This window comes from Trematomus bernacchii, unplaced genomic scaffold (genome assembly GCF_902827165.1).
Source record: "Trematomus bernacchii unplaced genomic scaffold, fTreBer1.1, whole genome shotgun sequence".
NCBI lineage: Eukaryota > Metazoa > Chordata > Actinopteri > Perciformes > Nototheniidae > Trematomus > Trematomus bernacchii.
The window spans coordinates 466,791-755,148 of record NW_022987644.1 but is presented as its reverse complement, the minus strand read 5'-3'; the positions used below and the strand labels follow the sequence as shown (position 1 = coordinate 755,148).

Here is a 288,358-nt window from a genome sequence, read left to right as displayed (position 1 = left end):
CTCCACAGATTATTTAGGTATAGTATCATCACTGAGCGATCCGAACTTGCGTCAGGGGAAGCAAACACAGACATCACAACACGTACCTGTACGGAGCTTTTACGGCAGATCGTCTCACCGTAGCTGTCAATTAGGTCAAAAGACGTGTTCAATGGCATTAAAACGAAAAAAGAAAAATGCTACAACTGTTGATCCATAGGGAAGGACAATTTGAGGCTTAAAAATATGAGAAGACTGATCAATACCTCCATAACTTCAGTGTGGTTAGCTATGAATCTTCCAAAACTTCCAAACACCTTGTCCTGGACATAGTTTCTACAGCATAAACTGTGCAACAGTACAGTAGGCCCACACAAACTGCAGAACACCGGGGCTTTGGTAACACTCAAAATTACTTAAAATGATTTAATTCCCATTTAACCTGTTAAGGGGCTTTTTTCCCCCCGTTTTTCTTCTCACGAAACTGTGTCTCAGAGCTTCTTAAAATGTAATAAACTATTCATGTGTCCTATTCAGAGGAAACGCAGCTAACTGATGATATGAACCATGTTTACCGAAACAAAACACAAGTCTCACAAGAAGCGCCTAAATGAGCCCTGAGCGAAAAAATGCTAACGCACTCTAGGTATAAATCAATCGATATACTTATCGGATATGCACACACACAGATTCTAGAAATATAAGTATCATCACTGAGCGATCAGAACTCGCGACAGGGGAAGCAAATACAGACATCACACGAAGTAGCTTTAGGTAGCAAAACACGGAGATATGCTCACCTTTTGCAGAATAACAATTCTGATCAAAAACGAGAAAAACACAGCTGAAGGTTAATCCTTAGGTTAATCCAATGTGTCTGTCACTTTGAAAAAATGATTGATGATCCATAATTCCATTTTTATGTCAAAAACGGAGTTTTCATTAGCTGCTAATGGTAGCTTCCAGAGTGTATGACAGCTTCCTGTTTTGTCTCCTTGGATACGAGTCCAAACAACTCACAGACTGCACCGGGCGCTGACGTAGGCGCCCTGTGACCATCAGCTTTGACGACGCTGATTGGCTGAAATTATGTTTCGGCGGCATAGTTTAAAGATAGCAACAGTTGGCTTCTGCTGCACTTGCTGCACTCTTGTCTGGGCGCTGTGCATAACGCCCAGACGAGAGAGGGTAATGATACACGGGCAAGGCCAGGCAGGAAACATGTGACTTATCAGTAACTTTAGACATCGTAACACAATTTTAAACGAGATTTTATTGTAGATTATACATTTTACTGATACCAATTATATAATATTTACCTTGTTTATTAAAAATAAAAATAAAAAAAATATATATTTTTTTTAAATATATATATATATATATATATATATTTTAATGTGGGAAGAGGGGGGGCGGCGCCCCTAGCGCCCCTATGGGCCGGCCGCCACTGCTGCTAATGGTAGCCAACAGAGTGTATGCAGCTTCCGGTTTTGGTTGCGCGTCACTCTCACTCCTTATTTGTTAACGTTTTGGTATATAACTTTCCCTCGATTCCATTGGCTCTAGCGGTTATAAAGAGATTTCATTCATCAAAATCGACCAAGGGGGGCAAGAGATAGGTCAAATCCACCCAAATGACCCCAGAAGTGGGGTTTTTTGGCTAAATCTCTCTAAAAAGGTCAAATTTCACTTGTTTTGCATCAATCTTGATACAGGGTACTTATTATATGTTGTACTTTGGATTCCTAAAGCTTTTAGTCTACTAACCCATCATCCAAGGGTAGTTTTCACTATAAGTAAAAAAATAATTTTTGGACGGACACTATAATTTACAGTTTTTTACTATGTAAAATCTGAATTTTATTTAAAATAAAAAACATCTATATTGATTCTGACTTTTCTACATCCAACTCACAGGTTTATCATTACTTTGAGAATAAAGATTATTAATTTAACCCTTTTAGAAGGGAAGATATGGTCATTTGTTCTGGGAATGTCATTTTCGAGCCTGAGACTTGAAAAACAGGCTCAGGGCTTAAGAGGTTAATTTCTTCTTTGTACTGTTCTGTCAGCTAAAACTTTGAGTGTGAATATGCCTACTTCCTGAATCTGCTTTATGGTTTTCACTTTCCTTGTTTCATTTGTTTCTTTATTTTTATTCAGTAGGTTAACCGATATGCTCATTACAAAATGTGTCTGTGACCTTTACTATATGTATTGATCAATGCGGTCTTTTAAATAACATAGGGGTATGAGAAAATAAAGCACTTTTTGTACATTAAAGTATGTAAACATTTCACAGTAGAAGCAAAATACAAACATGAACCTCAACATAAGAACCCCATTTATTAACATTTCAAATTGTATTTCTCTAAACTCCCAATCTGACTGTATCTGTGGCGACCCACACCCCTAGCTGTCCCACACTCACCCCTGCATGGTTCCCAACTCCACCGCTCCAGTGAGGGTGAACCCTTAATGCAAAACATTTGGGGTGTCTTCCGATTTCCAGGTCTCTGAGGAAGGTGCTGCTAAGTGGAACCGTGCAGGCTTGCTGAGTATCCATCTTGAGAGAGTTGTGAGGGACAAACCTGCACACCTTGTCTATATTACTACAACGGAGTCCTTTTATGTTGCTCTCCTATCGATGAATCTATCTCGCCTACACTGATTTATTGGTTGGCCTGGAAGTGCCCCTTAAAGCCTCCAACCCCCCTGAAGTCCTCCCTTTCTTGTACAAGACTGAAGGAGGATAAAATAAGAGATTGGTGTGCAGTTTCTTTTTTTTCATGCTCTGACCTGTGCACCCACCTCCACTGTCCCCATCTCACCAAAGCGGCTTGGCATCGACACAGTGCTTATTGTAGGCTCTGAACAGGTGCAGAGTGGGAACCGTGAGCCAGAGAAGGTACATAAATTACATGGCCGGCCAAATCACACAGCACTGTTGCTGTGTTAATCTGCCAGGAGCTTTGAAGGCCAGGACAAGTGAATACACCCTGGGAAGAAAAAAGTCTTCCTCTGGCCTGAACTACGACCATCAAAGGTTGTAACTCTGACTGCGCTGCTAAGACGCTCCATGATGTTCACACAAAGATTTGATCAGAACCATAAGCTTAGTCCAAGAACAGACCTTTGGCGGTTTCTACAGAAAAAAAAAGCTAGTTTGCTTTTTAGATTATGGAAACGGAGCAATTTTATATTCAAATGTAACCAAACATGGAGAATGAACACACAAGCACACTAAAATGAATGAATTTAAAACTTAGAAGAAAACGTGATGTTGCTGTTTAAGCTAAATACCTTGAGGTCTAATTACATGTCAACTTGAATTTTTCCACTAACTTTTTGATGCAGAGTTCCCCTAAACTCCCATCCGAATTTAACATTTACATCTATTGCTTGTTCATTTTTTTCCATTTCACTAACAAACGCTGTCAGGTAGTGGAGTCCCTTTTTTCGAAGGCCAAAATCAATAAATATTTTAACAACTTAATTCCTCTTAGGTGTTTAAAAAATGCACCATACTCCAAATAAATTCCTTGTATGTGTAGACCTACTTGCCAATAAACCTGATACTGATTCAGATGTTGTATCCTTGAGCAAGGCTTTAAAACATTGATTTATACAATTGAAATTAAGGATTGAATTAAATCTGTGTTCACATGTAGGCTCTGAATTCAACCCATCTTATCATTAGGAGCAGTGGACTTAAACTGTTGACCCTCCGCTTCCCTACCAAATCCGACTGAGCTACTGCCTGCACTAATAATTAAAGAGCTGTTGTGTATTTGTCCAACAGTACAGTATAATGGAGTGGTTGCACTGGGCTCAAATGAAAGTCTGGAAGCGGTGCATGCTCAGCAGATTATCACTGCATTTTTAAATGATACAACAGCTGTTATGTTGTCACAGTATATGCAACATAACTAAACAGTGAAACACTCAGCCTGCAGACATGTTTACTCTACAGAAAACGTACAGTAGATGAAGCCTCAGGCTGAACATTGTGTAAAGCAGCTCTGCTACAAAAGACTGTACCAAGGTAATTCCTAAACAATGATTAAATTAAATGTCAAAAGTTGGGTTAAGATGAAGCCAACATCATAAGGTTCCACAATGTGATCTTATAAAATAAACTGTATGCACTAAAATGTCCAAGTCATCTAATAATGCTTATGTGCAATTAAATTGGGAAAGTGAGTTTAAGATAACCATGATATTTAGCTGTATATTATGATTATATATGTCCAGTATGCAATTTCTGTCTTGTAAAACACCACACAACAGAACCTGTGCATATTGGAAATACAAAACGACGTGATAAAACTTTGTTGATTGTCAACTCTAACATTTGTCTTGCATTTCAGCACCATTTGCGAAAAATGTAGGACAAGAAAAAAGGGAACAGACTTTTAAGAGAGCATTACAATCACTGAAGGCATGTCAATACTGATCTGGGATTAAACTCTGTATTCAATTTTAGGAATGACTGGTGCACAAATTAGTGCTTCAGTCTAACCTTGTTAAATCGTCAAACCCTGTATCTCCAATTGAATGTTAACAATTCATATTTGTTGTTCAGGACATGGTTGGGGACAGACACAGTTATGCGTCAATATGTTACGATACAAGACTGATTCAAAGGGTTGACCTACAATCCATAAACAGATTTTGTTTCAGTAAAGCAGCTGAAACAAACGTGGAAATGCATTTAGGTATTTTTGGCCTCCCGGCAAGGATGCCACGGTCGGCCACTAGAGGGTATGCGTCCCAACAACAGACAGGAATTGTCAGTAACATTTGGGGGTTGTGTGTTCTTGGCTGTGTTGCGTGGCAGGACAGCCGGGGGGAGGCGACGTGTGTGACAGACATGTTCTTTGTGGAGCTACAGGAGTCCGGCCTATAGTCGGGGCTGCCGGTGGCGTCCCTCAAGGCACCGTCCACGAGACCTGTCACTTCGAGACAATGCACTCGGCTCCGGACGCAAGACTGATCTTCTTGCAGTGCGAGTCCTTTGGGGGCGTGGTGCCATCGCCGGGGGCACGGAGCATCTGACAGTCAAACACACGGCCATGTTGAGAGGTTGTGGAGGCCAGAAAGCTGAACTCATGCATACTGGAGCATTTACGAGCATGCACACACAGATATATGCATGTCACAAATACAAAAACACACATTTTATCAGTCAAACCAGAGAGAGAATGTGTGCCAAAGAGAGAAGAAAAAGGGGGATACTAAATACAGAGGGGAGGCTGGGGGCATTCCCTTTGGCTTTGACAGGAGAAATAAATCATCACAATTATGAGTCGACCCAAGTAAATGGGGACAGGTCAGCCTTATCATTCCCAAGTTCAAGGTGTTTCCTGCTCATCCGAGGCAGCCGGGCCTTGTTGCCAGCAGACCTACAGCCAGTGAGATCTGAATGTGCCCGGGATGCTTGTGAAACATTTGGCTCAATCTGAGAGCTCACGTCCCAGCAGGCACGTTGAGTAGGTGTTGATACGGCAGTAATGTTGAAGTTTAGCTACAGTATGAACATTCAGAGGTTATTTCGTCATAGTAGTTCATAGCTGCTGCCAGCATAGTTGGGTTGAATAAATATATTCTATCCTAAATTGATTCCCAGAGCTGTTTTCAACACATATTCTTACTGTATATTTTTCAGTATTTCCTCCTACAACTTGCTGGATGTTAAAATATTGCTGCGATTCACAGTTCAGCTTTTGAAAATGTTGTTCACGTTGGATTGTGTAGTGCATGTTCTTGTGTGTTTAAGATAAACAACTGAAAGAGAGGGATAGGGTGAGTAGAAAAAGATACGGTGAGTGTCCACTATCATGTGTGTGTGTTTGTTTAAGTGTGTGTGTGTGACTGTGGGAGGTGAGCCGATCCCTTGTCAGTCCCTGTAACTACTCCAGCGATCAACACAGACTGAAATTTAAGCAGAAGACATAGTGCTCGAAAAACCCCTCAGCTCTTTCTTTTGACTGCCAGACTGTGTGTGTGACCTCAGAAACAGCACTAACGCACAGCCATCTCTTTAATCCTTTGTTTCTGCACCTCTTTCTCTCTTTCTTTCAACACCACCATCTGACTATTTTGCTTTTATCCCTTTTCATTCTTGTTTTTCCACTCTTTTTTCTCTCTCTTGTGGTAGGGGAGCGCAGGACAGGGGGAAATTGGTGTAATGAATTTAGGGCACTCATGCTTGCTGAGGCGAGCCTCCCTTGGCTGCTCGTAGCCATTAATCTTCCGCACTCTGTCAGAGCAAAATGTGCCCACAATAGGCAAAGGGGGAGCTCAAATTGACTACCAATTACGCGCCTGTGAATAAAGGATATGGAGAGAGGAGGGAGGGCACAATATGGTTCAGCAGTAACGTTTATTTTAACCCTGCGAGCGTCGCAGGAGCGTTAAGGCCTGGAGATAGAGTGTGTGTGTGTGTGTGTGTGTGTGTGTGTGTGTGTGTGTGTGTGTGTGTGTGTGTGTGTGTGTGTGTGTGTGTGTGTGTGTGTGTGTGTGTGTGTGTGTGTGTGTGTGTGTGTGTGTGTGTGTGTGTGTGTGTGTGTGTGTGTGTGTGAGAACATTCTTTCTGAGGATGTGTTGGTTCACGTCACCATGGGGTGATATTTTGTTCTCATTTAGGTAAAAATGCCACATTTGACCGTACTTTGACAGTTTGGACATAGAACAATTGTGTTTTATCGAAAATACTATAAGAGGACTATATTTCAAATCAAAATGATGTTACCCTCATTAAATGTACTTGACTGATTAGGAATATTGGTGAAACCAGTTATCATTTTGAAAAAAAGAATAGCACTTTTACAGAAAACGGTATTGAACCAGTTTCTTTTTTAGTCGATCAACAAAAATGTATAAACAACCATTTTGATAATCATTAAATCCTTTACACTATTTGTCATGCAGAAATTACCTTTTTTTTTTAATCAAATACCTTTGGGTTTTGTTCAATAGGTCCAACAAAATAAGGTTTTTTATATAAGTCTGCTTTTTTGTTTAAACTTGTAAATAATATTTTCATTACAGCACCAATATTTTTAACAGAATAAAGTAACCTGATATGCATCAATGATGAAAACAAACATTCATTTTACATATATATTGTAGCTCCATGTCAACCAGATGTTGAAATGTAGCTTGCACAATGATACATATAATACATTTTGTCATCGAATATTGATTATTTGTAATGATATCTGCAAAGATCCATATTAAGTAAGTCTTGATTGATAAAGACCCTCTTACTGACTTTGGCGACACCCAGTGCTGCTTCTACAAAAGACACAGTGTTTTATAAAACAAGGAGCTAACTGGTACAGCAGTGTTACTTTAATCAAACACCTGAAGGCGTTTTTCACTACTGCAGTACAACACAATACAAATGTATATTAACAATCCTTAGAAAACGTTGACTTATTCACATTGTTTTATGAACATGCACTCAGCAACGTTGACACATATTACTTAGCCTTTTGCTCACTATTAACTGTGTTTATATATACAAAAATCCATTTGTACAGAGGCTATGAAAATGTTGTTATGGTGCTGAAGTCTTGCTTAACACCTTTGGAACAGAGTGTGTATGCTTAAAAGGCACCTAAAATAACACTGAATCAAACTGAGCCAAGTCTCTGTAATGTAGGTATATTATTCAGGGGAATTCGATTGTTAGTATGATTGCAGCCCTGATGGTTGTGATTATTTGAGGGCCGTGTTTATTGTATTACCCACATGAACATGACAAGAACTAATAAGTTCCTTAATTGTATCTGATTTCATTCAAGGCTAATTTTGCTATCGGAGACACGGGCCAGTTTGCTTGGAAACCAACTCCCTCTTAATAAGACCATTACACGAAGGGTGTGCTCAACATGTGGCTGGAAGAAAAAAAAACGTTGGAAGATAAATCAAATGCTTTAATGAAGTTTGACTTTCAGGATTAGAGAATTTAGGCTCGAGCTGCTCCGAAGTTATTCACAGTTTATAATTCCAAGAAAAACTTTCACAGCTATATAAATAATACATTTCAAAGCCGCTCGCTGGTGCAGCCACAGTCTGCTGTGTTTTGTGAATTTCAACACGGCGAGGAAAAATGGTAGGAATGAAGCTCAGAGCATGTTAGGAATATGCTGCTTTCTGTGCATTTATTGGGCTGGAAGGTTGATTATATTATTATATTATAATATGTAGATCCAGAGGGAACTACTGGGTAATGCTTTGTCTTGTGGTAAAGATAGCTGGATCTCGCAGTTAAGTTCTTAAGAAGTATTTAATTTGTTTTCTTTTGTCTTACTCTTGTTAGAGAAGTTGTGTTGACAGGAAGTTAAAGCTGACTTTTAAAATAACAAATCTTGCTTCTGTTAGATAAAAAAAAATGCTGTTAATAGACAGTACAGCACTTAGAGATGTCTGATGACAAGCCGACATGTATACAATATATGTCAGATATTTCATAAAATACTGTGTATACTACATGGTATCATACAGTATAAGCAAATCAAGTGTTTTTATTTAAAATGAACTGTGAGTGTGAAATAAATGTAGTGGCGAAGAAAGTACAGTATTTGCCTCTGAAATGTGAAGTGAAGTATATATACTAAAGTAAACTAAATTATGTAAAACATCACCAGTAAATTTACTTAGTAACATTTTACCACTGTATGTACATATGACAAACATAGTCAGAAGATTGCACACACATTGCACAATTTGGGATCAATAAAGTACTTCTTATCTTATCTTATCTTGAATGCAATTGGACAATTTGTTGTTTGGATTTTTTTAACATTCCTGAATAGTGATGATCCTAAAAATAGCTTTTCTCTTAGGAATCTCCCATTTTTACTTTCACTTGTCAACCAGTTTCGAAGAAATTTCATGTTTTGTTCTTTGGACTTCCTGTTAGAGTAATTCAAGTTTCTGCAAATGGTTCTGTTTCTTTTGTGCACTGACCATCACTATTACTTCCATCACATTTATGAAGCATACCAAAACAATGAAATGCATCAGGAAATGTGAACAAAGTAAGAACATTTGAATAATTTGATGTACCAGCAATATGGTTTAATCACTGTGAAATGTCATATAACATATAACAACAATTTCACTTACCAAGACTCTCATTAGAAAACTCCATTACCCACAAACTGGTGTGTGTCTGCAGGCACATGGCGGCCTGTGTCTCGGCCTGTGGGGGGGGGGGGGGGGGGGGCAGATGGACGATGTTGTTCTGGGTGGGATGAAAGAGGCGTGAAGGAGGCGCAGGCAGCCAACTGCTCAGGGTCAGGGAAGGGTTGTGCTCTCCACTTGAAAGAAAGAGAAGCAGACTTAAGACATCAACAACAGAGTTTTAACAACTCCCCCCATCACACACACACACACACACTCTCACCCACACAGGTTCACACATGCATAGTCCCCTACACAAACATTATTAACAAAACAAACACACTGATTGACAAGAGAAAGAGGGTGACACTGGGAAAAAGTCCTTGTTGTGAGTTTTCCTTTCTGATTGGTTCATCTGTTTAGCACAGAAGAAATCACTTGTCAGATATGAGCAGCTCTGTGTCCTTATTCTCCTTGGATTATATGCCAACGGTCTGAAATGCATCATTTTTAACGTTCACTTGAACAGGCAATTGGTATAAATATACAGTATGAAGTTATCTTTACTCTGAATTGTGACTTAAGATAGTGTACAGTTTGTATAACTTAACTTGGTTGAAACAAAGCTTGTCTTGATGTTGAGTTAACTCGTGTTTTGATAGCAATTGAACCGAATTCTTAAAATGTAAGCACCTTATTTATTTTAACATTGCATCGTGCCATAAGATATCCTGTAATAATCAGTACCAGTGAAGGAGAGGATGGAAGATGATTGGGCGTGTGTTGATTTGTGTGTCTGCAAACTAAACAAGGACATTGATCAATAATTATCTCCTTCTGAAACCCATCCATCAATCCATTATCTTTACCTGCTTATCCTCCGCGGGGTCACAGGTCATACAGGAACCACAAAGACCAGTAAGTGCTGTTATTCTTGTATTTGCATAATGATTTGTGTTTGATATGTACACTGGCTTACTTGTGTTGTGTCAAATACGGACTGCTGTGTGCATTGAAAGATAAATGCTGATTTTAAGTTAATGATCAATGTTAGAAAATGAATGCTAATCCCAGCATTAGTAGTTCAGATGCCAGAGCTGTGGCTAATGAAGTTTCCATGAGTGTCTTTCAGTGTTTGACCATCTTGTTTTGAAGTGACTGTGTTGCTTGAAGTGTCGATGATAGATGATTGCAAATCAAACTGATGCCTTTAAACCATCTGAAAATGCACTCTTCAACGTCCACCTGCAACACATTCTCTCACTAACACACCTGGCAGATGCCACCACGACCTTCTACTATCAACTATTTTACTACTAAACAGCTCAAATCTGTAACTCACAACCTTCCACATTGATATTTGATCCGCCTGCAGAAACCTCCTGCAGTCTTGATGGGGAACACAATACGACGGCTGCTGGGAGAGAAAGTCTCACCGCGATGTCGCTACGCCCTCTCACACTGACACAGGGAGACATCAATCTTTCACTAATTCCTTCAAGTGTGAAAGGGTCCTTGTGGTGTCAGCCAAAGGGGGAAGATGGTCCTGTCCAGAGGTATTGAATTGAGGGGAGGATGGGAGGAGAAGGGCCTCCCCACCACAGAGACCCTTCCTTCTGGGTCCCCCCTCCTCAACCCTGCGGCCGACACCCCCGGATGGCCGACCAGATGGCGGCAGCATTAGCCCGACAAAGGCTATCTAATTAGGGGTACAATAGAGAGAAAGGAGGGGAGGCGGTGTCCTGATGGACGGCAAGAAGGAGAACATCCTGCAGGCCGCCTGAGACCAAAGCGTACCTACAACCCCCCACCCCTACACACATACACCCTTAACACACACTCTCTTACGCCCCCCTGGCAGTAATATAGGGGGCTTTGACTTTATTACCCCTCATTAACACAAATTAGACCACTTGAGCCTCCCTGAATGGCGATGACAAATTGAATTAAGTGTTTGGAAACAAGTCAATCTCCACCCCTGGCCAGGCTGCGGCCATATTGCATTAACATTCATTGAAGGGTGTATGTGTGTGTGTGTGAGTGGGGCTATAAAAAAAAACAGAGCTATTATTTAGAGGTAGGTGGAGTTTTGAGAGGCTGTGAATGGTTAAATTCCTTTAGAAATGATATGGATCCTCCTGGATGTGGTGAGTTAAGTATGGCGAGTAAAAAGAAGAATAAAACAGATGGTTGGAGTGAAGATGCGAGGACTTGACACATTTTATTTTGGGATCATCCACGTTTCCAACAAAATGCCAATACTGAATCTGATGGTGAATGTATTTAGAAATGTCGACTGCATCTGGTTTCATTTCAATTTTAACATTTCTATTATTTCCAAATGCACCTGCATGGAAAGAAAACCTATTAAATAGCACTGTCCAGAATCATTTGGGTTGAATATTTAGACATAGTTATGTGACAAAAATATACATAATACACTTTTGTCAATCATTTCAACAAATCATATCTCAAAGAAAATCAGGTACAGGTAAATGTGTTACTGTTTTATTAAATATGTTTTTGTTATGTTCCAATACACAATAAAAAGGCTATTGCTCATCAGTTAAACATTTAAAAAAATAAAATGTAAAATCATGTATCCTATTACTGTTACATTGAATTACCTTAAAGCAATTTTTTTAATATAATAGTCAAATAGAAAAACATGTCCAAAATAAATCAGATTACAGGATGTTGATTTCAGGAAAGGTAATATTGGGGTTTGTTATAGCTTGCAGGAAGTTAACTATTAGGATAATTGCAATGCATGAATTCCAGGTTAGTTTTGCTGTTGGCATCAAACAAAAAAATCACTTCAGACTGGTTTCATAATTTAAAAATATCATCATGTTGTTCTCTTTAACCTGGCTTGATACCACTGAATATGTCAATAAAGACAGGTTCAGTCTGACATTGTTTAATCATAATTATATTCCTTTACGCCCCCTAATGTAGCATTGATCAGGCTGTTATGGCTGAGTGTGGGTGTGTCATTATGTGTGTGTGACACAATCTGCAGTTGTGCTACTATGCCCTGTTCCCTCCACCACCACTGATTCTCTTCTGAACACACATCCTGTCATGGATAAAGATGGTTTTCCTGCCTTCTGTAACTTGTAGAAGACTGACCCCTTGTGGCAGCCAGTGAGATTACAGTTGGCTGTGATTCTTCCCAATACTACAGATAAGATAAATAAAGCATAATTAAACTGAGGGATCAGAATGTCTTGGTATAGCAGGGGTAAAGTAATACATGTTCTCTGGTTATTTTAACAGAGTCATTATTGTACCTTATCATGCATGGTTAACACAATAACATGAGATCTAGCATCCAGGTTAATTTAGTAATGAAAAATAAAAAGAACGTTTTTCATTTACAGCAAACAGGTGTAACAGCAATTGCCATAACAATTAGGAATAACAATAGCAACTTTTACAAGCCAAGGAGTCTAAAATCCATTGAAGTCCTTTCCGATTTTAAATTAAAACATTTTTTTTTAGATATTGAACTTCTATGCAAATGTCTTGTTCTTCCTCTTCGTCTTCAAGTTGAGTTTAACAGCACAACAATGAAAGCAGCGTTAAGAGTCAGACAGAATGAATTTGCCAAAGATAATCAGAAAGCAATGATTTAAGACACCATCAGGCAGCACACTGAGTGACGCAAATCAAGCGCACCTAAAATGGTAGCCTACGTCACCAATCAGGTGCGTTCAGGTGCTGCTAACAGGCTAAATGCTAATATGTGTATTGTGGAAGTTTACAGTAAATGGAACCTCTGTGTATGGTGGGTGAGAACTTGCTGGTGTCTGTGACTGCAGAGTATCTTCAAATGCAACATGTTGAACACTTTGAGGAGTTGGACAGCGTGGACTGGATATACTTTGTTTTGAGAATGAAGGAGCAGAGATGAGCCTAGAGAGGATTGTTGTTGTGGACTTCACTGTGCACAGGACTCACAGAAAGGCGTACAGACAGCCAGGTGAGTACAACAACACACCCGCTGTATGGTTGAGGAGGATGTCAGTGTTAGGCAACATAGGCAGCATTGTTTGTGTGGATGTGTTTGTGTGTACACTATAAGTTGATTAAAAACTGTGCAGCTCCTTTATCCTTATCATGTGTTTGTTGGTGCTGCAGCCTCTGTTGAGTTAATAGTTTATTGTTTATAGGTTGCATGTCCTGAGCTGTTGATTCTATAAGAAATTGTCAGGCTGTATTATTTTCTGGAGCTTAATAACACTTGTTGCACCCGCCGTGGTGTCCATACTGATCTTCATATTTATTTTAAATGTTTATTTTTTAGAGTTGTTTCCTCTTTTTTGGTTAATTTAAAGGGCCCATGACATGGCCATTTCTACTGATCATAATTCCATTGTTGAGGTCTACTAAAATAGATTTATATTGTGCAATTTTCCAAAATCACATTGGTTTCTCATACAGCATCTCTGTATAGTATGTGTATTCACTCTCTGTCCTAAACGGCTTGTTGGAGCTCCTGCCCAACAGTTGACCCATGTAAACAGTCGTGGTAGATACCTTGTTTGTTTTAAACATCATAAATACACAAACAACAATGAATACTTACAGGTTGTGTACCCGAATCTCCCGCTGGTCCAAACAAAGTAGGAACAGCATCGTTCTTCAGTGTCCTACGCTGTACATATCCGGCATGAATCGCTGAAAGGTTTGTGAAGCTTTGTTTCGTGAAATGCTGGCAGAGGGTGTGGCCTCTGGGTATTCACACGTCACAGTACCCAGGAAGTAAACAATGGAAAATGAGAAATCTCCAACGCGGCGTTTTGGGGCAGCATAGACTGTGTTAGAGTTTTACTCCCTAGAGGGTGTACATTGAGGGTTTTTGACTCTGCAGACCGTTTACATGCATAAAAACCTTCATAACGCACAAGGGGACGGGTAATAACCGGAAAAGCAAGAGTGAGGTTAAGTGTGGTTACACTGTGGAAAACGGTTGTGTCAGTTACAGTCTCAAAGGTGCTATCAAATACATGTATTGTTTATTAGTAGGCCTTTATCTAGTCTCTACGGTGTGATGTGTATTTTGACATGGTAGTGTACTAAATTGTGTATCCTAAATGTATTCTCAAGTTCTTTATATTGTAACATTATCATCATTGAGACTATTTTCGCTCCACTTCCTTTCCCTTTTCAAAATGTAAAATGTACAAAGAGGATTTTTATTACCAAATCTATTCTACTTGTATTTCAGTAAAAAAAACCTTTCCTCAAGTATAATATTCTAGTAGTCTTTCCAAACTACTTTCCAAATGGTTAATCAAAGGTAATTACAGTGAGAGAAAAAAAGTATGGTAATGAGTTGTCAGTGAAACACATGTGTGATTCTGATTAATGACTTTTCGTTTAATGCTTTGAAGCTGTTGCTTTTACAGAATATTACCAGAGTTCAGCAGGAGGTGAAGTGCATATAAATACCTATAAGTGACAGACTACATGTTTCCTCATCAGTGGAATATTTAACTATCATTGCAATGTTTACACCTTAATGGCAACAGTAACAAATATATTGTCAATTATCTTATGAGATACGCAGAGAGCTTGGGTATGGCATTTCTTTTGTAATACAGAACACAGTCATTATTCATTCTGTGATGGTATTGGCCTGCTGCTTTTAGATGTCAGGATTTGGCCAGGAAACAAAATAAATTCTGGTTTCCTTCCTCATGTATATTTCAAACAGCTGTTTTATTTCAGACAATCACTGATGGTGGTTTTAGTTAACCACCACTCGGAGTGCAATCAGACGTTATTCAGCTGCTTTCAAAGTGAGCAACCAACTCCGTGTGCTCCTTTCTCTCACATATTCTCACCTGGGGGGTCCGGGCCTCAGGTGCTTACCCATGCACTTTGTCAGTGTTTTTGTTGAAGGAGATGGAAAATGTCCTTCTTTACTTCCCATCTGCCAACATTTTTTCCAGCCAGTCCTGGGAATTACCCATGAAGCTTTCTTTCTAAATATAGATTACCATCATGACCAAAAAAAGACACAACATCTCTCTCAAACCCCTTCAAATCAGGACATCTCATCTCACTAACTTGGAAAAGAAGATTGAATCTGAATTATGATAATGGTGAGTGCATGGTCTCTCATTAAAGAGAGTACTTTTAAAGGGGCTCTTTTGTGCTTTATTCCTTTCCTGTAGTGTGTTATATAGGTTGTTGTGCATGTAAATGGTCTGCAAAGGCTACAATCCTAAAGTTTCAACCACAAGTGAGAACAGCATCATAGCAATTGAAAATGTCATTCCTAAAATATATTTGCTCTCCTTATATGGCTGAGGGGGTAAAAGGAATCTTAACCTCAGACATTTGGAGCAGAAAGAAGAAATGAAAACTGTATAAATCTAATATTAAACCAAATATTGAGAAGTATTGCATATATTCCAATATCAGGGTTCTTACGGTCATTAAAAACCTGGAAAAGTCATGGAAATTCAAAATGCTAATTCCAGGCCCTGGAAAAGTTATGGAAAACAATATTTTTCCCAAAGTTTTGGAAAAGTCATGAAAATGTAACTAAAGTTGCATCAAATATAATTTATATTTTATCTAATCGCCGAAATAGTAATACTATAAGGTGAGAGATTGTAGTTGCTTTAGCCTGTAGAAGCTAGCCTACTACTTGATTTATTTTAGATAGGCACAACATGTTTCATATGCAGACCTTATTTTCCTGTTCCATGTTAAAATAAACCATTTTCAGTGGTACCGCTGAGAAAGAGTAATTTTTTTGGTCATGGAAAATTAGGTAAAGGTCATGGAAAAGTCATTGAAAATCATTGGTGAAAAAGTGTATGAACCCTGCAATATATATTCTATACCAAGAAGGTCTTATATTGTAGGAAATTCAAATTCATAGGTCAAAAATGTATCTTGCCTTCCTAACTTACCTTACTTTACCTGTGCTGGACTATGGTGATCTGATTTATATGAATGCACCTGCCAATTGCCTGGTCAAGTTAGATGCTGCGTATCACAGTGCACTGAGATTTGTGACAAACTGTAAAGCATTAACTCATCACTGTACCCTGTATGCAAGGGCTAGTCTGCCTTCACTAACTGTATGGAGGCTCAGTCACTGGTACATTTTTATATATAAAGCAATGTTAGGGAAACTTCCATCCTACATCTGCTCCCTGATCTCACAGCGAATTGTAAGTGGCTACTGCCTGAGATCGCATGCTGTGGTTTTATTAAATGTGCCAACTGCTAGGACTGTCTTAGGGAAAATAGCATTTAGATGCGCAGCTCCACTGTCCTGGAATAGTCTGCAATTAAAATGGAAACTGAGCAATCTGATGCCACTAAATGTGTTTAAAGCTCGGTTGGATGCTAGTGAATCGGAAGCTGTTGGTACCTGTGCATGTGGATAGTATGTAATTTGTAATCCCTGTAATGCTACTGTATGATGTCCTTTTGTTGTTCTGTTTATGTTTTTAATGTTTCATGTGGAACCTACTTGAGCAGGTCTCCCTTGAAAAAGAGGTCAATGATCTCAATGGGATACAACCTGAATAAATAAAGGTTTGAAATGAAATGAAATGAACTACTGCAAATGTTGTTCGACAGTAACATACAGTAGATTTGCACCATCTGTAGTTGTATATGAAAACACCAGAGGGTGCTAGAGGCTAAACATGAACTGTACTTTGACTTTAAAGATGTGCAGATAATGCAGCTCCACATTACACTTTAGAGACAACGATACACACATAATCATGGGATTCGTGAATCACTTCCCAATGAAATTAACTGCTTTAATTGAATGCTTTAACATTTTTACACACAAAATCTTAAAAATCTTTAATACTGTCAATGTGTGTATTGGGTTGTTTTCTTGCATTAGACAACATATAACACTTAGCCTACTCATACACAAAACATATGTCTATATGAAAGTGGAAGTCTTTTTTAAAGGTGACAGAAGCTCGGTGTTAGCTGGTTTATTCAGGTTTTGTTCAGTCGCAGTCTAGATTTTCTACTCTCAGTTTTTTAATCTTTTAATCAAACATCACACTTTAGTTTTAATGGACGTCATGAGAGAATCAAATGAAAATATACCGTAGCAGATGGGAAATGTTAGCCGCAGCTGAGCCAGATGGGAAATGTTGCCTGTTAATTATGAAGAAAAACCACAATTTAGACTAAAGTAGGCTATATAAGGGCAGATGGCAGAATGTGAGTGGCTATTATTTCTGACCATAACTCCCCTGTGACTACAGCCAAAAGTGAAAAGAAGAAAGTTAGTTTTAGTTTCCTTTAGATGCTCGGAGAATGCATATCAACAGTGCCATGGTTTGACATGTGTTTCCCACAGGGGGACTAATCAAAACAGGAGAGATCCTATTGCACGGCAGTATAATTGGATATTAATAAAACCCTATGGCAAGCTGATTCTGTTTTAGACACATAGTGTATAATTAAAGTCTTGGGAAATTGGAGGTGAAATCTAATCCTCATCCTGATTAAACGTTTAACTCACACATTTGAGCACAGTACAAACTGCCAAGTGATTTAACTTCATCCAAACTAAGTATTTTATCTCTGCATGGTAACGATTTAAAGACCACCAATCTATATACCTATAATCACTATGACATATAGTATACTTGTCAATAGGTCAAGATGGGTACAGCAATATCCATATATTAATATATATATACAATTCAATTATTCACACAAAATCAGTCGCTGTAGTAAATGACCTAATAAATATGTTTAAAATGATTGTAGGGTTTTGATTTGATGATTTTACCGCAATTGATTTGAGCTGCATGTTCCCTGCTGATCGATTTCAGCTTCACTATTCATCTACATTACATTACATGTTACTTGTTAGACGCTTTTATCCAAAGCCACTTACATACTCTATACTGTGGACAATCCCCTTGCCCAGGGACACAAAGACATGCTGACTGCAGTGGGGTTTGAACCTGTCCCCCTGATCCGAACACCTACGCACAACCCACTGCGCCACACGCCTCCACAATCTACTTTGGAAATAAAAAGGTGAGAATACCAAACTATCAGAATCAGGATTTAAATGGGTTTTTAAACCCTTAAAGGTGGGGTAGGTAAGTTTGAGAAACCGGCTCGAGATACACTTTTTGTTATATTCCATGGAATGCTCTTAACATCCCGATAGCAATGAATATCTTAAGTGCTTTGACAAAAAATCCATAAATAAATGTCATCTGTGGAAGCCGTGGTACTGTAAAAAGCACAACCAATTATTTTAGCCGGCCCGGCTAAAATAACTGGATGGCCTACCTGCCTGTCAGCCTTCCATCTGTGCACAAACTTATCTCGTGCCCTCATTGGTCATGTGCGCGTTCGTGTGTGTTGGAGGAGGGGCTCTATAAGGAAGTGGCAGATTTTCTCTGGTTGTGTATTTTCAAATTCTAGCGATCTCGAGCTGGTTTCTCAAACTTACCTACCCCACCTTTAACATTCAGCATAATACGTTTTCCTAATAATTGTTGTTTGGAAAATATGCCCAAATCTAAAAATGAAAGAAAAGTGTCATACCAAAAGAAAATGCATTCAACGTTTTATTCTAAAGCCACATGTGAATGACTTTGAATGTGAATGTTTCATAAAATGATTCGGATGTTAGTAGAAAAGATTAGAGAGAATATAAAGTAAGTGTCACCAGAGTTTGTATACTGTGGGTCAAAGGGCTTGTTCACTCATTTGTGTAAAAGGAGTTCAAGCAAGGAACTAAGGACACAGGTTAGAGATGATGGTTGATGAGTTTACTGAATCGTGGTTGAGAGTGAGACAAATACTTGTTGACGAGTTGATGAAGTGGATGACCAGTGGAGGGATGTTGAGATAGTGAACATTTTTGATCAGCTAGTGGACCTGAATTGTGATCAAGTCGAAGCTGAAGTCAGCAGAATGCATTAAAACAGAGTTGTAAATGGACTGTATTTATATAGCACTTTATCCAGTCTCTACGACCCCTCAAAGCGCTTTACATACTGTCATTCACCCATTCAGAGCAGTGTACCTCACTCTAGGAACTAACATTCATACACATTCACACACCGTTGGCCATGCCATCGGGAGCAACTCAGGGTTCAGTATCTTGCCCAAGGATACATCGACATGTTGACTGCACGGGCTGGGATCTAACCAACAACCTTCTGGTTGAAAGACGACCGCACTCCCTCGCAGCCACAGTTGTCTGTAAATGAGTTAGAGGTCAAGGTTTCAGGACTCTAACGGTACGTCCACACGGCAGTGTGCGTTGAAGCTTGCCGGTGGGCGTGTCTGGCTCGCGACCAACAACCAATCACAAGCAATCACATTAATCTCCCACCAATCACATTAATCTTGATTGGCTAGGGCTTGTCCTGGCATATGATTTGATTGGCTGACGCTTCCGTCGAAGCTTGAAAAGTTGAACTTTTCTCAACTTTTGAAGCGAGCAAAGCGAAGCGACTGAACCACAATGCAGTTCGGCAAAGCGTGACGTCACCCCATTCAAAGTGAATGGGATGCTGCGTTGAAGCTTCAACGCACACCGCCGTGTGGACGCTGCGTAACATTAGTATTTTATTATTCTCCACTGCTACTTAGCCTCTTGTGAACACTCATCAGCAGCCCTTGTACAAAAGAACATTTACTTTCACTTTGAAATACCTGCCACAAGATATTGCTTCTAGACATTCCCCTGAATTAAGTTGTTCTGCCACTTTACAATATTTTTTTTGTGTTTTTAATCCAAAAACTTTCACCTGATTTGGAAACAATTCCAGTGAAGCTGAAAGGTCTCCTATTATGCAAAATCCACTTTTTCAGGGCTTTTATACATAAACATGTGTCTCCTCAGATCAGAGTGGCTAACGACTTTTTGGCTAGTGTAACCATTAGCCAATCACCAACCAAGGTAACCCCCCCCCCCCCCCCCCCCCCACCTTATCACCTGAATCTCCTCCTAGAGCACCACTGTGTTCTTTTTAACCAAATATCTCTCAGAGGGGCGTGGGGAGGGGCTCCTTATTTTCATCTAAAGTAACAGACAGAGAATCAGCACTTTTGAAACAGAGCTGAAACAGAGGGGATTATGGGATGCTGCAATGATCTGTTTGGTGTTTGGAGCCAAACACTTCAGAGACATGTTTGTATATATCTGAGACCTATAATATATTGATGAAAAACAGTATAATAGGGGACCTTTAAGTGGTTTTCTCCTCCCAGATGCAGTACCTCTCTCAGTCTGCGGGTAGTGCTATTGCACCATCTTCCTTCACTCTGGTCCAAATCGCTGAGGGTCTTGTTTGCCTATAGACTGGCCCTGTATCCACCTGGAAGTGGTACAAAAGCACAGTTGTGCAGGAAGCTTCTGCAATTTCCTCCCTCTTGCGTCACAAACGCATTACTGTGCCTCGCACCCAAACCACAACCACATGGGACCCGGTGCAGCGCTGGAATTTTCCCACTGACAAAAACACATTAACTGTACACAACTCACTGGGCCGGGCTGTTCCTCTGCTCGTTTCCATGAATGAGCCTCTTCTTAGCAGCACCTGTCGTGTTTATGTAGGAAAAAATTAGTAGTTAGTAGTAGTAAAAGTACAGTATCTAAATCTGCCCCTCGACTAATGTCAAATTTGGATCTCCAATGAGGATTTTGTATTTCTCGAATTATCTGACTTCCTGATGTTTGAGTTATCCTGGCTTTCATCTGCGTGTCTCAGCACTCTACAACTTTGTGATTAACCAAACTGTCAGTGGTGGTGATTAATCTATGTTGACATTTAGAGACACATACAAATAATGCATTACAGAGATGTTTGAAGGGGCCCTATTATACTTTTGGGGGTTTTCCCTTTCCCGTAGTGTGTTATATAGGTTTTTGTAAATGGTCTGCATTGTATGCAATAGGCTAAGGGGCAGGACATCTCTAAGCGGTTGACCAACCACAACAGAGCCGGCCAGTTAACCAATCAGAGCAGACTGCGCTCTAGTTTCAGACAGAGGGTGAAACAAGATGTTGTGACAAAAAATACAAAGATTGAATGGAAAATCGGAGAGGAAAGATCTGTTAAATATACAAGTAATAAATGCATCACCCATTGTAACTGTCTCTTGTTCCTGGAAAGCAGAACCAAACTCTGTCAGTACCTCCCAGCAGTGTAATCTCTGGTTTCCTGTACTGTAATAGTTTGGTTGTGCTTACATTTTAAAGTTCTTCCTCCATGTATAAGAGAAACAGAATTCACAAAGAAAAAAGCAGCTGTATAAAGTTTACTTTAAAGTTTAAAAGCCTAACTATTGATGCTCCCTCCTACAGAGAAATACATCTTCCAAACTCCCCTGGTAACATTTCCATCAGATTCACCCAACTATCTCGATTGTGTGGAAAAGACCACCCTCTGGCACTTTTAATCCACTGCATTATTAAATAAGACAAGATAGAAAACGGATCAATTTACCACTTGGACGGTGATCAATGTACCAACACGATCACAAGAAAACAACCCTGGGCCATTTGAAATGAACACTTTGCCTACTGGAATGAAGTTGCTTCGATATGAATGAAAACAAATTATTATCCATAAAATAGTAAGTACTTGGAAACAGATTAACTGGTGTTTAGTGTTTTTCTGTGATTTATAACCCTATCTTATTTACCGTCAGTCACACGTGTTTTCAGTTACTCCGCTCAGTTTGAAGTTACTCTGGGAGGTCAAAGGATCAAGAGGGTCCTAAAGTGTGTCTTCTCACAATTCCATACATTTAGTTTACTCTATGTGCCTTTTGCATGGTACACTTCAATGCTAGTAATAATGTAATTTATTACATGGTTTAGTTGAATACTCGATTCTGATTGGTCAATTCAGAACACGTGACACGTTGTTAATCCAGAACAGACAGACCCCTGTCAAGGCTTTATTGACCGTTGTTAAGGACGCTTACATCTGCAGAAAGAAGTTCGGTCGATTTAACTGTATACAGTTTGGCCGAATAACACCCTTCATGCAGATCTAGGGTTCGGCTCCTGATCGCGTCTGGCTCCTGATCAGCCTGTCGGGTGTTCTTTTCCCCATAATGACCACGTCGCTGCACATTATCCCTTACGTGAACAGTACCGTAGTGATAATACCTTTTTGCAGTTGTTATACCAAAATAAATATGATGCTCTTGAACTAATGATGCAGTGTGTCCCAGTTTGCATGCTGACAAAACACTTTCCTTACTTGCATACGATAGCAAAATGTGTAATAATTGTTTAGCTTTCGTATATGCAATTTATGCAAAATGTCTGCATACATGTCAGTTCCTCCACTATCTTCTTGTGCAAAACTTTTTTTGACATAAGTAAACATCAGCAGTGAAATTAAAAATCAAGAATTGTTAATTTTACAACTTTTTAAGCATAAATAAACAAGAAAAGTGCTTATAATTAGTTTGTTGTGGGAACTGGAGCGTCACCTTTACTGTTAGCATACCAGAGATGTTTGTACTTTTATACAATTTTACAAGGCATGTGTGAAACCCGAGTTGTTTTCAAAGATTATTTAAATGTTTTCTGCTTTGGGCAGCGAACGCCTCGGCACGCTCAAAACACAACCAGATTCAGTGTGTAGATACACGGACTAAAAACACTAAATCTGTTTCCAATTGTAGTTTATCAGGGCACAGTGTTTCTCCCTCAACAAGCAAAACACAATAAACAATTGAGTTTGGAAGCAAGTCTAGTGTAGTCTGTGTAATGCTGGAAAACACTTTAAATGCATTACACATCACCTGTAATCGACCAGGGAGATAAAACCAGATAATTTAACTGTTACAATTCAATTTTATTAAATTATCTTTACAGTTCAAATATAGTTTGTAACCATTTTGACAAACATAACACATAGTTTAACAGTAAAAGTATAAATAAATGTCTTATATGTGGACATCATTAGCTTTCACACCGGAGTACTTTTCCCAGGAATAGTTCCGATAGTTCCTGGGATTTTGCGTTCACACCAAAAAGATCTGGAACTAGAACTTCTTTTTGCGAACCTTTTCACCCCTTTTTAGTCCCTGCTAGAGAGCAGGTACTTTCCTGGGGAGTAAAAGGTTCCAATTTCTGATTGGCTGGGCGAATTGAAAACCACGCCCCGTAAAACTCTGAAAAGTTTTTGTGAAGCCGCCATTTTATTTGCTCGCATTAGCATTATTAGCATTAGCATTAGCCCAGCGCACCAACGGAGAGAGACTAACTTATGGCAACACAAAAAAACACATGGGAGCGGTGGAGTGATGAGGAGGTGTCGGCGTTCTGGCGATTTACTCGGAAGGCTTCAGTAGAAGCTGCTGGGAGTCCCAGCAGCTTCTACTGAAGCCAGGCCCCAACTCCGGGGACTTCCGGCCGGGGACTTCAGGTGGCAGTATACGCCGTGAAGTTGTTTGAGGCCTGCCAGTAAACCCAAAGCAGAAGAAGAAGAAGAAGAAGAAGAAGAAGTGACGTCAGCGGCTCCCTCAGGGACTTATTCCGGTGTGAACGCGATTTACTAGAGAGTTCCAGGAAATAAAAGTTCCGGGAACTATTCCTGGGAAAAGTACTGTTACAGCTGTTTCTGAACATTATATTTATTTCCAAACAGTGGATGATAGAGCTAAAGCACTAAACTCACACCTTGTCCTCAATTATTTCAGTTTGTATAACAAAGGTAATCCTTCTCTTACACTCAGGCTCTTTTCAAACACGGCAACAAAACATCCATATCAGTTTTTAACTCGCATCTTTATTAGAAATCTCTAAATATAAAAACATGCAGCTGTTTTCCGAATGCTGTGCAGATAACTGTCTTCAGATCAGCACTGTGCCATCATTTGAAGGTTGAAGATGATATCCCCTCTTACCTCGCTCTATCCAATGACTGTCATGCTTGGCTGCCGTCCAATTTTATCTCCAGGAGTTGCTAGGCGACAGGAACATCCTCACAGTACCAGTGTATTCTGGGAAATGATGGGAGCAATGCATGAATTGTGCAGATCTGTAACTTATTATCAGCTTTCAAACAGTGTTATTATATGGGTAAATACAAAGGCAGCTGTGAAAATGGACAGCACACCTGATCATGTTCCCAACTAAAATTGTGAATACCTGGATTTTATATGTTCATTTGCAAATCCCTGTAGTGGTCACAGTAATATTTGTGTTAAATAGAACATCCCATGACATGGTTTGAGACTGAGAATATTACTACAAATACTGATATACTTAATATCGTTTATACTAGATAACATTTTCATTTTGCTTGTAAAATATGATTCATATTAAAGTGAAAAACTTTGAAAACTCAAATAATATAATAAACAACGTATGTGTTCTTCCATCCTTTCTTTCTTTTTATGTATAGGCTCGTATAACGTTAACGGTAACTCAAACGGTTAAAAAGTGTGTCTCGACGGCGTCTTTCAGACAGGTTATCAACCTCCTGTCCCCCCCCCACCCGGACCAACCTCAAGTCCTGGAGCGACAGAGCCTTCTCCGTTGCTGCTCTGGAACTCACTACCCCAATCCATCAGAGATTCTTCTTCTTCCTCCCTCACCGCATTCAAAACATCACTCAAAACCCAGCTGTTAAACACTGCATTCAACCACTGATCACCCCCCCCCCCCCCCCCCCCCCCCCCCCCCCCCTATTTTCTGTTTTGTTTATCTCTTTTTGTGTTTTTCTTTGTTTTTTTTGTTGTTTTTTATTCTCCGTCAAAGCGTCTATGAGTGTCTAGAAAAGCGTTATACAAGTATCATGTATTATTATTATTATTATTATTATCTTTAGAGTCTGGAGCTGTGGGAATTGTAGTCCTTTATACGGTGTTGACTACAGACGTCACGATTAGGTGGCCCTTTTTACAAAACAAAAACTGGCTTTTACAAGTTGCATTGCTGACTTTGTTCATCATCCATGAGCAGTTGACACCAATAGCAAATTGTGAAAATGTGCAGATTGAAGGAGTTATTGTTCCTCAGAGATGGTCCGGCCGTGGCTCAGTCAGTAGGGGCTTGGACTGGGAGCTGTAGGGTCGCCGGTTCAAGTCCCCGACCAGACCTAAAGTATGGAGTGCTACTTGGAGAGGTCCCAGTTCACAAGGCATCGGACACCCCCCTTCCCCCCTCACTCCCATTGCTCCCTGGGCGCTGTACAATAGCTGCCCACTGCTCCTAGTACTAGACTCCTGGTACTAGGATGGGTTAAATTATATGCTTGTCTAAGCAGTATAAAACCCCTTCCCCCTTTTTCACACCTTTTTAGGATATAGGGATTTGGAGCTATTACTGTAATTGCAACTTTCCAAAACCTACAATGCATTTTGAGCTGTGATTGGCCAGGATTAAGAAATAATGTGTGATTTTGGACCTCTCTTCGGTGCAAAATCATGAATCATAAATCCCACAAAAGTATAAAACAGCATAATATATTCTTCAAGGCCGTACTCAAAAACAATACTTCTTAAAATGATGTTTGGTTTCCAATAAGACAGTCTTGTTTTCAGTGGGGTAGTTTATTGACATGTTTGTTTGTGTATCTCTGTTACATTCAGAAGCCCTGATTATCTCTGCTGATAGAGGGATTAGTGATGGAGCTGAACTAGCACTGGAGCGAGCTGAAAGGCAATGGTTGCACACAGAAACACATTTTCACTTAAAATTCGTATGTTTATATAAATATAATAATTCTATTTTATTTTATCTTTTTATTGCACATTTCTAATTAAACTTCTTATATTTCAATAAATATTATAATTTTATTCTGAAATGGAGCAAATGTCACAAAACCCAATTTCCCCTCCGGCATAGAAAACGTATTCTGATTATGATTCTCTGATAGAGTGAAGGAAATAAGCATCTTTTATATCAGTATAATAGAAGTTAAATAATAATTTCATCTGGATTTATAATGACATTTTGCAGAAAACTGCTATAAGATTATTTTCTGGGAAACAATGTTCGGAGGATATTAAATTCTTCCTGATTCTAAGTATGAAAATGTACGGCACAGATAAAAGCAGAACACATGTCTCCTGCTGTTTTGTTTTATTTTATTGACTTATACAATAACACGCCAATAAAAAAGGATACGCTGAGACTATACCCAGAGCGATGACTGAAGCCAAACAGACGAGTATTTGCTTCAAATGCAGAACACCTTTTTAAGAAAACACACGCTGAATAAATGTTACTTGACATTGCCTTCTCTGGATACACCTCTGTGACTTGGAGGATTATTTCTACTGACAGTACATCTGCACCAGTGAAACAGCCCCTGAGAAATAAGCTGATCATGCTGTGAAGGAAACTTAATAACCTGTCCGCCTCACTTAAACAGCAACGGGTTTTGGTTTCAAATAAATCCTTTGTGAAATTTCAATTACAGCATCAAAGCTGTAATGTGCCCTCGGAGGGACACAGTTGTTATCGCGGCGCTGAGATATGGTCAGCGCTGTTGACAGAGAGTTCAATAACACCACACTCGTCATTATGATCCCTTCCACATCGCTGGCTTCTAATAACACTGCATTTATGAAGTGTCACAGAGCAGGTATGAATGTTTTTGTAATTCATTTTGTCACCACAGGGGGCAGTAAGGTGCTGAAAGGATGTCTATTATGCCCAAAACCCTTTTTTTTTTTTTTTATCCTTCCAATTTTAAAATCAAAACCAGCACCAATAAGCCATTTAATGCGGAGGCCAGAGATGATATCCTCTTTTACCTCGCTCTATCGAATGACTTTCATGCCCAGCTGCTGTCCAATTTTATCTCCAGGAGTTGCTAGGCGACAGGAGCATCCTCATTACATGTGTATTCTGGGAAAGGACGGGACCCATACATGAATTCTGCAGATCTGTGGCTTATTATCAGCCTTCAACACGACATGAGGGTCAATGAAAGAGAAGGATGCTATGCTCATGTGCTGTTAGGTCATTTAGAAGAGATATTTCAGGGTTAGCTTTGTCCTGCAGACGCATACGGTTTAAATGAGTCCGCTTTATTACAACAAATACAGAGACTACAATAGTTTGCGTCTAAACTAGTTTTTCTGTATTCATGGATAATCTAAAAATGTCTTCAGCCAACAGCATCTATGATTACTATAACTATGAAGAAGGTTTTATATCATAGTTGCAGGTAGTTTATGTAAGCGATAGATGAATTCTCCTTATATATAATACTTGTAATTTGCCTTAAACATGACTTTAGGGGCTCGATAAAAAAAAAGGAATGCTTTTGAAATGGCGCAGATACATGTTGTCCTTTTTTAAGGATCGCTATATTTAGTGTACTATAGGAAAGCATACAGCAAAAACCTATATTACTGTGACCTTTTACATGAGAAATGTGAAATTAAAAGGTCAAGAGAAGAAGCTTCAGACTAATAAAACTCCTCTTGTTATGTACTGCAGTTATTCCCTTAGAGGGCCCTTTACCACGGAGAAATATTTTATGGTAAAGCTGCATTACAGCCAATATATATAGTTTAATTTAGTATCCAAATATCTGTCTTTAAGAGGAAAGCATCAGACACATTGGATTAAATATTGCTATGGTGTTGATATTATAATAATGTATTTATATATGTATTCAGTTACATCAACCAAGTTAAATTGAGTGTCTCCATTGAGCCATTTGACAAGCTAATGGTAAATGGTTGAAACATCCATTTAATTGTACTCCTAATGATTGACAAATCATTATACAAATGAACAAGAGAAAGAACACAAACCTAAATCTAGACAAAGCCAAGATGACTCAGATCAGCTGCTGTGTTTTCTCTGCAGTGAAAGTGAAATATTACCGGGCGGTGCTATGAAGTCACGCCATCTATCAGACTGGTTTCATGAAGGAGTGCCTAATGGGTCTATACTGGTACATCTGTACAAAATGTTGGGCACCACTAATCTAGTGCACAATGACTACATCGCTTGAAACAGGAAACATCCAGTGTAACGACGGGCAGTGTGAATTAATGAATCCTCTAAATCACATTAACAGCAAAGACTAACCAATGCTGCGGAGCATTAGCTGAATCCTAATCACCTGTCAGAGGGGATCCTGCTGCTCATTCTTGGAGATAACTCTGAGTCAACACCTTATGCATAATTCTTCCCATTAATTAAAACATTTTCATTGCTAATATTTATATAAGACTGAGTATAAATATTCAAATACATGGACATTCAGTACATGGCAAAGCTTAAAACAAACCTGCTTCGTCCCCTAAAGCTCTGCAGGACGATCTGTTGTGCACACAAATTGTATACAGCATAGAACCGCACCATCTTAAACATATTATATGATCATGAAAGATACATATCTCATAAAATGGTGAGCTAAGTAGATTATGGACCCAGTCTGCTGAGTGGCTAATGGAGGCCGCGGCGTACAGGGACTAAGACCTGTTAGCTGACTGTGTTTGAAATGCTAACCCTCCAGGCTTTTTCACCACTGTTCTCACTGAGATAAATCCCTGTTGCACTTAGTAGTCATCCATTTTTAATGGCGCAGACTCAGCTGGAGAGATGCATGAAGCCAGAGGAGCGGTGGGGGGGGCAAAGGTGTGGATGACACCAGCTGAATGCCTGGGGCTAATGTACAGTGCTCTTGATGTGTTTTTGCCCTGTATGCTCAGCGTCAGCAGCAATTAGGTGCGTCTGAGGTTGTGTTGGTGGTGAACAGGCCGCAGACAGGCAGCCATTCACAAACACACCATGGTTCTACTCTATTTATTGTTTCCTCGTTGATTTGACATTTGTAGGAAACCAAGAAAGCAGTCACAGCTGCACGACTGTGTACCGCTCCTTCCAGGAAAACAAGAAGCTTCCTGCCTGTTTTTGGAGCCCCTTAATATGTCTGCAGCAGCAGCAGCCATTCCACAGATGGCAGGCAGAGAAGGGCCAGCTATTCAATCCACTTCAGTGCAAACATGATCCGTTTGAATGGTGAGGCATAAGCCAAGACATTCTTGTGTGGGCAGACCTCCCTAAACAACCGCTAACAACCGTGGCTCTGTGTTTGTCCTTCAGAGACAAATCTTTGAGATACCAGAGCAGCGGATCAGTTCGTCCAAAAGCAAAGGTTAGAGGGGAGTTTTTCTCTGGGAAATGTGTTGTTGCATGCATGAGGGCTCAACACTTTCTCTGTTTTAGTATGTCAGTGAGGCAGTCAGTCAAAGGCCTATTAGGGAAAGGCAGGGCTATTCCTGTCAATGTGTTTTTAGTGGAATTTCCTGCTTAAATTCAAACAGTCAATCTAGAAAAGAATGCTTACAGTCAATCTACACTCTTACATATCTTAGGAAAAGTGTATACACCCTCTCAGTCAGATGTTGAGCAAACATGACCACATAGCTCCAAATATTTGATAGGTTTTTATTTCTCTAGTGGATTCATATGTTGTTATTCTGCACAGCAGCATACAGGAAATTGTGGTAAAATATAAATAACAAAGTTCAACAGTGTTTCTTTTTTTTCTATTATTCATTTAATCCAAAAAACCTCTGTTAAAAGTGGCACATTTTGTCAGCCTTTTTCAATACCTTGCACACTCTCAAGAATGTCACATTGAACAACTAAACTTTAAAAAGTATGGGTATAATCATTATGTACAGACAATCACCTTTTGGTGAGCAATGCTTATAGCTTCTTGGAAATTCACTTCCATAATGTTAAATGCAACGAAATGAAAATACAATTATGTTATACAAAGATCAAAAATACTATCAAAACCCTTATTATAAATGGCAGCACTATATCAATAAACTGCTGTTGACATTTGACATGTAAGTACAAAATCCTGTTGAGGTAGCGCCCTCTGAAGTCACTTGTAATGTTAAAATACTGAATAAACATCACTTTATATACAATACAGCAAATCTCTCTTATTTCTTCAATGCAATTTGGATTCCTTTGGTTAACAAAACTGTCATAAATGTGCAGTCCTGCAAGTGACACTTTCAATCATACATTCACAACATTTTTGCATCTTTTTTGGATTCTTCAGGAAAAGAAATAATGGGATCACATGTTATTGAACATTCATTTGCTCTTGTTCCCCCTATGCTCAGAGTGTAGGGTACATGGGACTCTCTCTGTGGTGGGTACTTTGTCAGGGCAAACCAAAACAAAAAGAAAGAAGAACACCAGAGAGAAAGAGAGAGCTGACGGAGAAAGGAAATCCAGTGTGTCGCCCTTATTTGGGAATGTAAACATAAAGAAATGTAGTAAATCTCATTTCTGACTGCTTGTGAAGTCAGATAACATTCTCATAACATAGGATTGGAAAAGAGGTTTGGCTTGGCAACAATTGATTATAATGTTCCCTAGAGAACATGAGCCTTAAACAGAGGCCACATTGTCTCTTTTTTTTTTTTTCTTCCTGCCTCGCAGATTGAATGTCAACTTTTGGGAGCAAGTTGGAAAATATGTTGTGGAGTTTTTGAGGCAGGCAGATGGGATCAAAGAGTTCCTCCTCCACTCAGACGCACAAATGCACTCATGAATGACACATTCTTGAGCTTCTTTAATGGCAAACATAACTTTGGTTTTCTAAGACGAGAAAGAAAATTGCAGCAAGCTTAGCTCACTGTACAAAAATACTTGGTAAGAAATATGACATTCATCCCCTTTGCCAATGTCACTGCGTTTCCCTACATGACCAAAATACTCTTTAAATGTATTCACACTTTGTGATTATTGATACATGTATTTATATGCACACACGCTCAAATGACTATGAACTAGCAAGAAAAATAAATCCAATGTATAAAGCATAAAATTATTCTATGTGGATAAAAGATAACTATAAAAATATAAGAGTTCTTAGAGGAAATCAATATGTTTATGAAACTGGGATAAAGGCTATAGAGCCGAAATCAAAACAGTCATCTGGAAATTGTTCAGTGCAATTCAATTTAACTTTGTAGCCATATCTGCTCAGAATATTTTCATCCTCTTACCCCCCACAGCCCTCCCTCCCTTTAATGGTCGCTGGGATGGCTGGTCTTTAGACAGCGGACAGTATTTGATCGTGTGGGCATTGTCCCCGTTGGCACTGCACAGGGGGCAGGTGTAAGCCCTCAGAATCGGGCACACCACCCTCCCATCCGGGGTCTTCAGGACGTGGGAGCCGTACACCTCCTCTGGCGCTCCGTTATTTCGGCAGAAGACGCAGATTTTGGGCTCCTGCTTGCTCCTGGAGGCGGGTTTACGCATCTTCCTCTCCATGCCGAACAGGTCGAACCCGGCGAAGCTCCCGCCGAAACCCACCTCTCTCTCCGGCAGCTGCACCCCGAGCTGGCTGTGGAAGGGGCTCAGTATGGAGAAACGCTCCTTCAGGTCCAGGATGGAGGTCGGAGGGGGGCTTCCAGAAGGGCAGCAGCAGTCCAGGTGCCCGTTTTCTCCAACTCCTCCCGAGATTACGCACGGACACGCCGGGGAGTCATCCAAACCCAGCGTGGCTTTCAGGGACTCTGTTATGGAGTTGGGATTTTGAGGCATGCTGAGCTTATTATTCTTCGTCACCAACGTGGTGAGCCCGAGATAGTCGTTCCAAAAATTAAAAGTGTAGTCGTAGGGGTTGCGCGCGTTCAAATAGTTGTGATTGAGAAAATCCATGGTCACTTCTGGTCGTTTGCTCGCGGTCATATGAAGATAAACAACCAGAGTAATCCGTTAAAGTCTTTGTAGCCAGAGTTGGTCTCCAGGAATGGTTCATGCACAGCGATGCGGTCTCCAGTGTTCCTGTTATGTTTGAACGTCCTGCGAACAGGCGTTCTGGTTATAAGGACCAGGAGGGCGGGGCGCTCTGCCTTCAAAACCAAGTTTGTGATCAGGATGAAAGCAAGCTCCCTTTCTTCAGAAGCCACATTTAGAAAGACTTGTTTTCGTGCAGGCAGGGGCTCTGTCTGCATCAATCATCATTCCAGAGATTCGGACATTTTCTTGTGGAAAAAAGTTGTTAATAGTTAATGATTTGGGCGCACAGAGAAATAATTACGCGCACAAAGACTAATTACATTATTTCAGCGCGAGTACCGATCAATTAGATGAGGGTGGCTCGGCTCTTTGTTCCCCCCTCGGTGCTAAAACATTACAATTCTGCGTGTTTCGTGGATCAATATCGTTAATCATCGTGCCTGAAAACCATCAGCACCAACCCGGGCGTTCACACACCTTAACCCCTTGTGTGCCAGCAGCAGAGGCCCTTTGTTCCATGAAGCTGCCCTCCTCTCTGTCCAGGGAGGAACAATCTGTTCTCATGCATCCTATTATGTTAAAATGTAACCTATATGAGGCAAGGCTTTTAACCAGATCCTCATGTTTACAGTTTCCACAGCTGGAACAAATACTCTGATTATTTCTTAAATAAATAACCAAATTGGATTTGATTGGTAGTAAATAAAAAGGCAGGTTTCTTGAATAAAATCACAGAGAAAGAAAAAAAGACATTGTATTGTATATGTTTATAACCTTTTTGTAATCAAATGTCTGTTTACATCCAGAATTGTAAACTTAATAGAAGGAAATAACCCTTTATGACGTCTCGTGGCGTATTAAACTCCAGTTTAACTGTGACATGCTGTGAGTCCTGGCATTAAAAACCTCGTAAAATCCAGACAAAACAACACATCAGTCCTCTCAGTCCTGATGTAAACACAACATGCAGAGCTGCTCTTCGACAGGGGGCAGCAGAGTGCAGTTACAGGTCAGTCCATAAACACCAAAGACCCCTCCCTACCTTCTTTCCTCCTGAATGAGAGTGGCAAACAACACCTACAGTAGTGAAGGCTGGAAGATGAAGTCAGCCATGATGTCCTCATAACAGTCAGATGTCATTAAAGTATATTGTGATTTCACTGAAGCAACACTGGTCATTCACAGAGAGGAGTTCACAGCAACTGCACAGAACAATCACGTAGGACTCATAATCCAAAGAATATACAATACATGTCTGGGTTCTAGTATATCTAATAATGCATGTGTACAAATGTGGGACTACATAAAAAACACCAGCATACATTTGTCCATAAAGTGTTGTTAAAGGGTCAGTTCACCTTGCCAAACAATCTGTTGCTTACTGTTAGTGTTATGCAGCCATTATTCTTTTGTTTGGCACCAGTAGCACCTTAGACAACTGTGATAAGCATAATGCAAAAATAATCATAATCCAGTGATTTGATATCAATTAATTAAATGATATAATAAAGAAACAGCACTTACTATAACATGATGTCATCACACATGACATGGAATTACCACATTCTTAGTCTGTTCTAATATTTCTTCACTATTGTAAGAAAAGTTATACAATAAAGTGATCTTTAAGAGACAGGTTCCTACCCAAGAAAGGTCAACCATTTAAGTTGTTTCAATGTCTTAAAGCCACATCTTGATGTTTGCCTTTCCACCCTGTAAAAAGACACATCTGTTGGGGTTGCGAGAGATATAAAGAAAAACGTTGTACTGAAGGTTAGACAAAGTGGAACATGTTGCCTTTAGATGTAGCCTCAATTGAAGCGAGTGAGTTGTGATGTAATCAATCTGAAACATCACATTCACAGTATCTCCGATATGTTTGATATGGTGTGGTTTTATAAAGAGCAGTAGACCTCATCATGTCTGTTTCTATACATCTGTAAAACTGCCGCTTTGTTTACATCAAAAAGAGAATCTCTTAGTCTTTACATTTGCAAGATATCCCCTCAAGTATCCTGTCAATCAACGTGCAGCACATAGACTCTCCTTCAGTGATAGAAGTGATCCAGATTGTGGTTCTCGGGGGGGAATATGAGGCAGTAAACAGTGCGTTCTCTCTCCTCTGATCCTGTGATGAAGTGGGCAGCTCAGGAATGTGGAAGCGGCCCTCTTGAAACAATGATAACACGACTGACTGGTGTTCTAATTAAAACTTCCAGGGGGAGGCTGCAAGAACTCACTGACTTGAAAAGCTTCACATCTATTTTTAAGGGATCTAATAAGAATGTGCTACCTTTTAGGAGACAGAGTGATAAAGGCAGAACAGAAGCACGGTCCGATGAGTTTCAGAGGCCATTCTGTAGGTTCAGCAAGTTAGTTTGAAATAGTATTGGCTGCTCATTGGATTTCCACTCCAGAGCTGGTGCAAAATATGAATTTCATGATGAGGCATTAATAATGTACATGTAATCGCCAATTCTTTTTTTGCAAGCCAGGGCAGATTGTGCGAGCAGATTCCTGTGTTGCTGCAGAGCAACTGAAATATTCATGGCCATATTATTTCTTAATTTTGTTGTGACTAAGAGGGATTAATACTCCTCCATTAACTAAAGCTAATTCTGCGGCCGCCTCGAGGTTGTGTGAGTATATTGGACAAGGAAGTGAGATTAGCAGGGGAATGATGCATAACATCAGCGGGGGAGCTCTGGCCTGTAAATCGATTTGGGAATCACACGGACTAAGTGATTGTTGTGTAAGTGTTTGTTTTTTTACAGCGAGAAAAACACGGATCATCAGGAAAAGTGGTGGCTGGCTGAGGAAGTCACTTTGTTTTTAATCACCACATCAAATTTCCAGCGTGGGCTCATTAGCAATGTGAGACTACCATTTACAATGTTTGTGTGCAAGATGTATTATGCAATGCAAATCAGCTCAGGCATGCCGTTTGCTGAAGTTAGGGGTATGATAATGTGTGATTTATACCATCCCGTCGAGCTAATCTGCTTCATACATTATGATTACAATCAGAAATACATCTGCGCTATGATCCTGGCCTTGTTTTGTGGCAAACAGAACAAAATGTGATTCATTTGGGGTGAAACTCACTCCATATTTGACAAGATAAATGAAAGATTGATGGTGTAAAATGCATGAAGAAATCCGATGCCTTTTTTCTTCCAACCCTATTGCATCTGCTCATACTGATAGTAATAATTTAAATGCATCATTTGGGCATGTTTTGAATCACTACCATAAGATATTGTGTCTGTTACCTCTTAGGAAGAATTGGAGAACACATTTCTCTGTGAAATACCAGCATGTGTTTCTGTGGCTGCCTTCAATCTGTTGCTTATTTCATGAGGCAAATTTCAGTAGTGGCCTTGGAGAGGTGAACACATTGGGAAGGTTTACACAAAGCACACACACAGGTTTCTGCATACACTGCTGCCATGGATAAATCATTACAATGCCTTTCTCAAAGATATTACTGAAGTGGATATTCCCTCCAACTCTATTTAAGCTCATAATCCAGACCCCTGCCCCACCAAAGGATCATAATACTCTTTTTGTATTACACCCACCCCCTTCTATATGTTTACAGAGCGACATATTGATCACGAAACAATACATAATGGGTTTGCAGAGATTGCCGAAATATCAATGTTGCCGTATCGATTGCTCTAATGAAGATGAATGCTGAATCACTCAGTGTGAAAATGGCTCACGTGCATTTTGCAACATGCATTATCCATACCTACTTTCTTTCCCCGATCACGGCAGAACGACGGCTCGTTCATTTTGAGTCCCAAAGATTACCATGTGTTTTCATTCGCATCCATTAGAACTCTGTTTGTGATTATGCAAATGAGAAAACATGCAGGAAATGTAATCAGAGCGCAAATTTGATTCCACGTGAAAAAAATTGCTCGAGGGTGGGTGCTTGATCGCGTATTATTGAGCAACCAAATGATGTTCAATATTTGTTTTCACAGTGGGCCTCTGCTTGGACACGCCACAGCTTTATAGGCTTAAGGTTTGCAAGGTTTGGAGGCTTCAAGTTAACAGCGCTGCATAAGGTTTGATTATCCTTTGTTCTCCCTGGAGATGCTGAATGGGAAGTGCAGTTAATGGGAAACATTTCCATATCAGCAGCCGAGCACAGCAGCTTGTGTTTACGCATTTTTATTATTGTTGTGTCCCCTGAACCACATATCTAAGTGCTCAGTTTTCTTTTGTTCCCCAGATGAACAGCAAGAAAATGGGCTCTTTGTAATTGCACAGGAACTCGGAGGATGCCATTGTACCATTACGTGTGCCACTGTAGATAACTGGTGATTACACTGAATGTAACTCCAGTAGCATGAAAGAATTGAAACTAATAAAGCATGTCAGTCAATATGAGGTGTCTGTTTATCAAGCTCAGAGATGTAGAACAAACAAATGTCATTTGGCTTTCATTTGTCTCAAGGTAACAGGAGGGCTGTTTTATGTCATTAAGTCTCGGGAAACAATAGCTGTCAGTGTTGGGCTCTAAAGCCTTGACAGTTTTGTATTTACACCCCCTACAACCTGACCTTGTATCCGTCGACATGCAGATCGAGGCAAAAGCAAATGAGGCTACATGATTTGCATCAACCACGAATACAATTTCTGAATCGGTACTAGAAATGTGCCCCTGAATACATTTGTAAATGTTTCCCCAGGAGAGAAATTAATTTCCCAACTTTTTAATACCAAAAATGGAGTGCCTTTCATTGTGCATATACGGTAATGTTAAATATCTAGGTTTGTGGGGCATGTGATCTCAGGTGTGGCCATCCTTAAGGAATTGTTCAACCCAAAATGTAGGCAGTCATGAGCCCACCCCCTTACCTGTGAGACCCCATTTGTCAGTTCTTTGTTCAAAAATGTAACACCATATTTTTCTATTTTTGGGTAGAGGCTCACTTTTTACTTTAAGGCTATCCTCAGCTTTTTAAATGAGTTGCCTTCAGCTTGGGGCTTCACCTTAAAAAGTTTCCAAGTTCAGAGTCAATGGTTAAGTGAAAGACTAAGTGGCATTATGAATAAGTGACCCATGCTTCAGATGTCTGCCTTTGATTTTGAAGAGATTTGCATCTAAAGCCAAGAAACCGTTTTAGACAAACTTGCTGTGTTATTAGATTCCTTGGCCATGGTTTAAAATGCATTAAAATATAAAACCGCAACATCAAGTGAGATTTTCAACGTAACGCTACCAGAGGGAAATAAAGCCTCCTGTTCTTCCACATATTCAGAAAAAGCACAAATTCACTGAAGTTAGCGCACAATATTTTATTTCACCGGCTTGAACAAATCTCAATTCCAGTTAACAAACTAATTGACCCACAGACAAAGAAAATAAAGAGGGTTACTGTAATGAGGATTAAGTTGCATTAGTGTAGCTTGAGGGTACAATCATGTCTCCATACATGCAGTCTTCTTCCAAAGCCAGGTTGTACTTGCTTCCACTCCCTCCTTTTGTAGGCACTGGTCACAATCTTGAGCCAGCCTTCCTCACCCTAAAGAGAGAAATCTCAGGTTATTTGGATATTAAATGAAGTGCATCACATGCATTTCAATTTACTCTAATTTTTAAATGCCAAGTTCAAAAGTAACTGAAGCCCTTTAAAATGGTATGTCTCACCCATGGTTCGCCCCAGGAGTTGCGGACAATCCAGTACTCAGTGCCGTTTTCTACCGTCCAGCCTGCCACTGACACAATGTGGTTGATGAATGTCGTCTCAATATACTCGGTGTACCCCGGTGTGCAAGTCCAGTTTCTCCGTGGCCATGATTCCACAGCTGAGGGAAGACAGATTCAAGTTATCAGACTTTAGGAAAGTAGTTCATTTACAGCCATCACTAGGGTTTTTGAAGTGAAGGCTGTCCTAAAACTTTGAACGCTTCAAATGCAGCATGCATACAATTCTCTGCAAAACCAGTTTCTAAAAGATCTTTAGCTCAACCTGATGGGTCCTCCAGCGTAGATTTCTGCCATCATGTCCTTGCGCCCACTGACTGCTCCAAAGTCACCTACTTTCCACAGAGTGTAGTTCTGCACAATGTTGCACGCCCCGAAAGTTGTGCAAGTCCCACATTCATTGAAGGGCTTGCATTCTGAAAACATTCATACCAAGTGCACTCATTTGTTGGAGTTCTTACTCTGGTCAATCGCCTGGTAGTTGTTGCAGGTCTCGTCGGGGATCCCGTGTTTGTGAGCGTACTCCCACACCCCTCCATGGTCTCCTCCGTGACAGGTGCCAGCGTCAGCGCAGTTCACCACGTGTTGGATGGACAGATAAGCCGACGGCCAAGCGTCTCGCCTCTTAATGTTGATGCGATCTACACAAGGCGGAGAAAATAGTGTTTATCATAGAACAGTGTTCACTTAAAGACTAGAGCAGACCTGGGCATCGTACGGCCCCCGGGCCACATACGGCCCTTTGGTTGACTCTGACCGGCCCGTGTAAGGCTAATTGGAAATTACAAAATAAACATATTTTCTAACTTTACCTCATGCATGGACTAAAGCTGCATTGCTTTTATTTTGAAGTTGTTTTTTATTCACGTGCATAATGACGCAATACGTATATCAAGACGTGCACATTATAGAGTGGCGAAGTCCCTCCCACTTACTTCCGGGGTATGGGACCTTATTCCGGAAAAGTTATGCATTGAAGTCAATGGGGAGAGAAAACTTATCTTTCGATCCCGTTTGAATTGTGCCATGAATTACACATATGATGTTTGTCAATCTTAAAAAATCATTTCCATGTCAAAAAAGTCACAGTTTGTCGTAAAACTGTTGAAATATAAGACTATGAAAAATACGTAACTAGAAAGACTACAAATCCCAGAGTCGCGTAAGTGATGTCACAATTGTTTACCTCCACCATTCAGATACCTAAAATCAGCGCAATATAGATATAATCTATCTATATGGCGCTGGCTAAGATAAGATAACTTTAACAAGATGCCTGTGTGCTTAGTACCAGGTTGTTATTATACCAGCAATGGGTCTTGCTCGTTCTTTTGCTTCCCGTCTGATGAAACGACCAGGAGTGGCTTGATCAAGTTAGCTACCTAGCTAGTAGCTAGCACGTTAGTTAGCATTACAGCCTTGTCATTTTTATTAGCCTTAACATGAAGTAACATTAAGTAACCCAAAATGTTAAACAGTAAGAGTAGTAGTCATATGTCGTGAACCCTTTGAATAGTACTGTCACCGGTGTGATCATTCTATAATACACCATTTAATTCCGGGGGAGAAATGCTAACGCTAACGTTAGCATCGGCGATCTTTTCTACTTCATGCTATCTGCACAAATGGTTGACATTAAACATTAAAACGACCAGGCAGTTCAGAGAGAATCAAAGGAAGGCAGGCTTTGCATGACATTCTTCAGGACGTGTTTCATTGTGGTGATAGTCAATCGTTTGTTGACAAGACAGTAGTGACGGCCATCTTGGTGACGTGTGTGGTTGACCAGAGATGTAGTTCATTGAGCCTTTCACACAAACAAATGTGTTACTTCACAGTTTTACGACACATTTTAATTTTTTTGACTTGCAAAATTATCTTTTAAATTGACAAACATCATATGTGTAATTCGTGGCACAATTCAAACGGGATTGAAAGATAATCTTTCTCTCTCCATTGACTTCAATGCATAACTTTTCCGAAATAAGGTCCCATGGGGCTCAACCGGAAGGGGAGGGACTTCCCCACTCTATAGGATCCTTGTCACAAGACGACTTTAGCCCTCAAAAAAATGTCCGCTAAAAAAAGAAAGGTAGATGCTGAATGCAGGGTTTTCAACAAAAATTGGACTGCTAAGTATTTATTTACTGAAGTCGGAGGTAAAACCGTGTGTTTAGTTTGCGGGGAGCAGATCGCCGTGTTTAAGGAGTACAATGTGAGTCGACATTACGAGACGAAACACGCGGGGAAATATAAAAACTTGACTGACGCTGAAAAGGCGCGGACATCGGAAGCTTTGCTAGCTAAGCTGCAAAAGCAGCAAGGCTTTTTTACCAAGCTTCACACATCCAGTGATGCAGCAACCATGACCAGCTTTGTGATATCCCACAAAATTGCTAAAAACAGTAAGCCGTTCTCGGAGGGGGAGTTTGTCAAAAGAATGCTTGGTGGACTCTGCAGCACTAATATGCCCTGAAAAAAAAGCCGCATTTGAGCAAGTCCCGCTGTCCAGGCGAACCGTGACTAGAAGGATCGAGGACATTGCGGGGAATCTGGAGCTTCAGCTGCAACGTGAAGTGGCAAGTTACGACTTTTTCTCCTTGGCTTTGGACGAGAGCTGTGATGTCCGCGACACAGCCCAGTTACTCGTATTCGTCCGCGGGATAACACCGGACTTCAAGATTACGGAGGAGCTGGCAGCAATGCGGTCGATGAAAGGGACGACGACAGGGAGCGATCTGTTCACGGAGGTAAACGAGTGCATGGACACGCATACATATGTGAACAAACATTTTCAATTATGAAGTTTACGAAATCCAGGTATAGATCCTCTCTCACTGATGATCATCTGTCAGCTGTGCTTCGCATCTCCACCTCAGACATTCAACCTGACTTTGATGCACTCGTTAAAGCCCCGCAGAGACTAGATTTCTCTCACTGAACAAGAAAAGAGAACTTAAAAACACCAAATGAGGTGGTTAGACTACAAATGTTGGCATGTAAAGGCACCAACTAGCAGTGAACTGGGACACTTTCTTTGGAAGCCTTTTTCTCAAAATCACAGTTCAGTGATGTTTAGTGACAGTTCAATATGATGTATCTTGCTTAATATTTGGAGTACAAAGACAATATTGTGATGTCTTTAGAATGCTAAGAACCTCTTTCCAACAGTAAATGAAACTCAAAATGTGTTTGAGTGAATGTGACTGAAAATGTTCACTAATATGAGTCACAAATGGTGAAAAACGTTCATTTTGTTTACCATTGTTTTGGGAAATTTGATTTAATAAATGACATTTTTTTGTAAGGCAACCTCACTTTTTCATTGCTTAACTATAACATATACTCTTACCAGCTTGTCAAAACAATGCTATTTACTGCTTTTTATAAAGAAATACAATTAATATTATGCAGAATTGAGTTCAGCCTTTTGGCCCGGCCCTCCACAATATTTTCAGTTTCTCATGTGGCCCCATGGAAAAAATAATTGCCCACCCCTGGACTAGAGCATGGTCAGGTCTAGGCTTGTGGAGAGTGTGGTAGCTTTAGCCATATTTACATGCATGTTTAAACAGGGTTCATGTTTATTTGCAATGAATGCTTGATAGCTCTGTCTGCAATAGAAGAACCAGGAAAACACACCATACATGCATTTTAAGGGTTGTTGGTCTAATCCAACTGTTGTGCAATCATTTCTTTAACCTTAAACTTTGTCGAAGTCTTTTTTGGAAATTGTAAGTCATCTACAGTATAGTATAGTGCTTAATTTGTAAAAACAATGTTTAACCAAAAAACTCAAATGTTTGGATGCTCCAAGATAGATCAAAACAGTTTTAAGGAGACCATATACTTAAAAATGGTATCACTTAAGTGTTAAAAGTACAATTCGTAGCAATAACAGTTGTGTTGATCGAGCCGCAGTACTGAGGGATGTGCTGGTTACGGGTAGTGGAGACGAAGTTCACGCCATTTACGTTCCTCCAGTCCCAGGACTTGGGCAGCTGAGCGAGGTTCAGGAGTTCACTTGCACGAGCAGCAGTTCTATTTAAGAGCTGCAGGTTTAGTGGTCAGATATTGTGGTGAGGCAGAGGCAAAAAGCACAGCCAGAGGAATAGACAAGTTTGGATGTTTCAACCTTTTTTTAAATGAAGCCCGGCCAAACTCACGAATGGTATTAAATCAAGTCAGAGAAAATGACAAGGCAGGCAAACCACACAGTTGGAACGCCGAGAACTGTATTCCTTTTTTTATTACAGTAAGTACACGATTATTTGTGCAGAGTTAAACTTTCCCAAGCATACCTTCCCAGAACCTTCACTGGCAAAAGTTTAACTCAAACCATCTGTCACCTAAGATGAACTACAGTTTACAACATGTGAAGTGTCACCAGGGCCGGCCCTAGGCACTGGCGAACTAGCCGGTCGCCTAGGGCGCCAGATCTGGAGGGGCGCTGCGCTGGGAGAAAAAAATAAAAATAATAATAATTTAATTAATGAATTTTAAATTTGTATTCTGCCTAATTTTCTACCCTTGATGTAATACATTTACATTAATAATGTAATAAAGTAAACACCATTTGCACCCCGGGCCAGTCAACATTTTGCATTTGCCCTGTACGATGGGCGCTGTAAGTGATGAAAGTGGGGGATGTACTTATCAGGCGCCCGCAGCTCACAGCCAAAGTGAGAGAGAGCCTCCGAGCGAGCGAGAGAGAGAGAGAGAGGGCGAGCATCGGTACCGCGGATTGTTGTTGGATTGAGGCTGATAACTACAGCTCAGTGAGGTAAAGGACTCAGTGTTCAGATAGTTCACTTTAGTCTAAGTTATCTCAGTGGGTCTCAAACGGCTTGGTCACCATTTATGTAAACACATATTTCCAAGGCACACCTTTATAATTATTGGGATAAATAACAGGTTTGAAATCATTCCAATGTATACTATAGGACAGTAAACCAAACATATCGTTTAAAACTGGAGATATAAATAAATGTTAACTAGGTAAAATAAGATATGAATGAACAACAAAAATTAAATACGTTACATTCATTTGTTATTGGTCATTTGATTATTAAAATGTAAACCGATCTTTTTCATATGGGTGTTTAGAGTTGTACCCCCTAGATCTAGTCTCTAGTAATTCTGCTCAAAGTGCTCCAGATTGAAGCATTTTACTTTCAAATGTTAAAATCTTTCCGTGGTCTAACCAACATGTCAATACGTTTCAGTTTGTGTGGTGTATTGGGCTTTTGTAGAGATTTTTCATTTATTCTTTATATATTCTATTGTGTATTGCTTGGAGGGGCGGGGGGGCACCACATCATAATCTCGCCTAGGGCACCAAAATGTCTAGGGCCGGCCCTGAGTGTCATTGAGGGCAAACACAGCATAAGAGGTAATTTTGGACAAGTAATTGGTCAAATATTACTTGGAAACAGCAAAACGTTTTCATAAAACTATCCAAATTCCTTTAAATGACAATTTATTTTCAGTACTTACATTCAGAGTTCCTTTAGACCCCAACAGAAAGACATAACATGAGAAACAACAGGAAGCTAAAAAGGCTACTTACTTCACCCCCAAAGTCAGGTTTCCTCGGCACCGGCTGGTAACAACTTGGTGTCTCTCTAAAAAATGTTTTTGCTGAAACAGCGAGAGACATGAGCAGGACGGCAAACACAACAAACTGAACCATGTTGAAGTTCAGAGCATCAAACAACATGCTACACATCACTTGGGTTTGTCTTTTATACCCCAGAGAGAGGAGAGCGCCCTGCTGCGAGTCATTCATTTAAGCTGATCAGAGTTTATTGATCTCACCTGGAGTCTGTCTGCAGGTTGGAGTGAACACATTCAGCCAGGATCAGATTAGCTGCAGAGTAATGGACTGCTATACTTTAGATTTAACACTTCATTTAGCATTATTACAGCCCAAACCTGCACTGCAATATGTGTACTTTCTAATAAAATACCCAAAATGATTTGAAGCTTTATGTTAAGGGCTGTAAAATATATGATTTTGAAATAACATGTTATTGAGGATCAGGATATTTAATGTCTTGAATAATGTACTCTCTTGATTTAACGTTTAATGATTTAACATGATGTAATATTAAAAGGCAAGATAGTGAGCAGAGAAATATCATCTTAAAGCAACAACAAGTTGGTTGCAATACAGACAATTAAAGCATTATTTAAGAAAGGCTTAAACTGCATCTAACAGAGAAAAACAAAATACATTATATTTGATATTTTAATGTATTTGTATATAGGCAATGCTTTCAATTAGAATTGCACTAATTGTTTTATTGTGCTGTTTTGATTGCATATTCAATGTAACGCATTTATCCATCTATATACTGTCTGTTGTTTAAATGGCTGCTGCAAAGGGAGTTTCCCTTTAAGTGTCCTTATTATGCTCATTTTTAGGATTGATATTTGTATTTTTTGCCTCTACTGGGACATGCTTTAATGTTCAAAATGGTCTTTGTTTTTCTATTTTCTTTTCTTTATTATATTGATGCATTGATCCTTGACAGAAGCTCATCGTTATGTTGGCAGATTTCTCTTTGTCTTCTTGTTTACGCTCGTGCAGCTTGTGTGATAACAAAGAGTGTATCAGGTTTCAGTGTGAGGCTGCAAACAGAGCAGGATCTAACTGACTGCCTGCCATCTCTCCCATCTGCAGGAATAGAAAGCCATATTTAATGCCTTGATTAAAATCTAATCCCTCCATGTGAGTCGGAGATGAAAGTAATTTTCGTGTAATGGAGACTATTAATATTTAGATATAGAAGGGGAAACCAGATTTGCAATCAGCTGGAGGATGGTAAACGATATTAAAGGCTGCCACTGAGCTGGAAACCAAAGCCAGTAATTCAAGTTTTAATAAGACTTTTTCTAATTAATATTTATGTTTCTTCCCGCTAACAAATATATGTTATTCATATTTCTCTTCCTCTATCTTTAAAGTTATAGTTAAATGAATGTCCTCTCATCATAATACAGTACAACTGAACCTGTTAACCCTTGTGTTGTGTTCGGGTCTCCCGTGACCCGCTTCAAGTTAAAATTATATAACAACTACGCTCTAGTTTTTTGTATCTGAACAAGGCTTCATGATATCCTCCACAACAGATATATAAACACTACAAAACTGATTTTGACAATTTTAGCCAAGTCTGAAGGTCTCTAAAAAGAAAAGTGTATAATTTGGTGTCTGGGGAGACGCAGCAGAATTGTTGTGGGTCACTCGGGGTGACATTTGGACCAATCAAGATTCATCTTTGACTTTAGATGCCCCTCCCCCACCCCCTTCATCCACTGTAACAATACTTTAAAACTTTTTTGGGGGAGATTGTATTCTAATATTAGTCTAATATAGTCAGATAACGTAATGATCCACTGTCTTCACTATAGGGAATATAATGAATTGAATCACATGTTTTACTTAAATATGTGGTGTAATGTGTTTTGGGGCCATACAATAACATTACAACAGGATTGTACGGTTATGAATGCATAATGAGTTAGTTATGATGTAGTTAAAACAATATTGGATGATAGTCATTATTTTTGAGTGTTTTGGACTGAGATAAATCATGGGTCAAAATGTACCCGCGAGCACCATGAACGGTAACAGCTTTCGAACACAACACAAGGGTTAAGCATTGTTTGGGCTTCTTAGTTCAAATGCAGGGATGTTTTCATTCCCCAGTAAACATCGATATTTCAGGCAGTAGTTTGCTTCCAACGCCAATGGCCTTCACAAAGCACTGAACTAAACTCAATCAAAAATTCATGAATGAACTCTGGTTGTGAGACAGGCTTTATCGTCCATCAGAGTTGGACCTCGCTAATACTCTTTTGGCTGAAGGTGAGCAAATCCCTGAAGATAGCTCCCAAAATCGGATGGAAATCACAAGAGCTGATGCTGTTAAGGGGCGGAATAATACCTTGGATTTGGAATGAAGGGTTTAGACCAGGGGTGTCAAACTCAAGGCCCGGGGGCCAAATCCGGCCCGCGACTTCATTTTATGTGGCCCCGCAAGAGCTTGCAAAGAATATAATACGTTTATTATACAGTTACATGCCGATTTACAGAAGCACGTTGCCCATAAACTACATGTCACAAAACGAGATGCATTGTGGGACATGTGCCCTGGACTTCTGCTTTCAGACGTAGTTAATTATGAAGTTATTACCCTATCCGATAATAATCCAATTCAGAGGCAATACTGTCATATAATACATTATTTTATATAATATATTTATATATGTATTATATTTATATAGTCTTAAAAGTTACAACCGGCCCTTTGAGTGCAACCATAATGCTAATGTGGCCCGCCATGAAATTGAGTTTGACACCCCTGGTTTAGAAGTTGTTTACATGACATTGAGAGCATTTGCTGTTCAATATTGTAATTATTTGGCCTTTTACATGATTGTACTTTTGGTGGAACTGGTAATAATAAGCTGTTGTTTCTTAGCTAACTCTGCTTGATACTGGTGGTTGATTTAGTTAAAGTGAAAGCTTCAAACTGCAAGTAAGCAGACGTCTTATTTTGGAGTATTGAAGGTTTTTTTGTGAACATTTAATTTGATGCATCACACAGAAATGTTTCATGAGACTAAAAATCTTTATGAGATATCCTTCATGTTTAAAATATTAGTTGAGGGTTTGTAATGCTCCTTTTTAATTAAACTTAACACAGTGAATATGTTTGGTTTAAAACAACTTTTTTTTAAATTGCATCCACAAGGTCACACACTAAAATAAATGTAAATATTGCTTAATTATCTAAAATATGCTTCAAAGTACATTAGAATTAGATGGAATAACATTAATGGGTCGCACATGGTGTTTTTATTTGCTCTTGCTTGTGATTGGTTTATTTGGCTTGAATCAGGAATAGCTCCCCATGTAAAAAACCATCCCATTTAATTGATGACGCATTCAGTGACATGATGGCTTGTTACGAGGGCTATCAGTGCGATATTTCCATGATTGGCGTCATTAGCTGCCTTAATGAGCGTGGCCCCTTCCTCATTAACGTCCACAACATCATTTGTGCACTCGCATGCCAGAATATTGATTTGTGTATGTGAGAGCGTATCGTGTGAGAGTGTGTTATGAACACATTGTGTGTGTGTGTGTGTGTGTGTGTGTGTGTGTGTGTGTGTGTGTGTGTGTGTGTGTGTGTGTGTGTGTGTGTGTGTGTGTGTGTGTGTGTGTGTGTGTGTGTGTGTGTGTGTGTGTGTGTGTGTGTGTGTGTGTGTGTGTGTGTGTGTGTGTGTGTGTGTGTGTGTGTGTGTGTGTGTGTGTGTGTGTGTGTGTGTGTGTGTGTGTGTGTGTGTGTGTGTGTGTGTGTGTGTGTGTGTGTGTGTGTGTGTGTGTGTGTGTGTGTGTGTGTGTGTGTGTGTGTGTGTGTGTGTGTGTGTGTGTGTGTGTGTGTGTGTGTGTGTGTGTGTGTGTGTGTGTGTGTGTGTGTGTGTGTGTGTGTGTGTGTGTGTGGTACCATAATAACTGTGTTCACTGATCCAAGTGAAACTCACAGGTCAGTTTCTCTGGCATTTCCTCAGGAAGATATCTCGCCCTCACACATCCTCCTCTCACCTGTCAGCTGTCATGAGGGAGTGAACGTCAGATAACTGGACCATTCACTCACATGTCACATATACTGTATAAATAAAAAAGAGAAACATGTGAAGCCTATCTGTATTTTTCCGGTCAGATTTAAGAAACTAAACCGGAGTTTTGATTCATATCCCATGTTAAATGATGCACCTGCATATTTTGCATTTTCTTTCAATTTGCAAACGTATTAAAATACATTTAATCTGTTGAAAATGAACTGCAGCAATTTGTAGCTGCAGGGCCAAAGAAAGCCACAGTTCTCATTATGTTGTTCATGTAGAAAAACAACATTAACTCGTATAACTTCATTTGCCTCGGTGCATTGGAACCTACTTCAAGGTGACATTGTCTAAATATGACCTACAATTGAATTGGAAAACAACCTTCAACTCTTATGAAATCCGAAGGGGAGATAACTTATTTATGTCGCACAATGACTCATACTTTTTCACTCACTTTAACCCTGTGTTTGAATTCTTAAAATGATCTTCTTTGTTTTAACTGTAAAGCTCTTGTTAGGCTTATCAGCTCTACACTAGGTTTTAAGACCCTGCAATGACTCAGTTTGCAGTGTAGACCTCTTGTCGTCTGAAAAACGGCAAATTTTCCAGTTGAGGGGTTTTCAAAGGCTCCGTACCGAGCTCCTGCCTCTCCACTGGAACCACCTGTCCTCCCGGACCAATGTCCTCCGCCTCAGAGATCACTGTCGGGGATTTCGTCACCCGGCGAGCCATTTCACATTCGATTGGCTCAACTGATGCTAACAAAGCTGCAGCGATGACAGACTTGTTAAGTTCATTTCAGTCACCGCAGTCATAAATGCTTTTTAATAGAGAGGGCATTAGAATATGGTCGGAGGACTTAAACCTGAGGAATGGGGGCTCGGAGGGATCCCGGTGATCTTTAGCAGTCATGTCATAAAGCCGATAATGTTAACGGCCCCTGTGGTTCCTGAGGAGAGAGGGGGAGACGGAGGAGGAAGAGTGAAGGAACTCATGTTAAATCAAAGGCATCCATGTTATCAGACAGCAATAATTAATACAGAGTGCATACTCAAATCTGGAGCACGGATATCGGCTTTATAAAGAATTATGAACCGAATAATACCAGTCTTCAGATTGTGGATTCATACAACTATTCCTTCACTTAAATGTAGGGTAGGTAAGAATGGAGAAACCAGCTTGAGTGCGCTAGAATTTGAAAGTACACAACCGGAAAAAATCTGCCCCTTCCTTCAGACTTCCTTACAGAGCCCCTCCTCCAACACACACCAACGCGCATATGACCAATGAGGGCACGAGATAAGTTTGTGCACAGATGGAAGGCTGACAGGCAGGTAGGCCATCCAGTTATTTTAGCCGGGCCGGCTCAGATGATTGGTCGTGCTTTTTACAGCGCCACGGCTTCCACAGATGACATTTTTTAATGTATTTATTGTCAAAGCGTTTAATGTATTCATTGCTATCGGGGCGTTAAGAGCATTCCATGGAATATAACAAAAAGTGTATCTGAAGTGAATTACCTACCCCACCTTTAACAGACTATATGTAATTGTATTATCTGCTCAGCAACAGCAGTTCATCTTTGTCATAAAAGCTTTTTTTTCGTATGCCTAAACAAAGTTATAATTGTTATAGGTCATGTGTCGAGTTGTTTGTAGTTTCTTAGTTTTTCATATTGAATATACATTTGGTGCTGATTGAGAGTTGTATCCCTATCTCATGTCCATCTAAAAAGCGCTGGAAGTGATAACTTCAACACTCAGGACATTAGAATATAAAACAGTAGATAGGCAGACTAATTGGTGATTCACGATGTATATTATGATGTTATACAACAGTATAAGAGACAGAATACTAAGGGGAAGTTCGCCAAGCGTACGTGTCTGAAGAGATGTTTTACCGTGTTTCTGATTATGTGACACTGTCCAGTCGAACCATCAATAATCACACGTCATCTTTTAACGTTCTTCAGCAGGAAAAACATTGCTAGCAGAAAGACAGACATTATTGCATCAGTTCAAAGATGACGCCGCTTTATGTTTTTCCCCATATCTCAATGTGTTGATGCAATATGACTATTTTATTAAAGCTAAATCTGTCAGTGGGCTACACTCACTTTCCAGCCATATTACATGTTACAAAACGGCTTTTCTCTTACTCTAACATACATTTGTATCCACCATATACTGTAGGATATTTAGATTATTACAGAACATTTGAGTTTTTTTATGTTCTGAGCATTATTTCAGGAATTGCTTGCTTGTAGCCGTGTCTGTTTGAGTGGATTATTTTCATATGTATACCCTATAAAGCATAGTACCAAACATGAGTGGGTTTTTCTCTCGCTGTGTGTGTTTTGATCCCCTCCTGAATCTAATTAGAGATTGAAAAAGCTTGACATTTTCTTATATTAAAATAACACATTCACACCATGCTTGCCGCGGTGGAGGTATGCTGTCTGAGCGCTTCAGCAATTTCCTGTGTGTCTTAGAACGAAATCTTTGAGTGTAAGCACTGATGTGAAATCATATTCCCTCTGCAACCATAATTCTTGACATCCTCATATCTGTGAAGTCGTGCTGTAGTGTTGGAGCGAACGTATCCATCAAACAGTCGGAGCAGCTCTTCCTGTGGCTCTTCTGTTAATGATCTTTGAGATTCTGACAGAGATCCTCTTTCTGCGCCTCGTTGTTGTTCTGTTTATTAGTCGCTCAGCAGCAGCACCTCGGGGCCCGCTGTGTTTATTGATTGGTTTGTTTACGTTTAAACACTGTCTCCCCATGCACGCTGCTCAGGGGACTCACGGTATGCACTGTTCAGTCGTACAGAACCCTGCAGAAGGGAAATACAATGTGCACTCATGCACCAGGCGTAGATGTCAAAATCAATGTAGTTTCATTCCCCCCAATCATTCACATCAACCCCTGCCCCCATTTGTTCCACTCCAGCACCTTAAAAAAGTGCCAGCATTTTAGTTACTGCACGAGATCTACAATGACTCACTAAAGGCACCACTTCAGATTCAGAATCAGAAATCCTTTCTTCCCCCACGGCGGGAAAACGTACAATGTTACAGAGAAGAGAAGGCAAAAGTAAGATTAGTAGAGTAGTTGAGAAACGTATTACATAAAGACGAGGCAAGCTCAAATGATTAAAGGGTCCATGTGGGCTTTTCCCTTTCCTGTAGTGTGTTTAAAACATAATGACATCACTATGTAACACTCTCGTTTCTATTGGCTAGCGCTCCAACACATTGTACGTGATACGCTAAGGTGCGGGACGTCTTTAAGCGGTTGACCAATCACAACAGAGCCGCCAGCTAAACAATCAGAGCAGACTGGGCTCTGGTTTCAGACAGAGGGTGAAAAGAGGTGCTGCAGCACAGGCAGTATGAGAAAAGTAAAGAGCTTTTTGAACATTAAAGTATACATGTCACAGTAGAGACACTAAATACAAATATGAACCTGAACATGAGGATAATAGGGCCCCTTTAAATGGAAGTACACATGCATGGAACAAAATGTCTGCAGCATGTGTTAAGTCAACATATACAGTAATATGGTAGCAGTAAGGGACAACATTAATAGTGTGTAAACGTGTATATTGCACATGGCACAGTCATCTTTCAACCGTGGTGTGTCTAATGGTTTGTGAGAGGATTTTTTCAAGAAAAAGATTCACCAGAAGGTGTTTAAAACAAACAATCTAAAGTCTTTCATGGACTTCACACAGGATGAGTCACCATCATGTTGTGTTAGTCGGTGAAACGTAGCAGCAGACACTGCAGCTGCATTATCTTTCCTGGAGTATCGTCTGTCAGTCGCTACTTAAGCGCATGCACCAGGCCTCCCTTTGGAACATGTATTGTTTATTTGGCTGTGCAGTCCTGCAGAACTGAGCCCTGTTGGGAACAAAAGGTCACCTGACACATGTGAAGCCTGTGTTTTGTGTATCCCAGCTCTAGCATGTCCACCTCTCTGTGGTGTTATCCCCCAGCACTCTCTTTCAGGCCCCTGGAGACTGAAAACACATCCCCGGAGCACAAACTGTGGATGTTATGAGTTTGCTTAGCTCTCCTGCCTATAGGCTTACCTTTCTTTGAATTTCCTCTCTTCTCATTTGGCTGGTATTTCGCTCGTGTTGCCACTGGTTCCCCCTCCTCCTGTGATGTAATTTTTGTTAAACAAGTCTTTCAAAGTCAAGAAAAAGAATCTGAAAACGTCTGTCTATGCCTGAATGGTCAATTCCCACTAATCCCTTGACTGAGCTGTCCCCTCCTATGGAGTCAATGTAAAGTCGTGCACGCACAGATTCTCCACCAGAAGGTCACATTTGTTTGGCTGGCTGGATCACCACCACAGAGGACTAATCCTGCAGAATTAGTCCATTCAGCGCCCACCTCTTGACCAGAAGGCATTGGCCATTAAAATGGTTACCAAAGGAATGCCTGAGTACTAAACAAAAGGTTTTTTGTTCCTCCACAAGGTAAAGGTAACCCGCGGAGAGTAACAGTTCCTTCGACTCCGTTTGAAGCCCCATGTTGGAGACTTCATTCTGCACATTGATTGTTGCTTATTAAACATTTAGGGGTCCTAATTGGAGCTTGTGCAGGCCAAATCCGCTCCACTGTGATAATGAGTTTTCCCTAAAATGGTGCAGGCTTTGATTTTATTGAGTAAATCTGAATTATTGGTGGATAGCGGGAGATCTGGCTCAGTGTGATCCAGAACAAACTGCATAAGGCTTCGACCACACATTTAAACGCATTAGGAGAACGTCTGCACTCAGCACAAAGAAATACTAAGTCCTCTGGCAGCAAGACATTTCTTCTCTTTCTTTTCCATGATACATGCTATCAAGATGCCACATTAGATTACTCCTCTTTTTCAAATTGAGACCCATTTCAAGCAAAAGCTATCTCGCCCCATTGAGTGGTCTTGACAGAAGCAATTTCCTAGTTCTAATCGAAAGATTTCTTCATTGGTACAATCTGCTAAATACCCGCCCGGCACACGGCGGCACCAGATGTGTCCCAGCGTCCCCAGAAACACTGGAGCTTATTTCTGTTTGGAGACTCGCAAAGAAGCATGGAGAATATGTGCCGAATTTTAATTTCAAGTTAATGAATGCGGCGATGCATTTATAGCGGAAATTATTCCGTTCCTTCATGCTGGATGCACTTAATGCAAAAGTGCTATCACAAATAAAAGATATTTATCTACTTATATATAATGATTTGTGGCAAGTAAGGAATGCTTGATGATTCTAAAGTTAATGCTTTTCTTATAAAACAGTGCCTCACACCAATGCTTTGCAAATTAGGGTTTAAGATGTTGTTGTTTGCCACAGCTTTTTATCAACATCACACTCAACTCTTGTATTTATTCTCTCGCGTGTTTGTTCTATTCTATTTAAGACAGATTAACCCTTATGTTGTGTTCGGGTCTCCCGTGACCCGTTTCAAGTTAAAATTATATGACAACTACGCTCTAGTTTTTTTGATCGGAACAAGGCTTCATGATATCCTCCACAACAGCTATATAAACACTACAAAATAGATTTTGACAATGTTAGACAAGTCTGAAGGTCTCTAAAAAAAAAAAGTGTATAATTTGGTGTTCGGGTCTGGGGAGACCCAGCAGAATTGTTGTGGGTGACTCGGGGTCAAATTTGGCCCAATCAAGATTCATCTTTGACTTTAGACACCCCTCCCCCACCCCCTTCATCCACTGTAACAATAATTTTGTTTGGGGAGATTGTATTCTAATATTAGTCTAATATAGTCAGATAACGTAATGATCCACTGTCTTCACTATAGGAAATTAATTGAATCACATGTTTTACTTAAAGGGGACCTATCATGCAAAATGCACTTTTGTACGTGTTTTATACATGAATATGTGTCCCCGGTGTTCCAGGGAACTCACCAAGTGTCAGAAAACACAACCCTCTCTATTTTCCTCCATACCCAAATCTCTAAAAAAAGGGGCTGCAACGGATCTGATAAAAACTGATCCAGATTTGAACACTGTCCTGACGTCAGGACAGTGGCGCTACGGCTATTGGGCCAACTCCACCAATCAGGAGGAGACAGCCACGGCCATTGCCGTTCGAAAGCGCATAGTACATATGCCAGGCCAGTAGATGGTGCTGTTCTCACAGAATCTGCCCTTGCAAAAACAGAGCTAAAAAATGTCAAATTGAGCAAAATGAGGCATGGCTAAAATGCATGATCTGTTTGGTATTTTGAAAAACAAAAAGTATAAATATGCCTTATATAGGTATGGTCCTATACTATATTATTCAAATATAGCATGATAGGTCCACTTTAAATATGTGGTGTAATGTGTTTTGGGCCATAACATTAAATTACAACATGATTGTACGGTTATGAATGCATAATGAGTTATGATGTAGTTAAAACAATATTGGATGATAGTCATTATTTTTGAGTGTTTTGGACTGAGATAAATCATGGGTCAAAATGTACCCGCGAACACCATGAACGGTAACAGCTTTCGAACACAACACAAGGGTTAAGCTTCATTCTTTTCTTTAAAATCTATATAAAAGTGCTTTTTTTCTTTTAGTCTTTTGTAAAGCTCTTTGTAATGCCTTGCCGTAAATATACAAACAAACTTTGTATGCTATGAATCTACTTTGAAGAAAAAGTGATGACGTATGCAGAACTTCACCATAGTCAGTGTTTCACCTGATGATGGTCAGCATTCCTCTGGTTTAAAGAAACAGACAATAACCGAAGAGCAGCAGCAGCAAAATGTACTTAAGCGACATCAATAAATCAGTTAAAGTCTAGATTTTAAGATTGATTGTTGCACAATAGCTACAGTGTTGTTATGCCTTTTGAAGTCTTGAGTTTCAGGCTCCTCCAAAAATGCAATTTACTTAAAATAACAAGAAAAGGACATACAATATTGAAACTATATGGTTCAAATAAGCAAAAGGCTGAAAAATGCTGAAAATGTGAATGGATTCAAATGGATATGAAGACTATAAACATATGTAAGCTTTATTTCGAATATTTTCACTGCTTTACCTCTCCTACAGACATACTTTTATAACAGGGAACCAAAGCTTTATCGATAAACTCTCTTGCCAAAGCCACCAGACTCCATTGACGAAATAGAGTAATTTCACTTCGCAGAGTTTCTATTCTAACGCTGCCATGATCATTTATTTTGTTTGTGTTACTTTGTTGAATCCTACCTATCCAATGTCTCACTAAAACACAAACTAAGTAACCGATCGAGGCAGGGGTGGATCTGCAACTCTGGTGTTTTGTTAGCTTACATGTAAATTACATTGTTAGATTAACTTTCTTGTACTAAATTGAGACAAGGAGCATCTATCAAGCTGATTTGAAAAGACAGCAAACGTATTTACAATTCTGATTCTTGACAAATATCTGCAGATGCTACATTTGTACGTAAACTGTCTGATATTCGAGCTGCGGTAATCCTGAAATATAACGCATAATCCTTTTCTTGTCATAGTATACAGTGTTTTCTATGCAGTGTTTTCTATACACTGTTTTCTTTACAGTGTTTTGGCTTAGTGAAGCATTCAACTATCTCCTCCCTGCTTTACACGTGGCGCTGCAGTCTGTTTGGCCCATCTGTTGTTTTTGCTTGAAATGAAAGGCAGGTGGTCAGCAGCTAATGTGCCCCAGCTTTGGACCACCATTCATCTCAGCCCACTCATTCTCCTCCTGGTGATCAAAAGCAACTTGGCTGCTAAATATACAAGCTCATACATATGCATGACTCCGCAAAACAGTCTCCGCTGACACCCATTAGTCGCATAGTGGCACCGAGGAGGCCTATTTGGAGAATTTGCATGCGGACATTAGCAGATTAATCACGAGTGACAGTCGGGAGGAAACGGCGGTCAGAACCACACGGGAACCGAGATGGACTCCGACCTACATGTACCTGCTAGATTGCTGGCCTGGTTACTTTATGAGATTCAAATTATGAATATGACCCAGTTTCATCCTGGCTTTGTGACATGAACAAAGTGTGAACAATAATGTTTTGTCCCTGTGATTGAAGGACGTCCCTGCAGGCGATGATTTACGGATATGACAAGAGAGGAATGTTTCATACATACAGAAATCCTCACTGCAGTCAATACCAAATGTAACAAAGAATCCCTTGTAATTGATTGTGTACTTCTGTTGAGACGCCATCAGGCTCAAAGGCACCATCGACCTACTGCAGGTGTGATGTCTGCAGGTTCAATCTGAGTGCAGTTCACTATTGAGCCAATACACAGTGAGTCTGTGATCAGATGATCCATTCATTGGAGCTTTAGTGGCTTCATATTTGAGCACTTCTGGGGGAAGAAATGATCTCACTTGTCGGGTTGAATATATGAAGTTGGAGCCACTTAACCAGTTTTCTGTGCACCAGCAAGTTTTACCTGCAAATATGGAACTATTGTTATTGTAATACGTTAATCACTTACCTAGTAACAGCCTGTTTTCACTCCACTCTGTATGTAAGGCACCAAGCTTTCAACTCAATTCAACACCAATTTGCATCATTTTGTGTCGCTTTGTAAAGAGTGAAAAATCTGCTAAACTGAGTGAGGGGATGCTGATGGTTGTGAAGTGTTTTTGTAACTAACTAATGACATATTGTAACATGAGTGCTATATTGCTGAGTTTCATGACGTTACATCTGTGGTAGTTATTTGAACCCAAACCATAATTTTGTTCTAATCCTAACAAAGTTGTTTTGTTGCCTGAACTTCACCTCTGTAACAATAAGCAATGAAAAAGGCTTCCCCTTTCTTTATAGTGATAGGGATGAGATCACGTTGCAGCTTAACATCGATATCTCTCAATGCCATGGCTTTATGTTTATTTCTTACTACAAGATCTGTGAGCTTCATGACATTACCTTCATTTATGTTATCTCTTCTGAGTCCTTGAAGTGTTTTTATGACTGATTTCATTCTCAGATAATCGCTGCAAGGAATATTACCTTCACCTGGTTCTCCTCTCATCACACAAAACATCTAGATGCCAAAGCAGAAAAGGAACAACGTAAACATTGTTGAGCTTGTGCAGAAGTTACAGAAATACACTGCTCTTATAGATTGTGTGTGCCATTGTGTAAGCAGCACATGCTACATCATTCATATCTGTGGCTGTCATGGAGAATAATTTATCATTGCCTATTTACAGTACAGATGGACTGTGGCTTCGGCGTCCAATTTACCTGTTGCTGCGAGAGTTCCCCAGCGAGCGAGGCTAAAATTAGAAACAGCGTATCACCCGGCACCGCGGGTATCAATCACACATCTGTCTCTCATATAGAGGGAGAAGGAGAGGGAAAAACAGAGATATAGAGGCAGAGGGTGAGGGATACAGAGCCCTGAGGTCAGATATACCGGTACTGATACTGCTCTGTATAAGGGGGAACCTGCACCGCTGGATGGAGTGTTGGCCATTATTTAGAAAAATGTAGGAGCCTAATCATGCACTTTGATTATAATGTTTATACTTGCCTGACTTCAAAGGGTAGATTGGATCAATGGTTGTCCCTAACCAGCATTCATAAAGCTTAAATATTCAGTATATTTCCACATGGGCATATTAAAGGGGCCCTATCATGCTCATTTTTAGGTTCATATTAGTATTTTGTGTCTCTACTGTGACATGTCTCCATTCTTTAATGTTCAAAAAGCTCTTTATTTTTCTCATACTGCCTGTGCTGCAGCACCTCTTTTCACCCTCTGTCTGAAACCAGAGCCCAGTCTGCTCTGATTGGTTAGCTGGCCGGCTCTGTTGTGATTGGTCAACTACTTAGAGATGTCCCGCCCCTTAGCTTATCATGTACAATGTGTTGGAGCGCTAGCCAATAGAAGCAGAAGTGTTACACAGTGATGTCACTGTGTTATGGAAGTAAACAAAGGAGTCTAATGGAGGCGTTTCAGGCAGGGGTGTGGGAGAGAAACTCCGTCTGGGGGGAACACAGGGATTTTAGCCTTTGCAGACCATTTACATGCACAAAAACCTACTGTATATAACACACTACATGAAAGGGAAAAACCCCAAAAAGCACAGTATGGACCCTTTAAGAATATTGCTCATCATGCTGGATTTTAGATGTGCTACTGCTAACCCTTTCCTATACAGTTTTCCAAGTGAGGTTGTTAAGAGTGTCTTACAGTAAAACACACTGTCTTACAGTATCATGTCCAGTCAGTATCATGTACACAAAGTGAAATATTCTAACCGGAGACACCTTAGTTTTTGTGGGTTCCTAATGCTATCAAATTAAAATTATTCTATATATCCAGTCTGTCTTTCGCATCTTTTTCTACTCTAGAGATCTCTGCTTAGTGAGGTCTAACATGCTGTTTGATGAGTTTCAGAGGATTTTCATGACAGGGCTTAATTTATAAAGACAGCACTGATTTCCTGTGAAAGAGCATTCAGATTAAGCGTGAAATTAATTTCCGTCTTGCTTCATTAATGCAAATTTGATCACAGGAGTGCTTTTGCAGTCAGTCTTTATTCGTCTCAAAGAAGCCAATATACAGTATGAGCCATAGTTTGCTTTCACACTGACCTGCAAACATTGGCCTTTGTGATTGAAGTGTGTCAGGTCCAGAGGTCGCGTTAACCGAATATTTTCCGTCTATGACGGAATCTTTCCAAGAATGACGGAAAAATCTGAAAGCAGTCGGTCATTTTGACAGATTAGAACACAACTCGGAACAGCGCCAAAATGTCCACCAGCGGCCCACGTTATATTACATCCTTAGTGGCCAGGTTGACTGAGGGCGATCTACTGTACTATGGGGGTTATTCCCTATCTTTATTCAAGAGCATGGTCTTTACATTTGAGAGCATACTTTATTGATTTCACGTTCAGATTATGTATTTCTTTCCCTCAAACCCTGTCCTCACACTCAAACAGTGCCTGCTTGCACTTAGATTAGCTCTGCTTCTGCTTAAACTGTACGCTTGCACTCAGATATATTGCTGTGTTTACAGATTTCCTGTGTTCCAGCTTAAAACCTTCTCCTCGCACTCAGGCTGTTTCTGTGCGCTCGTGAAATGTCTGCTCTCAGATTTCTGCTGTGCGCGCTTGGATCTTTTGTGCAACAACCCTGTCAAAATCCCTCAATCAATAGGAGGCCTGGTGTCCTTGCGGGTGCGTTCGCTTTACTCATTAGAGCGTCCCGTAAGGGCGGTTACTCTTTGGTTTATAAACTACCGCCCTCCACGGCTTTATAACATAACATGTACTTCACTTGTTTAATTTACAACTTTTTTGGGGGGGGGAAAGCACAGTTAGTATATATATACCAGCACCTTACATAATAGCTACGTTCAGTGGCGGACTGGGACTAAAAATCGAAATAAAATAGTCCCTCCGTTGCCTTCTGCACAACACATAGTGCGAGGCAGTGTTGTAGTCAAGTCACCAATTCACGAGTCCAAGTCACTCTCGAGTCACCACTCTTCGAGTCAGAGTCCAAGTCCGAGTCACCAAGGGAGAGTCGTAGTCGAGTCCGAGTCCAAGTCCGAGTCACCCAAGGAGTGTCCGAGTCGAGTCCGAGTCATCATTACCTGTGTTCGAGTCCGAGTCCAAGTCTGAGTCACCCAAGGAGTGTCCGAGTCGAGTCCGAGTCTGAGTCATCATTACCTGTGTTCGAGTTCGAGTCCAAGTCCGAGTCACCCAAGGGGTGTCCGAGTCGAGTCCGAGTCATCATTACCTGTGTTCGAGTCCGAGTCCAAGTCCGAGTCACCCAAGGAGTGTCCGAGTCGAGTCCGAGTCATCATTACCTGTGTTCGAGTCCGAGTCCAAGTCCGAGTCACCTAAGAAGAGTCCAAGTCAAGTCAGAGTCACAAGTCTTCATGTATTAATCTTCGTGGATATATGTGTTGAAATCTAGCTGCTCCTCTACATTGCTTTTATCCTGTCATGTTATACTAATCTGTCTATTGAACTGCTGTGAAGCCAGTTTGGCTACAATTCTTGTAATAGGTGCTATACAAATATAAAGCTTATTACTAATATTATTATTATTATATATAAATAAACTATGTTTAAAATTAGTTACCTTTTAGAGAAGTGATTATATTTGTATGCCAATATTTTCCTATGGTAAAGTTTTCGTTTTGCACTTTTATTTTGATAGTAATAAGATCGGGACTCTTATTTTGAAGGAACTTTTACCGGTTAAATCGGTTTACTGATAAAGATTTAGCCCCAGAAAGCACATGGCTACTTAGCATGCAAAATGACGTCATTCTGCATGTTAAGTAGCCATGTGCTTTCGTGTTATCGGCTGAATCTTTATTTATTGATTAGATCACGTTACTCTGATGATAGTGTTCAAGACAGCCTATATGTCTGAACTCGATCCTTAGAGTAATGTGTTACGGAGCCTTCTCTTCAATATTGTTTCCACATAGAGCATTTTGCGCTGCTCTTTTCCAATGTGGAAGCAGAATGTGTGAAAGCATACAGCATGATGCGGGGTGTGTCTCTAGACATCTTTAGACTGGAACAGCGGGGCCCAGTACGTGAACTCACCTCGCAGCCGGTGCACACGCCAGGATAGAGGACATCAGACTCCATAGAAAACTTGCTCGAGTCCGAGTCCGAGTCCAAGTCGGAGCGTCAATGTACAAGTCGAGTCCGAGTCATCGTGGGGGGGAAACAATCACGAGTCCGAATCCAAGTCAGCGTACGCGATAATTCACGAGTCCGAGTCCGAGTCCAAGTCATCGTGCGCGAGAATTCACGAGTCCAAGTCCGAGTCGCGTCAATCAGTGCGCGAGTCCGAGTCGAGTCACGAGTCCCGAAAATCGGCCCCAGGACTCGAGTACTCCATCTCTGGTGCGAGGTGGTTGCTATGCAACAACAATAACCGCTAGCGTACTGTAACTATTATTTAGTAATTCACACACCTGTCCAGTTGGTGGCGAGTGTGTGCATATTAAGTAGCTATTGTTTAGTCTTGTATTTGACCTCGTTGATTACCTCCAGGATTTTGTTGCTGCAGTAGTTTAGCAGTTGCTGTTGTCACTACCCGATCGGTCCACCTGCCTGATCTGTACTGCGCATGTGCGAGATGGTCCGCCACTACATACGGCAACTCTACTAGGACACTTGACACAGTGGCTTTTGGCAAAGCAGAAAAAGAACCGAGAGAGATTATTGTTATTACAACAACGTGACTTCACTATTATTTAACAACTCTTTTTATTGGGTTCTTTTATTTGGGGTTAAAAACATTGTCAGAATAAGTGAGACATGGATTTAACTTCTGTTAGACAGCTATCATACTGAATAAATATTTACTGTGAATTTATGCAAAAATGTATGGCATATAGCTGTCTAACAGAAGTTAAATCCATGTCTCACTTATTCTGACAATGTATTTAAACCCACATAAAAGAACCCAATAAAAAGAGTTATAGTGAAGTCACGTTGTTGTAATAACAATAACTCATCTCTCTCGGTTCTTTTTCTGCTTTGCCAAAAGCCACTGTGTCAAGTGTCCTAGTAGAGATGCCGTATGTAGTGGCGGACCATCTCGCACATGCGCAGTACAGATCGGGCAGGTGGACCGATCGGGTAGTGACAGTTATGACAGCACAGCGTTGCTAGTTAATTTTCAAAATAAATAAACAAACAATACCAGTGGGCCAAGCATGAGCCTGTTCATATTGTAGCATTCACCGCTATTCAAGATCACAGATCACTCGAGCCTTCACGTTACCAAATAAGGAGTGAGAGAGACGCGTAGCCAAAACCGAAAGCTGCGATAGACTCTGGTGGCTACCATTAGCAGCTAATATTAATTCTCCAATTTTTACATAAAAATGGAATTATGGATTATCAATATTTTTTCAAAGTGACAGACACATTGGAATAACCTATGGATTAACTTTCAGCCGCGTTTTTCTCGTTTTAATGCCATTGAACACAACTTTTGATCAGAATAACAGCTAAAGGTGAGCATATCTCCGTGTTTTGCTACGTAAAGCTACTCGTGTGTTGTCTGTATTTGCTTCCCCTGTCGCGAGTTCTGATCGCTCAGTGATGATCGCTCAGTGATGATCGCTCAGTGATGATCCTTATATTTCTATAATCTGTGGACTCTCAGGATGTTATTTAAGCTTGTTTGTGCAGATCCGATAAGTATATCGATCGATTCATACCTAGAGTTTTGTGCTAAGTGCGTTACCATGTTTTCGCTCAGGGCTCATTTAGACCCTTCTTGTGAGACTTGTGTTTTGTTTCGGTAAAAATGGTTCGTTTCATCAGTTAGCTGAGTTTCTTCCCATTAGGAGGGTATGACACATTCATAGTTTTTGTAATACTAAGAAGCCCAGAGACACAGTGTCGTGGGGCTTACAGGTCATTAAAACATGAAAAATAAAACGACGGGTAATAATGGATTATGACGGAAATTTTACGATCCCGTCCGTCAAAATGACGGACAACGAAAAAGTCTAACGCAACCACTGGTCAGGTCAGACTGAACTCAAAACTAACTAGGAACTTAAACTATGTCTGTGACTCATGTGGTCTTTATTTACTCTTAACTTTGGTTTCAGTTTTCGTTACTTTGCATTCTGTCCGAAGACATCCTAAGATTTGGTGTCATGACAGGGGTCACATTTTAACCTGTTAAGCCCGAGAGACCCCGGTACCGGGGTACTGCCGCAACATCTTGCAGGAAACAGTGTCTGAGGGCATGTTCATTTAATAAAACTATGAATGTTTTATATCGAAAAATGCTAACACCTTACTGCACCGAAAATCACTCACAAAACCTTATTATTTATCTTTTCACCACATCCAACACATCGATTCACATCGTGAGGTGACACAGAATCGATTGACACCGACATTACCACTGAATTATACGTATTTGCGACGTTATAAGCAAAAACGGTCATCAAAACAGGTGACGCTAGGTAGCTAAAAATGCTAACATTTTTACCTTGGCTCTGTAGTCTCTCCAAAGTGGTCTTCAATGGCATTAAAACGATAAAAACGCTGCTGAAGTTAATCCATAGGTTAATCTAATGTGTCTGTGTCCCTTTGAAATGATTTCTGATAATCCATAAGCATTAAAACGGCTTTTCCGTTTCCAGATGTCAAAGCTAGAGATAGGTCCACTCTGATGCAAAATTACATGCGCAAAGCCCCCACCTTTTCTCTTCACAACGTGTGTGTGGGGGGGACTCCCCCTTCGGTTCTATTGGCTCTAACGGTCAGAAAGAGGTGTCAACCATCAAAATCGAGCAAGGGGGGCCAGAGATATGGAAAATCCACCCAAATGACCCCAGAAGTGGTTTCTTTTTGCTAAATCTCTCTAAAAAGGTCAAATGTCACTTGTTTTGCATCAATCTTGATACAGGGTACTTATTATATGTTGTACTTTGGATTCCTAAAGCTTTTAGTCTACCTTACCATCATCCAAGGGTGGTTTTCACTATAAGTAAAAAAGAATCTTTGGACGGACACTATAATTTACAGTTTTTTACTATGTTCAATCTGAATTTTCTTTAAAATAAAAAACATCTATATTGATTCTGACTTTTCTACATCCAACTCACAGGTTTATCATTACTTTGAGAAAAAATATTATTAATTTAACCCTTTTAGAAGGGAAGATACAGTCATTTGTTCTGGGAATGTCATTTTCGAGCCTGAGACCTGAAAAACAGGCTCAGGGCTTAACAGGTTAAGAAGAAGATCAACTTAATCTATTAATACAGTATGGACAATTATTGACATCTGCATTGGTGGCAACGACTGTTATTGGACAAATACATATTTCATTTCCACAACAATGACTGTATAATGAGAAAGTCCAAACACCCCTATAGTCCCCTTACATTCAACTGACCAGTGTCAATAATGGCAACACAATGTAGCTGTAATTCACTATTATGTAGAGTAGTAAAAGTGCATTCATGCACAGAGAAGAATAGAAAGCACACTGACTTCTCGGCTAAAAAGTCAAGGATGTGTCAGCTAAACAAAAGGCTTTTATTCCCTCTGTGGTATTTCAACCACCCAGACATAAACACTGAGAAATGCCTTCTAGACAAGTAAGAACATGTGAAAAAGATTCTAAAACATAGGTGAATTTCCCCCTGGAAAAAAGGGAATTTAATTACAGCTCTGCCTGCAGTGATTAGAAAAAGGCCCTGACAATGTATGAAATGCAGGTGTGTTTCTTTGACACAAGTAATCCTGGGTTTTATTGCTTCTGCGCTCCCCCTCAAAGGCCCATGGCCACTTGAAATTCTTTACTGCAAAAACTCTGCAGCTTCTGAAGGCTCTTTAGCGGGGAGAAGGAGGAGCCGGGCCTCCATTTAGCCTGATTTCCTGTCTTTAAAAAGGATGAATGACCAGCTTTAGGCCATTGAGAGTGCCCTCACCTATAGCACTCTGTTTGATCTCAGCATCACGGCCGCAAACAGGTTGAAAGAGAGAGGGCCCTTAATGTCAAGGCCATTCTTAATGAGTCTCAGTGGACAGGACCAACCACAGCCCCGAACAAAGTGTAATCCCCTGCTTTAGCACAATGACTTCCTGTATGTCCCCATGTCTGCTTTTATTTCTCATGTGCAGAATTACGGTCCTTTGGTTGAGGAAATGTCGGAGTATTTGAAGTTCTCTGTACTTCATCTTATCGCCTTATTAATGGATTTTATATAATTTGCAGCTTCTGGAGATTAATTTGCCATAATCGGTTTATTGACAATAGCTAATCTTAATATCCTTATTGTTTTGTTGTTATTGTTATGGCTGATGGGAATGCATCCTCTAATGCTACCGGAGATTCAATGGGAATTAAAGCGGTATCAAAGCTTTATCGGTTTAAAGTCAGCCGCCGCAGTTTGATTGACAAAATGCAAAGCGATAAGTAGAGGATGAATTGAAATGACTTTGGACCGACTCCATTTCTGTGCCGCATGGAAAATCACAAAAAAATGTGTGCAATTTCCCTAATCATGTCTCCAACGTTGTCATTTGCATATGTTAATAAAGCAATTCCAGAGTGGGAGAAAGAGAAAGACGGGGAATTAATTTGAAATCCAGAGGCTTGTGAGCAGCAAACTGCACATATCAGGACACATGTATATATTTATTAAGATATTATTACAATTTGCAGTATTTTATAACGTCTTACATTCAATTTTTACGTTTTTTTATCTTATCTTACATGTATATAGTTTACTTATTTCTGCATTGTAGTCAACATTTCAGTTTTTTCAGTGTACTTGCACCATTTTCTCTATTTCTTCTGCACTATTTCCTGTGTGATTTACTGTTGAAGTAATCTAGGATTTACGGTTTTCATTTCCAAAACTACTCTGTAGCTATTGTACACATAACAATCAAGCCTTTGTATCTTGAATCTCAGTGTTAAGATGCATTGTTGTTGTTGTTGTTGTTGTTGGTGTTAATGAGAGACACATCGAGCCACGTCCGCCTCGTCTTTGCGGTTTAGCGTCGGGCTCGGCTTTGTGTGAGTCTCTCCTGAAATCTTCCACCGTGCTAGGTAGTCCCTTTGTGTCGCCGTTATTCCCTCGGCTCTTTTCCACCTCTTTGTTTGCTTTGGTGCAGTTTCCGTGGCGACTGAGCCCAGGGCCCCCAATCAGAGGCCCATACCACTGACAGGCAGGGGGGGGGGGGAGGGTGTGTGTGTTGGTACTTGGTGGATTCAGCCCCCACTGACACACACTTAATAAACATGTATGTATGAATCCTCACCCACGTATTCACCATCACATCCACACACACCCACAGGCCATCAATTATCAATGGTAATAGCTGGCTCTCCACTATAAATCCAGCGGTAGTGGATTCGTCAATGACAAAATGCCCTTGTGATAACACAGCGAGATGTTTTTGTAACGTGACAGCTCTGAAATTCTTCTTCTCTGGGCTCCGCCTTCCCTCCCTCCGTCACCACAACACCACCTAACATTCAGGTGGAGTCTTTGTCTGCCTGTGCTCTCTTTATTGTTTATTCTCACACACACACACACAGAAATCATCATAGGAATTCAGGAGGGCTTACACTTTGAAATGTTAACTACCACTTGCCATGGCTACAGGCCCTCGGAAACACTCAGAGTTTTTACTCAGAGACGTATACTTGCTGCAAATGCTCCATCTGACCTGTTGTTATTCAAGTGCTCCAGGGGGGAAACCCCACTAATACCGTTTAATCACTAATGTTGTCTGGCGAAAATGCCCGTTTTTTCCCCCTAAATTTGGACTTCAAAAGGATCTTGAAAGTTGATCGTGTTGTGCAACATCACCCCATTATCCCTCCCACTCTACTCCTCTTCTCCATTACCTGGAATCTGGGAAGGGTGCTCATATTGCTCCCTGCTGATTGACTTGCAGCCATGTTGTCCCGTCTCCTAACCTTTTGTCGAGCTTTAATCATCTGTTGCTGGCTCTCTGCACCCCCCCACCCTCCAACATGCCGGCTGCTGAAGCCAAGAAACTGCTGTAGGTGCAGCCTGCTCGAGACCCTGCAATTTATTTCAATGAAGCTCTTTGAAAGCCTGTGTGTTTGATTGTGTGTGTGCGTGTGTGTGTGTGTGTGTGTGCGTGCGAGTGTGCGTGTGTGTGTGTGGTTCCATATGCATTGGTGGGCGGCTGTGTGTTGGGGTGTCTTTGTCCACAGCTTGCTAGCATGCTCTTTATGTTGTGCAGCAGGTGACTGGAATACTGATTGCCTCAGAGTCTCCCTGCAGAACCAACATGTCCCTTTCTCTCTGCAGTTCAGATTAAATGTGGATTTAGTTTCAGAAAAATGCACAATGAGATCAAAAGAAAATAACTACACCAACGTTTGCTTCAGTTTTAATTAAGCTTAACTCCAGGGACTTGGCATTTCTTTAGTTTTTTCCTCTCACTCAAAAGTAAAAAACCAAACCTTTGGGAACTTGTTGAAGTAAACTTGAAGTCTACTTTTTACAGAATAACATGATCTGAGCTGACATCAGTGGAGTGTGCCTTTAAGAGAATATTTTGGCCATGTCTTTCTCAGCATGAAGCTCAAATCGATCTCAGTGAGGCTCCAGCCACTTTCATCACGCTCTGATTGGCGACTCAAATCAAATAAAAGGCCTGGATGTGAAAATAATATATGAGCACAAGGGAAGAATTATGAGTGATGAATCAGGGCAGAACCCAGAGACCCGTGACATCAGAACCAAATGGTTTGCCTCAGTTTTACGGACATTGCAGCGCTTATCAATGATGACAAAAATGGGCCAAATTGTCTTCTATTATGATAACCTTTCTATCTCACTTTTTCCTCAGCTGATTACTTAAAGTGACCAATTTGAATCTGGTAAAGCTGCTCTGGGGAACAGGAATAAAAGGTAAAACTAAAATATGACCTTTCAAATGGAGAACCAAGATTGGATTCATTTTATTGTATAACTAACACGGCACTGTTTTACATATTATTTGACATTCAGCTGCTGATGAAAGATAATGATAGCGGTTTGATTTGGACATTCTGCACGTATGTTGCCTAATCTAACAGGAATATTTGGGGAAAAAGCTCATTTTTTTTCTTTCTTCCTTTCGTGCTAGATAACGATATCGGTATCACATCCGTTACGCAGCCAGCAGCTGGTTATCTTAGTTGTTGCACTTTGATTGCACACAAACCTGAATGTAGTTATAGTCTTAGATCACAAGATGTGGCTCTTGTTGTCTGATCCGAGTGCTTGAACTGAACCGTGCTGTGCTCCCCTCACCTGGAATAGCCTTCAAAAAGAGTTCAAACTTTTAAACCCCGCTGGATTTTAAGAATCGTATGATTAGATTATAATGAAAAACAAACTGCAGCGGTTGGTGCTTGTCAATGTGCGTAAGTGGTATTATTTTTACATCATTTCTGCTATGTGTTCTTGGCCAGGTCGCCCATTGTTAATTATGTGATTAAAGTAAGAAAACAGTAACATGATAATTGGGCTAAACAACAAGATATAACATAAGTGAGTTAGTGGGCATATCATTTAGACATTTTGGACAAAGGCATCTACTTCCTTCTGCTAACAGTCTTTGCTAATTCCCTCGTTGCTGTAGCATCATATTTAAAGGGGACCTACATGTATCATGCAAAATGCACTTTTTGATGTCTTTTATACATAAATATGTGTCCCCGGTGTGTCAGGGAACTCACGCAGCGTCAGAAAATAAAACCCTCTCTCTTTTCCTCCGTTCCCAAATCTCTAAAAACAGGGCTACAACGGAGCTGATCCAGATTTGCGTCCGGTATGACGTAATATCGGGAATGTAGGCTGGCTTTACACCCACGGCCCAATCAGAAACGTTGCTATCAGAAACAATGCCCGACTGTTTTGGACGTAATATGGTCGGTGTTTACATTAGCATCGCTAACACTCAGAGCTAACCTGTACTGGAGAGCATGTGTGTGAAGAAGCAGGAAATAAAAAGGAACTCACCTTGTGGTATAACCGGCAAGAGAGAAAGCCTTTGAGCTCCATACTGTTTCAGAAATAATCCTTGATAATCCATGATATGGCGTTTCATCACGGCAGTATTTAGTTTAGACAGTAGCTGCCGGGTCCCGCATGAGCTCAGCCCCCTCCTTTTTTTGTATCAATTTCTTTTTTTTTTTTAAAGCTTTATACCCAAAATCAGCACTTTTGAAACAGGAAGTGAAATAGAGGGATATGAGGCATGGCTAGAATGGGTGATCTGTTTGGTATTTGGAGCAAAACATTTCATAGACATGTTTTTATATATTTGTATATATCTGAGGCCTATGCTATTGCCTACAAATAGCATGATAGGTGACCTTTAACATACAGACATCAGCAGGTATCAGTCATCTCTTCTCACTTTCCTATTGAAAGCAAAAAAGCATTTTGACCATGTTGAAAATGGAAACTAAAGAAAGAAAACTGATGAAAAGCGAGGACAATTTGTACAGTATTTGAATTGTTATGTTGATTAGAAGTCCGGGTACCATTACTAAGAGAACGATGTAATAACTTCATTTTAGGAGACAGGGAGGGTTTTCTTTTTAATATACAGATGCAAAACATCCGTGATTTGATTAAAGTGAAACTTAAATCACTGCATCAGTCAATTTAGCCACAGCTTTCATATAAAACACCCTCTTTTTTACCCGTCTCCCTCCTTCAGTGAGCAAAACAAACCAGCTGTTTCAGTTGTTGTTACCGGCCTTTTCTTTTTTTAAGGATGGAATATAAACCTATGTTAATTCCAAATGTAACTACTGATTATTCACAATATTTATTCCGTTCCTGTTTGCAATTCCCTCCCGTCCTATATTCAGAGGGGTTATCTAAATGCTAATGTCTCAATGCATCAAACTGGAGGCACAGTGGGCTCCACAGACAGAGTAACCTCCTTTGTTATTACGGAGGTGCTGGGGATAAAAGGAGTGAGAGTTTTATTGAAGGGTTTAGAACATAAAATAGATGTCTCCCACAATCCCCCTGTTCCATTTCCTACAGCGTACACTGGAATTGGCACAAAAGGACACGTCATTTAGATTTCTGATAGGGTAAGTCTGGTCCTTGCACTCCTGCACACCGTGTTGAAATGTCCAATTTGTGTCATGAGCCTTCCAGTATCCCCATGCTGCTGTGGATTAGGCTTCAGAGATAGCATTGTATCCGCTGTCACAAGGACGGCACCAATGCGTGATATAGAGAGTGAGAGTGTGTGAGGGAGAGAGTGTTTTTCTGCAGTGGGGGTTGGGTTGATAGCGTATGATTGAGTTAAAAGGCATTATGGTTTATGGGCGTTTACTGTATTGCAGAAAAATGCCCATTCCCTTTCCTTAAATCTATGGATGACAAAACCTTAAAACACTTTCCCTTCCATACCTCTTTTCGTTCCCTTTGTTTCCTTTACTTCTAGGTTCAATGTGAGGATGGTTTCTCCCATAACTCACCTATTCAAATTAAACCGTAACCTTTTTATTTTTCTGTATTACTTTCCTCTCTAATTCTTTTATCTCCTACTAATTTCTCAAACCATGGATCACCTTTGCAGACCTTTCCCCTCTTTTCCTTCCCTTTGTCTCCTTTCCTTCTTAGTTAACCTGTTAAACCCCAAGCCTGTTTTTCAGGTCTCAGGCTCGAAAATGACATTCCCAGAACAAATGACCATATCTTCCCTTCTAAAAGGGTTAAATTAATAATCTTTTTCTCAAAGTAATGACAAACCTGTGAGTTGGATGTAGAAAAGTCAGAATCAATATAGATGTTTTTTATTTTAAAGAAAATTCAGATTGAACATAGTAAAATAATTTAAATTATAGTGTCTGTCCAAAAATAATTTTTTACTTATAGTGAAAACTACCCTTGGATGATGGGTTAGTAGACTAAAAGCTTTAGGAATCCAAAGTACATTTGGATTTAGCCGGGCCGGCTAAAATTATTGGTCGTGCTTTTTACAGTACTACGGCTTCCACAGATGACATTTTGTTATGGATTTTTTGTCAAAGCACTTCAGATATTCATTGCTATCGGGATGTTAAGAACATTCCATGGAATATAACAAAAAGTGTATCTCGAGCCGGTTTCTCAAACTTACCTACCCCACCTTTAAGTATGACCAGGGCCGGCCCTTGGCATAGGCAGTATAGGCGAATGCTAAGGACGCATCAACCCATGGGGGGCGCCAAAAATTGGGGGAAAGGAACAAAAAGAAATGTAAAAGAAAGAAAAATGTTTTTATTTAAAATTCATAACAAAACTATTTCCCGATTTTGGCTCAACAAAGTGCATCTTATTATAAGATACTAACAGAACTACGCCTATATTGCGTACAGCGCCCATAAACTATGACGCACCCCCCCCCCCCCCCCCCCCCCCCAAATCAGGTAAGTTGAACTGCCCCAGCCCCAGTAAAAACCAGAGGTTTATGTGGAATAGTTCTTTTTTTGAAATAATAGGTTTTAATTTTGTATTTGTGTTAATTTAAAATAAATCAAACTCCCAAATAACATATACAGCTTCTGTGTGTTTTTAACATTGGAATTTACTGTGATGCAAGCGGCCGCGGTGGGGGCAAGCTAATATCTTGCCTAGGGCAGCAAATTGGTCAGGGCCGGCCCCGAGTATGACACAATCTGCACTAACCTTTCCTTTCCTTCTTGGCTCACATGTATCTCATCTTTGAACAAATACTCTAAACAGTAACCTTTTCCTTTCCCTTAATACCTTTCTTACGTCTTTCTTTCATTTTGTTTGACTGATTCAAAAACACGTTTCCTTACCGTACCTTCTCCTCTTTTCCTTCCCTTTGTTTCCTTTCCTTCTCAGCTCAATCTGAAGAGGTTCATCTGTAAGTCACCTGGATAGACACTAAACAGTAACCTATGATTTCCTCTCTGCATTTCCTTCTCCTCCTCCTGAGAATTGCCACACATCACTGTGTATGATCAAGACATGCCATGATGGTTGAACTATTTAATTACTGTACAAAAGAAGTATCACTTGAGAGTATACTTCCTTTTCTCAACTGCATTCTTCCTTTCCTGACATGGACTAGTCTTTTTTCTCCTTCCTGCACTCTACCTCTCTTTTCCTCCATCCTCTACTTCTCAGTCAGAAGATGGCTAAACCTGGTGAAGCCTTTGAAAAATACAAACTAAACGTTCTCCTCCTACCAATGTTCCTTCCTTTCCTTTCCTTTCCTCACAATTCCTTTCTGTTCCTTTCCCTTTATCTCTTCTCCTTCTCTTCACCTGAGGCAGGTAAACCGGTTGTAAGAATATTTAAATTGCTTCCCCTTTAATGGTTCATCCAGAAAACAAGAAAACCTGTACATTCCCTGTATGTAGATAAACACTACCCATTCCTTTAATCCTCTTGAATGTCCTTATTTCCTTTTCTTCCTTTTCCTGTCCTGTTCTTTATCCACATGCTGAGAATGTGCAAAAGACTCCAGATCATCTTGATGCAGGTACACTTATCCTTTTTCTTTTCCTTGACATAGTCTGAAGCTGACCCCACCGGTACAGTAAATGACCTGGGTACACATTTGGTAACCTAACCTTTCCTTTTTATGTTTTAAACTGATGATCACCTGGGTCCTTATACATCCCTTCCCTTTCCCTTGTGACTCAATCTGACAATGTCCAGGACTGGAAATCACCTGGCTACAGATAAATACCCTTGAGGAATTTGTGGTGCTTCTGAAGTCAGCAAGGCAAGCGAGTGAAAGCGAGTGAAAGCCCTCCTCTGTGCCCTCCCGCCCACCCCGGGTTGTATAACACTTCTCTAATGGAATCTGACCTTCACTGCATTCCAGTTTTTTTGTCGAGGGTTAGCAACAGCCGCGATGGACCCTCTGACTTGTTACAGATACAGTACAGCTTTCCACCTCACTTATTTACAGAAGGGTAAACCGGACAATCCATGGTCATTAAGGGGCAAGGCTACTTGAGGTACAATCAAAGAAAACATATTTTTTTAAAACCACATCTAAACTTTCTTGAGCATTTCCTCTGATGAGGGAGGAAGGTCAGGGTTGATTGCTGAACATGAAGTCATAGTGATCATGAGCTTTTTAAATGGCTACATACGTATTGTTTTGTGTGTCCGTTACTGGTGCCATGAAATGTTTATTTATATATTCAAATCATGTTTCTTATGGAAAAAAATACAAAAAAAAGGCATTTTGTCCTTGAAGTAAATGACACATGATGATGTTTTTTATACCCTGAGGCACAAGTGCAGTCTCTTACTGCTCGACCCTGCTGGTTGGTATTTATTTTAATGTAAAGTGTGGCAGTCAGCCTCTGGCGGCCTTACTGCAGCTCTTATGGCAATAACAGCTGAGAATAACACACAGCTCCCCATCTCTCCAGAATTCATTAGATATGGTTTATTTCCTTGCCGTTGTAACTGCAGGGAGAGGGCATTTAAAGATAGCTCGGAGCTCTTTTTTTATATTAATGTTGAGATTTAATTTATATTAATGTAGGTTCTTCATTCGAAACTCCGACCCTGGAGTCTGCTAGAGTGCATAAAAGCAGGAAAAGCAGTAAATGTGTCTTTGTGCAGGCTTCAATTGAAGTGAATTGGAGGTGAAGCGAATATTTGTAGTATACAAATGTCACAACATCATCCTCAAAACGACAATTAAGGGAATTGTGTTTTTGAAGGATGGTATTAATCCCACAGACATGGATGATAAGGAGCTGTTTGGGAGACTTATACTTTGTCTTTGATTGAACATGTTGTGGAGAATGTACACTAGTATTTCCTACGTCTGGTTCCAGCTCTGAATGTTTAGCAGAATGTTTAGATATCTTGAATCATGAGAAAGGAAATGTAAAAAAACTCAGGCCCCCTTTGGTGTACTGAAGGACCTTTGAATCATGTATATCCTGAGGGGTAAACAATGTTGTAGTGTGTTTAATGTTATACAGTATATCAGTGTTTGAGGTTCTTTTTGATGCTTTTAAAAGTATGTACCTTGATGTTTTATTTACAGCAGAGAGGGGTAGGTAAAACAGTAGAGTATAGGACATCAGAGGTCCACTAGTCAAATGATTATCTTTTGTTTTTAGTTAATTAGTTGTTCTTCCTATAAATGTCCAGCAACACTATAGTAACCAGTGCCCCTGCCAAAGCCCCTGAAGTTTAGAAACTTTTAAGGGCTACGAAACTATTAGGATTTAGAAAGATATCTTGCTTCTGGTTTATATAACTTCGGAAGGGGCGTTATACTTTAACTTTGGAAGTCACGTAACTTCTCTGGTTTCACAAGGGACACAGCCTTCTTAAAAAGTTCAATGTTTTTGACCCTTTTTATATATTTGATCCTATAACACCTGTCCTGACTCTGAATGAAGTGGCTTTATACGTATTATAGTGCTTTATTTTTATTCTGAGAACACCCTGTACCTACAGGCCCCAGGTTTGACTTTAGGAGATGCCATAAAAAGTCTCCTTCTGTAGTGGAGATACCTACTGAGCTTTTTTCATTACACGGCATATTACAGTGTCTCATTATACCCCATTACTATGCTGTTTCTCTTGGATGCAAAGGTATTGTTTTACAACTTTCTCCATAACTCCACAGTGTGATCATTATAGCGACCATGAGGCAGCGCAATATGATCACAACACACTGATACAATACTCCATTGATTCATGCCTCTCACACTGCTGAAGCTGCAGGTTTTGCTGCGGAAAGAATCCCTGCAGTGTGGGCATATTTCATCCCCCAGAATGTTTAAGTCATGAGACAGATCCTCAGTTCAGACAAGTTGTGCAGGCGTCTCTTTCTCTTTGTGTCTCTCTGTCTTGTATCCTTATTTCTTCCTCTCATGACATTATGCCTCCCTCCTCCAAATATCATCTGGAGGACTTGAAACATTCCATAAACAAGTCTATTTCAACCTTAAAAGGAATATAAGTGCCGTTATACAAGGCAGCATTTATAAACACATTATCTTTGCCCAATGATTATGGTTCAGAATCAGGAACATTTCTCAGCTGCTCAAGCAGAAATAATCTCATTGGCTGATTCACCTCAGTGGCTGGACCGACCGAGAGAACTTTTGTGCGGATAAGTGGTTTTAGATTGCAGCTCTGTGGAAAAGGAAAATTGTAATTGAAGGAGAAGGCAATATTATGGCACGTCGAAAAAAAAAGGTTTGCAGTTCCAGTTTTACATAGTGTTCTTTCAAGCTGCCAGTTAGTGAAAGGGTCTCTTTTGACAGGTGTTTTTTTTAAGTAATAATGGAGCCAAAACCTCAAAAGAGATTTCAAAAGGAACGGTCAAACTCAATGCATCAGACATCAACATATATCCTGACTTTTATGGGTCAATAACTAGATTCCTTACTTACCATAACACATTTTGATCAAGATGTTCACTCACAATTTCATTTAAGTTGCAGTCTAGCCCAAAAGGCAAACTGTGTGATGGCAATATATTCATTTCCTCAAACTTTAGAAAGTTCCCTCTAGAGCCACAGCGGACATTATTGAACTTTTGCTTAGTTGCCACTTCTACAATTAATATCTGGAAAAGAGTTGGTTAACAATACATCAAAACGTAAAGCCTTTTGATATCAAATAAGACAAACTATAACCTGGTTAAAAATAGCCTTTAGTGTGCTAAGTAGTTAGCTTCCAGGGCAATATCGATAAGATGGTCCATGCTATTTGTTTTTCTTATCTCTTGACCAGAGTCTTGTCCTTGGCATTTAAGTTTGGATGTTAGCTATAAAACAGGCATTTGTTGAGAATAACTGATCTGCATACAGACTTAAAGCTGTTTAATGTGTATGATAGTCTTGGTTTACTGTATGTCCTGCAAACGTGCAACCATACTTGCCAACCTTGAGACCTCAGAAATCGGGAGCATTTCAAAACCACTGCGGGGGGGGGGCTGCTAGTGGATCGCCGGAGCTGTTTTAGATTAACATTAACATGCTTATTGTAGTTGTAAGTGCAATACCTGTAGCACCATGGAGCATATGTGTGGGCTGGACCTGTATCCAGGAAAGGAGTGAGCAGAGGGTGGAGTTGTCGATTCTTGTTCTGTTTACTGTGACTATCTTCCTCACCCTCTCAGACTTTCAGTTGCGTGCGCTACTAAAGAGACGCGCTACCATGGAAACCAAACAATGGTGTAGCTGTATTAAAGTCAGAGTGGAAACAGTCCAGGGTAAATCTGATTTTGTCAGAAATCGGGAGAAATGCGGGAGAAATATGACCCCGGGAGGAAACCGGGAGAGGGTTATGAAATAGGGAGTCTCCCTCGAAAATCGGGAGGGTTGGCAAGTATGCGTGCAACACTACCGGTTGTCTTTGAGTCTTAATTGAGTCAGACATACACATCAGATCTGCCAACACTCTCACATCATTCAAACAATCCCTCAAAACTCACCTTTTCACTCTTGCCTTCAACTCCTAATCCACTAACCCCTCGCCCTTATTCCACCTAGTTTAGCACTTTTTACTTTTGTTGTTATTTTGTTTTACTTGCTTGTAAGCGCTTTGAGCACCAGGAAAAGCACTTTATAAATCTAATGTATTATTATTATTATGGAGCTTTATGCCAGTGCTATTTACTATTCTCTGGCTTGATATAGTCTGTTTCTTCCAGCAGTTTGAACTATATGTTTGAAGACTACAGATAATACTTGATCACCTCCTTTATAAGTGTACCACATGCTACACGTCCTCCTGGAGCAGAGGTACCTTTGCCGCTTAATGGTGCAGAGAGAGGAAGCCATGAATAAAAGACGGCCAGGTGGAGGGGATGGCCCTCGCTGGAAGGTGTTCACACGGATCATGCACAGGAATGTGACACATAATGATGAATCGTAGGCTGCAGAGCAAGGCGTTCGTATGGCCTTCACTTTTACTCTAATGCAGATCCTCAGGACGTTTTTTAAGCATTACAGAATAATAGACATTTAACCTGTTTTTGTTTTCCCGTTATTCTTCGAGTACAAGATGGACAACTCGATCTTTCCCAGGGTTTTATGTGCAAAATGAGTTTAGGGGAAACTACATGCATGCCTAAACACACTAGTTTCCAGTTTCACACCTTACGTCAGGTGCTAACACTTAACTAAATTGAGTAGGATGAGTTACAGCACATCACCTGCTTTGACCTGGGGTTTTTCCTCTGTGGTTTCAGTAACAGTCAAGATTATTTATCTATAATTTATTCATCATATTGACTTCCTTGTGTGCAGGAGGTTAGCAATTGTGAAACTATTCTTAAAATCAATTCAATTACATTGACAGGTTGGTTATCTAGTAACATGGTCGCTCATATCAGCAATAACTTAACCCCAGTGAAAGTCCTCAGAGCAAGTACAGCACAATAAGTAATGGCAAAAAAGTAAAATTAGTAAATACACAAGTTAGCCGAACACTGAATTTACAGTTTGTCAGAATGTCAGCAACACATTAGCCTCAGATAGCTAGCATACTGACTAGCACAGTGACCGTGAACTGATCACAGAAAATACAAATACGAACGGATATATCAACAAGGAAAAAACAAACAAAGTAAAAGAGTATAACACCTACAAAAAAGCTCCTGGGGTTTTAATAAGCATACGGGGCGTAAATAAGAACATATTTGCTTACTCACAGATCTGACAAAATGGTGGCTGTAACAATGTCAGTTAAATTGCTGTTGGAACTTTGCCTAAAGTGGTAACTATAGCAACAGAATGTTCAACACAAAAAAAACTGCTGTTGGCAGAATCATGAGTAACACATAGGTTATACATATAAACTGCTGACACTGTAGACTGAAAACACAACCCATACTTGCTTACATCTCATGTTTAAAGGAGGGATGCACTTCTTATTTCTAATCACATCTAGTTTACAAGCACTTTTTATAAGTCACTTTGATCAATGGGGTCAGCCAAACAATGTTTAAAACAGTAGACTTATAGGGCCCGGACACACCAAGCCGATTTTGGCCGTCGATGGGCGTCAGGCCGACGACGAGCGTCGACACGCCCTACTCAGATTGGTGTGTCCCGTACCGTCGTGTCTTTTCAGCCGTGCCGACACCTTTTCGGCCGAAAACCCACCGATTCGACATGTGAATCGGTGGGCAGTCGGCCAAAGGCTGTCGGCAAAATTAATCACTCTGATTGGCTGTTCAGCTAGCGAATCAGTGCATGAGAAGGGAAACGGAAGTGAGGGACCCAAACAAACTATTAAGAAGGCAAATCTGAGATTTCATTGAACTCCAGCTCTCGACACAGGTTCGGGAAAGCCCCATGAGCTTCTCGCTGTAGAGTGAAAATGGAACGCACACGCTATTTGTTGTTTGTTTATATCACGCAGTCTGTTCTTCTTCTCTCGGTGTATCACGCAGTCTGTCTTCCGGTTGTTGCCTCTTTTGAATGACGAATACACACTACCGCCGCCTGCTGGTAAGGAGAGTTATTGCCACTCACGCATGCGCAGTTCGTACATGCTACTTGGCCGTCGGCTGAAGTCTTTGCGGTGTGTTCCAGTGCGACACATGGCCAAGACGCAGAGACGCGAGGCAACACAACAGTCGGGGGTCCGTCTGTGTCAGTTCTTTGGTGTCAGCTTGGTGTGTCCGGGCCTTTAGAGAACAAAAAATGAGATGTTGGTTTAGGTTTTTGGTTTTTAGACATCGTAATCACATGGCTGGGAAATGGCCATTGGGTTGATTGGGTTGGTTCGCTCACCACTTTAGTCCAGACAAAAAATACTCAACAACTGTTTGATTGATAGCGATGAAATGTTCATGGTTCTTGGTTTTTAACGACATTCACAGTGAATCCTACACCACTATCTGGACGAAGCACTGTCTGTTTCTTTAGGGCTCAACATAAAGTTGACATTTTAGTTTGTAGAGAAAAATCTCAACTAATATATCAACTATAGAATGGATTGCCTCCATATTTTTGCACAAATAACATTGGATGAATCCCACATCTACTGGAGGAATTGGCACAAATCCTGGTACAGACGTTCATTGTTCCCAGATGATGAGTCCTAATGACTCCGGGGATCGCCTGACTTTTCCTCTTGCTTTAAAGGCATGTTGACATTTGAAGTTCAAAATGAATTGTCTGGACAACTATGGATGAATTACCATAGACTTTGTTAAGGCAAGTCTATTTGTAGCACCTATGAACAACAAGGCAATTCCTAGTGCTCTTTATAACACATACAAATATGTAGATCATGTTTCTTGTGAACTTTATCCAACCTTTCTTACCACCAGTTTGGTTTTCTCCATAATAAGCATCACAGTAGATAATCCTATCTGTTCATAAAATACAAATGAAAGACAGGGTGGTCATAGCAGGTTATCCCATGGGAGTTCATTCCTCCTGTTTCTTATTTTTCTGCTCTTAGGTGGCCAGCGATCCAACTCTTACCCCTGGACAATTGCTGAGCCCTCAGATATTTAATTAGAGCTCATTAAAGGGCTGTCGTGAAAGAAATGTGGCTCCTTGCCACTGCCGCTTGGATACAGGGAGTCTATTTGGCTGAAGTCTGCGACAGGTCTTCATTTCTGCTTAATCCACCCCGTCTCGCAGACCACTGACAGCTCTTCTTTGTTCGGGCCTCATTCAGGTCTGGATTGAAACTCTGGGAGGAGGGCAGGAGGAATGGAGGGCCCTTATGAGAAACTGGGGACGCAACAATACCGCTGCTATTCCTGGACCCGATTGTTTGCTTTTCTGAAGTGTCTGCTGGAAAAGAAGGCGGTCTGCTATTTTGACATAAAAGGGATGATTCTTGAGTTAAGCAGACGTGAACAACGACTTAGCCTCCAGGTTCCACTATTGGCTACCAATCTGCAGAATCAAGTAGACAATGGAGCAATCACCAAGCAGTGAGGCACGCAAATCCGTGTCAAGATCCGTAAAGTGATGACAAATATCGTCCCCTTTTATTGAAGTTTTCATTAGTATTATTGTTGAGTGCAGCTGCTTTTCGCATGCAGCATTTTAGAGTTGAAGACAGACAGTCAACACACCACAGAGTGTCAACCCCCCTCCTCTTGTTATTTCACAGCCTTTGCCATCCAAAACCTCTCTTCGTGCTCAAAAGGCCATGACAGTGCTCACAGAGCCAATCCGAGCGTGACGCTATTGTGGCTGAATGTGTCCGGATGAGTTTTTCCCGGGATGTGTGCTGAGCTCCATTTGTTTGTGAGTCAGACTCATCCTGGAAACAGGATCATCGCTGGGCCCAGAGGTCGATGTCAGGGAGAAAAGACGGATTAGACTTATTCCCACACGACTAGTAATCGATTAAATGGATCAACACGCTACCTGTGTTCCTGCTGGAGGGGATGAAACGCTAATCTTCTTATTTGTTTTTAAAGGCTTAGAGGTTTAAAGGTGCATTTTACAGTGATGCATGACTAGATTTTTATTATGAAAATTAAATGATGTGTATCTAATATAAAAAAGTGTGTTTTTTTTTTTTACTTTAAGCATTACCGATGACATTACACTTCCACGAAAGCAATTTCTGGCAAATTGTGTTCATTCTTTTTGGCTAACTTTAGTATTTTCCTAAATTAATTTCAATATTTATCCTTTTGCATTCATTTGGATCATCTCACATGCAGTTTCTGACATTAATGTCCTAATCCTTAAACAACTGGTTATAATTAAATTGGCAGCCAGGCCGCAAACCATTCAACCCCAAATTAATGTTTGCGTGTTTGTCTCCGGGCATAAATATTATAACTCTCCAATTAATTTGAAAGGCCAGAAATATTTATATATATTGTTTTTTTTACGTTCGAGCATAGAACGAATTCCATTTTGAAGGTCAATCCTCAGTTTTTACAGTTTTCTGTCCATTAGGGCTGCATGATTAATAGGATTTTTAATTACGTTGCCATTTCAATTAATGCTGTCAGTGGGATGAAGCCCAGCACGCCCACGGTTTTATTTGCCATGATGGAATTGTCAAACACGACACGTTATGTTTTATTCATAATTTGCGACTTCCACACCACTTGCTGTTAATATTTCAGCTGTCAGAAGCAATGACTTCTTTTGACATTTGTGTATGAGAATTGAAAGAGAACCAAGGCCAGCAAAATGAATGGGCTCCGAGGATAATCATTTACATAAAAGCTCAACCCCAGAACTCCCACTCAACGTTTACAATTCTATCATATAAAAAGTAATAGGAATGCATGGCAGATGTTGTTTTGTTATAATGTTTAATCCATTTCTGTTCAACTTTCAAACTTAAAGGGGCCCTATGGTACTTTTTGGGGTTTTCCCTTTCCTGTAGTGTTGTATATGTTTTTGTGCATGTAAATGGTCTGCAAAGGCTACAATCCCTGTGTTCCCCTGCATGAAACGCCTCCATTGGACTCCTTTGATTACTTCCTTAACATAGTGACATCACTTTGTCACACTCGCGCTCCTATTGGCTAGCTCTCTAACACATTGATAGGCTAAGGGGCGGGACATCTCTAAGCAGTTCACCAATCACAACAGAGCCAGCCAGCTAACCAATCAGAACAGACTCAATAGCCGCGTTCACACCAAGTACTTTGCCGTACGTAGTGCCGGCACTTATTACCCCAGGGCACTTAGTACAGATCGCGTTCACACCGGAATAAGTTCCCTGGGTTTACTGGCAGGCCGCAAACAACTTCACGGCATATACTGCCACCCGGAGTCCCCGGCCGGAAGTCCCCGGAGTTGGGGACTGGCTTCAGTAGAAGCTGCTGGGACTCCCAGCAGCTTCTACTGAAGCCTTCCGAGTAAATCTCCAGAACGCCGAAACCTCCTCATCTCCACTCTCTGCGTTTGTGCGCTGGGTGAATGCTAATGCTAATAATGCTAATGCCAGGATAATAAAATCGCGGTTCTACAAAACATTTCAGAGTTTTACGGGGCGTGGTTTGCAATTCGCCCAGCCAATCAGAACTGGGGCACTTTTTTCCCCCAGAAAAGTACCATCTCTCAGCAGGCACTAAAAATGGGGGTAAAAGTTCCCGGCACTCAGTACTCTTTTTGGTGTGAACGCGACATAAGGAGTACTAACGGAACTAAACGCGAAAAGTACGGGGAAAAGTACTCCGGTGTGAACGCGGCAAATGAATACAGAGACATTCTTTGTGGATTACAAAATATGTTTCACAGAAGGAGGTTCTGTTTTACTTCTGGAGAAAGTATCTCAATCGTATGTGATATTATCTATACTTTTTAATATAAATAATGTAACACCTCATGTCAATTCTGCTGAAATGTTTCATCAGACATCTAAGATTATTACTCATGTCAAATCTTTGATTAAATATAGAAGATCCAGATCCAAAGCTATTTTTTTCTTCAAGGGGAAATGACCTACATCACTGTACTTTAGCTACACAAAAACGTGCTGTAAATTACTATATGTGCATATTTAAAGTAAAGCTCCAAACAATGAATCTCTCCCTCCTGCCTGCAGAGCGAGGTGTGTTTGAGGACACGCTCTGCCAACTTTGGAAGGCGCCTCTTGCTCGCGGTGCGGCGGCCAAAAACTGTCAGCAGCTTGTTTACTTTAGCGATCTTTTTATTGCTGACTCTCTGGACTTAGTGCCAAACGGTGGCCCTTTGCTACATCACTCGCCTGCTTCCTTTGCATAACATATTTCACACACTGGTGTTCCCATTATAACCCGCCAAAGCCCCAGTGCCGTCCCATTGAAGAGTCTAAACACACAGACCATTTGGCTCGTCTGTATTGACACAAGCACATTTTGCACATCTACTCAGTGTGGCCTCGCTGTGTGAGAGACAATATACTTTGTTCGTAAACAAAAAAACTCTTGCTGTATTGAAAATGATGTGCGTAAAAAAGTCAGAATGGCAACGAGTAATTATCAAAGCCATTGTTTTTGATTCATTGATTCATATTTCATCCATAAAATGACTCAAATGCCCACAGTTTAAAGTGGTGTCTACAAATGTATGATATGACATACTTTATTGTCCCTGTAATGAATATCTCTGCTCCATCCTGCAGTTCCACAGAAAATCCAAATCAGACATACTAGGTAAACAATAAGATAAATTAAAATATTAACACATGACATAAACATGTGTACATATTTAAGTGTTAAATGTAGTGTTTTGAAAAGCAAAATGTCAAATGTTCTCATAATTCTATAAAAATCCTCTCATTTAGCAAAGAACAAAATGAATATTACTTTTTATAAATGATAAATACATTTTAAGATTTCTTACTGATGAATTGTTTTTAGCTTGACACATCAAATAAGCTTGAAAGTAGGGCTGTGCAATTAATCGTATTTTAATCTCGATTACGATTTTGGCTTGCAACGATTACGAAAACAACGTAATCGAAATAAAACGATTATTATTTTTATAAAAAAATTAAAAAATGTAATTATTTTTTTATTTTTTATTTTTTTGGTTTTTCAGTTGAATTATTCTTAAAGTTCAGGGTAATCAACTGTTAAAAACATACTGTTCACATTTTTGTTTCAATAAATGGATGTTTTCAAAGTAAATGGATAATCGTTTTTAATAATCGTGATATCAATTATTGACCAAAATAATCGTGATTAGGATTTTTGCCATAATCGCACAGCCCTACTTGAAAGGACAACAAAACAGTACTTGGAGTAATTTCAGAAGTTTCTACGGATGTTTCTACTTGTCTTTCATGAACACTTGTCATTATTGGAGTCCAATGAATGTTAGCCATAGGAGAGATTAGTTCATACTCAACAATATAGAATATGGCTTGTGGGTACTTTCAAAATGTTCCTCCTATTGTTCTCACCTAAGCAGACTAGCCTCTTTCTTGTCTTTTGGTCTTAACATAATAAAAGCTTATATTGCAGTATAGCCAGAGAGCAGATGATAATAGTGTAACAGTCAATTCTGAAAAGCTCTGTCCTTCAAATCATCCTTTCAGTGTTGACTCCGACACACTCTGTGAGTCCTGCACACCAGGGACAGTCATGTGATTCATGTGAAGGTTAATTCAGGATGCTCTTGTTTATCCAGATGCTTCAACACTGCAGTTGCTGAAGCACTTAAAGTATGTGATCACACTAAACAGCAAGGCTTTAAAATAGCGACTGCAGTTTCTATAATGGTCTCTAGAGGCAGGATTAAAGGAAATTCACTGTATTGGCCTCACGAAAAACACAAAATACTTAAAAATCACAAATGGAAGAAAACATGTTGTCATCAAGGGCTGCATTTACTTTCATTATCAATTCATTCAGCAAATCATTTTATAGATGAATGCGAAAGGGTATTGAAAAAGTCCATCCCAGTTCCCTCCTAAGTTATATATTCTGAGGTATTGTTTTAACAGTCCGAAACCCAAAGATAACATAGAAAGGAGCGAAACATCATATATCGAATGATCCATTAGTCGACTTATAATTGCGGCTCTACCTTCGACACAGGCTTTGTGTGATATAAAACATTTGATTCCAGGCAATTAAGGTGAAAGTAATATTACAAAACATTAATTAAATGAAATATAAAAACAGCTAAACCCAAAGTGAACCTGCCATAATTATATTTCACTCACAAAAAAAGTTTTTCTACAAAATGTTACGGTCCCAATCCCAACAGTCACTCATAGTTAAATGCGTCCTTGTCGTTATTAGTACTCTGCTGAAATGCTAAGTAGAGTGTGAATATGAGCACCTCATCATGTGAAGGATCTGCATTTTCTCCAGTAAAGATTTGTACCCTATCATTAAGGTGCTGTTTACACGAGAACGCAAACGGTTGTACCCGCTACTTTTCTCTTTCGTAATGCCCGTTCGTTCACACGAGGCTGTAACGGAAACACAGAAACGGACCCTGCAAATGATAACGGGTCCCAAGGTGGATAGATCTGCAAACGGAACGCTCTGGGGGGCCAAACGGCTCCGTGTGTACGATCATTTTCCTGATAACGATGAAGCCATAGCCCCGCCTCTCCCCACCTCTGCTGCTCACTGCTGTAGCATGGTCAGTAGCTACTGTCAGTAGCTACTGACCATGCTACAGATGTTAGTGCAAAATCTACAGCTCCTCTACCACAACCATCAGCAACAAGTGGACATGGAGAATTACATGAACTAAGTGTTGCTAAATCCACCGCGGGACATAAACAGAAGGGCATCCATGGCAACCATGCTCGGGGGTCTTCTTCGCTGCTTTTGGTGTATTTTGTGGCGCCACTTACAGGCCCGGCATATGTACTACAGCGTCTGCAGCGCTTTCGAGCGGTCTCGTGTGGACGGAATACTATTTTGATATCGTATTCGGTTCGTTTGCGTTTCGTATGCGTTTGCGTGTAAATGGGGTCTAAGGTGTGAATGTGTAACCTTGTAAGCATAAAGCAGTGCTGCTGAAAGGAAGTGTGTGCTCAGTCAACTGAAATGGAGACAAAAACAGAAACAAACATGATGACAATACTCATGTTTAGCTGCATGAGGTGGAGGGTAGGACTATAGAGGGAAGCAGAAAAAGGATATTTTCTTCTATAACTGTGAACTTATTGCATATGCCAGACCTACAGGGACACATTCAGCAAGTTTTTAAAGGTCATCTCTTAGTATAATATTCAGGCCACAGTAATAGTTCGGAGGAAGTTTTTGTAGCTAAATATAATGAATTTTCATTAACGCATAATCACTTTCAACACTTTAGTAAAGCCCTTTAGTGCCGGAGTTCAAGTTTAAGTCCCTCTTATTGCCAAACAATCAGCAGAACTGGTTTTTATTCAGATGAAGAAATTGCTCTGACATTTAGAGTAATAATCGGCCCCATTTTCATGTTGAATGTTTGTTTTTCTTGACTCTCTGTGACTGATTGATCAGACTCAATTGTAATTAAATCCACAACAAGCTCACGCTCATGCTGCTTTCAGCACGCAGGCCCACAATCACTGAATCATTTAGGGTCTGCAGAGATTGCAGGCTGTGTAAACAAAATGACCAAATCTGTTTCTCTGTGCGTGTTCAGCTATAAGTTGCCTAAAGCGCTGTGTCGAAAAATAAAGCCTTGGCTGCAATCATGATTCTACACGAGTAAATTACAAGTAAATGCCCTCATTTTGCTGTGAAAGCATCATTTTTCTACTGCAGCACAGAGAAGGATCTTTGGAAAAACTCTCTGGACTTTTCTTAGATAGTTTAAGACTGTGAAGATGTGGAAATATAATGTGTTCTCTCTCTGTTGTTTGGAGAGCCTTCAGATAGGATGCATAGTCCATGGAACATATACTGTACTAGGGCTGAAAGATGCAATAAACTCACATTTAATAGCTAGAAAATAATGCATACTGTTGTAAATTTGAAAAAGAGAAATGTGGATCAAATCACAAGCGTTCTGTATTCAAGACCTACTTAATTGAGTTCAAGTCAATTCCAAGACGAGGTCCAAGACAAGTCCAAAGGCAGTCCAGACTAAATGAAGTCAAAAGCAATAATAGGAGTTAAGAGAATAGTGGCTGTCCAATCCAAAACATTTGCTGCCCGTTGTAACCTTGCTAATACAGTAGATCATTTGGTTTAATCTAGGCAAAATAAAAAAAGACAAGTTGTTGAAAAAACATTGTACATTTAGCAACGTTTTAAGTACATTACTGGCCCATTATAATGACTAATTTGTGTTACATGTCACACTCGAGACAAATCCAACTGCAAGACTTCATAATTAAAGACATGCATTATTAGGTTTGTTTTCATGCACATGAAAAGAAACTGAAGAGGGCCAATTTATTAACTTTATTATGTTAGTAGCGTTGACAGGTGATAGAGGAACAACCCATGTAGCTCGTTATTTTTGACTTCCCCTGCCTTTTTTTTCATTGTCATTACCGCCCGCTTTGCACATACCACCACTGCAGTCTTTCCGCCAGCATAACATCAGCTCATACTAACATGAAACTGGAAACCACAGAGAGACGGGCAAGCAAAATAAGGGTTTCATCCTCACATCAGAGACTGCTGTGAATGGTTACAATTCCTCACACAAAAAAATAATGAAATGAGTTCTCAGGAGATGCATTGGATTTCAGTTTGAATTGCAAGATAATAAAAGCATGACTGGTAATAGCAGTTATAACTGTCATATTTCATACAGAAGATAATCGTCCAGAGAAAATTACTTTCAAGACATACTCATACTCTTGGACTAGCTTTGTTACTGACAGGGAGAGTGCAGGCCAAAAAGACAACAGCATGCATGCTAAGTCAAATGTATCCAACATGAAAATAAAACATTTTAGAGAGCCAGTTTTCATATTGAAAGTCACACATTAATCTGTGATACTGTACAGTTACTGGATGATGATCTTAAAGGTCACCTATTATGCAAAATCCACTTGTTCCTGTCTCTTCTACATCAACATGTGTCCCCTCTGTGTAAAGAGATTCTGAAAGTTTCAGGAAAAAAGATTCTCTCTCTTTTTGTCCTGATCCATTTCTATAAAAACCTGTCTGAAAATGAGCTGATCAGATTTTGGCCACTTCATGATGTCATAACGATTTTTTGGCTTGTGTAACCATTAGCCAATCACCAACCAAGGTAACCCCCCCCCCACCTTATCACCTGAATCTCCTCCTAGAGCACCATTGTGTTCTTTTTAACCAAATATCTCTCAGAGGGGCGTGGGGAGGGGCTCCTTATTTTCATCTAAAGTAACAGACAGAGAATCAGCACTTTGGAAACAGGGCTGAAACAGAGGGGATTATGGGATGCTGCAATGATCTGTTCGGTGTTTGGAGCCAAACACTTCAGAGACATGTTTTGTATATATCTGAGACCTATAATATATTGATGAAAAACAGTATAATAGGGCACCTTTAAGGTAATGACACACCTTAAAGGAGAAATAGGTGAAAAGGTTTCTCCGTGTAAAACTCAGCATTTGAAATCCCTGTAACTCCCTCTATGCTCCTTTACTGTTGTCTCCCCCTTCCCTGAATAACTCACATTCCCCAGTCGCTGCATTGCCTCGTATTATGTAGCATGAGTACAAGCAGAGGCCTGGCAGTGCATGAATAGGGTCAGTTAGATTTCAAACCTCTCCCGATGAAAAGAGCCCGGCTGCGGCTGCAGACACTGGAGCAGCTCCCCAAGCTCCACAAAGGCTATAGCTTTCAAAAAAGGGAAGGGTTAAAGGGTTTATTTCTTTCTTCCTTTTACCTCATCTTCCATACAACTGGGGATAGAAGAGATGTTGGAGAGTGGGAGATGGACAGTGGGGAGACATAAAGTGTGAATGCGAGAGAGAGGCACAAAGGGGAGAGAGACGATCGGCGTATAGCTGGGAAAGGGATTGAAAGGAAAGAAATGTGAGGTGCACTGCTAGTGTTTTCAATGTGAGGTAGAGAGACGTGTGACAAGCTGCAGTGAGCAACCATGACCACTCAATGGTGGACAGCATGGCAGGTTTAAAGGTGATGTTACCTTCATGACATGCTGGAAGTTGGCTATGTTGGAGGAAATGCCTCTCTGCAGCTCCTCCAACAGATATATCTGGTTGTGTAGACCTGTTTTCATTGAGGAATAGCATCTGTGACTAATGCTAACCTCAGGGATAAACACAGTTCCTATAGCTGCTTCACAATACTGGAAAACTACTGGACAACCTTGAATGTGAAACAGCAGCAAGACATATTTGGTTTGCATCACCAAGGCAGGCATGTGGGGAGAAACTGCGGTACAGAGATTCAGTTAGAGGCTACGAGTACTGAGCGTTTCCACTCAATGCAAGACACAGCTTTGTGTTGGGAGAGGACATCGTTTCAGGTCGGATCAAGTCTGCCCTAGTGAGGACACAGTGGAAACACATGTATAGGTGGACCTTGTCTCTTTTAAACCCACGTATTTTCAACGGGAAAGCATGTTTTGAAGGCTGTGTTTTGTTGCCAGATTGTATGTTTTCTATTACACAATACACCTCAACAACAAACAGACGATTGCCATGTGACGACATATCTGACCGCTTCATTTAACGTTAGTGAAACGGTAGCATGGCAGCAGCTTTAAACATGCCACAGCTAATCACCTTAAAGGACTCGGTTTGTTTAAGAAAAAGATAAACGTGACTGTTAATCACTGTTCAATTTAAAGTAAGGGATAGGGTTACAGACATGCTTGTTTAGGAAAGGGTTAGGTTTTGATTCAAGTAAGTATGGGATGTAGTTATTACGTTACACAACTTGTCGAGAAGTGACTTTTGGCTTTAAACAGGACATGCTCTCAAGTTGCATGAGTCTTGTGTTTGACTGTGTTTGTTTGACTCACACAAGACATCCTACTTTCCTCCTGTCTTAATGACTTTGTTCCCTTGAAGGCTCTTAAACTTAAATATGGTTTGTAATAAGCTGCTTGTAAAAACAATCACCCAGCTGGTGGACAACCCGCAATTACAGTAACGTGATAAATACATGTTTTTATTTATTTTCTGCCAAGGATTCCGATCTGCTCGCATCGTGACCATTTAATATCTCTGGGCAATCACAGCACATTCTTAAAGTTAGAGTATGTTTTTGTGTCTGGTTTTATACAGAAAAAGTCCTCAGTGCCTTGACATGATTTTATATAAATGTGTTTATTCAAATGTTACCAAAAACCACAATCTTGTTATTAACTTTACACAAAAGGGACTTTACTGTAATCACAGTTCTGCACTTTGTTCACTCTTGTCCACATACTCTGACCTTGGGATGTTTTTCATTACTGTATATGAGATGGGCACAAATGTATTTACGATTTAAAAAAATAGATACTTTAGTCAAAAGCCTGTTTCCATGTTTGGGTAGCGTTCTAGCTGTAAATGTTTCATCAAATCAGCTCGAAAAGGAAATAGTTTTCCCATTTTAGAAGGACTGTAGAAGAAGAAGACAGTGACAAAGAGAGGAGATACATGAGATGATGTGTGAGTGTCAGACTGAGGTAAAAAAAAAATGAAATTGTAAAGAGGGTATGACAAGAAAGAGGAAGATCCAGAGAGACGAGAAGTGAGTCAAGTATCAGTGTGAGAGTCATTAGTAAACGTGAGGGCGAGGAAATGAGGGGAGGGAAACGAGTAGAGGGTCCTGAAAGAGAACGAGGAGATGGGCAGGGAAGAGGGGAGATCTGGTAAAAGGAGCTGGGGAGACAGAAGGGGAAGATGACAATGGCGAGTGAAAGGAGAAGAGGGGGAGGGGGAGGGGGGGGGAGAGAGAAGGGGTGACGACATGTAAAAGGGAAGAGGGAGGGAGACGAGCGAGGGGAGAGGCATGTCGGAGAGACCCTGCTGTAAAATGCCAGCTCGCACAAAAGAACAGGTGTTTGGCGGTTTAAGGTTTCAGGCAGAGGGAGCTGACGGGATAACAGCCATGTTGACATTCACCCCCGACAAAGAAGGGCCTGTTCATGTTGTTTTAAGGGGAAATATGCATAAAAGATTAAGGTATTATGAGCTGCGCGACGATGACAGCTATGAAATGTTATTCACTGCATATCTCGGGGTAGATCTTTATTACACTCTGACAAATCCTCACATTTCAGGGACTCATTTGTGTCTTCATTTGTTCTTTTTTTCCAACTCAAAAGTGCAGTTTCTGGCGTGGCATTAAGCCGTCTTTAAAAAGGTATTGCTTTCTCTTGAGGTGATAGTTGAATAATCTTGGTTCCAGAGGGAAATTCAATACCTTGAAAGGTACAGCCCCCCGGGCGGAACAAATTACTGTTTTAAGTGTCACATGTTGACAGGTGAGAGGCCCGGCCTTCACAGCTCATTTATGGCGGCTCTTTGTCAAATGTTATTGTCCATCCGTGAGCTCTTGCTTCGTCTGCTGATGTTTGCCTTGCATGATAATAATGTTACAATAAGATCGTACATCAGAGGGTGGGGGGGGGTTACAGTAAGTGCTTCACTCGAAGGGGCGATGGCATTGATTTTTAAGCGTTTAACACTCGAAAATGCAAGCTCACAATCTGCTTCTGCAAACTCACCACTGCCTCCATTACTGAGGTGAATGCCAAGCTCATCAATAACAAAATGCATCCATTAATCTTCATCTTTTCTCAAACGTCTTCAAGTTTCGTCTTCTCCTTCCTGCCTTCATGTTTGTCTCCGCGTGTTAGCAGTGAGCTGAGACGGATCTTAATGTCAGCGAGCCGAGAACAGGCTAAGGCCGCGAAATATATACTTTGAAATATGATTCATGTCATTCCAGGTAATGATATATGCCACAGTAAATCATTGCATATGTTAAGGGAACAGATAAGCCTGAAGTGCTACAATGCATCACAGTCAGATTCAATTTAATTGCCCTTTTCAAAACACGAAGAGATTCAAAATAATATCTGCAACTAAAACAAACCTGTCTCCACCATACTGGCACCTGTACACACACAGATAGATGACACAATACACAGGTAGAGTACCTTATAGGGACAATTGATAGTCATCTAGTATCACCGTGTTGCACCAGATCTGTTAAATGAGACAAGATGTTGAATAATGACTCGTAGGTTATTGGTTGTTGTTGTTTTGATATTATCTGATGTATGTTGTTTTGTAAAATAACTGACAGCTTGCACATTTGCACACAAAACAAAGGTTTTCTATGGAAACACAAATCAAGATTAAACCAGCTTATATTGGAGTAATGGCCATTTGAAAACACAACATCTAGGCAGTTTTATTATATTATTTTTGTGTTTTTCTATAACTGATTGCCATCCATTTTAGGGCTGAAATGACAAATGACTCAATTTACAGAAATGATTGATCATTTTGATGTTTTTCAAGTATCCAACATTAGCTTTTAACATGTATTCTTACTAGTTGTATCCATTTTGTATCACTATATAATAAAAAGGAACATTGGGCAGAGAAGACATGTTATTTAAAGAGGTCACTTTGAACCCTTTTCTGATCTTGATACATTAAACTGTCAAATAAAGATACACACCACCCTGATTTCCTCACACATTTTCCGACACCGATTACTGGAATAAGACTTTCTGAATATAAATTACACTTTATCATGGTCCATGTTTAAGAGAAGCTATTTTCCTTGAAGCCTCCTCTCTGGTGTGAAACATGTAATTCCTCCATGAAAGCATTACATAAATCCCACATTTGTGCAGCTTGTCCGAGGCTGCCTTCAACTGCATCTAATTCATTATTCTGTGTGTCAGTCATGCTGCTTTTTTATATTCATCAGGAATGTACTTCCTCTGTAGCAACACAACTCAACTGTCGCTCAAATCATAACAAACTCCTCCCTGTAGATCAAACTACTTGCTCTAAGGGCTGACTACCCTCAGGTTCAATCTGCAGGGGCCAGACAATATGCAGGTGTGAAAATGTCTAGTTCTTAAATATAATCAATAATATCCATGTCTCTGTACTGGTCGTGGCTGCTTGGTCTTGACCTACGATAACTGTTGGAGTTTCACTGAACAAATTAAGAAAACCTGTATTAATGGATTGTATATTGACCTCTTGTGTTGATATATACAAATATATCTGTGAGTCGTCTGCATAAAGATGGAAGGTAATGTATTTATTACAGAACAGTCCATGACCAATGCTCTTGAGTAATGGTGGAGTGGAACAAAGACAATGTACTCAAGCTGTACTTGGGTACAAATTTGAAGTTGTTGTACTTTACTTTACACTTCTACTACACATTTTGGACACCAATATTGTACTTATTTCTCCACTACATTTATCTGACATCTTTAATATTACTTTGCTTACTTTTACTAAGTGAGGAACAAAACTTACAAAGAATTTCAGGAGCATGAATCAGGCTTGAGACAAGATATGTAATCGCTGGTAAGCAGACTACTGGCATGGAGACAGGACAAGCATAGACGAGCATAGGCGAGGCAGGGAACATGGACACGAAGAGACGACAGTTAGCATGGACATGAAACGACGACAAACAGACATGGAGCACAGGGGAAGACAAGACTAAATACACAGAAGGGTAATCACAGGACAAGACACAGCTGGGCAGGGGAGGCAGCAAGGGCAACAGGTGAACACAATCAGACTCACCAGGGAAACTAAAGACAGGGAGGCAAACACAGGAAGTAGGACCAGACAAGACACAAGGAGGAAAACATTTCAAAATAAAAGGTGGAAAATTAAAACAACATAAATCCAAAACCATGACAACTTTAAACATAGTTATTTTTTACAATTTAGTGCTGCTAGTTATACCTAAATAGGTCTCAGCACTTCTTCCACAACTATTCTCAAGGAAGACTTTGTGACTTTGTTTCATTTCCATTTGGGCTTGGACTCAAACTCTCTGGAAGGGCTCTTATTTCTGACTTGGCTAAGGTGGGAAAGTCGTCCCAGTTACATCCAAAGGTGGTGCTGCGGGTTTCACCCCATGGACTTTATCCCTGCAGTCCTAACTTTCCACCATATCATGCGGTCTGGCCTAGATACACATGAAATGAATCAGGCCCCGGGCTCCTATTTTGTACCATTCTCTTCCCTAACCATATTTCAGGCTTATTCTCACAAGGGCAAGATATGTCCCTCCCAGGCACAAAGCAGCAAAGTGGTGTAGACGGAGGGTACCCAGCAGAGTCGTCTGTCAGGTGCGACAAATTAATGGCAAATACCCCGGCGCTGCTGCCAGCAGACAGGGTGGCAGCTGTTCCACCAGAGACTCGCTCTCGCTGCTGCACACATTAATGTGGCATGGAAACTTGTTTCAGGCATCACTGAAACGATGTTTACGAGCTCTGATTTCTCCTGAAAGGTGAAGCATGGACGAAGGGAGGGGGGGGAGGAGGGAGGAGGTGGGGGGGGGGCAGAGACCAGCTGTCGGTGAAGCCCAAAGGATTTGAGTCAGCAAAGAGGCTCTGCTGTTAATGATTGCTCTCAAAGATGGCTTTCACACCACAGAGGGTGAAGATCCATGGTAACAACATGTGACTGCAAGTTAAAAATACCGTTTCTGAGGGATCAGACATCGTTTTGTGTGCTTTTGAGTGAAACAAAGTGCATTATCCAGTTTTAGACTTAGGTAAATTCAGTTTTTTTGTTACAACCAGTGGTGGAAAGTAACAAAGTACATTTACTCAAGTGTTGTTTTTCACATGAGTATTTCTATGTACTGCTACTTTATACTTCTTATAATACTTTGTACTCCACTACATTTATTTGTACACTCACAGTCCACATAATAACTCATGTATGCTGATATGGTTTAATTAAGTACTGTAGTACTACTACTGTAATCTGCACACTATCTACATTTGGTCCACATTGACAAACTACAACACATAAAAACAGAATAACATAATAACCTAAATAATAAAAGTACTTTCACTGTTGATATTTGAAGTACATTTAGCTGATAATACGTGTGTACTTTATATTGTTTTGATATGGGTCACTGTGCAGAATGAGTACTTTGTAGTATTTTGAAGCTAAAACTTTTGTACTTTTGCTTGAGTAGAATCTGAAAATCACAACTTTGACTTGAAATGTAAGTTGAGTACTTTGAGACCATATATTTGCACTTAAGTAAAGGATCTGATTACACTGGTTGTAACTTTCTAAAACCCCTCATGGTTTCAGGGTTTTCCCCCTCTCCACTGCCAGCCTGATCCCTGTGCTCTCTGACTTTCATTAATCTGACCACAGTTGACTCAGACAAACCGCTGAAACAGTGAGCGTTGTCGTCATAAGTTCACTGAGTTTGAAATCGTACCGTACGCCCGCCCCCTTCCCCTGTCTCTGCGCCACTGCCACTGAAATGTGTTTGTCTGATTGCTCCTGAAAGCCTGCACTGACCTGAAAACAACTTCCAAAATTATAAATAAGCCCCCCTTCCCCTCCCTCCATCCCCTGCTTTAATCCAGTGGAGGCATGATGGGAAAGTGGCCCCCTCGTTCACACATCCAATCAAAGTCTTTAGAAAGATCAAAGGTGTCTCTGGACACTAATGCAAATCTCTGAAGATTAACACCGGATGAAACCACTGTGGAATTCTCAGCAACTCCGAGTTAAACCCTGAAACCCACCGACGAGAAGAACAGGAGTCAATAGTAGCAACAAAGAAATGATTGGCCGTCCACTGATGAACTAAATAGCCATATCCCCTTTACTCAATGCTGTTTCATGTTTCAAAGCCATTTTTATTCTGCGGTCTCTTCCTGTCTGCACATCCTGAAACACTTCCTGAAACACTTCCTGATTATCAGCAGTGGTGGAACATGTCAAATATGTAAAAGTAGTGGTACTAAATTGTAAATACTATTACAAGTTAAAGTCCTGCATCAAAATCTTAGTTAAGTAAAAGTATTGGCATCAAATGTTACTCGTAAAAGTACTAATTTAGGCCTGATTCAGAATAATGTATATTAAATTACTGGATGAAAATTATTCATGCATTCATGCGTTTATCACAATTGTTATTTACTTGTATACCCTATTGTGTTATGACTTTGTTTATGTATTGTACTTTTATAAAACATCAGTCATCAGCAAAGAAATCACTTTAACGTCGCTGTTGTCAATCCAATAGTTTGCAATGAATAATAAAGCACCACTGAGCATACATAATGAGCTGCTCCCAGTCAACATTGATTTTCAGGTGGCAAGAAATGAATGAAAATCCAATCTTAATTCATCTAAAGATACCTCTGACATTATAACAGCAACTAAACATCAATGATACTGTGTAACACTCACATAATATACATTAAAACCAACAAACTGTGACCAGCAAGATCTAAAGTCACATGTTACTCAGACAGAAAGATAATAGTCTAATTGTTTTCTGCTTACAAAGATGTTAAAGTATCTTTGACATTATGGGAAATACGATATTCCCTTTCTTACAGAGAGTTTGATCCAGATCTAAATCTGAAGCTTCCGCTAGCAGGTAGTTAGTTTAGTTTAGCACAATAACATATGTTTGTATGGATTACTATAACGTAAATACAAAAATAAGTTTGGCCATTTTGAGGTCTGTCATTGGCGGATTAAACAAATGGGATATCATTTGTTAGTTAGTGAGCTTTAGAGGAACTTGTAGACATGTGTTGTAACTTTTTGCTAAGCGTATCTTGAGGTAGTTTCATATTTACAGTGCAGTTAGTGTGGGGGAAACTTCTGAAGCAATTGGAAACAGGACTCAGAGAGACACGAGGAGAGCTGGAGCTTTGATGGCAGACACTGATGGTTTATTTGGAGTTACGGCCGGAGAATTGACAAAACAGGTGGTGTGTCACGAGTTGACACAGCGGTTACCAAACCAATTCTGAAGAACTCTTCTGCAGCTCGAGGTTTTAACTAGTTCGGAGTGTAATAATCAACATTCTTTATCAGTGAGACTAAACAATTATGGACCCTGAATCTAGCTAGAGCTCTCGTCCATAGAAAAGAATGTGCGCCAGGGAACCTACGTCCCTGAACAGTAAACGACCTCATGGCAGCTTGTGCTCTGTCATAGACTGGCAACAACAATGCGCCCAAGCTGCTCCTCCTTAAGAGAGATAGCAGCAATACCCAAGGCCGTAGACCTATGCCATGGGAAAGGAGACAGTGAGAGGAGAAAATGATGAACTGGGTTGAAGGTTGAATACCTAAGCAAATTATTCCCTAACAGTTAGGGGTATCAACTTTTTTTATAGAGAAAATACATACAGCAAATCAAACTAATAGTAATAGTGATAAAAAGCATGGGGTGAATGTTGTTTCTCATTCTCCAGAAATAACTTTTCTATTTCAAAGCAGTATTTTATTCTCTGCTTTGGTCCCCTGCAGGTATTGCAATCCATTCAAACCACAGCAGAATGGAACATTTTTCAAGCAGCACTGAGCTCTAGTTATGAGCAAAAATGAACCTTTAAATGTCTGTTATGAACCGGGTAAACCTGTCGAATGTCCGATTTGATCAGGAATCTACTTCATAGTATCAAAAACAAACCAGAGAGGTATCTGTATGAATGCTTACTAATGCATGATGACTGGTGCATTGAAGATACGTTTTATAGACCGGCAGCACTAGAGTTCAAACATGCATGTTCTATAATGTATCAAAACTCAAGAAGTTTTAACGGTTTGTTGCATTCACATCAATACATTTCAAACTTATCCTGTGAAAACAGTCATTGGATTGTATATCTCTACTGATCTATGTAAGATTCTCCATCTAAACTCTGCAGAGGTTTAAATGTGCCTGGTTGTGCACATGTGACACTCAGTAAAATGCGTGCGGCAGTGATTCCCCTGATCAGAACAATTTCCAAAAAGGGCCCCGGTGAGAGAGCAGAGCACTCAGTCATCCGTTAAGTGAACACCCAATGGCGGGTCTGAACTAGTGCTCCAGCTAAATTACAAGTTGTGACAAGCTCAGATGGCTCCCTGACTCTCAGGCCACGGTATTTATTAAAGTCTATTCAGCTCTGTGTCTTGCAAAAATAAACAGAGTGCCAGGCTGCTGCAGAAAGTGCTGACAGTGAGCATACTTTATCCAGGTTGGAAAAGAATGGGGGCTGAGCCTTATAGCCCCTAGGATACGAAACATGTGAGGGGGGGGGAGAGGGGAGAGCTACTCACTCTGCAGACGGAGCCCTACTGGTCCGACAGACCTCCTGCTTTCCAGTTGACTTCAGGTGCAGTCATTTGCAGAGTGAAATGGATGTGTTGCTGGAGAGAGAAAGAGTGAGAGGGAATGTGGGAGGGGGAGGCGGAGTGAAAGGGGAGAAAGATTACAAGATAGAAAGGAGAAAGAAAGAGCTGAAGAGCGCGGCCCTCTCCTGCCAAAGAGGGTAATGAGGAGAGGCGCTGCAGAGTTACTGAGCGCTTCATTGACATGCTAAATGTCAAAGGTGAGGTAAAAAGCCCTTGTTAAGCCTGTAGCTCGCCTTTTTAAGCGCAGCAGTGTAATGATGTGAGCTCTTGCATCAAACCTGACTGCTTGTGCCTGAGCATCGGCCACGACTCGGGGAATCCAAGAGGGAATATAGAGGATCAGCTGGAAAACAAACAGATAGTCTCTTTCACTTTTAAGTTCAAGTTGAAAGAGCCTTCGGATATTCACTTCATTAAACAAAGAAAAGTTGTGTTCTTGACGATAACCCCCAGAAAGTAAGTGTCACACAGGCATTACTCCTTTGAACTTACGAGCATACGGACATATAAAGTTCTTTATGTCCTTCTTAGCTGATAAAAACCAAGTTGGACTTCTTTGGAGGCCAATGACCCCTTTACTGGTTTGACTATGTGCCCAAATGTTTTTGCATCTGGCATTTCAATTCAGTTCTATTCGGTTGTTTGGTACAGTCATCAACATTGATTTTGGCAGCAGCTCAATAACAAAATAAAAGAATGGCTGCTATAACAACCTGCTTATTACCAAACAGCAGACAGACACATTTGTGCAAGTAGCTGCTGAACATGATGGAGCACTTACAGCCAGATAGTGTCCTCAGGAGCTGTGAGGACCAACACAGAGCTTAAAACAGAGTAAATAGGGGACTTACAGTCATCCGGTCACAATCAACATGACTCTAAACAAATGCTAATGTTGCTCTGAGTCTGTTAGCAACTGAATGGTAATTTCCATTTAGAAATAGCACATGTGGTAATACATTGAATGTGTGTTTAGAACCCAAAGTTGCTAACAGGTCACTTTCTGTATAGAAGTTGAAGGTGAGTGAAAAGATCCTGGTTTGGGTTTTATATGTAAAAAAAAAAGTCAATATGTCAGGTGTCATTCCTCAAGATAGCATAATCGCACATTTAAAACAAATATACATCTTTATCTAACCAAATGGGATTCCTAAACTGATCCAAAAGAAAATGAATAATGCTTTGGTTGCTGACTGAATATTGTGAAGAATGCAAATATGTTGAATTGTTTTTACATATGTTGAATAAAAAGATGTTAGCAGTAAAAAGGTGCCCTATGTTCCATATAGAAATAACTCCAGGCATTGTTGTATTTTCTATATTAAGGTAGTTGTACTGTTAACACTGACTTTGTGTGTCATTGTATTTGTGAAAAACTGGATGAATGCATCTCCCCTTGCATCCCCTCCTCTGTCCATTAAAGGGTTTCAGTACGGGTCAAACTACGCTTGTGGCTCCTGCTTGCAGCGAACACTTCTGCTGCATCTGCTGTGTTCACTGTGACATGTGGTTCCTCACGCTTGGCATCCGGTGTGTTTGGGGCTGTGGTGAGCACCACACTCCTGTACGCATTTCTCCACTCGCTTCACTGGCTGGGCTCTCTCCTCTGGCAGATTTACCCAGAAAACATCTGCCTCGCCCTCCCCGACGCTGAATGACAGCCAAATGTGCCGCTTTATCTGCAGAGCACCTCAAGATTCAAATCCAAAACCAGAATCTCAATTAGGCGCTCCAATTGGAGTTTGGCCGCGCCTGCTGGCCTCATCTTGGAAATTATTAAATTGCCTTTGAGCTTAAATTAAATTGCTGTTGAGCTTTTGTGCACAACTGAAGAAATGTACCAGAAACATTGCCTTGCTGATAAGATATTTGATTGGCTGCTGGGTTAGGTTCGTGTGTCTGCTGAGAATTCCAGGCTTCAAGCATGTTTTCCGTTCAGTCAGTACAGTTGGTATCAAATAATCCATTTTTACAACTTTTTACCTTTACATTACATTCAATTTAGCTGATTCTTTTATCGGAAGTTACCTACAATAAGTGCATTCAACCATGAAGAGACTACGGTGACCGACAGATGCAAATGTGCTACAACAGCCCAAAACATATCCATTAGAAATTAAAAAACACATTTGAAAACATTCACCATAAATGCGCTGCCTGAGTATAAGTGTTTTGTCAGTATATTTTTAAATGACTAGGTTAGCTACTTTAGCTACCTAGCTTACAGCAGATCTGCAATCATATTTGAAGGACTCATGCGATCAAGTTGTTAAAATAAGACGATACAATTTACATTTTAGGTAAGTTTCCAGTGACAGTTGGCCAACTTTATAATCCCCAAATGTCAACAAGTGCTTCGGTCCCAGCTGAGTGCATCACTTTTAAGTGTCCCCGTTCCTGTTGTATTTTAAGCTTCTGGCAGCGTTTCTGTATTTGTCGCCTTTTGTGTTAAAGTTGATGAAGATGTTTCTTCATTTGCATGTGTTTAAGAACATTTGTGTTTTTTTTAATTGCATTGTTTTAGAAACTGCAGCACATTTCTCCTAATTAAAAATGTGTTGAGCCAACTTGTTTCCACCCGTCAGCCGCCGTAAGAAACACACTCAAAAAGTATCCTATAAGTACATTACCCTCCTAACAATCCACTGTAAGTGCTACGTACACAATTGAGATCTATTTGCTATTATTATTGGCCAAGGAGCATTTGAAACAGGTAGGTTTTAGCTACTTATCAGCCAACTAAAAAAGTGTCCAATTTAGCCAGATATCCATTTTCCGATGTTACCGAGGAGAGGAGGAAGCTGCAGTGGAGGTCTGCACGGTGTGTAGGTGGAGCCGCCCTGAGGGGAGAGGATCTACACAGGGGGAAACCAGAATCATCGGAATTCAATTTCAAGATCAAGGGGTGATGACCCCACTTTTAGGGAGAGCCTCAGGAGAAGGGCTTACAGATTGGCTGCCCACGCCCGACTCCCACTCACACACACAAACACACTCACACACGTGCATGTACACATCATCCTGTGGTATCTGAGGAGGGTTAATCACTTCCTGAGACCTTGGGCTTGGGGGGCCAAGATGGTGCTCGAGCAATCAGACCACTTCTCTTCGTCTCGATCTATTTGTCTATCTTTCTCCCTTTTTTTTGCAAGCCTGAACTCCCATTTATCACAATGAGCAGTCTTTTACATTTACTGTTTTGTACTCATGAACTACTAGAAACTCCAGCCAAAAGATAACAGCAGTGGCTGAATAAGCAGAGTGCAGATAGGGAGTTAAATGACCCGGCTCAATGCTCCACTGTGTTCCTCCCTCCAGTGGCCTCCTCCACTCAGCTTGTGAATACTGATGCAGGCTGTGTGGGCATGATGGGAAATGTCAATAGGAGAAAAAAGCGGCTGCTTGTGGAGGCCTCTGCAGAGCGCACTGTGAGCACTGCCCTCAAGAGGCTCAACACGACTCTGCAGAGCAGCGTCCACACACAAGAGCAAAGGTCAGAGTCAGACACTGAAGGACTTCCTTTTCTATGAGGTTCAAGTTGTTAGGGTAAACTGGCTCTAAAGACCTGAGGGGTCAAAATCATGTCTTTGAGATGTAAATAAGGGCAAAGAGAACCATTGAATTGTAAAACAAAGAAAAAAGTGGAAAAGTTTGCATCGAGTTACCTCCACCAAGTAGATTATATTTTAGTTTTTTTTATTTGCTGGGTTATGGAAAAAAACGACTGGCCTGATTTTTATGAAACTTGATTAAAAGGGTGTAGCCATGAGCCAAGGAAGAAATGTAGTTTTGGAGCAGATCAAACTAAATCTGATACAAATATTCAAAATATTGTTGTGTTGCATGCCGTCTGTCTTTGGTTGTCTTACATACTTTCATGTGCCTGGTACACATGTTTTAGTGTCAGTTATGTACCACTTGTATTGGTTTGGAAAAGCACAATATTTCCAATCCTTTAAAGAGTCCCTACTCTGCTCACTTTCAGGTTCATATTAGTATGTAGTGTCTCTACTGTGACATGTTTCCATGCTTTAATGTTCAAAATGCTCTTTATTTTTCTCATACTGCCTGTGCTGCAGCACCTCTTTTACCCCTCTGTCTGAAACCAGAGCCCAGTCTGCTCTGATTGGTTAGCTGGACGGCTCTGTTGTGATTGGTCTTAAGGGGCCTACACACCAAACTGACACCAAAGAACACGTCCCGACGGAACACGACTGCGTCTCCTGCGTCTTGGCCAACAGTCGCACTGGAACACACCACAAAGACTTCAGCCGATGGCCAAGTAGCACGTACGAACTGCGCATGCGTGAGTGGCAATAACTCTCCTTACCAGCAGGCGGCGGTAGTGTGTATTCGTCATTCAAAAGAGGCAACAACCGGAAGACAGACTGCGTGATACACAGAGAGAAGAAGAACAGACTGCGTGATATAAACAAACAACAAATAGCGTGTGCGTTCCATTTTCAGTCTACAGCGAGAAGCTCATGGGGCTTTCCCGAACCTGTGTCGAGAGCTGCAGTTAAATTAAATCTCAGATTTGCCTTCTTCATAGTTTGTTTGGGTCCCCCACTTCCGTTTCGCTTCTCATGCACTGATTCGCTAAGCTGAACAGCCAATCAGAGTGATTTCTTTGGCCGACGGCCTTTAGCCGACAGCCTCCCGATTCAACATGTTGAATCGGCGGCGGAAGGTGTCGGCACGGCCGAAAAGACACGACGGTGCGGGACACACCAATCTGAGTAGGGCGACAGGACGCTCATCGGCGGTCAGACATCTATCGACATCTATCGACGGCCAAAATCGGCTTGGTGTGTAAGGACCTTCAGAGATGTCAATCCGCAATTTGAATGTTCATGTTTACATTTTTTATTCCAAACAACTCGTATTTGTATCTTGCCAATCAAGTAACACTTAAAGTAAAAACGTAACTTGTACTACACTAAACATGGCTTTGTAAGAAGTATCACAGCGTAATCTAAAGTGAAAGGTCCCTCGCTGCTTGTAAATAATGTTAAAGAACGTTTGTGCTGGCCAGAAATACTTCATGTCAGCTTCTTTATAAGGTGTTCGTAATGTATGTCATAGCACGCTTCCTTATCTGTAAAACAACAGCATCCGTCATTTCTTTAAATTACTAAAAGTGTCAAACGGTATTATTAATGTTTAACTGACAGAGACTTCTAGCAGCCCTGTAAATTATGACTCTTTGATTTAAGAGCAAAGGTGGAACTATCTTGACTTTGTGATGAAGCCACAACATGTTTCAGTGAGATGGATGCTGGTGCTGATGTGTGGCTTTAGAAACAATCCTGCCGTTAGCTTCTCATTTCCTGTCAACAGTCGCCCTTGGGTGTTTGTTTCTGTGCCTTAAAAGAAAATGAACTCTTTGCCGTTGTAGCTAATAAACCTTGGGACTGGGAATATTTGGGAAAGTTTTAGCAATTTGACTACCGTCTGCAATATTTGAGAGACAATGACTAACAATGTATATTTGGAAGTTAACAAGAAGTGGTTATACTGCATCCTTTTTCATTGTTGTTTGCCTTCTTTATAGCCTTTTTGTCGCTTTTACAGCAACCTACACTGGGAAAATGAGACTGTTAAACAATTGAACTGCTGAAACAATTTCAAAACATTCATCTTCTACTTAGTAATATATATCTACTATCTAATATATATCATTCCAATAACTTGTATATAGACTCGTACTGCACTATTCCACATACTCACTTTATTTTAGAACTATTTTTCTTTTTGTATTACTTTTACTATCTGTATTATTATTATGTTGCATTGTTGGAGAAGCCTGTGACATAAGATTTTCAACGACATAATTACTCTGTAGCTATGTTAGTTTGACAATAAAGAACCTTGAACCTTGAACCTTGAAAATGGACCAAACTATCTTCATTAACATCAGAATGATCCATAACTGTGACCCAATAATGCGTGTTATTCCAGATATAATACAGAAAAGACACTCATAGTTACACACACAGAGAGACAAAGAGAACTGTTATATCATCATGTTTGAAGTTAAAGTTTCTTTAGGCGTTTCCATGTGCATGTCTTTACATCCACTGCAGCTAACAATGAAAACCAGGTCACTGTGCGACCACATATTAGGCGTAATTGTAAAAGAGGAACAACATCAGTTACAATCCCCGATATCCACGTCTAAAGAAAGTTCTCCGGCCAAACCACAAACAAACACACTGCAGAACAGAGAATGGATTTCATTGTGAAATTCCAAACATGAGCCCATCAGCGGCCGCATGGACTCTGGAGCGATTGAAGCTTATTCATTCATAAATCTTGAAAGGGAAGCATGCACACACAACATATGGAAGTGTTTTTCCTGAACCAGGTCCACATGGTAGCGTTATTATCCACGGCAGCATGACAGGCCCAGAGACGGGAGAGGCGGGAGGCTCCGAGTTATTTCTTAGACCCCGGTATCTGATGGAGGGAGAAGAACTGCATCTCAAGAGCCCCTCCACATATGGAGGCAATTATATCAAATGGTGTTCTCCGGCAGTTCCCTCAGTGGAAAAGACATCACTGAAATTCCTATCCAAGTCTCTTAACTTCATCCGCTGTCCTGCTATTAGTGCAGGCACGCAGCAGCACAGCGTCCTCATGTACAAATCGTTATTTCCTCCTCTGCAGCAGCTGATGATCAGAGGCTCTGAAGGGTTCGTTTTTACATTTAAATGTCACCTATTATGCAAAATCCACTTTTTCATGTCTTTTCTACATCAACATGTGTCCCCTCTGTGTAAAGAGATTCTGAACGTTTCAGGAAAAAATATTCTCTCACTTTTTGTCCTGATCCATTTATATAAAAAAATGCACTGATCAGATTTAGCTACTCTGTGATGTCACAACTGTTTTTTGGTTTGTTTAACCATTAGCCAATCACCAACCAAGGTAACGCCCGCTCACCTTATCACCTGAATCTCCTTCTAGAGCACCATTGTGATTTTTAACACATCTACAGAAGGGCGTGGCCAGCAGCAGTGCATTAGCATTTAAATATACAGAGCTGAAATAGAGGGGTTTATGGCATGCTAAAATAATATGTTTGGTATTTCAGCCAAACACTTCTTTGACATGTATTGTATGTATGAGACCTTTAATATATAGTTGAAAAAGAGTATAATAGGGGACCTTTAAAAGCAAAAAGCCTGTGTGGTGGAGTATATCTGACAGGTTTTGACTTTCAGAGACCTTTGTCTGTCACTGTGGAATTAATCATCACGCTGCTTCTATTTACAAGTTTATTATTCGTATCAAGCCTTGATGAGTTATCAGTTAATTCTTCATTAGTCTAATCTTATTTTCATTGAACTGATAAACACGGAGATGATTTTCTGGCAACATCTTTAGCAAGGGTTTGTTGTTGTGGTGTCTGGCTTTGATTTTAATTGAGAAATCACTCGTCAGTCACAATCAGTCAAACTCTGATGTCTTTCTTCAAGGACAAGGAGAATTTCTTGTAGTTGTACAACACAGATTTGTGCAACAAAATGCAGTTCTAGTCCCATTTGGTTCATCAAAAAGGCGGAAAACTACCCTTCTCTATAGGTTGTGGTTGCTGTTGCTTCTCCTGTGTAAATACGCACTTCTTGTTCTAGTCTTAGTTTCAATTTGTGTGAAGCAAAGGATTTTCGCCCACTAGTACAAGTGAACTAAAGTGTTTACAGCAAGTCATATGGATCAAAGTACTATATGTTTTTAGTTTTGTAATATATGCTACTTGTAAACAATGTGATTTTACAAAAGAAAGCACACATTCTTCTGTTTACTGCCTGCTTGGGAACAACATTATCACCTCCTACTGTCAGAAAATATATCAGCCATGCAGTCCACAGTCTTCAAAGATGAAGAATAACTTGGTTGTTTGTCCAGTCTAACTGTTAATATACTGCACAGAGGAAGTCCTGCAGGTTTGTTCAAACAATCCAGAGTTAATCAGGAGAAAAAACCCACAGAGCTGCAAGGAAAAAAATATTTGTTTGGCTTTAAAAAGGAAAATCTTGTTGCTTCCAAGAAAATACCCTCCAAGTTCTCACCAATAAAACATTACTTTTGTCAGTAGTTTGTAAGAGTCTTGCCATGCTCAATCTATGTTGCATTAGTAGAACAAAAACGACTTTTCCTGTTGTTACAGCAGCAAAAAGTCCTGAAAATGAATAATGAATTGTCTTCACTATATACAGTAGTAGTGATGATTTGTCAACAGCGTGTATAAATATAAATAGTGTTATTAAAGCATGGCAACATGTCACAGTAGAGGCACAAAAAACCTAAAAACGAGCATAATAGGCACCTTTAATCTATTATATTACATAATGTACTAATGATTAATGACAGATTCAAGCCATACATGTATAGATAACCTTTACTTTGTGCCTATGTGTCTGTATAGATAAGTAGATAGTCCATAAAGGTATGCATGTACATTCATTATCTTTATGAACGCATTCACTGTTTTCTAATTAACCTGTAAATTGCATACATATGTTGTTTTAACCCTCCTATTGTCTTCGTTTCCCCCTTACTTTGGTGTTCGCCATCAAATTTGACCGGTCCCGTTTTAACTGCTATTACATTAACACAAAAACCATTAATCATCACCAAATTTCATTTAACACCCTTTCAAACTGTACATATTGTATCAGACTACTGGTATACATGAAAATCTGCAGTACATATACAAAGAACAGACACTGAACATGTATTGCGTGTGCCAGGTGTGATCCATGTGGGGGGATGGGCACATAAGAGCGGGACGTGTGTGTGTGTGTGTGTGTGTGTGTGTGTGTGTGTGTGTGTGTGTGTGTGTGTGTGTGTGTGTGTGTGTGTGTGTGTGTGTGTGTGTGTGTGTGGTGTGTGTGTGTGTGTGTGTGTGTGTGTGTGTGTGTGTGTGTGTGTGTGTGTGTGTGTGTGTGTGGTGTGTGTGTGTGTGTGTGTGTGTGTGTGTGTGTGTGTGTGTGTGTGTGTGTGTGTGTGTGTGTGTGTGTGTGTGTGTGTGTGTGTGTGTGTGTGTGTGTGTGTGTGTGTGTGTGTGTGTGTGTGTGTGTGTGTGATCATCTGATCCGGATAGTTACTAATTCCATTTCTTTATGGCGGTCATGGCGGGAACACCATGGTTGTTACAAAGTTGACTAAATCATCCAAAATTCAATGAAAGTGGTGATCAGCAATTGTATATGTTCAAATGTCTACTCTGAAGGATATCATAAAGCCTTAATGCAATCGAATGTAAAACAAAAAAGTTATGATTGATGAAAGTAGTAAGACAACAGGAGGGTTAAGTAGAAGCCTGGAGACGTGGTCCTAAGAGGATTGGCCGCTGAAAGAAAGTATGTCTTTCCTCCACTGCAGTTTTATTCTCCTCATGTGCGCATGCATTTATATTATTTATCAAGTTCAGTAAAAAAAAAATAAGAAAAATGGGTGAATAACTCATTTTAAGGAGACTGTGTTCTAATGTGGAGACTCTGTAACTGAGCCATCAGCGTGAGAGAGAAATACTGAATCAAAGGAGATGTGATAGAAAATAAAATGGAGTCATGACTTCATCGTTTGCTGCGGCGTGACCCCGTGACCCCCTTTAAAAGAGATGCAGGCAGAACATAATACATCTGATTGAAATGATAGAGGTGTTGGAGTCAAATCCATCAGTGAGCTTCACCTTCATCACACGGCTCACACTGTACTGTGCCCGGTTAACAGAGGGTTGGACTCCATTCACAGAGGGTTAATGGAGGGTAAATGGCATTTGACAAACGTAGTATTACAATCTAATACATGTTTATGTTATATCAAGTCATCTCTTTAATACAATGTGTACAACCAGTGTTTAAACATGAGGTTTTTCACTCTATTATGCTCATAATATGCTGCCAGTTTACCATCACCTGTCTCCAGTGTATAACTCCATAGGGATGTTGATAATAATACTCCGTTGTCACCATCACTGTTCAACGTTTGTATGATATCTTACACAAAGCTATTTCTCATTGGTTGTGTCTTGTACAAATGTCAAGCGCACATGTCGAATATTAGTGTATTCATATTTGTAATTTGAAAATGTTAAAGTATGATCAGCAAAGCAACTGACTAAGTATATGTACATCCCACCATTGATAGTAACTACCTGCTATAATGCACGCTACAGTACTCTAAGTCATACAGTACACATTTATTGTATGTATACTGTACCATCCGTTACTTCCTTTACTCTCTCACATACAGGTTTAATACTAGTTGAATACTTCTGATAGATTATATGCAGAGAAGCAAAATAGACCTCAGGTAAGGACAGGAGGTATTTCAAGATTCATTTAATGTTATTTTGGGTGATAACTTTAATAATACAACCGGTTCCGTCTCTCTTGATGCTGTCGTGACCATTTTGAGCCGCACAAAGCCAGACAATCGCAGTTCCTCCGGACATTAATATTCACCAGAATCTGCTTCAAAGAAAATCCCTTTACAAATCCAGGAATGTATCTCCTGTGGATTTCAAGCTTTGACATTTCACCAATGTGGATGTCTCCATGGCTTAAGAGCTTGAAAAGTGCATCTTCAGCGCTTCATAGTATGTATTATTCCCCCTTATTTGCCAAGTGAAGTCTGTATGGGTTATATATAATTCATTTTGGTTCCCCAGATGAGGCAAGGTCAGATCTAGTTGGATAGCATTTCAACAGCGACCAATATAAATATGTATTATTGAGGTGAGCTTTTCAGGATTGCACTATTGGTTTTTACTGAATGGACGTGTCAATCATGGCAACTAAAAAAGAGCACTATGCACTGGTTGCATAATGTGTGGTGTATATTACCTCCTGCATTGAGCCACATGGGTTCAACAATTTCATATATTTGAAAAATCGTAAGTGGATTTGTTGAAATATCCTTTTAACCCCCACTGCAGATTAGATACTGCGGTCATGGATGATGAGTAAAAGGCTCTGGATTTAGTTTCCATGTGATTCAAATTAAGGAATAATTGGATCCATGTTGACTCACGGGTCAAGCCATTTACTCAAATAAGAGGTATATTTACATGTTGGTCTTCGACTCCCAGCAGCCTCTCTGGGTGTTCCACCACACTTACCCCCAGAAATGTGTTGACAATTTTTCCGTCCAAAATCCTTTGTGTAAAAAAAGAAAATCTTAACAAAGGCAGTAAAAACCTCATCATTATATTAACCCTTTTCCTTTTTTTATTTCTTTTATGAACGACCCAAGTCCATGGCCCACTTTAGCTACCCTTCAGGGCTAGTAAAAAAAAAAAAAAAGCACTCCCATCGATCACCGGGCACACGTGTCAAGATTGCCCTAATAAAAACGAGGTGTAAATAATGTAGGGGGCAGATATGGCGCAAAGCACCATTTGCTGTGAGGAGATATCGGCTATAAAAGCACCGGAGCGCTGTTTGTCTCAATCTGAGCCGCCTCATTTTCCCATTGCCACCACAACACCAGCATTTCAGCTAAATCTACCAGCCAGATGTGTCCTAACTAGATTTCTTGTTGGCTTTTTGGGCAAAGCGGCTGCACTTGTGTGAGTTTTTTTTCTCCCAAAATGTTTATATTAGGTGACAGAGACTGTATGTTTGTGTGCATGATGCAATGTTCCGAATGTTACCTTTTCTCACAAAATAATGTGTTTTAATTATAATAATAGTGGTCGCGTTGTAGCCCCTTGGTGCTGCTGCTTCTGCAATAACTTTCCATTCTTGCTATGGACTGTTGTCGCTCTGACACAGACTCTAAAATATGCCGGGTAAACTCTTGTTTCTTGACTTGAACCGGTTTTTGGTGGCGAGTCCATACAGTGGAGACACACTAGCATTCAGGCACCAGATCCCAAACAACGCTGGAAACACACCTCCGTAGAAAAGGGGAATCTGAGGTAATACTTGAGATTATAGTGGGGCTTATATCTTTTCTAACATACTTTTTAGTATGAGTAATATTTACCATGTTTAAATGTATGGTGTGTTAGCAGTCCAACGTTTAATAATTAGCATTGAACACAGAGGGGAACATGTATAAACTCTCACTAGTTCTGCAAATGTTTAATAAGAAACTCAGTTGACATTTTGACACTATGATGGCGATGTCATAAAATCACCAGTCCGCAGGATTTATCTTCCCAAACCCCTTAAAATCTATAACGACATGTTGGCCGCCCAATGCATCTTTAGATATGAGGTGCATATTAAGACCTGCTGGTGGCACTACATGAAACATTAATGGATAGCCAAAGTCTTCAGGATTTATTCTCACTGAACCATTTCATTGTGAGTTCATTGAGTTCATTTCATTGAGTTATAAAAAAGCATTTATTTTCCGTTAGATATTTTGATATTGCATCCTTTGGTAATAAAATGTAATAAACTCCAGGTATCCATTCCTGCATATTTTAGAAATAGTGTAATCATTCAGGTAATAAAGGAGTGCATAGGAAATGCATTGATGTCAAAGGTCAAATCAGGTTTAGGCAAATGCATTTTCTTGTGATGAGGGATCAGCTGTGGTTTAACAATCTTCATCTGTAGCATCTTGAACATTTCTGAGTAAATGTTTCATTCTTTTGTGCAATTGTATTATTATTTCACAACATTGATCCAAGCAGCTAAGCAATCCGATCCGATCCCTGAGGCATTGAACCTCTGCAGAGCACAGGGCCTCTGCAACCTTTGACACAAATACTGCCTGACCTCATAAGTCAGTGAAAATCACAAACACTCGGGACATGCCTGTTACTTTCCGTCTCATTGTTTCTAACCAGTGAAGCTGGTGGGTGGGACATTGTGATATGCAGAGGAGCTGCTTTGATATATGTCTCTCTGTCAAAATTCATACTCGTCAGAATGCTGTCTGCGGCGCGCTGCATGAGTGTTTTCACCCCGCACAATGGAGATGTCACACCGGGACATGTGGAAATCTACAGCCCCATTCTCCGCCCCTGGGGCCCCTGGGGAACACAGGAAGAAACCCCTCGCTGACAAAAAAAACAATACCTCGCCTTCCCCTCGACCACTGTGAAGTGCACTCTAGTGGGTGCCTACTGTATGTGATGATAATGAGGGCAGGAAGGAAGGCAATGACTTTGTAAGTGACTAGGGACTGATATACGAGGGCCCGGTTAATTGGTGCCTTTTACGAGGTGATGCATATCGTGTTGCTCTGTAGCTGGAGGTCTGGCTCCGTTCCAGTCGTCCCCCGTTTAAATCATGTATTTATGACTGAAAGCAATTTCCTTGATTAAATATTTATGATAGTAACTTTAGTTACTTAGTTCATGCACACAGGAGTCTGCAGTGTCCAGTTCCTGTGGGATTAGGGTTTTATAGTTCACAGTTAAGGGCATAAAGACGGCATTAATCACACAGTGTGATGGCCAAGTAATTAAATCCATGTATAATTCTATTAATTCAGGAGTTAAATACCGTACTGGGATTTCCACCCCATTTAGAAGATGTGTCAACCATTAAAGTAGGAATGCACCGATTGATTATATTTTTTATTTATCAGTCTTTTACAAATTAATACATTAAGAAATTATTTTTCCTCAAAAACAACTTGGTTACATGGTCACAATGTCCAATGTGTAGGATTATCGTTTGGCTTCTTGTGTTTCTTCATCCAATTGTTCAAAAAATAATAAAGATGTTCCCATATCTCAGCGATTATCTTTATACAACAGATTGCAATGTTCTTTATTACCATTAGGAGTGAAGGCTAGAACTTAAGACCTAAGTAGTACACTAGAACACTTACTGAAATACTTGAGAAGCAATGATGAAATAGGCTTGAGTCACGATCAAGATTTTCTTCTTTTAGTCAGAAAGAAATCTATAGTGTATTTTACAATTCTGAAGATACTCTCTTATTCAGTAAGTAAGCCAAGCTGAGCTGAAACCAAAAATTGCTGACCAACTATATGCATTCAATGGATCGTCGATCAAATGAGCAAATTGATCAACAACAAAAATCTCTTGATTTATGTATTAACTGATTCCTGCTGATCTGATTGGACAATATATTTGGGAATCTGCATGTCAGCACCAAACAGAGGAAGCCTTGTCTTCTCTCCGGCCCATCATTTTTGTGCCATGTTGCATCTTCTTAATGTAATGTGTTTAATCACATTATCACACAACACATCTTAAAAGACGGGAGGTTAGGTTTTTGACTACCTAGCATGTTCATCTTGCCACAGTTTTATGACATGCTCTCAAAGTGTGCTGCTTTCTCATTGTTTGACAAACAAGACGACATTGATACAATAATGTGTAAGTCAGTGTCGGCAGCAGCACAGTTACCTTTGATGTAGAGGTCATGAATCCTGTAATATGGTGCTGTCAATCTTCATCTAATGTCCTGACAGGTCCCCTACCGTACACACCAAAGGTACAGAGTGTAATCAACACAAATAAAAAAAATGCCTGACACCCTTTTCTTGCCAGGAATCGCAGAGCAAACTGAACCGGCTTTACAGAAACAGCCTCTCTATACGTTCATGCCAGAGAAAACAAACATCCCTTAAAAATTCAAAGCATCACCTGGAGTAGCCGCTCTCTATCATCATTTGGGGGGTGAAGCAGCAGGGTGAGTTGCAGCCAACAAGACCTGTATGATGCCTTTGAGTGTTTCTGAATCTGCTACTTTGTACACGGCCAACGAAAACTCCCGCTAACAGCCGGTAGATTGTGCCTTCACCTGGCGGAGGATATAACATGCACATTCATAACAGCTCGTACCGGACTGCAGACAAGAAGCTCTTTCACCTCGATGCTTGTTTCCTCCACCAGAAACTCCCTCTGCAGCTTTCGTCTGATGAGTCGTCCAAGGTCAACTTTAAGAGGAACGTGGAAAGTCACTTCGTTTATGTAGATTTTAATTTTACAACACTCTGTAGTGATCCGGCTACTCAAATGTGTATTGATGTTGAATGAAAAACACATCAATCAATTTGGTAATTTTGACAATCTGGAGGGATACTTTTGAAGTTTAACTCTAGTTTCACTTTACACCACAGTCATCAGTCTTATTGAGAACATATTTACAGATTAGCTAAATGAAAGTATACTTAAATATACACTTTAAAGACAGAGTACAGTCCACTAAACAACAACTAACAACAGTTTTTGACAGTCTTATGTCTGTCCCGCTGAATTTACTCTCTTTGTGTTGTTCACCATCTGCTCATAATGCTTTGCTATGATCACCAGTTAATTGCTAGTTTTGTCTCCGTCTAACGCTCAGCAGATAGCATGGAGACGTTTATTTTTTACTCATTTTAATGGCTGAGAATAATACTGAGGGCAACACTGAGAGTGAACAAAAACAGCATATCTCTACTAGAAAGGCTCCAAGGCCAGTGGTGCATTCATGGGCTGCTCGTATAATCAGATTTCCTGAGTTGGAAAGCTTGTAATGTGGACACATGAAGACCCTAAAACAGAACCATTGTATTCCTCAGAGCGCTGAACATGAAGACATCTGTTTCCTGGTTGCTTTTCCAACTTGAGGAGGTTAATATTTCCAGTTGAGAACCCATTTTTCCAAATAATGCAGCATGTAACTTGCAAGGTTAAAGAAAGTGAAACGTAAACTGTGTATTGAATATTGAAGATTCAACTTATTGTCATTACGTAGTACAGGTACTATGTAACGAAACGGTTTCTCTGCATTTGACCCATCCTAGTGTTAGGAGCAGTGGGCTGCCATTATGTCCGGAGCCCGGGGAGCAGTGTAGGGAACGGTGCCTTGCTCAGGGACGCCTCGGTAGCACTTGGTCTTTCCGGGACTTGAACTAGTGACCTTCCAGTTGCCAAGCCAAGTCCCTATGGACTTCGCCACCACCGCCCATATCCGTAACATACAGTAGTCTTTTGATGCATTGTGAACATAAAATTGATTGAAGCAGGTTAAGGAAATTGTTTTTACTTGTAATAAAGTATACTGAAAAGTTCACAAAAACAAATTCAGCTCAAACTAATCCAGTCCTACTGTAGACTGTAACATCAAATTACTTCAATGGTAAACTGTCAGTGTAGCAGCAGCAAATATATATCCTGTAATAGACACTGCTAAATAAACAGATCCAAACTCGTACTCATGTGAAATCAATGGTTGCCATCAAGACATCATTAAAAATGAATTTGTTTTCTGAATGAACGTAAACAAGTGGGTTTTACCCTCACAGACTCACAGTGCCTGGTCTGATGGAGCCAAGCAGAGATGTTGTAAAGAGTTCTGAGTTCAGGAGAGCAGCTGCTGCGGGAAACAAATTCTATCAACACTTCCCCGGCAACCTCGGAGCCTGAGGTTTACCCAATATGAGCGAGAATATTTTACAAATCTCTGCTGCCGCTGCTGGAAAGATAACATTAAGATATAAAGATCTCTCTCTCTCTTTAAGAGTGTTATTATGCATGCTGGGAAGTATGGCAAGCCTGTCAACAGGGAGCTAGCGAGAGGGAAACAAGAGGGAAGTGAAAGCAGCATGGATTCATAAATCACTGTATTAAATACGTTGTGTTGTTGATCTTGTCTCTAACAGAAGCTACAAAAACAAGATAAGAGGGCTGCATGATTGAAAAAGGAACTAGTTGTGAACCGTTGTGCACACGGGAACGTTTGCGTTTATGCACAGTATGCGCTTTCAAAAAAGTCTTCCGTTCACATGCATTCGTTTCATTTAACGTGTCTGTTAAAACGAGACCGCTGGAAACGCTGTAGTACATATGCCAGGACTGTAAGTGGCGCTGTAACTTCCGCCAAAATACACCAAAAGCAGCGAAGAAGACCCCGGAGCAGCCCTGCAGCAATGTTGCCATGGTTACCCTTCTGTTTATGCCCCGCGGTGGATTTAGCAACATGTAGTAGTTAATGTAATTCTCCATGTCCACTTGTTGCTGATGGTTGTGGTAGAGGAGCTGTAGATGTTGTACTAACATCTGTAGCATGGTCAGTAGCAGTAGCACTAGCAGTAGCTACTGACAGTAGCTACTGGCCATGCTACAGCAGTCAGCAGGAGAGGTGGGGCTATCGTTATTTTGTGTGTGGCGATTGCTGGTATTCAGCGGGATATAGTAATTTCCTCAGCATGTAAATATATGGATAAATGCAACGGGGAAGTTAACTGAAAGAAACCGAATCTGTGGATATTGCATCGACCGACCAAGAAGCACGTCTCCGTGGAGAGGACGCGCTCAGAAAGAGAGATATTCTCTACAAACACCGGGTGAGCAATGAACAATAATGGCCTGGATTAGGCAGTAAAGACAATTTTGGTGTATCGCAGAGCGGACGGTTTAATTTTGTTTGTGTTGTTTGGCTGGAAAATTGTCAATATAATGGATCAATGCATGAAATCTGACTCTGTTTATTTTGTTTAAGGAGTATATTGGGCGTTAACAATTCTGGTTTGCCTTTTATAATATTATTTCATTCAAGAACCCCTTGTGCGTTTAATTAACACAGCTATTTTTGATAGTTGATCGTTACAGATGGCTACTGGCCATGCTACAGCAGTGAGCAGGAGAGGCGGGGCTATCATTATTTTTTCAGGAAATATTCGTATAGAGGCGATTACACGGACTCGTTTGACCCCCCAGAGAGTTTCGTTTGCAAATCTATCCACCTGTGGACCCGTTATCGTTTGTGGGGTCCGTTTCTATCGGCCTCGTGTAAATAATAGGGCTATACGCACGCGAAACTATGCAGATACAAGCCGTTTTGTCCTCGTGTAAACGGCGCCTTACTGTATGTCGCAATATGATACACATGGATGGATGGATTGAAAATGTTTTAATCATAATTCTCATTATCATTGAATAATATATCAAAAGAAACATGATGAGACTTTTTAAAAAGGCTCTGTATCAAACAGACTTCTCTTCTTAAACGGGTCCTATTATGCTTTTGGGGGTTTTCCCTCTCCTGTAGTGTGTTATAGGTTTTTGAGCATGTCAATGTTCTGCAAACGCTAGCACTCCAACACATTGTACGTGATAGAATAAGGGGCGGGTCATCTCTAAGCAGTTGACCAATCACAACAGAGCCGGGCAGCTAACCACTCAGAACAGACTGGGCTCTGGTTTCAGACAGAGGGTGAAAAGAGATGAAGATGTCACAGTAGAAGCATAAAATACAAAATATGAACCTGAAAATGAACATAACACGACCCCTTTAAGTCTGTAGAATACAATGTATAGGCTGCAATATCTCTGTAAACTTCATTCAATTTTGGATTTTTTACACAGAGTTAGCCTTTAACAACTATTCTGCTACCTGCGCTTTAAAAATTGCCATGCCAATATTGCATTTTGATAAAGTTTTGGGTAATTGTGCAGCCCTATTCTATACTCAAATAACACAGCCTGCAGCAGCATATACAAATCACCATGCGAAGGTAAACACAAGTTCACGACTTTGCTTTTACAATGCACTGTAAGACATCTTTGTGAGGGGGAACTCTGCAACAACAGCGCCGTCAATCACAGGCTCAGTGTTTGACTGCAGTCCGCTGGTGGGCTTTGCCTCCTCGTAGCAGGGAGGCTTCAGGACGGGCGGGGGGGGGGAACCGACCCCTGCATGCACTCCAAAGACATCGGTGTCGAGCTGGCGCCAGCTGGTCGTGACTACTGTAATCTCTGCCATTGATTAAAAGGGTTCCCAAGTCTGAGGGGTCCCGTCCTCCTGATGGAGCCGGACCACAGCGGAGAACAGATGGATGCACACACCCCGGGTTTCTGCTCTCTGATGGGCTGACGGGGTGAAAGAGCCCCAGAGAGATACTGCCTGCTGGGAGGGTCTATAGGACAGAGGGGGTTTCTAAAGACAGAGGCTGGATGGGTATGTGAATAGAGGTTTAGAGAAATACTCACAAAGCATAAGAACGAGCAGAGAGCGACTGCTGGGTGCCGCGTTTCTGCAGAGCCATTAACACATATTTCAAATACCTCTGAATACCTTGACTTGTATTGACAGATGAGCAAAGATAACACGGAAACATAACAGCTGTCTAATTGTGTTGTCAATTCCAACAAGAAATATCTACGTCTAAAAATATAAATTGTTAATTAGAGCAATGGTTCCTTACCTGTGGGTCACAAGGCAAGGCAAGTTTATTTATACAGCACATTTCAGCACAAGGTAATTCAAAGTGCTTTTCAAAAATGAAAGAAATTAAGAGCATTAAAGGTAGGGTAGGTAAGTTTGAGAAACCAGCTCGAGATCGCTAGAATTTGAAAATACACAACCGGAGAAAATCTGCCACTTCCTTACAGAGCCCCTCCTCCAACACACACGAACGCGCACATGACCAATGAGGGCACGAGATAAGTTTGTGCACAGATGGAAGGCTGACAGGCAGGTAGGCCATCCAGTTATTTTAGCCGGGCCGGCTCAGATGATTGGTCGTGCTTTTTACAGTACTACGGCTTCCACAGATGACATTTTTTAATGGATTTTTTGTCAAAGCACTTAAGATATTAATTACTATCGGGATGTTAAGAGCATTCCATGGAATATAACAAAAAGTGTATCTCGAGCCGGTTTCTCAAACTTACCTACCCCACCTTTAAGAAACATATTATGAAATGGCATTTAAAAACACTCATTTAAAAGCAAAGATAATAAAACATGAATAACAAAAGGACATGAATACAAGTCTGAAATGTTTAGCTCTGACTCTCAATCATTGCTCACTTTTTAGCAAAAATAGTTTTCTATGACCATTCTTTTTATTTTCTTGTTTAACTTATCCTTTAGTTGTTTCAAGTGTTTCATGCTAAACGAACCCCCCTTTGGAAAATTCTAATCTGACCCCATGGTACCGTTTAGTTTTGGCCGAAACTATTCCTCTTTTTTAAAATGCACATTAGTTAAAGGTGGGGTAGGTAATTCACTTCAGAAACACTTTGTTATATTCCATGGAATGCTCTTAACATCCCGATAGCAATGAATATATTAAATGCTTTGACAATAAATACATAACAAAATGTCATCTGTGGAAGCCGTAATACTGTAAAAAGCACGACCAATCATCTGAGCCGGCCCGGCTAAAATAACTGGATGGCCTACCTGCCTGTCAGCCTTCCATCTCGTGCACAAACTTATCTCGTGCCCTCATTGGTCATGTGCGCATTCGTGTGTGTTGGAGGAGGGGCTCTGTAAGGAAGTCTGAAGGAAGGGGCAGATTTTTTCCGGCTGCGTACTTTCAAATTCTAGTGCACTCGAGCTGGTTTCTCCATTCTTACCTACCCTACCTTTTAAGTGTATCTTTCTAGGACTTTCTAGGATAAGGGAAACCAAAGCGATGTATAGGGGATGAACAGGACAGAAAAATAGCTGGAAAAATATATTTATATATGATCAGTTTTTGATAGGAAAAATTATGCTTTTCTTTTCTTTTAGTTTCAGTATTTGTGAAATGATAAGGAAGGTTACCTCTAAACTAACACATTCTGACAATGGGGTCACAATTAGACAATATTCGAAATTGCTTACTTAAAGGATGTCTTTAATGCAAAAAGAAAGTCTTCAAATTGGTAAAATATTATGATTAAGACACATGTATATGTTTTCATCTTCTCTTGGACATTTAGAGGCAGTGAGATTCAGGTATGTACATTTGTGATTAACTTGCGAAAAAAGTACATTGTGTTTTGTTTGCTCAAAAACCTCTCGACAGCTGTACATTTCTGATAAACACTCTCGCCTTGAAAGTACGTTTATAGACGACTAACTTGTAAATGCAATTACACTTAGAAAGTAACATAATACCACCCGGACTAAGTTTTTAAACAGCATAATGTGCAAATGTTCTAATTAGTGTCGAGTATCCAGCAGGCAATAAATTACATACATCACCTAAATGTTCTCTGACACAGATTTGGTTTTCCTTCAATATTCCATTTTGCAATATAAAATGCGCACTTAGCAACTAGCATGCTTTTAATCAACCACAATATGTCCCTCAACTTAAACTAAATGCAGGTTTTACGCATTTTTACCAGTCTGCGGTGTCAAAGACTTGCATTTTGTACACCCATCATTCACACTGACCTCCTCCATGTATAAGAACATCACACTGGAAAATAGTGTTCCCACGTCTTAAGGTAACAGCAAAAGAGATGAGTGTATCAAAGGTAGGAAAGGCATAAAGAAAATTGTGATTTCAACTCTAACACACATTATATCTTCCTAGTAATTTAAATGTGATACCAACCAAATGATCAGAGCTTCAGCACTTAACAGTAAACCTTGGCTGTAAAGTCAACCAAATTGTAAAAGTCCTTACACTTCTGTAATCTACGCCCTCTATCATATCCCAACAACAGACAGAAGATTTACACTCAGAGAATGTTTAACAGCCTTCACACTCATTGCATACCCTTGAGCTATTATGGACTGTCATTTATAAAGTCATGCACATTATAAAGTCATATTTCCACAGCGAGAGAGGGGTAAGCTAATTACGAGCTGAAATCCAACATAAACGTCTCGTAAAAAGTGAATATGTCACCATGAATAATAGAGTAATAATAACGCAGCTGTATGATTTGACTTGAGGATGAGGCTGAAATGTGTATCATTTAACAGCATCTGAAATGGGAGCAGGAAGGTTTTAAACACAGAACAAGTTGAGCTGAGGGTGTGCAAAATAAACGTTGAGGCATCTTTATTGATCACAACAACCCCATCAAACCAGATACATCGTCATTTTTTACCAGGAGCTGTAAAATATTACTTATTGCCTCCTTAAAAAAAACTGCGCCTACAGTATGGTTTGATGTCCTCATTTTCACAGCTATGGCACTCAACAGCCATACAATTCCTTCTGCAGAGCACACTGGTGAGAGCCAATACATCACACCAGCCCGCTGACTTGAAATTCGAGTGATGGCGAGGGCTGATGTGTGCTCGGGGGGGCAGTTTTTCCTCAGGGCTTACCTGAGCTGTCGAAGGCAGCGGACGACAGGCTTCTCCATCTAACAGCCTCTCGCTCTAATAACTGCAAGTCCCATCTCAAAGAAAGCCCGCCGCGTGACTGATCAATGTCGACAGGTAGTTTCAAGGCCGCTGCTCATATTGCCCAGAACAGGGAGCAGCACATTTTCCTGAGGGCTCAGCTGCATCTGCCTGGTACATTATATATTAAACTGTATTTGTGTTGCAAATAAATTAAAAAAGGGAGAGATATGAGTAGAAAACACAGATGCATGCACTTTCTCTACATTAATGCAGAACCAATATTGTAACACTGCCACAGCACTTTTGAAAATCATAAAACCAAACTGCGATTTCAGCTTGAAGTTACTGTTATTTAACGACAAGGACAGCAGATACATATTTAGTTACAGCTCGGGTTGTATTTTGCTGTCTAAAGAAGCTCATGAACTGAAACCTGACGAGAGTAAAAAACCAAACAGCCTGAGATAAAATAATCTCTCTCCTGATTCCTACTTCGCTTTTTTTACAAAATGATTGAAAGACACTCCAACAGCCAACTTCAATCCCGTCTCAACAGGCAGCTCGTCATACAGTCGGGGGAAAAACACCCACCATTGGCCAACTACAGTTTCCATGGAGACCGCAGCCCTCTTTTCCCTCCCGAGAAAGCGTAAACAGCGAGTGAACATGAGGCGATTCATATAAATTGTTTCCTAATCCTGTTATTTCTCATTTCCATGCTGACATGGATATTGGATTACAAGTGTGCTGGGAATGGAGGGGAGGAAAGGTTGAGAAAAGAAAAAAGAGAGGGACGTTTTCATGGTTTGTCATTTCAGTGGAGGGCACAGCATGGTACAGGATGGACTGTGATCAGCTGCTGATTTACTGTGACATATTTACAGGGAACAATCACACGTAGTTTAATGATTAATCTTAGAAAACAGACCATAACTGGTAGGTAACCTCCATTAATATCTTTTTAATACTAGTGTCATTTTTATTTGCGCATCGTCAGTTCTTTTGTTTCTAACAAGTCTACAAACATATACATGTACAATACAATTGGCTGTACTGAGCTAAAGCCATAATGTTAGCATGCTAACCTGCTAACAGTCACAATAGTACATTTCTGGTATATTGCTTACCATATTGACTGCCTTGTTTTAGCATTTTAGCCTGCTAACATTTGCTAGTTAACAAGTACAGGTGAGCCTGATGGGAACGTTGTTATAGTTTTTCAGGAATTTGGACTTAAACTTAACCATTAAACAAACTATTGACCTCATGGGGGCGTTAGAAGAAAAATCAATGGAGTCTAAATACCAGGGATATTTTAGCAGCTGTCAGAGTCTAGTGCTGTACTGAACTAAATTGGGGATGTCAGGATGCTAACAATGACAATGCTTACGTATAGGGATATTGCATTTTCACCGGCTTATCTTAGCATATAAGCATGCTAACATTTGCTAGTTAGCAAGTGCAGGTTAGTCTGATGGGAACGTTGTTGTCGTTTCGCAGGCATTTGGATGAAAGATGTGAAATTTGACCTCCTGGTGGTGTTTAAAGTAATAGTAGGTGAAGTTATGAAATTCAGTAGACTTCATCTTCTGTCAACCACAAATGTTTGAACCAAATTTCACGACAAAATGTCCAATAGTTGTTGCGGTATTTTAGTCTGGACAAAGGTGGTATTGTCATCTATACACTTTGGTCAAACATGTGGAAGTATCTTCATCAAAGCACTTAAACTTTTGAAGTCATGTCAACCCTTTCTTCCTTCAGTGACCTCTTCTTTGTGCTGTTGGCTACTGTCACATAAATCACCTTAGTTTGCAGGAGGTTGAGGATGAGATATGGACACTCCCTTTTCTGTCAGGCAAGCTTGACCTGATTTGTACCGCTGTAATCTCGGACTCTTTTGAGCCGCTTTTGATGACACTTTATCTACAGCCCCCTTTTTTCTGAACTGTAACACAAGACAGAGAGGTTAGCCGCTTCACGGCTCCTGCGTTTGCTGGTCTGCTGAATTTCAAAAGGAAGAGCTATATTTGCACTCCAGAAGCGTAATGTCCCCAGGTCAGGGCTCTACATCATGTCCAGATATGAAAAGCCTGTCAGTAGGGGAAGGGGCCCGTGAAATAAACACCTCTTGACCACTGGCCCCCATTGAATTCATCACAATTCTGCAAAGGCTTATTCTGCCATCAGAGAAAAAATACTCACAGTATAAATTAAAGGTCCCATGTCATGCTTTTCCGGTTATTACCCGTCCCCTTGTGTGTTATGAAGGTTTTTATGCATGTAAACGGTCTGCAGAGTCAAAAACCCTCAAAGTACACCCTGTAGGGAGTAAAACTGTAACACAGAAAATACCTGTCTATGCTGCCCCGAAACGCCTCGTTGGAGATTTCCATTGTTTACTTCCTGGGTACAGTGACGTGCCCATACCCAAATGGACCCATTGGTGGGGGGAGGGGGGGTGCTAGTGGAGCCTCGCATCGCCGAAACTGTGGCGCACTTACACTGTAGGTGCGCCGCGTTTGGGGGTGCGGGTGCTAGTGGAGCCTCGCAGATGGGGGTGCAGCCCCCTCAGCAGCTCCAACAAGCCGTTTAGGACAGAGAGTGAATACACATACTATACAGAGATGCTGTATGAGAAACCAATGTGATTTTGGAAAATTGCACAATCTAAATCTATTCTAGTAGACCTCAACAATGGAATTATGATCAGTAGAAATGGCCATGACATGGGACCTTTAATAGAAAAACAAAATCTGGAGCCGCATCCTCCTGATGCTAAAGCAAATGTTCAAAGTGCTGGGCTAAGCTTGTTTTTCTGCTTATGCAGGCGGAGAAATGATGCCGTTTACGTGCTACAGTACCATTCATCATGCTTTGCACTCGAGTTCAGAACGGGGGTCTTCCTGCTGGGAGATAGCAGAGGTTGCATTGGTGGTTCATGGTGTGCATTCACATAACACAGAAAGCCACTACAGCCCAGTGAACTAGAAACTATATTACCACTCCCACCGCATGCTCAGGTTTCCATTTGTTCCCTGATTTACTGTTGGTGCGGATTAAGCCGCATGCTAGCTATGTTAATCCTCGGCATTACATCATCTTGTTTGTGTTGAGAGTAATGTGTCTGAGTTGGTGAAGTGAATCCAATCTTTCCTGCTTCTGCAGAATAAAAAAAACAGCAGCGATGGATTTTACAAATCCAATTAGTAGTTTCTGCCTGGCTCACACTGCTGATTGTGAGAGCTCGCTATTGTATATTAATGCCACAAAGTAATTAGCGAAGTGAAGAGAGTCCATTACAATCATCATTGTTATCATCTAATCAGGGATATTGCTTATAGAGGAAAAAGGCTAACTGTTCCTGAAGGACAGGATGGATCATTAATGAGAACAGGGGAGGGTCAGGTTGTCCTTTATACTTTCAACAAGATCCTCCACTGAGGAAATTAAGTATAAAGTCAAACTGAAATGTTAAATCTTATCACTACTTGGTGAAGAAATAGTTACCACAATGCTGGATTCATTTTTTTAAATATTTTTGCAGAGACATGTAGCTTTAGTAGTATTATATGATAGTTGTTATTTCAGCCAATACAATCAATGGGTAAAGGAGAAACCTGCTTTTGTTTTCTTACACTGCCTGTCAAGGACCTTTTGTTTTGGAAATTACTCCACATTTTCAGGGGTAAAATCAGCTGTCATTGTTGTGAACAATGGGCAAACAGTTGTCTGGCTTCAGTGCCAGAAAGTTACATTGAAAAGTATATATTTGAAATGGTGTACAGTCAACACTGCTCCTGATGCTACAGTCAAAACATCTTCTTCAATGCAAGTGCCTCCTCACAAAGGTCTAGTATTAGCATCACATTAGCGATAAGATTAGCAGGAGGAATGCAGACAAATGAAATGCAGCTTGCTCACACAATTACTCCTCCTTCAGTCTGTTTACACTTTTCTTTTCACCCCGTTCACTCCATCCACTCACAGTTAAATCCCAGCGCTTGTCTCATTGATTCAGGGTTATAACGTTAGTGGCTGCAGAGTGGAAGAGGTCTGGGATTAACAGGGCCAGAGATAAGAGTGCAGCAGTCGTTTGTGTCACTCTATTCAATAGCTCTTGCAGTGGGGTGCTACAGCTTGTGGATCCTTTGGGATTTCATTACACAAAGACAAGACAAATGGAAGAGCAAGGTAACAGAGGAATGTTTGGGAGTAGGAGGGCAGGTTAGGGTTGGGCAGGCAATTAGCCTAATCAATGGTAGCATGTCTCATGTGCCGTGTAAGCATGCAATGAGGCGACCTAGTGAGAGGAGGTGCACCACTGAGGAAATGGCCCATTTGTTATCTCCTGAATTGGCAAACAGTGGCAATGTATTAGAGCAGGAAATGCAAAAAATGTTATTTATGTCCACAATTGACAGTGAGGGAGAAAATACAAACACAATTGTCTCTTTTTTTTCTTCAGTTACAGATCATTTCTAGCATGGGGACAGACATAAATACTGCAGATGAGAGCTGACAGTGTGGAGGAACATTTTACCAATCACAGTAAAATGTACCAGCATGAGTCTGCTGGTAATTTTCCTCTTACCTCTCTTTTCTTTCACTCATCTGGATTTTCAGATTAAAGGGATGCAGCCTCGCTGTGTGTGTGCTCATAAGGAGGTTTTACAAATATGAAAATCGCTCCCACAAAGTCTAACTAAGGCATTCAAAGGAATTCAAACATTGAATTACTAATCAGAGCGTAATTGAAGTAATGTAAACTAAATGGCTGGCAGAGCAAAGTGGAAACATTTCTACTTTTAGATTTTAAACATGTGGTGCACAGTCATAACAATAGTTTTATAGAGGTATTTTATTTTGTATAAACACTATTACATGCAGGCATGTAAAAGACCAACACTTCCATTACATTACATTACATGTCATTTGTTAGACTTGCTATCCCCTGATTTGAAGTCCAGCACACTATCCACTGAGCCACAGCCACAACTTCCAATGCAAAGGATGTGTCTGTGTCTGAAAAATTACCATTTATCAGCGCTAAAGAAAAGAAATAAAGGACAGAGTGAAGGCTTTAGAGAGAAAACATGTCTATAGGGTTATACAAATTCACAGTCCATGACTTGCTGGGCTCTCCCCCATTGCCTTGCCAAATTACATATCAGCCACATGCATGAGGAAACACAACCAGGGGTCCTGTGAGCAAATCAAATGCATATCAAACCGCTCAGGGTCCAATGACTGACTTCAAATCACTTCCTTTGTGCATCATTTGTAGCTGTCAGCTGTTGACTCTCTCTGGAATTAAAATGTTGATTTCCCTGTTTCCACCACATGTTCTTTGATAACACTAAAGACCAGACCGATAGTGTGCATTATGGAGAGGAAAAACTGTTGTGATGGAGCGATGGCTGAAAACACATCTCACTGTGGTATATCTGAGCGCAGCTTTTAAAGTCTACTAATGCTTCCTGTTGGACCCGAGCTTCAAGAGCTTGTTTTAATTGCTCCCAGAGAAAGAGGTGAATGGTTAAGGGGTAACAGATTCTATGTAAAGGGGGATTACAGTAATCTGAATACAAAATATTGGCAGCTGTTATTTGTTAGGGACTGTAACAAATTATTTCTTTTCATCATCCTTCATGAGCTGTTTCAAGTAGATTTCCTTTGGGATCTGCAGGAAAATAATTCTAAGGAACGTCATCAGATTATATCACTGAGTTTATTTTCAGGGATTCAAAAGGATTCAAAGGCTTTATTTGTCATATGGACAAAAGATACAGTGTAGTTGACAATCTTAAGTCTCAGGCTTCTCCAACAATGCAACATACAATAGTGCAATTGATATAATGGTGCTCCATCATGTGCATTTTGCTCTGCATCTAGCTTGCAACTCCCTTTCTGCGAGTAAAGGCCCGGACACACCAAGCCGATTTTGTCCGCCGATTGAGCTTCTCGCTGTAGAGTGAAAATGGAATGCACACACTATTTGTTGTTTATTTATATCACGCAGTCTGTTCTTCTTCTCTCGGTGTATCACGCAGTCTGTTCTTCTTCTCTCGGTGTATCACGCAGTCTGTCTTCCGGTTGTTGCCTCTTTTGAATGACGAATACACACTACCGCCGCCTGCTGGTAAGGAGAGTTATTGCCACTCACGCATGCGCAGTTCGTACGTGCTTCTTGGCAGTCGGCTGAAGTCTTTGCGGTGTGTTCCAGTGCGACACATGGCCAAGACGCAGAGACGCGAGGCGACGCAACAGTCGGGGGTCCGTCTGTGTCAGTTCTTTGGTGTCAGCTTGGTGTGTCCGGGCCTTTAGACCCAGGTACCCCTCAACAAAAACACATCCTTCACTATCCTGGCTCCAAAATTATGGAAGTAGCTCCCCATTGATATGTATATATATAGTCTACATATCTTCCGTTGCAGACTGAAAACCCGCCTGTTTGGCTTGTACCTTGGTCATTAAACCTAACACTATCACAAAAGAAAAATGTATTTCTATGGTTTATTGCACTTATTGTAAGTCACTTTGGATAAAAATATCAGCCAGATTAAATGTAAGTAATGTAATAGAAAAATATACGTATAAGATACAATAAGCCTAAGTAAAAAGAATATAATGATAAATATTTTACAGTAGAAAAAATACTGTGTACGGTAGTGATATATAAACATGTGGCATGGACATGTGTACACATGAACAGTGTATTGGAAGTAAGTTGAACACCCTTAACTTTAACCTTAAGAAGAACACATGTTAAAATAACAAGTAGGAAATAAGTATTTTTTGTGTTTCTCTTATTATCCTACGATACTGTTATGATTGGCTGTGAATACGAAATATGAAGGACAGACCATCTATTTCTATAGAAGGGGGTAGGTAATATAAGATTATGTTCTTCTCCCTGCTCCTTTTCGGTCAATGGTGTGTTTACAGAGACATGTTTTGTTAACAATTATTATTAAGTTGTGCATACCATGAACGGAACAAATACAAATGAAATGAAATGTTTCTACAAGTATCTAACGCGCAGGCCAGCTGGAAAAACAACATGTGCTAGACTAGAGAAACAAACTATCCTCACAAGTCACCTTTTTCCTAATTGTTGACCAGAAATGTGAACATACAGTTCTGTTGCTAAATGAATGTAAACTAAAAAGCCTGGCTGAACAAACACTATTATGTCCTGGAGTTTTTGTGTACTTATTGAACACTTGAAACAAATCGATGCTAGAATCAAAACATCAGCAGTGGTCAAATAATCCAAGAGCTTTTATGGAAATGCAAAGAGCAGCAGGCATATAATCAATCGGTAAACACATGCACTCCCTATGGGGAGTCATTAGGGACATCTGAAGCAAATTCCCTCACATACGTCAAGCGTGCTGAAACACAATAGACTTTAAATCCTGTTTTTGAACGGCTGACTTGACATGGCACGGCTTATTGCCATTGTGTTGACACAAATTTACTTCAACAATAGAGCGGAGGGGAGATAAAATGTGGCCCTTGACTAATCATTCGTTATCCTGCTGGCTTAATGACCTGTGTAACGTGACATTACGACCACGAATATTGCCGGCGAGGAGTCGTCTTAATCTCATTTCTCAGTCGCACACAAGCTGGTGTCGAGGAGATGTGTGATTGCGCTTCCAGCAGAATAAAAGATTATACTGCCTTCCATTTTACCGCCTGCATCAATTGTGTTTTTAATTAAGATAAGGGAAATTATTTTGTACACACACTGAAGTATACACTACAGAAAAAGGGCGGGAAAACACATATCAATTAATTTAAACTTCAACTTGAGAACTCCATTTTGAAATCTGGCCCCTGAAGGACCCCCGTGTGTTACATTATACTGATGCTATATTCAAAGTAACTTACAATTTGTGCAATCAATCATGAAGATAAAACTAAAAATAGCAAGAATGGTGTGAGTACATTAGCTTTTAAAAGGCAAACCTTAAGTCCTACGTACATAAGTGAGGATTATTATTATAATACAACGGCCCAAACACTTATATTACAAATGTGCCAAACACATGCAAATGTAGAACTTCTTCACCAACTTGACAACACATGCGCAGCATCGAGAAAACATTCACCAACTTGAAGAAACATGCGCATACTTTAATACTAAAATAAATCCAATGATTTATTATTATTATTATTATAGATAGATAGATAGATAGTACTTTATTGATCCCAAATTGGGAAATTGTTGTTGTTACAGCAGCATAAAAGGCATTTTACAATAAAACAAAACTACAAAATATACAAGAATAGAAAGAAAAATAAAATAAAATATAAAATATACATGTTGAAATAGAAAATATACATGCAGATATTATAAATGTATATACAAATATATATATATATATTCAAAATATATGACATTATGGAATATGGAGTATAAATATTATAACAGATTATGTACAATAAATCACCTCTGGCTGGGAGAGAACTCTCTGCTCCATAGTTTCTCTAGAAATTAAACCACGTTGTACATTTTACTCATATACAGTGTTATTGCAGTGGGCAGGAATGTTTTCCAGTATCTGTCCTTGTGACAGGGGAGCTGCAGCAGTCTATTGGAGAAGGAGCTCCGTTGACTGTCCAGCTGCAGGTGGAGAGGATGGGTGGGGTTATCCATGATGGACAACAGCCTGTTCAGTGTCCTCCTCTCCACCACAGCTTCAAAGGGGTCCAGCTTGATGCCGATGACTTGATAAATGCACTGCATAACCACAATGCTGCAAACACAAAACGCTTCAAATAAAAAACCGCTGCTAGAAGCTTGAAACTGAACAATTTCAAGCATGATTGCTTCTGATATTGATGCAGATCTGCTGTAAGCTAGCTAGCTAACGTAGCTAACCTAGTCATTTCAAATATACCGGTACTGACAAAACACTTACAATTATGGAAACAGAGTAACTTTGCGACAGTTGGCCAATTTGAATATCCAGCCGTCACTTTTTAGAGTCCCCGTTACCGTTAAGTTTTGATGCTGCGTGTGTGTTGTCAAGTTGGTGAGGATCTTTCTTCATTTGTATGTGTTTTGGAATATCTGTGTTTTTTTCATTTGCATCGTTTTTGAAAGTGCAAAGCGTTTCTTCTGATTTCAGTGTTTTGGGCCGGCCGGTTTTCAATCTGCAACAGATCACATCATTCTTTTATTGCGCTATTCAGAGCGATGAGGTGCAATATTTCCCTTAACATTTACATTAATCAATCCATACAATGGGTGCACAGTGCACACAAAGCCAGAAGCTGGGTGAATACATTACAGAGAATGCTCATAATGTAATTGCAGATTGGTAGGGAATAATGTAATTATGAAAAATGTTTCCACTTCCAAATGAAATGTTTCTTTCCAACGAGGAATCTCATTATGAGAAAAATAAAAGCGGGACTGGACAGTTGCATCTTGTTAGTGCCTCCGCAACATGCGAAGTACCCTATAGTGCCAGATGTTAATTGGATAATCAATCTTTTCTAAATTGTAGTGGTCTCAGGCCCTGGTGTGGTGCTTTATCAATGTCACTGTGTCAGCAGCTCCCTGTCCTCATCTCCTCCCTTCAGTAAGCCCAAAGTTCAGGGTGTTACAGTGCAGGAAGTATCTGTTTGGATCTCTAAGCCTCGCAAAGGGAAGAAAAAGATGGAAGGATACAAATATGCGGGTGCAGCTGTCCAGGTGATTTATACATCTTTACAGGGCCGCTCACAGGGGGAATAAACCTCAGCTGATACCTGCGATCTCTGACCCTCAGACAAGCTTTTACAAGTTATCTTGTCAGGGTTCCTGGGAGACTTTAATCCCGCCCTCTGTAGCCTGAACTCTAATGGCAGATGTTTATGGAAGGAGGCCGGTACCCCCCCCCCCACACACACTTTACAGGCCTGATGGAATTCAGGTGGCAGGGGCTAACAACATATGGAAAGCCCATTAGAGACTGCATTAGAAACAACCTTTTAAGACCTGTGTCTGTGCCATATTTCAACAGGCTCGATTCGTTCGGACACGGCTCGAGTCTGAATGGATTAGGATGTCCATTGATGTCTGAATTTGGGAAAACTGACAAGTGGTCTGTCCAGAGCTGAAAAGCAAAAGAGAAACTAGTATTGAATACAGTATTGTATTGTTAGTGTAAACTTCCGGTTTTTCAGAATAAAACAGCTTTAAATTAAAACCCTGTATTTAATTTAAATTACGCCATATCAACATTGATTTTAATTTCTTACAAGAGATAACAAAAACTGAAAGTTAATGTAACACAGTGAGTCAGATATGGAGGCTTTATATTAATGTAGCATGTAGTGTAGTGGGGTTGAATAAAAACGAGTGATGGTGGAAGTCCTTATTGATGAGGAAGGGTATGTTCTCCTCTCTCAGTTTGTAGTCCTGAGTATTCAGGCTCAGGGACTGTGTTGTATAAATGTTTGTGTATACAGTGTTATTTATTGATGTTGCATCGCAGTCCCAGAGAAACACTCTCTCATTCTGCCCTGCATACTGATGCAAGTTAAAATGACAATAAACTTGATTCGATTGAAATTTAAATTCTCCCAAAAAGTCTGTTCTACTTCGTCAGGACTTTTTCTCAACATAAATCAACTGACCTCCTCAGAAGTGAAACTGTTACTGTAGCACTTCAGATTGAATAAAACATTGACATCTGAATTATTAGATTTAAAAAAAAAAAACGTGTTCAGCATGAAGCAAAAAAACAGTACAAAGAATCTGCATTCCTCTGTTAGCACAAATCAAATTACCACTGCATGTGTTTCATTTTTGGACTCCTATACAGAGACTCATTTGCATCTGCAGGCCCAACACAAATGTCAAACTGCACTCTCTGGCTCATTAATAATAAAATGGAACATCTAGATCCCAAAGCTTGTGTGGTATTTTTGGCAATTAACGGACTGACTGTTGTAATTTCCAATGCTGCCCTTAGGGGTCCAATATGCATATGATAAATATTTAAATGAAACTGCAGTCAACAATCAGCCTGTGAGAGCCAGATTCAGGCAGCAGCTCTTTAGCTCGCGTCAGTCATGATGAATCTTTAACTGAACCTGCTTCTCTGTAGCCGAGCAGGATTCATGAATGTGTAGATGTTCTCTCATCAGCATATTCCTTCGCAATGTAATTCATGCAAGATTACTAAAATGTAATTCAATTGCAGCTTTGGTTTTATTCGAAAGTGTAACTGCACCTAATTGCAATTTATTTAATCTTTATTCATCTATGTGAAGTATTTTTAACATCATGCTTTCTTTAAAAGCCCCCTGAGCAAAGCATTTTCCATCCAGTTTGAAAATTAAAGAGGCCCTATTATGCTTTTGGAGTTTTCTCTTTCCTGTAGTGTGTTAGTTTGTGTACATGTAAATGGTCTGCAAAGGCTAAAATACCTAAGTCCACAACAGAGGGAACTGAAACGCCTCCATTGGACCCCTTTGTTTACTTTTGAACATAATGGGAGTACTTTTCCCAGTATAGTTCCGATAGTTCTTGAAATTTTGGCGTTCACATGAGAGTTCATGAGAACCTTTCCACCCCCTTTTCAGTCCCTGCTAGAGAGGTGGTACTTTCCTGTGAGAAAAAGGTTCCCATTTCTGATTTGGCTGGGCGGATTGCAAACCACGCCCCGTAAAACTCCGAAAAGTTTTGTGAAGCCGCCATTGTATTTGCTGGCAATAGCCGCGTTCACACCGGAGTACTTTTCACCGTACTTTTCGCGTTTAGTTCCGTTAGTACCCCTTATGTCGCGTTCACACCAAAAAGAGCACTTCATCTCGGGAACTTTTACCCCCATTTTTAGTGCCTGCTGAGAGATGGTACTTTCCTGGGGGAAAAAAGTGCCCCAGTTCTGATTGGCTGGGCGAATTGCAAACCACGCCCCGTACAACTCTGAAATGTTTTGTAGAGCCGCCATTTTATTATCCTGGCATTAGCATTATTAGCATTAGCATTCGCCCAGCGCACAAACGCAGAGAGACTAACTTATGGCAACACAAAATAAAACATGGGAGCGGTGGAGATGAGGAGGTGTCGGCGTTCTGGCGATTTACTCGGAAGGCTTCAGTAGAAGCTGCTGGGAGTCCCAGCAGCTTCTACTGAAGCCAGTCCCCAACTCTGGGGACTTCCGCCCGGGGACTTCAGGTGGCAGTATACGACGTGAAGTGGTTTGCGGCCTGCCAGTAAACCCAAAGCAGAAGAAGAAGAAGTGACGTCAGCGGCTTAATTTGACTAATCCTCCCTCAGGGACTTATTCCGGTGTGAACGCGATCTGCTCTTTAGTTCATCAGAACTAAAGAGTTCTGATGAACTAAGTACTGGGAACTAAGTACGGCAAAGTACTTGATGTGAAAGCGCCTATTGACATCACTATCTAACACTCAAGCTTCTATTGCCTAGCGCTCCAACACATTGTTTGTGAAGGGGCGGGACATCTCTAAGTGGTGGACCAATCACAACAGAAACGTCCAGCTAACCAATCAGAGCAGACTGGGCTCTGGTTTCAGACAGAGGGTGAAAAGAGGTGCTGCAGCACAGGCAGTATGAGAAAAATAAAGAGCTTTTTGAACATTAAAGCATGGAGACATGTCACAGTAGAGGTACAGCATACAAATATGAACCTGAAAATTAGAAGTATTGGGCCCCTTTAAACTAACAGTCTCCCACAGTGCATTTTATATGACTATAGTCTTGCATGATAATGTGCCCATCATCTAGCAGCAAATGTAAAAAGTATTCTTTATTGCATTCCTCAATTGTAAATTCTGCTTTACGACATTGGTATTGTATTTATTTATAATAGCAATGTTAGTGCTCGCTGTCTATGCAGTTCCTGTGTTTATAGTGTAATTGTGTTGCACCCGATTTACTACAGTGATTACTATTTGCCGTGCAGATCAGTAAATGTTTGTTTTATGTTAGTATTTGCACTCTGCAATGTAAATGAAACGGCTGCAGCCCAAAATGTCAGCAGAGGGCAATTGGAACTCAAACTGCCTGCAAACCTGTCACATGTTATCAGTAAAGTGCGTGCTCAAGTTGCACTAAATGCTACACCAAAGGAGAGAAAAACAACCATTTACAGTGCAGTTTACCCTGCCTACAATTAGGATTTTGGTACTGTACACTTAAATGTACCTTGTTGCAAATATAGGGAATATTCAGCGACTTATTTTGGTTGGGAAAACTGCTTGTCCTTATATTGCAGCCCCTCTTTCAAAAATTAAGTTGTGGGTTTCTTAGATGTGAATCTTGCCTGGTGCAACTTTGAATAAACAACAGAATGACTTTCCCTCAACAAGTACCATCAGAGCGCTTAAGTAGCGATGTGTATGCAACCATATGTGTGTTTATCCCTGGATCCCAGCGGAGCTATTCCTGCAGGCTGCTGCTGCAAATCAGACTTAGTCAACCTGCCTGTAGAACAACAGCTAGAATATAAGACACTTCTTTGTCTGAAATTAAACATAGATACAGCATTATATATCTGAGTCTAAAGAACAACACTGCCTCTGGGTTACACTTTCTTTTACAATAACTTCACCATTTAGCGTCTGTAAGCACTATAGAAATGCTTTGTAATGCACTAATAGGCAGTTGTTAATGTATATAAGGACATGTGTTCAATGCTTATTTATGCATTTGGATTCAACCATAGCTGCCCCTGAGGCAGAGCTATAGCTGGCACTATATATCCTTAAAAACACTATTTATTTATTATTTAAAGCAATGTAAAAGACAACTTGCATAAACAGTTGAATGAATACTTAATGTCACACTAAATGTGTTGTTTGATGTCTTTTGATTAATTATTTACACATCTAGTGTGCACTCACTCAACATTTTTCCATCTCTTGCAGCTGGGAATTACTTTTACAGAAAGTGAAGTTGGACAATACATTTGTGTACAACGTCAGCGTTTATAATATTCATCATGCACACTTATTCATATTCTCACTGAAAGTGTGCATTCAAATAAATGACAGCACTTATTCCCTGATGGTTTTGCAAATGTTTCTTAGGCAAGCAAACCCACCTGGTTATTTAGAGATCTTAAGAATGGAGAAACCAGCTCGAGTGCGCTAGAATTTGAAAATACACAACCGGAAAAAATCTGCCTCTTCCTTCAGACTTCCTTACAGAGCCCCTCCTCCAACACACACGAACGCGCACATGACCAATGAGGGCACGAGATAAGTTTGTGCACAGATGGAAGGCTGACAGGCAGGTAGGCCATCCAGTTATTTTAGCCGGGCCGGCTCAGATGATTGGTCGTGCTTTTTACAGCGCCACGGCTTCCACAGATGACATTTTTTTATGTATTTATTGTCAAAGCATTTAATGTATTCATTGCTATCGGGATGTTAAGAGCATTCCATGGAATATAACAAAAAGTGTTTCTGAAATAAATTACATACCCCACCTTTAATGAGCTGTGGTGAATGGACTAAATAGATAGTTGTTATTAAGTGTTATTGGTGAAGAAATGTGACTGTTGACAGGAATGTTGAAGTTTAAGAAGGGTAGCTTAGAGAAGAGAGGTCAGTGTTTCGTTAATTGTTGGTGAAGTACATAATGTAGGTATTTCTGTCAAAAGTTAGTGGAGAAAATTGTTACAGAAACTCCACCTTGAGAAAACGTTGGGATGCACAAAAACCTTTACAGCACACTACAGGAAAGGGCAACCCCAAAAAGCACAATAGGGCCTCTTTTAATTTACATCACCAAGCCTCAAGGATTCAAGCCACCAACCATGATCTTTTTTTAAACCTAACCAAGCAGTTCTGTTGCCCAAACACACCCAAGTTGTGTTAAACATGCACATTGTATCCACATCTCTGAAGAAAGAAGTGAATATTTGTGTTCTCGTGGTTTATACTAGTGTATGACCCACTTCTACTCAGATATAATTAATGTCCAAAGGCCACAGAGCTTGTAGCACGATCAGCTTCCGTACAGCCTGGTTAATTATCAGCTGATGCCAACATCATAAAGCAAATGTACATCAACAGTACATCTCAATGGATTAAACCATCTGCCCAGTTTATTTTTTCCTCCCTGCTTGTTCTGCGTACTGCTTATTTGACTCTGATAAATGAAAATAAACAAAACCGGGGAGCGATTTCACCACAGTGCAACCGTATTTCCCAAATGTTACACCATCTGTTTGTGTTGCTCCCTGATCAGATCACCTGACTGTCAACAAACTGAGCAGATATCTTGTTTCCTCTGCTGCAGTACAGCGAGGGCTGAGTGCAGCTTGTTATCTGTGGCAAGACAGCTTCAATCTATCCGAACTGTGTGCCTGTACCGCTGCCTGATGAAAAAAACATGACGATATTGCTTAGGAAATACGAAGGCTCATCCTCCCCTGGGTTACTGGGGTGTAGATATTATCCGTATTTCCCTCGCCATCAATGCAACCCTCATTGTTTACCAAGAGAGCAGAACACAAAGCACAGTATGAGACAGTGTACCCGTTGAAAAGATGGGTGAGGAAGTCAGTACCAACTGTGCAGTGAATGCCATTATCTATGGTCTGCATATTGAGAGGCACCAAGGGCATCAACAAGAGCGTGTTGTGTGCTTTGCCATGCTGTGAGCTGCCTTTCAACGCATTTCCAAGGGCAGTGTTGGAAAATGCGCTATAGGGGCCCAGAGATAGAAAACAATATTCTCAATAGGCCATCAGCTCATGTTCTGTTCTCAGTGGCGATGCAGAGAGAAAGAGATGGAGGGAATGAAACTGCTGTGACCTTTAAAATTCACAGAGGAGAGGCGCTCCCCTCTGGGCTCTCCGGATCCGTACAGCCGAAGGGCAATATCATGCAATTCCAGTGTAGTTTAACCATGTCAAGGGACGCCCTGAGTGCACGGTTTCTGGTATTACCCCTACTGAACTTGTTTTCTGTCACAAACAGTGCACCCCCGAATCAGTGGCGGCCGGTCCATAGGGGCGCTAGGGGCGCCGCCCCACCTCTTCCCATATTGAAAAAAATAAAAATAAATAATAATTAAAATTAAAATTAAAAAAAAAAAAATATGTTTAAAAAAATATATATGTTTTTATTTTTATTTTTAATGAACAAGGTAAATATTATATAATTGGTATCAGTAAAATGTATAATCTACAATAAAATCTCGTTTAAAATTGTGTTACGATGTCTAAAGTTACTGATAAGTCACATGTTTCCTGCCTGGCCTTGCCCATGCACCTTCTCTCGTCTGGGCGCTAAGAGAGGAGCCTTCAACCAGTGCAGCAGCAGCCACCAGCAGCTGACTGTTGCTATCTGTAACGTGTAAACTATGCCGCGAAAATATAATTTCAGCCAATCAGCGTCGTCAAAGATGACGGTCACCGGGCGCCAATGTCAGCGCCCAGTGCAGTCTGTGAGTAGTTTGGACAGTGACTCGTATCCGGTTGACGCAGTAGTTGATGAGGATGGCTTCGTGTGCAGGTGGAGTCTCCGGACCTCGGTCCGCGCCTAATTCTGTTCAAGAGCTAATCTCCAATCCTTTCGAAAGGAGAAGTTTGGCAGATAAATTGTTGCTTAAAGACCTTGCACCGGACCAACCCGATTTGAATATATGCAGCAATCTCGTGAAAAAGACAACATTTATACACGAGGCTTCACAAGTAGCTGGTACACAAGAAAGGCTTGGCTAGCTGGATGCAAACAGGTAAATGCTGTCTTTTGTTTCCCATGCTTGGATATCACTTTATATGTAGAGAGGAGGTTTCCCATGGTTGTTAGAAGTTTATTAATAAGTGGGCATTTATCACAGAAGTGATTGTTCTGTCTCCACGTTTGTTGCATTGTCTGTGATGTATTTTCCAACGGTTATAGCTCCTGTTCTGTCCCAGCAACACTACACGGTTTGCAGCTCCACCACATTTTTGGTTTATCTTCGGTGTCGCTTAAAATCTGCTTCCCATCGGACTAAAACCTCCACGTAATCTGAAGACAGATACTTGAAGTTATTTAAACCTTTTGCAAACTTTATGTTCTTTCTTGCTCTAGCCTTGCCAGTTACATTGTACATAACACATATATTATCATTATGCTAACTGGTTGTTCGTGTTAGACGATGTAGCTTTTTCATTTCTGAGTTATTGCTATATGTAAATAAGCCTGTTTGTAAATAATCCTCAGAGAAACAAAGAAAAAACACAATTTATGACATTTTGTGCTGTGGTTATTTTTTTTAAATTGCATTTATTCACAGTTCAGTTTGAAATGCTGTAGTGACTTGTATTGAACCACTTAAATATTTATAATTAATGCTACTGAAAGATGCTATTAATTTTATATCTCACATGCAGTTCACTGTAAAGCTACTTGGTGAAGGTGTTGGTTCATAAAACATGAACAGTTTTAAGAAAGAAAAAAACAGACCAGTTCTGAGAACACAAATTCCTGGTAAAGTAGTAGATGTTCAGGTTGATAAATAATATTTTCCACACTGAAGATTATGGAGGTATTGATCAGTCTTCTCATATTTTTAAGCCTCGATTTCTCCTTTCCCCCCCCCTCTAACATCACCAGAAGTCATCATTTAAGGGGTCATTTCTCGAAAAAAAATTCCGGGGGGAAACCCCCCGGACCCCCCGGGTAGGTCACTTACGGTACGTCAAGAGCCCCACCAAAAAAAAAGACCACCGGCCGCCACTGCCCCGAATGTGTTTTTGTTTTTGCCCTGCAGTCTCGAGTCACTGTATTTGGATGAGAGGCATAGCTAAAGCTGCACCAGGTAACATTTCAGTGTGATGTCTATCAGAGGTGTTATTCTGGTGTACACGATTCAAACACAAACAAACACTTCCATCAATGTCACATCATCCGCCCTGCCTCGTCCTCTCGAGACTGAAGCGTTGGTAAACATGAGCTTTCACTGTGTTGTGTTACATGATCTTAAGATTGTTAGGATGCTATTTTTTTGGGGGGGAAATGCTTTTTGTAGTATATGCGGCCAATGACCGGAAGTTTTACAGCTTTACAGCCCACAATGAGGCAATCCTCCTGAACCTATAATGAGCGATGTTTACATTCACTAACAAGGGACCTCTTGAAGTCGAGCACTCTCCTCTTCCAGAAGCAAAGCAATTGTTGTGCTTCTACAAATCTGGTGTGGGAAGACGTCACTGTCTGCAGAGAGTCTACAACCGTACATTATAGTGATCTTTTCTAACCTTAACTAAGGGGTTTTTGTTGGGTGAATTTACCAGACCAACCACAGAGATCAGAAAACCTTCATGAGCAATTGTTGTCATTGCATTCCTAAACTAGTTATGTAGCTTTGAGGATTTGCTGCAGAGAACAGAGCAGCTCCTCTGTCCTCACAGTGTGTGCAGGAGTACAGATCTACGGCAAACTGCACACACATCAAATCACGTTTAAAGACATTATTGGTCTTTGAAGTTTTTACTGGAAGCTGTAGATAGAGTGGCAAAATCTGTGTTGACAACAAAAGTGATGAATCAGAAAAGAAAACAAACCATACACAATAGTTAGACAAAATAAGTCGTAAACAAGACTTAAAGTGGAGTAACAAGGAAACTGGGTTAGGGTTCGTAAAAGCATTTTATTTTAAGCGCCACATTGAGCAATCTCATTCCTCTGCATGTTTTTAAAGCTAGGCTAAATGAAATGCTCTTTGATACTATGGGCACTTGTAAATGTCGATAACTATGTAAATGTAACCTGTAAATATAATGTATGATGTCCTTTATTGTTTTATGTTTTATGTGGAACCTATTTGCTGCAGGTCTCCCTTGAAAAAGATATATATGATCTCAATGGGACCAATCTGGTTAAATAAAGGTTTGAAATGAAAAAGAGAATGTATACAGCCGACCAGAGAAAGAGATCTGTACGCTTTTCTTAGATTGTTCAACTTTTTTGTGTGTGATCTAAGTAGTTATGAAAACAACATGGGTACTAGTGCAGTTGGTAGCACTGGTTGGCGAAAGCAACATTCTTGTCCCACAAAATATAGCGCTAGCAAGCTGCATACGGTTTTCAAAAAATGTCTTGTTAAACAGATTTTGTAAAAATAACAGATTGAGAAAAAGGGTGTTTAACCCACACTCTAAGGAAGATTTTAGCATCTGGATCTCAGTTATGTTAACGTCATTTGAAGGGAACAATAATATAGATTATGTGACATCTTTCTGGCAATATTAGCTCGCTAAGCATGTCTCCATCTAATTTGACTCAACAACACTAACTCACTATAGCAGGGGTGTCAAACTCAATTTCATCGCGGGCCACATCAGCATTATGGTTACACTCAAAGGGCCGGTTGTAACTATTTAAATATACAGTACCAGTCAAAGGTTTGGACACACCTTCTCATTCGAAGGTTTTTATTTATTTTAATAATTTTCTACATTGTAGATTAATACTAAAGACATCAAAACTATAAAAGAACACATATGGATTTATCTAGTAAACAAAAAAGTGTTAAAAAATCCAGAATATGATTTATATTTGAGATTCTTCAAATGACCCCCCTTTTGCCTTGATGACAGCTTTGCACAGTCTTGGCTTCTCTATATAAATATACATATATATAATATATATTAAATAATGTATTATATTACATTATTGGCTCTGCATTGGATTATTATCAGTTCCAATAATAACTACGTCTGAAAGCAGAGGTCTAGGGCAAACAATTGAAAGCAAATATTCAACAATTACACCAATTGTATTGTATATAATATTCTTTGCAAGCTCTTGCTGGCCACATAAAATGAGGTCGCGGGCCAGATTTGGCCCACGGGCCTTGAGTTTGACACCCCTGCACAATAGGGTTAAATAGCATTGTCATTTATGCTGCCTGTGTTTTGTCCACAAGAAACTACGTGCCATCACATTAGCTTCATTGCTCCTGTTAGCCTACCATTGGGTAGACATTTCTTAGAATGTATTAGCAATGCATTAGCCCCAGAGCTATTTAGCAGTCATTCACACAGTTTAGTTTATAAGTAGGGGTGGCTGTGGCTCAGTGGTAGTGTGATGGACTTCAAATCAGGGGGTAGCAAGTTCGAGTCCCACTACAGTCAGTCTGTCGTTGTGTCCCTGGGCAAGACACTTCACCCACAATTGCTCCTGTGGGGATTGTCCACAGTACTGAATGTATGTAAGTCGCTTTGGATAAAAGCGTCTAACAAATGTAATATAATAATATAATAATAAGTCAGTCACTAGTTGGCAAACACTGTTTTTATGACACGAAGAAGCTTCACACATTCACCAGTGGGGTATTTCAATGTATTTTATATCGTAGATTAAAACCAGAGGTGGTCAAATGTTAACTCATTGTTCTGGTTTTAGGACTCATTCCTCCCATACTCTATTGGGGGGGGAGTAGATCAAACATGGCTGTTTGTTTTGTTTTAGATTTGACAATATGGTATGGAACTGTGACAGTAATGGTTGCTATAGAAACAGAAAGTTCAGCTGAAAAGCATCAGCTAAACAGAAACTCTGCTTTACTCTGAAACCATTGATCAGGCCCTCACTTATTTGATAAGTGCTGGGTGGTGTTTTATTTTAGAGACAGCAGTTTTCCTTTTAACTCTTGTATTAAATGGCTCAGAGTCAATGTGCTGACAGCCATCTGAGAGGTTAAAAAACATCTAATTCAATATTTCTACCCATACTTAAAATATGCAACCCTTGACTGACACAATGATGGATAGCATTAAGTGGAAATACCAGTGTTTTCTGAATAACCGTGGCAATCATTTATGTTGTAACTCAGCACCGTTGTTCCCCCCTTCAGAAAAAGCTGTTAGCTGCCATTCATTCTTGCAAAACTATGAAAAACAACTTCCACACAGTGAGGTGATTCATCACAGGAAACATCAAGCTGTAATTCAGTTTGATCAAGATCTCAGTTTTTATTTGTATTCTATTATAACTGAATTGAGTGTTTTCATGTGACTGCTGCATGTTATTGTTCACTTGCTGTCAATCATGAGCAACATGCCCCATAAAGATTGAACTTTTCTCCAGGAAATAACCCCTCAGAAACACGTTGTGGTCTAATAAATCTAACCAAATGAACATGCACAATAGTGACTGTTTGAACATAGGGAGTATACAAAATAGAAAACAGAGAAATGGATTAAGATGCATGCGTGTATTGAGGTTTTGAGGAGATTTTCATGCCGTTTTGTGTCTCTGAAAACCATTGGATGTGACTGTTTTGATTCCAGCCTGACCACATGTGCTGTATGAATGATAGATATCTGAAACTATTGCTTTGCAAAGATGATCTATTACATTAGTTTAATAGGGTAGACATATCACAGTTTTGATTATATCCATTGTATGAAGTGTTGACAATAACACTTGTTGTAAAAAGCAATGTTGATAATAACAAGATAGGCAGAATGATTGGCATATACTAGATGCAGTTAATTAATGTATTTTCTTTCTGATGAATTGCATACATTTTTTCACAGTAATTCATCATATTATAATATTTCTTTTTTTTTTTAATTGTAATCTTTTAATTGGATCATAGTTTTATTTATTATTTTTTCTATATTTGCTATTTCTTTACTACTTAATTCCTCTTACTCTGTAAATGTATGCACCATTATACACCAAGGCAAAATCCTTGTATCTCTTAAAGGTCGCATGTCATGCTTTTCTGGTTATTACCCGTCCCCTTGTGTGTTATGAAGATGTTTCTGCATGTAAACGGTCTGCAGAGTCACAAACCCTCAAAGTACACCCTGTAGCGAGTAAAACTCTAACACAGAAAGACCTGTCTATGCTGCCCCAGAACGCCTCGTTGGGGATTTCTCATTTTCCATTGTTTGCTTCCTGGGTTCTGTGACGTGTGAACACCCAAATCAACAACAAATGACCGGATTGGCCCAAATGGACCAATCCGCGGAGCACCTCACACACCAGGATCCCTTGGCTAACTAACAGGGAGTCCCCATTGACTTGCATAGAGCTCCCTGAACGCTGGTAATAGACGAGTTGGGATCGCGGAGAAATGCTCTCAGCAGACCCATGCTCACAGCGTTATAAACCTTTTTCTTACTTAATATCAAGCCACACTTATTGTTTTTACTTCGGCTGTGAGTGTTTGTGTGTGCTCAGGATGAGTTTCACTGTGTCTCGCTGTATCGCCGACCCGGAAACCCGTCCGCTCCTCGCAGCAACGAGCCTCGTAACGTCCCGAACAATCAGAGCACAGTGGGCTCACAGGGAGGGGGGGGGGGCAGGAGCTCCAACAAGGCGTTTAGGACAGAGAGTGAATACACATACTATACAGAGATGCTGTATGAGAAACCAATGTGAGTTTGGAAAATTGCACAATATAAATCAATTCTAGTAGACCTCAACAATGGAATTATGATCAGTAGAAATGGCCATGACATGGGACCTTTAAGACATTATGATATATAATACCTGGTGAATACACATACTATACAGAGATGCTGTATGAGAAACCAATGTGATTTTGGAAAATTGCACAATTTAAATCTATTCTAGTAGACCTTAACAATGGAAATATGATCAGTAGAAATGGCCGTGACATGGGACCTTTAATATACTTTGCATAAAACATGATTCTGATTTGGATTTTAAACACATCACAGCACAGTCAAGACTAAAGTTAGCCAATACCAGGCCAGTACTATTTAAACAAATCAATAATATCTATTATGAATCTTTTGAAAGCAGCCATGTGGGAAATCACAGCACATGGATGAAACACAAAACAGCCGATCAGATTATTTGAAAAGCATTACAATCGTCCAATGGCCAGATTATTGATCATGCAGCCAATTCAGGGCGTTATAAGCACTTTGAGCACTAGGAAAAGCACTATATAAATGACATGTATTATTATTATTATTATTATTATAATTCCCCTATATGTATAAAAGCGTACCTGGTGGCCCAATTCTAACCTGAACTCAGGGATGAAATGCGTAGTTGAAAGTGTGACATTTTACCTGATTTCATGGTCTAAATTTGTAGTCAAATAACTGTGTGACCCTACACTCACAATAAAATTCAGCTTGGCTTCTTTCCATGTAAGCGACACACTGCGAGGTCCAAGCCATTGGATATCTGGAAGTAATTATAAGCTGCATATCTAGCGGAGACTACAGCGTGGAGACAAAGAGGTCCAACGGGGTGGTCAACATTAACGCTGCCCTCACATCTCATCATTATCCCAGCGCCAATCTAAAGCTCAATAAAATGCAAATCAACAATCACTGCTGCTCTCTCTTTGGGAGATTTATACATTAAAGTGCAGCAATAAAAGGAATCCGCTGAGGCTTAAGGTCATGTTGAAAGAGTGTAGACTAATGGAATAAAGAATGAGCAAGATGGCTGATTAAATTAGCTCTGTATGCACTATCCTGTTTGGTATCAGGAGTTTTAATCTGCTTACAGGCTGTGTGTGTTGCTGGTGATTTACACACTGTATGTATCACTTACTGCAGCGCCATGCTCATCTTCTCCTATTAGGAAAGGAATTTCTTGAGGTTTTTTTATATGTTCTTGGGTTGTCCCTTTCCTGTAGTGTTTTTATAGGTTTTTGTGCATGTTAATGGTCTGCAAAGGATAAAATCTCTCCAGAGGGAGTTTCTCTCACACTGTCTGAAACGCCTCCATTGGACTCCTTTTTTTATTTATGTAACATACTTAACATCACTATGTAACACTCACGCTTCTATTGGCTAGCGCTCCCACACATTGGACGTGATAGGCTAAGTGGCGGGACATCACAACAGAGCCGGCCAGCTTAACCAATCAGAGTAGACTGGGCTCTGGTTTCAGACAGAGGGTGAAAAGAGGTGCTGCAGCACAGGCAGTATGAGACAAATAAAGAGCTTTTTGAACATTAAAGCATGGAGACATGTCCCAGTAGAAGCATAAGACACTAACGCAGCGTCCACACGGCGGCGTGCGTTGAAGCTTGCCGGCGGGCGTGTCTGAAACTTGACCAACAACCAATCACATGAATCTCCCGCCCCGGACACACAAGCACGCGGTTTGATTGGCTAGAGCTTGTACTGGCATATGATTTGAATGGCTGACGCTTCCGTCGAAGCTTCAAAAGTGAAGCGACAGAACCACAATGCAGTTCGGCAAAGCGTGACGTCACCCCATTCAAAGTGAATGGGCAGAAGCGTTGAAGCTTCAACGCACGCCGCCGTGTGGACGGGCCGTTAGATGAACCTAAGATTGAGCAGAAATTGGCCCCTTTAAGTATGTAGCATCGTTGGAGGAGCCTGGGAATTTAGCTTGTCTTTGCTAAAATGAAACTGTTGTTAATGTGCATACGACAATAAGGCCTTTGAATCTTGGAAGAAGCAAGTAGGGAAATAGTTTTATTATATCACTAATCTCAATTTGTTTTCAAACTGCATCTTTGATTCAGTGTTGAAACTGTACACACATTAGCATACCTCCCACCCCAACCAATCCCCCATTCACTCCCCCCCCAAATGCTGGCCTTTGAGGAGCCATGCTTTCTTACTTTCACATTTAATCCAATTCATTATTGCGGCCCCCCCCCCCTCCGCACACTCAGCTGTCAGGGGAGACAAAAGCTCTGCCAAATATGGATGCGTTTTTGTTCCCTCGGATTTGTGCTGCCCTCCCCTGGGGATACTGCACCACCCTCCCCTCACCCCAATCTCCCCCAACACATACATACACTCACCCCCTCCACCTCCCCCCCGTTCAGGAGGGGTGAAGAAATACCTGGGGCTCTTCATTGTGTCACCTCTTCCATGGGGGGAAATGTCATTCAGAGAGGATGAAACCGAATGCAGTCGCAGCAGAGCGCATATTCTTGTGAGGCTCATGTTAATTGAATGTAGAAAAGTGTCTGAACTCAAAGGAAAGTTGAGATCTAAAGGACGAAATTAACTATTGATTAATGAATATGAGATGCAATGAAGCTCGAAGCTGCTCGATTATGATGGGGGAGTGTTTTTTGTTTTTGTTTTTCTGAATGCTCTACTAATTCTTTGTGTGAGGGCGTTTATAGAGACAATACAAAACCCTCTCACACACACACACACACACACACACACACACACACACACACACACACACACACACACACACACTGTATTTGCTTATCGTCTCGTTATGTAGAATTATTTTACATTTGTACTCAAAGCTATTTTTTTGCATGTTAATTTGATTTCAAACTGCCAAACACTGCCAATAAAATGCAATTATATATTTAATATATTTGTTGTTTGTTGACGAAACACATTTGGTAAAGGAACTGTATCCATTGTCTACTTCCTGTGAAGACACAAAAGAAGAACAAGTGTTAATCGTAACATTTACCTTACTTTATCCACTAATGTCTCCTCATTATTGACACCTATAGGAATTGATTGCACCAACTATCCCGTTACAAGCCAATAACTCTGCTCTCTGCTCTATATAGAGTAAACCACAGGTTCTATTGTACAAGGAAAATAGAATGAGGGAACAAGTCAGTGATTTCAGACACAGCCCATTCAGCTTCCTCTGATAAAGCGCTCACTTTGTAGAAAAAGAGGCCACATCTGACACCACAGTTTCATCTCGATATAGAGTGATATTGTCTCAAAGAATGAAAATGAGAAACTCTTCCATTAGCACTTTGTGATTTCAGACGTGCCTGGCACTTCTCATTGCATGTGATGAATGAAGACAAAATACTTTTTCACAATACATTTAACAAAGTATCAGCTACATCCCTTAGCTGTCTTAAACCACACAGAACCTATCCTTTGTCCTTAAGAAACTCTGCAACAGAACTCTGTCCGTCACAGCGTTTTAGTTATTGTAGTTTTTAGCTTTCTCTGGCTGCAGTGCTACCAATTACCCAGCCTGACTGATAGGTGGTTGCGTGGAGGGCTTAGGCACACACCGGGTCACTGATGCTACGTCTCAATTAACCACACAGCTACACATGGGGTCGGCCGTGGCCCTTATCTCGTATTTATGGAATAACACAGAGACAAACACAGCGAGCTGTCAAGAGGCGAGACCCGCCAGGTCAGCTGTTGTTACTGCTGTATGTTTGCAGCTGCTGCACAGGGACACTAACCCTATACAGGAAAAGTTGAAATGGAAAACAGTGAGACGGCTTTACAGCTGGGGTTCAGCTTCTTTGCTTGTTAGGTGTCTTTATTTAGGAAGAAACCACACCTACAGATGGGCTTCTTTGGTCCAAACTATCAATGACCAAGACGTTAACTTTACTTTTTGGTATTGAGTTTGTTTCGTTTTTGAGTGCACAATTAGAAATAACAAAGACTTGGATACCACAGAGTAGTTTTGTCAGGTTTTTCATATAGTATTACTCACTGTGCTATTGGATATCTTAAAGGGGACCTATCATGCAAAATGCACTTTTGTACGTCTTTTATACATGAATATGTGTCCCCGGTGTTCCAGGGAACTCACCAAGTGTCAGAAAACACAACCCTCTCTATTTTCCTCCATACCCAAATCTCTAAAAAAGGGGCTGCAACGGATCTGATACAGACTGATCCAGATTTGAACACTTCTATGTCGTCACAGAAGTGGCGCTACGGCTATTGGGCCAACTCTCCACCTATCAGGGGAATGTGGGGTTGGGCCACGGCCGGCCATTGCCGCTCGAAAGCGCTGGAGACGCTGTAGTACATATGCCAGGCCTGTAAGTGGCGCTGTAGTCTGCCACAAAAGCAGCGAAGAAGACTTCCCGCCCATAGTTACCATGGTTACCCTTCTGTTTATTCTCCGCTGTGGCTTTCTTTCTCCCTCCCCGAGGCAAGCGTTTGCTCCTGCTGCTTTAATTCAATGCAATCCCTCCCCGTCGAGGCAAGCACTGTAATTCTCTCCGGTTAGTCCACCAGCAGATGACAAACACCCACCTCTCCGCCTCTTCCAAGGAACGAGGGGACCGTGCTGCAGAGTTTCAGTTTCAGTTTCTTTCGCCGGTCAAGATGTCCGTTAAAGTTTAAATCTTCCAGACAAAATTAGAAAAGTGCCGGTCAAAGTTCTTCTTTGTTATTTATTGAGCTTTAAAACGAATAACGACTCTATAGGCCTATAATAATATAATAAAACACGGAGGACGGAGATCTTTTTTTCTCCCCCTCTTGACTTGATCAGAGCACGGCTACCCTGTCCTGCAGGGGGGCGTGGTCAGCTGCAGCTCACAGAGATCAGCCCCGTAGACAGCAAACAGCAGAAATGAGGCATGGCTAAAATGCATGATCTGTTTGGTATTTTGAAAACAGAAACGTATAAATATACCTTATATAGGTATGGCCCTACAATATATCATTTAAATATAGCATGATAGGTCCACTTTAAGTGAAATATACTTATTTGCTTTCTGATTGAGATTAAGATAAGACGATAAATATCACTTTCCTGTCTGTCTGTTGAATATGAAGCTGGAGCAGAAGATGTTTAGCTTAGCTTAGCTTAGCATAAAGAGCGTATAGGAGGAGGTGACAGCTAGCATGGGCAAAACATTAGGAATTAAAAAACCTATCCAAAATGTTTAGAAATCAGCACTTCTAAAGCTCACTTATTAAATGTAATTTCTTGGTTGTTTAATCAGAGAAAAAAAGGGTTATCCTAAATTGCACGAATTTAGAACAATTGGAATAACCATCTTCTTTAAGCATCTTCCCATTCAGGTGTCAGTAACTCTTCCAGCATGCATTGGGATTCAGTCCATCACAAGACTCATATTATAATATTATAATGACTTAATCAATTTTATATTTGGGGAATTGTTGCTCATCCACATTGTTTCTAAAGTGTATTGCACTAAACAAAAGACATTATCACTGTACCACACAACCACATCCCATTTTGTAGTAAACAACAGATGTTACCTCCAATATAACAAATAATACCACTATTTCTCCTCTGAATAATCTCCCTCCTGCACACGAGCCCAGACATAATGAGCTTCAGCAGATTCAAAATTGTAATCCATGTGCTAATGGCCATGGCATTTTGGTCTCGCTTCATTATGGAGATTTAATGCAGACAGAGGGGCTTTGAAATCACTTTTTATGACAAGTGAAACGCAATCAAAGCTTGCATTAAGAGGTTCGTTAGGTGACTTTTAAGGCTTTGTGGGATCCAATTTGCATCTCTAGTCCAAGAACTAACAGCGCAAAACACACAGCATGCATGCAGATTGGTCTAATTATAAGAGCCCCTGTTTTTCTGAACGTCCACAGATTATTATGGTGTCTGCATTTGACAAGAATATAACGTAAGATGACGCGCAGCAACGCGAATAATATGGAAAACAAGGTCGAGCCCCGTATTCTACTGGTGACGACAGTAGGCAGTGTGATTCCAAATGCTTTGTGAATACTTAACGAGCTGCTGTGCAACGAGCACTTGATTGGATTCATATAGCTGCTCTCTAACACTCACAATCTCTTTCAGGAGCTATAAAAGGGCTGCGCAAACCACGGCGGGAAAACATTATGTTAAAAGGTGAATCTGTACATGTGTAAAAGCTATTCTTCGCACATGGCAGAAGCAAAGCGTTTGTAACCCACATTATGTCAAGACGTAGCTGAATATGGTGTCAAATGTAATTGTTACACCATCCGAAGTGACACAGAGGAACATATATTTTGCATTCAGTCCATTGAGGTGAACTTGCCGCAGCAAGGCTTTTAACATGGCACACGGAAATATGACCACATTTCCCCCATTTTGGCTTCTCTCCACTGGCTGCCAATACATTTTAGGATTCATTTCAAAATCCTTTTATTGACTTTTAAATCCCTAAATGGCATGACCCCACCATATCTTTCTGAGCTGCTACACCCTTACACGCCCAACCGCCCTCTCAGGTCAGCGGATCAACTGCTCCTGAATGTGCCCAGAACCAAGTCAAAGCTCAGAGGGGGCCGTTGCTTCTCTGTAGCGGCTCCCACACTGTGGAACGATCTGCCCCTGCACATCAGACAGGCTCCCACACTGTGGAACGATCTGCCCCTGCACATCAGACAGGCTCCCACACTGTGGAACGATCTGCCCCTGCACATCAGACAGGCTCCCACACTGTGGAAGGATCTGCCCCTGCACATCAGACAGGCTCCCACACTGTGGAACGATCTGCCCCTGCACATCAGACAGGCTCCCACACTGTGGAACGATCTGCCCCTGCACATCAGACAGGCTCCCACACTGTGGAACGATCTGCCCCTGCACATCAGACAGGCTCCCACACTGTGGAACGATCTGCCCCTGCACATCAGACAGGCTCCCACACTGTGGAACGATCTGCCCCTGCACATCAGACAGGCCTCCACACTGCCTGTTTTTAAATCGCTTCTTAAAACCCACCTCTTCTCCTTGGCGTATTAACATCTTTTAGAGCGTTGCTTTTATTGCTTTTAAATTGTCTATTGTTTTTACTTGTACTTGTTTTATGGTGTGTGAGCTGTGCTGTGTTTATTTGACTGTACAGCACTTTGGTCTGGAGGTTTAAAGTGCTCTATAAATAAAGCTGTATTGTATTGTATTGTAACTTGCTCAAATTGAATAGCAGTTTTACCTTTGTTTAGGTGATTTTTAAACAAGAAAAGACAGGTTGAATTTCAAGGCTTAATGTTTAAAATCTATTTTGCTGAAAAACTACTGTAATTCTAACTTTCGCCAAAAATAGCACAATGAGAGTGATGACAGCTATCCAACACAGCAGTGACAATGAGAATAAATATAAAACCCCTAAAGAGGCCCTATCATCATTTTTGGGAGGTTTTCCCTTTCCGGTAGTTTTTGTGCATCTAATCGAAATGGTCAAAGGCTAAAGTTTCCTCCAGACGGAGTTTCTAGAGGCATAAAATACAAATATGAAACCTACAAATGATCATAATACGGCCCCTTAAAAGCTGAAAGGAATGCAGAGATATTTGATGGATTTCTGTGGCTTCATCTCAATTAGCAACTCATTGTGGTCCGTGTTTATATAAGAATGTTGATTAGGGCTGCTTCTTTGCGTTGATATTCTTCTCATATCTTCCCCTCGTACTGCCCTGCGGCTTCATTGTTAATGACACGGTTCCTATAGTCGAAATAAGAAATCAATCTTTATGTAAGTACCTTGAATAAGGATCAGGAGAAAGCCAAGTAGTAAAACGGCTTCATTTGCCAACATTGAGCCTGTACTCACACATTTAAAAATTTCAAGTAACCATTCGCACTTTCCATGCAAAGAAATCCAAAGTGCTTTGCGACAACACAATCAGAAAGCTTTTGTACGAAATGTGTCAATGGCTTTCAGAGCACAATGCAATGGCTTTCAATTCAGTATTATACTATTGTGAGTTTGACTATGTGGTCGTGAATGAGGGTTTTATTCTGAAGCCTTGACATGTACCCTTCAATGAGAAAGCTCACCTTATTAAGTGAAGAAAAGATACAAGGATAACCTGAGAATCCACCTTGGGAGCCGTTTTGTAATCCACAAAAACATCATCTTCTGGTAACACATTTGAAAACCATGCACCTTACGTACAACATTTCACAAAGGATGACTTTTAGTTCCTAATTTGGCATCTATACTTATAACAGCACATGTTTTTTCAGCAGGGTATAAGTGCATTGATTCATTAAAGCTTTTTTTTTCAGATCTACTTTATTAAAGAGGAACCTTCGATACTGCAGCAGAGTGACCTTCTACCTCCTGCAGCACAGAGGAGAGAGGAAATAGTAGAAAAGATATTCGGTTTTAAACTGGCCTTGACAGGTCTGTGTTTTCAAAAGGGAGAAAAAGCACTTGCCTGATGAAATGTTTCAAGAGAGAAAAGAACAGAGCGTGTGGTGCTTTCTTTCATTCAAATCCATGTTTTACAAAAAGGGATTTAGAGTAAGGACAACATATGAAAGAAAAATGTCACCCATGTTCCCCTTATCCTGACGAGCCAATAAAATGTGAAATGCTCTCTATTGCTTTCCCTCAAGTCATATAAGTGCTATCAAGGATTTGTTTTGTACCTCGGCTTTCTTTGTTGCTATGAAATGTGCCACAGTGCCGTTACACCCGCGGTGATATACAGACCTGACACGAAAATCACCCAAATCAGGTCAGTTTTGCACTCAAGGCAAATGGACAGCTCTGGCCTAGACAGATTTAATCAGCAGCTGATTTGCAACCTCTAACCACTTAATGTTTCTGTGCCACATTAACATCATAAACTCATTTGTTTTCCTATCAAAGAACTACAAGTGGAAAAAAGGGAACATTTTGGATTGACGTTTTTTTTTATTCTCTGCTCTCAACACGCTCAGAGAGGATAATGGCCATGAAATGGGGGAGAGAGTGATAGTAAACAGAAATCTAATATTATCGTAGTGCGACTAGGCATAAAGCACAGCATTATGGGTGCATGGTATATGCACCTGTATTTTGACATGTGATAACCAGCAGTTACTTGTGCTTGAAAAGCCTTAAACTGCAAAATTATCCAACAGCAGTCAATTTAGCAGGATAATAATCACAAAACATTTTATATATGTATAGGAACAGGACATAAGGGAGCAGCCAGTTCACTTAAGTTAATCTTATCTCAATGGAAATGATAAACAAAGTAGGTAGGTACATAGATATACAGAAATACTGTTAATGCACAGTGCAGACATAAACACAGATACATGCATATTTTCTCTTTTATGTAAAATGATAACATCTCAAAAATGTACTGTAGACAGTCTAAAAATGAGGCTGCATCCTCACATCTAAAATAGTTCAGATGACGTGTTGAGAAAACAGATTTTAGTGACAGCGGTTAAATGTGAGACATCTTTACACATCCCTGAAGTGAACATTATTAAATGTGCTCTGTACTGTGTGTGTGTGTGTGTGTGTGTGTGTGTGTGTGTGTGTGTGTGTGTGTGTGTGTGTGTGTGTGTGTGTGTGTGTGTGTGTGTGTGTGTGTGTGTGTGTGTGTGTGTGTGTGTGTGTGTGTGTGTGTGTGTGTGTGTGTGTGTGTGTGTGTGTGTGTGTGTGTGTGTGTGTGTGTGTGTGTGTGTGTGTGTGTGTGTGTGTGTGTGTGTGTGTGTGTGTGTGTGTGTGTGTGTGTGTGTGTGTGTGTGTGTGTTAAACTGCAAAAGTATCCAACAGCAGCCAATTTAGCAGGATAATAATCACAAAACATTTTCCCAATAAACATTGGATTTTGTTTTCATGCTCTCTTTGTTATTGGACACCGTGAACCAAAAAGAACAAATTCAACATTTCTAAACGCACATTTTTAAATCAGACTACAGAACATTTTGTAAAGGCCAGCAGGTGCCATCAAAGCTGTAGAAAAGCTACTAAATGGACCGTGTGGGGAGATTGTTTTTTAAGGTTTAAACGTCAGCTTTTCAGCCGACATGCACAAAAAGTACTTAAAATGGAAATGTGAATATTTCCAGTTCCATGACCACGAAGCAAACACCGTCTCTTGATGAAAAGTGATATGATTAAAAGCTCCAGAACAGCTTCTGAAACGAACTTTTGATCAGATCTTTTTTTGCAACAACATTCATTTCATGATGTCCACTTACAGTAATGCTTGGTTATTTTTAACTGCTTATTTTCTTTCTTGAGCAAGAGTTTGATGAGAAGGATGATACTAAGCTCAGTAAATATACAGTTAAAGCCAGTTAGATTAGTTTAGCATTAAGACTATAAATTGAAACAGCGAGTTATCTTCCTGGTTCTGTCCAAAGGTAACACAAATACACGTACCCTAACTAAAGTGTGACAATTAAAGAGTTATCACAGAGTTACTGTACATACTGATGATGTGTTTCTTTCTGGAACTTTCCAAAACTGCAGATACGCCATCACTGCCATGGAAGAAATTGTCATGACATTGCTTCACGTGAAATATATATTTTTATTTTATACAAATGTCCTTGTCCCAATTCATCAAATGTTTTGAAGATCAAACAAACAATATATAATATATCAATTACTTACTTTTTATAATTTGTTCTTATGTATTGCCCAATCATACCAGATATGATCACTTTGATAGTGGGCTTTAGAGATGCAGTTTGTGTTGCCTTTGTACACTGTTTTACCATTTTAAACTGCCTAAAAAGGATATTTGATATAGCCTAGCTTATATCAAGCGAACAGATTTAAGGTGTCTAATAAGGTTCTTATATAAATCCATTACACCTATTTTCAAAGTTTAGATTTCCCAACTCGGAGCAAAATAAATATCCTGTGTCCACCTTAATGAATTGATATATCTTGAGTTTACAACATCTGTATTTAAACAATGCTTCGTGATCACAGGGGAAGTTTTTATTGGATGATCTTGACAAATCATACATGGTACAAAAACATCTTCACTAGTGTCATCATCAGGACCCTCTAACTATAGTAATTAACTAATGGTCACAATTCACAGAGACATACTTAATGCCTCAGATCTGGTTTATACTATACAGATCCAACATTGGCAGACACACACACACACACACACACACACACACATACAGTAGACACACCGCCCCACACACACACACCTGGATTCAGCAACAAAGAAAACAGCCACTTAATGAAAGGAACATCCTCCAGGTCTGCAAGCTGCTCCATTGTTTGAGATTTGATCAGCTGTGACCCAAACCCACTCTGTGTCCTAATGAAAAGTCCATTCGGCCGACAAGCAATGTTGCCTCCTTTTCTCATGTGGGCTTATAAAATGAGAGTCAACACGGGGGGATTGAGGAACACTTGTCCTCCACTCTCAAATGAGATGAAAGGGACCAGTGCAATGCATCAGATTAGACATTCACAGCGGCCATTAGGGGCAGGGGAGTCTCCACTGAAATCAAACAAAGTACCACAGCACGGACAGTGAAATAAAAACAGCGAGGACCCTGGAAGTGAGTTCATGCCATTAGGGATTCTCAGAGATGGCCTCAATTCAAATGTGCTGGTCAGAAATGAAAGAAAAATACAATTGACATTTCAAATAATGCTTTGGTTACTAACTATTATACAATACGGTCAAAGATCACACGATGCTTATTCTGCTCCGAGGCTTAATATATCCATGGCTACTTCAGCAGCAATAGACTCGTGGGAAATAAACTCAGTGGCTTCATAACCGCTTCCTCTCCACCCATGGCGCTTTGTTGGAATTACTCTCCATCTGGAAGTAAGCTCATTATGGGATGTTCTTGTAGGGGCAGCATGGAGCATATGTAGGGTATGAGGGGATGTATTAAATGTGGTAAATATTTGATAAACTGCTTTAAAGGGGCTCGCTTTCTGGGCTTTCCCTTTCCTGTAGTGTCTTATATAGATTTGTGTGCATGTCAATGATCTGCAAAGGTTAAAATCCCTCTGTTCCCTCCAGAGGCCGTTTCTCTCCCACACACTCCCCCCCCTGCCTGAAATGCCTCTATTGGACTCCTTTGTTTACTTCCATAGCATTGTGACATCACCATGTAACACTCAGGCAGGTTTCTATTGGGTAGAGCTCCAACACATTGTACGGGGCGGGACATCTCTTAGCGGTTGACCAATCACAACAGAGCCGTCCAGCTAACCGATCAAAGCAGACTGCGCTCTGGTTTCAGACAGAGGGTGAAAAGAGGTGCTGCAGCACAGGCAGTATGAGAGAAATAAAGAGCTTTTTGAACATTGAAGCATGGAGACATGTCCCAGTAGAAGCATAAGACTCTCACGCAGCGTCCACATGGCGGCGTGCGTTGAAGCTTGCCGGCGGGCGTGTCTGAAACTTGACCAACAACCAATCACATGAATCTCCCGCCCCGGACACACAAGCACGCGGTTTGATTGGCTAGAGCTTGTATACTGGCATATGATTTGATTGGCTGACGCTTCCGTCGAAGCCTCCAAAGTTGAACATTGCTCTAGCCGTCCAGCTAACCAATCAAAGCAGACTGGGCTCTGGTTTCAGACAGAGGGTGAAAAGAGGTGCTACAGGCAGTTCAAGAAAAATAAAGAGCTTTTTGAACATTAAAGCATGGAGACATGCACAAAATACAAATTTGAACCTCAAAATAAGCATAATACGGCCGCTTTAGCTTGATCTGGCATTTAGTTTGTGCTTGTAGAAGACTCAAATGCCATTTAAGGACAATAATGCTTTGATGTAGGGAGTATAATAGGGCATCAATGTAAAATCTGTTTGTGAACAGATCCAGGCAACTGCTTTAACATCACCCGACAATATAACAACCCTGACCGTTTTACCCATTGTCTTGTTTGTGTATAGAAAATGCACCAAGGTCTCAAAATGTGTTCCATGTGTCCTTTTGCTTTCACTGATCCTTCACGTAGCAATATCCGTTTTTGTTAAAGAATCTACAATATTTCTCTGTGATTACTGAATTGATGGATCTACTGTATGTGATGGAGAATGTGCACTGTGCATTTCAATCAAACAATCCTTTGTTCTGCTCACCTGTGAGAACTTTTAGTGGCTATTCATTCCTCATTTCCCTTGTAACTTATAGATCAATGAATTCACATTTCTCCATCCCACCTTTGTGTGTGTGTTTTGTGCTGAAATCGATGCACCCTCAGTGGGCTTTTGAATGGTTGATGATGCAGAAACACAATTGATCCATTCATAAAACAGTCAAGTCCAATCTATACTGAACAGGAGAACGAACATTTGGCTACACACACACACACACACACACACACACACATACACATACACACACACACACACACAGTTTTGGCACACAATCTATTTTTGAATCTGTGGGCCTTGAATAATACATAAAAGGTCAATGATAATAAGATGTCCTGTCGATGTACGTTTATTGAAGTAATTGCAGTTGTTCCATCTCTTCACAGAGACTATTCCCCCTCCACCTCCCTCATCGACCCTCCATCTGTCCTGTGTCTCCATCTTTCTCTCCCTTAGGGTTCAGAGGCTGAGCTCAATCCTTTTGTCTCTTATCACAATTATATGCCATAGGCTAACAACTGTTCCTACAATATTCAAACACCTGCAGCCAATTACTTCATTTGGAAAGACATCGCAACATAAAGTATGAAACTAAAAGTATACATTTCCCCTTTGTGCAGTAAAAGCTGAAGTTTTAGCTGTACCGAATTTGAGTCCAACCGTGTCTCTCAATTTGTTTTGTATGCAAACTAACAGCCGCAAAAACTCACTTTGTAATCTGTCTGAGAACACATTTGTCTCTGTATTTTGTCTATCAATTAGCACGATGCTAATGCTCTTGAGCTACATTAGCTTATCTACTGTAGCTTCAAGCTCACTTCCTAAAGAGCGTACTATCACTGTTCAGCTTATAGTGGCAAAACACGCTCAATATTTTAGTCATGTTTACAAAGGTTGCATGATGCTAAGATTATCTAAGGTGGGATTTTCTCTCTTTTATCTGACAATTGTTAGAAAGGAAATGTGGTTTGGGGGGGGAGAAGAAATGCAACAGAGGTCCCTGCAATGAGCCAAGTGCTTTGCTAGGTTACATTATGTAATTATGTTGTCTGATTATGCAAATGTGTAGGCAATTAGCAAAGCAAAGTGTTGAGCAAGGTGATGTATAGCTAGCAAACTATCAAGCAGTCAAGCTTATTAGATCAGCTTTGCTAGGTATGTTGGTAGCTTTCTTCTTAGAAGTCTTCTGCGCTTGAACAGATACTAAACCAATACAAATCATTTAGCATTCTAAATGTATTTTTGGAAAAAGTTTAATGGATTAGAAATAGTTCTGCAAGTGTCAATGTCAATAGATAAATATTAGCGGTAATGAAGACTTCATACTGTTATGATGGAACATAAATAAGCTGTAAACTGATGGAACATAAATAAGCTGTAAACTGCACCACAAGATGCATTTGTGTTTCTAACTCAATTCTCATCATTTCATGTCATACTAAAAATGTCTGAGGACAGTTGTAGTGCTTGTCCAATCTTCCCTCGGCACCTCGTAAGTTCTCTTAATGTCTGAAGTATGTGACATGGACAGCATATCTTGCTTTCCCCCTGAAAATGAAATCTGAAGCACAGGAGGTCTCTTCAACCTGCCGCAGAGAAAGTAAATTCTGAGAGGCTTCAGCCCTCTTAAGACACCGCACAGTGGGAGGTCCATTTTCTCTCAATCTTCCCTCTCTCCACAGGTGGTGTGTATGTGTGTGTGAGTGCATATGTGTGTGTTGAAGCAGGTTGAAGTCTGGGTAAGAGGCGGGTGGTAAAGTCACTTCACATTGTCAGGTCCTCCCACAGATTAAAAAGAAAACTTTTTCATTTATTTCAATAGACATGAAACAGAATAGTGTGTAAGAAAGGAACACGGCTTTTGAATTTAATCACGGCTTAGTTGAAACTTGATTCATCAAGAAATGATTATTACTTATGAAAACTAGAAGTGCCAAGATCTCCGCCAAGGCCCTTTTCTCACAATGTAACCAAAGTGAAACATAGGTTGTGTGTCTGCCTCCTGATTCAGATCTGATACTCAAATTAATGGGTTCTTTTTTGGCTCATGTTCCACCTTTCTACCAAGTTTCATGGGATTCCGGCACGTTGTTGTCCAGTAATCTCGCAGACAAACAGACAAACAAACCGAAAGAAAAAAACCTAACCTCCTGGTTGGAGGTTTAAACAAAGGAGGTTGAATTGTTCAGCGAAACTGGTAACATCTTCACGCTATTTTTCTATGTGGGATCTTTAGTTAAGCATGTTGGCTCTACAAATAAGTTATTGACAGAAGCATATTAGCACATGTAGTAACCAGAGATAATGTAGGCTATACATGCTATGTTTACAATAATAATTAAAACTGGTAAATGTATGAATGAAAGGAGGTAGTATAGGAACAGGACATAAGGGAGCAGCCAGTTAACTTAAGTTAATCTTATGTCAATGGAAATGATAAACAAAGTAAGTAGTAGGTACATAGATATACAGAAATACTGTTAATGCACAGATACATGCATATTTTCTCTTTTATGTAAAATGATAACATCTAAAAAATGTACTGTAGACAGTCTAAAAATGAGGCTGCATCCTCACATCTAAAATAGTTCAGATGACATGGTGACAGTGGTTAAATGTGAGACATCTTTACACATCCCTGAAGTGAACATTATTAAATGTGCTCTGTACTTGTGTGTGTGTGTGTGTGTGTGTGTGTGTGTGTGTGTGTGTGTGTGTGTGTGTGTGTGTGTGTGTGTGTGTGTGTGTGTGTGTGTGTGTGTGTGTGTGTGTGTGTGTGTGTGTGTGTGTGTGTGTGTGTGTGTGTGTGTGTGTGTGTGTGTGTGTGTGTGTGTGTGTGTGTGTGTGTGTGTGTGTGTGTGTGTGTGGATGAAGGAGTGTCTATCACAGGGTACCAAATATAGAAGTCCCTCTGTGTCTGAAGAGGCCATCAAGTGTCTCTTTTGACTCTGCCCACTCTGCTGATGAACCAGGGGCTGACGGGGAGACTTTGTTCCTTCACTGCCTGAGAGGAAACATGGCTTGAATTTAAAAAGATTGTGCTGTAAACAACATCCATCTCATCCAACACATGATCACTACTGATAGTCAATTGTTGTGCTGCAGGTGTGTGGGCCAATTCAGTTACAACACAATTTAAAAAAATGTAGAATGAGGAATTGTACCTCAGTTAAGATTGACATGCTGTGACAGTGGAGCTCCTCACAGATAGCATTTGCTTCCACTGATCATAAAACTAATCTTTTTGTGGTTGAAGATGATCAAACTGTGTCCTTCCCATTATATGTCCATGTGAATTCTGGGTATTCTCTGGGTTAAGTGTCATAATAAAGTATATTCCCTGAAGACTGTCCTTTACAGCTGACGTCCACTCCACTCAGTCTAATGGAACGTTTGAGTGTCTCTGAATTAATTGGGTTATTCTCTCAGCGTACAATTTAACTGTTTTGCTTCAGTCTCACCGCTCTCATCACCATCGACACACCAGATGGCACCAAATGACCGAATGACAAAGCGCTATTTTGGCTGATTATAAAATCCACAAAGGTCCTAATAAGGCCAATTAGTCTCAATGTACACTACCAAGTTGATGTTTTACTACTAAATACTTAAACACTGCATTAAATATCTCAAACAACTTTAAAAGGTCAAAAACGTGCATACTTCCAGCATCTTACAAGCATACCGTATAAAAAAAACTCTTCAGCCGTTTGCACTTAAGGCTGCGTTTGGGCACTGTCACCTGTCGTGAATAATTAACCAAAGCACTTAATAAAAGAACAATAGCTAACAGAAACATAGCCTTAGCATAGTCCAAGTATCTCAAGAGGTATAGGTTGACTCAATCGCTCATCTCTCATGAAACAATTTGTATAACAAGACAGCCTGGGGCAAGTCAGATAGCATGCTAATTTCAGTAGATCTCTCTCCAACACAACACATTGACCTCTTTGACCTCAAATTGTTTCATCTTCACATTCTGTTGACACTGCTGATTCATGTTTTGAACGTTTGAAACTAAAATTCTTACACATTGCAACTCTAAGTGTCACACAGAGTCATTGGCGGTCAGGGGCGGACTGAGACTAAAAATCAGCCCGGGACTCTCGACCGGCCCACTTCGGTACCGCAAGTAAATACCGCTAGTAAATTGTCAACGGGGGGGGGGGGGGCATACTAGTGTATTATCCGACTGGCCCACATCGTCCGACCGGCCCACTTCTGTACCGGCCCATCGGGATTCGTCCCGAACTTCCCGATGGCCAGTCCGCCACTGTTGACGGTATAACATGTATATGAGTAGCACAACAATTTCTCTATAACTTTGACGCTCACAGCCAATGTAGATGTTTATATCCGTTCCTAGCAGTGCCATGTGGGGCATCGGGGTATGAAGGCTGGACCGTTGTGCAGAGGGCCCGAGGGCAATGGAGTGTTGCTCCTTTTCAGAGTTTGATTTATAATTGAAAGCTGTGTTTACATCAGCTCTCCAGCGTCCGTAGCACAGAGAGCAGTTCAAAGCCTGATGATGGAGGATCCCCGAAATTGAACCCATTAAAGAAGGCATTTTTGGGGGAAATTGGAGAAAGGGGAAGGTTGGGGTGGTCATAGAGCTTGTTGTTTACATTTGATTGTACATCATTGTGTATACTGCTCTGAAGGAGGGCAAGGAAATGTTAAATCACGTCTGACAGCTGAGAGATTGACCACGTCCTGCTCTGGTGTGTTGGGGAGCTTTGGCTAGTGAAAGCTAATAAGCAATCATTACAGGCGGTCTACTTTATGTAATTACAATCACATACTTGCTGTTTGGGGACATTCTGTGTACAGCGAGAAAGTATTGTAATTCTGGTATTGTCTCTAAATGCCTGACAGGATCAAAGAGTCATCTCTAAGTGTATTTGTTGTAAGGAAATACAGACAAATGTGTAAACAAAACAACATGATAAACAGCATGACACATGAATACAAACACAGATTGCATGCAGCCAACAAATGCTCCCGCTTTTCTTTTCACTTGTGCAAATTAGATTTAAAAAAAATTGAGTCAAATGACTGTGATTTACACACCATGTTGTTTTTCTTTGTTTACTGGAATATCAAATGCATAATTAAAAAAACTAGAACACTGATTCAGAAACTTTCATGTAATATCTACAAAGAAAAACAAATTGGCCATGAATCTTTAATTTCATCATTGTGCCAAAACACACATTGCAAACCTGCTTTTAGTGGATACAAAGAAATGCACCGACAGTAACACCCACCCTGTATGTTGCTATTTTCTCAGTGAAATGCTCCAGATTGCTAATTAGCGATAATAACATTCAGTAGTTTGACTTTCATGAGTGGGCGTCACCTTTTTCCAAATGGCACGTGTCTAAATTTAGAATGAAAGTTTTATCTTGATACCGATTCTGAGACTAGCTTTGCTTACAAATCAGTTGGAGGGTTATGCTTCTGCAGTTCTCTAAACAGGAGTAGTATTACCAGTAGTAATGGAAAGTAACAAAGTACATTTACTCAATTATTGTACAGAAGTACTTTTCAGTATTCCATTTAATGCTTCTTTATCATTCTACTTCTACTACACTATATGTTTTTTCAACAGTTACTAGTCACTTTGCACACATAATAACACATGATATGCTGATATGGTATAATGCAATACTGTAGCCTACTACTAATCTACACAGTATCTAAATTTGGTCCAAATTGACCAACTGCAATACTAATATGCTCTTACATGTATAAAAACAGGATACTATTATAACCATAATAATCAAATACTGTGATAAAGATCCATTCTGCATAATGAGTACTTTCACTGTTGATATTTGAAGTACATTGATAATACTTCTGTTCTTTATATTGTTCTGAAAAAGTTCATTGTGCAAAATGAGTAGTTTTACTTTGAGTATATTTTTGATGTGAATACTTCACTTAAGTATAATTTTAAGGACTTTTACTTGTAGTGGAGTATAAGACCATCATATTTGTACTTAAAGTGCACCTATCATGCTATTTTTAGGCAATAGCATAGGTCTCAGATATATAAAAATATATAAAAAACATGTCTATGAAGTGTTTTGCTCAAAATACCAAACAGATCACCCATTCTAGCCATGCCTCATATCACTCTATTTCACTTCCTGTTTCAAAAGTGCTGATTTGGGGTATAAAGCTTTAAAAAAAATTAAAAAAATTGGAGGGGGCTGAGCTCATACGGGAGATTCTACCGGCAGATTCTGCCGTGATGAAACGCCATATCATGGATTATCAAGGATTCTCTCTGAAACAGTATGGAGCTCAAAGGCTTTCTCTCTTGCCGGTTATACCACAAGGTGAGTTCCTTTTTATTTCCTGCTTCTTCACACACATGCTCTCCAGTACAGGTTAGCTCTGAGTGTTAGCGATGCTAATGTAAACATGCACCGACCATATTACGTCCAAAACAGTCGGGCATTGTTTCTGATAGCAACGTTTCTGATAGGGCCGTGGGTGTAAAGCCAGCCTACATTTAAGATATTACGTCATATCGGACGCAAATCTGGATCAGCTCCGTTGTAGCCCTGTTTTTACAGATTTGGGTACGGAGGAAAAGAGAGAGGGTTTTATTTTCTGACGCTGCGTGAGTTCCCCGACACACCGGGGACACATGTTTATGTATAAAAAACATAAAAAAGTGCATTTTGCATGATAGGTCCCCTTTAAGTAAAGGATATGACTCGAGTACTTCCTCCCACACCGATTACCAGTTGGGGAGGAGACAACAATCCAATGCTTTCCTGTATAAATTGATCAATTTATGGGGTCATAAAGTATTCATGCAACTCATCAATTTGTTTCCATCTCCATTGCCTGTTTTGCTTTGTAGAGATGTTTACAGTGAACAGTTAAACTAGATGGATTTACAAAGTTCTCATCCCTGGGCATGTACTGCGTAAACTCCATATCTAATGTAGTATCTGATCACTTGCACCACTTTCCCCCCCGCGTCTCTGCAGTCAAGCTCTCTCTAACTTTTCATAGTTTTACATTCATCCTGCTGTTGTGTAAGAATAAAGACTTCAAGTCTAGACCCACTCTTAGGCTCCTGGAAATATCGCATTTAATTAAATTGCATTTTCACAGCAATATTATTTATTTAAATGCTGCACTAAATTGTCTCTAAACCATGTAATGGCTTTCCAGCTGCTATAAGAGCCTCAGCAGTGCCATTAGAAGCGATATCAGGAAACTGGCTATGAGTTGTGCCCAAAGGATAACGGTGATTCTCCTCATTTAGTGAATGCTGAGACTCTGAGTCCAAGACATTATGGCCAGTTTGCGCAAGAATGCTGATGTGTTCTAAAGAGAAAGGAAAGGGTTAGGGAGCAATTTTCCCGAGAAAGATTATTTTTGATTGTAAACACTGACATTGGGGACTGAGAGTAAAAATCACATCATGCACAAGAAGGAGTGTGCATCAAAACAAATCTTGAATAAATCAGAACGCAAGCTGTTCATTTCCTGTTTGCATCAACAAATATGTTTACTGGTTTTAACTGAGCTGTCCTTGAGTGCAGGAATATTCAAGTTCCTAAAAAGGTTGACATTTCCCTTTACGGGATTTTCTATCAAACCCAATTCAAAGCCTCAGCTTGTATTGTTTTAAAAAGCAGAGAGCGCCATCCAGTGGTTACCAAGTGATCTACATCTAGTCGTATTTTTCTTTGTTTCTTTTGTTGTGAGGAAAAGGGATGGTGCAAGCCCTTTGTGAATGTGCTGATATAACACACAAAAGAAAGTCGTGTTTTGTGTCACCTGAAATAATGTGTTACATTGGTTTTGTAAGCCATCTGAGAGGCAACAGAAATAATAAGAGATCTGTAATATAATACTTTCCTTTTCTGCTTTAAATTTGTCGAAATCGAATGTCATTTATAGCACGAATACTGTAAACATACAAATATTGTAAAACACATCATATAAATAAAGCATTTTTAATGTCAACCAACGAAAAACAACAACAGTTTGACAAATTCTAGAAAGTAGTTCATGTCCGCTCCTTTAATTCTTTGACCATTTTATGGTAATATAAGGAAGTTTAACACTGTTGGTTGATCTAGTCCACACAAACCAAAAGCACTCACTTCCATATTTACATTCTGTATCACCTATCTAACCCTGTGCTTCCCTTCTGGTAGAAGATCTCCGTCACACCCTGGCGCTCTGATTTGATGCAGTAGCAGTCGGGCCTCGCTCCGATGTGATCCAGGATTTCTCTGAGATCTCTTTGCTTCCTGTGGATCAGGAGGAAGGAGCAGCCGGAGGGGCGGAGGAGCTCCTCTCTCTCCAGAGACAGCAGGTCAGGGAGGTACTGCTGGGGGTCGTGGTCCATCAGCACCAGACTGAAGCCCTCACTGCTCCCTTTATCAAGATCAGTGAGTAAAGAAGGCAACGTTGGGATGGCCTCAGCTGAGCTAGAAGTCAACACCTGGAACTGCAAAGAATACAAGAGAACAGGAAGATGGGTTAGAATCTCTCCTTTAAATTAGAATTTTCTGTTAAGAGTAGCAAGTTTGCCACTTGACCTCTTTATTTATTATTTTATTATATCCTTTATTTGATCAGGAGTAGAAGACTCATTGAGATTCAAAACACTCTTTTCAAGACAGACAGCAAAACAAATAAAACACATAAAGACACATCTAAACGAAAAACAAATTAGATATGAAAGACCTGCAACTGTACCTGCTTCCAAATGATTAAGAATCCCTTTCGTTGTGTCCCTTGAATAGGACCAGCTTTTGAATATGTATATGATTTGCAACGGATTCGAAAGAGAGTAAACTGAAATGCCCTTTTTTCCCCCTTCAGTATGGACTTGCAGGGAGCAGAGTAAGTCCTGGGATGCAGACCAGGGATAGCATTATATATATAAGAATAGTCCAATGGTTAAATCCAGGAGTCACAAGGCAGACCATCAAGGCAGATAATACAGAGAGCAATGGGGGGTTAGGGCTTTGATATTACTAATACATCTCAGTGCATCATGGAAGAGCGTATGCAGGCTTTGTAGGCATTGTGAAGATGCATGCCTGTGTATAACATTGGAAAAGTCCAGCACATACATGATTACAGAATACATTCAAGCAAAAGCAAGACTTGTTTCTAAAATAAAACCCATTTTTAACAGTATTTCAGTAGTTGCTGAGTGTAAGGCTTAAACGAGAAAAAATCATCAACTGTGTTTCCAAAGCACTTGTATTTGAATGTAGTAAATAGAAGAAGCTGATCCACTCTGTGTGTACCTGGGAGTGTTTGAAGCCAGACACCAGAATGATTTCCTCCCCCAGCTCTGCAGTGAGGGGGTCCAGCTCCACTGTGATCAGTCTGCCAGCAGGGGGCAGCAGACGCAGCAGGCGCACAGAGCTGTACCCACAGTGCATCCCCAGCTCCAACACCAGGGGGGGGCGGACTCTCTGCACCGCCTCCTCCAACACCCCACCTGACAGAGAGGACAAGGACCAGGCTTCATGATGACTTCAGGAACCACAGGTCCCCGTTAGAGACACTCACTGCATAGATACAATAATAATACATCAAATATAAAATATGTGCGGTGTTTTTACCGCACATATTCCATTCTATTTCAATGTAAATACTTTTTTTAAAATTTTTATATTATAGTGTTCTTATAATTATTCGCTATCTGTGTTTTTTTTTTACTTTTATGTATGCACCACGACACCAAGTCAAATTCCTCGTACGTGTCAACCTACCTGGTAATAAACCCGTTTCTGATTCTGATTGCTAAAGCCAAGCATATTCTTCTGGGTGGGGCTTCTTTTAGGTGTCCTAAGTATGTTACCCCTTTCCACAACTGTACTTTTTTTGCTCCTGTGCCATAGCATCTGTCTGCTTCTCGAAACTGGTCCATGCTTACTGTCATCTACTTAAGATAATGCACTGATTATGGATAAGACCTCACACAACCACATTTAAAAACATCTGAACTATCCATTTGAGTGGTGTATTGTAAATATAATGTGAAAAACGTATGACATAGATATTGAAATAGATGTAGGGTGATATAGAAAACAAATAGGGTGAGACAGTCAAGTGTTACAGTTCATTTTGAAAGTTACAGAAGTGTTTTTAAAGTAATGATCTGTTGGATTTTAATAGAAATTGTCTGCACTGATATATAAAGACATTGCCTTGTAGCTTAAAGTGGACCTATCATGCTATATTTGAATAATATAGTGTAGGACCATACCTATATAAGGCATATTTATACTTTTTTTTTCTTCAAAATACCAAACAGATCATGCATTTTAGCCATGCCTCATTTCGCTCAATTTGAAAAATGTTAGCTCTGTTTTTGCAAGGGTTGATTCTGTGAGAACAGCACCATCTACTGGCCTGGCATATGTACTACAGCGTCTCCAGCGCTTTCGAATGGCAATGGCCGTGGCTGTCTCCTCCTGATTGGTGGAGTTGGCCCAATAGCCGTAGCGCCACCGTCCTGACGTCAGGACAGTGTTCAAATCTGGATCAGTTTTTATCAGATCCGTTGCAGCCCCTTTTTTAGAGATTTGGGTATGGAGGAAAATAGAGAGGGTTGTGTTTTCTGACACTTGGTGAGTTCCCTGGAACACCGGGGACACATATTCATGTATAAAAGACGTACAAAAGTGCATTTTGCATGATAGGTCCCCTTTAATGCACTGCCACATAAAGTAATTATTTAGCATACTGACTCATGTGTGGGCTGATGCAGAGTGAGGGGTGTGTGTTGGCGTAGAGGTCATAGGTCTGCAGGACGCTGTCAGCTTTGCCATGGGTGCATCTGGAGAAGACGAAGGCGTGGGTGCTCTTCACACACACTCTCCCTCTCACCAGCCTCAGAGCCCAGGCAAGGGCTCGGTGGCACAGTGCGGAAACTTTGACTCGATAACGCCTGGACACCATGAAGATGGCGGGAAGCAGCGGGGCGGAAACAACCAGGAGCCACATTTTTAAAACTCAGGAGGAGACGGAAGGAAGCGCTGAAACCTGAAAGGAGATCAGCTGAAATCAACTCAGGAATGAGACTGAAGTGTCACATTTGGTATCACATAGTTGTTGGAATTGCTATTTTTAGCTTAACGTTTGGTTCAATCACACCTCTAGTTATTTGTGCAAATGACCAGATCAAGAGTTCAAAGTAAAAACTCTCCTTGTTTTCAACAGATTTTTTTAAGCAACTGTTTGCCACAAATCATGAGCTATTTTCTGATTCTACTATGTTAGAAATAGTAATACAAAAATAAATGTCCAATGTTTTGTATGTTGTAAGTTGTATGTTAACTGTTTCACGTGTTTTTCTTCTTAGGTTTGACAGAATTGGAGATGTTGTAGAAATGTGCCCATTTACTAGTCAATTATAAGTCGTTTTGCACCCACTTGGTTGTTTTGTTGTTTAGCTTCCCTTTATATTATTTTTACGTCTATTAATCGTGTTGAAACTTTGTTCTAATCTTGATTCATTTGTAGTTGTTTTGTGTCCTTTTCAGTCTTATTTTGCAGTATCAGAAATGTTTGTTTGCCACTAAGCTTATTTACTGTAATAATCCAAAAATATTTTAGGTGAGGGAACTAGTGCGATGGGCGAAAAAGCCTTCACAAATTGGCGTTATATATATCATTAAATGTTTTCATAATTATTGGTTATTGTTGATAACAAGTAAACAACCAAATAAAACCTAAAAAACACAGAGCTCTGGCGCCCTCTGCAGACACTTTATGGTAATACATATAGCTATAACTACAGTAGAATTCATAAGAGAGAGACATATTTAACTTCTTGACTAACAGGAAATGCCTTCACTGAATACATCTGCTGTTTATTAATTAGGAATGAATATCCTTGATTTATGAGCATCCTCTTCTAGAAACAAAAAATGACTGAATTATAGGTCTTTACACTTGTAAGAAAGTGGACACTGTAGTTCTAGTCACTTTAAAAACAATGAAATGATAGATAGATAGATAGATAGTACTTTATTGATCCCAAATTGGGAAATTGTTATTGTTACAGCAGCATAAAAGGCATTTTACAATAAAACAAAACTACAAAATATACAAGAATAGAAAGAAAAATAAAATAAAATATTAAATATAAAATATACATGTCGAAATAGAAAATATACATGCAGATATTATATATATATATATACAAATATATATATATTCAAAATATATGGAATATGGAGTATAAATACTGAACAGATTATATGAGTAAAATGTACAACGTGTAAAATGTAACCTTTTTAGATGAATATTGAAGGAATTATTTAGACAGAAGTAATACATGAGTAATAATATGTGCAGTAGAGGTGTAGGTAGGCTACTACTTGCCAAGCTGCCCTTTGCCCGTCCAGATTTAAGAGTGTGTCCTGTCAAACACAGATGGTGTGTGACTCCTGGAAGTCAAGAGGGTGAGCAGCATAAAGGAAACAGCCGGCTGACTGAAAAACAAACCATGATTTCCTTTAAAGACAGATATTTCGGGAGAAAGACTGAATGAAAGAAAAACACTGAACTGTTTCTGGTATCCAGGAAATCAAAGCCTGAGGAAAGAGGAGTGGCGACTGAACACACACACACACTGCCTGAAGCTCCTCCTCCCTGTGTTCAGTACTGCTGCATTATTCCACCAGAGGTCAGCAGAGATATTTACACAGAGCCTGTGGACAACTTTTGGTATGCTGCAGTTTCCAGAACAGTCTATGTGGGTGTCATTTCACCAAGGATACAGTTTCCTAAACTAATAGCTTTTAATGCTGTTTTGTATAGTGTTTTAAAATTGTGAAATCATGTGTGTGTGACTTATAATAATAATAATAATAATAATAATTGTGTAGGCTGTTTGTTTTTCTAAATCATTTCATTGACCAAAGTGGGCTTATATTACACGTTAAGACTGTGTTAGAAATGTCATTAAAATACTTCTGGAGCGAAAGAGTTGGTTTTAATCCAAAGTTATTATTCATTAACGTGGTTGTACACTCCAGTTAACACAAATGATTATGTTTACAGGTGGAAAGGTGGAAGATATCAAATTTAAATACAAGATGAAAGCTAATCAAACAATGTTTATGCGGGTTTGTTCTTGTTTTTTGCCAAATAGAGGATCCCTTTTATCTCCCAAAATAGCCTTAACAATGGCCCTGGCAACAAAAACTAAAAATCTAGCTGACTGAGGAATTTGTATTTGAATTGACCATTAAAACACATTATGGATTTTCTAATTCAACACAAAGTTTATATTAGGGCCTTCCGTATTACTTGATAAATATGTCATTAGGCTTATTCATCTTTTGGTATAAACCTGGTAGAGGTGAATTTAGTTTACCTGACTGTAAATTGCAAAAGGTAGTTTAATTAGTTATATCAATTTTTTTCTTTTAGCTATGTTCCAGAATCAAACTGATGCAAGTGCTATGAGAGCAAACATACAGACATTTTCTAAAACAGTATAATTTAGTTGGAGATCAGAGTTGGCTCTTTGTTTTGAGTGTTTTTGCTGTAATTCAGTGAACTCTCTACTCTCTCGGTTGCCCCACATAGTGAAAGTGTGTGTGAGATCCCCTGTGTGTTGCTGCCCTCATTGGCTGCACTGCTCTGTGTATTTTTGGCCATTGGAGCGGATAATACTGCGGCGTGCAAGTAGTCCTGTCAGTCCAGCTGCGTCAAGTCAGAGAGAAACAACTACACTACTACCGGAAGCAACGCGGCTTTGTTACCTAAATAAGAGCCTTAACTAATGGCAGGTGGATTTCAAAAATAATAATACATCCATGAGACCAATGGGTTGAAAGCTAAAAGGAAAAAAAGGTGTAATTTTTGGTTAATCATTTGATCTGGTTAAGAAACACTTCATACATAAATGGAAATGTATTTAATCTATAATGTATTTGCACCATTCAATGTTATTCACATGTTATTGCAAATTACTCTCGATTAATAAAGGTTTTTTAAAAATGGGTAGGAATCTATTCACAATCAGAAAGGCATCAACATTTAAGGCTGTTAATAATGACATTAGTTCTGAATAGTAAAAAAAACATGACAGGAAAACTTTGAGAAACACCCCCATTTAGAGACATTTCCAAATAAATTCCCTACAAATCTGTCCAATAATAACATAAATATAAGGCTACACCTTTTCAACACATATACTACATACAATTAATCACGTTTCTTGCTGTTTTGTTCTGCAAAAAAAGCATTTTGGATGTGTAAATCCCATAGACTGTATATATAAAGGTAAATCCCTACCATGGATGTTACGTTACCGCCAAAATAAAGCCAGAAGAAGATTAATTTCCGGTTGCCGTTGGAGTTCGAGACGTGCAACTGGCAACACAGTTTAAATTGTGAAGCGGTTTAAATAATATTTCCCTTCTTTGGATTAATGAATCTGAGGAACCTTGAAATGTCTTCAAAACAGCGGTAAGTGTTGTCTGGGAGAATAAAACGGAAGTTAACATTGCCTTTACGTTATACATCTATGGTCTTCCACCGCCCTCAATGTTTCATTACCAGGCTAGTTTAACTTAACATTCTCTATGGCACATTATCCGAATTCATGTACAGGAGCTAAACTGTAACATTGGTTAAGCTAATCAAGAAACGAACTATCTAGCTAGCTTACGTCAGTTGTTAGCTAACATTACGTTAACACATGTGAACGTGACAAACCACAAAAGCAACTTAATTCGGAAAAACTATAGTTGCCATGGTTGCTCAATACTAATTGGAGTCCATTTCAGAGTAAGACATTTTATGTTTTTAGCTTTAACAGGACAGATTAGCGCATGGAGAATATTTTATAGCTTTTCAAAACATGAGTAGTTTGACAGGAAATTTGATATTTTAAATATAAATCGCAGAAGCGAGATAAACAAGGTTATCTCTTGTTGTTGCTTGGTTTAATAAAAAGTATTTATGTTGTATTTGGAGGCCGACAATTGTTCAGTAGGCTATGTTCCTCGGCTAAAGCTTTTGTTTTGAAACCGTTTTTAGCTAGCTTTACGGCAATACATGTGTACCTGACAAACCACAAACAGAACAATTGCTCCTTACAAACTACTAAGGTTGTTTAATAGCAATTTGAGTCCATTTAAGAGTAAGGACTTTCCTGTATTCTGTTTTAACGGGACAGAGTAGCATGGAAAATATCTTATAGCTATCAAAACAGAAGTAGTTTGACAGGAAATAAGATCTCAAAATAGTATTTGAATTAGGCAGAAGCCACACAATGTTTGTCTAACAAGGAATTATCTTGTTGCATTTATTAAAATACTTAAAAAACATTATTTGTGCTTTCCTCGGCTAAAGCTTTTATTTTGAAGGGTCACACCGGAAGCCCTGTGATTGACTGTGTGTGACTTGACGCTGGTTTTCTCCTCACAGACTCCACCAGGAGCGACACTGGAGAGCAGCAACTGGTCCGCTCGCCTCGCCGGTGCTGCTGCTGCTGCAACACCTACAACAGACTGAGGACAACCGGCTGACCAACCCAAAAGTCTGGTGGAATAACGCTGCATTGAGCTGCCTTCACACATTTGTAAAGGCTTTACTGTATACTTTGAGAGAAGAGCTTCCTCGCCAATGGCAAGTCCGGTTGCAGACATAGGACAGTCTCATCAGCATCCCCCTGTCAGCGAGGCGGCCGCAGACTCCGCGTTTCAGGAGGCGCAGACATGGATAGAGGTGAGTGACAAAACAGAGTCCAAATACTGTGTTAACTCCTCAGGACTTTGATTCATTTTTCGCACAGGTGTTTTGTTGTCATTGTGTGGCCTTAGTTACTGGTTAGCAGCATGTATTTGCAGCACCTTCTCCTTTAAACCGCAGTTTGATTTGATTGCTTCGTCACCTGTTGAAAGGTTACTCAAACTGCAATTATTTGACTCAGACTCTGACGAAATCTTTCCAACAACATTCTTTAAGTTCTTCTGGGGGGTTTACTTTGTGGCTGTTGTCATTGTTTGTCAATATGTGGATTTTATTGGTATTTTCTGATCTTCTGCTATATTGAATTCCTATAATTACTTGAGTCTAAAACCAAATACTGAGTGAACATCTACATTATAACCCTTAAAAATAAAAAGTTGCATTCTTAATGTGTAATGATATAGCCTAAATACAAAAATAACTAAAGAGTATATTGCACCTAGTTGTGCTGGACTCTCCTAATGTAGCAGCAGGCTCTCAGTTGGTTTTGGCCAGGGCCATTGTACAGTAGCTGTGACTGCTGTGGGGCCTGTTGCGTGTTTGGCTGCAAACAATGAATGCATCATGTGGAATGGATTTTTGCCTCATCGCGAGCCTGGTGAACAATAATCACACAAACAAGGTTTTGTTCTGGGAGAATTTCAATCACGACACTTGCCTGCCCTCATTGCATTTGACTTTGTCATCCTGCAGTGAGCTGTGCTCTTGTCAGCCTTCAAGCCCTGACGGCCGGCTGATTATCTGCTGCATGTTGTTGTAATGCTGTCACAGCTCTGCAGGTTTACATAAAGGCTTAAAAATGTGATCTGGAGCCCACCGTTGCATAAAGTGAGTGATTTAATGTAGCAGGGGCGTTGGTCGGGATTATGGGGCCTCGGCAAAGAGAAAGGCTGTGGGCCCCCCATACTCTTCAATCAATTACATGTAACTGATAAATGTCATGGTGAGCGATAGCCTTAGTGATAACCTAAGAGTGTTGTTCATCTGATCACAAGTTCTCAGCTCTAATGTTGCGGTTCCACCACATGGTACAGATCTACTCTACTTGACTAGACTAACATTTAGTTAACATTGGCTTAATATTTCACTGCAGATTGTATTACTCGAAGGCCTATTGCTAGTCATAGCCTACAATAGAAAAATGGGATGACTCATGAAATAATGCTGCCTACTGTCTTTGTGTGCCAACAGGTGTACTTTTTTTCCTTATGTTTCGATTTTTGAGTACATTTATTAATTTCACAGTCATTTTTTGTTTTATTTATGAAGGCTTGGCTAAGCCATATTGTTGAATCCTTGCATGTTTATTGAATCTGTATTGTCATCAGCAGCCACACTGCATCTCTATTGTCTCAACTGTTCCACCAATCATCAGTGCTATATTCATTGCATTTCTCAATGCTGCCTCCAGGCTGACAGTAACAACTGTTTTTTTATATTCTCAAGAGTGTCGAGAGCATGTTAATATACACATGTCTCGTTTGAGAAATTGTGTTTTTGAGGGGGTTTTCAACTCTTGGTATTTTACATACCACCTGATATGTTTTCATGTGTAGCTCGCTATTACAACACCGTGTTTAAACAGATTTGAGTGTATCACATCTTAAAGCAGTAATGAAAATGACAGAGCCTCTTTAAAGGTGTCAGGCACCATCACAGGCCTATTTAGCAGAACCAAACTATTTGAAGGACTTTATCAAGTCTTTAAAAAGCCACTACTGACCCAGAATCTCTGAGGCAGGTCAGGAATGAAGGCTATAAAGGCGGGAGTGAACTGATACCACTCCTGTGTGTTGTTGTTCTTCTATCACCCTTACCCCGTGGGGACTGATTTCATTACCCATACACACCTGGTGACGGTCCTCCAGTCACCTCAGGCAACCAGAGACAGGTCTCTGAATCCTGACTGAATAGACCAACACAAAGCCCCAGTCAGCATCCCATAGGCCTGAGTTTGATTTATTATATACAACTGCTGTGTCATATATGATGTCAGGACTTCAGGCTAGATGTTATAACAACGGCCCCTTGTTTGTCTCTAGACAGCGTCCTCAGAGGACTTATGTGCCCTGTGTTGTTCACTTTGTCATTCTTACATCTTTGGTTGTAAGCAGAACGTTCACTTCCTTTGTCTGTTCTAGTCCTCTCTTACATTTTTGGGTTTGTACTCTTAGCTGTTTTTATTCATTTAAATGATGTCAAAGACCCAAGTGCAATATTGACGTCTTGATTGCAAAGCCATCTCAATCTTCTGACATTCCAAAAGTTTGCCATTTCAAACAATGGCCCGTCCATGTTAAATATATAAAAAGGCAATCATAACATCGACATGTCTCACAAAGGCATGTTTAATTACTTTGGTGTGTCGTTCTTGGCCCTATTCACAACAAATGGGTTTGGTATGATTTTCTTTGGAGCCCCTACTGAATTGTTTTGGCAGGTGAGAATATTTGTAACCACACAGAAGCCCTTAAGACTTCTGTTGAAAGCCTGATTTATGCTTTTCTGTCAACTTCATCTTCTGGTGTTTCTTACCATAGTTGCATCCTGAAACTGATAGTTATTGTGGGATTTTGACCAAAAGGTTGCAGCAGCATCACAACAGCATCCTGAACTGTCAAACCTGCATCATACATGTATTATATTCCTTACAAAGTTATGGGACAAAATTCACTTTTCTGCCAACTGTAAAGCAGGATATTGACATTTCCTCACAAAGCAATTATATGTGTTGTACTTCATTCACAATGTGGTTTGCACCAGCGTTTCCGCCAGGGGGGCGTCTTGCCGTCATTTGACGCCCTTATTCAGCTCCGAACGCCCTGAACTCGAGCCGAGGGCGTCCAAAAAAAATAATAATTCGAGAGAAGATCGAGTTTTTATAGCTTGAAAAGGAAAAAGGACAAGAACATCCCTCTGTTGGAGGGGCAAAGGAGTCTGGTGGGATTCTGTTTGCCGCCAGCAAAGCGTGTTCCTGTGATGGAAAGTGTACTGCCGGCGAGCCTTGACGGGGGGGGGGCGGCTAGTGGAGCACGTGCGTGAACTGCGAGCGCCGGAGCCTCGCAGCAGCGAAACTGAGGCTCCGTGGTAAACTGTGGTAACATGAAGAGCCGTTTAGGAGCCGAAAGAGCCGGCTCTTCTTAGTGAGCCGAGCCAAATGATCCGGCTCACTAAAAAGAGCCGGAATTCCCATCACTAATACGTAAAGAGATAGTATCTATAACTTAAGGGACGGCTCAATTCAAAATTCAAGTCACGTGACACAACGTGATACAACGTGACATCACACGAGAGCGGGGTGGACACCCCGCTCTCAGGGTGGACGCCCTCTCAGCCCTGGTCTGGCGGAAACACTGGTTTGCACTGAAATGACTTTGCTGGAGAAAGTTATAAATTCCTTTTGAGTTCCAAAAAGGGAGAGGTTAACTGAATCGTCAAACTAAAGCCATTACAGCTCGCTCCCATCACCTAATGGAGTATTCACACCTGCACTCATAACTCCCTTTCCCACCACTTCCTCTCACCATCCCGTCAGTAACGCAGAATGTAATGAAGGTGTTTAGACTCCTCAGAACTTCAGAAGAGCCTGTCTGGGCCTTTTGATGAGGTGCATTGATTTATGTCATATAGCCAAAGGGCAGTGTTTCCCCTACCATTGTCTTTGAGGGGCGCTGCGCCCCGCCAACGGAGCCCCCCCCCCTGCTCAGCAGCACCCCCCCAAAGCAGTAAACCTAGGGGAAACACTGCAAAGGGTGTTTGCATGAACTGGAACCCAATAAAATGATCTGACTGGTTCTTTCCCCCAGCTCACATCTTAGTGGTTTGATGAATGTCTTTCCATTGAATGACAGTTGAGTGAAGGACTTTGCTGTTGGCACATTTTCATCAAAGGGTAAATATGAGAGAATAACTTGAGTTGTGTAATTCCAGCCCTCATTATTATGATAAGAAGTATAAACATGAAGATTTTGCATTGGAACAAAAGGACACAGTTTAAGCGATGTAACTGAAAACTTTGAAGTTTGACAATTAATGGGTAATAAGATATCTTGCCAAGTTTTTAACAAGAGAGTAACTCACTGAATTATGTCATGGTGGTTTCCTATAGGCACAATCTTACTGAATACAAGCAGACGGTGTTGAATAATGACTGAAGTCTATAAAGACTGTCAGTAGAGCTGCGCTGCCAGAGAGCTATCTTGTACAGCTTGGAAAACACTTCATGATTTCAAAACTGCTTCTAGCTGAGACTGTGCCATGACAGCTGAAGCAACATTGCTGTTCGTACAAAAAAGCATCTTTGACAGCCTAAAGCCATTGATAGGGATAGGCAAGAATAAGTCTGTTTGGGTCTGACGTTTTTACAATTTGAGTGCAACAAAAATCAGTGTGTCTGGTCAGTGTTCTTTGCATACATCTTCATGCCAAGTGTGGTTCCTGTATTTATTTGATTTAATGCAGAAAAAGGCTGTTTACATGGTTGCTTGGCGATGGCACTCATTGTCTTGTTAATGCTTGATAGACCTGCATCATGTGTCAATAATTTGTAATAATTCTTCATGGCAATATGTCTTTTTTCCAGATCTTGTCTCAACTTGTTCAGAATCTCTTCTCTATTAGCTCTGTATTGTCTGGGTTTCTCTTCACCATAGAACCCCCACCTCCTGTCCAAGTCATGGCATGTTTAGGGGGCTGTGAATGATAAGAAGTTCCATTGTGACATGCCTGAAAGGGAAAGAGATATCATCTACATGTCAATGGAGAGTATCATTTCAATGATATCATTGTACTGAACAGTCTAATCACCAGACTCGTCCATGTTATTAAATTCTCTTCAGAGTAGACACTCTAGCTTTCAAAATGTATACAAAGCTTTTATGTTTTTGGTATGTGCGCAGAATTGTAATGTGTTTTGTAAAAGTCAACGCACACTTTTTTTTTCTTGAACTGCAAAATACAGCCGCTATGCCACCTTCTTTTGGTGATCTGTTCTTGAAAATCTTAAATGAATCATACAAAAATCCCAAAGCCATATATCATATCGTGCGTCCTGTGCACTGGGTCAATAGCAGTTAACCAATAGACGCACTGCTTAACAAACAGGTTAAAATCAATCACCGTGCAAGTGCAGTACTGACAGTTAAGACCGACATAATCCAACTGGAATGAGATCCACTATATGAAGTTAAAGTGGCAGACGAGACTAGACTTGATATAAGCTCCTATGTTTGTCACGGAAATTAAAAGTTAGGGTGCCAGGAAACAATGAACTAAGCCAGGCAAATTGGGAAAACGGGGTTACGGAAGCCAAGTACAGTGATGATGATTCTCACGCATTGTAAGAATATGACATCTGGTGTAAGCAAATCCATCAACAGCCATTTGTCCGTCAAAATGTCTTTGACTGATGTGCTGAATAAGAGGATTAGCTTCACCAGCACTGTACATTTTACTCTTTTGTACCTGCCCTGCTAAACGCTAGTTGGACGCCATGATAGGAACAGAACTTGAAAAAACCCAATGCAGTTCATCTTTGTGCTTTTGGCCTCAGGCTGCTCTAGCAAACCGGCGCCGTGTGCTCAGAAAGAGCTGAATTCATCTATGATGTCATTCCCAGTTTAGGGGCTATTGTCATTCTTTCCAACACGATGGACTGATGTGTTAAGTGCTGAGCTTTCTTGTCAGTTACCATCAAAGTACATGAGATGCACTGCTGTGACTCCGAGCCACTGAGGAGTGTAATTTTAGAAGGAAGTGTCTGTCAGAGGAGGCTTTAGGGTAGATTGAGGATGTCCCCTTCATCACTCACCTTAGTACTCCGATGAACTGGAAGTCCATGGTCTAACGGCCCCGCTCACTTTTACGCTTGAATGACTCGCTTACAGTACACCGTTTAGTGTATTATTCCAGGGTAAGAAGTCAGTTGAAACATGATTTATTTGAACTGAGTCTGTCCCTTGGTTTCTCTGCATTCAGAGTAGGGCTGCTTGATTATGGCAAAAATCATAATCACGATTATATTGGTCAATAATTGATATCACGATTATTAAAAACCATTATCCACTTACTTTGAAAACATCAATTTATTGAAAAAAATGTTCGAACAATATGTGTTTAACAGTTGATTACCCTGAACTTTAAGTCTAATTCAACTGAAAAACCAATAAAATAAATAAATAATAATAATAACAATTTTTCTTTTTTTTTTATTACAAATATTAATCGTTTTATTTTATTTTGATTACGTTGTTTTCGTAATCGTTGCAAGCCAAAATCGAGATTAAAATACGATTAATTGCACAGCCCTAATTCAGAGCTGAAGTTATCTGCTCTCATTGTCTTCTAAGTACAGTCAAATTAATGCAATTTGGACTAAGGGAAAATAAGTACCATTTAAGCTAATTTCATATGCAGAGTAAATTGTCACTGTTTGTCTTTTATGGATCCCTCAGGGGTAGGGATGGGTACCGTGCCCCGGTATTAAACGGGCCCCGGGGCTGAATTATTAAAGACCGTGGTACCGTTAAGCTCCGACGTTATCGGTCTTTTTATCGGTACTGGAGACATCTAAAAATATGTCATATGTATTATTGCTACACAAACATTATATTGCAGTTTTAGTGTCGCCAACTCCGTTTCTAACAGGCAAAAAGACTGCAAAATGCATCTATGATTATTTTCGATCTTTCCAATCCAGACGAGAGATCTCTCTCTCCCCTGCCTGCTTGCGAGGGGGCGGGGCAGTTACACACACAGCTGACACACACACACACACACGGCGGAGAGAACGCGCTCCGAGGTGTGGTTAAACTTTAGCCGTCTCGATGTGGACAATGCTCGTTACCTAAAGTGCCATAAGAGTTTAGCATGTAAAGGCGGTAACACGAGCAGTTTGTCTAAACATTTAGCAAAAGTGCACCACGTTCAGACGGAGAAATGCACCGGGTTCGACTGTCTTTCTAGTAGCTCTGTAGCCCCATCCACGAGTAACGTTTCCACGTCAGGTATTATGTATACTAGCAGCAACACACGGAGTTAACTCAATTATACAAACATGGGTTAATGATTAGAGGGAACTGAGTTATTTATTTTGTTAAAGTTTCAGCTATTCTGTTTACAGTTCTGTCATCACATTATTTAATACGATTTGTTAAAACACTGTTGTTTCTTTTGATGTGAAATATTATGCATTTAATTTAAATAAAAAGCAATGTTAGATTTGTTCACAATTTGTTTAGTTAGTTTACCTTTTTTTTTTCTCCTAAAGAACCGATAAGAATACCGTTAACAGACCGGATCGATAAGCGGTATCGATAAAAGTAGTAGTACCGTTAAAACCTTAACGGTACCCATCCCTACTCAGGGGACAGTGAGGCTACCAAGATTACACTTTCAGCTCTGCAACATGCAACTAATCACAAGCAATCCGTGTTGAATAAGCTTTATTTTCTGAGTTATAGCTGTTTGACATGTGTTTATGTCGTCTATATTAAATCATCCATAGGACTATTGATTGAACATAACCGTCTAAGTGCACTACAAAATTGGATGCTGTAATTTCTTACAAGTTGATTGGAGCTCCTTATTTGCCAGTACAAATCAGCCACGCAGCTTTAGTCACTCACACAAATGACAAATCCCTGAAAGTAAGATGCTAATCACTAATCCTGTGGTTATGATCTCCTTAATCTCAGCACAAGCCGTCTGTCCTCTCCTGGTGAAGCAGAGAGAGGCATTAGTGAGTTTGATGTTTCAGAGCAGCAAACCATGTCATTATTACACCTATGCCTATTATTTCAGCCACTTAATACCAATATCTTTCCAAATGATAGATACACCTTATCATGTATATCAGCGTTATAAGAGGCATCTCATGTGTTAGATATGAATGCATTCAAGTCTGATTTGGATAGTTTTTAAATACATATTTCATGACATACTTGGGGATATCCACTTACTAAAACCATGATGTCAACTAATGGCTTCTACTTTGTCCAGATGGGTCTTTATGAACACATACATGTTTGGGGTGAGGGATGATCGTGTGATGGATTACCAGAGTAGATGGGAGATAAGCCCCCCTCCCCCCCTCCCTCTTTTCTATGTTAGCATGTCTGTATATTTGTTTTCATGCTATCACCTAGGCAACATGAATACACTTTAGGCTATTTAATGATTCTTGAAATCCGGTGTCATACTGGCAGTGACACCTTGACAAATAATGACAACAGTTGCTTGTTTGTTTCATATTTTCTGTAGCTGATATTGAAGGAAAACATCTCTGATCAACAGCCATCCTGTTTTTCTGTGTCCTTCCTGGTGGTTTTGTGTAACGCCCTTTATCTCAAGGAGCTTTCAAATAAAGCAGTGCATTAGTTGGCTGCTGTTCACTTCCAATAACAGCAAAGTGGATATCTGAAGGCTTTAGTAGACTAGCACAAGTAATGTGCTCTGCTGAAGCATGGAGGAAAAAGTCAAATGGCTCCGATTATCTAGTAAAATCAGCAGGCTTCATTTCACAAGCAAATATATGCAAATAAACTAAGCTCCTAGGCAAGCTGAAAACAGCTTCATCCAGTTAGGTTGATGACAACTTATCACAAACAACACTATTCTCACAACGTGTTTGTTCTTACTCAGTGTAAACTTTACATTTCAAAATGGCTTTTTATTTATTTTAAGGGTAAATAGTGTAAGGGTTGCCTAAGGTTTTATTTAAACGTGTCTAAAGGCTTAAGAATAGGTTTAAGACCTACTCACAAACTGGCATAGCTTGGACGATTCTGTGGTCACATTCGTTGAGTTTGCAAAGAAGGCTATAAAACGTTGCCATAAAAAATATTAAATAATTGCGTTGTCTCTGTGTGACTGTTAGTGCCTGATGTAGATATCCATCTTGTTCAGCTATCAGATTTCTGTGTTCATTCATTGGAAAAAGCATAGGAGCTTTCAAGGTGTAGAGAGCAAGGCAGACTAGCTCTCAAGCTGCAGTGCGACACACACACACACACACACACACACACACACACACACACACACACACACACACACACACTGAGCAGCAGAGAGAAGGAGGTACAGTACAGGCAGCTGTGTGCCAGGGCTGCACAGCAACGCTCTACAGGGAAGCTGTTAACAATTGTTAATACTTGACACGTGCCAGTGCATTTACTGTTCACTCTGAAAAGAAACATAACTGACGGCTGTTGAAAGCATACAACTGAGAGGACATGGAGGTTAGGCATTTTGAAGTATATTTCAAGCATGAAGAGAATGCCTTTATCCAAAATGACTTACATTATCACCAGTAGAATAGGCTGAAGTTTGCAATTTGATTTTTTTTTCATGTAACTACTGTCAGCAAAACACCCTTGTGTGTAAAGATCTACCTTGTTTTTCTACATTATACTCTACGTTTGTCTGTACTGTAATTGGGTGTTGGCCAGTTTGGTACAAGGATGAAACTCAAACGAAGTCCTTGTTTAATGATTAATTATCAAGAGTGAATATGAAAGCTAATGAGCCGGTGAAACGTTCCTTCTGTTGGTTTCTGTTCTAACCACAGCTGTTTCAATTAAGACATTGACATTTTTAAAGAAAAACAAAAGCACTCTGAGGCACTCTTAAAGTAAAATATATCATGTTAATTCCTGCTATTTGATGTGCTACTTCATCATGAAAGCCACAGCATGTCCAAAAAGCCCTGGAATTTGTTCAGTTATTATTATTCCTTTTGATCTTACAATAAAATGAAGCTTTTTTAAGTCTAACATGAAGGATCTACTCTCCTTTTCATTAGGCAGCAGTCAGAAACCAAAGATGACCTTGAACCAGACTCTCAGAACTCTGTAGTAAGGTTCTCTATCTTGTCCTCTTTAAATCATATCGCCACCCCCACACGGTAATTGTTAAAATACTTCACTTCCTCCAAACTGATGTTCTCATCTCACCATTTCAAAGCTTTCAGTCACAAGCGTGTTCTCTAATCTTTACCCATAATTACAGGCCGAATCTCCGCTCTCATGTAATCTGCCATCACTCTATTGATTGCCCTTATTCATTGCAGCCAATGTGGGTCACTTTGCATCATGTGTCCCATTCAACTCAGATTTATGGATTGTTTTTGTGGTTCTAAGCGATAAATTACAGGCTCCACTACTTTTACCGGTTAGTAACATTTCTGCAAATGTGTAAGACTCTTCCTCAGTCCCTCCAGCAAATATCGTTCAGTCAATAGTGTGCTGCAGCTTATTAGGTTGCTAGCATGTGTAGATCTATAGTGTTGGCTGTGGAAAAAGAGTGTAAACAATATACTTCACAATAAGGCTGTACCTGAATATTCGGGTTTCAATTTAGTTATTCGGATACTCTTTTTAAAAAAAATTGAAATCTCCAATATCAACGTAAGAGCTTGTGCCTCTTCGGGGGGTGCTAACACTTAACCATAAACTTTATCGTTTACTTTCTCTGTCTTTATATGTAAATTATATTACTTTTCTCCGTTTCCATAGCAACAACAACTTCCTGTCAACAGCGCTAATTCTCCTTCAAAATAAAAGCATGTCCATACAAAATAGGAAGCCAAGCCAAATTACACTTAAAGGTGGGGTAGGTAATTTTGGAGAAACCAGCTCGAGATCGCTAGAATTTGAAAATACACAACCGGAAAAAATCTGCCACATCCTTACAGAGCCCCTCCTCCAACACACACGAACGCGCACATGACCAATGAGGGCACGAGGTAAGTTTGTGCACAGATGGAAGGCTGACAGGCAGGTAGGCCATCCAGTTATTTTAGCCGGGCCGGCTAAAATGATTGGTCGTGCTTTTTACAGCGCTACGGCTTCCACAGATGACATTTTGTTATGTATTTATTGTCAAAGCATTTAATATATTCATTGCTATCGGGATGTTAAGAGCATTCCATGGAATATAACAAAAAGTGTATCTGAAATAAATTACATACCCCACCTTTAAGACATACAACTGCAACGAAAGTAACAAACACAATGCAATATCCTTTTCAATTTCAAAGAACACAAATTGGGTTATATATACATTAACAAATAACTATAAAACAACAATACTGTAGAATAACAAAATTAATGCCGTGAATAAACCGAAATACACGTGTTGAAGCGGTTCGCTGCTGATTACTACCGAATATCCGGAGCCCGAAAAATGGTATTCGGGACAGCCCTACTTCACAACATATTCCTCACACTTCTGCCTGTATCTTTTGGAGCTGTTCTTAGCTGGCATATTGTTTGATGGATAGGACAGAAACTGAAGTTTGTCCATCATCCAGAGGACGTTTCTAATTGGGTCATGCAGGCTGATCTGGTTTCTTAGTTTTCTGAGATGCGGCACAGGGGAGCTGGACTTATTCTGACTGTCGAGGGAGCTAGTGCAACCTGCACAGTTTGGCAGCGCGACTGATATTCATACAGGCATTATGTGACACTGTGTCTTTAAAAAAAGCTTCTCTGCCTTTTTTCTCCCTGCCTTCTATCTTGCTGTCTCTCTACAGGAAATGTTTCTAGCGCCATAGATATATGAATGGCAATGCTGGTCTGTCTCCTAAAAAAGCATTTCCCATAAAACTGTATTTTCCCTTATGTTTTGAGGGTAAACATATTTTTTCCCAGACTACAGTCTTATATGTGGTTAACCTTGTGAACCATAAACGGTTGCTGTAAAAACTTAGAGTGGATTTTCCCATGAGAATAACTGGTCTTGAGCTCGAGTCGTTGCTGTAGCTGCTAGCATTAGGGCCAGCCGCTAGTCTTGAGGAGTTGTTGTTTTAATTCATTGACGAATAAACTTGAAACACACTGCACAGCTATGGTACTCCTGACTTCAGACCTGCTGCAGAGAACCAGATGACTCAGGTCCGCCATCAATGGAGGCTTTTAGAACTGAGTGGGATGCCTTTCATTGTCTCACACACACACTGTCTCATACACATGCACACTCACCCCAGCATTCCTGTGTCCCTCAATCCACACACACACACACACACACACACACACACACACACACACACACACACACACACACACACACACACACACACACACACACACACACACACACACACACACACACACACACACACACGCACACTCTTGCAGAGCTCCCCAGCTGGTCGCCCCCCAACAACAATGCACGCTGTCACCACACTCTGGAAAATGACACAATCGCCTCTCAGCTGACTGGCATTTGTCTGGACAGGCCTGCATGATGCAGCATTGCTGTCACTTTATTTCTCTCATGAAGGGTATTTCTGTACAGCTACCTTCAATAGGATTTATTACAAAATTCAGTTTGAAGTCAACAAATCGATCTTCAGAAATGTTACTACTACTACTACTGAAGGCCTTCCATTAATACGTAATTTAGGGAGTACAACATTTTTCAGGTATTTACTATTTTGTTCTTTTCTGAAACTTTTCATTCAGTTTTTTGCTAATTTAAAACCTTTTATGAGCAATGGGGGAGGTTCCTTCTCCCCGTGTTTCCACTCCTGACTCTTTTAGTAATAGTATTCAGCTAAAACCATTATCCGTTATTTCCATGACAATAAGCGTCTGCTTTTTATATTTTCTCACGTTTTTCATGCTTGCTCTGTGCCGCACTTGTATTTGTTTATATTTTGCACAACATTAGAATGAAGATATCACACTTGATATATTAGTTAGCTCTTGGGACTGAGATGTCAACTGCGGAACCTATATTGCCTTGGAAGAAGGAATACAGCTTGAACATGTTTAGCTATCAGGACCTAAATGTGGATTCTCACCAATCAGTTTGTTTATTGGAAAACACTATAATAGAGATGTTCAATGTAGTTCCCCCAAAGAGTGAACCTCAAATTAAACTCTAGGTGGTCCTGTCACCAGTTGCATGTTTTTAATATGTACAGTTATTAACTTGTCACCAGTGAGAATGAAGTGTACAGTAATTGAAAGGGTTTAAACCACATCCCTGTAAATGTACGTTCAGCAGATGTTAAGTAGTAAACCTGTCTTTTGATTTATTCTGACAGCGCCTGTTGCCCCTACGCTCTCTGCATGAACTTGTGTAAAATATAGGGAAGCTAAGACAAGGATGATGGTCCCTCCTTTCCTGCCTTGATTACTTACTCTTTTCTTGAGCAGGGAAATTGGAAATGGCTGGTTAACTTTTTTCACTACATTACCAGCTTAACATTTAGCATGATAACATATTGAAATTCATTATTACCAAGATCATAGCATCTATATAGGTTTGATTTGCTCTTCTGTACTTGGTGTGAAAGAAGAATTGTATGGGACAAGCCTTAGGCACAGTATGATTTATTTGTTTTGATACTAGTCGCAGCAATAACACGGAGAACAGAAGAAGAATTGGGTAATCAGTAATGAAACCACCATGACTGAATCCATAGCTCCACCTGCTGTCCAACTCTAACCTCATTGACTGAACATCTGAAGCAATACACACCATCAGTTAGGCTGGACTGTGGGATTTACATTCATTCTAATGTAGACAGAACACTTTTAAAAAGATTAAAACACAACCAAAAATATACAAGAAAAATATCTTATTACAAAAAATAAATTTGTAGCGACTTTCAAACTTCTCTCTGTCACTTTGCTTTGCATGGTCCACAGGTGAAACTGTAACTTTGATCTTACAGTAACCATTAAAGTTAAGCGATAACCTATTGGAGTGTAACCACAAGACGGTAGCAAAACTGAGACGGAAAAATTCAAAACAAAACCAACGTTTTATGATAGCTGTTATGATCACCCTTGAGTATGAAGGTAGATATGGTGCAAAATCATATCAACCAAATGTAAACTGACTATATTGTCTACTTGTTGCTATCCTTTGTGGCATAAGCCGTTTTCTACAGGCATGGCAACCTGTGCAGCCCATGTATTGATTCCATCCGATAGAAAAACGTCTGCCTGCTCTCCACAATGATCAATAACAGCGAACGGATGGTCAAAGTAAGGGCCCCGCAGTCATCCGGTTCGACCTGACTATGGCTGTGACTTGTGTGTGACTGACCCGAGTTTGCGCCTCGTCGTTCTGATAGCTCCGCCCCTTCGCTCCAACCTCCCCCCTCCCCCACATCTACAGGTGAAAATTACTTTAGCGACACATTCATCACGAGAAGTGTAGCAAAAGTCAAGGCCGCAGATTCTGGGATTTATACTGCCACAGAGCAGATTCGTGAAGTTGTAATGACTGATTTGAGAGGTTGTAATAACCAAGTTGCAGTTGTAATGGAAAATATATTTAAAAAAAATATATTTTTCTGCAAGTGAACATTTCATTATTACATTACATGTTACTTGTTAGACGCTTTTATCCAAAGCGACTTACATACTCAATACTGTGGGCAATCCCCACAGGAGCAATTTGGGGTGAAGTGTCTTGCCCAGGAACACAACGACATGCTGACTGCAGTGGGACTCGAACTTGCTATCCTCTGATTCGAAGATCAGCGCATTAACCCACTGCGCCACACGCCTTCCCGTTCATCACTAAGTTAATTTTTTTTCTACAAGCTACAAAACTTTTTTTTTCTTTCTGTGACTTAAAATTTGGTTCACAGATACGTGAATATTTTATACAAGTGTAAATGTATGCACAGTTGCACACAAGCTCAGATTTATTTCAGGTTTTACAAGCTCTCGCATTTTGCACCATATCTACCTTCATACTTGAGGACACAAAGCAATTTGTCCGCCTGTCAGAATTGACCAACTTTTGTGTTATCTTGTACATTTAAATGTGTGTTTGTGGCAGACGTATAGAGAATGGGAAAGAACCAAAGAATACATTCATAAAAAATCTTTATTGTAACCACTTGTTACCCTTTTTATAAACTTTAAAAAATAATGCCACCCTTCTGTCAGCTTTGGCAACCCAAAGCTGCTGGCTGGTTACAAGTCTGGCAACCAGATTTAACTTTCAGTTTTGAATTGTTTGTAGCTCAGTGGCTGCAGCCCGGCACTGCCAAGGCCAGGGTGAAGGGTTCAGATTTCCACTGGGCCACACCATGCTGGAAAGACAAGCAGTCGCTGTAGTGAGGGGATAAAGCTTCCTCTAAGTGGCATATGTTTGACTTGTACAGTAAAAGCCCTGTTCTCTCTGACGGCAGCAGGTCTGCGTCTGTGTAGCGGCAGCAGCAGGCCGAAGGTCAACAGCCAGCATCAGGTCGGGACCACCATGCAAATAAGGGAGTCTAGTTGTCAATTCTTGGTAACAATTGAATTGTGATTGGCATTTAGCAATTCTCATTAGAGTACTAACCCAATATAGACACATTTTTCAAAACGGTGATAATGTACCAACTTGTACGCCTAACATGCTGTCTAAAAGGAAATTTTATTTATTTCGTTCTTGTTGCTGTTTCCTACCTTGAGTTGATTACACGGAATTTAAGATGGCCTACTAGTGACCATGCTTAACCAACAATATCTTGATCTATTGTAGTGGCCATTAAACAGTAAAACAAGTGCTTGATCAAAACACTAGCAGTTAATTTACTGCAAGTTTCTTTACTTAAGAGTGTCAACTAAACCTACGATGGAATGGCTTATCTTACACTACTGGTCTCCTGAGTGCTGTTATCCCCATCATCGGTAGCAGGGGATCAACTCTAATCCTGAACTAATCTAGCCAGCTGCACCTCTTCTTGGGGCAAGTATGACAGCTCTCTCGGGTGGCCAGAGTCCAACTTTGACACTATCAGTAAAAGGATTCAAGAAGCTTATCTGCACATATTACCTAGATACTGTGACATTTACCATTTACATTCTTGTTAAGTAAAGAACACAGATATTGCTTTTTTTTTTTGCTGTACATCATTTACCTGGGTCGAATATAAGATGAGATCAAACTTTAGCGGTTCCACTTGACTCAAAATCAGGAGAACCGAAAGGTTCCAGACTCTTTCAAGATACAATGAATGGTCGATTAGAAATGTTCCAAGTATATAAACTGGACTGACGGCTGGACTTTGGAGCTCAGCCTGAATGGGCCCAATTTCCTCACCCCCAAATTCAAGCCAAATCAGGCAGCCATTAAGATACAACTTGTGGTCCTGATTAGGGCTGAACGATTAATCAATTTTTAATCGAAATCGCGATTTGAAATGATGCAATTATCAAATCGCAAGATTCTTTTTAGTTTAAAAAAACCTTTACAATTTGTTTTCTTTCTTCTTCTTCATCAATCAGAGGTGCTGTGCTCCACATGTACCAGTCATTGTTAACCAATCAGAAGTGGCCCATGATAGTAGGTGATCGACAGATTGATCCAATCACCTGCCAAGTATTTTTGAAATACTTTTCCAAATGGCTTCCAATGGAGCTTTCCTAGATGGTTTGGTGAAACAAACCATCTGAGTCAGGTTAGTAATGCTCCATCACATGTTTTACATCTATTACAGGGTGAATCTTAAACTGAAGCTTGACTTTAAAGCAACCCAACGGAAGTTTCATGTAAGTTTAGTTCTTTCACTCGTAGCTCTGGCTGCGGGGGTGCTAGAGACGGGAGCACGTTGATACGACGTTCCTAGCCGGAGATATGGCCGCATTTTACAATAAACGTCCGTTGGGTCGCTTAAAAACAAATATCGCAAATCGAATCGCAATATCTGTCAGAAAAATCGCAATTAGATTATTTCCCCAAATCGTGCAGCCCTAGTCCTTATGTGGCAGAACACAGCGAAATGTAGCATTAGCATGACAAGCTTGGCTACCTGTGAGACCTAATGAAATGGATGGAGGTGAAACCTGTAAACTCTTTCATCTGTGGTACATGTTTGTTTTTTCTCACTTGAACATGCCCATCTGTTATTCTCTCTCTAGTGTTGCTATCGCTGTTCCCATCTGTGCTGAAAGCATGAAGTCATGACCCATCTTTGGGGGTTGTTGAAAGGCTTTCTAGGAATTCACTAATCTTGAGTTGAAGTGAACAAGGCAAGATGAGAGAGCACAGAAACAACACCAAGAATGCAATAGACATCACATATTGATCGCTGTAAGGATATCAATAGATGTTTTCTTTCTTTAAACTGTATCAGCTCTTGTTGAAAGTTTCTGTTGCTATGATTACGTTTACCACATAAATGCAATCAAAGTGGTGGTCAAAATGATTCAATCAAACGTTGAATTCAGTTTTGTTTGTTGTATGCAGACCAACACATTCAGACTTTGTTCATTTTCCCATTGTGCACTAACTTGGCAATAGACTGGTAATGATCTCGGTGATATAATCAGTTATTCAAACAGCCACTAAGCAACTTATGCAATGTGAGCAAAGCCTAAGCTTGAGTCAATGAACCCTCCAACATTTTAGCCGTAATAGCTGTTGCGAAACTATTCAGACTTTGCTAAATAACTTAAGTAGATTCTCTTTTCCAAAGCTAATTCCAACACTAATGTTAATCCTTAGAGCCTGACCTGACCAGTCATCAGTCCATCTCACATTTCTCACAGTATTTGCAAGTGTACAGGCATGTGTAGGCATCATGAGAAATATGACTAAGTGCTACTATGTAAAGGAGTGTGGGCTATTGGTTGACATCATCTTTCAATGCAAAGCAGACCTTAATCTTAGAAATAACTTCCTCTGCAAATCTGCTAAGAAGCTTGCTTACATTTCAACGCATTTTAACATTTTCAGGGTTTAGCTTCCAATCCCACAGTGCTATGTTCTTTGGTCATTATTTTTTTGTTATATTACTATTTGATTTATGTCATCGATAAACAATCTGGCAGACACTTTTCAACTTTCATAATCTTTGTGCAGCTCACCTCTTTCTCAGTCAACATATTAAAATCTTCTTAAAATCTCAAACCCCTGGGGAGAGGCACAATAGCAGGATTTCTGTGCATTTGGGGTCAGGAAAGCCTGGCTCTATACTTCCTTTTCCTAATGGGAGCTCAGTGATAACTTGGACTGACAGATGCTCATGTTCCCAGGGCGGGACAGAGGGGCTTAGCCTTGGGAAACTGTCAAGGAACAGGGATTCCTTTTAAGGTCCACTTAAATATTAAATAATTTGAATCCGTAATATGGGATGGTGAATTTCCGAGCTTTACAGGACAAGTGACCATGTCAGACAAAAGCTATAATGACTTTAGTGTCATCCAGTGACGGCATTCATCCAAGAGATCCACTTGCAAAAATAACACTCCTTAAGCTGGCTAACTCATCCTATTGCGCTATGGTATTGATTCACTATTCCAAATAAAGTCGTTATACGGTTACAGTTCACTCATTTGTCTTTAATTCACTAATAATTGGGCGATTTTGGCGCAGTGGGTTAGAGCGTTGATCATCAGATCAAGGGGCGTTGGTGAATTCCAGTTCGAAACGCCTCGGCCGCCACTGCGTCAGGCCGTTGTGTCCTTGGGCAAGACACTTCACCCGAATTTGCTCCTGTGGGTAAGGTCCACTGTAATGACTCTTATGTCTAATATGTGTAATGTGTAATTGTAAAGTGCTTTGAGCACCTTCAAAAGTGCTCTAATAAAAAAGTTGATGCATTATTATTATTATTATTATTATTATTATTAATAAGTATAAGTAGTAATTAGTATAACTTTTTTAGATGAAGCGCATGTAGCCTATTTGTATGTAGATCACTCAGAACATTTCTGGTTTTATTGTGTATTCATCTTAGATATTTCAGAACTTTATACCAATGATAATGTCTCATTGTGTACTTTTGGAATGCCAGGAGACTGTTTTGTTGAAGATGTATTGGAAATCAAGTTGTAATGGAATCAGTATTAATTAGTGATGTTATGTTCGCGAACGATCCGATTCTTTTGAACGGCTCTTTAGTAAGAACGAAGGGAACCGAGTCGAACTTGGTGAGAGCCGTTCTTTTTATCGCTGGTTCACTACCTGCCATAAATCCACTCGCCTTTTACGTGAACAGTGAAAAAGCTTGATTTTGTTCCTCAAGCGTATTCCGTGAAGACCCGCCCCTACTCTGATTGGTTAGGTTTAGGCACGAGGAGTGAGATGTTGTGGGTTAGGGTTAGCCAATCAGAGGCAGAGTAGGGGTAGGTCTTAACCAAATATGCATGAGAGAGAGAAGTCATGCACATGTGGTACAGGTAAACTACGTGTTTTTCGGTGAAGAAATGAGCCAAACGCGATATCGCAGCAGCATTTGGATGGACTTCAACAAAAACATAGGCAATGATAAAGCACAGTGCAACATTTATAAAGCCAATATTTCATTTAAAGCAGGGTCAACAAATAATCTCCACCGCCCAAAAAAAACGGCTCTCGAAAAGGAACAGAGCAATCAGATCCGGTTCCTTTCAATTCCCTTGTAATTCCCATCACTAGTGTTCATTTGCATCTCAAGATGTTACAGCATGATTACACGACAGGCCCTAGAGTGTCCAACACCTGTGAGTGCAGAAGCCATCGTAGACTCGCTGATTATTAACCCGCATTGTGCCCCAGTGTTGACACAGTTTGTCAGTGAAGCTCCTGATCAGCTCAGCGTGGTCGAGGACAGAGCTTTGTAAAGAGGAGAGAGAGGAGGGCATGTCTGAACGTGTTCCTTACCAAGCATCTTATCAAACTGAAAGTTCAGAAAGGTTGTTGTTTGTTTTGGCTTGCATACAGTCCTCTCTGATGAATCCTTGGGTTATCATCCTTCTTGTATTGACTAAAATATAATATCCGTTGCCGGGATACTGTGCTGAGCACGGTGCACTTCACACACACACTGCCAAATCTTATTGCTCACCGCCAAGAAAAATCACACTTCACTAATTTCAATGAGCTTGGAGCTACAGCTCTGTTTCCATGGGACTTGATATTAACTGGGGACATCCTGTGATTTAATATAATCGCAGCAATTGTCCATGATGCTAATCTGGTACCTGCAGTAATTGGTTGAAGACAGAGGTCTGGTGAGAATACTAATCATGATACATGTCCCAAACTCAACTGAAACTAAAACTACATTTAAAATAACATAAATCAGTGCAATCAATCGCTCTAACACTAATTAAAACAGCTAATTACATGGAGAACTAATTCAATTACTAGTTCTACAGAAGAAAACAAAACAAAACGTTAAATTAGCTCTTTATGTGCAAAGTAACGTGACTGATCCAACACTGGTGTTGAGATGTCAATCCCAGCAGGTCAAGACCGGGGCGTCTGTCTGTCTGTCTGTCCGACTGTCTGTCTGTCTGTCCTTCTGACTGTCTGTCTGTCTGTCTGTCTGTCTGTCTGTCTGTCTGTCTGTCTGTCTGTCTGTCCTTCTGACTGTCTGTCTGTCCTTCTGACTGTCTGTCTGTCTGTCCTTCTGACTGTCTGTCTGTCTGTCTGTCCTTCTGACTGTCTGTCTGTCTGTCCTTCTGACTGTCTGTCTGTCTGTCCTTCTGACTGTCTGTCTGTCTGTCCTTCTGACTGTCTGTCGTTCCTTCTGACTGCCTGTCTGTCCTTCTGACTGTCTGTCTGTCTGTCTGTCCTTCTGTCTGTCTGTCGGTCTGTCTGTCTTTCTGACTGCCTGTCTGTCCTTCTGACTGCCTGTCTGTCCTTCTGACTGTCTGTCTGTCCTTCTGACTGTCTGTCTGTCTGTCCTTCTGACTGTCTGTCTGTCCTTCTGACTGTCTGTCTGTCCTTCTGACTGTCTGTCTGTCTGTCCTTCTGACTGTCCGTCCTTCTGACTGTCCTTCTGACTGTCCGTCCTTTTGACTGTCTGTCTGTCCTTCTGACTGTCTGTCTGTCTGTCTGTCTGTCCTTCTGACTGTCTGTCTGTCTGTCCTTCTGACTGTCCGTCCTTCTGACTGTCCTTTTGACTGTCTGCCTGTCTGTCCTTCTGACTGTAGCTGCATCTGTGGCCGCTGGCTGGATGTTGCCCTCGGCCTCATGGAAACTGTAGCAGGCAGGATATTAGGGACTAGTGGAGGCCCCTGGAAAAGCCCCGCTGCTAAGGCAGCTTAGCTCAGAGAGCTGGTGTCAACACGGGGGCTCTTTGTTTCTGATCTTGCTGAGCTGTGGGGGGTTGTCACAAAAATCCTGTTTGGTATGGGATATATGCTATGGTAAGGTATTTCTCAGGGCTACATAGGTTGGTTATTGTGTTAAACCGGAAACCACCGCAGTTTGGATGTTTTTGATCTACGTTGACATACCCAGGGGCATTAGTTGTTGAAGGTGTTATCTTGTAATATATCCACTGTCATACTACCTATTCATGACAGTAGATATTCATCATGGGCCACTGTGTTTGATAAATGTAATCTTTACTCTTCACTTCCTGTGTCCCATTTCACTAAAATGAAATTGTGCATGAGATGAGCTGGGTTAGTAGAGTGGGGATTTGTAACCTCACACTCAGAGTAATGGCTCAAACTAGAGGTGGCATTTGTGCCACTGAGGGAAGTTCAGCAGACCCTGGAGTGTGCACTGAGCATGTGTGTGTGTGTCTGTGCACACACACATCTCCTCAAGCCAGTGTGAGGCGACACAATGAAACCCCTGTGTGTGTCTGTCCCACCATACTTGTCTCCAGGTCCTCTAAAGGGACATTGTTGGTGAGATCAGACAGTTTCCTTCACCACAGTCCTTCCTTAGCAGCCTTTGGCCTGGTGGCAGTCAGCACTGCATAGAAAGCTGAGGGTTTCCAAACTGTATAGACCCAAACCATGGCATGTATACACAATTGTCACACACTCATCTAGATCTATCACACTGACATTGTAACTATTCAGTAATAATTAATTATTTAATACATTATCCAAAAACCTTACTGTAATTTATTTCCTAGTGTATTCAAACTGCCGTGTTTGGATTTAGTATTGTTTGGGCTAATGAAAAAAATAAGTGGCTGCATCATTCAACCCCCCTTCCATCCTACTCGTACACACTTGCATGCAGAGATGGTAAATGACTACTTGGCAGACAAGTCACAACTGTCAGCATCACCTTGAAGCTGAAACGGGACAAAGTAATCAACTTCAGCCCGCCACTCCTTCTGCACTTTTCACATGTGGCCTTTCTCTTTCCTTAGCACAAATCCCCCTCAGAGGTGTGTGTGCAAACATCGCTACATTTGAGTAACACTTCATTACGTTTTCTGATACTGTATTTTTTCACAAAAACTCTAATCAATAGTTTTCATGCAAGGTTTTGTGGTAGACAGTGGCTCAGATTGACACAAATAGTGATGTGATTTTTTATGTTTCAGCGAGGCACTGTCATAAATGCAAAGGCAGACCCCACTCTGATGGCATACAAAAATAAATATATTACACAGCCTTTTATTAACATGGCACCTTTCTCACAAAAACCCAAACCCCTGCATCATCAGGTCAGGTATCGTATTGCCAGATTCTTTCAAATACACGGCCCTAGTTCCCTTCCCTCTATTATTTGAAACAACAGCCAGACCATCCAAATGCTAAATACTCCTTCATTTCTCCTCATGTGGGCTCAAGGCCCGCCAAACCTGGAAGAGAACGGGGTAGAAAAACATGGGAGGGAATGGGGGTGGAAGTGAGTAGCTCCAATAGGGGCCAGTAGTGGGGTTAATCCACAACCCAAACATTGTTCCATCATCTAATCAGGCTGGAAATGGGACGGACTGGCTGGAATACTAACATTTAGCTTAGGGCTAGGCCATTTTAGTCGCAGGAAATTTGGCTTGTATAATCAGAGCAGCTTATCAAGAGTGGAGGGGAACGGGAGGCATACAGGAGGGAACAGGGCGTCTGAATTCAGACCGTTTAAGCTCTTAGCAAAACAAGCAAGCTGTCTCCTCTGCTTGAATACCAGGTGAATTATTTGAATGCAAAGAGCGTTTGTTACTCGTGCTATGAGGCTAGCTTTTGTTAAGACAGAAACTACATTTAATTTAGAACTTTTGGAGGTTTTCTGCACTACTTTGGTGCTTCTGGCAGTCCAACCTGTCCTTATTCACTGAATATTTAACAGCCCGGGGCAAGCCTTTGTGTAGATGGCACAGTCTGGCATGTGAATGGCTGCAGTGAGGGAGTGTGTGGCACATTGCTAAGCTGTTTTAGACTCATTGAGTCAATGACATAATGTGAAAGACACTGTTGTAAAGAAAACTTCTTATGCTGTGGGTTCAGTTGATCCAACTATTTGACAACAGCTAGAGGGATTATACATGTTTATAAAAGTGGCAGTTGATCAAATGTTATCGTCGTTAATCGAGTGATAAAGTTTTATAGCTTGCCGCATGTTATGAAAGTAAGACTCCCCTTTTTACAAATTGATTTGAGCTCTGAATGTCGAAAGGAAAAGTCTTTAAAGTTAACTGCTTGATATTTCAAGACGGGTACTTCTCTTTAAACTTAATAAATATAAATCACCTTTAAAATATATGAAGCCTATATGCATCACTTACAAAAACAGATGTGTCCCCTATTGTCCTTAGTTTTATGAAATACTTTAATCTCTAGAGCCATTACCTTCCCACCTGCACATTTATTTCCTAGCTTTTTCTTTAACGTTGAATACTGCATCTGTATTTTCCTATAAAGAGCGGATGTGAGGATGATACAAATATACGGTTTGACATGAAACGGCTATGCTTCATTTGTGAGACATTCGAGAGTCAACCTCCTTGTTTAGTTTTGAGCTTCCTCAAATGATGAGTTTGTGAACCATTCCACTTTTGATCTTTCATGTGAAAGGAAGCAGACAGAAAGAACCAAACCTCAAAATCTAACGAAGGTCAAAAGCTGTTGTGAACTCCATTGAGAATCACTGAAACTTTGGTGGCAAAAATCAACATGTCACAGACGATTTTATACATTGCATTTTTTTCTGTAGAATTAAAGCAATAATCTTGTTAGATTTCCGTGCAGACATTCAGCTCCTTGCATGCATGAACATTTGATTGACACTGAAATCTTTTTATTCCTTTTCACCAACAGCTTTTTTTCCTTTTGTGCTAATATCTTTAACACCATTCGTAATTGTTTACTGTTAACGTGTAGGGATGGGTACCGAGCCCCGGTATTAAAGGGGCCCCGGGGCTGAATTATTAAAGACCGTGGTACCGTTAAACTCCGACGTTATCGGTCTTTTTATCGGTACTGGAGACATTTAAAACATATATGTCATATGTATTATGCTACACAAACATTATATTGCAGTCTTAGTGTCGCCAACTCCGTTTCTAATATGCAAAAAGACAAATGCGTCTATGATGTATTTTCGATCTTTCCAATCCAGACGAAAGATCTCTCTCTCTCCCGTCTGTGTGCGAGGCAGTTTACACACAAGCAGCTGCTACATGCAGCAACACACACACGGCGGAGATGGCAGAGAGAACTAAGCGCTCCGAGGTGTGGTTAAACTTTACCCGTCTCGATGTGGACAATGCTCGTTACCTAAAGTGCAATAAGAGTTTAGCATGTAAGGGCGGTAACACGAGCAATTTGTCTAAACATTTAGCAAAAGTGCACCACGTTCAGACGGAGACATGCACCTTTTTCGACTGTCTTTCTAGTAGCTCTGTAGCCCCATCCACGAGTAACGTTTCCACGTCAGGTGTTATGTATGCTAGCAGCAACACACGGAGTTAACTCAATTATACAAACATGGGTTAATGATTAGAGGTAACTGAGTTATTTATTTTGTTAAAGTTTCAGCTATTCTGTTTACAGTTCTGTCATCAGATTATTTAATACGATTTGCTAAAACATTGTTGTTTCTTTTGATGTGAAATATTATTTATTTAATTTAAATAAAAAGCAATGTTCATTTTGTTTACAATTTGTTTAGTTACCTTTTTTTTTTTCAAAAGAACCGATAAAAGTACAGTTAAAAGACCGGATCGATAAGCGGTATCGATAAAAGTAGTAGTAGCGTTAAAACCTTAACGGTACCCATCCCTATTAATGTGGTAGTAATTTGTTTAAATGCTCCTTACTGTAAGAATATAGTTTGCTGGCAAGATGGCAAAAGTTGAATTTGTATTAAATTTGTCATTGTCTTAACAGCAACTGTGACATATACAAAGCTGTTTTATGCAAAGTTGACCTTGCTGTAGTGCAGGATTTTTTCCGACAGCACTTCTCGCATAGTTTCTAATTGACATCATGGGTTTGACTGTCATGACAACCACTGACACTGTGTGTTTAGGGTTTGATTGATGGTGGAAAGAGTAATAATGCATCTTCACAAGGACCGTTTAAAAGTGATTCACAACATACTTGGATGACATGTATCAATGGCAAATTAGCAGAAGCTTGTTCATTACGGCTACGATCCCTTACTGAGAGACGCACAAAGAGAAAGGATTGAAGAAAGCAGCCCCTGCAGCTCTGAACTTTGACCTTCTGGTGTCTGATTGAAGCATTGTTAATATTGATGGGTCACATTCCTCCCATTTCTCTTGAAGTGTTTTTCTTCTTTCAGATTTGTTGCTTGATGACTGGAAAAATACCTGAATATAATATTATCGTGATATGACACTAGATGCCCTCTAAGATTTGGAGGGAGCTGTAGCTCAGTGGGATAGTGCATTGATCTTCGGATCAGGGGAGCACAGGTTCAATCCCCACTGCAGTTAGCATGTCATTGTGTCCCTGGGCAAGAGACTTCACCGCAAATTGCTCCTGTGGGGGTCTACAGTATCGAGTGTATTTAACTGGCTTTGGGTAAAAGCCTCTAACAAGTGACATGTAATGGATGTCTTTTATATTGTAAAATGGCATGTGTGTTTGTTGTAAAAGTGATCTAATTTCTGTATTATTTTTTAATATTTAGAGAACACACCAACGGTCAAACCTACAAAATCGTCATCGCATTGATATCTATAAGTAATTGGTCAAATATTTTTGTCATTTCATATTTTTCTCCATGTCGAACAGCCTTACTATGCTCCGTTGAAGTGAGATGGAAAGCTTAACTGGAAAACCTTTTTGCACAAAGTGTGTAGCTTGTCTTCTGGAATTACTGTCACAGAGTGTTTAGCTGAATATGACAGCTTCTGCGTGTGTGTGTTTAGCTTTCTGCTCAGTCTGCAGTGCACATTTCCTTGTAACCATGAGCAGGTGTAGGGTTGCAAAATTCCGGGAATTTTCAAAGATGGAAACTTGCCATGGGAATAAACGGGAATAAGCGGGAATAAACTGGGAATTTTCTAAATTGAAGGTTGGCTCTTCATAGGGAACTTAAAGTGGACCCATCATGCTATATTTGAATAATATAGTGTAGGACCATACCTATATAAGGCATATTTATACTTTTTTCTTTTCAAAATACCAAACAGATCATGCATTTTAGCCATGCCTCATTTCGCTCAATTTGCACTTTTTTTTAGCTCTGCTCTGCAAGGGCAGATTCAGTGAGAACAGCACCATCTACTGGCCTGGCATATGTACTACAGCGTCTCCAGCGCTTTCGAACGGCAATGGCCGTGGCTGTCTCCTCCTGATTGGTGGAGTTGGCCCAATAGCCGTAGCGCCACCGTCCTGACGTCAGGACAGTGTTCAAATCTGGATCAGTTTTTATCAGATCCGTTGCAGCCCCTTTTTTAGAGATTTGGGTATGGAGGAAAATAGAGAGGGTTGTGTTTTCTGACACTTGGTGAGTTCCCTGGAACACCGGGGACACATATTCATGTATAAAAGACGTACAAAAGTGCATTTTGCATGATAGGTCCCCTTTAAATATAGTTGGGGAAAGTATATTTTAGCATAATCTGACTAGAACAAACGGATGCCAAGTACACTTGAATATCCATGCCATTCCTCAATCACATGCACATAGCTCACTGCTTACTGCATGGCTATTGAGACCACACCCCCTACAGGCACTGTGCATGCCTCCATCACATGCACAGATGATTTCTTGAAGTAATATTTAACTCAACATTCATGTTTTTGTTCTTCAATGAAACAAATGATTGTTCAATAATAATTAAAACTTGTTCTGTTCTACTTACAAATAAATCTGTTGAAATGTCATGTTTTTTAATTGTATCATTTTGCATGGATGTTTTCTTATGACAAAACAAAATGTTTATATTTATGCTTGGATATGATACAATTCGATTACATTACCCTCAATTCCCAGTTAATTCCCATAAATTCCAATAATTCCCATCATTCCCATGGAAAGTTTCCAATATGGAATATTTCCAAAATTCCCCAGCTTAACTTCCCATGGAAATTACCGGACATTTCCCGCCCCTTTGCAACCCTAAGCAGGTGACACACTGTTTTGCTTGCAGCAGCGCATGTTTATCAGCAGGGGTTGATAAGAACAAGTGGTTGGTATAAATCTGCTCATACAAACTAATCGTGAACCTGATCCAGTGTTGTGACAGTATCACTTATTCAAGAACAGAACATCGAAGATATCAGCAATGTACAATATTCTTGAAACACACTATATGATACACAGGTGTCATCTTTAAGGCTGCCGGGCCTCATGTGGTGTTTTGGCTTTGAGAACTGAATAGGAACAATCATAATTGTCCGGCCCTCGCTTTTTTATATACTAGGGATGCTCCGATCGCCAATTTTGGGGCCGATTGCCGGAATCAGTATCGGCCGATCCGATCGAGTGGGCGGGGCCTATGGGGATCTTCCATTTAAAGTGATGTTTAAAACTCAGTTAATGGGGCTCATTCACTGGCGCTTCCACACACAACAACCAACATAATTATTACATTCAAATGAAGTACATTATGTGTTTGCAGAGATGATTACTTCAAAGTTTGTATTTTCTAATGAACTATTTGGTATACTAACATAGTTTTGTCCATCCTCTTTCCATAGTTTAATTTTTAGAATTGTCCACATTGGCTCTCAGTTTGTGCAAAAATAGTGCCATATTTTCATCCATTAAATAAAGGTCTATCACGTCGAATTGAAGTAATGGGAATTCAGCCACATATGGAACAAAGTTCTGGGTGGTCTCCAGATTCCCAGTGTGAACACAAACGGCAGACGGACATTCATTCAGAGCTCATCAGATGACAGACAGTGGGCGGCTCTCCAGAGACGAAGGTGTGACATCGAAAACAGCCTCGCTCTGGGGAAACAGCTGACAGACCAGCAGTCCCTAGAGTGCTGTTATTTCACAGCTTCTCATTAAGCATGTAACTAACCATGATTTATTTTTATTATTTCATATGTTTGTGTCATTACAGTGAGGTCTTTGCATATTTGAGTTATATTTAAATGTATTTTTGACTGCAACTGTTCTGCAGAACGTAATTATATTTGAGCTTTTGTTGAACTAAACAGTGTTTAGCCTCAATGTTATCTCATAGGCAAACTTGATTGACAATAAGTTTGAATAATAATCCAAATATTATCAAATGTAAAATATATATTTTTGCTTAAACTTGGTCTTATGTCAAATTATGTTTGGGTATTTAGAATGTAGTGTATTTTTCTACATACCCTATATAGGATATTCAATGTTAGTAAAACTGTCCTGTAACCTGGGGTCCATGGGTCTAATCCCAACACTTCCATCTATGTATCACTAACTTGGTCAAATTAAAGCTAAAGTTTAACCAGTGTTCGGTGTGTGTCAGCTAACGGCTACAATCTAACACGCAAATATAATGTAGCTTCTGATCAGATGAAAGCAGTGCGTCTTGCTGAGTAGGAGCAACACATGAGTAATCAGGGGTTGTGTAAGGTTTCCCACGCTAGATGACTATCACAGGATCCTCCATGTGCATGGGAACATTTGTGCTTTTCTGAGTTAAAATGAGAAAGCAACAATCGAAAAGTGTCTGTTTGTTTGTGTTTTAGATAACGGAAATTAGGGGGAGACAAAGAGCCGAGCTGTATCTCTTGACTTCAGTAAACAGTTGTAAACCGTGTTTACAGTGTGAACACAAACAGTCTGGTTATCTGATAGCGTTCACTTATGTTGTTTCTACAAGCAACGTTAGCTTTTATAGTCCCATGAATTTCTGTTAAATGCATCTGGCTCAGAGTGATTGTTCTCCCATCTTGAACAGCACATTTATGTATGCTCTCCGTTCCTTTTATTGTGCTCTCCATGACTACCAATCAACATAATTCATTGCTGCTGCCTGCTGCGTGTGGTTGGCACATGTGAATAGTAAACTTGTGGTTATCCAAACACAAAGATCTTGCATAACATTCTGTCCCACACATAATTTCATGAGAAAATGATGGAATAGTTTTGTTGGTGAATGCTTTTTAAATTAATGTTTGGTCATTTAATCTGACAGCGGTCATAATTCATGTTCTTCCTGGTGGTCTTTTGATTTTTAGCCATTACCTATTAGTTTTAGTCTATGAAATGTGGTCTATCACAACAGATTGAGCCTAAATAGAGTGCTGTCATCAGATCAGTCTGTTAAACATTCCCCTCAGAAACTGTGGTCAGACTCTGGAATTCGGCTGTTGCGGTCCAGTGCAGATTCCTCTGTATAATACCAAGCCAATTATACTGTATTAACTCTCATTACCTGTGATGATCCCTGTCTCATAATGCTCTCTTGTTCATTGTCTCTGGCCTGTGCAGCGGCTCCAGCTCGGCCCAATTGGTTTCCAACTTCCGCTGCTTCTTTAGAGCGGTCTGTCTCATCTCCCGCCAAAAAGAAAAAGAGTGGTCAACCTCCTGTAAACACAAACTGACATCAAATGTCTATGCTGATGTGTTTATAGACGCGTGGGACCATGAATGTTTGACTAGTGATATTTGTATTAACCGACACAAACATAGTCCTCTTACATTTTGCTCTAGACTGTGAATGTGCTTCCTTGTCTCCCACTATAAAGTATACTGGAGCGTATCTCCTGGCGTCAGTGTCTCAGGATCAGTCTGACATGATGGTGAGATCTGCAACTGATTGTAGCGGTGATCTGCCATGCAGGCTTCAGAAGCATGATCCAACATTAGCCCAAATCTTCTAAAACCTCTGCTAATGCAGGAAACCACATGATGCATGCAACAATTAGTCATCAAGGGAAAAAATACACATTTAGTTTTCCAGCCCTACATTTGCCCCAGATCCCTAAAGCAGCTCAGTGTGCTCTCTGAAAGGGAGTTAGTTTGTAACATCATCTAGTACTCTATGTCATTGTTGTAAAGCATATACCTTGTAGCATATACTTATTGATATGTGATGTCTTTTATTTTATTTCATTTTATCCTTTCAGAGATTATTAGATTTTCTTTAGACACCTGGTTTTCAAACAACTAATGAATATTTGTGTCATTAAACACTTGTCTGTAAAAAGTTTGGTTTAAATGATGAACAATGCTCATCATGACTCGAGCACAAAACCCAAATATCCTACATTTTCAGAAATATGAATTAGACGATAGCAAACCTTTACAATTAAGAAGCGGTTGCCAAATCATTTTCTGTTGATTTTCCTGATTAACGAACTGATTACCAACTAAATGTTTCTGCCCGAAAGTTATGTTGCCACGGACCTTGAACCTGTTGTTTAATATGAACTCTCTCAAACTCTCTCCTACTCAATGTAAGAAAGTTCAAGTAGACTTCTTTTGTGCTCAAACGTAGTATTCATCCTTTATTTTAATTATGTTGAAGTACTATCTCAGATCATCCCAGTGTTTCCCATACATTGATTTATTTTTATTAAATATCGTCCACCACAAATTAATCTCATAAAAAAAAAAATAATAATAATATATATATTATATATATTATTATTATTATTATTATTATTATTATTTTTATTTTTATTTTTTATTTTTTATTTTTTTTATTTTTTTTTTTTTACAATTTTGGTGGTCTAATGGATAGTGAGGTGGGCTGATGATCGGAAGGTTGCAAGTTCAAATCCCGCCTGGAACACCACTACTAGTGTGCCCTTGAGTAAGGCACTTAGCCCTCAGTTACTCCAGGGAGAATGTCCCTGTAATTGGTCATTGTAAGTCACTTTGGAATAAGGCGTCTGCTAAATGCCTAAATTGTAAATTATATTTTTGGGAGAATAAACCCCACAGATCCTCAACTCCGGTGTGTCTCACTCATTAACAACGCAACACAGAGCAACAAGAACGTTGTCTACAGTAGCCATGAACTCGCATGTATTTTCTTATTTGAGGGGGGGGTGGATGCGTGGGCCACCTGAATAGGTTAAGGGGCCTTTGGCTTTTCTTGCCGGGGGGGGGTGCGGTGCCCCCACAAATAGAATCAAATTCTGTGGGAAACACTGCATCCCCTTCACTCCCAACTCTCCCTCAGTCTGTCGGACGACATGCCAACACACTGAGCACAGAGCAGACAGTCCATAGTCACAATACTGGATCCCTGTGGTGGTTTCAGTGGTGGCATCTTATAAATAAGTCTGAATGGTTGATCGTTGGCAGATAACACCCCAGACCTTTGGCTGAACTTGTTGAAACTCCATTAGTTTAGAGGACCCCCAGCCAGAGGCCGATGAAAACTCAGATGTTCCCAATTTTAATTCTGCTTGGAAAATATCCTGTTCCTTTTTAAAAGCCAATGACAAGATCTAAATCTTTTTTATTGATGATAAAAACTTGGCGGTTGACTAAGAGTGTCTGTTCCAGAGCGGTGTTTTGTCTTGTCATGAAACAGTTGATTTAGTTTCTGCAATACTGAAAAAGTTGAATGGTTTCATTGTTCAGTCTATAGACTACACACATCATTCATCAGCAGCATTGTTTGTTTCTATTCCCCTAACTCAGGTCATAACAGGTTGTATTACTAAATTACCATGGTGCACACTGTGGTTTTGTACTGTTGTTTGGAACCAGAAGCATTTACAGAATGAGCACTCTAGCCAAATTGAATTAACAAGATTATTGGCTGAAGGCCAGAATACGTGTTTACATGGGTTCTTGAACCTTGAGTTGGATTCAGTCAGGATTATGCAACACACTTAAGACAACATGTAAAGTAGAATCCTTTTGACTACAAAGCAGGCGTGTGGCTTGGGAGCACATGTGTCTGTTTATGTTTACCAGCCATAGAGCTAGCAGCTGTCAAGTGTTTAACAGGCGGACAGCACTTGGCCCCGGGGTCTTAAAGTAGCTAGTCTTTTACTTCCTGAAGTCACGGAAACCAAGCTGTCTCAGACCTTGAATTATTGGTCGTTAATTTAGGACAGGTAGCCTTTCCCCCTAGGGCCCCTGAGACTACTGCTACAATGCAATATATCTGTTTTATTTGGATGGCCCCCAGGGTGGAGGGATTGAAGTAAACTAGTTAAAATGGGAAGATGTGAAAGTCATGGACTTGATCACTGTTTGATGGGAAACTCTTGATGTGTGTGTTGCTTTGAGGGAAATTGCCTGACCAAATTTTCATTATTCTTCATCTGTTCAATTCTAATTTTCCTCGTGGTTTCATTTCACTAAATTGCCTTGACATGATTTGACTGTAGAGGAGTCTGCTCTCATCACATTGAGGTTTTATCTCTCAGAACATGAAAGCAATGTCTCCTGGGAGTTTTCACGTTAAAACCTCATTGGGTTTTATATTGTATATTTCATCAAAGCAAAAAAATAGCTTTACACACTACTGCTTTCTCAGGGAAACCTGATTTGGCAAAAGTACTTCTATAAAGTTCATTCATGCCTTTTCTAAACAAATATGCTGTAGACATCCTGTCTTTTTGGATATCAAAGTGATGGTGATGGCCACTTTGGACATGAATACAGAAATACTTCAGTCTGGATATGAAGTGTTTCCAAAGGGAAGGAAGTGAAAAGAGGGATAAAAAGCAAATCAGCATTGTTTGATTGTTTGTGGAACAATGCGGGCGACGTTCCACTGAAAACAACAAAGGCGACACATTCCTCTCTTTAATTGAGTCCCCTCACATGACCCTGCGGTGGTTTGAGTTCAGATCTAGAAGTTTCCAGCATTTTCAGGATGCATCTTTCCATTCACGTGTTTGTGTCCAACTGTAATGACATAGCAGTTTCTTGTCTGTTACAGCATGCATGTGTGCTCTGCAATTCACTTGGCCAGTGTTCTGCTTTAAAGGTCCCCTATTATACTGTTTTTCATCAATATATTATAGTCCTCAGATATATACAAAACATGTCTCTGAAGTGTTTGGCTCCAAACACCAAACAGATCATTGCAGCATCCCATAATCCCCTCTGTTTCAGCCCTGTTTCCAAAGTGCTGATTCTCTGTCTGTTACTTTAGATGAAAATAAGGAGCCCCTCCCCACGCCCCTCTGAGAGATATTTGGTTAAAAAGAACACAAAGGAGGAGATTCAGGTGATAATGTGTGGGGGGAGTTACCTTGGTTAGTGATTGGCTAATGGTTACACAAGCCAAAAAATCGTTATGACATCATAAAGTGGCCAAAATCTGATCAGCTCATTTTTTATATAAATGAATCAGGACAAACAGAGAGTGAATCTTTGTTCCTGAAACTTTCAGAATCTCTTTACACAGAGGGGACACATGTTGATGTATGAGAGACATGAAAAAGTGGATTTTGCATAATAGGTGACCTTTAAGAAATGTATATTAACTTATTGTCGCCACCTAGTTTTGCATTATATTGATAGAATTAGTGTTAGATGGAATTGTTGCTTAAAGTAGAAACATAAGTGACATTGAACAACAGTTCAAATAAGCTTTCCAGCTCTTAAAGTCAACTTTAATCTAATTTAGAAACCTGAACATGCAGTTTCTCCTGCAACTTAGATTGTTGAAAAAGCAGTACGTTTTTTTTAAACAATTTTACTGCTCGGTAGACCAAATAATGCTATAGAAATGCAGTCAACTTCCATCCCTAGATGTAACCTCAACAAATCCTCTAGGAGGTGTTTGTGTGAGTTAGGACGGTAACACTCTCCATCTGCCTCTTGATGTTGAGGTAACAGTGAGTGAAATTGTATTTTAGTTCCGTCTCGTATGGTGGTTATGTGTTCCCCTTTCACGCAGCATTTGCTAATAAAAAACATTTTGATTCTCTATTACATGCATGGTGCCCAATTGTATCAAACTAAGGCCTCCCTCGGGTCAGTCAGGATTTTCAGGTGCACTTCAGCTCACTTGCGCCACCAATGGGAGCCATAGATTAACATGATCCAAGGTCTTTAGCAGCTATGCAGTCACTGCCAAACTGCACATCAAGATAATGAGAGAAAAGTAATCCCTGCCATTCCCTTGTCATAGCTAGAAGAGTAATATGTCATTTATGTTAATATGCATGCACGCCAAAGGACAGAATATTAATTGACCTAACCTTAAACCTATCCAGCTGGAGGTTCTGGTCCACCAGTGGCCCATAAAATGAAACTATTTGGGGATTTATTGAATATGGAAAAACCGTTTTAATACACATGCAAGTTTTTTTCCTTAAGTCATTTATTTCGTTTCTGTTTTCAAATTGGAAATTGAACAATACCATCTGTATCCTAATTTATCCCCCATCAGTATTTTTCCAGATTTCGTTATCTTTAATAATGGTGATAGTTATACTGTGTCTGACCTCACCTGTTGTCCTGCACTTGGCTGCACTCTGCCCTCAAAGTATGAAGGTGGTGTCACTGTAATCTCTCCGTGTCAAGGGAGTGTGACACTTTAATCTTCCCGTGTACACTCATACTCATCTGCAAGGTCAGTGAAAAGCTGACCTAGTTATTGGAGAGGCTGTTCAATCCCTGCAGAAACCGGCATCATTCCTTTTTTAGTTAATAACCCAAAACCAGGTGTTTATTGTTTGGCAAGAAACTGTTCAAAACAGTACAAGGTCATCCATCTCTAGAAGTAAGGACATTAACATTCATGTGACACATTTATTGAGTGGCTCGTAAATTAAGGTCATCTTCTTGGCTGCAGATATTTTTAAGCTTCAGATATAAAAGTATGTTGGCCATTTTATTTTTAGCGAAATCAGAATGTGAACAAAACCAGGGAACACTATTCTGTAATAACTCTGGGATTGCTTTGCATTCACAGTGAAGGCCTAGAAAAGTTATTGACTACTCTACAATCATGTTATTATGACTTAAGATCTTAAAGGGGACCTATCATGCAAAATGCACTTTTGTACGTCTTTTATACATGAATATGTGTCCCCGGTGTTCCAGGGAACTCACCAAGTGTCAGAAAACACAACCCTCTCTATTTTCCTCCATACCCAAATCTCTAAAAAAGGGGCTGCAACGGATCTGATAAAAACTGATCCAGATTTGAACACTGTCCTGACATCAGGACGGTGGCGCTACGGCTATTGGGCCAACTCCACCAATCAGGAGGAGACAGCCACGGCCATTGCCGTTCGAAAGCGCTGGAGACGCTGTAGTACATATGCCAGGCCAGTAGATGGTGCTGTTCTCACAGAAACAGCCCTTGCAAAAACAGAGCTAAAAAATGTCAAATTGAGCGAAATGAGGCATGGCTAAAATGCATGATCTGTTTGGTATTTTGAAGGAAAAAAAAGTATAAATATGCCTTATATAGGTATGGTCCTACACTATATTATTCAAATATAGCATGATAGGTCTACTTTAAGTAGAAAAATCTAAAATATCGATACAGAATGAGCTTTTTAATCTACAAACTTTTAGGTGGCAGATCTTCAAGGAAGAGCAGGTCCATTAACTGTTTTCATAGAACATGGGTTTAGTGCAGGTGCTAGTGAATGCATTTATTTATTTACGTTTTGCGCACTCTCGCGGGAATATCTCCGCAATGGAGCGAGCTTAAGTTTCATTTTCGATTGCATGATTTAGCCCAGCGCAACACCTTCGTCACACATGTTGCCACTTGTTTGTACCATTTTCAAGCGATTTGTAATCTGTTGTAGAAAAGAAAAGTTTTATAGGATTTCAAGAAGCATATAAAACAAACAATGGATAAAAGTCTAAGTGGAGAAACACTGGATTGTCAACGGGGGGAGCCTCGCTGCGGGGAAATTCTACAGATGGGTTAAAAAATTGATTACATTTTTTTTAAATTTTGTAAGCATCTCGTGACCCCCACTCGGGCTCGCGACCCCCACTTTGGGAACCCCTGGTTTAGTGGACCATATAGTTGAATTGTAGGGCCAACTTATGGGCCTCACACTCAGATCTCACACATCACTTTGATACTGTCCACCCACGAAGCAAACCATTTCCTGCTGGTGTAGAATGGAAAAGCAGCGATGAATACCTAAATGGCAGCATAAAGGGAACATATTTACCTCTCTCTTTTCTCTGTTTTTCTATCTTTATGTGCTTTCTTTCTGTCTAAGTCCAAAGTACCAAACACGACACTTCTCTGTGCCCCCCCAGCACCCCCCAGCAGCAGAAATGAGGCCTACTGTCGACCTCTTTGCTGACACACAGCAGTCCATTCCTTTTGTAACGGCTCTAGGCTTCACAACGGGCCAAGAACCTGACAGAAACAAAACACACAGCTGACCCAGACACTCTACATCGACACACTTTTTCTTCCGCAGCTGTGCAAATACATGTCAAATAATCTCTCAGGAAATGTAATCTTGTAATTGTTTTGGCTTCCAACCCAGCAGACCAAAGCCCCCCTCTCCCTTTTTGTATGACCAAACCTGTGACACTGTAAGAAGAAATGGATTGTAATGGCGCATTTCCACTGCAGGGCCTCGCACGGCTTAGTACGGTATAGTTAGGCCTTGGTAGGCCAGGCTCACTTTATGCTGCGTTTCCATTACAGTTTAGTAGCTGGGGCAGTAACTATAGTTACGCAGTGTAGGCAGAGCCGTGACGTCATCTTTAATGCGAACCACAACACCAACATCAGCCGTTAGCTGTTAGCACTCAGAGCTCACAGCTCCTCATATCTGTTCAGAAACTAGACAAAAGTTAAACAAGTACAAACCACAGACTGCCTGTGTCATGGCGAATACAGTCGCTGCTTTATTTATGTCTGTATAGGCCGTTGTTGTGAGTGTGGACGGTCGGAGCATATACTGCGTTAGCTTAGCCAATCTCCATTCAGAAAACACGCATTTTAAAAGGTGTTTCGCTTGCCGTCTGTCTGCAGACTTGTCAAAGCATTAATTCATGGTTTTTACTAACCGGTTTCAGTATGTTGTTACTTCGGCATCATTTTGAAACATGTATTACAATTAAATCATGGTAAAATATGTTCATTGTGTTGTAGTTGTAGCCACTCACGTCACTAGTTTAGCATATTCAGCCCGGTTGTTGGCCCGGAAAGAACCACGATTTTGGAGGGCCAGAAAAACTGTGAAAAAGTACCCGCTAGCCAGAACTACCCCTAGTGGAAACGCAACAAAAAACGGGCCGGGTTTGGCACGGCACGCTTAAACCGTGCTACGCGCTGCAGTGGAAATGCGCCATAAGTAGGCCTGGTCCTAAAAGTCCTGTAACAACCACTATTCTTGATTGGGACAGTTATTTCTCCGTTGCACTTGTGATTATTTTTTGCATTTTCATGTGAGGCATACACGCATTAATAAGATGCCCTGTTCACTCACATAAATAAAGGTCAAAGGTCAAAAGTTCAGCTGAAGCTCATATGCAGAAAACGGCAATTTGGGTTCAATTTATTTCCAACATTTTGCTGTGACAGACCATTACACATGTTTGGGACCTGTTCAAATGTTCCACCATGTGTTTGTGTGTAAGTAAATGTTAGCCTGCACTTGAGTTGCTATATTTGCCCACGGAAGCACACATGCCTGAAAATGTACTGTAAAGTCATGCAAATACATGCAAACAGGCAGCCTCACAGGATCTGAGTAACTATTGGCCATTAAATCCCCCTGTCACAACACATTAGCCCGCCACGGCCATTTGGTCAGGATGATTGTGGCTTATGTCAAGCTTGTTAGTGTTTAGTGCTGTTAACTAGAGAGGGACTTGATATACGGCTACGGCTCTTTGTGGACCATTCTCTGGATTTATCGTGAGGGAAACACGTGAAAGGAGTGTTCTATTAAGGTTGTTGGGCTTGTTTCTTGGTTTCTAAGTAGAGCGTTTGTGTTTAGACTTTAGATTCAGAGGCTGACTTGTTTTTTTAATGGTGTGTGTTTTGTTGTTTTTGTTATATTTTGCTAACTCATTCCTTTCTTCTCTCTTTCTAGGCTGTGACAGGAAGATGTTTTGGTGACAAGGACTTCAGAGGCGGTTTGGAGAATGGGATACTGCTGTGCGAGTAAGTTCTCACTATATCTTATTTGTTTTTATCTGACTGTCTTTAGCAATTAGGCTTCTCTACTACAGTAGCTGTCTCCTTTACTTTTATCTTTGGTAATCTTATTCTGGAAAATGTGTTTTTTTACACTTTCTGATCGGCTCTTCTCAAAGACTTTCTTTGTTTTTATTGACTTGTCATGGGTTCGAGATGATTGATTGTGTTCAATGGTGAATTGAAGTGGGTGACACCTTCATTAAAGCTCCAGTCCTGAGAGTACGAGTGCAAAGGTCATTATCACAATGCTCTCTAGCAGGTCGAGTCACTGGCATTCTTGAATATATCTTTAAACTAAGTTAATAGTTATATCATTTGTATAGGATTGTGCTCTGCCTTTCTCTGCATTGGTAGGAAAAAAGCCCTAATAGTTAATCAAACACAATATCTACGCATAACCAAATGCCCTCACTTGTTTCACTATGGTCCAGTGATCAGAGAGACTGATACCCCTTTACAGTTTCCTCACATGAGACACAGTGAACTCTTTTCTGCTCTCTCATTATAAGGCGAGGTGCTAAAATGAGACTGAAAACACACACAGACACTTCCTCCACATTCCTATCTGACAAGTTCAGTTACACAACACTGATGTCTAAACCCTGTTTGTTGTGAATACAGACGTCATATCCAATTTAAAAGTTTCCCCACTGGTTTTGGAATTTCTGGAACAAAGTCTTCACTTCTTGTGATTCAAACATTATAAAATGATAACAGAATCTATCTCATGCAGATAATTAATGAATCGCTATGTTTAGAACATGAATTGGCATCTTTCTTGATAACTAATGAATCATTATTATTATTATTACTTTGTTGTTGTCAGTCTTCCAATTTAAGATCTGCTATTTGCTTCTGTTTGATATGATTGCAAATGCAGTGTCTTTGGGTTTTATACTGTTGTTATTTAATCATCATCCTTACATCCGCTTCCTTAAAGCCCGCGTCACACTGTCCCGAAATTGACACCAGATGGACACACGATAAAGGAAATGTTCAAATTCGTCTCTGATCGTAACAACATCGGGCCACTCGTGAGGGCATCTTAAGCCATCGTATGACCGCCGGTGGAGTTTCTCAGGCTCCGGCAGCAACTTCGTGAGCGGTGGCAAAATCTTTGGCATGCCAAACAATTGCCGAAAGACCTTGCGAAGGTTCATTTTCGTGGTGAATTTGTGTGTCCATTTTGCCCTTCGTAAGGCCATCGTGAGGGCATCTTGTCAAATCGTGTCATCTTCGTCTTTACTTCGTGTGATCATCGGTGCCATCGGGCATTTTTCGCCTCACGAAGACAATACGAAGGAAACAAGAAGCTGCCCGATTGTCTTAGGAAGGCAACACGACTACGTGAAGCCCTCGCAATGCCGTTGTGTAGCCATCGTATTGTAGTACAATTTGTGTTCTGTGAAACTGAAAAGGATATTACATTGTTTTTGTTACTTTCGTTGCAGTTGTATGTCTTAAATATAATTTAGGTTAACTTCCTGTTTTATTTAGATGCTTTTATTTTTGAAGGCGAGTTTACGCTGTTTACAGGAAGTTGTTGTTGCTATGGAAACAACATGCCTTCGTGTGTGGTTCGGGTGCCATCGTGTGGCCTTCTGTAGGCATCGTACTTGCTTCGGCTGTTGCTTGGCTGTTGACCAAGTTCGGGGCCATCTTCGTGCGAAATTCACAATTCCATATTCGTGTGTCCATCTGGTGTACATTTCGGGACAGTGTGACGCCAGCCTTAACGCTGCACTTAGTCAACTAATGCATGTAAATGGTTTCCGTCCAGCGGTGGAGAGAGGTTTGTTTTGTATCTCACTACTTCCAAAAGTGAAGTACTTTTCAACCTCTTTATCTTTCCGATAACCAAGGCGTCAGGAAATGTGTTTGTCCCTGACATACAAAAAGAGGATGTATTTATATCGCCTGTACTGTGTTTGTTTGGATTGTATCTGTTTTTAAAAACAGGAAACACTCTCATACAACAACACTAACAACTGGGACAGTCTTGAGTGGACACAAATGGGCCGCACTCCCAAAAAAAGAATCTGGATTCATGTTTTGAAAAAGTCAATCTCAGGGGCAATAAACAAAGTCATCTGTACTGATGCAGGGGTGTCAAACTCAAATACACAGTGGGCCAAAATGAAAAAATCGGTACTAGTCAGGGGCCGGACTGGTTCAATGTTTATTGCAAAACGTATTGAAATGAACTTATAAATTAAATACTTAAATTATTGCCTATAAAAACAACATTAAATAATCAGTTGCATTCATTTCTTATGGCTCTATCTGCAGCTTCATTTCTTATGATTGCAACAGCTTCAAAAAAACTATTTCCCTCAAAGAAAAAACCAAACATGCCCTGTTGTCGCAAGAAAGAAAGTGCAGAAGGAAACATCCATTGAAACTCAGGTTGCTGCTCTGTGATGCTAGTTCAAGCCAGATACTTGGCATCTCATCTTGGGTGCAAGTTCATCAATGCGTGCAATATTTCCCGGCGGGCCAGATCTAATAGTAATTAGAAATGATCCTGCGGGCCGAAATTAAATCCACCACTGGCCTGATTTGGCCCCCGGGCCTTGAGTTTGACACATGTGCCACAGAGGGTGAAATCCTCTATGGAGGCTAAATATAAAAGAATAAAGCAGACTGCAACATTATTCTGATAATGTCTTTCAAGAGTTGAAATATTGTCTCCACTGTTCGCATTGCCCACTCTCCCCACCTACACATATTGTATGCGGCACTGAGAACACCCTTCTCTTGGGGTTGTTGAAAGTTATTCTGGGAAGCATACAGTACAGCAGGAAGTCTGAGGGAAAGAGAGTTCACTAAAAGGTAAATTACGGCAGTTCATCACAAAATACCTGCTGGAATGCCATCGACATCACAGGACCGCCGATGTCTAATACTGTAAGATTATCCCAGAGTGGGTTTTTAGTTTACAGTGCAGAATCATTACAGTGCTTCCTCTGATGAAAACACACACAAAAGAGAGAAACTGGAGACAGAGAGGGAGCGAAGAGGGGGGGGAAACTGTGGCTTGTTTATGACTGACATGCTGTCCAAGGTTGTAGAAATATACTGTAACCGTAAAAGAACTGTCTTGCAATGAGATTTGACGGCAGAAGGACCATGTTCCCAAGAGTACTGGAACTATTTAACAGCTCCCAGCGGGGGGAAGGAGACGCAACAATTCTCCACTGTGATTTAGTATCTCAGTCGTTATAAACCTTGGGCCAATGCCACCATGGGACCCTCAGAAAATGTTTCTCTCTCCCCTTTTGTTCCCCCTCTTTACTCTAAAGACAAACACACAGCTTCACACATTCTTTATCTCTTTGACCTGCAGTTATTTCATTCTGTATGAACTGGGTTTGAACTTACTTTGCAGAGTTTCATTTCAAATATTACAAAGAAAAACAAATGTACACAGGCTTGCTTTTCGTTTTGTTTTTATTATTAAATTCAGCTTGTGATGTTTTCTTCCCTCTGTGTCTTTTGTTAGGTTGCTGAGCTCCATTAAACCTGGCCTGGTAAAGAAAATTAACAGACTTCCAACACCCATAGCTGGCCTGGTGAGTCCTCTTTCCTCCTGCAACCTCACAACAGCACTTCAGAGAGTACAATGATCTTTTTGGAAAATTATTTCTCTAGATTTTTAGTTACTTATTGGCTTTCAGTCTGTTTCTTCCTCACCTCGCTCTTTCTTCATAGTTTTACTTTGGTATATTTGCCTTAACCCATGGATGAAAAACTTTATGTATTAACATTTCAAATAGGCTGTAGTATGAGTGTGCTTCTTCTCTCCAAAGCAATGAGGCGACCTAAAGATTAACAACCCTGTCAAACACCTTTTTAAGTACATCAACAGAGTTTGCCAGATTATTTTTCTACTTTTTAGTGATACATATCATCCAAACTGCACTTTTAGTGAGTGCCAAAGACGTGAGAAAGAAATGAGTACTACACACATACACTGACAATAATCATGTGACATTATACAGCAGCAAGTGTGTTATGTGGGTTTGATTACAGATAGATGCAGTTTAAAGATCTCAGTTTCAGTCGTCACTAGGGTTGGGTACCGAAATCCTGTTCCAGCTCAGCCTCTCTCTCTCTCTCTCTCTCTCTCTCTCTCTCCTCTCTCTCTCTCTCTCTCTCTCTCTCTCTCTCTCTCTCCCCCCCTCTCTCTCTCTTTCTACACACAGCGGCTCTGCTGCCCGTTTAACAGCCTCATCTTTGTCAACCTTTCTTATGTTCTTTCTCTAACACGTAATGAAGGTTATTAAGCGTTTTAACTCCTATGCTGTTGATATTGACCGCCATTTCCTTTATGAAGTGAACCAGCCTCCCTGTCTGTGTCCTTGCGCTGTCCTCACATCCCCGGACTGTGAGACAGACTCGGAGGAGCACAGGGATGTCAGTATTGTTTATGAAGCAGGGTATAGAAAGTACATTATTGAAATGAAAATACTATTGATGTACTTTTACAAACAGTGAGCAGCTGGGCAGCTGCAGCATATGTATTGCAGGACATGTGTTGGACACAGACTGTATGGTTGGACTCTGTCTCACAGGCAGGTTGCAGTGTAACATCAGAGGAGACTTGGCCAGTTGTATATTCTCAAACTGCACCACTTAAAACTAACTAAACAATGCAGAGATTATTTTAATATAATTGTATTCAATAACCGCAACAAAATGAAACAGTTAAGTGATTTGTAAATAGGAATACAGATATGACTTAATGTTTTCATATATATATTTTTCTCCCAGTGAAATTGGCATGGGACTTATTTTTACCCTCTCACCGGAATCAGAACCGAAATCGTTAAAATCCAAACGATACCCAACCCTAGTCGTCACAGTAGACGTGTCCATCAGCAGCCGTGTGTGACACAGTTAAATTCACAGTAGACTGTTGATCAAAACCAACATGTGTGCCAATATCAGTTCCTGTCCTTTCATTGACTAAACCAAATGTATTTGACTTACTTTAACCATCGAAAACATATTTTTATATTAGCATAAAAAAATTCCTTCAAGGTCATCACACCTCAACTGAATAATGTATGTTGTAGTCAGCAGTTTAAATAAAAAAATTTATGTTTGCCCCCTGCTTTGAATGAGAGCCTGTGAATTTCAGTAGACCTGAACACTGATACATTTAGACCAGAGTACAGTGCAATACACTGCAGCCCTTTCATGACAACTTAAGACCTTGATCTGGATGAAGTGACCTTTATGAACCAGGACCGGCACGTGAACAGAGACACACTGAAAGTCTATCGCTTAGTTCTTGTTAACTTACAGTAGCTCGCTGTTGTATTCCTCACTGCTGTCTTAAAGGCCGTTTATGAAAAACATTGGGGGTATTTTGTTGGAAAGACCAGGTTACGGTACAAAAATTAAAGACCAATAATTACAATTTTTCAAACTTGTTAGGATTTCTTTCCTCTAAAAAGTACATTTTCAAATATTTTCCATCCCGGATCCAATCTTAAATAACAACATGACAACAACATTGCTTAACATTACATTACATTTCACTTGTTAGACGCTTTTATCCAAAGTGACTTACATACATTCAGTACTGTGGACAATCCCCACAGGAGCAATTTGGGGTGAAGTGTCTCAGGGACACAACAACATGCTGACTGCAGTGGGACTCGAACTTGCTACCCCCTGATTCAAAGTTCAGCGCACTAAGTTCAGCGCACTAAGTTCAGCGCACTATCCCACTGAGCCACAGCCTCCCCTGTGGCTGATTATATTTAAGAAACAATATTATATTTTGGCTTGGGTCAAAATTCATAGAATGGACAATGAGACATTATTATTTATTTCATTACTGGCCTTATCGTGTGATTTAAACATATTCAACTACACTGACAGGTTGATTTTTCTCCGTCATGACAATCATAAAGTCAAAGTTGCATTTATTAGCTGTTGAGTCCCGATACACATTAGTGAGACACAAAGCAGGTTAAAACAGTGTAAGGGGAGCCGGCGGTTATCATTCAGATCACAGCAGGACACACGAGAACAGGAAGTCTGATTTGGGCTAAAACAGCTTTTCTAATCACACGGCGTCACTAATGGCTGCCAATCAGCCGTCTCTGGCTTTTTACAAGTGGCGATAATTACACCGACATTCTTTACAAGCCTTTTTCCCACTTTACAATCACTGCTAGAATAACACTTGATTATCCTGTTAGGGCTTAAACTCTGGAGCTTCTGTGCTCACTCCCCATGGTAGTGTTTGTCATCCTTGCATAACACATAAATATGAAGTTCCTGTTGCACCTTGTTTTTGGTTGAGTTTTCTTTTTGCTTTCTTTTCCTCATCAGCTACCACCCTGCAGTCGTTCGTGTACTTAATCACACATTCCTCTATATGTAGCCTGATAGCGAGTTATCAGTTCATCTGTGCTGCTGACAGCCACATATTTGAAGTGGTTTAAAGGGTTTTTAATGACTTTCAAAAATATATCAGGGTGCATTGCCACTTTTCTAAAAGTCAGCAAATAACTGTAAAAACAATTGACTTCCTCAAGTTGTTAAATGGAGTGTTTAGCTGCCTAATTTCAATGAGATCAATCAAGGCTGTCGAAAACAAATGCGAAGATTTGATTTGCATTAGCAGTTTCTCTTCCAAAGTAAATAATAATAACATCAAGCATGTGGATACAGTAACGCTACATTTGTTTGTAATTCAATCTATAGAGAGGCGAAGTCCCCCCCTTTCTGGGGGACCTCCATGGGACTTTATTTCGGAAAAAGTATGAATTGAAGTCAATGGAGAGAGAAAGATTATCTTTCGATCCCGTTTGAATTGTGCCATGAATTACACACGGCAAAAACATTGTTTAAACAACCTTTTTTTTTTATTGAAAGTGCTGTTCTGGATGCAAGAATAATCAGATTAGTATAATGCAATCTAAAAGGGCAGAACAGGAAAACTACAGTTGTTCTACATACGTTACATTGTTACATTGCACATTGAAGTCCAGTTTTAATCAAAGTCTAGTCGATTTCATCCTTAGCTGTTATTTTGTCGTCCTTATTAGCTTGTGAGTTAGCTCTTGTTCCAACAACATGTGGCTCTCTGGCAACACAAGAGATCTCTATAATGAGATTATTATTTGGTCTCCAGGGCTTCTAACTTAATTTCCACTTACTCTTTTCCAAAATGGATAAGAAGTCAGTTTGTTGTCAGTTCCTTCCTGTAATGTCATTATTTAAGGGTTATATGATTATGTTAAGACACACAAAACCCTCTGTTGCACCTATTTTTATGACACACATGGAAATATTCAGTCATTTAGCGGATCGTTTTTTTCCAATGCATGCAGCTATCTTCTCTTACATCTTACTCCTCCAGACAACTAAGAATGTATCATACCTCACTGTTAAACAAATCCCTTACATTTAGCTTTATTTTTAATCATCTGTTCATTTCACCTATTCTTACATGGCCAAAGTATTGTAAATCTCTGAAATCATGATGTTGGTCATCAAGGAAACAAAGCATTCAAACCCTAACCTGCACTCATTGTAATATTTAACTGAAATTGTCCTTATAGACATACGTTTTTTTGATGACAAACCACTTTATGAATACTGTATGAACACAGATGTTTAAAACACATTTGACTTTCTATCCAGGATCAAATGTTGTCTTGTTCCCAGATCACTATAGAGAGGCGAAGTCCCTCCCTTTCCGGGGGACCTCCATGGGACCTTATTTCGGAAAAAGTATGTATTGAAGTCAATGGAGAGAGAAAGATTATCTTTCGATCCCGTTTGAATTGTGCCACGAATTACACATATGATGTTTGTCAATTTAAAAGATAATTTTACAAGTCAAAAGAATTAAAATGTGTCGTAAAACTGTGAAGTAACACTTTTTTTTTTGTGTGAAACCGCTCAATGAACTACATCTCCCGTCTCGCACCACACACCAAGACGGCCGTCACGTTGGCACATTTCACTTCTTTCTTTCAGAATGAGGCGGAAAGTATTAAAAGAGGTGAAAATCACTCCAAGTCTGGGCATGTTGAGAGCTGTACATACACACAAGGGGAGTTAGTCGGTTCCGTAAGAGCCAGCATGCGGGACCGGGACTCTGGGATTTGTAGTCTTTCTAGTTGCGTATTTTTCATAGTCTTATATTTCAACAGTTTTACGACAAACTGACTTTTTTGACATGGAAATGATTTTTTAATATTGACAAACATCATATGTGTAATTCGTGGCACAATTCAAACGGGATCGAAAGATAATCTTTCTCTCCTCATTGACTTCAATACATAATTTTTCCAAAATAAGGTCCCATGGGTCGGAAGTAGATGGGCGGGACTTCGCCTCTCTATTGGACAAACACACTTTCTTATGTTCCATTTTGGAAACGTATCAATATGTTTCCAGAGTATGAATGAGGCTTTGATTAATTTTTGTTGTTGTGCTGGATGCTTTTGCTGAAAACAACTAAACCTATTAGCCATAGGTGAGGCGCTGCAATTTCAGGATGGATAAACATTGCATTGGTAACTGGCCCATAGGGTGAGGATGAATCATTCCCTGAACACAACATGTTTACAGTAGCCGTTTGAGGACAACATACTGTAAGAAAAAGAAAAATCACACCTACTGGTTTCCAGTCTATACAATAAAGCCTGTATACTCTGAACGTTTCATAACTTGGCTTCCTGTGGCTTTGCAGGTATTTTTCTTCCTCATAGCTGTGATTAAAGAGGCGAGAAACACATAAACAAGGCGTCTGCTGTTATCTGGACCATCGTAATAAAACACAGGCTACTCCCCCTTCCTCTTCCTGTTTGGGGGCTAATGGGAAAATGAGTCTCTGAGGAGCTCTGGCTGTTTTGTAATTAGAGCGGCGACCTCAGTGGTTTGGCAGCTCGGCCCTGTGTGGCTCAGTGTTGGTCTGAACAGGTTGGTTGTTGCGTTCTGGGTCCCCGGACGTCTCTGGGTCCACTGGTATGCTCATGTTTTACGGTGTGTAAACAGACAAGCAGTGGATAATGCCCTGCATGTTAAATGGTAGCAATGTTAGAAGAATGTGTTATTGCGTCAACCTTCGGGCAACAGTGACGTACACGTAGAAAAACATGACTTCCGAACGATATGTAAAACTTCCAGCTTGGGGGATTTTCATATTCATTTGAAGGATTGTATGCATTATTAGTGTTTTTAAGATAATTGAACTGCCCGTGGTGCAGTGAGAGCTTTCAAAGTCCTGACAGTCGTGCATTTTTAGGAAATCTTATGCATCGAAAAGTTAGAAGAATTTACTATGAAAATTAAACTATTTTGATTCAAATGAAACCACATCAGTGTGTGTAAACATTGTCCTAAGATTGCATTTTCAAGGCAATATTAGGAGTTTTATAAAAGTGTAGTCACATCTGTTGAAAGTACTAAACTTATATTTAGCCTTCTTGCCCTACAATTGATGTTGCATCTAATCAGGCATCAACACAGATACTGATTGATAATTATAAATAGCTTGGCTGATACATTGAGACAGCACATGAGACAGCAGGTGTCTTATATTAATACTCAAGACCATAAATAACACAGAGCACAGCGCAGTGCAGCATGCTGGCTCTACCCTTCACCTTGCTCTTATTTCTGGTTGTTATCCTTGGGAGGGAGAGAAAAGGAATCGGGAACATACTGTATCTCACTGACACCCAAGAGGCTCGGGCAGCTTTTCTCTGGATTCTGTCCAGGTCCAAAATCAAGGTTTGGGCACTGATCCTCTCCCTGAGAAACCTTGGTGGTCTAATCGTGGTAGTGAGATATAGATTACATGAGGGCTGTGTTCAAGGAAACCCAAGCTCTTTTGTCGGTATGTTACAGACACACAATACTAACCAGCATAATATGCACATCTAGTTATAAGGGTACTTGGAATATGTGGCCCTCTTTTCTACGGCTTACTCCAAATTAACTTGTTTTGTAACTGAGCATATATTAAGATTTGGTTGTAAATGCTGTGGTGATATTTTTTCTGTTTTTCTTAAACTCTTCTACATAGTTGGTATTTCCAAATTGTGTATATCCTTTGCCCAAATGTATTATGACTACATTTTTTTACACAAGTGCTTTGTGCCGAAGTCAATCTTCTACCACCCTATCCTTATACAAACACATTCAGCTGTCAGTCCTTTCTTTGCAGTAAACGCCCAGCTTCCTGTGGCACTGACCTGCAAATCACCACACAACCATGGTCATTTTTTGACACATTCACTCCAAACACACACTGAACTATCCCTTTCGCCATTAAGCAAGGTGCTTCGAAATTAGCCTCTTTCCTTTTTTCCGTTTGCATTTAAGATTTAAACCATTTGTGAGACAAAATGGTTTAACCTGTTAAGCCCCAAAGCCCCCCTCGGCGGGTCTTTTTTTTTTCTCAAAAAAAAAAAAAAAAAAAAAAAGTTTTTTTTTAATTTTTTATTAATTTTTTTAATTTTAATTTTTTTTCTTTTAATGGAATGAATACCTATGGTGATAATTCAATGTAATACATCATTTTTATAGTCTGGTACCTGAAAAAGGTCAAATGGCACTGATGGAACCAGATATACCCAAATGTGCCGAAAGCCTATTCCGCCTGGAACTTTTTTTTGCTAAATCTCTCTAAAAAGGTCAAATTTAACTTGTTTTGACTCAATCTTGATACAGGGTACTTATTATATGTTGTTTTTTTGTAGGCGGAGGTAAGAATTTACCTTTTTTTACTATGTTCCATCTGAATTTACTCTGACTGAGAAACATCTATATTGATTCTGACACTTCTACATCCAACTCACAGATGTAACCTTGCTTTGATAAAAGAAATTATTCATATAACCCTTTTAGAAGTGAAGTTGTAGTCATTTGTTTTGGGCATGTCATTTTCGAGCCTGAAACCTGAAAAACGGGCTCGGGGCTTAACAGGTTAAATGTTAGTTGCTTTGTGAGGGCTGAGATTCTTATCAATGCCACCTGATCCACATCTCGCCCCTGGCTAGACTTTTCAAGTGCTCCCTTGTTGTTTAACACTCTTAGAAATATGGTTTCCTTGCTGCTTCCTTATCAAACAGCTCCTGAGGGCCTGGTTCTGTTAACGTCCACACAAAGAGTCCCTGTTACATAATACCCCCACCCTAAGGGGTCTCTTATTGTTCCACAGGTCATAACTTATTTCTAATATCTTTGAAATATTATCAAATAGATCCAACACTGACATTAATTGGATGCAACAACACTGATAGCCCTTTATTTTTAAGTCCAATATGACCTTGATGAGCAGTGTGAATGTGAGGCCTGCTGTGGGTGTGTCCTCCCTGGATTAAAACTGTCAAAAGAAGAGATTGCTGTGTCTTTTTTTTTTCTCCAGGAAATTGTTGTGTGTGACTGCAAGTGCGTGTGGGTGGGGTTCCCTCACCAGGAGCACAGCGATGGTGCTGTCCTAAAAACACAGGAAGCTGCAGGGTGGGTTAGTTTGGAGGGGATTCAAATGAGAAACGATCGTGAGAACAAGTTTTCCCAAGTGTGTTTGTAGCCATGCATGTATTCTTTCATCAGTGTGTGCAAACATAGTTGTTTGTGTCTGAGCACACACAATGATGTACATTCATAACAGCATTTAGCATGAAGGTGTATGTTGTACAGTAGTGAGTGCATTGTATTTGTGTTTTGGTGTGTGAGAAAGAAAGCTAGAGAGTGGGTGCTTGGGACAATCAGGGTGGAGAGGAAATGGTGACACCCTGAGGGAGGGGGGGGGGGGGGGGGGGATAGATAGAGAGAGAAGGGCTTTGGCTGTGGCCCTCTGCAGGAAAGAGAGGCATAGAAACAAAGAGAGAGAGAACCTGGGAACAGGAGAGGAGAGCTCGGCTCAGGTTGCATCCAACAAAGAGTTAGTCTGAGAGCAGAGGGGAGAGAGGAGGACAGCTGAGAAGATGGGGGGAGAGTGAAAGGTAAGGAAGAAGAGAGGGAAGGAATCAGTGAGGGACAGCAGGTGAAGGAGGGAAGACAGAAAAAGGAAGCCACTTGGAGGAGGCAGAAGGTGAAAAGTGAAAGTTGGAGTAATCTGAAAGGACCAAATCCGTCCACAAAACCGGCTGGTGTCTCGTTTCTGTCGGGCAGGTATCCTTATTTTCATGTTGTGTAGTCGTGTTTGTGGTGTGTGTGTGTTTGCATGTTTGTACGCAGGGGGAAACGGATGAGTCAATACTCTTGAAATCAGTCAAATATAATTCTTGTCATCTCTTATAAATACAGTTCTTCTTCACTTCGGCTGTGTGCTCATGTGTCTGTGTGTGTTTGCTGGTCAGAGAGACCTTGAGAGAGCGGTTTCGAATAGAGACACTTAATGAGTGGTAAATAAAGATGATCCTGGCTTTACCTCTGCAGCACTTCTATCTTTGTGGGGACCCGTTTTCATTTTACAACTAAAGAATGAGGACATTTTTTAAATAATAGGACAGATTGTTCATCTGGTCTCTTAGGAGTTAAGACCTGCTTTAAAATGTAAGGGTAGCATCGGGTTTATTTCATGGATAAAGTGAGTATTAGAGAAGTCAAAAGTCCATGCTTAATGAGCGTGACCTCATAAAGCTATATTGTGATGATTCCAGACGTGTATTTTCTAATATAACTATGACTTAAGTGAATCAGAGAGGGTGTTGTTGTGTGTGTGTGTGTGTGTGTGTGTGTGTGTGTGTGTGTGTGTGTGTGTGTGTGTGTGTGTGTGTGTGTGTGTGTGTGTGTGTGTGTGTGTGTGTGTGTGTGTGTGTGTGTGTGTGTGTGTGTGTTGTGTGTGTGTGTGTGTGTGTGTGTGTGTGTGTGTGTGTGTGTGTGTGTGTGTGTGTGTGTGTGTGTGTGTGTGTGTGTGTGTGTGTGTGTGTGTGTGTGTGTGTGTGTGTGTGTGTGTGTGTGTGTGTGTGTGTGTGTGTGTGTGTGTGTGTGTGTGTGTGTGTGTGTTGTGTGTGTGTGTCGTGTGTGTGTGTGTGTGTGTGTGTGTGTGTGTGTGTGTGTGTGTGTGTGTGTGTGTGTGTGTGTGTGTGTGTGTGTGTGTGTGTGTGGACCGGACCTCCTTCTGTCTCTGCCAGCAGTGTATTTATCCTGATGTGTGTGTGTGTGCCGGACCTCCTTCTGTCTCTGCCAGCAGTGTATTTATCCTGATGTGTGTGTGTGTGGACCGGACCTCCTTCTGTCTCTGCCAGCAGTGCATTTACCCTGATGTGTGTGTGTGTTCTGTGCAGGACAACCTGAGCGGGTTTCTTCGAGGCTGTGAGGAGTTGGGACTAAAAGGCTCCCAGCTGTTTGACCCTGGAGACCTGCAGGACACGTCAACACGCCCCACTGCCAAGTAAGTCTTTAAGCTGCAGAATTAACTTAGCGTCAACAGGTGTGTGTTTGCGGGTTGGGGTGTTTGTGTGTGTTTTATTATGTTCCTAAACATCATCAAATCAAAAATATCCAACACACACACACACCAAGTGTTTAGATCATACAAAGTGGATTTATTTGTGTTGCGCGTCTTTGATGTAAGGAGTCCATTATGCAATTGTAGAATACCTTTTAGTATAGCAAAACAAACTACAGGGCATAAGACAGCTAAGTGTTTGTGACAGGACGCAAGGGGTTTTAGGAAAATGTGGCCTTATTTCAATTTAGTGCTGTGATTAATACATTAAACTGATGATTTAACCATAATAAATCCAAGCAAACGGCAATACAAGACAGATTTGTAGTTATCAAAATGCTTATGACAACCAATTTACTGAGTATAAGCTAGATCTCATCTCAAGGTCGGTATATCAACATGTGGATGATGAAGGAAGGCTTGTATTTCACTAAGTGGATGGACTGAGTGTTAATTATGCACAAATTCAATTGGTTCTTAACAGAGGGCTTGTCTGTATCACTGTCTGTGTGTCACTCCCTGTCTGTCATTCTCTACATTAGACAATCCCCCAGTTCACTGCCAACATAAACAACTAGCTGAGAGTCAATGGAAGTTTGTATAGCCTGTCAGAGTGGAGCAACAATACCATATCTGTCTGACACAACTGGTCCCTGTCCAAACACAACACTCACTCTCTGAACCATGACTCCTACTGTGTTGCTTGGTAACAAAGACAGAAAGAGCATGCAGTTCTTAAATATACTGTGTGTGTGTCTGTGTGTCTGTGTGTGTGGGGCATGTGCTGCTGTGGATTTTTCCCCAGTGGGAGTCGGGTGATTGACACCAACCAAAGTTATAACATGTGTTTAGGCTAAAACCTGTCAATTTCCAATGAATCTAAACTAATATGCAATTTGTTAGGATACATTTGCAAATGACATTGTCTATCCTAAAATATGTTGTCCTCAGTCACTCAGGATCATTCCCTGTATGTATTTACAGTTGCATATTGAACTCTGAATAGTGCAAAATCAATCAGACTGACACGTCTAGATGCTATCCAATGTCCAACCAGTCAACACAGGGGACAGATTGATGTCTAGTTCAAGAAACACTGATGCTTATATCTGTGTTTATATAACTGTTTGGCGCAACAGAGAAGGGGAGATGCTTCTTCATGCAAGGACATTAATTAAGGCGATAATGTCAAAAAAGTGTCTTGTAATCAGAAACATGTAGAATAATTTGTTGGATGCTGTTGTAAGCAAGCTAACTACAGCTGCTACCACACTCAGGAATACCACCGCCTGAGACCAAGACACGGCAGTAATTATATGATTTGATATCATTTTGTGTGAACAGATGATTACAGTTTGTAAGGTATTTTACTCTGTCCAAGAGTAGTTTGAACTTGTGTGAAATGGACAGGCCCGATATGATCAGTACAAACGGATAATACAACAATAAAAAAACAAGAAGCAAAGCTTAATCTTAGTTTAAATGGATCGTCTCTCTCTCTCTCTTAAAAGATAGTTTACAAACTGATCCAATATTCACTCACTCTAAAGATATCATCAGGAATATTTGGGTAATCTATAGTTAGTAAGGCAAGGCAAGTTTATTTATATAGCACCTTTCAACACAAGGCAATTCAAAGTGCTTTACAAAAATGGAAGACATTATGAAAATGGCATTTCAAATCAGTCATTAAAAAGAAAAGAGTCATTGTTTTACAGGCCCTAAGCTGTTTCCAGTTGTTATGTAACCCTCTGTCGTACAGGATGCTATTTCCTGCAGCTTGTACACATGACAGGAAGCAGTTACGGGTCTCCTCACCCTGAGTTTCTGGACAGGTGTTTACTCATCTAGGAAACGGCGCTTGACAGCGTGGCGTAAAGACAGACAGGTTATGATACACTTTGAGCTCAGGCCTGAAATATCTCCTCTTCCTCCGTGTGAAGCAGATCGATTTCCAAGATAAGTGAGCTTTTGCCAGGCAGTCCACGATAGGAGAGGAGAGAGAAGCTGTGTTTCCATTCAGCTGTCCAACAGATGTTACGCAATCTTTTGAAATACGACGAAAAATATAAACAATTTAATGTTTTTTTCTGTCAGTTTGGTAGAAAAAATCAGGCAAATCAGGAATTCACAAAAAACACGCCCTCCAGGATTTCATTCATCTTCAGCAAAATATAAATCTTCATAAAATCTCTCCATTTATTGTGTAAATACAATCTTTTCAAAATGTACACTGTTTCCTTGATTAATTGTCATACTGTATGTTTTTCCTATTTAGACGATTAACTCGCATAGAATATCAAATATTCATAGTTTTTAAGATGAGTTCATGAAAACAGATTTAGAAAATAACCCATATGTTTTCTATGTTATCTCCAAAATCATTGTGCTGATAACACAGTGGTATTGAAACAGTACATCTTAGACATTTTATTATTCTGTTATCACTCATACCGTTGGAATGAAATCATGGAAACTGACTCAGATAGAGACAAAGAGAGAGACAGAAAAAAGGGAAGAGATATGATGATCTAATACCTTGTGGAATCTGTCCTTCAGGTTTCTTTCTACAAGGTAACGCAGAGAAAAGCAACCTGTCTCTGTGTTTATTTAGTCGGCTGACAGAAAGAGTTTACAGATCCTTCCCTCCAGCTACTTTCACCTTGCTCCTCTCCTCCTCGTTCAACCCTCTCTTTCTCAGGTCACTGCTGTCATGGAAAACCCATGCAACTGCAATTTAGGTGTCACTTATGTGTTGAGAGATGTAAGCGTTGTGACCCTCAGGCCTTGGAAACTAGTTATCAGCAGTGTCCTAATGTACTATGAATTCAAAACTCAGGCAACACATGCTCATTATTTTCTCCTTTGTATGAATGCTTCTTACATTTCACGGTTGCTGCCGTTATGTCTTTTGTCCGACAACAATATTATGCCATCACGTAACAAAATCGAAATCGGCTTTATAGTTAAAGATCTGTTTTGTTTTTCATACCGGGCCATACAGGTTCCATACGACGAGATGCACTACATCCTTCTTTCTCTTTGTATCCTCATAAGATAATTTATTTTCAAAGATATGTTAGTGTGTTAACTCGGATCCCCTGAAGCTACAAAGCAATATACACAGTATCGTCTACACAGAGAAGGGTGTTATGGGTAATCGTATACGTAGCTCTTAAATCTTGATCAATGGTGTCATGTGTACTTACGGTCAAACAAGTTCATTGGTCAATTCAGCTCTGTTAGGAGGTGTGTTACTTACGCTTACGTAAAGTATTAAAGGTAACATGTTTACTCTAAAATATGATTTAGTGTCCCTATAATGAGATCAATATTCCATTCAAGCAACCCTTCACCCATACATAGCAATGTGCTCCATCGAAAGGATGTTTTCTATATAAGTTGGTCCACTATTCAAGCAATTCGACATATCCGAAAAAAGTATTTGTTGGCTAATGAGGGAATCGTTAAAACCAACATATTTTCCATCCGACCAAATCCTGCAAAAATCTGCAACTAGCACCAGGAAGAGAAACGACTCCCCCCCCCCCGAACCCCTGGCTCTTTTTTAAAACCAGTATCACTTCTAGGAATGTATTTTTCGTATTAAGGAATGTCTGAGTATATATCTCTGCTGATGTGTCTCCCTATCTTAGTCTAGATAGAAGTCTGTTTCCACGACACTAGTGTGTATCAGGGTCTGTTTTACAACTGCTTCATTCCTCTTCCCATTTATAGCTTCAAGTGGTCATCCACATCTTTCCATTTTGGCAGCATCCATGGCGCTAAGTGTCCACTGCTGTGGTGTTTCTGCTCTGTGCACTTGGCAGTCAAAACATGTGGCCGGCACTCTGACATCCATCTCCCCAGACTTACCGTTGCAGAAGAATTTGTCTTTTGGAATGATGACCACTGCTGCAAAATGTTCGATCTCAGGGAGCCCTTGCCTTCTTACAGCCAGTGACTAATACTGCTGGAAATATCAAATAAATACAGCACCTAACAACAAGCTGGATCCAGAGATGCAAGTGTGGAGTCTGGCAGTGTGTGGGTTCACTGCAAGATTCCTCCACGCTGTTTATTCAATGGTTTTGCTACTGTTTGCACAAATATGTGGGAGTTTGGTTGCTTTAAAAGCTGTCTGCTGTTATATTTATGCAAGATATTTCAGTAAATATTTAAAGTTGCTCTTGTGTCTCACTCTGTCTCTTTCTCTATCTCCCAGGGGAAGTGACTGCAGCCGAAAACTCAAGAATGTAAGTGATACTTCTGCATTATAGCGGGATCCTTTGTTTGTGTGCTAAATGTACGTTTGGTTGTAAACTGTTATTATGGTCCAGTGTTTCTGTTTGTGCTGCGGTTGTCACTCTGCTGTTATCATGTCAGTTCCAGTTATGCTCACTTCACAGTCAACTCCATGTAGTATTGTATCTTTCCACTTAAGTGTGACCTGCTCTTAGTGTGCTAGTCTGACTTAACCGTATTAAGCTTTTCTACTTGTATCCGTTCTTTCTGTTTTACTTTACTTTCCATCTATTCTAACTGTTAGTTGGTTGTCCATCCTTCCTTTTCTAACTCCTTTGTCTATCTTTCTCTCTGTTGTTCCATCTTCCTTCTAATCATCAATTGTTCTGCTCCAAGTGTTTTTATGTTCAAATGTACTTCAACACAATCTTGTCCCTTCTCATAATGCTGCTTTAAGTAGAACACATATACTTCTAGCCCTGCCCACTCTGCAGTCAAAGCACTTCTCTCCCCCCTCCTCCCTCCTTCTCTCCACCCCTCCTCCCTCCTTCTCTCCACCCCCCTCCCTCCTTCTCTGTGATGCTGCTGTGCACTGTACACTTAATGTGTGGAGCTGCAGAGCCGGCCTGCTAGCTCATTTAGCTGACGACACACAGGGACTCTCAGCCACATTAGCAGCGATAGCAAGCGGCCCACAAACTCCCAGCAAGCTGCAGGCTTCAGCCACGACCCCGCTCACACACTATGGATCTCACACTGAGGACATAGCAGCTGGTACTGCAGCACGTCACATATTGAGAGGTGAAGGACCTGCATTTAGAACAATATGCTGATTTAGCGATGAAGGTGTTGTTTAGCAGATTGGACGAAGTAAAAATAGGGCATTTGCATGGAATGCGTGAAATATTGCTGAAGTCACAAGATGACTGTGTAGCAGTGCAGGTGTGAGCAAGAAAGTGCTGGTAGTGCATGTGTTTGATGACTAGTTTGGAGTATGTATGTACACAGGTCTGTGGATTGCAGCATGCATGCACTTGTGTGTTTGTGTTTACATTGAAGGTGCATTTGAGGTTATTTCATGCCCTTGTGTATGCATCACCAATGTGTGTGTGCACAAAGAGGGGATTGTTGGTTTTTTTGACGACACCTCTTTGACAGGTCTTTCCACATCTGCCAGGTGAGACTGTTGCTGAAACTGAAGAGTGTGATGTGTGCATTACCTCACTGTCAGGCCCTCTTTACAATTGTCTATCATTCAAACTCCCCTGAAATGTTTTCTTTGAACTATTGTATCTTAGTGCTTGTATCCAAGTGTTGGTTTTGGTACAGTTGTTTGTTTTAGATTAAATGTTGCTTGTTTAAATCATGCAGAGCAGTGGTGGCATATTTCCATTCAGTTGATGCTATTGGGATCATTGTGGATCAGTTTGAAGCATACTGGTCTGTGGCTGAAATACCTCTGGAGCCGACCTACTTTTATGGGAGCTGGCACAGATATTATCATTATACTCGTGGTGACAAAGATGCAATAAAATAAGAGAGAGAGAGAAGGTGAAGTGTTGCTTGAGCACAGTTCTTGTGGATGAGTGGTTTTCTGTGTGGTAGCAAGATAAAATATGATGTGCATTCATAGAAGTAGAATGCTATGTAGTTTAGATCTACTTTGCAAATAGTTTTGGTCTGATTCCCTGTGATCTGATGTCCCTGATTTTGAAGTGATAAAACATGAAACCTCTCCCTCCTGTAGTGTTGCATCTTAGGGATGGTTCAATACCACTTTGACATGACATCAGCCTTGAGTGTCTGCCTGTACTGATCTCTCTGCTCTCTTAAGCTGTTAATTATGCATTTGTTTTGATGCTCTTTGCTCAAACAAGCTCCCCGCTCCACTAAACAAAGACATGCGAAGCCTACAACACGACTCAGTTATGCAATACATAGGCTTAGAGCTTTACAATATATCGTTTATTTTATCGTTATTGCGATGACAACATGCGTAATAAACGCATTGCGAAAGACTGCAATACACTCTGCAATCAGCAGTCATTTTTCTATAGCCTCATCCCTACTAGTATGGCTCATTCTGTAGTTAAAACATTGAATTTCCCTTCAGGAAACATTACATAATCACTCAGAAAATGTGTTTTTCTTCTTCTGAGCAGCAGGCCAGCTCATTTACTCTTCTTCCAAGACTGTTTGAATGGCGGCAGAGAGTGTGTACACTGACAGTGTGCCTGTAATACACACATTAAGCCATGTTGAGTTCCCCTATCAAAGCAATCCCTGTGGAGTGCCGGTTGACATGGACACAGTAAATATAGCTGGGTGCTAAAGGTGCAGCGCTGTGTGATCTCCCTGTGGGCACAGCAAATCTGTACATTCTGCATTGAAGTGTTTCAGCTGACTCCAAAGAGTGTTACACTGAATGCAGCAAGATTCACATTTAGCATTACTTTAGCTTACAAGAAAGCAAAGGAACTGCAGCCTCCTTCAGATCTGAGTTTACAGGGTTTCTGTGTTGGAAGGTGGGGAGATTGACCTGGAAGTGTATGCACTCAGGGCTAAGGAAGCTTACATGCAAATATGAATCGCTGTGACCCGTGGAGGGCTGCTATATTTTAGCAGGAAATGTGCCTGGGACTCTTTTCAGTGTCAGAACAATGGCTCGGTCTTGTCATGTTTGTGCAGGTTAGCTAACATGTAACATCTTTGGAATGAAATGGATTAAAATGACCAGACAACCTGCATTGTAACATATGACATTAAGAAGACTAGAATAAATGTTACATGTTGGCCTATATTGCTAGAGCACAGACTGAACGTCCACTTGATTGTTTTACACAATATATTTTAAAAATAACCACATTTTATGCAATTTAATTTATTGTGTGGCACTCATTGGTTTGGATTGCAACAGCTATCTCAAGCTTCCAACCAACTCGCTATATTCACTCTAAATAACTCCATTTTATCATTATGAAGACTTGAGCCTGCACTGAGGAACTTTAATTTAAGTTTGTCCTCAGGATCACTGGATCACCTGGGGTGCTGCTGTAGTTCTCACAACAAGCCTAAACATTACTATCTCTCTCTTTCATGCATAAGATAACATCTGACGGGTCATGATTTAAGTAGCATAGAATGCTTTGCACATTGTTTTCGTTACAAAGTATCTCCAGTGTTACCCACAGATCTGAAATATACTTGTGGTGGTAGCCGAGAACGGGGGGGGGGGGGGGGGGGGTGCTGTGTGCTAGTGGAGCACGCTCATGAACTGCGGGGTTACTGCGGAGCGCATAAAGCAGACCGTTCACGTGATAGCAGAGCGAACAGGTACCGGAGCGGTAGAGCGAGGGATCTTTGTCCACTAGTTAATCGATCGCAGATGGCGTCGTGCTCGCGGACGGATAACACAAAATGGGTCGCCCATGTAAAGTCTATGTGTGGGAAACCCTGATCTCACTATGATATCTGCATGTTTTCTTTCTTTGTAGGTTCTGATCACCATCTACTGGTTGGGTCGTGCTGCCAACGGCTGTACCTCCTACAACGGTCCCACGCTGGACCTGAAAGAGTTTGACGGCCTGCTGTCACAGATGCGAAAGGTTTGCTCAGTCATGTTTAGTCATTTTTAGCCTCAACAATATCCTGAACATCTGAACATAAACTACAGGTATCATTCAGTCACTCGTTGCTGCTGGTGGTGGATTAAAAAATCTCCTAGCAACTGTAGCTGGTATAAGTAAAGAGAGGCTGTGCTGCAGAAATTCACAGACCTAATGTCCCGACCAAACGCACAAATGATACTGGACAACTCCTTTTGGGGTGCATTAAATGATAGTGTCAGGGAGTTTAAAACACCCCCCACCCATGGTCTAGGGATAACCTCTGTCATGGCTCTTGTGTGAGTTATCTCAATCTGCTTCCACTCCTTTACTGACCCAAAGGGACAAAGTCAGCATTAATAAGATCCAAAAACGCACATACGGACACACTATGACACCCGCTCATAACCATGATGTCACCCCCGTACAATCTTTTTCCACAATATGACGTTTGCTGTTAAAACTGAGAAATCTCTGCCAACTCAGCAGAATAACTTCCCCAGATGTTGCTACTGACCAAAACAAAGCCACGTTTCTATGAAATCAAAAAGAGATTAATAATAAAATGAGATCTGAAAATCAAGGAAAACTCATCAGGTTCACACATTATAAACTGAATGCGCTCTTTTTTCTTATACTTATGCAATGGAAACTAGACCTTTTTATTTAAAAAAGAAAATGATTATTGTAATGCAAGAAGCAGGTGAATTGTGGAACCAGCTGCACTTTTCTCTGCTCCATTTATTCAAGTGGTTATCTGCTTTTTTAAATGAATTTGAGTAAACAAACCTTTTAAGTTTTAATAGCATTATTTAGGTTAGAATAGAATAGGAAGGGATGAAACCCTCGTTAATGGTCACACATGCAGAGCACACAGCACACACAGTGAAATGTGTTCTCTGCATTTAACCCATCCTAGTTCCAGGAGTCTAGAACTAGGAGCAGTGGGCAGCTATTGTACAGCGCCCGGGGAGCAATAGGAGTGAGGGGGGGTGTCCGGTGCCTTTCTCAAGGGCACCACGGCAGGGCAGGAGGTGAACTGGGACCTCTCCAAGTAGCAGTCCACACTCCATATTTTAGGTCTGGTCGGGGACTTGAACCGGCGACCCGACAGCTCCCAGTCCAAGCCCCTACTGACTGAGCCACTGCCGGACAGGTTATAGGCATATGCAACAATTTGCATAAAGATGGGCTAATGAACCTTGATCAGTGTTTTCTATGCAGCTTCACTGGACAATGGCATTGCTACAGGAAAGAAAGTTGAATGTCTGTTTAACAAAGAGATAAGTGAGACAAAATTCTGCGTCAGTACAGCTGAGCTGAAAACATAACATGGAGTCTGAAAGAGGTTTGGGAGTTGCATAACCAACGTTCCAGGGGTCAGGAACAGGAAGTCTTTTGGTAGACAGGAAAGACCTTTCCCCACCTTTCATTAGCTGTATAGACATGTTTCAAGTGTAGACAGACAAAGGGAGAGGTCACTGAGGTGAAGAGAGAGTGACAGAGAGGGATCTCAGCAGAACAAAGATGAGAACATGCAAAGAGGGACAAAAACAAAGTTGATCTAGGACTTAGTGATATGAGATATTTGGGACACAAACAAATTCTTCAGATGTTTGAGCAGGTGAAAACTAAAATCTCCTCCCACAGCAGAAGTTACTCAATGTACTTTGCAAAAAATGTTGTTTACCTTTATTTCTATTAATGTTTTGTAAGCTAATGTGTGCATTTGTATAACATGGGCATGTTTCTAAATGTCCAGGAGGCGGAGGAGGCAGAGAGCCCGATACGCAGCATCCGGGACAGCGGCTACATCGACTGCTGGGACTCTGAGCGCAGCGACTCCCTCTCCCCGCCCCGCCACGGCCGCGAGGACTCCTTCGACAGTCTGGACTCCTTCGGCTCACGCTCACGACAGACCCCGTCGCCGGATGTCCTGGTCCCCCGCGGCAGCAGCGATGGTAGGGAAAAAAAAGGGTTTATTCCCATTTTGCCCCTTTCCCATTTTGCCCCTTTCCCATTTCGCCCCTGCCCCATTTTGCCCCCTTCCTGTTTCGCCCCTTATTCCCAGGAAGGGCCAAAATGGGAAGACACAAAACAAAAGTCTACTCTAAATACCTTTTACACTCTTCATATTCACACAGCACACTTGTTTGAAATGATGGTGAACGTTTGTCTTGAAAGACCACCCTTCCTAAATAGTTTTAACTTAAGTCAAAAGCCATTGTGAAGTGCTAGCCACCACATTATGTCTTGTGGAAGTAATCTGATTCAGTACTGGCGGTTTTGTTTGGGTGAATTGTTGTGTTCTGATATAGTATATAGATAAATGAGGTGCATTGTCCTTGCAGTGGTGTTTTAATAAAGCATGTTGTTTTTCCTTGCTGTGTTATCGCAGGACTACACCCAGTGCTAGTCAAAGGCTATTTGAGATAATAATGGAATGATCTCAGTGCAAAGCCTGTTTGGAAGCTAAGCTATGGCTATTGTTTCATTCAGCTATATGTCTTGTGAAAGGGAGGACATTTAGTACAAGAGCTGCTGTTTTTTTTTTTGGAATTTTGTCAGTTACCATTGAATTAATCCAGAAAAAGCTACATGCTCACCATAAATCTTCATTTTTTTCTCTGTGTGTCAGTATCAGTTTTCCAATCACACATATCTAATGTCAATCTGCGGTGGAAAAAAACACGTATGGGCCTCGCTGCTGTGACATCTGTTTTGGTTTCAAACACATTTCAGTTATGTAATGTTAACACTGGCTCCACCAACATGACAGTTGTGTCAGGTGACGCAAAACAGAAGACATTTAATCAAATTGCCCTCAAGGAAACACTTTTCACTTTTACATTTTATGTAGTTGAGAAAATAAAAGTGGCGAGAGGTTTGTGTCCTTGAGACGAATGAATTTAAGATGCTTTAAGTTAGGGCTGTGCAATTAATCGTATTTTAATCGCAATTACGATTTTGGCCTGCCACAATTACGAAAACAACATAATCGAAAAAAACAATTATTTTGCTTTGCTAGGTTGTGACAGTGCACTGCAACATATTTGATCAAATTTATTTGTATTTATCATATTTATATATGTTTAGTAGCTTGTTGAAGTGCGCTCCAAAATATTTGTTGATCTTGTTTATTGGTATTTATTATTTTTTATATTATTTATTTAAATGTAGATATAAATGTATCATTTATTTTATTTATTTTTGTATTGGTTTTTCAGTTGAATTATACGCTCAGGGAAATCAACAGTTAAAAAGATACTGTTCAAATTATTATTTGTATTTAAAAGTTCAATAAATGGATTTTTCAAAGTCAATGAATAATCGTATTTAATAATCGTGATATCAATTATTGACCAAAATAATCGTGATTATGATTTTTGCCATAATCGCACAGCCCTACTTTAAGTTTAGTTTGAGCATCAAATACAGTACTGTTAAAACTGAACAATACATTTGGGAGTGTTGATAAGAGGAACTGATCTTTAGATGCTTTTAGTTTTTTTTACTTTAAGAAGCGGGCGTGCGTGTCCAACCGTGCAGCCTCATAGTGTTTATGACACGAGTGAGAGGAAGAGGTGAATCATGCTAGTATAATAGTGAGACAAAGAAATGTGTTTTCAGGATCTATTGCTCTTTTTTTGATCTGACACTTCACTGACACATTCCATATAGGGATAGTTCCTCATCTTGGAAAAATGTAGCCTTATTACACCTATCTATCTTGACTGTGGAGACATTGCTTTAAATGACAGATGTCTGCCTCAATGCATTGTCCATAAGGATAGGAGATCTGCATCCAGGTGCACATTGTTATACAGTGTCTATAGAAGTGTATAGTATGTGTTTTGCTTGTATAACGATATTGGCTTATCTAATTAAATGCATTCAAAATTGGAGCCTCACAATTTCCCATAATAAGTTGAGCCAAGACATGCAGGAACTGCAAACAGCCGGCAATTAGTTTTGTGCTTTGTGCTGAAATCAAAAATGGAGTCAAAAATAGATTTTGGCTGCATTTAAAATGTCAAGCCGACCATATGCTGTCATAGAAAGCTTTTCATTGCGACACTTTATTTGAATTTGACCCTTTTTAAATTTTAATGACAGCCTATAACATTTTACAGAAGTCGTCACAAAGCTTAATGTACGTTTCATCTCTGAGCTGTGGGAAAAAAACAGAGTGAGGCAGAGCTTCCTGTCAGACTGTTTTTGTTTGGAGGGAAGTGCAAAGGAAGCTCCAAAGTCTTAGTTTCTGTCACAAGCAGTCTAACTAAAAAAACCTTCTGGAAGTTGAAGTGTGCCTCTCTCGTATTGTTATACGTCCGTGATCTGTAATTCAGAAAATTAGAGATATAAAGGGCTGGCCAGGCTTAACCTAAAATAACTGAATGACAGCGTATATTTAAGTGACTTCTGAAATGCTTTGAACACCACAGACATTCTGAAGTTGGAATTTCCTTCAGGCTTTTTCATATCTGCTGTCAGAAGGTCTTTGTGGTACTATATGGAAATAGGTTATAGAGAGGTTAGTATGTCAAGATCCATATTTTCAGGCCCATGCTGTTATTGAGGAGTTTCATACTATCAGTGATCTGATCAGAGCCAGGAGGCACACACTGGAGAAGTGAGAACGGGACAACAATGCAGTAATCATCCCATCCCAGGGTGCTCCAAGTATTCCCAGAACAAGAGCATCCATTTATGAACGTGCACACGAACTCGACCCAGCCAGGTTTTTTCCTGCTCTGACCTTTTTCAGACAAAGCCCTTTCACTATTCAGCTCTGTAAAGTGACTTCACTCTGACAGTAATTAGGGGACAAGGAGAAGAGTTTAATTCAATCCCTGAAGGAGATTCCATATTGCAGATGCTCTTTAGTTACAGTAGATGGATACAGCGTCGGTGGGCGAGACACTTTTTGCTTCTGGTGCTGCTGTAGTAAAACCTGTCCTCCTCTTGTACAATCTTTGGAGGGCAACACCCATCACTAGTAAAAGCCCGCTTGAAACAATAAACAGAGTTATGCTTTTCAGGGTTTTTCTAAAGTCCTGCCCACATTCTGTAAAATGTTCTCATACTACTGCCCTCACATCACATGCCTCAGGACTCACAGCCAACGATAAGATTCATTCACAGCAAGGTTGAAAATGCGCATGCTCCGAATAACAATTAACATTTAAATATTGTTTCTTGAAGCTCAACGTGAATTCGACAATTCCTCTGTTGGGCTTTTTCTTGCTTTAATTTTCAATTTTTTTTTCTTTACAAATAATTATAACGTGTCTGTTAAAGGTAGGGTATGTAAGAATGGAGAAACCAGCTCAAGTGCGCTAGAATTTGAAAGTACACAACCGGAAAAAATCTGCCCCTTCCTTCAGACTTCCTTACAGAGCCCCTCCTCCAACACACACGAACGCGCACATGACCAATGAGGGCACCAGATAAGTTTGTGCACAGATGGAAGGCTGACAGGCAGGTAGGCCATCCAGTTATTTTAGTCGGGCCGGCTCAGATGATTGGTCGTGCTTTTTACAGCGCCACGGCTTCCACAGATGACATGTTTTAATGTATTTATTGTCAAAGCATTTAATGTATTCATTGCTATCGGGATGTTAAGAGCATTCCATGGAATATAACAAAAAGTGTTTCTGAAGTGAATTACCTACCCCACCTTTAAGGTTGGGGAATAGTACATTGAATATGGTTTCCAATCCAAATGTTATAGACTCGACTCCTTTTTTGGCTGGGAAACATGTTTTTCTACACATTTTCTGCATTGTTTTTAGCTAATTAAAAAAATAGAGCAGGGATAAAAGCTTAATTACCATCAGAGCTTAAGAAATCTGAGTATTTGGATATCATATTCTAAATGGAACTGGCTATAGCATATGTTCAAGATCACTCACTATTTTTAAACTCTTCCATACTTTTGCTGTACATTCTGCCGGGAAAGATCTGTGTCGCATGATGAGAGAAATTTGAAAAATCGTGAATGCTTGCACAGAGAAATTGTTGTCGTTTAAGATGTTAAGAGTATCACTATCACTCCTCCTCTTTTGTTACAGCCTTCTAGTCACTGCACTGGATATTGAAGTGGACTCTGTGGCTTTTACACTTCCTGTAGTATTACTGCATGTTGGTGATTGTTGATGTAAATAGGTTTCTGTGAGTCTCTGGTACAGTATGGCACTGACCCATGAAAAACGTTCCCTCAAGCTTCAGTGTTACCAGATGTGCAGAGAAAGCAGATCACTCCCTCAAGACATGTGTTGTTCCTTAAGGACGGATTGACTTGGATGGTAGAGTCACTCATGTTTCCAATTGATGGGCTAAGAGTCATGATTGAACCGCTTATTGTTGAAAGTGCAGATACCCCAAGGCCTCTTTTGGACCTTGATCTGTCAATCTTTTAGAACCACATAAAAATGAATAAGTCTATTGATAGAAAGGGAGCTTTTTACAAGTGTAAAATGTCACGTTTGTTTCCACCGAGAGCTGCAGCTGCATCCACATGTATCTCTTCAGAACTAAGGGAAGACTTTACGGTTCAGATCTGGTATAAATTGCGGGTTGATGCATGGAAAATGTATATATTGAAATTCAGGAGGTCATATGTTGAGTTTGCATGCATCCAAAGGGAGGGGAATTCCAGTAGCACATGTGCTGAGCATCTTGGAGAGGAATTTAGAGAGAGATTGGGTAAGCAAGGCTGCAGGTATCTATACTTGTAGTTTTGTAATGTTGAAATGGGGTTAACATTTGTGAAATGCGCCCTAATGACGTATTCCCTGGTATACTGTTGGCATGTCTATGGGCAGTGGCGGACTGGCCATCGGGACGTTCGGGACGAATCCCGATGGGCCGGTACTGAAGTGGGCCGGTCGGACGATGTGGGTCGGTCGGATAAGTCACTAGCACCCCCCGTTGACAATTTACTAGCGGTATTTACTAGCGGTACCGTGGTGGGCCGGTCGGATAAGGCACTAGCACCCCCCCCGTTGACAATTTACTAGCGGTACCGAAGTGGGCCGATCGAGAGTCCCGTGCTGATTTTTAGTCCCAGTCCGCCCCTGTCTATGGGATTTGTCCTCATTACTCTTTGCTGTCTGTACTCGGAGGATCACACATGAACATCTGCAGAGGAATTTAAGACTCATTGGTAGGGAAAGTCCTTGAGCGGTGCACTTGTGCTGCTCCAGGTGTTGCCGCTGACATTAAAAGCCCTAACAATATGTTTCAAATGGGATGCTGACAGACAAGTGGCATCCTAAGTGAATTCTTCCCAACTGTAGGTTAGCATTTTGTGAGCAGGAGCTGCACATTATACATTTTGTGATGATTTATGTTACTTGTTTTGTTTCATAAAAACATGTCGTCAACCTGCTTGGGGGTGATTTATGTTCAGCCGCTGGAATGCACTGCATATAATAACACTGGAACAGCACTTTAATGTTGTGCACGCCTTAATATGATGTAGTTAACGGCTTAGGGATAAATAAAGTCATATTTATATTCAGAGATTAGAAATCGCAATCAAATTATTGATTTGTCCCCCTCTCTTTTCTTTATTTTCAATTGACACATTTTATTATTCAGAAAGTGAATAGATCATATCAGAGAGACACTTTATATGTATATGCTTCATCAGGAGTGCAGATATATTTCCTCCCATCTCCCCTCAACAGGCCGCGGCAGCGACTCAGAGTCCGACGGCCCCCCCCACAGGAAGATGCCAGACGTGCGTAAGGACGACATGTCGACACGGCGGACGTCCATCAGCGAGCCGCGCACCGCCATGCCCTTCAACCAGTACCTGCCCAACAAGAGCAACCAGAGCGGATACGTGCCAACGCCCCTCCGCAAGAAAAAGAGCGACAAAGAGGACGGGGCGCGCAAGAGCTGGAGTACTGCGACCTCACCTGTAGGGGGAGACAGACCGTTCAGGTGAGTCTAACTGCTGCAGTGATTAGAAGTGTACAAAAACAGTAATTTATTTGGGTTACTTTAGATATTTAAATACAAGTCAAGTCTAATAAAGTAAGTATATACACCAAGTGTAGTTTTTAATCTGATGGATAAAGTATTCACACGTTTTTATTTTGTTGTGTAAAGCTTGACTATTCTATTGAAAAGGTGTTCTGTACTACTTGGCATTTCTGCTATAAGAACATTTGTTACATAAGGGCTTTAATAACTCAAGGCCCTTGTTATTTAAAGAGTTGTGCAGAGCATTTTACATTAGGTTTGTTCCTGGATGCTGCAGTTGGAGATCAAGGGCAGTGTAATTGCATAATGAACTGATCATTTGGTGACGGGTACAACCATTACCTTGTTATAGCTTGACATTGATTTGCTGCAGATAACAAATGTTTTAATTAGAAGTTGTCACAAATGTTCTGGTAGAGAATTCCACACATTTCTGCTTGCAGCTGAAAATGCAGTTTCAAGCAGACAATGCTTCCTACATGTTTTGTGAGTTCACATTAGCGTGAGAAATTCTAACAAAGAAATTGAATATGGTTGAAAGTTGACCATGAAGTAATTTTTTTAAGAATGTGTGACATTTTTCTTTACAGTATTGATATAACTGATCACAAAGAAAGAATGTAGATGTTTGGGAAAAAAGCACGTTTATTATTTACGAAGTCTAAAACCCACCAACATCTTTTTGAGTCTGTGTTGTTTATTGATATTACAAGAGAACGTCTCACGTGGGAGTGGCTAATGGAAGCCAGATGTGCTTTTTCATTGGCTCTGATTGAAGTGAAAGTGTGAAATCTACTACATAGAAGAAGGAGATTAAAATCTATGTATTGGTTGGCATGTGTAGAGCGCTGGGATTTCATTTATATTCTTTTGATCATTTATTGCCAGTGGCTCTCACTGTACAAGTGTCACATTTCTGCTGGTTTAGTGGATTCCTTAATGTGCTTTGATCAGTTTCAGTGTGTGTGTGTGTGTGTGTGTGTGTGTGTGTGTGTGTGTGTGTGTGTGTGTGTGTGTGTGTGTGTGTGTGTGTGTGTGTGTGTGTGTGTGTGTGTGTGTGTGGTGTGTGTGTGTGTGTGTGTGTGTGTGTGTGTGTGTGTGTGTGTGTGTGTGTGTGTGTGTGTGTGTGTGTGTGGTGTGTGTGTGTGTGTGTGTGTGTGTGTGTGTGTGTGTGTGTGTGTGTGTGTGTGTGTGTGTGTGTGTGTGTGTGTGTGTGTGTGTGTGTGTGTGTGTGTGTGTGTGTGTGTGTGTGTGTGTGTGTGTGTGTGTGTGTGTGTGTGTGTGTGTGTGTGTGTGTGTGTGTGTGTGTGTGTTGATGATATGTCTTTCATTCTCCCCTTGTAACTTTATCCATCGTGTACAAACGCATGTTTTCATTGATTTTGGCCATACTGTTTTGTGTTTTTTTCTTCCATCCATTGTGTCCCTGGTCTTTCCTTTACTGTGTGTGTGTGTGTGTGTGTGTGTTATTCCCCACATTTGTGTGCTGTATGTCTCATGTACGTCATGTCATCCTTGTGTCGTTGCTCATTTTGCTCCATTGTGATTACATCGTGCTTCCCTCTGTGTGTCTGTGTGTGTGTGAACGGGTGATGTAACAGTCCAAATGAAGCCCCTAGTTTAGAGGACAGACCTGAAGAGTCCCCCTGCCCGACCCTTGACCCCCAGATACAGATTCAGAAGGTGAAGCAGACTAAAAAGGACGAGGATGAAGGGGAGCAGACTGCTTCCACCCCTCGTGTTGAGATCCATGTGAGGAGGAGCAGTGAGCCTCTGCCCTATAGCCTCCCCCCGCCCCGAGCAGAGCCCCGCATCGACACTGTGCCTTGCCCGATGGTCTCCTCTGAGCAAAGGTCTTCCCCTTGATTCCTGTTTTAATCAATACCCCATATCAGCTGCCTAGTTCCCCTTTGTCTACATGGTTCTGATTCATAGTCCTGATTGCTTTAAATCAACCTAATCTAATAGATAATAGACTGCCATATAGAATCTAACATTATAAATTAGGTTTTCACATTTTCTAAAGATAAATTCTTATTTTCTTTGTGTTTTTCATTTTTACCCTTATAGGGGAACTCTATGGATTGTACTCATCAATGTCCCTTTAGAGGTCTCTTAAATAGTTAATAGCTGTTTACATCTACAAAGGGCGCTGGGTAAAGTCTGATCAATTGCGTGAGGTGATGTCACTTGAGTCAGTGTTGGTTGAAGTTCAACACAACAATATCATGCAAAATGCACTTTTTGATGTCTTTTATACATAAACATGTGTCCCCGGTGTGTCAGGGAACTCACGCAGCGTCAGAAAATAAAACCCTCTCTCTTTTCCTCCGTACCCAAATCTCTAAAAACGGGGCTACAACGGAGCTGATCCAGATTTGCGTCCGATATGACGTAATATCGGGAATGTAGGCTGGCTTTACACCCACGGCCCTATCAGAAACGTTGCTATCAGAAACAATGCCCGACTGTTTTGGACGTAATATGGTCGGTGTTTACATTAGCATCGCTAACACTCAGAGCTAACCTGTACTGGAGAGCATGTGTGTGAAGAAGCAGGAAATAAAAAGGAACTCACCTTGTGGTATAACCGGCAAGAGAGAAAGCCTTTGAGCTCCATACTGTTTCAGAAATAATCCTTGATAATCCATGATATGGCGTTTCATCACGGCAGAATTTAGTTTAGACAGTAGCTGCCAGGTCCCGCATGAGCTCAGCCCCCTCCTTTTTTTTATTTTTAAAGCTTTATACCCCAAATCAGCACTTTTGAAACAGGAAGTGAAATAGAGGGATATGAGGCATGGCTAGAATGGGTGATCTGTTTGGTATTTTGAGCAAAACACTTCATAGACATGTTTTTTATATATGTGTATATATCTGAGACCTATGCTATTGCCTAAAAATAGCATGATAGGTGACCTTTAAGTTTGTATATTTGAAAAAAAAACGTGTTGAGTCATAAAGAGTGAGTTAAATAGACCTCTGAAGCTCACTCATCGTTTCTCCTTCACGCTAGATGATCAAAATTACATCAGTGACTACGAGCATAACACAACAACATGAACTCTCACCAGTCATGTTGCATTGTGGGTAATGTAGAAGCCAGGTTCAGACCAGGAAGAGGTATGCGTGGTATACGAATATTTAAACGATTTCTCTGGTGCTTCTGCATCGTTTTTCAATAAGACTGCAATGCTGAATATGTGAAGAATGATTTAAATGAATACAGTCTGCAGGCTACTCTCTTATTGCAGCTGTGCTTTTGTTTTAGTGAAGGGTCAGCTCACCTGTGCTATAGGGACATGTAGCCACACAGGTGATTTCAGCTGTGTGTGCAAGTTGTGTGACACACACCTGCATCATCACACAGTGAAGGTGAATGGAATTTGTTCAACTGAAAACACTAAAGTGACCTCATCAGCAGCTCTTCTGTCCAAAAACAATGTCCTCAGTTAATTGGGGTAATCTGCATGCCTCACGAAGAACAGTTTTTTATCACGATTGTTTCTTTGGTACAAAATAGTTTCAATTTCACAGCTGGTGTTTTCATCCAGCACTTATCATCTTTGGCTCTACCATTACCAGACCATCATCCAGTGCTTATCCAGAGCAACATTATAACAGTGAGTCAGCAAGAGTTTAATATCTGAAACAAAGGGTCTTTATACAGCAGTTAAGGCTATTATGAGCTGTGAATATACAATTCTGCTCTATGTCCCTGGGCTAAAGGCCACTATGATGCGTGACTACAATGTTGCTGTCTTGAAAAATCGCAGTTTAGGTCTGTTGTTGTTTTTTTTCAATCCTGCCCTTTCCGCTGTTATTTCCTGGTCCAGCAGACGTTTCATTCACCGTCCTGTTGGACAGTTGTTAGCCTCACTCCCCCAGTTGTTCCAGCTTTTCCTGGCAGGGATGATATGGCATTGATTTGGTTGTCAGCGAATCAGGGGAGTGAAATTAATGCTCAAAGGAAATCTGACATGTGTTTATCTGCAATCCAAGGAAAAAGGGGGGTTTCTGGATGTTTCAAAAGGCTTTGATATTGGCTTCTTTAGTTGGTAACAGCTCGTATTGTATAGCTCGAAGAAAACTGATGCTGGAATTTGTGTGTTTCAGTGTTGCCAGGAGTTGATCATTTGTTTTGACCGGTTATATAACATCAACATATTTGTATTTGTAGACGTCTATCAAAGGTTGTGTGGACGGGATTAGGAACACATGAGTAAGACTTCACACACCTTCAAATATAAACTCAGCAGGTTAACACAAACATGTACTTTATGGTGTTCACACACACACACACACACACACACACACACACACACACACACACACACACACACACACACACTCGCAGGGAACATGCTACCCTCCCTCAGGATGTAAGGAAATGAGGCTTTCTTCCTTCCCTGACCCTGAGCAGGCTGGGGCTGAAGCTTGGCCTGTTCACAGCCTTTCTCCCCCTGCCATGCATGCTGGGAATTTATAGTCCAATAATAAGCCTCTCAGAAAGTGGCTGTTCATCACGGGATGACAGAAAAACAGTGTTGAGAGAATTATACTTTGGCTTTTTGACTCCAATTTGTTTGTCTGCTTAGAAGGGATTTGTGAGCATGCTATGCTATTGTCTCAGATTTATGTCTTTTAGAAAACCCCTCCATTTAAGCTCCTCCAGAGGAATGCTGTCAGGTGATGATATAGGATGATAACCAGGCAGCAGTGCATTTTAGTTTGCTTTGCTTTCTGCAGTACTCCAGCTCGCTCGTGCTCTGAGGAATTCTTCCAACATTCGACGACTCCGGCGGCTAAATCTGCCGCAGTGAGCCCCGTCGCCTCGGGGAAACATCCACCTGTGAGCGAGCCGGAGGAAGCGGCTGTGAGGAAGGGAGCTGCTGGTGTCCCGTTGGCCGCAGATGCAGAGAAACAGGTCGGCCAAACGCTGACCTCTCCCAACACCACGAATCCCCCGCACTTCCTTCCTGTGCCCGCTGCCGTGGCAACAACCGATACAGGCCGGCGGAAGGGACGGGCGCTGAGCGAAAGTGGCGACCCAAAAGAAGGAAGCGCTTTGTCGGAGAGCGGTCTTCCTGCAACGTGAGCCCCGTCCAGCAACTACACTACATTTTAATAATTTCCACTACTTAAACTACAATATGCTACTTTAAAATCAAAGGATCTAGTATTCAAATGACTGTTTTGAATACTCAATCTCAGCATGCAACCTCGACTGCACTGCTCCTATCTGAATGACTACCGAAAGATTGCATGACTTTCTTTCAAATGAATGCCAACTTGTATTATTGTCTCAAAAGCAACTGTTATTGTACAGAGAATGCATGGAAACTGTGAGCAATTTGGATTTTATTCTAATTGCATTGCTTATTTTGGTTATTAAGGAATTTGGAGAAAGAGAAACATTTGAGAATGTTATTTTTCATGAATCTTTCTGAGGTCCCAAAAAGGAGTTAGAAATGGACTCAAATTGATCCAAAATGATTTGGCTGTTCACAAATGCTTAAATTGATTTCTATCAATTCCATAAATATCCCTCAAATACCATCTTTAAAGCAAACCCCACTCCATCACAGGCTTTCATCTTTCTACAAAACATATGGCGAGTGATCATTTTACTGCAACAAACCAAATGGCAGATAGCCATCTTAGAAATAAAAAAAAGTATCTGGCCCTGATTTAGCGAAGCTTCTATTAATTTAGTCTCCTTGTTCTCTTGTGGCGAGAAACCACAGGCCACGCTTACTCTCACACCCCTCCAACATCACAGAGGCAGCTACATAAAAAAAGCATGTGTGAAGACCTTTAGCGGTCGCAGCCCAACATACCAGTGGTAGTCACAGACAGAAACAGAGCACATCCTTGATATGTGCTTTTTGTTTTTAAGAGCTAAGTGTCAGCTGCATCAGAGATCATTGCCATATGCATCTGTCTTATGCTAGCAGTGTTTTGGTATGCAGGGTTGCAGTAAACGTGTCTGCTGCTCTGGCTGTGTTACGGTTAAGACTGCCCCCTTGTGCCTGGTTTAAGGATCAGAGTTAAACCTGACACACCTCAGTGCTTGGATACAAAACCAGAAGGGGCACTTGTTTGAAACATTTCTGAACAATTCTGTATGAAATCTGTCATAACTAACTCATTGTCAGTGTGATCACAGATATGTAACTCACTAGCGATTAAATATCCCATCACTGTGTCTGATATCCACATGAGTGAATGCTGATTGTCTTTGTTGAGTGTACTTGTATTCATTTGTGATTGTGCTCTCTGCCTTCTGTAGATTCAGCCGCACACACAGTGTGTCAGATGACCCACAGTAAGTTGTCCATTTAGCACTCAGACACTCGGCTGTCTGGCCCAGCCCTGCTACGCACTGCAAAGCCCGCTCAATAATCATTCTGTCACCTATCGAGTGTTACAATTTCCTTTATGCAAGTGGGAAAAATCGACCAAACGTTAGAGAAATGTAAAGAAGTTTCTCAAAGCCAGTGAATGTTTTTCTGGTGGGGTGGTTTTAGTATCATTAAAGGTGACATTTGTGCAAATTCTTTATATTTTTATATTCAACCATCTTTTAATTGTAGAAATTACGAGATTGTAGTGCATTGCCACAGAAGTAGGGCTGCTCGATTATGGCAAAAATCATAATCATGATTATTTTGGTCAATAATTGATATCAGGATTATTAAAAAACGATTATCCGTTTACTTTGAAAACATCCATTTATTGAAAAAAAATGTGAACAGTATGTTTTTAACAGTTGATTACCCTGAACTTGAAGTATAATTCAACTGAAAACACAATAAAAAAATTAATTAAAAATAATAATAAAATAATTAATTCAAAAAAATACAAATAATAATCGTTTTATTTCGATTACATTGTTTTCGTAATCGTTGCAAGCCAAAATCGAGATTAAAATATGATTAATTGCACACCCCTACACAGAAGTGTATCTTGCCAGGGTAGGAAATCCTCTTAAAATGGCCCTCATGTGATACTTCAATTCTCTACTGAATGTCATTAAGAAGTGCTTTCATTTATCTTAGCAGCTCAGCCAATAAGAGGCTCCAGTATATGATCAATGTATCTATACAACCCCACTGAAGAGGGAAATAACTAGACTGAAATATTTCTAGGCAAAGACTTTATACAAATTTCATGGAGGTGAAAATGGCAGTAAGTGCAGTCAGCCAGGGCTTATGTATCATAACATTTGTTAGGAGATGATCTGATTTGACTCGGGATAACTTTTTTTCTAATTGTCTTTGCACGGAAGACAAAAGTCCTCAAATTAAGCAGATTTGTCCTACTTGTATAATTCAAATAATAAGTTAAAAGACTCTACCATTACCGTGTCAAACAATGTCCATTTACCATAAACTTGATCTGAAATATCAAGAAATGTAGTTTTTACTAAATGTAGTCACATGTCTTTCCTGCTGGCAACAACCATTTCCTCTCGGATGTATTCAAAGTGCCTGCTGTAGTGTGTGTAGAGAGGACTTACTAAACTGTGCTGCTCCGACATCATTAGTGCTTCTGCCAGCTGCATGTAACGCAATCATTTCAACTGCCCTCCTGACACCCTCTCCCTTACAGGATGAATTATCATGTGATTTCATTTGCTAATGTAAAAAGTGCAGCTTTTCATGTAGCAGAAGTGGTTCATAACATGGTGATAACACAATTGATTGTTTAAACGTTTTTGATTGACGTCCCATTGAGCACAACTTTGAAAAACAAGTAACATGTCAGTCATCTATTTGATTGAAAACACTTCTGCTCACAAGTTGGTCCATCACAATCAAAAAAGGCTGCACTTTACTGTCTTCTCTGTAATCTAGAAATGAATGCTCTAACATTACTGACTGCACAAATATATAAAATCAGTGTGAACTGTCTGTGACACTTCTTTGACTGTATGAAGACCGTATGGTTGTTGCATCTCATACACTCACATCAGAATGCTACTTACAAACTACCTGCAGCTGATATGTTCTTTAAGGTCTCACTAAATGATCTTAACCCCTAATGTATTGAATGTCCTGTGGAACAAATGTTTGTGTGTGAAATGAAACAACGTGGGAATATTCAAAGGAACAAACTAAAGGAAAATGACTTGCTACTACTTGAGAGAATTGTGAATGTTGTATTATTTCTAAAATAGTCATTATGCCTTTAGGGTGAGCATGAGGACAGTTTTTCTTTAAATGCTTCTTAAAAAGACACATCTTGTTTTGTTATCTGTACAGAGCCGTTGGTTCTTTTCCTTATAATGATGGAATGGTTAAACATATTTATGGTGGATCATGATACATTACTACTATAACATAACCAATTGTTTGCCATTGCTTAGTCTTGGAAAAGGTAAAGGCAACATACTTACAGTACAATGCACTCAAGGACATTTAGAGACTACTAGCAGACTATCTACAGTAAATACAAAAACAACTATTGTACTCTGGTCAACGCATGATTTAAAATCCCTGTTCTCTGTCTGTGTCCCCCTCCTCTCCTCAGGAGTGTGAGTATGATCGACATGCGAGATGAGGAGGAGGCCATGTTGCAGCCCCACAGTCAGGTGCGTCATGAACTGATGCTTAACCAGTACAACGAGATGAAGGAAGAAGACGACCACTGGCAGGATGTGAGTGGTTTCTTTCTGCATTAGGACTACAATTGTCTCAAATGGACAGTTTGTTTTTATTGCACCCTTTGTGTCAGTAGTTTATCAGATAGATAGATAGATAGATAGATAGATAGATAGATAGATAGGTAGATAGATAGATAGATAGATAGATAGATAGATGGATAGATAGTTAGATGGATAGTTAGATGGATAGTTAGATAGATAGATGGATAGATGGATAGATGGATAGATAGATAGTTAGATGGATAGATAGATAGATAGACGGATAGATAGATAGATAGACAGATAGATAGTTAGACGGATAGTTAGATAGATAGATGGATAGATAGATAGATAGTTAGATGGATAGTTAGATGGATAGTTAGATAGACAGATAGATAGATAGATAGATGGATAGATGGATAGATGGATAGATAGATAGTTAGATGGATAGATAGATAGATAGACGGATAGATAGATAGATAGATAGATAGATAGATAGTTAGACGGATAGTTAGATAGATAGATGGATAGATAGATAGATAGTTGGATAGATAGATAGTTAGATGGATAGTTAGATAGATAGATAGACAGATAGATAGATAGATAGATAGATAGATGGATAGATAGATAGTTAGATGGATAGTTAGATAGATAGATAGACAGATAGATAGATAGATAGATAGATAGTTAGATGGATAGTTAGATAGATGGATAGATAGATAGTTAGATAGACAGACAGACAGACAGACAGATAGTTGGTTTTACTGCCTGCAGGCCAAAAGCATGAACTTGTTTTGCTGTGCCCCAGTTAAGCAACTTTAATCAGTTTTCTAGGTCCACAGCAGTGCTTCAGGTCTCTGCTGAGCCCACTTGCCTTGCTTCACTTGGAACTGAAACACTTCTGATCTGTTTGTGTGTCAGGACCTGGCCCGATGGAAAAATCGGAGGAGGAGTATCTCCCAGGACCTGATCAAGAAGGAGGAGGAACGGAAGATGATGGAGCAGTTGATGTCAGGAGAAATCTGTACCTCCCATAGGAGGAAAAGCATCAAGACATACAGAGAGATAGTGCAGGACAAGTACGTGGCATACACATTAAAAGGACGATTCATCTGTGTTCAGCTCAAACAACAAAGCTGTATGTACATAACAAAGTAGTGTAATGGAAAACTCGAATACATCAGCGTACATATTGTGCATATAATATAAATCAAATTGGGTCATGTCAGTTTTCATCCTACTTAAACTCCCTTCCTATCCAACAGGGAGCGTCGTGAGCTTGAGCTGCGGGAAGCGTACAGGAGAGCCAGAACTCCAGAGGAGGCGTCGGCCATCCTCCAACATTACGCCCAGCGCTTCTCCATCAGTGAATCCGTCATGGAGCGCCTACAGTTGCCAAATATCCTGGACCGCAGTATATCTGCTGATCCCTCTTTACCCATCTCATCCTTCCCTATCTCCCTCTCCCCGATGACCCCTGACCCCTTTGACGTTGACCCCCACGGGCCCCTGAGGTATCTTCGACAGCAGTCGGCCCCGGCTCCTAAGTTCACGTCTACACTGGAGGCGCGGGTGGAGGAGTTTCCCAAGGAGCCCTCTCACCAGCGGCCTCAGATCCGCTCCCGCTCGTCTGAGCCGCCGTCCAACAGAACCCTGTCGCCCAAACCGGTGCCTTTGCTGATGCCCAAGCCTTACTTCCAGCCCCGACCCTCAGCGGGGGAACCATGGCCCAGCAAGGTGAGACCGACTCCGAATAAATCATGATTACCTCAATAGATTACTGCCCTACAATAAAAAGATTTGCTGATGTAAATATGCTTTAAAGCAGGGGTGTCAAACTCAAGGCCCGGGGGCCAAATCCGGCCCGCGACTTCATTGTATGTGGCCTGCAAGAGCTTGCAAAGAATATAATACGTTTATTATACGGTTACATGCCACTTTACAGAAGCACGTTGCCCATAAACTACATGTCCCACAATGCATCTCGTTTTGTGACATGCACACTGAAGAGACTTGCAATTATTTGCCCTGGACTTCTGCTTTCAGACGTAGTTAGTTATTACCCTATCCGTTAATAATCCAATTCAGAGGCAATAATGTAATATAATACATTATTTTATATATATATTGTATATTTATATAGTTACAACCGGCCCCTTTGAGTGCAACCATAATGCTAATGTGGCCCGCGATGAAATTGAGTTTGACACCCCTGCTTTAAAGTATCCTCAAAATGTGGGTTGTTGCTTTTTCAAGTGTTTGGTGGTCGCAGTGAAATTGACCCACTACACCTGCAGTGTAAAGTACTTATTTACTTAAATATTGTTCTTATTCATTAAAATGTCTCTTCATACAAACATGCAATGATTTAATTATGATTAGTTTAACAAAAACTAGCAGAAATGTAGTAAATGAAATTCCAAAATGCTCCAAACCACGTTACAAAACAATAAAAGCCATGTACCTTAACATATACTAATTTATTATTCTGTACATACATCTTTTTGTTGAGAAGTTTATCAGGTCATAATTCCCTATCCAATATCCATTTTAAATTGCTCTGAAAAACATCTCTTTTAACCAGCTATATTTATTTCTTAAAGCATTCATAAAGCATTCATCAAAATGAACATCCGGACACAGATAGTGAGTTTATTTGATCACAAATATATTTTCTATCATTACCAGGACAACCTTAGTCTCAAGCCCTGACTGTACTACCGGGTCAAAAGTAAGAACCATAACGTTTCAGAATTTTGGAATCGTCTTTGTACTAGGGCTGTGCAATTAATCGTATTTTAATCTCGATTACAATTTTGGCTTGCAACGATTACGAAAACAACGTAATCAAAATAAAACGATTATAATATTTATTAAAAATAAAAGAAATGTAATTATTTATTTATTTTTTTAATTATACTTCAAGTTCAGGGTAATCAACTGTTAAAAACATACTGTTCAAATTATTTTTTTCAATAAATTTATGTTTTCAAAGTAAATTCGTTTTTAATAATCGTGATATCAATTATTGACCAAAATAATCGTGATTATGATTTTTGCCATAATCGCACAGCCCTACTTTGTACCAAGGTATTGGTTCTTGTGACATCCCTAACCACAACAGTGCTCCAGTGGGTATGTTTGAGGTCCTGACCACTTTACATGGAGTAACTTCACACTCCTCACAGGCTGGAGGGAAAATCCCCCCCCCCCCCCTCTTGGCAGACACACTGAATGCCACCGGACGGCCATGGTGATGAGCCGGCTGGTTTCTAGGAAAACACAAGACTTCCCCTCAGAGAAGAAGCATGTAATGTTTCAATTTAGCTCAAAGTGCTCTCGACAGGATCCATTTCCTTTTCTTCTGCAAATATTTCCAAATGGGAATATTGAAAATGAGATCTTATGTTTTGGCGTAGCGGGGAGGGAGGGGCAGAGTATTACCAGACTAAATTGAGCACAGCGCTTTTCTGGAATGTCTTGTCAGGAGTCTGAGTGGAGCCCGGCTTCAATGGAGCCCTCTGTTTCCTATTGACTTAAGAAGTTGACAAGTAGGGCCCTCTCAATGTGAAGTGGGCTCCCAGCGGACAAAGAGGGCCCACACAGGCTGCTCGGAGAGGGATGAGAAGGTGGAAGCGGAGGGCGGGGGGGGGGGGACTGAGAGCCTGCATTCACCCAACTGCACCGCTGTGTCTTAAGTTACCGCTCACTAGAAGCTCCTCGCACATACATTACTGCCTCTTTGTCTCTGAGGCAGCACGGTGTTGTGAGCTGGATGAATAGCTAATAACGGACAGAGATGAGAGCCTGATAATGAACACAAATGAGGGCACTGGGTTTATTTTAATTTCTTTGTTTGTCATCAATTCATCTAGTTTACCTTTTGAACGTAGTGTGAGCTAGAGCAGCCTGGTTGTAGCGGTCAATGTTTCCTACAGATGTTTCATATCTAGAAACTAAATGTTCCTACGTCTTATTGCAAGTAAGGACCGGAAAATACCTACATTTAACGAAATATAGACCTTTTTATATCTTATACAGATCAAAATGTGATCATATACTCTTATTTTGTATTACAAAGTGTTCCAAAATATCTTCAAATGAAACAAAATAGCAACAATATCCATTTGACCAGAATATTTAACGACTCATTCCCAAATCTTGGACTGGTCATAATGACATTTATTAGAATAAGTGAGCAATACAAAATGTTTCACAGGACTGGTGTATGTGAAATAATAACACCTATTTTAAATGTATTATTAAATAGATTTTTGTGAATAGAGTTCAAGTCCAGGTCAAGGTACTGCCTGGACATGTCTTAGATCACCTTTTATGATTTGAGCATATCAGTGAACTCTGCAGTGCAGTTATAAAGTACTAAACCTGTTCTCTGTTATTTAGGCTAATGCTTTGCTCCGGGTTAACGGCGACGTAGGAAGTGATGACGTTTTCACCACTCCTGAGAGGCAAGGAAGGGAATCTCCTCCTCAGTTCCAGGCGTCTCCCTCCATAACGAGCAGCAGCACTGTAGATGTTCCCTCGTCAGCAGCCGCACAAACACACACCTCAACCAGAGGAGGAAGCCCAGTGGCGACGAAAGCCAGGGAGGAACAAAGTGGCACAGAACCGGCTTCTAAGGATGCACAAGAACAGAAAGTCATTGAGAATTTGACACAGCCAAGCCGGCCCACATCACTCCCATCGGTCAGGATTTTTTTTTATAGACGATTACACAAATCTGAAAATAATTATGAACACATTATGATCAGTGAGCTATAAAGACCCTATAATGAACCTGCTACTCTCCTGGCTTTCAGAAATCATACTGCAGTCATTCCCTTTTGCTTCTTACAGAAATCATTTGAACCGTTTTGAACTTATTTAACCCTTAGATGCACGAGTGACTGGACCCTACACTCTTCCATAAGTGGGTCAAAAAGGACCCGTATTAGAATAATATGTGTTTTTATGTCATTTTGGTTAAGACAAATCACTTGTATAATATTTAGTATTATATTTTGGTTCACACTACAAATATTTTATATTTAATTTTTCACTATTTATAATTTTAGACATTTATTTTACATTTAGAAAAAAAATGTTTTGAACATATTGATGCAAAGATCTCTGCTATTCTGAGACCCTCACAGTATTCCAGTCCCTTTTCAAAACTCATCTCTTCTCCTCTTGTCTACTCATAGCCCCCCCCCCCCCCCCCCCCCATCAATCCATGCCAGTTGATCAAGTTTGATAGTCCTATACCCCCCACCCTAACCTTCCCTTATATTGTAAAGCGGTTTTGAGTCCTTGAAAAGCCCTATACAAATATAATGTATTATTATTATTATTATACTGACAGGTATCAGATCTTGCTGTGTAAAATAATCTTCCTGAGAGGTGTCACTTGTGATGTAGTCTGTGTGGTCTACAGTGAATGTATTCCTGACAGCAACAGGTGATAAGAATCAAAGGTTCCCATAGGATCCCATAGGAAATGCATGCGGGTCATTTTTGACCCACTTATGGAAGCTTGGGGTAGTAATACAAAAACTACAATTTCTTAAAATGTATAAAATGTAAATTTAAAATGTGAATGGCATGATGTCCAAAACATGTTTTTTGAGGAATTGCTGGAATATGAAATGATAAAAAAATGTAATTACAAAGATACTTCAAGAAAACCACCTCACCGGGTCAAAAAAGACACAGTCTTCCCAACACTAGCCCAGACATCTGCTGATAAGCCTCTTGATCTCAGGCTAGTTTGTGATACTCTCTACTTGAACTCGAGATTGATATAATTAATCTTTGAAATCCTCTGTGACCCTTAACAGGAGCTGCAGAAGCCAGAAGAAAGCTTTGAGAAGACAGGAAGTCAGGCTGCTGCAGAGGAGGAGAAGTCAAATGCTGCAGCTCAACAAGCGCCTCCTACAGGTCTGAATAGCATGTTGCTACACTGACCCCTTCTGGTTTCTCATGGACTTGTGATACCACATATCATGGATGTTAAAATTAAAAAAGAGTGTCTGCTTTTCTGGGTTTTTTTTATGATAACATCAGTGATAAAATGTGTGTTTTCAGAAGCCAAACAAGAACAACACACTGAACCATCTGGCCAAAACGTCTCCAACCTCGTCCCGTCAGGAGTCGGCACAAAGCATAGTCAGCCAATTATTTTACAGGTGAGGCTGCTAACCAAAATAATACAAACGACCAATCAACCAGCCATCCAACGTATAATCTGTGACTCTCCCTGCAGACAATTGTGCCAAGTTCCCTGGAGGCGTCACAGAGAAGGGGAAACGTACCGAGCCTAGCTGCACCCGAGTCATTTGAATATCACCCGCCGAGGGAAACTGCAGCAGGTCAGTGAACGCTTCTCATTCAAACAGAGCCAGCAGCTTCTTTTTCCATGCATCTCCTGAGTTTCTGAGTTTGATTAGCATATCCTCCTTGCTGGCTTATTTCCTCTTTTGCTTTAGAGCCTAAGACTCTTTCTATTATCTTGTATCCAATGATATTTAAATCAGAGTAAAGGGTTTTTTATAATTCTGTGTTCAACCTGCATAAACTCCTGTGTAAACAGACTGAGGTTGCGGTTGAATAGTCAAATAATCAGCTCCTATCGTCTATCGCTATCGTCTATCGCTTGACCTCTGAGTGAAACGTCACGGCGTTAAGGGATAGTGGATAGGAGAATTCAAAAGGACTTAGGAGAAGAGACTGCGGTACTTTAGAGAATCCGACTGCACTTTCACTATCCGACGTGTTTATGATGCGCCAGCGGACGTCATAAATGTGCGTCTGCTGCTGTGGGGAAACTATGGAAACTACAGTTTTCTATACAGCGGACTACAACATGGATGTTTAATAAGAACGAGGGGCTACTGTAAACTCATCTAGAGACTCTGCACCGTGCTCTGATGCTGTTGTTTTATGCTTTATGAACGGGGACAACAGAGAAACATATTCTTCATGACCAAAGTTGGAATTGAAATAAAAAAGGAAAGTGAAACTTATGCTCGTCACCCTCTCCCTCCGGTCCACATTAATACAAATGATCCCAATACGTATGATTGTATGAAAAGATCTTAAAATAAATACAAATGTATTTATTATAAACGTTAGTCCTTAACATCTATCACTGTGTATATCACCATTCAAACATCTTTTAAAAGTTGAACAAACCCCACACAGCTCAGTAAAGACTGTGAAATGTTGACTTTATTTGATCATTTCAGTAAAAACTAACGTTCATATTTCTCTTTTTGATTATAATACTGATGAACGTTCAAAACAAAGCACTTTGGCAACTTACCACTTACGTTTTAAAAAGCTTAATAAGTACCGTAACTTTCATGATATAATTTCTCGGTCATAATCGGTTGTTTCCGTGAACGGCCGACTGTTGTGTGACGGCAAATGCTGCGGCTGCAAGGCATTGTGGGGCAGCATTTTCTCCTCTCCTTTCGTAAAGGGAGGTCCAGTGGTTCCTAAACTACAGTAAAGGAGGTTATAAAGGAAGTTTGAAACCTCCTTTCCTATCATCTAGAGAATTCGAACGGCACTTATCATGGCTGCCACTGAGGGACTTCCGGGTCATTTCACTCCGTTAGGAAGGTTCCTAAGCTAAATGGACTATTCGACTGCAACCTAAGATCTTTGATTGGCTCTAAATTCCCCTATTCGTTTTTCTCAATGTAGACACAACCTTATTTGACCCGAGATCAAACAAAAAAAAAACTATAAAGGGGTTATCTATTACTCTTTAGATAGCGATTGTTGTTGTTCGTTGTTTATTCTGACGTTAGACTAAAGATTATTTATATATATATCATAATTCCATCTGAGGGGTTATCCTTGAAGCCATGGTTAATAAAATACAGTAACTACAATATAAATTGCTTAATTTATTAATTAAGTGCACCAAAAAAACTCATCCAAAGTCATAAGAATAGTATAGACAAATTGCTGTCGCAGAGAATTGAACTGGTCCATATGGTCCAATCAGAATGCAGGATTGAAGCCTTTATATTATCTCCTATTTTGATCATATCAAATCAAAGGATAAAAGATATTAACAAAATACTATTTCTAATTCATTTTAGTGTGAGAAAAGGTGATCTGGCAGACCTTTTCCCTTCCTGTTTCATTCAATAAATATAAACTTAGAAAATATTATTCTTATTCTCTTTTATTTAAAGGGGACCTATCATGCAAAATGCACTTTTGTATGTCTTTTATACATGAATATGTGTCTCACCAGGGAACTCACCAAGTGTCAGAAAACACAACCCTCTCTATTTTCCTCCATACCCAAATCTCTAAAAAAGGGGCTGCAATGGATCTGATAAAAACTGATCCAGATTTGAACACTTTACTGACGTCAGTAAAGTAACGGCTATTGGGCCAACTCTCCACCTATCAGGGGAATGTGGGGCGCTCGAAAGCGCTGGAGACGCTGTAGTACATATGCCAGGCCTGTAAGTGGCGCTGTAGTCTGCCACAAAAGCAGCGAAGAAGACTTCCCGCCCATAGTTACCATGGTTACCCTTCTGTTTATTCTCCGCTGTGGCTTTTTTTCTCCCTCCCCGAGGCAAGCGTTTGCTCCTGCTAATGCTTTAATTCAATGCAATCCCTCCCCGTCGAGGCAAGCACTGTAATTCTCTCCGGTTAGTCCACCAGCAGATGACAAACACCCACCTCTCCGCCTCTTCCAAGGAACGAGGGGACCGTGCGGCAGAGTTTCAGTTTCTTTCGCCGGTCAAGATGTCCGTTAAAGTTTAAATCTTCCGGACAAAATTAGAAAAGTGCCGGTCAAAGGTCTTCTTTGTTATTTATTGAGCTTTAAAACAAATGAAAAACGACTCTATAGGCCTATAATAATATAATAAAACACGGAGGACGGAGATCTTTTTTTCTCCCCCTCTTGACTTGATCAGAGCACGGCTCCCCTCTCCTGCAGGGGGGCGTGGTCAGCTGCAGCTCACAGAATCAGCCCCGTAGACAGCAAACAGCACATAGAGCGAAATGAGGCATGGCTAAAATGCATGATCTGTTTGGTATTTTGAAAACAGAAACGTATAAATATACCTTATATAGGTATGGCCCTACAATATATCATTTAAATATAGCATGATAGGTCCACTTTAAAACTCCTCCAGGCTACTGTTATTTACACTCTTGGTGGCAAATTGATAAAAGCTTTCCCAAATGTCTCTGATGTCCATACCAACTCCTGGTTCTGACATCTGTCTATCCTTCATCACTCCCCTCTTCTCCTCCCTTCCTTTCCTCCCTTCCTTTCACCCCACACTTTTTTTTATATCGCTATAGAGTTTGCAAACAGTGTCAGGTCTTCGCTGACAACCAGCAACCCTAAGTTACGCTGGGACTTCTTCGTTCCACCAGGTAAACTCTTCATTCATCGGTGGAGCTCATGTTTCCGTCCCACAGGGTTTCCCTGCCGTTTCTTCAAGGGCTAGACAAAGCCCTCCAGTCCCATCTCTTGTTGTTCACTCATTTCCAGTCTGTGGATGATCAGTGATGTGCTCTTCCACTCATGTGTTTTAAAGAATATGGTGTACAAATCCTCAAGTTCTTATTTATTATTGTGTTGTCATATTTTAAGTGTGTCATCATGTTGAATAAAAATGAAACAGGTGACCTACAATTAGTAAGAATCATCATGGGTGACCTACCTATTTTTTCACTTTTATGTTTGCCTCATTGTGCTTGGCTATGTTTTCCACCAAAAGCTACATAAGGTCTACCTGCATAACTAGCTGATCCCATTCAAACGTAAAGACCAGATACATGCAGACGTGTAGAGATGTATTTATTCATCTACTTATGGGCTCAGGGCCGTTTCTTCCTATAGGCGGACTGTGCGGATGCATAGGGCCACCGCGGCCACTAGGGGGCCCCCAAGCTGAAAGTTCAGGTTCAGCCTCAATATATTTGGGGAGAATTAAAATGAGCCGTCTTTATTTGTTGACAGCCAAATAGGCTCCTGTGTTCGGTGAAGCATTATATGCTTACAAATCAAATGTAGGATATAAACACAACTAAACTGCAATGATCGCAAAGCTGTGGCTTGTGTTTTTGGGGTAATAAAGTCCAAATCATCGTTGGGCTGTCAGCCAATGAGTGACGTCTGAGGAAGATGAAAAATGTAAATTATACATTGTTGAGAAAATGCTGCATTTATTGACGTAGAGGAGCCTTATTGTTTACCTTTTTAATATCATTTTTTGTAAGTTTCAATTGCTTGGTTTTCGTGAAATTAGCCTGTTTTCCTCTTAAGCCCGAGAGACCCCGGTACCGGGGCACTGCCGCAACATCTTGCAGGAAACAGTGTCTGAGGGCATGTTCATTTAATAAACTATGAATGTTTTATATCCATGTAACGGGAAGAAACTCATCTAACTGATCTTTTTTTTTTTTTTTTTCAAAATAAAACCCACAATGCTAACACTGAGCCTCTGAATTAGCAACGAGCGAAAAATGCTAACACCTTACTGCACCGAAAATCACTCACAAAACCTTATTTATCTCTTCTCTACATCCATGACATCGTTTCACATCGTGAGGTGACACAGAATCGATGGACACCGATATTACCGCTGAATTATACGAAATGGCGACGTTATAAGCAAAAACGGACATCAAAACAGGTGACGCTAGGTAGCTAAAAATGCTAACATTTTTACCTTGGCTCTGTAGTCTCTCCAAAGTGATCTTCAATGGCATTAAAACGATAAAAACGCTGCTGAAGTTAATCCATAGGTTAATCTAATGTGTCTGTGTCCCTTTGAAATGATTTCTGATAATCCATAAGCATTAAAACTGCTTTTCCGTTTCTAGATGTCAAAGCTAGAGATAGGTTCACTCTGATGCAAAATGACATGCGCGAAGCCCCCACCTTTTCTCTTCACAATGAGTGTGTGTGGGGGACTCCCCCTTCGATTCTATTGGCTCTAACGGTCAGAAAGAGGTGTCAACCATCAAAATCGAGCAAGGGGGGCCAGAGATATGGAAAATCCACCCAAATGACCCCAGAAGTGGTTTCTTTTTGCTAAATCTCTAAAAAGGTCAAATGTCACTTGTTTTGCATCAATCTTGATACAGGGTACTTATTATTTTTAGTCTACTAACCCATCATCCAAGGGTAGTTTTCACTATAAGTAAAAAAGAATTTTTGGACGGACACTATAATTTACAGTTTTTTACTATGTAAAATCTGAATTTTCTTTAAAATAAAAAACATCTATATTGATTCTGACTTTTCTACATCCAACTCACAGGTTTATCATTACTTTGAGAAAAAAGATTATTAATTTAACCCTTTTCGAAGGGAAGATATGGTCATTTGTTCTGGGAATGTCATTTTCGAGCCTGAGACCTGAAAAACAGGCACAGGGCTTAAGAGGTTAAAGTGTAACAGATTGATGCATCTCCACAGATCATCTTAAAGGCTTCGGAATCCCCCCCATTGTAGTTAAAAAACTGTAAAAACTAGGGCCCCCAAACAGCATCTTGCATAGGGCCCCCAAAAAGCTAGAAACGGCCCTGTATGGGCTAGATCAAGATGCAATGTGTTGCTTTTAGTGGACTGTTCTCTTTATGTATTTTAACTCCCTGGCATGTTGTCATTCACCTAAGTATTTAACGCATCTAAAGGCATCGTGTGATCCCCTGTTTCAAGACTTCATTTATGAAATGTATTCTAAATAATGTTCCCTGTCACACTTTTTTTACAGAAGACATGGAGAAGGAACTGCGTGGAAATGTGAGTGAAAACCATCACCTGGCCGCATAATATGTTGTGGTCAGACTATGAAAGAAACCTTTTACTGCTTCTCATCTGGCTTATCTCATTAACCCTTATGTTGTGTTCGGGTCTCCCCCCGTGACCCGTTTCAAGTTAAAATTATATAATAACTAAGCTCTAGTTTTTTGTATCGGAACAAGGCTTCATGATATCCTCCACTATATAAACACTACAAAACTGATTTGGACAATTTTAGCCAAGTCAAAAGGTCTTCGGGTCTGGGGAGACCCAGCAGAATTGTTTTGGGTGACTCGGGGTCAAATTTGGCCCAATCAAGATTCATCTTTGACTTTAGACGCCCCTCCCCCTTCATCCACTGTAACAATAATTTTTCGCAACATGCACCTGGTCTCCCCTCCCTCCACGGGAACTCCACCTTTCTCAAAGAATATGTACACTAACGGCCCGTCCACACAGCAGCGTTAAAAAATCTTGGAACGCTTCTGCCCATTCACTTTGAATGGGGTGACGTCACTTTGCCTCACTTTTCGCCGAACGGCATTGTGGGCAGCAGAGCAGAGATTTTCAGGATTTTCAGGATTCAAAGTTGAGCAATGTTCAACTTTTGAAGCTGAGGTGGAAGCGTCAGCCAATCAAATCCCGTGTATGCAAATCTGACAGTTCAAGCGCTAGCCAATCAAACGGCGTGTATGCTGGGAGAGACATACCGCAGGTCATTTCCTCATATTCCAAAAAATGGAGGAGAAATTAGCGGTAGGGAATCACCCGGTGCTTTATGACCAGTCCCTATTTACCTACCGGGATATAAACCGGAGGAGCCAGGCATGGAGGGAGGTGGCAGAGACAGTGGTAGGTTTTCGCCTGTTTGGGGAGTTTATATCCAGTTTACTTCGGGCTTTTTTGCTTCGTATGTCGGGGGCGGGAGATTCATGTGATTGGTTGTTGGTGCCTTGCTCGCAAAAGATCCCCAAGCTTCAGATACGCCCACCGCCAAGATTTTTTTAACGCTGCTGTGTGGACGGGCCGTAACACTTGAACCTGAACTCACACATGCACGTGTGCAATATGTGGTGTAATGTGTTTTGGGCCATACAATAAAATTACAACAGGATTGTACGGTTATGAATGCATAATAAGTTAGTTATGATGTAGTTAAAACAATATTGGAGGATAGTCATTATTTTTTGGGGTTTTGGACTGAGATAAATCATGGGTCAAAATTGACCCACGAACACCATGAACGGTAACAGCTTTTGAACACAACACAAGGGTTAATACAGTAGTGTAGTTTAACTGAGTAAATGTACACAGTGAAAGCTATTTCTGAAAACATTACATACATCTGAAGGTGAGATTAATAAAAAACCAACAAAGTATCTTATAGAAAAGGTATTCTAAGTATTAACATAAAGTAAACCATGGAATATATAAAAGAAGACTCCCTGCCACTTAGTTCTTCATAAAAATGTGAGATCAGACGTTAGTTTTTAGTGCAGTTTTATGAACACTGTCATATTGCAAAGCTCGTCCACATATCCCAGGGCGCACAGAGCTGTGTAGCATGCCAGATGAGGATGCTGTAGAAAACGGCCGAGACTGCTTCTGTTTTCATTTGAGCTCACCTCTCTCTTTCTCTGTCTTCTCTCTCCTTTAGTAGGAATCCTTTGGCTAGCATTGGAGTAGTGCTGTTGTGGTAGACAAACTATTTCTGTCTCCTCCCTTCCCTTCTTCTTTTCCTGTGGTGGATATGTGTGCACATTGGTGACGATCTGTGTGTTATCTGTGTGTGTGTGCCTGGGGCCATATCTATCTGATGGTCTCTTGTTGGCTTCGTGCTTGGGTGAGTGTGTTTTGGTTGTGTGTGAATGATGGTGTATTTGTGATTGTGTGCATGAATACGTGTGTGGTGTGTGTATTTTTGCATGTGTGTGTGTTGGGGTCTATCAGGTGTCAGTCCCGGGGTTGCCCCAGGCCAGGCGGGGGGACCGCTTGTCTTGGGACCCGGATGAGGAGCGAAAGCGTCAGGAAAGGTGGCAGCAAGAGCAGGAGCGCATGCTGCAGGTACACAGTGGAGCTGAGAGCACAGCATGGAGCATGAGTCCGCAAGGTTAGGGGGTCCCATGGAACATAGAGCGTAAAACAAGGCACTGTGAGGGATAAGTGCAAAGCAGACTTTTAGTTATGAATATCCAATGTGTTTTAGCAACTTAGTGAACAAACTATTTCTAAAACTCTCAGCCTATAGGAAAAAAGATCATCCCAAATGAAGCCACAAACTGGAAGAGTTGTTTTGAATTGTTGTCTTCACAGCATGAATAGCTTTATCAGTCAATATGTGAATAAATGTAGGAATAATATGATCATTTGCTCAGCAGCTGCTCCTTACATTAGGCTCTGACATGTGTTGCTAACTCATAAAAGGATAATGTTTTGACAAAATATTTAATGTATCTCTGTTAAATAAAATATACGGCAGAAAATAGTTTTCTGGGATAAATTATAATAGAAACTCCAGTATATTAACTGGCTTCAAATTCCGGATGCATCGTCTCAACTCACTCTTTGGGTTAAGGATGGTCTAGGTTAAGGATTTGTTTTGCATATTGTTTTTAGCATGCAAGGCAGATTTGATGCATGAGTCAATGCATAAGCCAGTCATAATCGCCCATTAAGTATTGATTGGGTAATTAATGGATGTTGACAACTGTTGCTAAAATAGTTACACAGTTACTACTAAAACGTTTTCAATGTATAGCCCTGTTTTAAGCCTATATTTGGCCACTTACTGGGATACTTCCAGGGGCGGACTGGGACTAAAAAACAGCCCGGGACTCTCGACCCACCTCGGTACCGCTAGTAAATACCGCTAGCAAATTGTCAACGGGGGGGGTGGGGGGGGTGCTAGTGACTTATCCGACTGGCCCACTTCAGTACCGGCCCATCGGGGTTAGCCAGTCCGCCACTGGATACTTCACTGCATTCTTTACATCATGCAGTGGCACTTTAAGCTGCTGTGTGGCAGTCAGCTCATCTCAGATGCAGATGGATAGATCACATGTCATTGCTACTTGCAAAGCTTGCCTTCATGTTTGTTTTTATATTAAGCATACCCTTCTGTTGAGGCACACCCCAACCATTGCAATGCACACATTGACCACTAGAGGGCAGTTTTGTACAGCGGAGGAACCTCTGCTCACTGTCTCCATCTCATGCACACACACACACACAGATAATGGCTCTGTCCAAGGTTGCTGCTGTTGCTGCTGCCCAAATCACCCTCTCTCTCCTCAGCCAATCAGAGCTGCATCTCAGGTCCACAGAGTTTAAACATTTAAATTAGAATCTATGATGTACTGTACTCATCTGCAGTATCATCTTTGTAATTAAATAACCGAGTACAGATTTCTCGTTTGTCTGTTTGACTGTTTGAGATGAGATGGATGAATGTGGTGCATTGATGAGCTTGTTCCCCCCCCCCCCCCCCTCCCGGTTGATTCTGTGTCGTCTCTGTGCATCGATCTTTATCTGTCATCTGTCTAGCTTAATTTGCTTTTTCTCAAAATCTTTAATATTTAAATGTTTGCCTTCTTTTGGGGCTCCTACACAAGTCTAAAAAGAGTACTTTGTGGTTGTCTGGACTAATCTTTAATGTCAGTGATTGTTATATTAATGTACATGAAGGAACAACTTTAATAATATTGAAGCTTTTGAGACAAATTGTGTAGGAACCTCTGCATGCTCTACTTTTCCTCCCCAGTGCCTGCTTCTGGTCTTTTGTGTTTGCTTTGTATTCCTAACACACAGATATCAGATCTGAGCAAGTGATTAGCTATAACAGAGGAGAAGCTAACCAATGCATTCATATATGTCTCTAAGACAAGGCTTATATTAAAAGTATATTCTGAGGGAATCTTAAATGAACATGTTATATAGTCTAGTCCCTTCTTGGTTTAAAAATGATTCGAACCCTTTTGATTCCAGATATTTCAGCTCGTGAAACATATTTTTCCTGCCAAAATATCCTCCTGTAGACAGTTCAGTCTTTGTTGAGGCTGTGTGCAGTATATATGTAATGTGTCTGTTGCCATGGTAACAGGAAAAGTACCGGCGTGAGCAGGAGAAGCTGAAGGAGGAGTGGGAGAAAGCCCAGAGGGAGGTGGCAGAGGAGGGGAGGAAGTACCACGAGGAGGTGTGTGTGTGTGTGTGTTGATGCTTGATGGCAAGATGTGTGTGAAATGTTTCATATTTTGTTGTGTTTTTATTTGAAGGAAAAGTATTTGCTGTCTCAAAAATGTATCGAATAATAGTATGGATGTTTATTTGATAACTCTTCCACCTTTCCCATACTGTTATATATGAGTAATATATGTTATATTATATGTTGCTTTTAAAATGTCTAGTACAATGCTACACACCATTTGTTTGTATGTGCAATTACCCATCATGCATCATAAATGAATGATGGGTAAATGCACATGATATCTGTATTTTGTGTAGTTTTTATCTCGTTTCATTTATCACTCAATCTCTTACTTTTGCTTTTGACTCTCAAGCTGCTGAAACAGGTATATATTCCCAGTGTGGGATCAATAAAGTTCTTATCTTATCACACAGGAGCGTAGGATACTGGAGGAGACGGTGGCGCCTCTGACTCCCCGCTCCTCCACCCTGACCTCCCCGACCCGAGGGGAGATCTCCTCCAGCTCCGAGCCTCAGGACACCATCGTGCGCTCGCTGGCCGACTGGGAGCGCAAACAGGAACTGCTGGAGAGCCAGTTGGTGAATGGCTGATGAATGATGAGGGATAGTTTGGTTGAAGCATGCATTCATTCAGTGTAAAGTCAGGACAATAAGTTAGAATAACTTGAGTCAACAGTGTTGTGTTTTTTTAATTGGTTTTTAACCCTTAGATGCCCGAGTGACTGGACCCTACACTCTTCCATAAGTGGGTCAAAAAGGACCCGTATTAGAATAATATGTGTTTTTATGCCATTTTTGTCATTTTGGTTAAGAAAAATCACTTGTATAATATTTAGTATTATATTTTGGTTCACACTAGAAATATTTTATATTTAATTTTTCACTATTTATAATTTTAGACATTTTTTTTTACATTTTGAAAAAAAACGTTTTGAACATATCGATGCAAAGATCTCCGCTATTCTGAGACCCTCACAGTATTCCAGTCCCTTTTCAAAACTCATCTCTTCTCCTCTTGTCTACTCATAGCCCCCCCCCCCCCCCCCCCCCCCCCCCCCCCCATCAATCCATGCCGGTTGATCAAGTTTGATAGTCATATAACCCCCACCCTAACCTTCCCTTATATTGTAAAGCGATGTCCTTGAAAAGCCCTATAAAAATATAATGTATTATTATTATTATTTTTGAGTCACTTATGGAAGCTTGGGGTAGTAATACAAAAACTACAATTTCTTAAAATATATAAAATGTGAATGGCATGATATCCAAAACATGTTTTTTGAGGAATAGCTGGAATATGAAATGATAAAAAAAATGTAATTACAAAGAAGAAAACCACCTCACCGGGTCAAAAAAGACCCACTTATGCATCTAAGGGTGAACTGACTGTTTCCTGTTTGTGATTGGACAACACAGAAGGGGAGCACAGAAAGTGTTGAATGGAAACGGAGGGAAAACGACAGAACCAGTGACATCAGCACTGCTGACGACAGCATGAAAACAGCCAGGAGGTGAGCAACCTGTCCGCAAGTGGTAAATGTCGAATTATAGACATATAAGCTGACAACATAGAAATTAGCAACTAAAGACGAGGCCTCTGTGTCACCAGGTTCATTTCAATCATGTAAGAAACATGTGTGCACAGTATGTCCAATTAACATTTCATGTGATCAGTGACTTTTACTGTTTAGTGAAACTGGGGAACACCTATGTGTTTTCAATAGATCAGCACTTTGTGGTCATTTGATTGTTGTGTTTATGCAACTTTTTGTCAACCCTGCTTTCTTGTCAGGGTTCCATCAAGGGTGCTTCAAATATTCAAATCCCAGTGGGATCAGCGTAAAGGAAAGTTAAAGGGGACCTATCATGCAAAATGCACTTTTTTATGTCTTTTATACATAACTATGTGTCCCCAGTGTGTCAGGGAACTCACGCAGCGTCAGAAAATAAAACCCTCTCTTTTTTCCTCCGTACCCAAATCTCTAAAAACGGGGCTACAACGGAGCTGATCCAGATTTGCGTCCGATATGACGTAATATCTGAAATGTAGGCTGGCTTTACACCCACGGCCCTATCAGAAACGTTGCTATCAGAAACAATGCCCGACTGTTTTGGACGTAATATGGTCGGTGCATGTTTACATTAGCATCGCTAACAGTCAGAGCTAACCTGTACTGGAGAGCATGTGTGTGAAGAAGCAGGAAATAAAAAGGAACTCACCTTGAGGTATAACCGGCAAGAGAGAAAGCCTTTGAGCTCCATACTGGTTCAGAAATAATCCTTGATAATCCATGATATGGCGTTTCATCACGGCAGTATTTAGTTTAGACAGTAGCTGCCGAGTCCCGCATAAGCTCAGACCCCTCCTTTTTTATTTGTTATCATTTAAAAAATGTTTTAAAGCTTTATACCCCAAATCAGCACTTTTGAAACAGGAAGTGAAATAGAGGGATATGAGGCATGGCTAGAATGGGTGATCTGTTTGGTATTTGGAGCAAAACACTTCAGAGACATGTTTTTTATATATTTTTATATATCTGAGACCTATGCTAGTGCCTAAAAATAGCATGATAGGTGCACTTTAATAAAACAATAAAACACAGCATGTGACTCGTGTAAAAATGTTTGTGTTCCTCAGCTTGTTGAGTCAGAGCAGCAGTCAGGCAGACGCCCTCGGTCACAGTCTGCAGAACGGCCAAAAACTTCCTGCGATGACGAACAAAACCTCGACTCCAGTGAACAAACCAGAAGAGACTCCAGCGGACAGCAACAAGCTCAGCAAGGCTGCAGGAGACAGGAGGTGTGTGTGAGTGTGTGTGAGAGGGGCCTTCAGTACAGGTTCTGAAACAAAACCTGGAGTTCATAGTCTGATTTCAGTCCTTTTTTAATTTGACATGCATTTATCTATTGTGTATTACGAGTTAAGAGGACAAACAATGTAATGATTATGCAGGGTTTAAGACACATAAGCAGCACAGGTTACCACCTCAGTATGAACCTATTATTACGACACTATATCACTACACTATTATTACACCAATATGTTTTTAAGAAATATAAAGGTGAGGTGTAGTTGTTCCTTTATATCATGGCTGCTTTTGCATTGATTGCATGAGTATTATTTTAGAAAACATCCATTTAAAGCATTGTTTTATAGCCTTGTATTACTTTTTTACGTAACAAAATTCATCTATGTGTTAAGTCTGAACCTGAGGTACCACACCACTGCTTATTTGAACCTAATAGTAAACAATCACATTTAATCTTGACTTTAAAGCAACTCAGTGGCTCTTATAGTCACACCTTCAGTTCACCTGTTTGACCAGCAGGTGGCGTCTGGTGCCACAGTCTTCCTCCACATGAAGAAAAAAATAGTCTTTGACAAGAGATGTGTTTTAAACAATCACACTACTCACAACACCACATTTTAAAGATTAAAGAAGGCCGGGGTTTCGCCCAGACATCACGGAGTAGATTTTGTTTGTCCAGCTTGTTGATTGGTCTCTGGCAGCCAATAGAGTCGCTGCATCTGTGCTCATCATGTTGCATGTTGCTGTCCATTTCCAGGAGTGCTCCCATTGAAAATAACATGTGCCGCAGCTCATCAAAACCCCCCGCAGCATGCTCCCCACCTCCAGACACTCTGCCTCCAGCGCCCAACAGGTACTGCATCACAAACAGGGGGGGGGGGGGTCATTTCTGCACCGTCATGTTCTGCTTTGTTGCCGGCATTTCTCCACCCGTCACACTGCAGCAAAGACCCTTGAATGCAGTGGGAATTTCATTTGTGATTGTGGCTGTTATTTTGTAATTCAGTGCACTGACAAGACTGCTACACTCCTGAGATCAACGCAATAAACCGTATTTAATGTTGTCTTAATATACATTATTTTATTTCATATTCTCTTCTGTACATATCATATTCTATTTACATGTACGTAGACTTTTTGCACTACTTTTTATTTTGTGTTTTTGTATTTTATTATATATGTTGGATTGTTGGAGGAGCCATTTCTACACTGTAGCTTTGTGTATATGACATTAAAACCTTTTAATTTAATCTTTGAACAGCATATTAACATATTAACTGTTTCTCTTATATCAGGGTGTCCGCGGGGTCTTAAAAAGTATTCAAAGTTGATAAATCAATTAAGCGAAAATTAAGGCTATTAAAAAGTATTAAACGGCATTTTCCAAGGTATTACATTTTGTAGCTTGTTTTCAATAAGTATATAAATTGTCCAAAGAGGTTGTATTCTACAGTCTGCCTGAATGTAATCATTGCGTAGGTGTGTAGTGTGATTCTGTGTAGTTTATTTATGGAATCCCGTTGGGTTTGACGTCATCTGAACAGGACATCGCACGCTCACTGCTTGATAGCGCGCGAAGGTCCGTTTACGCCGGTTGTTAAACAACATCATTATGGGGAAATGCAAGTCTGCGTCCAAATGGTTGGAAGATAAGGAGGAAGGACAATCAATACTGTATATAGTAAATGTGAGGTAAAGTGTGTCGCCGGTTAGAACTCAAAGTGGCGATGAGGTCTTAAAATGTATGGAAAGGGTCTTAAAAAAGGTCTTAAAAGGTCTTACATTTGACTTCCTGCATATACCCTGTATATATTCAGTCGGTACACAATTTAAAGTCCCTTCTCGTATCATGTTTTTAGTCTCTCTCGTTGTTCTCTCTCTCTCTCTGCTGCAGGTCTATCAGTGGAAAGAAGCTGTGCTCCAGCTGTGGGCAGGCGTTAGGGAAGGGGGCGGCCATGATCATAGAGACCCTCAGTCTGTACTTCCACATCCAATGCTTTAAGGTCAGTGACAGGACATTCACTGTCCTTTTTCTGAATGATTGAATTATCCATTATCAATATGAATGTTGTGTAAGAAGACATTATTCACATGGAGTAGGCGGAGCTTCGAAAATAGTTGTGCGTATGAGTTCTAGCTGTGATAGAAAAGTTCAAACACACTCAACTTTTGGAGAAACACAGCCCTATGTTGCGCTACGTTGGTCAATCACATGACCAGAGAGTCTGTGAGAGAGACCAGTAAACATCCTACTGTTGTTAGGGACAAAAACAACTTCAAAACAAACAACTCAAATGAAACATTGGAGCGATTCTGTTGGGAACTTGATTACCAACTTGATAACGAATTTCCTGCAACAAGCTAGCACTGCCTTTTCTTGTTCATCCGCTGTGAAATTAATGACATTCAAATGCGGTCGTAGGAGGCAAGATCATAAAATGCTCTGAAAGAAAACAATACATGTGCTACAGTGGCAGGATGTAGTTAACAACCTCACTTAAAGGTAGGGTAGGTAATTTTGGAGAAACCAGCTCGAGTGCGCTAGAATTTGAAAATACACAGCCGGAGAAAATCTGCCACTTCCTTACAGAGCCCCTCCTCCAACACACACGAACGCGCACATGACCAATGAGGGCACGAGATAAGTTTGTGCACAGATGGAAGGCTGACAGGCAGGTAGGCCATCCAGTTATTTTAGCCGGGCCGGCTAAAATGATTGGTCGTACTTTTTACAGTATTACGGCTTCCACAGATGACATTTTTTTATGGATTTATTGTCAAAGCACTTAAGATTTTCATTGCTATCGGGATGTTAAGAGCATTCCATGGAATATAACAACAAGTGTATCTCGAGCCGGTTTCTCAAACTTACCTACCCCACCTTTAACCTAAATGTGACATTTAAGAGACACTCCCACAGCCACACAGCAACACAGCAACACAGCTAATCACTGCATCGCCACACTTGAAAAAATGCTGCTCCAAAAACAAGTTAAAGAATAATGAAAACAAGCTGTTTTCACTTGAAATAAGTACAAAGATCTGCCAATAGAACAAGTGAAAATTAGGTAAGATTTCTTGGAATAACATGGGATATTTAGATAAATCAGATCTTGTAATTAGCCGGAGAACTCATTTTGAACTATATTTCACCAGAATCAGGAAATGTTGTGTTACAATATGAGCCGCAAATGCTCAAAAGTGTTCTGTTTTCTGATGTTGGTGATTTTCCAATAAATATGTGAAAAAAAAACAATCTGAGATACGACTCAAAATAAGATGTTTTGACTTAACAAGATGATGCTTTGTCTAAAAACAAGACCTGATATCTCACTGCAGTGTTACTTCTGACGTTGTTATGTCTTATATCAGGTGTAGAGACATATTCTGACTAGATATTAGACAAATATACTTGGCAAGATTTCGGGTTTTTGTAGTGCAGATTTTTCGTGAATGCAGCCTACAGCATAAAAGGGATGATAATCTATTATGTTATCATGAAATCCGTGGAAAGAGACAAACCAACAATGCACTGATCCAACTAACAAACTCAGGTATTGGGATTGTATCCAAAGCTTAAGATTCTGTGCCATGGAGCTATTGTACAAAAACGATGTCATAAGCCACATAGGTGCTGGATCAGTGCATCCAAAAATACATATTATAAAAAACAATCCCAAACTAATTTGCCTTTCAGTCTGGGCTGTTACACTACAACAAATTAAATGTTTGCATATTTAAAATCTTACCAAAAGAGCAAAAAGAATATTGAGAAACAGATTTTTGGTTTTGGTCTTTAATTGGAATTTCTTGACAAAAACCTATAAAATAACAATTGCTATATCTTGTCCTTTTTACCTGAATACAACTCATATTAATCATAATGTCTGTCACTGTCTCCTTCAGTGCGGGGTGTGTAAGGGAATGTTAGGAGACACGACCACGGGGACGGACGTCCGGATCAGAAACGGCCTCCTCAACTGCCACCAGTGCTACACCCGCTCCCGCTGTGAGTCCCTCCACTTATCTCCCCCCTCCCCCATCTCTCCCTTTTTAGTCTCACCCCCTTTCATTCTGTCTCCATATTCCCTAAATCCATTCAAAACAGGAATTTCCAAAAGCACAACCAGCAGAAATATGTGCATAACCTCTCTGCATGATGCTCGTAAAGAGAGTTTAATCATGTTCTAATATTATAAAAAGAGTGAGGTGTTGTTGTTCCTTATTGTTTGCTAACGTCAGCCATATTTCATATTTTGCCTGATGAATAAATGCAGTTTTCAATAAGGTGATGGTGTAAATACGGCGCTCATAAACCAGGTAGAAAAAGGTTTGTTGTGATTTATTGTTTTCAGAGTGAACCTGACACTGTTATGATAGAAAAAAGTGTACAGTGTTTTCCAAATTCTTTATTGCAGCCCCGCTGTGTGGCTCATGAGACGAGTGTATTTTAATATAGAAATCCGACCCGGTGCAGCTTTAATAAAGAAGTGGCACAGTGAGGCTGGAAGGTTGGATCTGAAGCAGGGAGAGGATAGCAGTAACTTTCTGTCTTTCACCTTGTCTGTAGGAACAAAAGTTCATTTTCTGAAAGACACCGCTCACATGAACCTCCCCTCAGCAGCTGTTATCATTTGGGGATCAGCACAACCCACAGAATCAAATCAGAAGTCATTACCCCTTTCATTAGAGCTGCATGTCCTTGACCTTTTTAAAACCCCTCCAAAACAATTGTGGTTAATAAAATAAATGACGGGGTCTCATCATTTTCTCTTTCCCTTTCCAAGCGGCCGGACAGCCAACCACGTTGTGACGCTCAACAGAAAAACACACTCGGTTCACGGAAGAAACCCCATCTCTGTTTCAAAACCAATTCTCTGCAAAGTCATGTCCTTCACAGCGTGTCGGGATTCTCTGCAGCTCCATTACCAATGAACACTCATCGTGGGGGCGGGAGGGGGCAAACGGGGGACAGTCTTAACGTCTGAAAAATATATATATATCTTCTTCGTGTTTATGTCATCTGATATGCGAGAGGATTTGATTGGTCCACGCACCACCACCTGTTTCATCATGCAGCGAGAGAGACTGCTCTGGGGCGGCGGCCATGTTGGAAAGCAAACACAATAAGATGCTTCGAACACAGCTAGATTATAAAGTGAACGTCTACGCTGTCAGTGAACACGCAATAAGAAAAATATGGTGTTCAAGTCTTTTACTACCAATCATAATCATTTTTCCGAGTTGGAAAACACATTCAATTCCATATGATGGAAATGCAGTATATCGCATATTACTCATTATTATTTAGGAATTCATAATTTGGATAAAGACTCCCTTAATTGATAAGAAAACTGAATATGTGATCAGGCAGCTTAGGATGGATTTATTTCTTTATAACCAGACTGGATCTGAAAAATATCACACATTTTGTGCCCTTTTTATTTTTTTTCCTTTCGCAACTAAACAAGACATAACGGGGGGGGGGGGGGGGATACACAAGACATTACACAGGAGATGTCATATTGACAGGGTCAGATAGGAGTGCTGCGGACAGTGAACCGTAATCCTCCTGTCTCGCCTCAAAACCCCCCAGCAGAGAAGATGCACGCTCCATATGCAGCAGGTCCAGCCAATTTAGCAGGACGAGTCTTTCTGTGGCTAAACAGCCCAATGTCCAGAGCCGATCGGCAGTCCTTACAACATTGCCATCTGGCTTGAGACCCAGTAGACATGCAATGGGACATTTAGGGAAATTAACATTTAAAGATTCAGACATTAAGGATATTACTTCTGACCAAAGTTTGTGCCCTTTTTCAAACGAGTACTTGATTCAAATAGAAGTCACATACAGAAACATGTAGACAGTGCAGTAACGGTCACTCTAAACACATGTATATTGTCAGTAAGTCACCGTGTTTTGACCCTCACATTGTCTCTGTTCTGTTCCCCTGAATACAATTAGCTTCTGATATATAAACGCATATTATGGACGTATAGTTGCATCTTTAGGGCAACAACTGACTCGCTGTGCTTTTGGGTCATAGCAGGTTGCTCCTCTGAAAGTCAGGACTTTAATGTGCCTTAGGAAAGCAAGGTGATGCAGGAGGGAAACACCAGCTGTATGGTGTTTCATTTCTCCTTATTTTTTATTTCTTTTGGGGTGTAGGGAGGGGTTATGGCCAAATGTGAACCCTTAGACTGCAGCCCTCCCTCACATCTGCTTTACTTCAGTTCAAGTACTGCTTATTTTACATTAAAAACAACCGTAATTTCATATTCCCCCCCCCCCCCTCTGTGATTCCTCAGTGATCTGCAGTGCAAAGGAATACATGTGTTGTCTATTTGGAAATATATATACTGCAGGAGAGACCTTTGATTTTGAATGTTGTTTTATTCTAGAGAGATATAGACTTCTGTATGATATTGAGGTAATTTTGACATTTGCTCAGTGGTAGAATTCATTTAATACAATTGCAGAAACACAAAAATCAGCAGTACATGTTGCATCTTTAGAGGTAATATGAACACAAACCAGCACCTGTGCAATATTTGGTGATGAAAACTAAAGATCTGTGCTGCCGGCTGGACATTTTAAGTCAATTGCTTTTTTCTTTTTTGGACTTGTATGAGAAGAGCTCGGTTAAATATTATGGATGTAAAAATAAATGCACGTTTTAAGCCTAAAACCAAATGATTTGCTGTATGAAAGCAAACTGAAGTGCGTCCTATAGCCTCGCTTCTCCTCCGGGTTCCTCTCTCTGATCTGCAGTATTTTAAGCTTCTGTTCCGGTTTGTATTTTATTTTTTATTCTCATTTAGTTAATGGAAACATCTGAGTCTCTTATAGCGGGATCTTTGAGACGGAGCTCATTCAGACAGGATAGTCTGGGAACGAAAACCTTCACGTCTGTTCTGTATTTATTGTAATATTCACCTGAACACTATCTGAAATATAGATCCATTTGATGTTTAAATGCAATGGCATTTATAGCATACTGTATGTTTATAAATAAAATGTTATAAATTAAAACTGTGCTTCTGTCTTTTATTGTTTCCAATTATTCAAACATTTTAATGCACCGCCTCAAAGATTTTCAATTGCGTCAAAGAAGTGAAACAGGAAACCGACAATTTTGCTTCACTAAATATTTTTAGAAAATACGTTTCCATACGTTTTTGCTGCAGCGCTTGTTAATTGATTTGTTTTGTATTTAACCTCCTACGTTTAATTGAGGCTGACGACAGATAGAATAGTATAAGCAGACAATTAATTAAATAATAAGGCTTTAAAAAAGGACGTGATATTAAAGTCTATTGTTACAGTTTAAACAATCAGTAATTTCTGATTCCTCAATTCACCGATTCATTTTTACCTTAAAGCCAGATTTGTATAAATGGCTTGTCGGATATGTGCTCAATCGAATATTGTGCATTTTTCAAGAGTGTTGCCAACAAAATGCATCCGAGTTGTTTTTCATGGGTTCATCATTTCTGGTAGCTATTACCAACAATTGTGACCCCAGATTTACAAATACTGTCATACATTAGATGTGAAAGCAATACAGGACTGTCTTTAGAGGAGTGAGGCCTGACATGACAGTGTTGGTTCATTTCTTGGTCAAGCAGATGTTACACAAAATCTGAACCTGTTATGTAACTTTTAAACTTCCACCTTCAAAGCCCAGTGTTGAGCTTTAAATATTGGTGTCTTGAATATGATTTACATATGGCTGTTTTTTGTTTCCGATGTAGATGGCATGGTTTCCGTATTTTCTCAAGTTGACTGCATTTTCTCTGCCTCTTTGGAGCTTTTTTTCAAACTGTCATATCTCAGAAAAACCCCCATTTAATTCTGTATATTAACATTTCAACTACATGTAATTATGTTACTCCAAATGCAAGTATTTTAACAATGTTTTGGGGAAAAAAGCTTATTTGTAATCGGTGCGTCGCTGTCCGTGGTGCTGAAAAGTGTCCGCCTTCTTCCAACGACCACCACGTTGTATTTGAGTAATGATTACAAAAAGCTTCGTTAAAGATGTTACGATTAAATAAGATATAAACCAATATAATTTAATTAACCAAAAGAAAAACATGACAAAGCAACTTGGACTATTATTATTTTTTATCATCAACAACCATTTGAATGGTACACCTGGAAAACTATGTGCACATGTAGAAATATTTCCTTCTTAAATATAAGCATTCATTACCTACATATAAATAACTTTCAGATCCTGGACAAAACATGTTACATAATGCTCACAAAATGGAAGAGAACTCATTGTAAAATCAGACAAAGAGACAACATGCAAATGATATAGAAATAAATACAATGTTTGCATCCATTCCCTTTTTTTATACCCAAAATAAATTCTTCCGAGGGAATTTTGTAAAACATCAAAAAGACTTGTATGATCGATCTACGAGGGAGTATGGCCTATGGTTCAACTATAGGAGACAATAATACATATTAACACTATACAGTTTGAGCCACAAAAACACTGCCGTAGAAAGACACACAAAACACACAGATTTCCTGTCAGAGGTGAACATTGCAGTAGTTTGTGCCTTTTTTTTCTCGTGGAAATAATTGTGTTTATATCGATAATTTAAAGAAACTAAACTCTCAGCAGCCTTGGAAACAGAAAAAGCTGCAAAGAAACTGCATATTGTGTCCTGCAGAGATCAGAGAAGCGAAATGCATCAGCGTCTCGTTGGGTTTTAGTTGTGTCAGACTGAGGATTTGTGTGAGAGCATCCTCAGTCATGGGCATTAAACGTCTCTTTACCAAACAAAGCAGCTGTTGAACTCTGACATGTAACGCGACTTAACGAGGCTCCCTTTGCTCACTGATGGCACGACGCGTTTCCAGTGCGCAGACGTCCGTGTTTGGCCAAAAATGTTTTCATCTTAACAAATCACTTCATCCCGTTTTCAGACTTCAATGTGTCCTTTGTTTCCTAGAACAGGAGGAGCGTTTTGCATTTGGATGAGATGTATTTTACGCATGGAGAATCTCATCAGAAGTGTCATTTTGTTGATACTAGTACACGATTTCAGTCTTTAGAAATGACCGGAAACAAGTGGACACATTTCACCCTAATCTCACGTTAAAGAAACAAAGACGGTGTTATTATCAGACAACATGAATTGTCAAGATGGATATTTTCACAGCAAAAGTGTCAACTGACCACACGAAACGGCGCAAGGCATAAAAATAAAATAACATAGTTGTCATCTTCTTTTTAACTGCTTTTTATTGTCCTTAAAGTCTGTCATGGGCAATATCTTTTCAGTCTCCGGATGATGAGGATGAGGAAACGTTTTTTTTTCTGCCTCACTAGAACATGCTGGTCTTTACTAATGTAGCTTTGGCTCCGTTCTGTCTTTGCAAAGACGACAGTACGCTGGCGAACGGGCCGCCCAAAGAGTCCGGGATAGAGGTGATGGGGCCCGGGTTGGTGGCCCAGCCTTGGCTCGCTGCGGTCACCCCCATCCCGCCGGACATGGAGGTCTTCACCTGGTCCACCTGCCCGTTCCCGGTGGTGTTGACCTGTCCTCCGGTGGGGCTCGGTCCGCCGCAGTTGGAGCTGGTGATTGGGTTCGGGCCCGGTCCTCCTGTGCTATCGGGGTCGGTGGATTTGTTGTCTTTACAGTCTTCATCTCTGGGGTCAGACTTCTTCCCGCAGTTGGCCTTGGCAGCCGCTACGGCCGTCGCAGCTGCGCGCTCCATCTTGCGAAACTTGGCACGCCGGTTCTGGAACCAAACCTGGGAAATTAAGAAATGGTACAAAACAAACGTTAAACCACAGGGAAGTGTTGAATGGTGACAAAAACATAGATCAATCAATACTAATCTAAACCTATTGATTATTGTTCGGGCTCAATTTTAGAATGTACATGAGCAGCAAGTCTCAAAGGCAGCTCTAAATCAGTGTGCTGATTAAAAAATTCTGATGTGTCCCTGAAGACAAACACCATCTTTGTTTTGTGCATTAATGCACGAGTGTGTGTAAGATGGTGCTAGTGGCTGATCATGTCAAAGTATTAAAGCTTTAATTTCACTAAAATCTTTTAAAAGTTAACATTTAGATGCATTTTATTTTTGTTTTTGTCATTTGCATCATAAATCCATCCGTGCGTAATCGTGCGTAATGGCAGCAGGTTGCTGTCTGTTGGAGAGCCGGTGTGTGTACCTGAACTCTGGCTTCAGTCAGATCGATTTTCAGTGCCAGCTCCTCTCTGGTGTAGATGTCCGGGTAGTGAGTTTCCGCAAAAACCCTCTCCAGCTCCTTCAGCTGCGCGCTGGTGAAGGTGGTCCGGATGCGCCTCTGCTTCCGCTTCTCGTTCAGCCCACCGTGATCCGTGAACAGTTTGTAGGGAACTGTAAACCAAATAAAAATGTCACCGTTAGTTGTGCAGTGGTGTTATCAGTGCAGTGTGAGACATGTGGAGTGTTGTCATGTGGAAGTAAATTCGATATTTTGTATAAAATCCGGTTATGTGTGCTGGGCTAAACTTATTGTATTATGCCTTTGATTACCTGTGAATTAGTTCTGAATTGATATCGTTGCTGACCCGTGATGCGGTTAATTGTGATGTTAAACTAATTGTTGCTCCACAGATTGAGGCTCAAGTTTGAAAAGTTGTCATAATGTTCCCATCCTCCCCGCTTGTTGCTACTGTAACTCCAATTCGGTGTCAATAATGAGCTTTAGTCTTTGGTTATCTAATTATTTTTCGAAGCTTTATGTCTCATCGCAAAGTAAATAAATTATGCCTATCATTTTGGCAGCTTAAGATAATTCTGTTGGCGGTTTTGGGTGTGACTGGGATAGTATAACCCCGTAACCGAATTACCCCTTGCCTGCAATCGCTTCTAACGTGATAAATTCTTTCATTTGTGTAAGCAAATTTCGTTTGGTAAATACTAAACACATTTCCATTTTCAAATGCAATCAAGGCGTCCTATAATACGCCGGGTTGAGGCTCCGGAGCCGCTGCTTACCTGCGGCGTACGGGCTGCTCTGGTGGTCCCGCAGCGTCCCCAGGCTGCACGAGCCCGGCGTGAGGGACGGACAGCCGGAGGTGGCCCCGAAAGTGGTCCTGATGGGATTGTACTGAAACCCACTGGCTTGACTGCACGAGCTGAAGTCCGCATAGGCCGATGCCAAGCTCGTCGTGTCCATCCCGGCCATACATGACTCGTAGGCAGAGGAATTTAGGTAAGAATACTCCATTTTATACATTTGTGAAGGCTCGGTGGAGAAAGAAAGCTGCACTTCCCGTGAAAAAAAAACACCGTCAAAGAAAAACTACCCCACAAAAAAGGGTTGGAAAGTATAAAAATAAACTCAAAATGAGGACGCGCGGTCTGAGTTTGGGGGACTTGTTTGGGTTTAACTGGTTGTAAGGAGGCTGGACGGTGTAGATGTGCACTGCTCAGCGCCTGCTCCAAAACTGGCCTCCTTTATAGGAACCTAGCCCTGTTTTATGAAAAGCCCCCTAAGAGCCGCCTAGCCCGAGGTCTCTAGAGCATATAGTCCTCATAATAAACTTGGCTCTTTCCGCTTGGACAATAGCAAAGCGTTTGGTCTTATTGCTAGCGCTTTTTTACATGACAATAACTCATCAGTCTATTGGGCTGGCACTGGGGGCCCGGGCTGTCCAACCTCCCTATCATTGATCCCCTGCATCTCTAATTAGAATTTAATACCACGCCATTACGCACCCCTCCACCACCGCCGCCGCACCCCCACCCACCCCACCCCACCCCACCCCACTCCTCTCCAACCACCATCTTGCCCTTTAATTCAATCACACCACTTGGAAATAATGAAAGTTGGGTGACGATTCTCCCTGATCCAATTTTCTCCAAGCTTTTAAGCCTTTTAAGCGACCGTATACCTTGGGCAGGATTTCACATAGTATTCCCCCTATGCCTCTGCTCCCTGCCCGTCTGCTCCACGCTTTTCTCTCTGTCTCTGTCTCTGCACTATCAGCTGCAAAACATGCACAATTTAACAGGTATAACCACTGATTCTTTGTTTAGTTTTCACGGCTTTTTGAGCTTTAAAATCTAGTTTTCTGCACAAATAAAAATATGCATCTAAGTTGAAATCACATGTTTCAACCGGGACTGTTTTGACAATGTTTTTGCACAATTTAACAATAATGATTCTGCTTTGTTTCAGGACACGGGTTGCAAGAAAACAACTGCAACAAGCAAATGTGCTCTGAAGCAAATCATCGCATTTTTCAATTTTTCTTTTTATAGAAAAATATGAATTATTTTATGATTTTTTTTTCACAGTGTATGCACACTAATCACGTCCATAACAACAGACTGTACCGGTTGCCCTTTTGTTTAATTTCTCTCTGTTTTATCTCATTACAATGCATTATTTGTTACACATTATTATTACAGGCCTTTGCCATTTCTGGTTTTAAAATTGAAGGCAATAAATGAAAGTTAGAAATGATCCCTATCATATTACAATTTACGCACAGTAATAAACGAATTTACCAGCTTCGGTTTAATAATGCCCTTTATGCCAAATAAACCACACACTTCCAACCCCTCCCTCTGCACTGCTGCAGTGTAATCTCTGCTAAACTTCCGGGTGTGTTTTTATGATTCAAATGAGTTTGTAATTGTCTTTATTACTTTCATTATTTCGTTTATTTGGCAAATAACATCTTTCTAATGAAAGTAACGAACTGGCGAGGCAGTCCTCGGACCTCTTATAGGCTCACAATATTGGCTGAGTGCTTAATTTGGTTTGTGTAATAAGGTGAGCCGCTTTGTATGGCGCTTACACTCGTGTGTGTTTTCGTTTTTTTTCTCATTGGACCGAGTTCAAGTCCTCGTTTGAAGCTGCGGGTTTTTTTCTCAACACAAAAACGCACAACAGGAATTATGGAGCAACAATTAAATTGAGCAGATGAGGGTTTGATGTTTGAATTTGTTCACCACTGCTCCTGTTTCAGTGATTGATCTGTGAGCAGACTGAAAATCACTATAATAATCCTATAATAATCCTGAGTGAACGTGTAGTGATTTTATTTTTATTACGCGGACTGTAGCATCACCCCGGACACTGGGTTTAGTTACCCATTGACACAGGTTTTATTATATAGGATTATTATAGATTTTCTCAATTTTCCCTTTTTTTTATTTGACTTTATTTTTCACAATATTGATTTTATTTCATCATCTAAATTAAAGAAGACTGGACAGATATTAAAGATTTATTTGGACTAGGAGAGAATAAAATAGATATTAACATACAGGTTAATATCTGAGGTAAAAAAAGAAGGGTTCAAATGTGGTTTTATTTAATATCTTTATTCCCTTTTAAATCTTAACTTTCTCAAATAAAATGTGTACACGTGTCAGTCCCTCCAAAATGATCAGAAACGATTTGCCTTTTTTAATATTGTCACCACAAACATTTAAAAAAAAAAAACACTTTTATTTCAGATTTAAAAAAGAAAAGAAAAGGACATTTAAGGATTACATTTGGCATCTTTTATAATTTGGTTCTGCTTCACCCTGCAAGGTGCAGCTCTTATATTCTCTGTTAAAATAGTCCCGGTCGCATTCGCCATCAATTACTTTCCCCCACAATTGCTGACGTGTTGCAGTTGTTTCTCGCTTTTCTTCGTTGTCTTCTCAGAGATCAACCAGCGCCAGAAAAGAAACACGTTAATTCTTTCTTGACACAACCCGGTGCCTATTATGTTAATGTTTTATTTTCTCCTTTCTTACACACGAGCTGGGACCCTAAAAGTTGTACCAAATGGTTAATTTGATTATTGAAACCAAAGAGCCAAATGGTGCACCGTCCTCCCTCCACGCGTCTGGCAGCGAGAAAAGCACCCATCTCTGGGAATTAATCTAATAACGCTCAAAGAAACGAGAAGTCTTTTCTGATATTTCGCCGAGACAAATACAATTACAGCTTTTAGCCATCAGTTTCTTTCACTGAAGCCGCTCTTTATTCCTGCTCTCCATAGTCCTCACACCATAGTCCACCAGCTATTGAAACGCCTCTTCTTTTATGGTTTCAACATCTTTTAATTCTTTCAGCTGGTCCTGGTGGGACGAGAGGCCACAGTTTGATGTTTGGATGTGAGAATATTAAATTGGAAAGAAGGCAATTGATTTTATTGTTATAGCTTTTAAGAAGTAAAACCTCCACACTTTTTCATGCAGGTTGTTTTGAGCGCCGTTTTCAAACAGCAGCCGTATGATTTACAGTAACATAATGATCCTTTAATGCAAGTAAAGTGGTGGTTAATTAGCAATTATGTGGCCAATAAAGGGCTCCAACCACAAGCCTTCACTTAAATAAATCAGCAAAATGCGATGTTTGGAAGACCCTAAATTCCCATGGTAAGTGGCGCACAATAGCCGGGATTTGGGAGCAACTCCTCTCCATTTAGTGCGCACTATCGTTGCTCAGCAATATAGGAATGCGGGTCGACAGGAGGGACAAAAAGAGGAACAAAATGCCATTGTCTCTGGATGGATTGGATGGATCCACTCCCCCGAAAAAGGCAATGGAACAGAGGAGGATAAAGAGAGATGGGAGGGTCCCGCTGTCACATCGCACCTACAATGTCTCACTCCTCCGCCCGAGGAAACCCTATATCAAAACGTTTATTAATAAGGCCGCGTGTTGCAGGGGAGGGGCTCGAGAGCAGATACAAAATTCATTTTGGGGATGCTCTCGTGGCAATTTAGGATGATGTCTCAATTTGACAGCATGGATAAAAGGCGAGATGTCACCTGCAAATATGGGAACAAAAAACAGAGATAAAAGTGGCTCCGCTGTTTCATCTCCACAATAATAATTCCCTTATTTTCCATTTGAGGTGGACGAATTACTCAGATCTTGTTCTTAACTCAAAGTAGAAATACCAAAGAATAGGAAAACCCTTTTACAAGTAATAGTCCTGCATTACAAATGTTACTCAAGTAAAAGTACAACATGATTGGCATCAAATTAAATACCAAAAGTAAAACTGCTCATTCTGCAAATTGTCCCATTTCAGAATAATATATATTTTTATGTTTTTGATAATTATTGATGCATCAATGTGTTTATCAAGCTGAAGATGGTGGAACTAATTGTGAATTTAATCCAGGTGTATCTAAAGCCTTATTTTGATCATATTGTTTATCATTAATCTAATCATTTGCTAAAGGTAGTGGAGTAAAAGTAAACTATTTACCTCTGAACTATAATGGAGAAGTACAAAGTATAAAATGGTAATACTTAAGCACAATTTAGAAAATATACTTAGTTACACCACTGCAAAACCGTTATAATATTTCGTAATAAATCATAATCTCACTTATATTGTATTGTTCCTTTAAGCTGCATTGATTGTAAGATCTGAAGCTGCACATCAGAAAACACGTGGACATTAAAAGAGGGGAGTAGAAAAAGAAGTCAAACATGAGTCGGTGCGTAAAAAGCGCATCGCCTTTCCAAACGCACAGATGGAAAGTGACATCTGGAGAAGAGACAAAATTGAATTATAAGCTGGTGTCTTCTCTCTGTGTGTCTGCACAAAAACCTGCAGCACAAAAGACTTCAGTGTGTCAGACTGCAGGCTCGTGTTGTTATTGTTATTTTTGACGTTTTTCTTATGCTTCTTTATTCTGTCTTTGGTGCAGATCTGAGGGCAGTGTGCACCTCTATTGTGGTCAAATGCATGGATTTAGTGAAGGTATACACCCCCCTCTTACTTGATGCAGCTGGATACATCTTTATAGCTTATTATACATTCTAAAATAATTATATTTGGGCTCAATTAAGTGGAGGAAAAGTAGATTTATAACCAAAATAGACCTTTTATTTTTGCCTTAAATACAGTATTATGATTATTTATAAGGAAATAGGTCAATATATTTTTCTCAGGCTCTTGTGTGATGTTGTTTATCTTCCATAACTGTGTTCCAGATGCTGTGTTCTCTTTGTATTGGACGTCTTTGGTGGGTGAACATTTGGAAGGCAGTATATGATAATAGTCAGGGGTCTAGAGGAACCTACGTCTCAATAGATGCCCGGTTAGTAACCCTAAATATAACTTATTATACATTCGAAAATAATGTTAGGCTATTTGGAGTCAATTGTGTGAAAATAAAGTGGGGGAAAAGCAGATGTTTAACCCCTATCGACCTTTTATTTAGCCTTATATGGAAATAGTATGATTATTTTCAGATTCTGCACAAGTAAAAAAGGTAAATATGTTTTTCTCATGGATACTGCTTCTTGTTTCTGGTTTGTATCTCCCATTAACTACTCTGGTTGTTTCCAGATGCTGCTCCTTTCCTCGTGGCCTCTCCGGACCTCTGAGCCTTTATCTCCGCTTCCCAAGTGACCATCCAGTGGATTAACATAAAAATCTTATTCCGGGGGATGAGATTAGGAAACATATTACCCTCAAACGCGGCCTTGGCACGAGCGAGAGCCAGGCAAGGAATCAATTACTAAATTACTCCAACCTCTAAGTCGACATTAACGCAGAGAAATGCCATCGACCGCTTCTGAAATAAGATTTCGCAAAGATGTGATCATTAAATCTCTTGCCAGTGTTCAAGAATTTGATTCATAAAATCGTCTGAAATGAGATGGAATTAAATTCTTATCGGAGCTCTTGTCATCGTTTCAGCCCGCGCTGCTTAACGCTGGTCAATGGCCTTCATGAGATTTTCCCGGTAAATAAACTTAGTAATTGAATCCTGCTCTCCGCGACACATTGTTTGCTTGTTATTCATTTAATGCAGCGGACGGATGGGGCGAGCAGGAGTTTGGATATCACTGCTTTCAAATGTTTAAATATCCAAAACAACGTTGCGTTTTTAGTAAGAAGCAATGGTGGAAAGTAACTAAGTACATTTACTCAAGTACTGTACCATTTTGAGGTACCTATACTTATTGTATGTTACTTTGTACTTCACAATAATTCAGAGGTTAGTGTTGTACTTTAACTTCACTACATTTTATGTAACTTTGCAGATATTGATTAACGATATGAAATAAGATCAACACTTAAGACTTTAGTTACACCTTGATTAATAAATTACATTCATTTAGCAGTAAATTAAGTAATTAAAACTAGTTGCACCTTTACCAGCTTTGACACTTTAATGCATCAATAATTATAATACAAATATATCATATATATTATTCTGAAACGGGCCAATCTGCATATTGAGTACTTTTACTTTTGGTACTTTAAGTATATTTAGATGCTAATACTTTTGTACTTGTACTTAGAAACATTTTGAATACGGACTTTTACTTGTTACAGAGTATCCTACACTCTGGTATTTCTTCTTTTACTTAAGTACAAGATCTGAGTACTTCTCCCACCAGTAACAAGAGGGTTGGGGGGGGGGGGGGTGGTGGTATCTCAAACATCATCTGTCAATTTTTCTCTTTTTTTGCCTCCCGCAATTCACCCCCCAGTGGGGTCAAGGCATATTTTATTTAGCATATAGTCTACTGGCATTGCCCCCTCCCCACCCCCACATTAGCAATTGACAATTATTAGCCCCAGCCTCATAAATCAGCTGCGTGACCCGTTATTATTGTTGAATTGAATAGCTGTTGGGGAAGTGAGGGTCAGTGTCATTAACTTCCCCCCCACACACACACCCCCCTCGGGCCCCCTGAAGGCATTTGGCCCTCTATACAAGGACCTGCTGGCTAATAATGCCGTGTGGTCGGCCCTAAAAGCTTAATCACACATGCATTAAGCGGCAGACAGCGGCCCTTTGTGCGCACGTAGCTTTACTGGAATTAAGCGATTAATGGTCATCTGAGCGGCAGGCGACAAGGCGGCGCATCGAGAATGATGGAGTGGTTTTTAATGTCAAAAAAAAAAAAAGAAGTGGAAGAGAGACTTGGCTGTAGCAGTGAAAGGAGGGAGGGAGCAATTACAGTAGGCCATGTCCCCCAATCCATCATAAAACGTCAAGGTCATTGTGAATTATATTGATTATTATACATTGTAATGCTTATTATTACACCCCCTGCCTCCACATTATGATATGCAAAAGATACCACATGTAAACACCTGCTATCAATTTCTAAAGCTGCTAATTTGTCTCGCCTCCTGCCTCTCATCTCTTATTCTTTTCAAGTGTTGTGACTGAACACTGGGTTGTACATTATAGACTTTGTGTTGTGCCCCCCAGCCTCCATCTGCATAAACCATCACAGCTCATATGAATTATTATTTCCATATATTCAAAAGAGTCCCAACAACAGGCTGAAATATTCATAACATGCACACAACAGGATACTCTGCCCAATATTGTTTCAGAACATAATCATTAATCAACACTTGAACAAATTCATAATTAAGGCATCAGGGTGTTTTATGAATAATTTGATGATGTAACACAACTTTTGGGGAGGACAAAAATCTCTTTAAATCAGCTTAAAAATACCTTAAAGGGGACCTATCATGCTTGATGCACTTTTTGATGTCTTTTATACATAAATATGTGTCCCAGGGAACTCACGCAGCGTCAGAAAATAAAACCCTCTCTCTTTTCCTCCGTACCCAAATCTTTTAAAAACGGGGCTACAACGAGCGGATACAGATTTGCTGCCGATATGACGTAATATCGGCCGGACCCACAGAGAGTTGCTATCAGAAACAATGCCTGACGTGTTTTGGATGTAATCTCGTCTTTGGTTACATTAGCAAGCCTCGCTAACACTCAGAGCTAACCTGTACTGGAGAGCACATGTTTTTAAAAAGCAGGAAATTAAAAAAGGAACTCACCTTGTGATAAACCCACAAGAGAAAAAGCATTTGAGCTCCATACTGTTTCAGAAATAATCCTTGATGTGGTTTAGAACAGGATGGCGTTTTATCACAGCAGAATTTAACTTTATCTCCGGTAGAATTCTGATCAGGCATTAGCTCCGCCTCCTCTTTTTTTTTTTTCAAGCTAAGGACCCAAAATCCGCGTTTCTCTAACAGGGCTGCAAAAGAGGGGTTTGAGCAGTATGAGGCATGGCTACAATGGGGGATCTGTTTGGTATTTTAAGCAAAAAACTTCACAGACATGTTTTGTATAGGTATGGCCCTACAATATATTTTCCCAATATAGCATAATAGGCACTTTAAATATTCTCTTTTATCCCCAACACACGGTATTAGCTACCAAAGCAGATGTTTTCAGGACAGACGTGCACCTGTTACGGTACGTCCACACGGCGGCGTGCGTTGAAGCTTGCCGGCGGGCGTGTCTGAAGCTCGACCAACAACCAATCACATGAATCTCCCGCCCCGGACACACAAGCACGCGGTTTGATTGGCTAGAGCTTGTACTGGCATATGATTTGATTGGCTGACGCTTCCGTCGAAGCTTCAAAAGTAGAACATTGCTCAACCACAATGCAGTTCGGCAAAGCGTGACATCACCCCATTCAAAGTGAATGGGTAGAAGCGTTGAAGCTTCAACGCACGCCGCCGTGTGTACGCTGCGTTAGAGTGGGACAGCTTACAGGTGATTTCCATTTACACTTATAACTGGAGGGACAAGGCAAGTTTATTTTATTTTGTTTAACATTTATTAGAACAAGTTCCTTGACAGTGAGTCTCACACAACATGGTACATATACAATATCATACTTTTATATACAAAAATATATATATATAATATAATCAAAAAGTACAATATATAATAGTATTTATCAACAGACCACAAGAAATCCAAAAAATATAAAGTCCAATTATAGGTTTACAATATATTCACTTTGCCAAATACCTTACAACAGGTGACCATTTCTCTAAAGACACTTCCATCTTGAGTTGTAGTTTCGCTGTTACATTTTCAATACAATTTACAACCCCATTGGTCCAAAGTAGGGGGGTGAGGTTTAAGCCAGTTTATAGTAATAATTGTATGGGCTATTAAAACCAAAGCTCTAAGCATATTGTCTTTTCCAATTCCCCTTGAAAGTACATTCCCTAAAATCAACCTTTGTGGTTCATATAATACGTTTAACTCCAAGATCTCTTTAATTTCCCTCATTACAAAGGCAAGTTTATTCGTATATAGTCAGATGCAAATATGCTTTGACCCCAAAAAAGTTTTTTCAATGGATTATTGTAGTATCAGGTAATAACATACTAAAAGTCTACCAAAATCTGACCACTACAAAGGTCTAATTTTCAAGATGGCGTCCAAGATGGCCGAAAATCCCTTAATAAAAAACTTGTTCATAATGTATTCTAGACAAGTGATTTTGTTGTCTAAATGTATGTTTTGGGGGCCTAGAAATCCATTGGTCTCAATAATATGATTGCATAATTTTTTTTATCCAATATTTTTCTTCGCCAGTTCCTTATTACTCCCTTGTTATTCATCCCATTCAAGCAATTTTGGTATATATATAATAGTACATTTCAACAACAAGGCAATATAAGTTATTTACAACAAACACTAAACGCAATAATAGTGCAACAGTAACACACAATGTCCACATTCAATGACCGTCATTAGAGATGGGGATATCATCGCAAATTGTCTCCACTCATACATCAGCTATAGCCACCTGTGTTGGGTTTATATGCCACACACAGGGGCGCCGTAAGGGGGTGAAAAGTTAGGACGATTCTAAGGGCCCGTGACTGACAGGGGCCCAAACTATTTTAGAACATTAAGAAAAAAATGTTTAAGTAACCAATGTGATATCTTTTCATGGGGCCCAAAATCCCTGGCGGCGCCCCTGGCCACACATATACTAACTCAGAGTCCTATAATCATTCAATCCATTGTCAAATGTTCTCATATCCTGCATGTTCAGGTCAGGATCCTTTAATATGTATTGTTAACCCCTAAATCCTTCATGTCAGGAGGAACATAAGCAACATTTAGGGGCTTACATGTATTCCAATAGGCACTCATTAAAGTTGTTTGCTCTTTAATAATGCAATGAACATTTAAAGAGGGTTTAAATACATAAGCGATCCCCTGCAGGACAGTTCGGTTCCATGTAATCGGCACAGAATTAAATCAACCCTTATTCCAGTTTCTTTGAGATAAAACGTTTTGAGACAGACTCATTTACTTGTTGGTCGTCATTTTATTTGTTCAGACTTTTTGTCTTTTGCAAAGGACAGAAATACTGTAACTTATTAGGAAGATGATATCGTGGATATTCAGGCTTGGAACGAACAAACTTCTGAGTGTAAGAGAAGCAGAAACTCTTTGACGACCAATTCACCCTGTGAGGTTTTTTATTTTGCTTTGATGGCTTGTTAGTCTTTTGATGGCTTGTTGTTCTCAGTGTAGACTTAAAGTAACCATACCATTATCTCCCTTTTTAAAGGAATACTTTACCCACAAAAGGATCATTTGTATATAAGTAACTCATCCAGTGTTACCATGAATATTTGAATTAAACCTAAATCCTTGATAAATTCAAAGTAAACAGCAAAATTATATTGAAACACCCTTTCAAACACTCTCACCAAGTCCCATTTATCCAGTATTCTCACTGAAATGATACTATTTAAAACACCTCACACTCTCAGTATTCTCCAATCACCTTGGAGCTGTGTAAATAAAACAAAGTTTGTTCAAACATTTTAGGTAATTTGGGTAATTTGCGAGTGAAATATTCCTCTAAGTACTCAAGAGCTGCCAATAATAATTTCATAAGAGCAGGTGGCAGATTTGATACCACCTAGTTTTTGTATTCCCTATTTATTTATCAAAGCGAACCACATCCATCTTTGCACACAAACATCATCATCTCCCTCTCACTAACAGAACATTTAAATTAGTACACTGTGTATTGGCCGAGAGGAAGTGGACTTCCTTGAATTTCATGTACACTTTGTCATTTTTGCTCTTCTTCAGGAAAGCCATCCATATTGATGGCAGCGAGTGATTTATATTGCCATGACCACCGTCCAATGGCAGCGCCTGTTGATCAATCAAAGCTAATTTGATTGGATGCGATCCGTAAAGAACAGCCAGATGGGAGCCATCGCAGTCGTCTGTCCACTGCAGCTCTGATTCACTTCCTGTTCCCAGAAGGCCTCTGAAGGATGGCGCCGCCCCACAGAGCTGCACCACATAGATTCGCTATTTCTCCAGAAATCAATACATGTGGTGTAGTGGATGGGCTGGTACACAAAATGTGAGTCAGAATGTTTTATAATGCTGTCAGAGGAAAGTGTTAGTGGGCTGCAGCACACACAGCTTAGAGAACAGATATGTTGCTCGTTAGAGGACATGAAGAAAAGATAACGTTATTACAGTCTGTGATGTTTTGATATTGTCAACAAATCCCCTGCATAGACCAAAACAGACCAGGATGAGCACAAGTACTTCTGTGTTTCCAATATTGCAAGAGCAATCGTATGCATTGTGAATCATTTTCATTTGTCTGCAGAATATTTTCTAGATTAATCTATTGATCCTTTGGTCTACAAAATGTCAGAAATAGTAGAACTCGTCCAGCTTCTTAAAGTTTGGTGATGTCTTTGGATGTCAAGAACCACCGAATATTCAGTTTAATATAAATATGAAACTGAGAAAAGCAGTAAATACCTATTTGAGATGCTGAGTTTTGCATGAAAGTCGACCAATATTTTATGTTGATCAAGTTATCGATAAGTATATTTATTGTTGTAGCTGTAATCTAAATCCAATTCCTCTCTACCATAGATGTCCACTTTTGTCCCTTTCTTACAAAATATATTCTCAGAGCCAGAGATAAACTCAAGTATTGAGAAAATAAACTATTGTTGGTTTTGGTTTTTTGATTTTGATTTGCTTTACCTTTCCCAACAGCTGGTTTCATGCAAGATCACAGGAGAATTCATCTTATCTGAATTCATGTAATGCTCTAAGTGCATCTCCACCATTGGTGCTGTGCTTTGAGATAAATGCTAACAACATTTGCTCACAATGACAATGCTAACAGTCTGATGCTTAGCATGTCTAACACTCTCATCTCAGTTTAGCATGTTAGCTAACATCAGTAGGCCATCAACACAACCTGATGATGGTGTTCACTGTAAAGTCAGCCATTACGATTCATTTTGTGACAAAAACAAATGTCTTTACCACATTTTCAATACAATCCATCCAATTGTTGGTGATGCATTTTACTCAAAACCACACATGCCATCCTTAAGGTGACACGAGATGAAGATTCTGAAGGATTTATTGTCATGGGGGCCGTTAAGGTCTGTCTAACAATATACACCCAATAGATAAATGCAACCCCGGCGATAATGGTTCAAAAATCTTTGGTAGGCATCTATGTTTCTGCGGCTCTATCTCTTCTGTTTCTATGCCGTGTTTCTTCCCTCCTCTGCCTCCCCTGTTGAAGCTTGACGTGACAAATAGCTGGATCTGCACTTTTCTGTAGCAAAACCAACATGCCCCTCATCATCGCCGGGTGCAAATTTGATCAGAACACACCCAGAATCCCCCGGCTGCCTGATGATGAATTGGCGTATTAGGAACGATGTTTATGCATCAGGCCGGCACTCTCCAGCAAATGACAGTAAATTGCTTCTCAGACAAATCTGGTCTGGGATTCCTGTGACTGCGGATGAATTGAAGCTCTCCTGGAGCCGAGGTTCCAGGAAAGCTTGAGAGCAGATGACTTTTCTGCAATCTGCTTCGCTACTTTTCTGTGAAATTAGTCCTTT

The 288,358-nt window shown here is 40.3% G+C and overlaps 4 protein-coding genes and 1 pseudogene across 14 annotated transcripts; 1 reads left to right on the top strand and 4 right to left on the bottom strand.

Annotated features, from left to right (window-relative positions):
* Window positions 1–29,625: 29,625 nt before the first annotated feature.
* Window positions 29,626–31,981, bottom strand: nanos1 (nanos homolog 1). Its single transcript, XM_034133759.1, has one exon. The coding sequence runs from the start codon at window positions 31,808–31,810 to the stop codon at window positions 31,100–31,102; it is 711 nt and encodes a 236-aa protein (XP_033989650.1). The 5' UTR covers window positions 31,811–31,981; the 3' UTR covers window positions 29,626–31,099.
* Window positions 31,982–37,170: 5,189 nt separating this feature from the next.
* LOC117485242 lies at window positions 37,171–43,283 on the bottom strand (annotated as a pseudogene).
* Window positions 43,284–161,989: 118,706 nt separating this feature from the next.
* Window positions 161,990–166,563, bottom strand: LOC117485221 (transmembrane O-methyltransferase homolog). 2 transcript variants are annotated; one of them, XM_034133766.1, is made up of 4 exons: window positions 166,349–166,563; window positions 164,714–165,008; window positions 163,262–163,458; window positions 161,990–162,450 (listed from the first exon to the last, which is right to left on the bottom strand). In XM_034133766.1, exons 2-4 carry the CDS (start codon window positions 164,967–164,969, stop codon window positions 162,121–162,123), a joined length of 783 nt encoding a protein of 260 aa, XP_033989657.1. In that variant the 5' UTR covers window positions 164,970–165,008; window positions 166,349–166,563; the 3' UTR covers window positions 161,990–162,120. The 2 variants fall into 2 exon arrangements, with proteins under 2 accessions (XP_033989657.1, XP_033989656.1); XM_034133765.1 differs by having other exon boundaries at window positions 166,353–166,563.
* A 2,873-nt stretch (window positions 166,564–169,436) lies between these two features.
* LOC117485244 (LIM and calponin homology domains-containing protein 1-like) lies at window positions 169,437–271,673 on the top strand. 10 transcript variants are annotated; one of them, XM_034133792.1, is made up of 27 exons: window positions 169,437–169,712; window positions 207,800–207,870; window positions 211,409–211,478; window positions 221,178–221,284; window positions 225,567–225,597; window positions 229,081–229,191; window positions 230,954–231,152; window positions 236,886–237,144; window positions 241,936–242,280; window positions 243,479–243,514; window positions 245,722–245,848; window positions 246,755–246,912; window positions 247,099–247,570; window positions 250,238–250,540; window positions 251,671–251,770; window positions 251,918–252,018; window positions 252,096–252,201; window positions 257,602–257,627; window positions 259,578–259,691; window positions 261,727–261,819; window positions 262,245–262,409; window positions 263,247–263,341; window positions 264,469–264,630; window positions 265,398–265,493; window positions 266,532–266,643; window positions 268,547–268,649; window positions 269,428–271,673. In XM_034133792.1, exons 1-27 carry the CDS (start codon window positions 169,611–169,613, stop codon window positions 269,451–269,453), a joined length of 3,690 nt encoding a protein of 1,229 aa, XP_033989683.1. In that variant the 5' UTR covers window positions 169,437–169,610; the 3' UTR covers window positions 269,454–271,673. The 10 variants fall into 10 exon arrangements, with proteins under 10 accessions (XP_033989683.1, XP_033989682.1, XP_033989681.1 ...); XM_034133791.1 differs by having other exon boundaries at window positions 257,599–257,627; window positions 266,535–266,643; XM_034133790.1 differs by having other exon boundaries at window positions 257,599–257,627.
* A 2,253-nt stretch (window positions 271,674–273,926) lies between these two features.
* phox2bb (paired like homeobox 2Bb) lies at window positions 273,927–275,895 on the bottom strand. Its single transcript, XM_034133839.1, has 3 exons — window positions 275,655–275,895; window positions 274,843–275,030; window positions 273,927–274,415 (listed from the first exon to the last, which is right to left on the bottom strand). Exons 1-3 carry the CDS (start codon window positions 275,893–275,895, stop codon window positions 273,987–273,989), a joined length of 858 nt encoding a protein of 285 aa, XP_033989730.1. The 3' UTR covers window positions 273,927–273,986.
* Window positions 275,896–288,358: the final 12,463 nt, after the last annotated feature.

Coding starts and splice junctions, on each gene's coding strand:
- nanos1 (XM_034133759.1), bottom strand. CDS start 31,810: ATGACCGCGAGCAAACGACCAGAAGTGACCATGGATTTTCTCAATCAC.
- LOC117485244 (XM_034133790.1), top strand. CDS start 169,611: ATGGCAAGTCCGGTTGCAGACATAGGACAGTCTCATCAGCATCCCCCT. Junction 169,713..207,799: donor AGGCGCAGACATGGATAGAG/GTGAGTGACAAA, acceptor CTCTCTTTCTAG/GCTGTGACAGGAAGATGTTT. Junction 262,410..263,246: donor AACTGCTGGAGAGCCAGTTG/GTGAATGGCTGA, acceptor TGGACAACACAG/AAGGGGAGCACAGAAAGTGT.
- LOC117485221 (XM_034133766.1), bottom strand. CDS start 164,969: ATGTGGCTCCTGGTTGTTTCCGCCCCGCTGCTTCCCGCCATCTTCATG. Junction 163,459..164,713: donor CTGCATCAGCCCACACATGA/GTCAGTATGCTA, acceptor CCTCTCTGTCAG/GTGGGGTGTTGGAGGAGGCG. Junction 162,451..163,261: donor CTGGCTTCAAACACTCCCAG/GTACACACAGAG, acceptor TATTCTTTGCAG/TTCCAGGTGTTGACTTCTAG.
- phox2bb (XM_034133839.1), bottom strand. CDS start 275,895: ATGTATAAAATGGAGTATTCTTACCTAAATTCCTCTGCCTACGAGTCA. Junction 275,031..275,654: donor GAGCAGCCCGTACGCCGCAG/GTAAGCAGCGGC, acceptor TTTGGTTTACAG/TTCCCTACAAACTGTTCACG. Junction 274,416..274,842: donor TGACTGAAGCCAGAGTTCAG/GTACACACACCG, acceptor TTAATTTCCCAG/GTTTGGTTCCAGAACCGGCG.